The sequence below is a fragment of the Callionymus lyra genome, chromosome 4 (assembly GCF_982586985.1).
Source record: "Callionymus lyra chromosome 4, fCalLyr1.hap1.1, whole genome shotgun sequence".
NCBI classification, from domain to species: domain Eukaryota; kingdom Metazoa; phylum Chordata; class Actinopteri; order Syngnathiformes; family Callionymidae; genus Callionymus; species Callionymus lyra.
The window spans coordinates 26,928,539-27,216,896 of NC_141821.1; the positions used below are offsets into that span (position 1 = coordinate 26,928,539).

General features: G+C 37.1%; 2 protein-coding genes across 2 annotated transcripts; both read left to right on the forward strand.

Annotated features, from left to right (window-relative positions):
* The first annotated feature begins 13,810 nt into the window (after window positions 1-13,810).
* Window positions 13,811-161,879, forward strand: LOC148082304 (phospholipid-transporting ATPase ABCA1). Its single transcript, XM_087789468.1, has 48 exons — window positions 13,811-14,022; window positions 20,128-20,221; window positions 20,337-20,478; window positions 20,561-20,688; window positions 25,263-25,390; window positions 25,634-25,831; window positions 28,458-28,544; window positions 28,758-28,953; window positions 32,405-32,544; window positions 33,928-34,044; window positions 38,807-39,004; window positions 43,090-43,295; window positions 43,375-43,551; window positions 50,776-50,998; window positions 56,229-56,450; window positions 59,001-59,205; window positions 59,425-59,541; window positions 60,235-60,406; window positions 60,723-60,854; window positions 62,751-62,890; window positions 64,933-65,070; window positions 69,805-70,019; window positions 71,409-71,478; window positions 72,858-73,060; window positions 75,516-75,564; window positions 77,464-77,571; window positions 78,503-78,642; window positions 86,700-86,827; window positions 90,763-90,861; window positions 91,212-91,401; window positions 96,031-96,125; window positions 96,442-96,547; window positions 101,779-101,853; window positions 105,416-105,585; window positions 108,902-109,079; window positions 110,622-110,737; window positions 112,656-112,800; window positions 118,808-118,931; window positions 121,390-121,519; window positions 122,171-122,294; window positions 129,809-129,871; window positions 134,935-135,041; window positions 137,448-137,589; window positions 139,860-139,994; window positions 141,951-142,054; window positions 144,411-144,503; window positions 153,130-153,373; window positions 161,367-161,879. Exons 1-48 carry the CDS (start codon window positions 13,957-13,959, stop codon window positions 161,487-161,489), a joined length of 6,702 nt encoding a protein of 2,233 aa, XP_087645594.1. The 5' UTR covers window positions 13,811-13,956; the 3' UTR covers window positions 161,490-161,879.
* Window positions 161,880-198,248: 36,369 nt separating this feature from the next.
* Window positions 198,249-201,634, forward strand: LOC148082305 (caspase activity and apoptosis inhibitor 1-like). Its single transcript, XM_087788157.1, has 6 exons — window positions 198,249-198,417; window positions 198,841-199,035; window positions 199,120-199,204; window positions 199,444-199,501; window positions 200,829-200,896; window positions 200,956-201,634. Exons 1-6 carry the CDS (start codon window positions 198,316-198,318, stop codon window positions 201,390-201,392), a joined length of 945 nt encoding a protein of 314 aa, XP_087644283.1. The 5' UTR covers window positions 198,249-198,315; the 3' UTR covers window positions 201,393-201,634.
* Window positions 201,635-288,358: the final 86,724 nt, after the last annotated feature.

The following is a 288,358-nucleotide window of genomic DNA, read 5'->3' on the forward strand; positions in this document are numbered from 1 at the left end:
AGTCATCTTCAAGGAGCATATCCAGCAGCGTTAAATTGAAACATGGGACGATTCAAAGGTTAAACGATTATCTTAATGAAGAGGACATTCTAGACGTACCTGTTTTTTTTTGCTACCAGTACATTCGCCCTCATGTACTTTGAGAATGCCTATGAATATAAGCACCTTTTTATTTATTTTTGTTGGTGTAGTTGCATCTATGGTGCTTTACTTACTTAAAGGATTAACACTGCAGTAAGTACAGAAAAGTTAGAAAGAACTTGAACTCTTGAAGATCACCTATAAAAAGACACATTTTTATCCAACAGTGTCGGAGCCATTTAATGACAGCAACTTCTCATTACAGAGACGTTACCATGGTCCTCATAGTTGCTTGATGGTAGAAGAATTTGAGTTAACCATATATGCTCTAGTACATGAAAGCCTCAGTAACATTTCCATAGGCAAATATTGTACTTTTAAGCATTCAAATCCAGGGCAGAGAAAGCAGCATTGGGAATATTGATTGCTTAGATAGTCAAACTGCTCCAACAGGCCAACTATTGTCCCTCAACTGTTTTGCTGGTTAACAGGAAAAGTGGAAAGGTCCTAAACTTTAACCGCCACAAACCCTCTTGATTAGAGTCGTAGAATAAAGCAGTGTAATTCTATTTATTGTATACATGATTAAGGGTTCATAATAAAATAAAAAATAGAAACCATGTTGTTCTTTTAACTTTTTATGGTTGACTGTATATGTTCATGCCACTTTTATGTAATTTGTATTCTTAACGTCACGAGTTAGCATCAGTAGGGTATACCATTGAGAGTAAACCCAGTGGGAAGAGACATTTTGGTTGATACAGCAAACACCAGATACTCTGCCCACACTGTTGAATAAAGGGGTACATACCCCATTGATCAGTAAAGGGAAGGAATGTAAAGAGGCCCAGCAGGGGGTGAAACCGACCTGGCCCACTGGGCCTCAGTGTGAAAGCCACTTGTGTTCTCCTTCCCACTGAGATGTCGCGGGCTATAGGGAATAAATGTTATTAATTTGGGGCCTGTTGAAAGAGTGAATACATGTCAGAACAATGGATCCTCATCTGTACAGCTGAACTGCAACTTTTGGATAATTACATACGAAAGCACCGTGTAATATCAATCGTAGCGTGCACATCGAGAATTTCTTTTAGCAAAGTGAAGAAAATGTTGCATACAAAAAATTGTGGGTTAAATCCTTAATACCAGTAGTTTACCAGGCAATCCCAGTAGCATTACTTTTGTACTGCAGGGTCTGCAAAATAAAGCGTGACTGACAGTTTTGACGGATTGATTTTGACTTACAAAACTGTAACAAATGACCACGACTTCAGTAATAAATCGACAAGTGGATAAGTGAGTCGGTTTCTACGTTTGATGCTTTTTGTCCTGTGCGTTTTTGACAAAAAAAAAAAAGTGCTTAGTAACATTTTGATTTGAAGATCAGTATGTTAAGTGAAACGGTGTGATTGGTTGGTCCCTGTGGTTTGGCGGGTTAAAGGTGGAGAGAGGGACCAGAGGAACCAGCTTGCGTCATGAAGAAATGTGGCCGAATGAGGATGGAAAACAATAGATGCATTTCAGCATGTTTCTCGCACGTCTGTGTTTTAGATTACACGTCACCAATGATTGGTGGACAGAACCTTACAATGGAGCTCCCCTGGGCTTTGGTCGGAACGCCGTTTAAGGTAAGAATTTCTATCTCTCCGGGTCCAATAAGGATGCTACAGGCAAACCCTTTCCTTCACCAACAGAAAGTGCGAAAGAGGAATAAATGTCTCTTCATGTATAGAACCACATTAAAAGTTTCCCAAATCCCTTTTCTTCCTATATTAATGCTCGGTTTCAGCAAGTAGGTCCTCACTGCTTGTAGATGTCGGAGTTGCTGTGTGATTGGCTGATTAGCAATTGGAGTTACCAGGCAACTGAACAGGTGACGGAAAGGGAGAGAGAGAGAGCGCATGAGATACCGAGAGAGAGAGATCAAACAAAGACCAGCAGATACTGGGTATGATGAAAAGATTTTAAATCTTGATGGATTTTTATTAGAAATTAATGTTTTTAATTAAAATCCTCAAACAGCATTTAAAGACATAACATCTCCAATTATATTGTTGAGATTTCTCGACGGGATGAGGTCAGTTGGCACAAATTGTGATTGGTGGCGCTTTCATGTGGAACAATAGCCCGGTTGACAGCATAAATCCTGTTTGGGATGAGACGAGTTTGCTCATGGAGCCTGGTGATTTGTGAGACATTTTTCATTGCAGGACATAAAGCTCCAGAGGGATCAGATAGGTTGATGGAGGAGCTTTTTTGTTAAAGCAAAAGGCCATTAGGAAATGTCTGCGTCTTGTTCAGTGTGTGGAATCACAGTAATCAGTTTGATGTTTTGTTCAATTTCCCTAATTTATTTTTTAACTTTGTTGTTTTAGCTTTGGGTTTTAGGCTTTTAATTCAGACATGCACTGAGCATGATATTGACGATATGCTCTTTGATGCTTGTTATTAGTGATGTGTTGATGAGGCCTCACGAGGCAGCTCATGCTGTATCATGATTCAGTTTAAAGGCCACTAGATGTCACCCTCGGTGAAATTGATTCCATGAATTAGTAGATAAGAGCCAAAGATTATGAATTAGAGAGTCATCATCAGTCATCATCACATTATTAGGACTGAATCTTTATCATGTTGTTTAACTGTAAGGTGTAACCCCCCAGGAAAATGTATGTTGTTGCTCTCGGAGCAATATTATCAAGTCACTAGAAAGACACACAAAGTAAGTAAGTAAGTAATTCAAGGATTACTGAATACCAGTACTGGCCTGCACAAATAAAAATGTCTTAAGATGATTCGAGGTTTCTCAGGCTCAGTTTGACGGACTCACCTAAGTCACCCGAGTACTGACTCAACCCTGGAACCTTAACATCAGGCGCAATAACCAGTTTCAGTTTTGTCCACATTTAGCTGCAAAATGTTTTCACTCATTGTATGATTTCTAGCAAACAATTGACTAAGCTGTTCAGCCTCTGGGGCACAGTTGCAAGTATTAAACCATCTCTTTAATTACCAATGCTACCGATGTTTAATACCAAAGCTTAATTGTTTGTTTTTTTAACACGGCGTGCATTGGTGCATTTGAGTAACTAAGCTGTGTTGATAAATAGAAGTTTTATACATGCACTACATTCCATTGTTAATGATCATTGTGCAGACATTTTGCTCCGACAAACTGAGAGGGAAACGGCAGTTAGCTGGCATGTAGTCTTGGGGTCATCGCTGCCAGCATGACAGCAGGTGTCACACCTGGCTGTGGACCGCTGACCCATTGATCACCATCTGGACACATACACAGCAGTTTTGTATGGCTGCGGTCCTAAACATTGCATTCCCTGCTAATGACAACTGTTATCAACACCTTCTGGGAAGCCTGCGGTGGGGAGGGAACCATTATTCCTGTTTTAGCTGTTTTAGTGACCAGGTTTATGAGGAGGTTAGTGACTGTACAATTAATATTTTCTGTAATAGTAGTCAAGACTTTAGCTAACCTTTTTTAAAATAAAAGATTAAAATAAAAGATTAAAATAAAAGACTACATTTAAGAAATGTTAAAACACGGGCAGTAATAAGAAACAGTAAAATAATTGTTTTAAACAAAATATCTTCTCTTACTTATAGTAAGCACAATTAAGCGCTTTATGACCCTGGTCTAGAAATAACAATGACTTACTTACTTACTTACACAAAAGCCAACTGGAGGATCAATTTCAGCTGCCTCATCAGTTAAAAGAATGTTTGCCCTGACCCGAAGGTTAAATTGTCGGGTTGACAATGCTTTACCTTGACCTTGACAATAGACAAATAGTCTGTACACCTCGCATATTGGGTGTTGGTGGTCATAAAGGTGGACACATTCATGTTCCTTCTTCAGTTAAGGATGATGGCAAAAGCTGTAAAAGCAATAGCACTGGCCTGAGTGAGTGGACCATATTGTGTGGAAGGACTCCAGTAGAGTCATTGTCTACAAATGATACATGATTGGGATTGGTCAAAAGTGCTGGCTATCCATCAGAAGTGGCCTCATAAAGTGGCTAACATAAGACCCTATAAAGTCCAATTGATTATTCCACTGAAAGCAAATTGTCTGAAAGAGGGTCAACCCTGTGGATTCCGAGCAGGAACTGTGTGATGGGTGGATTTACTGTCACTGTATGAAACACAATCATGGCTCTTCAGAGCAAGTGAGATGGGTACTAAAGGCCTATTATAGGACAGATCATCCAAAGGGGCCTGATCTAGAGACTTGAACCCAGGTCCCATTACGGCCCCCAAGATCAATTGAAGATCTGCCTGGGACGCAAAGGTCTAATGGGGGGCCTAATCCTGGGAGGCATTGATCAGCGGTGCATTCCACATAGACAAAATCCCAGATGAGGACGCTCCACCACGTAGAGACCATCGCCGACAGAATTAATAACATCCCGGTGAAATACCAAAGGATTTACCTGATACTGGAGCCAATCGTGCAGCTGGAACGTATCCTGTAGTGACAACCATCTCCTTCATTATAATAAGCTGGGCTAACCAGCCTGAAGTTGGCAACATCACACAGCTACTTATAAAATCAAATTTACACTAAATTTACATACCAAGAAACACCACACATGCACACTGTGACCAATAAGGTTAAATCAATTATTATCTTTTTTAATTCAATATTTCTTATTTCTTTGCCACATGAATTCTTCCCACCTTTGAAGAAAAAGCCTGAACACAAATAAAAAAACTAAATCCAAGCAGTGAGTTAATCATTTCTAAATGAACACAACTAGCACATGTTTACTACTTTATTGCTGAAGCCTCAACCAGATCTTGTTGGCAAACAATTGAAAAAAGCAGAAGAAAGAAATGCTTCAAGTAGCGAGGGACTTAGACTGCAAAGCGGCTTTGCAGAAATGGTAACCCTGGGAAATTTGCAATGGCTTTTCGATGAATAACAATGATAACCGGATTGACTGCTCATTATGTTGAGATAATATGAGATCCTTAAGTACATATATCGATTAATTATATTTCTGAAGCCGTTATATGATAATGAAAACACCACACACCAGCAGAAATAATGCACGAGTCCTTCTATTCCTTGTTTACGTGGACAGACAGATTGTTTATTATTATATATTATGTATATATTTATATTTATAGTCTTTATACTTTTATTTTGTATTCTTGCATTTTGTTCTTTTTATTGCACCTTGTTCTTTTTCTTGTTTTTTAATGAATGTATCGTCTGCTGTGAATATGAAACCCAATTTTCCCAAAGGTCTGTCTTTCTGTCTACTTGTCCTAATGGGAATCCTGTTGTCCTTTGTCAATTTCACTTTTATATGTGCATATCTCCAAACACTCCCCGATGGACACTATTAACCATGCTTAATCTGATTTACGTAGGTTTGTCTGCAACACGTTGCACCTGTTTCAGTTTTGCATGTGTCAAAATCCATCACTATGACCACTTGCATTAAAACATGAAATGGTGCATTTATGCAAACATAATGGTCGTTGTCAAATTTGGGCCATGCTGGGGTAAAAAAAAAAATGGAAAAAGTGAATCTGGTGATATCCTTAAATATCACATATTCAACAAAACATTCATTTTGCATTTATATTTATGTGAAAGTACAACTATGAACATATTTTCTTTATTGATAATTGACATCTATTCAAATAGTGAAGTTTGAATTTTGGGTGAACTAATTGTTCAACAATCCATTCAACCATTGTTTCTTATTTATCTTCTCATTTAGCTCACTATCTATTATTATTGGTCAGATTTACTGATATGTTACTAGTAGTAACTGTCTTATTCCGTCTTACTCTTGACACTCACTCAAGACATCTACTGGTGGCTGATAACATTTCTCATCAGCCTTATCTAACCTATATGTAGAAAGAAAATAGACAAGGATAAGTTGTGATTAAAAAACAGAATAAGACATGGGACTTTTGTAGGAACTTCTAAATCAAAATGTTTCTTTACGTAAGCATTTCCTGTGTTTCGTCTGCACACTAAACATGTTTTTTTGATCAACACACAGTTTCATAGATGAATCCCAAGGTCCTGTATTCGAAACAATGGGAAAGCACCTTGTAATATTCAAGCGTTTTAATTAATATGTTGTGTTTTTGTTAAGGTGTAATTTAGTGTAATGTGGTGTCCTTCGATTACACAAACAGGTTTATTTCTCTTTCTGACCCTCAGACGAAATAGTCCAAGTTGAGAAAATTCAGCTTGTGTGAAGATATAATCGAACTCAGTCCCGTCTTTATTCGTCCATATATTCAGCACTTCGTTTTCCACAAAAGTGTCAAAACAACACTTTTACAAGGTGAATTAGGCCCATAAAGGTTTGGCGGGTAATGAAATAGTATTGTTCTGTCACGGTCCTTTCACAATAATCCAAATGTAGCATGTCATTATCTCATGCTTTTTTTTTTTTTAATGATTAACATCCAAGCCTTTTTATAGATTTTATAGATTAATTTACACAAGTAAGATGAAATCCAAACCATGACTACCTTACAAACCTATGATAATGGCCAGATAAATTTAAACGGCAACTAATGGATCTAATGGATCTTAAACGGATCTTGGACTTCTATTGTACTCATCAATATGTGTGTGTTTGTACAAAACTCCGACCTCTGAAAATGTTCTTGAGATGAAATCTCGTCTACAATATTCAGGCCCATTTTTTTTGTGTTTAGTTTGTTCATACATCTTTAATCTATATAATATGTTCAAAAAAAGGATTCTAAAATGGTGGAAAAATAATGCCTGGCACGATCATCTCGTAAATAAGAAATAAATAAGACAATACAATTTAACTGAGGCAAACAAACATTTTTACTGCTTCGATCAGATTTAGAAAACATTCATCACCAGTATTGTAAAACAATGCAGGTATTTTTGATACAGTATTAAACGTATAAGATGAACATGAAGCAAGAACAATGGCATGTCTACAGAGTCCTTTAATTATTGTCATGATCGTCTCTTGGGCATATCTTTGATGTTACTGACATACAGTATATCTGAAACACCAATACACATATGTCATGCTTTTGGACCAATCTAGGCAAACTGTTGTCAGCCATGTGATGTGGGAATGTGCGATCGTTAGGGATGTGTAACAAATTACCGATATGAATCGGAAATCGGTTTTGATTTTAAAAGATGCGATTGATTCACAAGCCTCCGGACTGATCTAGGTGTACAAGAATCGGTCGATGGCCCTATTATAAAGTTATGAATCGGTTTATTGTATCAGCAATCCAGCATGGAAGCCCTGCTTCGGTCGCGGACGAAACGGCTCTTCGAGTCGGCTCTTTATAGTGAACGACGGAGCGTTTTTCTTTCTCTCTTTTTGTCACTTTTTTCTCTTCACACCGCATGTGATTGGTCAATATCTGTCTGTGCCTTGTGGTTGCACTGAGCAGCGGGGGGTGATGCAGTAGTTAGACTCGCAGCAGGAGCTCATGGTGATGACACAGAGAAATGTACTTGTTTCTTTTTGTCAGTAGTGAAAATTGAATATTAAGTTTGTTTTCATTGTCAGAGAGGCTTTCCAAAGTACTAAAAGTGTAATGTGTTAAAGTTAAAATACACGGTGACATGGTTCTGTGTTCGCATGTCAAAAACAACACAAATACTTGTTTGCTAGACTTTTTATTAAACTTATCACTATGAAGGTACAATCTATAATAGGAACAATATCACATTTTAAGGATTGATTTCATCATTCATAATATAAAATGTTTATTTTAAACAAGGAGGTATATAGGATTACTCTTTAGGCAATTGAATCAGGTCAACTGGACTTGGTTTTTGTCTGTGTCTGCGGGCGAGTCAGACGTGCCTGCTAGTCTCTTGAACTGATGAAGCCCCTTGGATAATGAGTGAAACGTCTTCACACACAGAAAACAAGTCCAGTCGACCTGATTCAATTGCCTAGAGATGCCTTTGACCTGGACAAATGAGAATTTGCACAGACACATTGGATGACATCATATTGCACTGAATCGTACGGAATCGAATCGGATCAAATCCTTACCGAGTCGAATCGAAATAGTTTTCAAAATGTATCGTTCCACAATCGTTTCGTAGCCTATGTATCTAGATATGTATCCAATCATCTTATATCAGAGAGACCCTAGTGAATGTCCTTTTCCAGGATCAACTCCCAGGTTTTTCTACTCTTCAGTACTAGTTGTGGTGTAGTTGCAGAAGAGCTAAGGCAAGCCAAAACATCACTCATCAATATGAACATTCCATAATCACTGAATTATTTGTAATTGTATACATTGGAATATAATATTATAATATGAATTTTCCTTCACGTTTTCCCGCAATCTGATGCCAACCTGATCTTGATGACAGAAAAAAGGTCCACATCAAGTAATAATATATGATAAAACAAACTGAAAAAGAAAAGAGAGATAGAGACAAGGACACACAAACAAAGGAATACTTTCTTGACTAATATTAAATATACATAAACTAATACTATTCATCAGCTGAGTGCTTACGTTGCACTGGCTAACAAACCAATTTGTATAATACTCTTGATTAATCAGGTAAATACGTTTCAAATGACCTTCTACTGTCTTGAGCCAAACATTTCTTTTTTCCAACAATGAAATAAACCCAGAGAGAGCTTTCATCCACTTTGTGTGATGAAGACTAAAGTTCTTTGTCTTCTTTGTCCTCTTTGTCGTTGCCAGTGATGTTTCGTTGCACAAATATTGCATATTCTTCTATAAATGGTTTGTATTCCAACAAAGTAATCGTGAGTATTACTATTGTTATTGGTTTCACCATCTCTTCTTCTGACTTCCGACTTGGGTGATGTCATTCCGAAGCCCTGAGTTCCAAGGTAACTGAAAGGCTCCATAACTGAAGCTTGGAATATGCTACTCTTTCTCTTGCTGCTAATCCGTGTTTTGTTTTGCAATTTTCTCATTGATATAAACATAAAATGTTAGGCATGGACTTGGAAATCTAGCTTTTGGTCAAACAACGTCCACACATCCCTTCTCTGGGGGTTAATAACCCACTGTTTTATATTGTGAGTACGTGATTCATATAAGTGAACGATAACCCTGAGTTTGAATGGACAACTTTTGTTAATTCCTGACGCAGGAATGTTAGTACTGTCGGTAGCTTATACCGTGATGAACGGCTTCACAAGTAAATGATTAGCTCATAGATTGATGTGAATATAATTCGAACAAGAACGGACTGTGTAAATACCATGGATGAATAACCGAACCAAATGTGGATATGAATAAATCAAAAATCTCCTTGACATGCTACACGTACCATAATGCTGTGAAATTATTCTTTTTTTCCTCTCTTCAAATTAGCTGAGAATAAATCAATAATAGGCTGAATAAAAGGAAATGTAAAAGGGATACAAGACGCAACAATAACAAGACCTTATCCCATTTATGTATCTAAAGACATGCACATGTAGCAGCTTTTTCCTTGCAGACTTCAACATCTGGCCAGATGTGAAACGATGGGACAGATTCACCCAAAAATCTATATTTTGTCTGCCACGAGTTGTCAGTTTCGCTGGCGTGCAACACAAGATCTCAAACCAGCATCTTCTTCTCTAATTAGCCCTTAATTAATGCAGCCCGCCGATGACCTAAATTCAACTTTAACCAGCCAGACACCCCAAGAAGAACTTTTAGTGTCGGGCAACTCACAACAAGGCCGAAGGAATGTAGAGCAGTGCTCCCTCTCACCCTCCTAGGCCTTGAGATGACATAGAAACAACCGGCAGACGTAGACATATGTGCTCTGAGACTACATGTTGTGTAATGTACACCCCCCCCGTGTGCTCGCAGGCTGAGATATTACTCTGGCTACAGTAACCACCACAGGCTCGGCAGAGGTCATTTGCATACTTTATGACTCTAGGTAAAAGGAGACAGGTACTGCCGGAGGAGGTAGGACGCTGACTGTCAGTCGGCGGGAATGATTAGTGTCTGTGTCTTCATCAGCTGAACTGGTCGATTCCTTTGTTGCCCGGAGATGTGCCGACTTGACAAGTGGGGGTAGGTTATTATATACACTTTGTTTTTGTGCCAATGGGGGCACATTTTGGGGCATGATTTTGTCTGTCCGCTGTTGTTGTTCTCCGAACCCCCCTCAGGGACTGAGTGTGTTCTCAATGGTGGATCAAATGGAGCGCTCACACTTGTGCTTATCTTGGTTTGAAAGCGTTTAATAATCTCTCTAGGCAGACTGCTTGAAAATGGCGAGAGGAGAAGTTTAAAGCCCAGCAGAAGGCGAATTGAAAAAAATCTCATTCAGGGACTCATCCAAATGTTTGTTTATAGCGGCCTCAGGGAAATGCGGCTGAACTTTGTCTCTAGGACCAGGTAATCATTAACTGTTACGTATTGATCACGTGCAACAGCAGCTCACTTTCGCACGTTTAGAAACAAAGTGCATGTCATCATCTTTTATTATGAGATTATAATATGGGATATATATATATATATATAATATGACAGTCATCCGCTGTGGAAAATGATTGACAGGATCACACCGGCAAGCAGGTACAACAGAGATTTGCTACATCTCTATTTCCTGTAATAGTCCGCGACACAGTATATATGACAGATAATGGTGATGTGTTCTGCAATTGGGACTAAATTGAAGATGATAGAAAAGCACTCCACAGTTTTTCTAGTGCGTGATGCCTTCAGCTTGCCGTCCTACTCAACCATATTTGAAACAGGTTTTTTTTTAGTGACCTGTATTTTACTCATTTTAGTAACTGAAAATAACTGCTATTTAGAACCTCAATAATTATTTTAATATCAATATCAGTCAATTTTTAACGTTTTTCCTGGAACAGGTTTTACTATATTTTGCATTATCAAATGAGCGCTTTCCTTTTAAAATGTTACAATTGATAATTAGACGTCCTATGTGAACGTCTATTTATGAACATGACTTTAAACTCTTCATACCTCTCCCAGTCCTTATTAGCTTTTGGTAATAATGGTTAATTTAATATGTTAAAGGCTGGGTGTTACATATATAATGGATGATATATTTCTACTGGCTCAACTTTGCATTTCAGTGGATTGTTTTGTCTTCATCAGCCCAAAAACACAAACCATACTTTAAAAACATTGGCATCAATAATTCACATTTTTGAAAACACAACACAAATGTGAGTCTCTTTGCCAATTAAGGGTCTTCTCAATGTCCTGAGGGAAAAACTGACTCATGCTAAAAATCCATTAGAATTTTTGCAAGTGTGATTTTTATTCCACCACCAAGGCCAGTGGATAAACCCTCAGAATCCATAGCCATCAATACTCCTGTTAGGATACATTGAGGGTTTGATCTTGAAAAAGGAAAAAATGATTGAAAAAATGATTGAAGATTTGAAAAAATAATCCAACTATTTGCTTTTAGCAGTCTTTTCAAATTTAAATCGTTCTGTTTCAACACAAATATCCATCAATCAAATGCTCACCTCGAAGGCAGTAAAATACAAAAGAACAAGAACATCAATTAACACAAAAGTCAATCTGAAGAAAAGTCTGAAAAGATTATTAACAGAAAATTAACTAAATTAATTCCTATGGTTCAACACAATAGACATTTCAAAAACAACCTTGCATGTTTTTGCAAAAAAAAATAGGTTAAAATAATACTTTATTTAAATAGAAATTGCTGATACCAATGATTTTCTTTTATCCTCGCTAGCTAACTTAACCACACAATAGCCTCTCTTTTTAATTGATTAAACAAAACTTTTAAATTGCAAAACCTAATCTGAACAACACTTTATATAAACACCGAAAACCTTTGGAGGAATATAGCTGAAAACAATAATTGCTAGTGTATTTTAATAAAAGCCTAAAATTAGATGAATATTTTGGAAAACTAAAATGTGAAAGTGCAGACAACTGTTAACTTATCAAAGCCACAATGTAAACTTCACTTATCACTTAAATAACACTGTCTTTCTTCATAAACAGGAGCATTTCTGTCTTATCGCCTGAAAAGCAGGTTAATTTAACTGCTTTACTGCTCTTCTGTTAGCATCTTGGTAGATTTCCAACCAAGCACAGTAACAGTTTTTATCTCAGAGACTGGCCTCTTTTTTGTAAATCAATCTATCATAGTTTATACATATTAGTATTCTCTCATGAAATAATAATGAAAAAACTGACCAATTGTTCTGTGTAGCCCTATTTGAAACTACTTTTCAGTCTAGAGGGTTGTTAGCAGGTCAACACAATTTTAGCATTTACAACAGCAATGCCAGAACTCCATTGATATTGTACTATTCACATTATTGATTGAGTAGTATGCTGAAATAACATGGAGGTCATATGTTTCCCTCTCTGTTGATCTCTCACTCTTTTCAGATTATATTGCTCTGCTACATAAGGAAACAGTCAACTACACACTTACCAGAAGTGACGGACTGATGAAACATTGACCTATGTTTTAGTGCTCAGTAGGTGGTGCCCTTAGTTTAAAAATAACGTGAGGTGTCAATAGAATTCATACTTTGAATCAATAGATTACAGAAAGTGCTATCTAGCAGACTAGAAATAAAGAAACCTCTTCATGAAGCTTTATCAGACTCTTAAGATTTACTAGTAACACTTTTACATGGTTGATGTTGTTCTTTAGTTTATTTATTTTCGCATAATTTATTTTAATAAAATGTAGTGTGTTTAGCTTAAACATACATTAGCAATGTGTTAAAGTATCATCAGCGGTACACTCTCCTTTACAGATCGGTTGTGTTGATGTTATATAGCAAACACGTGAGAATACAATCACATCAGATGAACATACACAACTATTGCTCCTGAAAAAAAGATGACATTAGGACTTTCAACTCAATTTGGAAAGAATTAGGTGGAAAATAATGGGAATGGTTAAAAAGTATTTAAATAAACACAAGCGAATAAAAAAAAATGTACACAAATATTATATAAATATAAATAAGGGTCGAGTGTTTACCAATGGGCGGATGAATCCTTGCCAACATTTTAGAGCCCAATTGATGACTGTCTTTGCTGAGTAGCTGTTTTAATGACACTGTCATGCTTAAGCAAACTGTGTCATCTGTAAGAATTAGTGAGGCCTCATGATACGGTATCGGTTGTTTAATGATACAGTGTCTTCATTTTAAAAGGCCACTAGATGTCACTCTCTACTTTATTACCTTTGGCTCTGATCTACTGATTCAATGGAACCTGGCTTAATTTTCATTGACGGTGCCATCTAGTGGTCTTTAAACTGTATCATGAATCATCAACCCATAACTAGTAGATACTGAGCTTTAAAAAATGAGAAACCTGCCTCATTAACAACAACTTCTACAACCCATTACTAGTGTTTACCTTTTCGTAAAAGAGAGGAGCATCAGAGGATCTAAAGAAGGTACATTTAATATATATATACAGTATATATATATATATATATATATATTGTTGCAAACCCCCTACTTTCCTTTGGGAACCCCTGTTTTCATCTCAGAATCAAATAGATAAATAATCCCCCTTTTTTCAAGCTTTCAGCTACCGTTTTTTACGTCATTCCTTAAACCCAAGAACAGTCTTTGATAAAACTTTAGACCTCTGCCAATGGAGACATGAACCTTCCTTCGTTTTTTTCTGAATGTGGGTAATAAAGATTCCCACAACAGCAGGGTGCTGCACAAGCCCCTAGGCCTTGGAAAGTGAATGATTAGTATTGCATCCCCATGATGCATTGCTCGCCTGTATTAAAACCAAACTCTGCCTTTTATTCCCTCCAGGTTTTATTAAGTGGGCCAGTTGCCATAGTGACGCTTGGGCAGGATATTGCCGGGATAAGCTGTAATGGGTCTCCTGACACAGTTCACTCTGCTCCTATGGAAGAACTTCACTCTGCGCAAGAGACAAAAGGTACATGCACCAAGCCACTTTAGCAATTTAATGTGTGGGTATATTTACATAGATTGAACGGCCGTGGAGGCAGAATGAGGACACAGTTGTGGGTTTGTGTTGTGCGAGAAAAGCCACAGTGTTTAAAGAAAAGAGAAAGTAATGAAGGCGGTTCACAGAGTAAATCACCCCCTATAGATTTAAGGTTCTTCTTTCAGGGGAAGAACAAAAGCAAGTTTACCTTAATGCAAAACAATTTAAATTGTCACCTTCAATTTTTCCTAATCCTTTTCTTGTGAATCCAATGTCACATTGTCTGTAGTGCTGATCTAACAAAGTCAATGTGGCTTAATGAATCGAGAGTGAGATGGATAAATGCTTCGTCTGGAGGGCAAATGCTCTCTACTGCTTTTATCAAACTCGTACATTCTGAATTAAGCTTATTGTCTCTACAAATGCAATCAGATACTCCAACTCATTATGGGATTTCACAGTTTTTCCATTCCTCTTCTCATCTACTGGTCTTGTTGTCCTCTTCTCGAACCATGGGCTCATGCAAACATATTCAAGTTAGACCCAGACGCCCCAGCAATTACATGGACTTCTCTGTACTGGAATTTAAATCTCCAGCTAATTCTGTTATGGTTCAGTTGTTAAACGTTTTAAGGCTTTTTTTTATCACTCTTCAACAGCTTCCTCATTCCAGTTAGATGATCTCACGCTGATGTATCGTCAATGTTATTACCTCTGCTGTCAGCATACAAGGCACAGAGGTCACAGGATTCCGGTTGATAAGCAACAGATAAGAGCTGTAAGTTCGTCACAGGGGTCAGCTGTACTTGTCATGAAATCTATTTAGCCTTAGAATCATAGCTAAGGCAGCATCAGCTGCTGTTAATCTTTAGAAATAGCAGCTGGTTGCTACATTTTTGGCCAACCTCGTTCAAAACCCACGCACATTCCTGAAAGGTTGTCATATTCAGAGTCAAAAGAAGATGAAGGTGTCCTCTCACTTTCATGTTCAAGAAAAGGAAATGTGCTTAAGTCAACATGAAACACTATTAGCTGGAATATGGAGGATTTAGCAAGGACAATGACGCTTGTGCAGGCCTTGTGGAGGTTAATGACCAATTATAGGAATGCCTCACCAAGCATTTTAAGATTTTATAACAAGCGTGAAACTGATTTTATGGTTCAGTATTTCACATAATTTTAGAGGAGGAGATTATCTATTCACAAAGAGCCTGGTGTCCGATGGCGAACGCCTGGGGAGCTGAGCACTGAGAAAGTCCCCAGGATTTCCGTTTCTTAGCTGAACCTTTTTTCTTTTCAAATGCATTATAATAATTCACTCTCTCAGCTGCAATACGTCCTCTGAGAGATGCAGACCAGAAGGATTAATGGTCTGAAATGGAAATGATTTCTTGTTTTTATAATGTCTATGCAGCATCGTTTTGAATAATATCTCTTTTTCAAATTAAATATTGAGAAAATGGAGAATGTGTTAAACAAACAGATTACATGTTTTAAAGCGACTGCTAATGATGTTGCCCGTAAAACTGTGCTTGAGTCACATCAAAAGAGAATAAAATTAATTGGTAAACCATTCTGTACTGCTTAGTTCAAGCAAACAGTATTAAATGTAAATACTCAATGTCATAGTTCTTGCATTCATTTCACATATTTTCAAATGATTATTTTTTCAGTTTCTGAAACATTTATTGGTTCCAAAAATCTTGGAAATACTTATTTTATAAAGAAAATATATATATTATCCGAAACACCAGCTTGTTGACTTCCATTGCAAGTACAAGCAAAAATCCAATAAAAAAAATTATGCAGTGCTTGGGTGACATTATTTGTAAATCGGTGTTTGGAGAGCTCAGTACTGTAAGTAAAAGTGCATTTAAGAGTCCCATATATTGATATATGTATATATAATGTGGTATAGCCAGCTTGCAACAGCTAAAGTGATACTGTTGTAGCAATCGACAGTAAAACCTCGGCTGATAAACCACAAAATATAATAATGTGTTCTAGGACGCTGAAGTCTCCAAACAACATTACAAACTAATTACATTTTCCTATTGGAAGTGTTTTTATTTGTCAGATGTTTATATCACTTAACTTCTATATCTTCAACCTTATACTATATATATACATATATTCTTGTGAGCAATGCTGGAAAAATAGCTCAATTGTGAATGAATGTGATGGTGTGTCCACTGTGGAACACCAATGCTGAAGATAGTGATCATAAGCCCAGGCTCCCCTCAGGCTTTCCTAATGATCAACCACTTCTTTGCCAGATCCTCTACTAACCACATTTTCCCATGACCAGACCTGCAGTGAGGAGCTGGAACTACAAACAGACTGGTTTGACAACAATCAAATAAAAAAATAAAAAAACTCATTTAAAACTCCAAAGTTTACAGTAAATAGCTGCATCGAGTTGACACTTAACAGACTTTGAACTGGTCAAGACACACTAGAGGTCTTGTTAAAAAGGGTCCAGCAAAGAATCTCTCACTCCATTATCTCCACCTTCTCCAGAGGCTGGATGAAAGGAAAACTGACAAATTGCATCACTGTTTCGTTCTGGTGCAACTGGAACCGCCTTCAAGGGGGGGTTAGGACAGAAGAAACAAGGTCATTGGGACCTCAGTTCCTTCCGACCAAAAGATAGCAGATCAATACTATGATACGATTTGACCATTAGTCATTAGCTCACCCAACATATTTAAGATACTACCATTTAATTTAAATATTACTCAAAATGTTTAAAAGTTTAATAACCATCAGGCTTACAGTGTATTTGTATCTCCAGAGGGATCAATAAAGTTGATCTATCTATCTAGCTGTCCCTTCTTACATGGGTTGAGCAACTGGAAGTAACTTCATTCCATCCATCTTCAGCAACTTATATGCGAGTTAGGTCACAGACGTAGAGCAAAGGGGCCACGGCGTTCTCATGTCAAGTACTGGGTCTGACTAGAGGTTTTTTTCCAGTTATAAATGCCCAACGACTTCCTGAGGGAAGCATCCAGGAGGAATCTTAAAAATGTGTCTAATGTGTCTTTTTTTTTCGATGTGAGGGAGCAGAAGTTCTAGTTCCCTTTCAGTATTAAATGACTGAGCTCTTCAATTTATCTCTAAGAAAGAATCTAGATAATCTTAGAACTTGACAAATAAAACCCCAAAAGATGCTTGAAGAATTCTTCTCTAACCAGGACAGGATACCTTTTACGACTGAAGAATATATTTTCAGATTTCGAGGAGCGGTTCTCATACCGGCCGCCTCATATTTAGCTGTAGAATCCTGTGAGGACTGAAGGTCCTGGCCATCCTCGGTACCAAGTCATCCTCATAAATCCTCAATGAGGACCTGTAGTCCCCCCCTGACAATTTTCTCCATAAAATTGTGAACAGATCAAGGGCAGCCAATGCGAAGTATAGCCCTTTCTGGAGAGGAATCTGACTTAACTCCAAAAATGCAGACTCTGACTCACAGGGAGTTCAATACTCCTGAAGTGTGTGAATGCCCTGTATGTGAAGCACAGTCTCCAGTTGCAAAAGGTGTGCAACCTAATGCACATCTCCAGATTGTATTTTGCAAAATGACTCAGCCGTGACTTACATTCTATATAGATCTCATCATACTAGAGTCACAGCCAATGAAGAGCTTTTTACCACAAGCCTGGGTTACAACAGAAACTGCCTTGAACTTTATATTCAGACATGTTTGGCCAAAGTGTATTTATTATTATAAGGGAAACTACAGAAGTTGTTGCAAATGTTTTATGTCAGGGCCAGACTTTACATTAGTATTGAGGTGGGGTTCACTTCTAAATGTATTTCAGCACATTTGCAATTTTCCATGAAAACATTTCATAAAAAATACCATGAGCGACCTTGTGAATATTTGAGGTTAGTCATTGTTGTGTTTAACCGTGTGTGCAACAGTTTGTATAGAATTGGCTTTGGACAAGTTTGCTTTTATACCGTCCATGCTGCTGTGGTGTGCTCTACAAGGAAAAATATTTTTGTGCTAATTTAACTTGACCTTGAGCTTTAACAAATGTATTTCACCTTGACTATGTGCCTCAGTGTTTTGTTCCAAGAACCACTTATGCCTCACAAACATAGAAGCTTGTAATAAAACAAGGTTCAGTTAAATGTTGAGACTAAATTTTATCAGCCACATCTCTGGAAAATCTATTAAAGGCTCTACAACTATTTAATCCTTATGAATATGAAGGATTGTTGATCATTTTAGTTAAACATATGTGAATCATAAGGGGTGAATACATAGTTTTTTTTAAGCTTATTTTCTTGGGGTTACCTGCTTCTACTGCTGGACATGAATGATTCTTTTAACAATGCTTAACATGTCTCTGTAAAGCAATTAATTATAACTTCACGCATATCTTCATAACACATTGTAAATATATTCATAATGCACCCTATAACTGTAGTTGTAAACGCTTATAAATGTTCATAATACTGATATTTAACTGTAATCATACCACCACATAAACCATTTAAATCAAAGGGTAATTTAACACGTCAAAAAACGTATAGCAACTCACTGATAATGTTTATATAGATCATTTATTAATATCTATTTTTAATAATGCTATGCTTATGAACTTTTATATAACAAGAGCAGTTTTGTCGTTTTACTTAAATAACCCAATGACCACTTATAACCTTTTTAATGCATTATACCAGTGATCATTATCATTATAAAGAGTTGTAATACGGTTGTACATGTTTATAAGCATTGTATTAAATTATTTGTTATACTTTGAAAAATAACCAACTTGTAATGGTTTTGCTGTATTTCTCTATCACTGGAATTGCCGTGTGTATCCACAGCAGTATGATGCAGCACAGCCACAGCCAGTGGACATAACTAATGCCACATTAGTAATGATGGTTGGATATCTGCTGCATGTACCATAAGAAAACAAACATGCATCCAGAGGACACTGGGATATTTTTGTGTGTGGTTGTCTGCATTTGTGCATGTTTGTTTGTGTGCGTATGATGAAGATAAATATTTAAATGAATGCTGTTCAGAGAATTAAACTATTGAGAGAAATATTTATCACCATCCGTTGTGAATAGATCTAATTATTCTCTTATTTAAATGACACTTAAATCAGCCGTGAAAATCCCCAAGTTTGAGTTTCTGTTAGTGAAAGGCATTATTGAGGCAGAATAAAAAATGATGTATACGAAAAAAGTTTCTTTATAAAGTAATTTATCGTTTTGAACAGACTTGAACAGATGCAGTTCTAGTCATTAACATTCTGCTGTGTTTGAGACTCAAGTGTTGCCTCATCATTAGTTTACAGCAGCGAGATATAAGGGATGCACTGAACATTCGACCAAAATGGCCGTGATTGGAATTTTGTTTTTCAGCCCAAAACTTAGTTTTTCGGTTTTAGTCAAGAATTTTTAATTTCAGTGTATTCTTAGTAAATTCAAGAGGAAATATAGTGTTATTTTTCCCAAATTACTACAAAATAAAACATGTTGACAAGTTGATATTCAGTGCTGTCAGTTAACAACACGTAAAAAAAGTATTACACAATTCACCAGACCAATCGATGTACACTTCATGGTGTGACTGCCCTTGGTATCGCGCTAACAATTCGAGCAACGGAAAATTAACACATCAAAGTGCAACAGTACCAATTAGACAAATGGCAAACAAAGAGAAAAGCGAGAGATTGAAAATGAATAGAATCTGTGAAAAGGAATGCTGTCATTACTAATACTGTGGCACGTAGTTTTGGAAACCTAATGTAAACGTTTAATTTGACAACAACATGTTAAAACAGTTTTCATAAAGTCATTGAAAAAAGTGGAAATATATTAAAAAAGGAGCTCTACAGTATTAAATCAGAATCAATAAGTGTGAGTAATGGACTAAGAGCTACTTCTAAGAAACATTACATTAGAACTATACTTGTTTGAATTTACAATCAATAATAATTAAAAGTTCATCCAACATGTTCTCAATGTAAATTTTTAGTGCTCACACTTGGGTTTAATTGTCTGCTGCAGTGAATACTGTACATTTATATGCTTGGTAAAGTTAACTGATGTGTCTTTCAGGTGCGACTGATCGTTGAAATTGTCTGGCCTCTCTTCCTCTTCTTCATCTTGGTGGCGGTTCGACAGACAAACAAACCGTTCTACAAAGGCCAATGTAAGTAGACATCTGAATGACTCATTGTATCCAGTTAAGTTTTTCAAAAACCCACACCTGTGTTTTTTCAGAGAAAGGCAACGAACGATTGAATAACTTTTCTTAACATTTACAGGTCACTACCCCAACAAAGCCATGCCCTCAGCTGGCATGCTGCCATGGCTTCAGGGAATGGTTTGTAACATCGACAATCCCTGTCTGAATTCCCCGACACCTGGAGAAACCCCGGGCCAAGTCAACAACTTTGAGAATTCCATGTATGAATAACACATTTGCCTGCTTGTTCTCCAAACACAACCAGATTGTTAATTCAACTTTATTCCTATCCAACAAACACAGAATTTCTGGGATTTTAATTGATTTCCAAGGCCTTCTTGTAGACGGATCCATCCTCAGCAAGGTACAGTTACTGGCCGACGATGTTGGCCAATGGAATTTGCTGTTGGCACAGACCAGCTTCGGTAATGGTGAGTGGAATTGATTGAATCAACAAAAAAAAATGCAATTTCAAACGAGGTTGTGTTGATTTCACATTTTCTTGGCAGACTCTTGGTAGAAATTAAGCATTTGCCTACTTGAGCATTGATGAAGTGAGAAATTGGACTTCGCTCTGGTCGTTCACGATGCTTTCTCTTAAGCTTCTTTCGCAGATATAGTAATCAGTATGGGAATAAGTGCAGCGATAATTTTAAATACGACGGTTCATTCCATCACAATAAAGGATGCACATGCACTAATCATACCCTGAGATCAATGAGCAAAGACCAGACCAGTCAGTGGAACTACCCCTCACAGAGGTGCAATATGGATGAGGCTGGAGATGGATTGACTTTAAAAAGTCAAATAAATATATATACAGTATATATATATATATAAATATATCGCTACCTCACAAACTACTTCCCAGCAGTTGGGTTTTATCCCAGGATCTATAGATCATAATCTTGTCTATCTTATTACTCGATATCAATCAAGCAGCATATTGTGTAATTCAAACCAGCACTAAAGTGAACTGATGTCGACAATAAGAAGTCGGGAGTATTTAGTGACTACATATGTATATATTACTCTTATACAATTCACTCTCTTGGATTTGAACTTACAAATAAATATACCAACCATTTGGGCCAATACACACGAGTAGATGAGATGTTGGATTTGAATGTAGCCGTAATGGGCCTCGACCAACATATCATTTGTTTAATGATAGTGTAACCACTTCATCACAGGTGGTTATTTCAAGGCCTGCTGGTGTGAGTGGTAATAAAAGAGACTCAGGGAGGCCTTTGAGAGCTGTGAAGTTTGCAGTAAACTCTCAAGATCAATCCTACGACCCATTTGATACCCATGAATGAGGCTAATTCAAGGGTGTGTTGCTCTGGGGGAAGTGCAGGAGATGGAAATGTTTTATCGAATTTGGATCCCTTGTATCATCTCTGCAGCTTCACCCACAAGTCCATCATGGAAAATTGTGATGGACACTGAATTGTTCTTGCATGCGCAGTATCATCGTAAACATATGAGGCTTAAGTCCAGTAATTCCAGGAAATATTTATATATAAAACAATATTCCATTGTCCTAAATAAGAGATTGAGAGTAAAACATTTATTCTATGAAGAATAAAAATTCTGTCTCTGTCCTGGCTCTTATTATGTGGTTTGGACCTGTTTGGGAAATGAATAAACACACAGATGGGTTTAGACCATATATGAATGCAGTTTAAGGCAACAGCCTGTTGGTCTGCCACTGAAAAAGCATTTGGGAAGGACCAGAGTGACACAGGAGCCATCCCTCATCATGACTTCAGAATGAAAAATGGATGGAGGGAGGGTAAAAATGCAATGGTGTGTAGGGAAGAGGAAGAATCTGGTGGGACCAGAAAAAATAATATTTGTTCCATTATTGCGTGTTTCTTTACCTGTAAATAATGTTGGTTTGACTCTATTTCTGGGTGATTCTATCATCATCCCGACAACAACAATTCATTTAAATAAGTTAAAAATGTGGATGATAATGATCACTTAATGTTTATGGTTGGATGTGAATCACTTAATTACAATTACAGTACATGTGTATTGCAAACTTAACTCCTTAAACTTTTGTCATGGACCAAATTTTAAACATCATTTTTTTGTTCCATTTTAAAATAATAATTACTGCAAGATGACATGATAAAAGGAAGAGCAATAAGACACAAGCACAAACCTTAATACTCAAGGCAGTACATGGGTTTAGAGACAAACAGAGAGAAGCTCTGGTGACAAACAGAATATAGCAATAAAGATGTTTTCGAAGAAGTCAGAGCCAAGTGTCAAAGACTTGACAGTTGTCATGTTGTCTGAGTGTACTTGCAGTCAGTGATGTGGAACTGAAGCTTGAAACCAAAGGTCATGTAGTTCCTGGCAAAAAGTCGCATCACTATCCGACAGTGTAAATAGTGTAAATAATTGTTGTGAGCTTTTTATCTGTGTATTGTTACACCCACTGAGCTGTTACTGGTTAGGCATCGTAGTTTTTTCACCGTGCCTCATCAACCTCAAGGGACTCATTGTATAAACACAGCAGGGAGTGATTACAGCTGGCTGGAGGAGGAGTGAAGACCATTATTACGTCATAATGGACTCCGCTCTTGTAACTTCTTGTTCGCTGAGATTTCCTACGGTGGAGAACTTTATAAAGTACTAAATATTATATTTTAAAATAAATATAAAGTAAAGTAATTAAAAACATTGTGATGATGAGGGAATTACAGTATCTTTGAGAGGAAGACTTTAACATTTGAAACATGTGAGCGAGTCAAGAAACTCTTTATTATTTCCCACGATATTATAGTTAATCATAATCGTCTCGTTTTCTAGTATATGCAACTTTTTTAATGTTAATATTCAGGGTTAAATCAAATTTTGCATAGTTCTGTTACCTTATCTCACGTTGGAATTCTAAAACCATGAATAAACTAAAATGAAATAAAAACTGTTCTGTTTGCTACTAATCACTCAAATATGGTTTAGTAAACACTCTGGTTTAGCAACAATCACTCAGCGATGTCTTTGTTAAATATTTTCCATCAAGAAAAGTATCCCTGTCATGTGGATGACAAGTTTGAGGATTTGTTATTCTCCTTTATCCCTTCAAAAACAACGGGGGCATGATTATTTATGATGCAATTCCCCTTGCAGACTGACAGATCATTTGTCTTGATAAGTTGCTACTTTGCATTAGCCTCATTTGATGTGATGATATTCACATTTTCATGTGGCACCTAATTTGCAAAAAGGCATCGAGGGGAGGGTTTGCTGAGCAACAAACGGCTGGTGGGCCATTTGCATTTTGGGGTCATTGCCTTGTAATATACAAGATTAAATCCATCAGCTATCTAAGCCCGGGTGTAATTAATAGGATTCGTCGGCTGTGGCGAAAACACTGCAGGTCAGAGGTTATTATCAAGGCAGGCAGATGGAGGACTATCAAAAGACCAGGAAGGCAAAGGTGACTGTGTTGTCCTTTCTTGTTTTGGCTGAGGGTTGATTAAAAGGCTCAGGTCACTTCAATCAATGCACTCGTGTTCAGGATGAGCCCAGAGCTGGTCCGTGCCCACTCGTCCCAGTTAATCCTTGAGCAGATTCTAAAAGGCTGGTACCACCGATTAGAACCAAATAATTAACTACAGTCAATGGTTATAGTTGCTGGGTTTTTTTTTTCTTCCAAATCCTTGTCTAGAACCTTGAGCAACCTAGTAAATAACACTTCTCATTTAAATAATTGAATTGTTTGTGTGTTTCACGCTTGAAAAATGACTCACGTCGGTAAATTATGTCACCTCATCGTCAGGCTACGGAAGTGCAGACCAATGTTCCAGTCGTATGATGTCATCCAATGATTCACGCCACACTTTCATTATTTAAATGAGCTGCCCGCTGAAAACATAGAAAAACACATTTTCATATCGAGCAAAATAGTGCACACTGTTGTAGGGGGCTATTAAGAAGGGATGGGTTGATGAGGCCTCGTGAGGCAGCTGATGCTGTATCACGATACAGTTTGAAAGATCATTCGGGACCAGCTACATTTGTTACAGAAATAAAAAATAATTATACAATTTCTGTTCTATTGATAATTACTGTTTGGTTTTGAAAAGATGGTATTTTGTCACGTCAAGACGCTTGTTTCTCGAAAAATAAACCTATAAACGAGTGGAAAAATGTTTTTATATGAAAGTCCGTGAATATAATGCTCACATTAAACTGTTACTCCAGCACCATATGGCACCCTCAATAAAAATGATGCCAGGTTTTATTGAATTAGTAGATCAGAGACAAATATTATAAAGCAGAGAGTGACATCTAGTGGCTTCTAAAATTAAGACACTGTATGATGATACAACGGATGCAGTATCATGAGGCCTCATCAACCCATCACTATTATTAAGACAGCGTACGTATTTTCAAATGAATGTATCTCCTTCAGGAGATCCGTTTTTAAATTTAAGTTGCCCGAGACTGCAACTTCCATACATGCATTGATAAGATATTATGATCATCTGATTTGTGCCTGTGCTACCTGTGTTATATAGGCACCAAATCAGGAGATTAGCATTGTAGCAAAAATCTGTTTTTCGTGTCTTTTGAAAACATTGCCAAGGAAAAACTGTTAATCTTAATTCAAAAACAACCCCATAACATTGAATTTTTAAATGTTAACGCATGTATGTGGATACACATTTAAAGTTATAAAATAAGACGTTTCAACATCAAATAATTGATGAGCTATGCATTCAAATTGTATTGATGATATAGTTTTGTAAGATCACATTATTTAACAAGTTCAGGAAGTCAAATAGTAACTCAAGTTGTTCCTCTCAAGACAACTCATGTTCTCCAGGTGTATCATGTTCTCAATGATTAATGATTGATAGAGTTCTATCAAGTGTCACACTCCTTAAAGTCATATTAACTCTGTGCTGTTGTATCTCTGGTGTATATTTGGTATAAAACTCTTTTCGTCGAAGCATTCCTCTAACCATTATTTGTTGTGTTACAGCTCAACAACAGGTGTTAAGGAGCCTCCTCAGAGACAATGAAACATTCTCCTCATACCTGCAAGAGTCTCTGTCTGTGCCAACAAATGTCCTCCAAAGCCTCATGGCTGCTAAAGTTAACTCAAATCCAGTAAGTGTTCTTTCTCACCACTTCAGCTATACTGTTGGTAAAAATCAACAATGTAAATAATTAATCGTTTATATTTTGTAATGTATATATATATGTATATACGTTTATTTAGAGACGTTTTGCAAAAATTACACAGTTTTACTCATTTTATTATTTTATTTTATCTAAATATTTTATATTACTTTATGTTTTTTTTAATGTCAGATGTTAATTATAAACTCCATGTTTGTATTTCGTCTTCAGATGACAGTTCCCCTGAGGCCCGATCAACTGAGGACCGTTCTGTGTGAGGGAACAGGATTGGATGAGTACATCCAATTTGGCAGCCAAGCAGAAAAGGTCAATTTTCAGAACATCAGCTGCTCCCTCACGCAGCAACAGCTGATTTCCGTCCAGTCGGTGCTCCTGCAGAACCTAGATGCCAGGAAAGTCCTCTTTCAGGTGAAGACTGCTTTGTTTATATCTGATCGACGATGTGACCAAAAATAGTTTGAGGAGAATACATTCAAAGAAATTATCGTTATATTTTATTCATGATTCAGTACCGTTGTCCACTCATCTGTTCCTTTATTAACAACACAGAGCTAGTGAGAGAATGTGTACAGTTTATTATTCCAATTTTGATCATGATTTATATGTATTATTTATCCTTTGATAATCGATTTGCTTATAGTATTAAATCTGCAGGTCTTATAACACACATTTTCTTGTGTATTTCACCATTGTCATCTCAGATTTGGGTTATTCAACAAATAGAATTTAAGGTTTATGGTTGGCGTATATGTTGACCAAATAAGACAAGAGTTTAATGAATAGATAGATGGATAGATAAATGTTATTGATTAATGAGTTCTGTTTTATTTTGCTTGGACCGTTTCCTGGTCCACTGCTTTATTGTTGGCTGCACGTTGGTTCAACTCACATATGACATTTAGAATGTTCAAATTGTAACATGAGATATTAACCATAATAATATTTTCTTTTAAAAAATGATTGTTTGTGCTTGAAACATTTCAATATAAAGTTCCAAGGCTAGATGGAAAATTAAATTAATAACAGTCTTAACCAGGTCATACCTTCTGCTTCTATTACCTTTTGAAAAACTTCCGTCTTATTTTTATGTTGAGTCAGTTGTTTACGCTGCCATCTACAACGTTTCACAGATGATTCACCAAGGCCAAGCTTACATGCAGCACCTCTATTTTCTGTGGTGAACAGCCTGCTTAATCCTCTTTAACGTAAAGCTGCAGCACATGTATTTGTACATGTACATATCTGAGTGCATGCTCCAAAAAAATACCCCATGAAAGCCACTGGTTAGTGGCTCAACAATCCATAGATTCAAAGTGTGTGAAAAAAGTTACAGTCTGTGGATCTAAAATAATATCAGGTTTGTTGCTTCACTCAAAAATTTTCCTTATAGAGGTTGTTAGATCATTTAAAAAATTATATTCATTTCTATTTGCTTTCTTCCAATGCAATTTTTTTTTAAATGCACACAACGATATGAAAATATTTCCAAATACTTATTCTTTGAATCCCTTTAAATCAGTGAATTCCATTCCGGAATGATGAAAGCATGTTCTCTCAGTTTATCTCTCAAAAGAAATATATGGGAAAGCAAATCCAATAAATAAGTGATAAGGCAGGAAGTTGTTGGAGTGCATTTGAACAATTTAAGCCCGCAGGCATTTTCAGACAGAAAAAAATAAAGCTAAGACAAGATATGGTGGAAAAGCTCTTTAGTGCCTCAAGCAAATGGGTGGAAGGAACATCAACCCGGCACACTTAAAGTCTGACGTCGCTGAAGGATGGCGATAACAATGACGGCATAAAGGAAAGGACACAAGGGAAAGTCAAAGTTTAACACAGAGTTGGCAGTAGATTATTAAGACGTCTCCGAAGATAACTATATTTTAGTTTACTTGAAAATACCAAAATATCAAGACATTTCCAAAACTTTGATTTTTTGTTTTAATGGCCCCTTTTACTCTTTTAAAACTAAGCTTTGACCTTTATCTTGTTGTGCAATAAGCTTATTCAGGCGTTGCTTTATTTGACATTTGTGCTTTTAAATTCCCCTAATTGGACTAATTTGGTGTAGCTTTAAAATGTCATTGTAACACACGGACACACAAGTCATCTCAGTGCAGGTTAGGTTATTGCAGGAAACCATATTTCACATAAGGTTAAAGGCTTGTGAGACAAACACAGAACATCTTGCATCACTATGTAACCAGTTTGATACTCGATTCTGCTTAAACTCAGCTGCAGACAATGTTAATTGATCCACAACTGCCTTGTCGGTCCCTGATTGTTGACCAAATTCTATGCAAGTATTTTTCCTCATCTTTTCATCATAGGGAACTGTTATGTACCGTTGCCCTGAAGGACGAAAAGCAATTCAAAAAAATTCTCAAAGAAAATTCCAATTACAAAAGCAACACAACAATTAGTGAACATTAAATAAGTGCATCTGCGGTGACATTGTTTATTTTTGCTAAATTGATCACACGTGAAGCCCGATGTTAAGTCTGTGTGCGAAACACTTCCGGGTTTGCAATTCATGCTGTCGCAAAATATTTTTTCAAGGCAAGGATACAGATTGGCAACAGTAGAGACAAGTATCTTTGATACTCAGAACAGGACAGATAAAAAGGAAATATACTAACAATAAACCTGATCAATATAAATGAGTAACTTAATTGTTAAATCTCAGGCAGAAGTGGTACCGTGGACAGAACACAGTAAACAAGCAAACAAAAAGTATTGTCTTTTAAATCATTAAACATTGTATCTGACTCACCTAAAAACTAAAAAAATCAAACAAATAAAGAATGACTAACCAAGAGATTGTTCTCTGCTCACATGCGCTTTGCTTCTGTGGGTGTGTACATTGTATGTCTGCATAGATTATGTCAACTTTTGAGGAACTTTATAACCATACAACTCATTATTAAAAGAAAGTTAACATGCGTATCCGATTCATCATTATTTCAATGGTCATGACTAGTAAGTAAAACACGGAAAATAGCATCAAATGATTTTTGTGTGTTTGTTTACTCAGCTGACGTCGGCTTCCAACCTGAACTCTGCAGACACAGCCAGCCTCTTGGACAAAACCACAGCAGATGCAATACCTGTGATTCAGGAGGTACGTCACATGATTATGGAGTGATGGGTTGATGCCGTTTCATGAAAAAGGTCTCCATCTCTCAACCACTAGTTCAATAGCATCATTTTTAATACAAGAGCGCCACCAACTGAGCTCTGAAATCTATGATACGGTTTCATTAAACCTCATTAGCCCATTGCTACGAAGAAGATTCAGATGATATAATTAGTCTTAAATGTACTTTTCTACTAGGTGGTACGCTTGCAGAACTCTGCCAGCCTGAAAGCTGCTGCCTCTTTGGATTTCCGAAACGACATGTTCAGCAGCTTAAATATGCTCATGTGCAGCAGGAAATCTGACTCCAATTCCACAAATGGAGCCTCTAGGTTATTTTCATCCAGACAGAAAATGGAGAGGCAGGTCGACCCCTTAATGGGCAACAGTTCAGGTGAGTCTATATTGGACTGAAGTATAGACATTGTAATTCTTTTTTTCATTTGTCTAAATCATTTTGAATTAAGATGAGCCTTCATGCTTTTTTTTAATAAAAAATACTTAATAATAATTGCTTCAGCCTCTTGATTTTATATTTGTACCTGAAAACAAGGGGTTGAGGAAGTCAATCGCAAATCTACTGTTTCTCTTTTCATGTTTTCTGCTGACGATTCTGGATGTTGAAATGTTGCTGTTGTTAGGGGTTTAGTTTCGTTCGAACCTGAGTGGGGTTCTACAACATCAATCAACTTTTGTGTCAGCAGCTGATGTAAGGCTGTATCATGATACAGTTTAAAGACCACTAGATCGTACCCTCAGTGAAAAAGATGCCAGGTTTCATTGAATTAGTAGCTCAGAGCCCAAGATTTTAAAGTACAGAGCACCATCTAGTGGCCTTTTAAAATGAAGACACTGTATGATGATACATCAGATGCAGTATCATGAGGCCTCATCAATACATCACTAGTTTGCAATGACAAGTCATGATTACTTAGTTTTATTTATAATTCATTAAGGTCAAAAGCGTTTTGGCCTTAGTGGGATTCAAAAAATAGCTAACAATAACTTACTTGTACTACTATATATCTGCCTAATATGTAAACCTTAAACCTTAATTTAATCATCGGTATCTAAATCTTCATTCTGGTAACCCTTACCCCATTCACCATTCATGCAGTCATTTGAGGATGGAAAAACATATATATAAGAACATATAACACTTGTTATCTATTGGTGAAGGTGAATGACCTCCCTGGCTTCCAGGAATACACATGCAGTGGTGGAGGTCATTGAACTTGACCCAGAGACAACACAAGGGTTAAGAAATCTCTCTGATATTAAACACAGATAAGAGAACATTTGAAGAACGTTTGGTATTGTTTGAGTAAGTACAGAGAAAGTATGAAGTTGAAACAAGTGCTTAATTCCCACATACCTGTAACATGAAGGCCGTACTAGTACTATTAACTTGCATTAAGGTTACTACATAGTCATACTTGTAATCCATAATGTAGGCATACGTAATTAAAGACTTTTAGTCTTAAAACACAAAAAACAAATGTTTACTATATTTTCTAAGTGTATGAGTACAAGTTACTAAACATGACCTCAAAACCAAAAATTATGTTTTAGCGTCTATTACATTCCTTGGAATAATCTCAATATGCCAGAAGTAATCATTATAAACATAACTACAATCATAAAAGAAAAATCAGGGATGGATGAAACATCCATTCTGTTAGAGTTGATCTTTTTTTTAGGGCATTCTGCATGCCATGGTATTTTAATAAAATGCTTATATTCCCAGAAGTTTCCTGTAAAGTAAACTGTCATGTTAGTGCCAGCACAGATTTGCCCACATCCCAGCAGCCATTATAATAAAAGACCAACATCTCAGTTTTCATGTTAATGGACGTTTTGGATTAGCCCTGGCATTTCTTTGTGTTGCTCCATGTACAATTAAATCTGGAATAGTCTGCATGCATGCATAATAGCCAATTACATCTGCTTTGTAAGTGCAAAAGTACACTCAAAGGAATAGTTGAATCACAGTCATAAAGTCCAAAGCAGAGCTTTTTGAAATGGCTCAGTAACCTTTCCCAATTAATTATTGAGCAGATGAAAACTTCTTTAAATTCATTTAAAATGATAGAAATATGTGATTTGATCATTTACTAAAGTACCTACTCAAATAGAGAACATTTGTTTTAAAAACTATATTAATTAACTTAATATAAATACATGTTCATCTGTATTATACTGAGACACCTACAATAATTCCTCAATATTGACAAACGTGATATTATATAGTGTTAACTCAACCAAAATACTCGCCAAACCTGTTAAACTACTTTCACACATCCCTTGTATGACCAAGGGAAGAGGACACCAGACACATTATCACGTTGAATTCCACAAAACTATTGGATTAGTAACTAGTAACTAAGTAGCTGAAATATATACAAGAGGCAATATTTATTATTATAACTTATTTAAAGCGCAACTAATGTGTGGATTTAAGTGTTTCTTAAATAGATCTTGGACCTCTATTGAAAACTGAAAATGCTCCTTTTTTTTCTGGGGAGGAAATCTTTTTGAAATCTGCGAGTTGTTATGGTAACAACACTCATTTTGATGTGATTGGCCATTACTGAGGTTTCTCACTGTGTGTCAACACACTTTTGAAGTAACACCTTCAAGGGACTCATTGTATAAACAAAGCTGGCTGAAGAAGACCATTATCACGTCATAATGGCCTCCGCTCTCGTAACCTCTCCTTCAACGATAAATCAGACGGACGAGAACATAAAAGGAAATAATCTCAAAACATTATCCTAATTTACTGATAATTTACTCGGAGTTACTGTGAGGATCTTGGAAAGGAAAACTGAACAATCAGAATTACACTTTCTGTCACATTCCTGACAGTTCGAAAAATATACACATTGTTGGCTCGCGACTAAAACTGTCTAAAGATTGGATCTGTGTGATTGCGTTTAATATATCTTTATTCTTCCCACTTTGGGCACATTCACTTGATCTAATGGAATAAGGATATAGGATTTAGGACACTCAACAAGAGAAACAAAGAAAGCTAAAGATTTTAAAAAAAAAATAGGTAAATAAAAGGGAGACTATGAGAAAGATTCCGCGTTTTTATACAATAAGCCAACCTTTATGTTATTGTTATTTTGCACAGATTTTGTATGTTTAAATATGTGGGAGGTATGTTTAAAAACAATCCCTTCTGACTGTAGCAGGGAGATGCATCTTTGACGAGTGAACAGCTGGTCAGCATCCAACTAAGGAGCAGTTAGCCATTAGCTGCTCAACCTCCACTTCCAGTACTGAAGGGAAATAATCAGCAGGAAGAAATGCTCACATTTAGTTGAAAGAAAATGGCAATTAAATGTATTTAGTGTCTAAATGGTTGGAGTTATGTGATTAAGTAACTTAACTCAAATAACATCGAAAGAGCTTTGCAAAGCCTATAAATAATTTGGTCCCTCTTTGAAATATATTTTTTTGAATAAATAAGTTAAATCGCACAATTAACAGTAACACAAAAGAACACGCACAACCCACACAGAATGGCAGGAAGAAATCTCTATTAACGAAACTTTTCTGAACCACCACCAACATTTTATAATATGTTCCTAGTTATGAACATTTACTGATAACTTCATTTAAATCTTTAAGAGTTATTTTGCCGACAGACATGATGAAAACATAGGCACGTGGAGGTAACATTTAATGGATAGAGATGGTCATTCAGTCATTGGTGAAATATTTATCCCATTTTCTGATCAAACAGTAAATATTTGAGATGTATCCCACTTTGACCAGGTTTGTGTGTCTGAAACGTGCTAACTGATTATTTTTTTACCCCCTTGTGTGTTCGTCAGAGCCGTTTTGTGAGCAACTGATCGATTATCTTGAGAACACGCCGGGCCTGCGCTACCTTTGGAACACTTTAAAGCCACTGGTGAAAGGAAAGATCCTCTACTCACCTGACACACCTGCTGCGCACCGTATCGTAAAAGAGGTATTAACAAAGGAAATCATTAATGGGACAATGACATTGCAACAAGTGACTTACAGAGTACAATTCATTTAAAACCGGGAAGGTCTTCTTATGATCTCTCTTTTTACGCAGATTATTTCATTATTACAAGCTTTAACACATTAATGAACATGTGGCAAAACACTTCCATGAACAAATTATATATTTTTTTACTGAATAAAGGATAAGAGACTTTATTCTTTTACCAGTTAATGGGAAGATATCGGACCCTGTACGTATTTGGGAATTAAACAAAAAAATACCGTTTTTGAAAGTTTATGATAATCGCTAAATTAATCATATACTTATTTCAAGAGCTTAAAGATTTCTTTACATTTACTGTTATTATATATTATATCTTAATTAATAGTAAAATGTCAAGAGGGTCACAAAACAATGCAATAAAGTGCTATCCAGTGGGCTCTAAAAAACAAGTATACTGTTTCATGAAGCTTCGTCAGCCCATCACAAGTCAGAACAAAAACCTTTGCAGGGCCACAACTCCCCAAAAGCTTTATAGAAGTAATGTGTGGCGATGAGGCCTCGTGGTACTGCATCTGTTGTTTAATGATACAGTTTCTTAATAAAAAAAACCCAACTAGATTTCCATCTCTACTTTATAATCCTTGGCTCTGATCTATTAATTCAATGAAACCTGGCATAATTTTCACGGAGGGTGCCATCTAGTGGTCTTTAAACTGTATCATGATACAGCATCAGCTGCTTCATGAGGCCTCGTCAACCCATCACTACTTGATAGGTTTAAAACTAAAGGGGAAATAGTCTTTTTATTTAGAACTTCCTAATTTCATTACTGAAAAACAAACTCCACAGAACACAAAAATATTAAAGGAGGTTTGCTGTATTTTCTTCACTTCACCAATAGTCGAAGTGCAAGTAAACACCTGCATGACAGGCAGATAAATATTGCTGCAGGAGGTCTTTCTGTGACACCTGGTTAATGGAATATATTGCCATGACAGGAGTTTTATATCCCTAAGATATTCGTATAATTCTGCTAAGTACATAAGCAAAACAAAGGAGTAGACAGGGAAAGGTATTTTGAAGAATACATAATGACTCATTGCATAATCAACAGACAGAAACAGCAAGCAGAAACACAGGAGGCCCTGACTTATTGTTTACACGTCCATGTTCATAGGTAAATAACCCAATTTACATTCAGCATCACCAAGGGGGGGCACACTCTTGCCACAATGAATTCCTCCAAGGATTGACCGAAATGGCACGAGTGCTTTCATGTTTCAATTCTCTCCAAATAGATGGGGAAAAAAAACCTACAGAGTAGATTCTCTTGCTCGATGTGAAATGAGCTGATTTTATGGATTTGTTTTCCTATCCCAGGCAAATGGCACCTTCGCTGCTCTGGCAGCTATTGGCGAACTGGCAGATTCATGGGAGGAGATTGGCCCCCGGGTGTGGGGTTTCTTCCAAGACAGTCCAGAAGTCAATACTTTAAGGGTAAGACTAGGTTTATAAACCTTCATTTTGATCAGAAATCTGTCTGCGACAACCGAAAAACACGTTGAGTTTGATCGAAACTGGGATCTCAGACAGTGATGTCTAGTGGTCAGAGTACTACACTGTGAATAACAACAGACAATCTTGGTTAACCTGTGTATAGTTGATGCTCAAAGTGTTTTTTTAATCCCTATTATTGATGAAAATAAAGATTAAAATACATTCTCTCAATTTTACTATGACTGTCAAGTGTAGCATACAATAGTAACTTGCTATGCAGGTTTGTGTTTTGTAGGTTTCTGTCAAAAAAAAAGAGAAGGAATCTAAATTCAATTTTAAAACAACTATGATAAAGTAATTTTTTTTAAACTGGTGGAGAAATCACGGAACAGGAATTTCTTCTCGACTTTTAAATTAATACTTTGCAAACATTCATAAAAAAAACACACACACACCAGAACATTGTCCCCTAGATTACCCGGACAAGTTTTACAAGAAATCATGTAATTAAAATACAGATTTCTAGGACCTGAAAATTGTATTTTTATACAGAATATATCAGTAGAGTGAGTATTATGAGTAGATGAAGGTAATGCTGTTTTTCATCTTGAGGAAAACGAACTTACTAACATCATAAACTCAAGAGTGCTGATACAGAAACGTATGCTGCAAATTAAAACATTTCCATTTTATTTTTAGAAAATCATATAAAGAATATAATCAAAGAATTAAGAACATAAATTGCAATATCAGCTAATTCTAATTTTTATTTCTAAAATATCTTAGCACTATTTCAAACAAACAAACAAAAAATGTGGATGCCATATGAGGTTCAGATGCTTGAATTCTGAAATATTTTCTTTTTTAAAAACACACGTTCAAAGTAATAATCTTATACATACAAGTAAGTTTACACTGTAGTTTAGAATTAATATTGGCATTATAAAAATGTTATCAAACAAAAACAAAAAAATAGTTATGAGTCTGGTCTTTGTTGCAGTCATGCTGGAACGTATAGAAGCTATATTTTACTGTATGTAATTATGGGTAAGTGCAGGACAATTTTCATCTGATTATAGGGATTATCTAAAGAAGAATGAACGCAACTTTTCACCAGCAATCCTTCCCTCCATGTTCTTCACTGGCTGTCGCTGTGTTTCATTGACACTGACATTACTCCGGTGTCACTCTAAATGAGCTTATAGGCAGCTGCAGGGAAGCAGACATCAGGAGCTCCATATAGCCACATATTCATTACCCTCGCCCTAACCTTTACACAAATGGGACAGCTATCCTCCTTTGTCTTCATTTTCCTGCAACCCATTGCTCTCTCTCTCCTCAACATTTGTGACCGAAGGAAGCCTATCTGTGGGTTTGTCATTTTCAAAAGGCATTACATTTTCAAGGTCACGCAGATGTGGACATTGGTAGACACAAAAAACCATCACCATCAGAAAAGTATCTGAGAGTGTAATGTTATTATTCAAATTGACCTTTTCAGGTAGCATTTGGTTTGAATTGAATTGTTGAACTCAGACAGTAAATGCACGGTCCATATAAATGCTGAGAAACACTCAATAAGAATTCCAAAAAACAAATCTTGGAATACTCTCCATTCCCAGCCTACAGAGAAGACTAGTTAAGGTATGAAAGAGTCCACAACACTGCTTTTACTGACAGTCGAATGCGACAAAGATTTTTGTTAATTTAAAAGTCGCAGTATGTTGCTAAAGAAGGCACAATCTTTCATCACAAAAACGGTTGAAAAAAACCAGCCTGAATGAGTAATTTGTTTTCTGGGTACCGATCATCTTTTGAGTTTTTTTCTGCACAAGGTCATGGCGTTGAAATTATGATTAAGTTGAGTAACATAAGAAAATATTGTTTTCTACCTTCAAAATATATCCATCCATGTTTCACCTTCACAAGTTATTATTCTTGTGGATCTTAGGCTTCTTTTGACATTGGAAAGGGCAGCTTTTTTAAATGTATATCATCACGTCATCACAACCTCTAGGAGGGATTTTGGCGATCACAATGTACCCAAATGTTTTGCACAGGGATATGTGCCTATTGTTAAATACACTTTATAGATGGTGTTAATTAACAAAGGGTTGTTTTTGTCAAGTTGAATTAGATAATACACATTTTTGTGTACTTTACACTAAGATAGCATTAATAACAAAGTCGATATCTGACCAGTAACCTTTCTGTCCCGCAACTACCATCTGCTCAGTGAAATAAAAACAAGAACAAGAGGCCTTATTATTAGTATTTTTACACCAGAAGACACTCTCTGCTAGGTTATCTATTGCTTTGAACAGCTATTCTATTGTAGCCACAGGACTCAGATACTGACCTCCAACAAAAAGTACAGTTGAAGAAGCTTCATTTATACTAGTTTGAAGAAATAATAATTTTTATAATTAAAGGATATTCATTAACACTATCTTTTCCATAATTTTTGGTTCTGAACCTCTCATTTTATGAAACCTCACCTCTTTTTTTTCACTGACAAGGCCAAATACTGAGGTCTGAAAATGCTGTTTCATTGAACCTCGTAAAATTGTATCTAGAATTCAGCCAGGGAATTACAACACCCACGGCACAGGGGGAATATACAAACTCCACTCACAAAAGACAGGTTCGCTCAAAGATGTCTCAATACTTTGTTTTAAACATGATGCAACAAAACGCTCCCTTACAAATATCAAACCCTCCCAGTGGTTCACTCGACTGCATTCCTTGTCATGAATAAACTAGAAGTAAATATCTGATGCCTTCTTATGTCGAAAGTCTGTTTGCCAGCGTTGAAACAGCGGGTGAGTTTGCACACCGATGTTTAATTTAAGGTAAATTGGTAATGTGGCCATCAGTGTAACAGTTTCACATTATTACTTCGGTGTTCATTTCACTGCAGGAGAAGTAAAAACATTCAAGGATCACAGTGGGTTGATGAATAAAGCAGTGAATAGACTAAATCACATTTAAAATGGGCGACAAATCCAAATCTAGTATTATGAAAGCATGTCTTCTTTCTTTGATAATCTCAACAGAGATGAAAGGTTGAAATCAAAAAAGGGTGTCAACAATAAGACATATAAATATATACACAACAAAATCAAAGAAAACTAACATCTTGGTTGCCACCTACTGAGCTCTAAAAAAAATAGGGTGCGACTTCTAAAAGCTTTCTTAGCCAATTACTTGTTTCTATGTCTAATATCTACACTCACTTAGGCCATATAAGGTAAACGAAAATACAATTTCAATCCACAATTATCATCTAATCTTGTGTTTAATTTAAATGTGTAACTGGGGTATTTATACTTATTTGTAATTATTTTGCTATTCATATCCCTTGTGTTGTCCCTGGGTCAAGGGGAACGACCTCCCTGGCTTCCATAAATACATACGCAGTGGTGGAGGTCGTTCACCTTGACCCAGAGACAACACAAGGAATACCACGAACACATTCGTTTTCTGCCTCCGAGTCACCTTGATCCAGAGGCCGCATAAGGGTGAATGAACTAGTTAAGGGTTGAAGACGCTACAAGAAGCATGTATTTATTTGTATCGTCCACTAGATGGGACTCTGAGCTCTACTAAAACAGGATCAAATGTGTCTGAAGACATTGCATCAGTTGTTAAACGATACAGTGTCTTAATTCTAATAGGCCACTAGATGTCACTCTCTACTTTATAATCTTTGTCTCTGATCTACTAATTCACTGAAACCTGGCATCATTTTCACCGAAGATGCCATCTAGTGGTCTTTCAAACTGTATCAAGATACAGCATCAGCTGCCTCATGAGGCCACATCAACGTCTCTGGAGGGCTTAAAGAGAACACAAACTGTTATGACATCAGTCCCAGAGTACATCGTTGGTTGTTGCTACTGAAAGAAAACAAACAGAGTTCCTGATGATTATTTTTGATTATGAAAAAAATCCAAACAAAATGTCCGATATATTCTCATATTGAAGCTTGTTTGTGTATTGCTCCCGTGGACACAGCTGGTGAATTACCAGACTGATGCTTAATTTAAAGCAAATTGTTTACTCAGTCATTAAACTAACCGTTTCAGATTATTACCCTGGGTGTTTATTTCACAGCAGGTGAGGTAAAATAACTGTTGAGCAAAAAGAGAGAAGAATCTCGACTGGTTGATAAATATTTGAAGAAGTAGTGAAGAAGCACATTTAAAATGGATGGAGAATATCAACAGCATAGTTGTTTAGTATGTGGTCATGCGTCTGGTGGTTTTGCTTTTATATTTTTAAGTGATAAATGATGGACAAAATGGATGTGTCTGTAAATGTAATTTATCAAAACATTTAACATTTATTGGAAATGTTATATATATATATATATATATATATATATATATATATATATATATATATATATATATAAATATATATATATGGCAGAGCAAATGCTCCTTCCCTGAGAGTACAAATACTTACATTGGAAACTGACAGCTTTAAAGTACTTGACTTTAAATGAAGACACTGTATCATGATACAACTGATGCAGTATCATGAGGCCTCATCAAACCATCACTACATAACAGTATGCAGCAATGATATGTACATTTTGAATTCTATTTGGTCCTCTTAACAGTCAACTTGTTCTTAGATGCCTCCCTAAATGTGTTGCTAACACAAAATGAACACTTATTCATTTTACATTATCCACTGAGAAAAGAAACATGAATACAACTTTAGAACTAGCTTTTAATTTCATATTTGCACGTAGGTTTTGTTGAAGAATCCTGTGTTCGCTGCTGCCACGGATGAATCCCTTGACGGCTCTGGATGGACTGCAGAGTTGCTGGCAAACTTCCTATACAACGGACCCCCGGAGGATCGGCCACCTGGCACGCCACCTTATGACTGGAGGGATGTTTACAACAGTACCACCAACATTCTGGATCTTCTTTCCACCTTTATCAGCGTATGTATTTCTTTTGTCAAGCAACTTTTAACTTCACATCGTACAAAAGTAAAGTTGGAACTATAGCTACTAGATAAAATATGTAAATGGTTTTTTTTTTGTTTTAAGAAAGCAATTTCAGCTTGCATGTTTGTTATTCCTGCCAAATTGAAAGGGTTTGATTCAGCCATATAATTACAGCAACCATTACTTGCTGCTATTTACTTTAATGTTCCCTACCTTTAAAATAATAATAGCCTTTCTCCCATTCTTAAAATTACCTCTTGTCATTTTCACTTTCACTTTAATTCTCCGTTGCCATGTTTGGGCATCCGAGAGACAGCATTCAGCGTATTGTCTTTCGCTTTAGACTTTTTTGTTGAATGAACACGCCATCTCTGTGTGATAACAGATAACAGATAACAGTGTTTTGGTTAATAGCTGTGCTTTTTTTTTGCTTTGCGAGGACCAATATCAACGATTAAAAAAATGCTTTTTAGTACATTAAAGTTACATATCTGTGATGAAGCCAATTTTCTGCTGGGAGAACGGTTCGCCTTCATGATTGTTGTTGAATCATCAGTAGATGTTTTACTGAAGTGAAATCCGAAATACGTGCTAAAAAGAATTATCATCTGACTCCCTGCTGCTTGAAGAGTTCATTGCTATTGTGCTTGCTTTATAATAGAGACAAATCTAACCACCAAAACACTTTTTTTTTTAATTAATTTATGAATCGGACTGATGTTGTTCAAGAGACTTTCTGTCACACTCTGATCAAAACCCAAGAGCTGATGCTAGATCTGCTTAAGTTCAAATCTCTATTACGTTTGTCAATAAAAAGTACAAAGTTTAAGAATGGAGAGATGTTGTCTGCTGAGACAAACATTTGACTATTTTCACTTGTAAAAACCTATTTATTAAACAAAGGCAAATTGATTAGTGATGGATTGTTGGAGCTTCACATATCAATGTCATTATTTTCAGAGTCCACTTGATGTCACTCTCTGCTCTATATTAATTTGTTTTTAACAGCTGTTGTACTAAAAAACCTAAACTCCGGTTGCCACCAACTTGCATCTGATAATATGACACTGCTTCATCACTCAATTAACTTATTATCATTATTAATCACTTAATTTCATTCAGTTTAAACTAACAATCTGTATTTTTTTAGTCCACAAAACTTACCTTTGGGAAGAGTTTACGGTCCATTCCATATGTTTGTGAGTTATGTTTGCTCAAATTTGGTTTGTAAAAGGACAAAAAGAGAGCCTGTTGAGAGCCTGTTGAATGTCTGTTATGAGCTTGTGATGTGATTTCAGAAAATATTTTTTAAGCCAAAGAAGCAATATTCACCAAGGCAAGAAAAATAATTTGGCTATTTTCTTCTCTTTCAAACTCAAATATATTTTTTGACTGAAACAAGGAGACTCTCATTTCCTTGTAAATGGGCAAAATCAGCAAGTCATCTGAATACTTTCCTTCCAGTTTTTTTTTTTTAGAAAGAAAGAAAGAAAACATTAACTGATGATTTACATGCAGTTTGGAAAGAGATTTAATTGCTTCCAGTAATTTGCAGCATATTTTAAATTGTAAAACATGCTCTGATTTCTACTGTTGGCTGTCCGGACCTGCTTTGTGGAAGTTCTCTAAGAACAGTATGTGAAATGATCCGCCCATCTTCCAGTTTGATTGATTTCTCTGGCAGTTCAATTTGTACGATTGCAAAATATCAACATACAACTCTCTTCATTCAGCATTTAAACGTATTAAATGTGTTCTAAAGGTTCCAATGGTTGTTACATCACCCCATAGTTTTGTGTAGCAATTTAAATGAGATACTATTGAATCAAGTACAATTCAATAATATCCAAGACCAAAGGGTGTGATTTTTTTTTAGTTTCCTCGTATAGACAGCACGGGAATGATAACACTATTGCAGCAGTGACATGTGTCGACAGCTGTCAGGTACGACTATCTCACAGGATGCTGGGCTCATTATCTTCTCACGGAGCAGTAGGACAAGGATACGGCAAGTGCACTGCGACTTACCCTGGATCTCATATGCCTGTTTGCTGAGACCAAAAAATTGCTCCGCATATTTAGGAGCTATTCTCCTGTAATTCCATAGCATCTGCTGTTCTGACTACGGTGTAGGTGTGTACCTTTTCGCCATAACAATCACATGATTAGGTATAGATATGTTTGTATAAATCTGTATTCAAATTATGAATGAAAAAAAACAGTTTTTTATATCTACAAGTAAAAGCTACAAGTAAACAGTCCTTGTCTGAAGATTTTTTTAAATTATACAACAGAAACTTTGGAAACAGTAATTACTGCCAGGATACAGTTGACGGCGTAGACAAATACAGAACAGTGGGAGTAATTAAATTTTGGGTATCAAGTTTTCTTCCCTCCGAAATGGAGGTGAAACAATTAAAGTGAACGCAGTAAGTGAGGGAAAAAGTTAAACAAATTGCTTTATTTTATTTTATTTTATTTTATTTTTTATAAAATAAGGCATTATAACTCTACAAACTGTGAGGTCCATGGCCAAACTTCTCCACAACAAGATATTTACAAACCTTACACTTGACTTGTGTAGCATTACTGAAGATTTCTTATTTCATGGAAGGTGACAATTTTCTGCCTGGAAGTGTCTTTAAACATTTCTTATAATTGTCATTTTGGAGTTATTATTATTTTTTTATATAAACATTTGTAGTTTTTGTCAGATTCAAAAATGTATTATTTTGATGTACTATTGGAAATTAACATTTTATTTCATATTAAGTTAAGTAAAAGGTAAACAGATGCATTTGAAAAACTTGATTTGAACATAACAAAAATAAAATGTATCACATTTAGTTAAACAAGATGACATGAGCAGATTTAAAATCCAGAATTTGTTCATGATTGTTATCAATCTACTTAAATCGACTCAATAGATTACACGTTCAAAGTTAGTCAAATATAACAGCAAGTCGAACTTCCAGAATCCTGTTTATTGACAGCTTCACTTTATTACAGACTTGTGAATTTTTGACCAGGTATAGATAGAGATGGAAGATTGTGATTTGCTAACTACCTTATGCTATCTAATCAGAATAGTCTGTCGTAGGTACTAAATAAAGCATATATTGGAAACATGCATTAAGTGTACAGACTTCTCACTTCTCATTAGGTTTATGAGGTTGGCTTCATACTGTATATGCTTGTGTCTCGCTAAACTCGCCATTTTCCACACAATGAAACTAGTTTGCTTTATTTATGAGTTTCTCCAACAAATAGCAATATTGTGTGTAATCTCATCTTCACTCCCTGACTTCAAATGGTTTTTAATGGCGACAAATAGAGATTCTACAAATTTAACCCTATTCTCTATCAACCGAGGGAAATGGAGAGATACACAAGCTCCAGGTTAATTTTAATCACCGCATCAAGATACCATATTGATAAATATAATTTAGTTCACAGCAGTTGACTCACAGCCCAAAACCTATTGGTAAATGAGAGGAAATAAATCAATTTGATGACCTGATGAAAGTGTCAAAGACAACAAATCTAGTGATTTTCAGCAATTACCTTTACCACACTCAAACCAAGAATCCTAATGAACAACCTCCTCCTGTAAAAGTCACATATTCTTTAGAGTCTCTAGTGTCATAAAAGCCAATTAATGCCTATTAGCAACGCTGTAGCTGTCATGTGATGAAAGGCATGTGTTGGGAAGTTGACTAGATTCCTAAATGGATACATTATTATTTGAATTCTGCTAAAAGTGATTCATGTTTTAAGTGGCTAAGATCGAAATACATTTTTGAAGGGAGGAAATGTTTGCATTGAGTAACTGAAAAAACCTTTAGAACAAAACAGCAGACAAGTACCTTAGACTCTTACCCTTGTGCTTTCTCTGGGTGAACGACCTCCACCACATTTTTATTTCTAGAAGCCGGGGAGGTCGTTCACCTAACACAAATCATAACATAGTCCTCTTTTGCTTTCATACCAACTCGTGTTATACACTAAACTTATTCTATAACCATTTCACCGCTTAATCTCTTCCACTATTTGAAATGAGTGCTTTTGTGTTTCTGCAGTGTTTGGAACTGAACAAATTTGTGGCAACTCCGACAGAGGGTCAACTTATAGGCCATGCGTTGGACCTACTGAAGAACGATTCATTCTGGGCTGGCATCATCTTCGAGACTCTGCAGCCTTACTCAAATGACACCCCACCATATAACAAGTACACAATCCGGATGGACGTCGAGAACGTGGAGCGCACGGACAAACTTAAATCCAGGTCGGGGCCAAATGCTGTGGTTCTGAAAATGTACACAAGCTGCTGAAATTGTACGTGGCTAACACAATTTGTTGCGTAGGTCATGGGATCCGGGTGCCAGGGACCACCCAGTTAATGACCTACGCTACATATGGGGAGGCTTTGCCTATCTACAGGATATGATAGACCACGCCATCATCAAGTTACATACAGGAAAGACTCAACCTCTAGGAGTGTTCGCTCAGCAGATACCGTACCCATGCTTTGTGGATGATGCGTGAGTATACATTTTTCTACACTTTAATTGAAATGACCATTTTAAAACTATCACTCACTCTAAGTATGTATTAATTATTATCAGTGAAGTACAATTTAAATAATACATATTTACCTTTCCCTAATTAAGTAGAAGTAAAAGGCATTTACAGTCAGATGGAGATAAATTGAGGATAACATTTAAAAGCAAATAGGAATCAAATCAGGATATAATTGTAATGAAAAATTAAATTGTGTCAACCTTTTAATGTTTGCTGAAGGCCTTTTGTGTAATACTTGGCAAATATGGCATTTTAAATGTTTCCCCACTCAATTCCGGAGTCAAATTATTCCATCTTGCGTATTGTGTGTGAGGTCTCAGTTCTCGCTCAAATTTTGGAAGGTGAAAAGACTTCCTGCATAGCCTTGTCTGCCTGCCAACCCACTCATTTGTCCTTTAAATGTCCGCTTGTACTGTATCTAAAATCACTAAACATGGACAGTGCTTATCTTTGGAGCCTAGCAAAATGGTTGGTAACAATGTGATTGCGCTGATATAAATATTTCGTTTTAATAGGTCAAAAAGATGTTGGCACTAAAATGAATGTAAGTTAAAAATGAATGTAAGTAAGTCATTTTTATTTGTATAGCGCTTTTCCAGACCAGGGTCACAAAGCGCTTAAACAATCAAAACAATAATCAATTAAGTATATACTTTCAAGGGCAAGATAAAACTGATAACACAACAGGAGTTCCAGAAAATCAAGGAAAAGCCTGAACAAATAAAATAATGAATAAAATAATGAATAATGAATAAAAGAATGGATGGATTATTCAACTTGAGCAGTACATGTAATAAATTAGGCAAAAAAAATGAAAACTAGAGTTGAGCGTTAAACATAAATAAGTAAAACGGCTTCTCTTTTAAAGATGAATTTGCTAAACCATCTAACAATATTCAACATTGTACTGTTTTTATCAAGTATCAGATTGTCAATGTTGATAATCTAACAATTAATAAATTACTGCTGTTGATGTATCACAATCTGAAGCATTGTTTATGCAATTCATGTTTTGGTTCTTTAGTTCATTTCTAATTTGCAATTGAACCACAAGAAATGCTTCAATGTATGATTTATTCTCTTTAGATCGTCTGAGCTGTGACTGATAGAGAGGAAGCAAAACATTATCAACATGCTCTTTATTGGTTGATCATCAAATAACATCATCACACAAAATATATTTATTCATAATTGTGTTGTTTTATTGTCTCTTTAACCCATAAACAGGAGTGTTCGATCACTGGATTTACAAATATTTCATTTCTACATTAGCACCACATGATAACTAGAGTTTAACAGAAAAGAGATCTACTGATAAATAATACAAATGCTGAACTCCAAATCCAAAACATTTTCTATAGTGATGGGTTGATGAGGCCTCATGATGTATCATGATACAGTTTTAAAGACCACTAGATGGCACCCTCAGTGAAAATGATGCCAAGTGTCATTGACTTAGTAAATCAGAGCCAAAGATTATAAAGTAGAGAGTGACATCTAGTGGCTTTTCAAATTTAAGACATTGTATTTTTATACAATTGATGCAGTATCATGAAGCCTCATTAATAATTTTCCATATACACAAAAAGTTTTTTTTTCTCAAATAATGTTTTAAATCAATGTTAGTTTGCTTCTTATTCTAATTTACAGAGATAATCCTTCCAATCTCACAGGTGTTCAATATAAGGATGCTTGTCTAACTGCATGAATATTGCATAGCTGTGCCACAATGAAAGGCTACTCTGAAATGTTCTGTTTGGTCACACTGCATTATGACAAATATGTTGCATGGTGTTAGTGTGTCCCTGCCTTAGCAGGGATGAAAAATAGAATGATGAGTTGGCTGTGGATTTAAGGAGCATACAGTAGCATGGTGAACAGAATAGCCATTGTTAGCCTCAGAATATTCCATCGCACGTCCAGATATTCAAGGTCTCTTAAGAACGACAGCGTGTGAAACCTGGATTTGACATGAGCCAGAGGCTTCATTTAAATAAGGACTCTGATGAATCTTGAGTGAGCAATCAGACGAGGAAGAGTTGACTCTTTTCATTTCATTTGGTAATCTGTCGTGAAGGTGCACTGATACTGGATTTTACGGAATAGATCGCATTTTCATGATCACGGCTGTAGTGTGTCTGTCACGGCAAAGATGAGGATTTGTATAAAGAAGCGGAACTCCCCGTTGGGGAATAGAACCTCGGTCTTCCCTGAGACAGGTGGAGATACTGTCCACGATAGACGCACAGAAAATTGTGAAACTAAGCCAACTGAAGGATTTGGGGTGTGAAAGAAAATGTGCCGCCGCTCTGTCGGTGCTTTAACATATAGTGGAGATGGAAATACAGAGACTTCATAGTGCAGGGATGGATAACACATGTATCTTTGATATATTAGTGGAATATTGGTTTGAAACATTGAACTTAGATTACAGGGAAATATCCCAACAGTGGTGTGTATTCATTGCAATACGAAAGACCATGATTTGAATACATAAATGTATCATTTATACATTTTACTTGTGAAAGCACAATCATTTACAGTCACGTATTATCCCTGGAAAATTCTTCTAAATCTTCAGTTCCCGGGATAATGATCAGTAATGAAGCGCTGATTTGTTAATAACCGCCCTATTGCCTCAGTTTTATCCTCCTGGAACAAAGCACTAATAATTATGAAAGATAAATTAGTGCTGCAAAGTTCCACACCCACTTGCCACTTTAGTGTTTCCTCAGTCTCATCCATCCAGCCATGAAAGTACTACTATAAAATATTAAACAGGGAAAACTGTTATTCCAGTCATAAATATTTGAGGCAATCGAATCATGGATGTTCGGCACTGAAACACAGGAATGACAGGAGGAAGCTCTTGTTTTTGTTCGGCCAGATGGTCCCATGGTTAACTGGAGCTGGAAATAGTCTTTGATTTGTACTTCAAGTTGAAATTTAGATTGAATTTTTTAAAACTTCTTGTTAGTTTTACCCCTCAGGGTTGTGGCCTTCTTCCTTATCGTACCCCCCTGTCTGAACAAGCATGACAATAATTGCTTTCTTTGGTCTCCAATGGATCCATATTGTGGAACTTCTTAACTTGAAATTGAAAATGTGTACCGTGGTCACCTCTGCACCCACTCTCATCCAATTCTGTAATGAACAGTTAATCCTCCCGTCAGTACTGTTCGTTGCCACATCAATCAAGTCACGTCAATTTTAATTTATTAATGAACAAAATGAGGGATGAAATATCAAGTCAATTAAACCGACTATGACGTCTTCCTAAAGCTAAATATTCATGGAAAAAAAAAAGTTTATGGGCCAAAAGGTCAACATGCACTTGTCTCTCATGAACAATAAAAAGCTTGTGATAGCAGAATAGGTTCAAATGCAACCTATTCCAAACTGTGTCTAGAATTGTCTATCAGTCAATTATCATCTATTCCACCTTTAACTGTCCTTATCTGTTAATATACTCATTATAATCAGATAGATTTTTCACTTTTTAATTTGCTGACTAATTTAAATATTTTGTCTGTATTCGGCTTGTATGGATATGGATTGTGAGGTAGATTTGGACATCGTAAACTTCTCTCTGTTTTTCTTATTTTGTTGTTTTTCATGTTTATTTCCTGCAAAGTCAGTGTTTCTTACTCTTGCTATAGATATTTAGGGAGTGATCATGAAAGTAATAATTTCTTGACAGGTTGCCAAACAAGACTTTTTCTTTGCCAGGTTGTTTTAAACCAGAAAGAAAAAAAAAACATATTTTTAAATATCTAAATATATAACATTATAGATTACCTCGACACATTTTTTTTTAATGGATGAAAACAATTTTGTCTTAAGCCAAAAAATGAATTTATCTAACACCTGTCCACGTCTGACCACAGCTGACCTGTGGCATATCAAACCTGAGATGATCGTGAAACGGTCCTAACCTTTTCTTCCTGTTGTTGCCAGTACTGAGATGAAGCTGTGGGACAGACTTCAACTTCCAGCTGAGTCTTCTGGAAAATAAAACAGTCTTTTATCAGTGAACTCTGTTCCACCTCACACTCCCGAATCAGACCACATTGCATGCTGGGTTCCTGAGGGTTTTCTGCCATCGATAGTTTTTTTTGAGTTGGTGTTCCAACTTTATAAGAATAATTCACTCTTTACCTTGCAACATGCATGTCAACAAAACATGTTATATGTTTTTTGAAATGTATGTCTGACATTTGTGGATATGGTTGCCACAGCAACTAAAACACATCTTATCAGTGATGGGTTGATAAGGCCTCATGAGGCAGCTGATGCTGTATGATACAGTTTAAAGGCCACTAGATGGAACCCTCAGTGAAAATTACGACGTAAAAGTTTCTTTGAATTAGCAGATCGGGGCAAAAGATTAAAAAAGTAAGGAGTGCCATCTAGTGGCCTTTTGAAATGAACAGACTGTATCATTTAACAACTGATGCAGTATCATGAGGCCTCATCAACACATTACTATATCTAACAAGCTTTGGCTCTTCTTTTGACTTACATTTTTGTGTCAGATGTACTGTCGCCAAACCAAATATTGGCTCTTCAAAAAACTTATTTTTCACACAAGCTGCTACTCCTCCCCCACACCATTACAGTCAATCTTTTCCACCCTGCCTGCACTCTCTTCTTCAACCCCCTTACTATGACTTCTTCCTGTTAGTTCACCAGCACTTGCTCTCATTACTCAGATGTTTTTCTTCACTGATATGTATTACTCTTTTCTCTTGCGCATACCTCCAACTCACCTCTACTCTCACTATACATCTCTATATCAGGAAACATTGTGGTTCATGGAGACAACTCCCTATTTGTGTCTGATGGTCTGTCCATCACCACAACACTGGATGGTGTGCTAATGCCTGATCTAATACTATTTTCTGCCATGAAAAAAAAAACACTTACTCGACTTCCTCATACAGTTCCACACTTCCGTCCTAGTATTCAACGACTGTCTTTGTCTTAACATCCTCAACTCCAATACAAGCTATGGCCTTTTTTTTAACACATCAATCATTCATTTAGACTGACTTCAAAAACTTTTTTTTTCCATATGTTCATGTAGTAATTTGTCAACAAGATCACGTTAAACGTTATTAAATTCAGATTTTTTTTGTCACCCCTGTTAAAACAAACTGATCCCTTTCACCAGCCAGGGAAATAGCCAGTGGGTTTAACTGTCTTGTGTAGGGTATGGAAGAGATTTGAAAATATATATTTTTCTGTTTAATTTTTATACACCTCAGGTGGCACCAAGTTCTGCTCTGGACAAGTCACATTTTTACCAATGTGGTGAATTGTGAGTTTCTTCTGTTTTGAGAAGTGCATTTACTGGCCACAATAGTGTGGATATTTTTAAGACAAACCAACGTTGGCTTCTTCGGTTTTGCATGTGTAAATCTGCATTTGAGGCATTCATATGCAGTCATTGGTTTGCATGGTAAGCACTGCCTTTACAACCTTAAAAAAAATGAAAACCCATCATGACCATAATTATTCTTTCAGTGGTCTGGTGAGCAATAATATAAGGAGGCTATACCTACAAGTAGAGTATAAAAAAACAACACTTTTCTGCATCAGCTATGAGAAAAATGAAACTCTTTCCAAGCATCTACAGGAACACATTTGTGACATGAGAAAGCACATCTTTCTAAACACAGAACATCAACCTCCAGGGAGCCAGGGTTCGACCGTTTCTCATTTACAGTGAAATCATTCTTCCGGTTTCCCTAAATTTAGGCCAGGCTGCCAATGAAACTAGAGACAGAGAACAAAGTCCCGTCCAGTTTTCTATTACTTAAGCACCTTTGATCGATTAGAAAATGCATAATTCAAAAGCATCTGATGGCAAGGTTGTCAGTGTCAGACACAGCGTGCATGACTGATCCTCGGCCCTGCAGTGCTGCCAGTGACGGGACCTAATTTAAACGCATTCCATTCTCTCATTTTGTTTTGTTGTAATATGTTCAGTCGGATGCATGGGACTGCTGCAGGCGGCGAATCAATAAAGAGTGTGTGTCGTCATTTTAAATTTCTGAAGCAATGACAGAAGACAGTTGAGATGGGACATATTTGTTCTTAGTTGAATACTGATACTTATAATGTAGGGTTGGGCAAACACCCAGTGGCCACATTATAAATGTAACTGTTGTAAGATTAAAGTATAATTAGGTGCCTCTTTGTTGGAATATTGCATGATTCTCTGCCCTACATAGAGCAATGGGAAGCTTGCTTCACCATTTTGGGGGAATTTCAGCAAACGGCCTCAGTTCCATGAGCGAAGGAGGGAACATCAAGCCCTGGTGGTTGGTGCTGAGCGGAGTTGACAGGCTTGGGTTAATGATATCACGCTAGGCTAGGACCAGAGTCACCAGTTTGGATTATGGAAGCAATTGGAAGCCAGTGAAGGGAGCGATGTACTGATGTGTCGAGACAAAACTTGGGATAGTTTCAGGACCGAGAAGCTGCTGGTCCCTAAATGAGTTTCGATTTCGCTTTTTTATCAATGTATTTCAACAGAATCACAATCAAACCCTAGCCAGGTAAAATATGAGCTAGTGATGGGTTAATGAGGCCTCATGACACTGCATCAGTTGTATCGCAATACAGTGTCTACATTTTAAAAGGCCACTAGATGAAACTCTCTACTTTACAATCTTTGGCTCCGATCTACAGATTAAATGAAACCAGGGAATATTTTCACGCATCTAGTGGTCTTTCTATCTGTATCATCATACATCATCAGCTGCCTCGTGAGGCCTCATCAATCCATCACTGATTCGAAAGAGAAAACACTGCACTGACACAACAATATAGACATCCAGATTTGAGTGACTTGTGGGTGAAGATGTCACTGCCGTTGTGACAAGCTTAATTCGTGGTGGAATTATGCAGAATATTTTTCCACCATTTGGCCAAAGAAAGTTTTGCATATTGTGTGGATTGTAACAAGGATCAGTTGACAACAGAGTGACAGTGCATCCCTGTTTTTGCAGGATATAGGAGACACTGAGAGGGCAACGCAGGTTGTTAGATGATGAACATTTTGGAAAAAACGTAATCAAATAAAATATTACATCTCATTGATTGCAGTGCACTCTTTTATATTGTTTTGTTTTTTTAATATAGTTGTATTATTTTTGACTGTTTTCTTCCACCATTAGCTTCGTTTCCAGCATTGACGGCATCCTGCCCATGTTCCTGGTGCTGGCCTTCATGTACACCGCATGCATGACCATCAAATCTCTAGTACTGGAGAAGGAGTTGCGGCTAAAAGAGGTCCTGCGTGCTGTCGGTATTCGGAACAGTGCCCTGTGGCTCTCCAGGTTCATAGAGAACGTTGCTCTGCTCACTGTGCCCTGTGCACTTCTAAGTGTGATGTTGAAGGTCAGTAAAACGGAGGCGCAATTATCGAAACCCAAAGCAAAGTACGAGAGGAAAAATGTGTTTTCTGATGGTCTAATTTAGTTTTTACTTCTATTATGGATACATGACACATGTTTAACTACACTACACAGATTCTCAAGTATTCCAATGTATGTTATCAACATATTTCACAGTAGGTATACTATTTCCATTAGTCTTTCCATTAGACTTCTTAAATGTATTAAATCTATAGATATAGTTTTGAGTGACATATTCACTATTGAGGCTTCCTCAGTATAATGTTTTTTAAACTACTAGATCATAAAGACTAAGCTAGTCGAAATTGCAGAGTGCAGAGGTATTTAAATGCAGTTAAGTCTAGATGAAAACACAACAATCAGATCCTATTTGCTTTGAGTTCGGTAGCCTTGGTTTGATCGGAAGAAAAGAAAAAAAAATCAAACTGCAAATCATTATGCATGATCCTTCAAATTCTACTAAATGAAGAATGCAAAACAAAACAAAAAAATCAGTCAAATTATAATCAATCACCAATTAATTGATTGCAACTTTGCTGGATTCTGTTGTGAGCCTGTCTAATGAATGTTGGAACTGACTATAATGTAATATTTCTGGGAGAAGATAGAAAGTCTTTTTGGCTTAAGAAATGAACAAAAAATGCCAGGAATCTTAAGTATTTCTTAATAATACTAATATAAAACCATTGTCCTACTTATAATAATAATCATTAATTGTATTATTATGTATACATTTTGTTTTTTGTTGAGCATCTTAAAGGGCTAGACATTCATCTATTTTCTACCACTGATTCCCGCAGCAAGGTTGCTTGGTTGCTGGAGCCTATCCCAGCATCTGAGGGCGAGGGGCGGGGGACACCCTGAACAGGACACCAGTCCGTCACAGGAAACACAAAGACACAGAGCCATACAATTATACCTAAAAACAATTCTAACGTCTTAACCCCTGTATTGTCTCTGGGTCAAGACTACTGAGACAATACAAGGGATGCTACAAAATGATTTGTTTTTGGACTGTGGGAGGACGATATGAAAACAGAAAATAAGACGAAGGCTAAAACATTATAGCATGTATTTAAAAGTAAAGTAAAACAATTTTTAAAATGAGATAGAAAAGGTTTAAAAAGCATTTGAAAGGGAGAACAAGAAGTTTTTTTTTTTTATAAAACAAGTCTTTAGTCTTTAATCATGGTGCTCTCAAGTAGTCAGGGTTCCACATATCAAAAGTACAAAAGGTTGTCTCACCTATTAGACTGGTTCTGGGGTTGAAGAGGATGTTTGAGTCAGTGAAGAGGAAGGAAAGTGATATATTGTTGGGAGGTGATAAGGTTTCATAAGGCATGTCCATGGATGCACTGGTGTGCAAAGTCAATCCTGGTGGAAACTACAAGCCAATTGATTGGAAGATCTGGGTTATATGATCTCGTCCAAGCTATACGACTATTTATCTGAGTGTATACATTAACATTATACATTAGTTTAGTGAGAGGAGAATCCTTTAAGGGTTTCTAATTTAACATCAGTGTGCAGTCTGGTACGGGTATGTTATACTAGACATGTTAAGGACAATGATAAGCTTTTCTCTTAAAAAGAAAAGACTCAAGATTTGTAATCAGTCTTCAATCGTATTAAATAAAATGCTACATTTTATTTGTTCAAAGACCCGCCTCTAAGGCTCTGGTTGATCCAGGTGCAAATCCAATATGAATAAAGCTGATATATTTGGGACATTCCAGATATAATTCTGCCAACATTAATAGACCAAAAACATCGCTCTTTAAATGTCCTTAAAATAAAGAATACATGGTGGAGAATAAAGCTGCCATTATTTATTAGTGCTGGCACTGACTAGTGTTTATTGTCATCAAGGTTATGAAATATTCAATGAGAAAATAATACTTCTAAAATAACATACTTGTTAAATGGAAAAATGTAAACCCTCAAAAGAAGAAGCAGCATGTGAGAGAATTAAAACATAAACGTACACTAACCTGTCAGCTCTAATCTCCACCCGAAGCAGAGCAAGCTGGTTATTTAATATGTGAGGATTTGACCACCAATCAAAATTTTAATGGGACCCATGACACATGAATGGCTCAAGAAATCTGCTCAGAGACTTTTGTGATATAAGCAGTTAGAGAAGATACACGTCCCATGTCCCCCCTCCCTCTAAATCCTATGCTTTATATCATAACATCTATTTCATGTTGAGGGGTGCAGAGACACTGTCTTATACCTCTACTTTAACAATCCCCCTGAAGTTGGGTTAAAACTTTTCTATTCACCGGCACAGTTCAAGGTAAGCTTATATAGCAATTTCAGTTGGGTTTTTTGCTTTTATACATTTGAATACATTGTGAAAAATTGGAATGAAATGAAACTGCTCAAACCATTAAGTTTTCTACTTTATCTTTATTTATCAGATATAATAATTCAAATGTTTTTAGTTGTTCAGATGAAAGTCACTTAAACATTAAACTGAAAAGGACTTTAAATTGAGGCAGGAAGCACTGCTCATAATACAATAAAACAGAGTCCAAAAATAATGGAAAAATGTTGTGGATTATTATTATAATGAGTTTTGTGACTCCGGGGTTTGATCAATCTAAGATGAAGATAATTAGGATCATCCAGAATGCAAAGGTCATCTGGGAATAATGTGGGTTGTGATCTGATACACAACAACATCATTCTCTCCTTGCTTTAGGTCACATCCTCTTGCCGTTGTTTGGATGCGCTGATCTATTTTGAACTTTGATTAAGAAATGTGACTTGATAATAGCTGGTATTTGAACAGCTGGTCATAATTTCCCGAGCAGCTCTAATGTGTTTTCGGGGGCCATCAACAACGTGTGCGCATTAATAACGGTAAATGGAGTTAGTGAAGAGCCTTGAAGGAGCAAGAACAATGAGTACTCAGATCATCGTCTCATTGCTAAATGCTCATTTCAAGGCCATTTCCGCCACATTAATAATACGAGCAAATAAAATGCTCATTATCATCCGGCAGTATCAGGATTAGGTGTGTAACCACAGTTCTGCCATCTGCATCCAGATAATCATCTTTTTGTATGTGACGATGCATTTATACAGTGTGGCGTACTAGTACTCCATTGCTAGAGGATCAGGATTTGATGTAGTATGTCAGTGTAGTAGTTGTGATTAGAATTATTGGTTCTCATCTGTTTTATTGGTCATCATATCTCTTATCTCTTGTTCTTTTTGGAATCATTTCACTTTTTGGTAACACTTTAGAATGGGGAACACATATTAATTATTTCTAAGCTACTTATTTATATCTGTATTAACAGGAAATTAACACTTATTATTATCCATTATAAAAAACGAACTCACACCTTTTTCAATGGAATTATGTATGGTACTGAGGATTCTCTTAATACTTGCAAATATTGGAATTTCCCCCAGTATAAAAAGACTGTTAAAGACATTATTACTAAACTACAACGTGCAAAAGTTCTTGGAATAGATACAGAAACCTGCTTTGAGAAGGTATTAATACTTTTTTTATTTCAATGATAAGGGATGAAGAAGTAAATGGTTCTGGAGTTTAATGTAGTACAACTCTAGCCGTTTTCATATATTTTTGAACTACCTTTTTCTTCTTTATTTAGCTTTGTTTTTGCCTGAACATGACCCTGCAATCGACCTCGGTTATTTTTCTTGGTCTTGACTTCTCTCAAAGCAGCTCTAGGTAGTTTGGGTACATTAATATTTTTGTACAATAATGTTTTTTTTAAAACTTGTGATGGCACATCAACTTAAAACTAGTTGAATGACTCATATACCATGACTTGATGTTTTGTGTGATTTTTATTTTCACTGTAAAAGTTCTTGAAATATGAAATATGAAATGCGTTATGACGGCATACAACCAGCGCGATATGTAGCATGTTCACACCATCCAACATATCGCGCTGGTTGTATGCCGTCATAAGGCAAATCATATTTCATTATCCACAATCTGATTCATTACCTCATCGGCATCCATCCTTCATTCAACCAATGGAAGTCTGGAAACAGAAAATCGTCCAACTGCCGCCAACTGGGACTTGGCAACTTTTACAACGTTTAGCGAGCGCTCATGGGAAATGTGGTCTCCCGTCGGGCTAAACACTACCACTGGCGTCGCTCGACTTCAAATCGCCTGGAATCGCTTTAAGGGGGAAAATACATTTATTTAATCTGGTGCAACTCCTGCTCCCTTCAGGTTCCTCCGGTCTCTGGCCAGCTCCTTCCCCTTATACATGACACTAGCCTGGATCTACTCAGTGGCCATGAGCGTCAAGAGCATAGTGACAGAGAAGGAGGCCAGACTCAAGGAGAAGTTAAAGATGATGGGACTGAGGAGCAGCATCTACTGGCTGACCTGGGGAGTGTCTAGTTCAGTGCCGCTGGCCATCAGTTCTATCCTCCTTGCACTTGTACTCAAGGTGATTCAAATAGAATCAGCAAGTGATTTCAGGTGGAATAGGCTCCAATTTTGAGGGTAAAGTTTAGGAATAATAAGCAAAAACAGTAGCAAAACAATCCCTTAAAAAAAAAGCATTATTTTGGCCAAGCAAGTCAAACAGTGGGTAGAGAAAAACACAAATTAGTCGTATGATAGTCATACTAGGTTTTTTTTATCACTCTCTTCAACTCCATTTTGCCACAGTGTTGATACATTGTGCAAAACAGATTGACATACGATTTAAATTAATATGAATCAATCAGGACATTAATGCTCCGTATTAAATAATTCCAATGTATTTTAATTAACCCTCCTTTAATTCCGTATTGTTTCTGTTATAATGAAGTCACACCCAGGGTCTGCTGTGCTGTTTCACAAGCTTTCCTGATCATAATAGAATCAATAGCAATGGCTTCATTATGCTTAAGTGCCTCTTTGCTTCAGCCTCGTGGGTGGACAATCGTGGGCTGAATTGATTTTTTTTTTTTTTTGGAAACCCTCAAAAATTGGAGCCAGGTCCTCCTTCAAGCAGCCAGAGTGAAAGAGAAACTAACTAAATGACTTCGACCTAATCTTCTTGATTGTTGCACTCAAGGCATTTGTTAGAACTCTTTTGCTCTGCAAATTTTCTTCTTCTTTTTTTTAAATAAATCACTTTAATTCCATTTTAATTACACTCTTACTGCTGGTTTTGTTTTGTCTGGTTGTTCATATGTATGTTCTTTATTTCCCCTAAATACAGTATGGCAAAGTCCTTCAATACAGTGACCCCTCCATCATCTTCATCTTCCTGCTGGTCTTCTGCCTGTCCACCATCACTCAGTGCTTCTTAATTAGCACTTTTTTCTCCAAGGCCAACTTGGCGGCAGCATGTGGCGGCCTTATCTACTTTGTCCTCTACCTGCCGCACATCCTCTGCTATGCCTGGAAGGACACTATGGGTTTTGGGGTCAAGGTTGCTGTGGTAAGTCTTTTTCTTATGGTTCTATGCAGATTATTATTATTTTTTACACATGCTCTCCTCGACAGGTTTTGAGCCAGTAAAATTAGTGCAAATACACGTTCAAATTGGCTGATATTTTATATTTAAAAAAACAGGAAAAGGTAGTCTATATCTGACACAGGTCGGTGGCAGTTGTGTACGGATAATTCCCCAAAATGTTTCTTGGCTGCCAGACTTAAACATAGACACACAAACTAGTGATGGGTTAATAAATCTTCATGAAGCATTGCCCTTATTTCAGATCCTCATAAATTTCCCTGTATGCTAGATGATATACAGTACTGCTTTAAAAAGCTTCTTATTTGAAACCGTTCATAATTTATGGGGGCGCCACCTACTGTGCTCTCAAAACAAGACACTTTGTTTCATGAAACTGCATCAGTGCAGTTTCTTAAAAACGGTCCAAATACTCACCAGTTTCAAAAGGACCGCTCAATGCATGTCAGGGCCATGTGTCATTTTGAAAAATAGAGTCAAGAATTATTCAGTTGAATCCATTAATATCTAACCCATAGATGATTACAAAACAAAATAAGAAAAGGGCATTTGACACGCTTTCCTCTGTTATGCCGACGCATTTAGATAAAAAGGATCATTACTCACCTCTAGCTGATGCCTTTTGGTGTGACCTTTGCAGCACTGCTGCTATTGTTTGTCCTTCAGCTGCAAAACATTTTCTGTCAGTTGGAAACTCTCCTTTCTGAATTTCAATCTAGTTCCAGCCAACGGCTTGTTAAGACAAACTTTTTGTCCAAGGACGTTAGTTTTAGTTAGTAACTAATTGGAAAAATCTTCAAGCAAGTCCACAGAGATGAGATGGTGGTCATAACCAAATATTTTGCGAATTACTCGTTGATCTATCCTGCTGGGGAAATCTAATTAATTTAAATTTGTTCATGTACAGTATTTCATATTTAGAAAGGTCCAGGTCCATTTTCTTGCAATTCCTTTTTTTTTTTTTTAAATAGGACTTTAGTACCATTGTTTTCTACAATTCTTTTGATGGTCTCCAATGTTTTTCTTCACACAATTCATTATGATTATCAACATAAGTGTATGTCTCCCTACATAGACTTGCATCTCTCCTGTCTGCTTGTAGTCGGGAAAAAGGTTTAAACTCTGAGGAATATTTTTCAATTTTTTGCAACTTAATTGGATTTATTCTGGCGGTGTGTCTTGTAAATATTCTCTCAAATGTGTTTTTAAGAAGCTTGTTAATGCCAGAACGTTGTAATTCCCTGTTGATGTTAATTGATATTAAAGTTGCATTGTTTCGGCTTAAATGCTTTGAAATTCATCCGGCGAATGGCAACTTCTTTTTGGCCTCATTTTTTATTCCTCTCGACGTCTGAGATTTTCCTCCCCTGTAAATAAATGGATATCCCCCTGGCCCACTAATTAGCATGAGCAATGTTCCTCTGACCGAAGCAATATCCAGTTCATCCCTGCACTTCATCACAGTCCTCTGCTTTATCAGTTCATTCTCTCGCTCTCTCCCGGCTGAAGATAAAACTTTGTTGAGAAATACAAATAAACCTCACGATGTCCTTGGTCATGCGGTTGTTAAAAGAAAGATAATTTAAGAAGTTGCTTTGAGCAGACAGATTGAAGTAATGTGTCGAATAAGAAGCACGACTGGTGCACAGATGCCGCCGGCCTTTGCTGATGCAACCCACAGTCTTTGCCCCTTTCACTATCACTCAGATGAAAGTAGGAGTTTAAATTTTTATAATGCTCCGGACGCAATACTTTAACACAACATTCTTGTAGTTTAAATACTTCTCATTACAATTAGTGATATAGCCTGCTTCAGGGATCGCTACCCACAGAAACAACCACTACTAGGTGGCAAGGGGCTGATGAAGCTTCATGAAGCAGAGACCTTCTTTTCACAGTCCACTAAGGCGCTGCACAATAAATAATAAATCAAATATATGTACCCCATCTAAGACCCTAATCTTTAAACAACAACGTTTTGAGTCAGATAATCTAATTTCCCAAACTCACCACTGTCCGTTAAGGAATCTGACTTAAGGCTGGGAACTTAGATCAGAAATTGTTTACTTGCAAGGAAGTTAAATACAGAACCTTTTAAATGAATTTTTATATTTTCACTCAAAACAAAACTGTTGTGTCACAACTTGTACTCTAGTGATAGGCTGATGAAGCATCATGAAGCTTATTTCCTGAGTCCTCTAGATGTCACTCTTTGAACTATAATCCATTGCTTTGAAAAGCTGTTGAAACCTTGCATTATTTCAAGCTGATGGCGCCCCCTACATTCTCTGAAAAATATAACACTGTTTCATGAAGCTTAATACGATCATCTTGCGATACGATTATGGAATTTTACATCTAGTGTTATTTTGACGCACCAATTCATGATTCTTAAGCTAAGAAGAACCAGAAATATTATCCAGCAGTGATGGCGATGGGAACGTTCATAACTGTAGTTCTAAAGTTTTTCGAATAAAAAAATAAATGTGTTATGTTAAATGTTTTCATTCACAGAGTTTATTATCCTGCGTGGCTTTTGGATTTGGCTGTGAGAACTTTTCCAAGTATGAGGAGCAAGGCATCGGAATCCAGTGGAGCAACATAGGCCGCAGTCCAGAAGAAGGAGGACGCTACACCTTTATTGTATCGATTGTCATGATGCTCGCAGATGCTGTCTTGTACTGGACCCTCACCTGGTACATTGAAAATGTTTTCCCAGGTGGGTCTATTGTTTAAAGGTTTAAAGATGTCATGGAAACTGTATACTTTTTTCTCTTTCAAGTCCTGAAACTAATGGGATCACCTCAGATCAACCTGTTCCTTCTCTAATTAAATAAACGTGGACTATATATTAAATAATCACTCCATCTAAAGCACACCATTCCTCCCTGGCAGTAGTTATTAAAATGTCAATAATGTTTTCCACGTTTAATCCCAGGCCAATATGGAATCCCCAAGCCATGGTACTTCCCTTTCACCAGAGCGTATTGGTGTGGAACTGCTTCAGTGGGTGAAGCTGACCCCAATTCACAGAAGGACTCCAATATGCAGAACGGTAAAGTAGCATGCAATTTTCAATTCGCACCTTGGAGCTGTGTGAGGTTTAAATCACACCCAGTGATAATAAATTGTCAGGCTTTAGAGCAGCCAATCGATGCACCAGGAAGACAGCAGTCTGAACAAAAGAGAATTAGAGCTTACCTGGTGTGTGGTACTAACCCGTGCACGGCATGTTTTATAAGGCATAAGGTTAAATGGTATATCTTAAATTTTTGGAAAATCACAAAACAGCTCAGATATGTTATTGTCTATGAATGATTTTATCTGAAAATCGATTAATTGTTTTATTAATGATTAAAGAGTGTGACCACTAAATTGCTTCACTGTAGTGTGTCGGAGACAGTGTTTCCATATGAAATACTGAGAGATTTTGAGGGGAGCAAGAAAATAAAACCAATCACTGACACAACAAAAGACTTTATCTTGTTCTGTGAACAGATGTTTACACAAATATTAGGCTACAGCGCAAACATTTAGGACGTTCCAGTTACTCTAATTTATAGTCACAAACATTAGTTAGTTAAATCCTACAGATCGGGTCTTTACAGAAGAAGAAAATGAACTAATTAATACCTAGAAAAGAGCAAACCTCAAGCTAAGTTTCATATATGATTGATAACAGGCAAACACGCCTCACTCCTCTTTTTATTGTATATGTCATGATATTTATTTCCTTTTTCACATACAGAATATCTGGAAAAATCTCCATCCAATATGAAAGCAGGGGTTTCAGTCCGAAACCTGGTCAAAATGTACAAGACGGGAAAAAAGCTTGCAGTGGATGGGCTGAGCGTTGACTTCTATGAAAATCAGATCACATCTTTTCTCGGGCACAATGGTGCAGGCAAGACTACCACGATGTGAGTCCAATTTCCCACGCTTATTGTGTTTTCGAATTTCAAGAACATTCAGAGCACTCAGTCATGTTGATGGTGCAGAAGATATTAAAGCTGTATAGAAGGAAAATAACAAACAATTTAAGGTCAGAAAAAAGCCACTGATAACTTTGTGTTATTTCTTTTTCGACTCATATTCATCATCATTACTTTTCTTCAAGATCCATACTGTACTGATAATTCATCATGAGAGCTATACTGTAGTAATATAGCTCAGTAAATCCAGATTTCTATGAATATGAAAACCGAATGTCATTATGTGTTATTTTATTTCCTCCAGGTCGATACTTACTGGACTCTTTCCACCTACATCAGGAACCGCACTTGTCAACGGATATGACATCCATACTGACATGGACTGCATCCGGAAGTATTTGGGAATGTGTCCTCAGCACAACGTTTTATTCAATGAGTATGTTTCTTAAGTTATTATGCACAATGGTAAAAGGGCCAAATATGTAATGCCTGTAACAAGTGAAAATACAAGATATTTAAGATGCACCCTCTTAAAACAAGGTTTTCGATGTTGCTCTTTAGGGGGATGTGTGTTATATCAAGAGTGTATACTTTATAACATACTTGTTACAGTTTGCAGTGTAAAATGAAATACCCTCCACAATTTATCCTCTCCTTTTCCACATCTACTCATTATTATTCTTGACTATGATCAAATGAACTTCGTTCAAAGACTAATGGCGTCAATCTAAGAACATTTTGGAGTTTTCTTCAAATTTCCGCTCTTTTCCCTCCAACTTGAAGTGATTAACTGCTGCCAGACCATGGCTTCCATAACAATTATGGCTAAGCACCAGCAAATGACTGCCATTAATATGGAACCCGAGAGTGGAGCCTCACATATCCAAAGGAACATGAGCACCTTTAAAACACAACCTTCCTGAGAAAAAAGTTAACTTACATCAAATAAAGTTTTTGACGGTTTTGATTAAATCAGCGGAACTCAATAATTCTCTCCTTAGTTTTTTTTAACTTGTTTCAATTACTGATTTTAAACTTCAAACTTTGATTATGTCTTTAAATTGCCCAAATGATTGCACCTATGGTTGAAATATCATCACACCCTTGTCAAAGTTTGTATCACACCAGTGTTTGTCATTCAACTTTTTTCATCAGTGGTTGCCATAAGTCTTTTTCTGCACCTGTCTTGTGTGTCCTTCATACCACAGCCAGGAATTCTCGATGGTTGTTTTCCTGCTTTGTCCCGGCACATCCATTTTCAACAAAAAATAGCATCTCACCTCTCAGGCTCTTAAAAACACTATTTTAGTTCTTGTTCCATTCAAGTCCACTTTTACTTGCTCCCAGGCCTTTTTGTTAGAGCCACTGAAGCACACATCTTAATGAAATGATTAGTCCTAGTAACACTAATGTCATCTTTAAAAACATGCAATATATTTTTCACCACCCCTTTAAAGGTTTGAATCTGACTTTGTCTTGTATTTTTATTGTTACCTTAATTCATTCATGTATTAAATGAGCACCTAATTAAAATACATTAAAAGTGCAAAAACGATTGATATTTAGATATTTAGCTACGTGTCTTTGTCAGGTGAATTCAGGTGGAAGTGTTTCAAGATAATCTCATGTGAGAATTGTAGTGATGGAATTCCCATTGTGTTATTTTTGTATTGTGTACAAATTTGGTTATTATTAATCACTCTGCTGGTTTCACAGCTCTGCTTCGAGCCAATTGTAACAAAGCGTCTTAATATGCATGAGGAAAGTGCCTGTAGAGCATACTAGATTAAGCTTGATCATCTTTCTGTATACAAATCAATTATTGGTCTTTTTGAACATATTCTTCCGAGAAATTCTTAAATATTTGAATTGAAAAAAAAGGAACTCAGATAAACATAAACAACGCTACTAAAATAATGGCTGTCTCTCCCTAAATGTTGCTGGTTCTGGCAGTAAAGCTGATATTTGTGGGTAAATTCATGTAAATAAATCCCCTTCATGACACCATATAATTAATAATAAATTATGTTAGTAATCAAATATTTAAAAAGCATTATTCTTAAAGGAATCCAGTATAACAAAGGAAAAGACTAAGTAAACTCCTTGGTATTTCTGATAACATTCATGTCATCTATAACTTGTGTGGCCAGGCCGACTATAATCCATTAGTTGACTTCACAGCAGCTTGCAGTTATTCTGCGTTCATCCCCTTTTTAAGTCAGTGACAACATGTTGCAAAGCATTCCACTACACACCTCTTTGTTATGTCTCGTTTTATTATTTAGTCATAAACATCTACATATGTAACACATTTTCTAATCACTGTTTGCAGGCTGACGGTGGAGGAACACATCTATTTCTACGCTCGGCTGAAAGGACGCAGCAAAAAAGAGGTTAAGACGGAGATGGAGCAGATGATAAGGGATGTGGGTTTGCCACATAAAAGGAAGGAAATGGCCAAAAACCTGTCAGGTGTGCACTTCTATGCGTTTGTGATATTTCTGTCCGTTATTATTTATACCACCTTCGTCCTGGCTCGGCTCCGAACAGCCGCTTCTGCGTGGATGTTCAGGCGAGCTGTAAGTGTGTCACAGGTTATGAGTCGTTGTCAGAGTTGGGCGTTGAAATATGACTTCCCTGGCTGATCTATGCTGGCATTTCCACTACATTAGTGCCTCATAGGATGTGAGTGCCGAGGAAGTCAGCAAGAATGAAAGAAGGAATCACTCAAGTTATGGGTGTCCTCTCTTCATATATCATGTATCATATCAAGCAAAAGACAACGGAGCGTGAAAAAGGTGGCTTCAGACTCCGTTTGATGAGCATTTACCATGTGACATTTGGTCCAAATCTAATACGTACAATCTAATACTTGCCAATGTTTATTGAAACCAGATATCCAATAATATCTGAGTGAGATGGCTGAACAGGAAAACAAAACAAAATATGAACTCCTCAGTCCAAATAAACAAGACAGAGGTATTTGGAGAATATGAAGAAAGCGTTTTATTGGTCTGTCATGATGGCAATAAAAGCCAAATATAATATAATACAACTCTATGAAGAGGTGTGCATTGTTTGAGCAGACTGCTACCAAAAAAATACATATTAATATTTTTATTATATAAACCATGACACTATTAAATACCAATATTTATATATTTCGAGAAAACAGATTATTATGCACTGCTGAAGTCAATTCCATAACAAACAATAATAAATAGAATACGGTATAAACACCAGTAATCCCCACTGTAATAGACTAAAACTAAAAGAAAAAAGGATATTAATATGAAGGTAAAATGTTAACTGGAACTGCAATAATAATTCTATTTCATTCTATAAGAGAAATAATAACATTTGGATTGCAATTGAATGCTTAGATTCTGACAATGCTTAGATGTTTAGTCAAATATTATATCAACACAGAATAGATCAAGGATGTCAAAATAAAAGGCTCCGAAAAACATCCATAAGTAGAATTAAAAATAAACCAAAAAGATACAAAAACACTCTAGGTTTTGTACTTTTTAAGTTTTAAAGAAAAACATCAAGTGTAACACAAGTAAAAATATTTCTCTGATGTGCCATTACTGAATAACAGCTGTTAGACCCAAGAAAAAAAATGTGTTTAATTATAAATGACAATACAAATCACACATTTTGTTTTTCATCCTAAAAGAAATAGATCTGGGAACATACCCATTAATCTGGTTTGAGAGACAACTACATAAACAATATTTAATCAAGAAAAATTGGAATATAATTTGTCTGACATTATCTTCTTAAACCAAAGATGAACAACAAACTAAACATTAACATTTCGAGTAAACAAACAAAAGGAACACTTTATTAAACTTATTTGAACTCATGACACAGAGTTACCTGAACCGACTCCGTAGCAAAGTACAAATATAGATCATTTTCAAGTAACACCCCCCAAAGTACTGAGATAAAGGTACAGTAACACCTTAAATTACTTTCCATCTCTGATCACAGTAGTAAAGAAGTCACACCTTTATATGTGTATGTGATCGTGGTAGAAAGGGAAATCATTAATATCACCACGGACACTAAAATTAAACTACCAATCAAGGGCCTTAAATTCCAGTCATAAATGACCGAAATACAAGCAAGACACCAGACTCGCTCTACGATTTGTGCAGGATGGCCATTAAATCAGCTGTGAGAAACTACACTGGAAAGCTATGAATTTCACATCGAGCACCCGTCCTCACAACTTGTACCCCCCACACTCTCCCATCAACCTTTACTGACCCTGACGACCTGTATCTCATTTTGTCCTATTTGGAAGCTCAGTATGGGAATGTATGGGAAGTACCCATCCAACTCCTCAACCTCATGTTTTACCGGCCCTCAACTTTAGATTACCTTTGACAAACCAAACTACTACTTCTAAAAGCACACTTGTTGTGATAAATCATTTGGGATTGTCATAGAAATGATTGGATTATTGATGTGAATTTTTTTTCTAACAATAGTTCCTCTTTCAGGTGGGATGCAGAGGAAGCTGTCGGTGGCGATTGCATTTGTTGGAGGATCAAAAATAGTCATCTTGGATGAACCCACAGCTGGAGTGGACCCTTATGCCCGACGGAGCATCTGGGATCTTCTTTTAAAATACAAGCAAGGTTTGTGAAACACATCTCAGTGACACTGACCACATCCTAGATTTCTGCCAATCAGTGTAACTTTGAAACTTTTCTGAACGAGACTCAAATGGTCCAAGTAGAAGAATAATTACCATAATGAACTGCCCACTTTTTTTTTTTTGCCTTGCTCAATGTGACACTCATTTGGTGGAGGAGAGAGATTATAATTTGTACTTTAACAGATTGGAATGGGAGTGAGGAGAAGTAAATTAAAAGGGCTTTTAAGTGACATTGCTATTTAAGAGAGTTGTAATTGTGAGTGAGTTCGTCACCCTCCAGGCCGTATATACTTGATGCTGTAGGCTGGATTGGACACTCAACAGATGTCTTAATGTTTAATGGACATCGAGTCACATTTTGCCCTCACAAGTCGTTAGATTTTCTCTTTAGTCAGGTCCGTCTCTCCTATTCAGAGGTGGAAGAGTTGTCGAACATTTTGATTATTTATTCCGCTCTCAGCCTCTTGGTTATAGCATTCTGAATTAGATATTGAATAATATATTTCTTCTTTTCAATTCCTTTGATGGATTACAAAAAAGTGTTGCTAATTAATGTGACATGGAAACTTCCAACTATCCAATAACATGCATTTTGCAGCAGTTTAAATTTTGTATCGAAAAGGTGTATTATCGCTGTAAAAGGCTTTAATAATGTTCGCTTCAGTAGATCGCTTACAACCAAGCGATTTAGAGTTATTGTATGCAGGCAGAGGAGTTTTAGACATGTTTAAATGTAGTTAAAGGTTCACCAAAACGGCTCAGCTTGAAATGAATGGCAAAATTGAACAATAATGGTATTTTAAGATGTTTTTCAGAAAGCAATAGAGACTGTGAATGGCAGGAACTGCTCTTAAAAATGGAGGTGGGAGGGAATATTTGAAAGCAAGAAGCGTTTCTTGTGGTGAATAGGAACCATTTTCATTTTTGTTTTCATTTTGAATCATGCACATAAGAAAGTGAAATTCGAAAGCCTTTACCGATAGTGTAATATTTCATACTATTTTCTTTTTGGGAGGCAGCTTGAGCCCACACTTCCCTCTGCCCAGAACAGTCAAAGGGGTCTGCTATTCAGGGTATACTGACTCAAACCATTACAATTAGATATTTAAATATTTGGGGATATACATCACATTAACAGTAGTGATTTGTTGATGAGGCGTCATGATATTACATCAGTTGTATCATGATTCAGTGTATCAATTTTGAATGGCCACTAGATGTCTCTCTCTAATTTATAATATTTGGCTCCGATCTACTAATTCAATGAAACCTGGCATCATTTTCACTGAGGGTGTCATCTAGTGGTCTTTAAACTGTATCACGATACAAGCACTATTCATTCTTAGAGATGTACATGTATTTAAACAAATGGATTATTTGCCCCAAACAACACTGAATATATGAAGATTGTTATACAAATGATAGGTTGATGGAAATCTCAAATCCAGTCTCCAGTTCAGAGTACACTTAATCTACTCTGTATTAATTTTCTTTAAACAGCTATTCGAGATGAGCTAATAAAGCTTTATGAGGCCTTGTCCTAGTCTTAAGAAGTTGGTACATGACACACTAAGTTAAAAAAATGATGTTAAGTTTTAATAGAATAACTTTTCAAAGTGCTGATGGGTTGATAAGACCTCATGATAGCGTATTGTTTGTATCATAAAACTGTGTTTTGATTTCAAAAGGCCACCAGATGGCACTCTCTACTTTACAACTTTCAATAAAACCTGGTACCATGATACAGCATCAGCTGCTTCATGAGGCCTCATCAACCCAATGCTAGCTTAAAGTAATAGATTGTAGAGCAGACAGTGACATCTAGTGGGCTCTAATATTGAGGACAATGCTTCATGAAGCGTCATCAGCCCATTATGCCACTAAAATAACAATGGCCCATCAGAGTCCTGAGCTCAGTTGTCTTCAGATTCATTTCAGCGAATGACAGCGATCAAGAAAACCTGATTTTCTGCTCGACTTTGCTGTACACCGAGCAACTACCATAAATTTACCTGAACACGACCCACTCCATCTGATATATTGCGGTGTGCTGTAATGCACCATGCTGTACCATAAATCAGAGTACCTCGGAGGACCTTCTGCAGTCTAAACACATTTATTTTTCTCCCAAGTCACAGGTGATGCTGTACTTTTGATTATTATTTTTTTTATGCTTTACCTTTTGTAGTCTGCGACAAATCACGTCAAATAAAGGCACTCTCTGTCCAAGTGGAGGGAAGATCTTACTTACTTTCCATACATACTCAAATGCTTTATACAACTCAGTTCATTAGTTAGTTCACTGACCTGATAAAGCAAAACTGTAAAGGGAGATCGTGTTGGACAGAGGCATCCTGTGTTTTGTTTGTTGTTGTTTTCAGAGCTATCTAAGTATCTAGAAATAGCTGTATATATCTATAGATATATAGATATCTATAGATATATATATAGATATATATAGATATACAGTACTGTGCAAAAGTTCTAGGCAGGTTTTAAACCCAAACCATGCTGTTAACTAAGAATGCTTTCAAAAATGGAAGAGTTAACGGTTTATTTTCATCAATTAACAAATTGCAGAGAATAAACAGAAGAGAAATTTAAATCAAATCAATATTTGGTGTGACCACCCTTTGCTTTTTGAACAGCATCAATTCAATTCAACACTTTTTTGAAGGAACCCGGCTGGTAGGTTGTTCCAAACATCTTGGAGAACTAACAACAGTAGATGAAGGCTTTCTCAAATTCTTCATGTAATCCCAGACAGACTCTGAGATCAGGGCTCTGTGGGGGCCATACCATCACTTCCAGGACTTCTTCTACATTGAAGATATTTCTTAATGACTTTGGCTCTATGCTCATGGTTCTGCTGCAGAATAAATTTTGCAAAGAACCTCCACCATGTTTTCACTGTTGCCTTTAGACACTCATTATTGTAGCGCTCTCCAGCCCTTCGGCGAACAAACTGCCTCCTGCTACAGCCAAATATTTCATTTTGATTCATCAGTCCAGAGCACCTGCTGCCATTTTTCTGCACCCCAGTTTCTATGCTTTCGTGCATAGTTGAGTCGCTTGGCCTTTTTGGCTGCAACTCTTCCATGAAGACCACTTCTGGCCAGACTTCTCAGACTGTAGATGGGTGTACCTGGGTCTCACTGGTTTCTGCCAGTTCTGAGGTGATGGCACGGCTGGACATATTCTGATTTCTAAGAGAAATAAGCTTGATGTGTCTTTCACCTGCTGAACTAATTCTGGCCGACCACTGCGTCTACGATCCTCCTCGTTGCCCGTTTCTTTGTGCTTCTTCAAAAGAGGTTGAACATCTTTAAACCCCAGTCTGCTTTGAAATCTTTGTCTGAGAGAAACCTTGCTGATGCAGTTTAACTACCTTGTGTCTTCCCATGGTGTATGACCTGTGGCATGAAACTGTCTTCTACAACATCAGCTTGGTAGCAGAGTTTTGCTGTTCCTCACCCAGTTTTTAGCTACACAGCTGTATCTTTTTCTCTTCATCACTGTGTTTCAAATCACTTGTGAAATTGATGATCATTGGCACCTGTTTGGCATAATTGGTTGATCATACACCTCACTAGAATCTTACAAAACCCCATACTTTATGCAAATGTGCCTATAAGAATTGATGCTAGTTTGAAGGCAAAGAGTAGTAACAACAAATATTGATTTGAATTAGATTTCTCTTTTGTCCGCTCACTTTTCATTTTGTAAATTGATACAAATAAACAATTATTATTTATATTTTTGAAAGCATTTTAGTTAACAACATTTTTTCACACCTGCCTACAACTTTTGCACAGTACTTTATATATATATCAATATATATCTATATAGATATATATATCTATATATATATCTATATAGTATGTTTCGAGTTGTGAGACAAAGGAGTACTTCCATTTATTTCCTGGAGACCTTGCTATAAAGACTTAAGGGACTAAGTTTCCTTTAATATCTCTCAAAATCAAGATACTGTTTCATGAAGCTTCATCGACCCATCGCTTATTTTCCTGTCATAATTGTATCTCCCTGTGCTGGACACGTACGTCGCTGAAGTGAACATGATACTCCTGCCTCATTGTAAAAATAAGTGTTTAGTTAGAACAACACAAATTATTTAACAACCAGCTTAAATTAACTGAGTATTATCGACAACAAGAATTATACAAGCTTTTGTCCATATAATATCTATGGAACAGACATCATGCTCTTCTTTCTTCAGATTTTTTACCTGATACATTTCAGGTTAATTACTTTGTTCAATTATCTGAATTCATGGAGAGTGCAGCACCATGGACACGCTGCGCTGCCTCTTCAGATGCTAATTACTTTGTTATCTGACACAGCAGGACTTGAAAGATTTGGAACACCGTAAATGACCCAACACGGTTCCTTAATGTTTTCGTTTGCGCTCAGCATGACGTCATACTAATCAAAAAGGGAAAAAATAAATAAATAAAATGAATACATGATAATCATGAGGTGTCTGTCTTGCCTACGTTCTATACACACCATTCTCTCCCTTCAGATCTTGGCTCTAAACATCTACAGAATAGAAATTGTATGGTTTGTTCACTCACCAAAACCCTGGCAATGTCATTTATGAACTGAAACAATCAAAGAAGAACAGTTTGAACTCAATTAAAGGAAATGCCTCAAACAGATCCATTGCATATTGACATCTTTTCTTTGTTTTCAGGTCGCACCATTATTCTGTCAACACACCACATGGACGAGGCAGACATTTTAGGCGACCGCATTGCCATCATCTCCCACGGGAAGATGCGCTGCTGTGGTTCATCGCTGTTTCTCAAAAAGTGCTTTGGCAGTGGCTATTACCTCACTCTGGTTAGAGAGGGGACAATGAAGATGGCTTCTCAGCGCCAGGGGATCATACACAGTGAAGACAAAAAGGTTTGATTGCACCAACTAGTCAGATTCCTAAAACCTTCCTTTTTTTCCATAAAATGTTTTATTTTCCATTGAAGTAAAGGGGAGTGGCAAAAAAGTTCATATTGTTTTAGGATAGGAGATAGAGAAATCAAAATAATACACAACAGGTCTTTATCGATCCCTCTTGCTACTCATTATTGCAGATTATTTTGTTCAACAGGAAACGCAAAAGGCGAGATTTTGTTTTTCTTTTATAGTCTTGTGAAGAGACACAAGCGACACTCAGCACAGCAAGGCTGTTATAACAATGAAAGAAGATTATTGAACCGGGAATACGTTATGAAAAGAATATATTTTGAACCCGGAAAAAATCAATTGAGAAGTGGAGTCATGGCTCCTCCCTACCTGTCTGAACCTGACAGAAGAGCCATGAGAGAATCCCTAGTGTTTATTGATTTACAACTCGTAGTGCGTCAGCGAAACCCTAATGAGTTTAAATGAAGTTGTTCCGATTCATGGATTATTTTCGAATGTTAGTCTCATTATTCACTTTCTTTGAGTATGGAGTGAATCCTCCCACAGCTGATGAAGTGGACTGAGGTTGTTAAACTCCTTTAAAGTCAGTTGTGTGTGGTGGTTATTATTACTCAGGCTATGGCTAGTCTTAACATTCGTTGCCTGGCTTCTCATCCTTTAACGCACAAATTAAGTCCCTAAAAATAGGAGGTAAAGCCTACACTCTGAATGAGACTACTTGTCACCGGGGAGATGAGGGGGTGGTGAGAGAACGAGGGGTATTTGTCCCTCACTCTCCATTGGGCCTTCACTCACAGTCTGAATCAATGGGAACGAATGAACAAGATGCAGCGGAGCCAGCAGGACGGCGGCAATTATCATTAGTCTGCTGGCTCATGGAGGTGTTTGCCATCATTTGTGGCGAATTAAGAAATACACATGCAGCAACTGCTTAACACAGAGAATAAACGACACCTATTTACTGTGCAAAACATGTAATTACTAAAGTATTTATCAACAAAACTCCACATTTTCCTTTTATTACATTTTTCTGCATTAGAATACATTAGAACTGCTCTACTTATGGTTAATAGTTTGATTCAATGACTAATACTGTTGAATATAGGTGTCCGAAATCAGTTAATGCCTCCATTTGGTTTACTCCTAGAAGAATTATGTTATATTTGACTCTATTTTTAGCTCAATGTCAGATGGACTATGCTCCAAATCCCTGCATGTCCCTGTTCAAGATGAACTCCATGCAGATTTATGTAGAATAGTTAAGGTCAATGTCGGCCATAATTTGATAGAAAGCAACACAGTCAAGGAGACACTGCTAATCTTTCTAAGTGTGCCAGACTGATGACACAGTTTTAATCCAATTGTGATTAGCAGGAGAAAGACCTTCCAGAGAGGAACACAAGTCCTGACGGCAGCCATTGCAGGACTTATGCTGAGCCCTCAGGTACACCTTCTTGTTTGCCTTTCACTGGTATAAAAATACTGCTGTCAAGAATACCTCAATCAATTCTACTGCATGGTGAAAATAAATCAAATCTCGCATCTTAATTATTAATGTAAAATGAGAACATTTCAGACTATCGTTGTTGAAAGCTTAGGTTACCATGTGCTGGCTTTAATTTGGTTGCAGTTTAGCTGAAAATATCTAGAATGCCTGTATTGAGGAGGGGAAGCAGTTGCCATGGTTCCTGTGTGGTCATGAGTTTTTTTATAGGCAAACTACTTAGTCTTTAACTAAATAAATAACATTTCCTCAGCAGTCGTAGTCAAGGGCACAAACCACCCGGAATCAATCCTGCAGTAGATGTTGTTGAATGCAATTATCATTATACTTAAATGGCAACTAATGTGTTGAGTTAAGTCAGTTTGTGTCTGTTTGTACAGAGCACTTTATTACTTTATATACTTACATGAGGAAATGTGCTGAAGCCCCGTCCACTGGAAAACACTTTGTTTGTCTTGAGATGATATCTTGTTAATCATAACCACGTCCACTCTGCTGTGATTGGTCAAGCATCAAGGCTTGTCACCTCGTATGACCAATCCCGGAAGCCTCCACCTCCAAGGTACTCAATGTATTAACAAAGCGGGGCGTGATTACAGCTGGCTGAAGGAGTGAGGCCATTATTATGTCATAATGGACTCCGCTCTCGTAACCTCACATTCGTCGAGGTTTTTGGACAGGGGAGAACTTTATGAAGTGATCACTTTAAACCATCAACATGATGAGGGAATTACTGCATCTTGGAGAGGCTTTTTGATACAGGTCAGTGAGTCAGGAGAGTTGGGGTTTCATGTTATTTGCTTTTTAATATGTGCTAGTTATAGTTGCCATTTCCTCTTAGTTGCCTTACTGCACCTGAAAGGGATTAAGTACAAGGATGATAATTACTAGGGTAATAATCACAATTACCGCTCCTGAAAAGGATGAGAACGAAGTAAAGCCTATAACTAAGATCGCTGGTTCGTTTTGTCTGGACAACAGCACCCATGAAAAGACTATCAGAGAGAGGGTGAATTCTTCATAAGGCAGCAAAGGCGTGGGATGCTGTGCTGCAGTAATTATGTATGAGAGGTTCCGGATCAATAATGGATGGTTTTGCAACACTGTTCTGATTGATTCTCTCTAAGACCAGATGTCAGGATGGATGAACGAGGAGAATTATGTCGACTGATGTTTTTCATTATATTTAAAGGTCAGGTGAATTTGGAATGTATTGCCTTGTTGTTTTTGTTTGAGTACAGCAAAAAACTTTCACTGTTTGTTGATGTTGTTGTTTGACTTCTGAAGCATTTGTGTCATGCGATATCTTCATCTCGCAGACTTGACAGCGGTGGGTCAGTTGGTGCAGCGCCACGTCCCTCAGGCAGTCTTCTTGGAGTGCATCGGTCAGGAGATCACCTTCATCTTGCCCTATGGAGGAGCCAGAGATGGAACGTTTGCCCTACTCTTCCAGGAGTTGGATCTAGCAATGGCTGACCTTGGTCTGACCAGTTATGGCATCTCTGACACCAGCCTGGAGGAGGTACGGTTGCGTTGGATTGATGTTAACAAAAAGGCCCTTGAATATATTTATTCTAGTTTGTTTGCACACATACACACATCTTTAGAAGAAAGTACTAATAATTCGAGATCACAGGCTTCATTGGTGTAACCGATGCAGCAGATTCACTTTTTAAATTAGCACAATTTAAACCTGTCAATTAACCATATTATTCCAGTGGATGTCAATCTCTACACTAAATCTATTGCTTTGACAGCTTTTTTAACATCATCACAAAGCTTCACTAGTACCTCACATTTCATCTGGTTTCATTTCGCATAGAACAAATTTACTCTAGTAGTTGGTAATTACTATCAGTTGTAAGATTAAGAGGTTAATTGTGTGTTGTTGACAAAATTAAACCATTTTAAAAAACACAATCATAACCATCACTTCAAGAGTTGATGGATAGATACTTGAGAGGAAATAAGCTCTTTCAATTGATAAAAAAATTGATGATATGTAAGATCAATTTGATGATAAAACTTAAGGTAAAATATTAAGTAATCCAACTGGCATCCATTTCAACAGGCGTCTGAAAGGGTCTAAGAGGGGGTTGTGTACTATAGAGCCACTCCAAGAAGCTGTTATCACAATGTTTACAATATCACAGAGCTACACATATTTATTCATGAGGTATTTTTCTTTACACACAACTAGACTAGTTTCATGAAACAGTACAACAGAAGGTTTCCATGAATTGTGAAGCATTTTCCTGATTTTGATCTAGTGATGGGTTGATATTGCATCAGCTGTCTCATGTGGCCACGTCAACCCATCAGTACTTTGATGTCTAATTTTTGGCTTTAAGGAAATAAACCATCAACTGAGCTGGGAAGTCATAATAATAATAATAATAATAATAATCTCTATTTATATAGCGCCTTTCTAGACCAGGGTCACAAAGCATGAAGCTCCATTAAGATTATAGAGCAGATAGTGTCATCTCGTGGCCTTGAGGACACTGTTCTAAAACCTTGTTGGCTTAGAGTTGAATACAGTATGGAATAATGTCAATATTGGTATTCAATTTCATCTTTGTTTCAAATAAAATATGTGTCAATTTCATATTCACAGCTACAGAATTAATGATATTCTCTCCACCAGCTAAATTCTGAGGATCCACCAAATCGTCACAGATTTGTTGAAAAAGCTCTTTGCCATTTGAAAGTCATTGACAGAATGTGGAACTTGTAAATGAGCTCAAAAAAGAACGACAGTCCAAACTATCATCTGCACTAGGAATTAGACATTCATGCCTGAAGGCAACCTGAATAATTCCTTTTGACGTTCTCAGAATTGAGACACGTTGTGGTTATTTAACACCCAGTCCTCTTTTAAGTAAAACTGTTACTGAATGCTGCAGGAAGTAAAAAGTAAAGGATATTGAACGATGTCATGCACTTGCTTAAGATCATTAATCATTCAAGTATTTTATGATTCTATACGTATTAATATAGTTTTGACATTATTTGGACTGAGATGTATTTATTCATTCTCAGTTAGTACTGAAATATTTTCAATTTACAATGCAATTAAATGTCCAAAAGCTCTTCAGGTGGATCAATAGGACCAGGTAAATAAACAAGAATGAATTTCATTCTCCATCATAAAGTTTAAAAGCAGTCATATTTAAACCAACACTTTTATTTCCTAAATTTTATACCTCATTTTTAATGGTTTTACTGATGTAATAGGTTGTATAAAACGCCAGATGTTGACTTGTGGACAGAATTTATATGGGTAGCCAAAAAGGGCTTTTAGTGAATCCATTTGCAAGTAATGGGGAAGGTTTTTCTTTGCACTTTTACTAGACATTTATTTGTATCCATCTCATCTTATCCACATTTTATGTTTTCCCTTTTTATACAATGATACAGTTCCTATTAAAAAGATTTTAGCTTTTTATTGTGTACATCATATCAATGCATTCATCTGGATATATTCATCATTTATACTGCTACACACTTGCAACAGTTGAAATGTCACATGTTGACTAGATACCAGCTTAGATATGTGTTAACATCAAAAAGGTGAATTGAAGTGCGAAAGACAGCATCCACATAATTGAACGCTTGCATCATGAAGAAAATATTTACAAACATATTTATGAGCCAGAGAAGGTTGGTAATGTAGGGTAGGGACCATTGACAGTGTCATGCTGCCAACATGAGATACTGTAACTCCCATGGCGACTAAGGACAACATTAAAACATTGACATCATACAGACACACACACTGACAGATCTACTGTTTTATATATATTATAAATGTAATACATTACCTACAAGAAAAATAGCTAAACATAATTCATCCATCGGTGAATATGATGTATAAGGCAAGGGAAGCTAATGTTTTATAAAATATGATCAAGAATGTGATGTGTCAACACTATTTGATCGTTCACTTATGTATAAATACATTTCTCTTTCAACAGATATTTCTGAAAGTGGCTGAAGACACTGGAGTTGATTCAGATATTTCAGGTGAGAATCACATATTATAGAAAATAAAATAGAAAATAGATTTCTTGAACATTTCAACAGAAGCCTTCACGTTATACTGTACAGTTTGCTACATTATAGTATTGATAAGTAATTATGCATTTGTGCTTCTATACTGTATTGCTCTTGTATCATGTACAAGAACGTGCACACGTGCCTAAACGACGGGATGAGTCAGAAACAGGTTTATTTATGGCCTCTCCAGGGATGTCATTAATTCAACCTGGTACCTGTCAGTTGCCAAGCGGTCACTCACACAGCCTTAGCTATGTCCTTGATCACAGGACTTCTCTGAGGTATAGCTCTTCCCTGAAGAATTCTCTTATTGACCAAATCATTGCTTGTCTTAGGTTATATAAATGCCTCAATGAAAAATTGCAGCTTGATTAATTCAAGTTTAAAATACTGCTTTGATTTAGTTTCATATCTGTGGAGTTTTCATCAAAATTATACTATTATTTGTTTTTTCAGTGTAACCATTTGCGAAGGACTTTTTACCCCTCATTTGACAACAGAGTACACTCAGGCATTTTAAATCCTGTGTAGTAATGGGGTGACAAAACTTTTTAAGGGCTAAGTAGTGTTCAGATCATTGACTAGGTTGGCGAACACACATTGGATTAATGCCCCCGCACTGCTGCTGCTTTAATTCTTAATCATGTAATTACATACCGTACATAACTGACTATTAGTTAATTTATTGTTAACATTATTGGTATTCAAGTTAGAAGGGTCCTTCTAAACAACCCTCCCGATACCACAAAACATATTTATAGTAGTGGGTCAGATACAGTATTTTCACATGAAGTACTGTGAGACTTTTTCATCTTACCAGAAAAATATAAAAAGTATGTCAAGGCTGGCAATGGTGCGACACAGATTTTACAGCAATGCTTTTCTGTCACTGGAAGTAGTCGATTTTCAATATATTTAAAACTTGGTCATTTCTGATTAAATAAGGAAAAGGTTCCTGATCAGCTAACATTGACTTTTTTTGGGGCAAAAAAAAAAGGAAATTTACTGTCAGGTAATTAAACCATCACATTTAATAGGGATTTACGGCACATATTAAGACAAAGGATTTTTGCATTGCAAAGTTTTGCAGAAGTGGTGAAAAGTGTTAACAATAATGAGTTATTAAAGCTACATGAAGCAGTGTCTTTATTTTCAGAGCCCACTAGGTGGCCCATTCTTAAATCTATTTTTTTATCTCACACAATTGTTTAATATAGGACTCCACCATGGGAATTTCTTGTAGCTCCATCAATACTTGACATTGTTTGTTTCTTCGATATAGAACGGAATTCCTTTTTCGCTTTGATAGCTTGGCTTGTTGTAGAATAACTCTTAAACCGTGTATGTATTTAGGTGAATATATTTTATTCGGTATATATTCGCTTTTACCAATTGGATGATGTTACGTTAAGTTTATTAGACAAGATGAAATCACCACGGGGATCAGTCCGCAATGCCAAAATCATGACATTTATATATCAGCATGGCATTTCATGTGCGGTACCTCCTTAAAAGGTTTCAAATGAATATTGATTTGTACAAAGGATATTTCACAAGCCTTTTATTTAGATAGACTTTTTAGCCTCTTTGGACTATACAACAATAATGCTATGAAATAAATTGTCTTAATAAATTTACATATACAGTAAATTAAGAACTATGTCCTGGGTTTACTGCTATTCCAGATAAAATGTTTCATCATAACATCTTACATCATAAGACAATGTTCAATAGAAAACATCAGCACTGTGCATTTGCTTTGGCAGTGTAAAGTCTGGTGCACTGTTGGTCCAGTAACTCATGTTGTTGTTATTTATAAGTCTAAATTGGGTCACAGCAAAAAACGCAAATCTTATCTTCCCACAGCAACAAAGGATGTGGAAATGAAAGACTGCAAGCGAAACTCCTTCCAATCAAAGCCCAGCACCTTCGGCACTGTCCATCCTAAATCAGGAGAAATTTATGACATGCCAGGTGAGTTTGTGTATCATCTTTGATCATGATGAAAATAAGTTTGACCTAAAATGATCTGCTCAGTTACTATGTAAGTGCTTAATAATGATTTTTTAAATTATATTCTTTACACTATAGATTCACCAAATCACACTATAATATGATATGCATTGTGTTCCTATTAGAACACTTGGTTTTGTCTTACAAAAGCCAATTAAGAAATGATAAGTATTAAAGATTTAATACATTATAACTTGTTGTTTTTGTTAAGCTAAAGTAAGAGATTGATGCACTTATACTTAAAAACTTGTTAGTAAGCAGCAAGCAAGTTTTATTTTAAGTATTTCTTTCAACTTTAACCCTTGTTTTATCTCTGGGTCTAGGTGACCAACAATTTAGTTTAAAGATAAATTAATAAAGTTATCTAGGATAAATACAATTAAATGAAAAAAAAAAATATATATATATATATATATATATATATATATATATAGAAAGACTAAACGTATATATATATAGATATATATATAGATATATATATATCTATATATATATCTATATATATATCTATATATAGATATATATATATATACGTTTAGTCTACAGACAAAAAATGCACAGGAGTGTCACTCTTTCTTACCCTTTAATATAATATAAATTATCTATTATTATTTTTTTAGTTTATAAATGATACACAGCTTCTCTCATATCCAGTCGGACTCCATTAAAATAGACTGAGGCTACAATGATTTTGCGAGTCTCATATATGATTCTTTATCATTAACCTTTTGAAAAAAAAAAGAAGACTCCAACCACCACCACTTCAGTTTTCATTACACATATCTGAGTGGATTTAATAACTCTTAATTTAGATACATTGTTCTTAGAGTAGCATGTTCATCCACTTATTCACACTCAAAAACATGAAGGATAATTTTGATTTCAATTACAGAGTCTAAGAAACAGGCTGCGGTCAGTGGAAGAGGATCCTCGGTCATCACTGGATGGGAGCTGATCAGGAAGCAGTTTCTGGCTCTCTTTATCAAGCGTTTCCACCATGCCCGAAGGAGCCGCAAGGGACTCATTGCCCAGGTAATGGCCTCTGTCTGTCATATTGATGAATTGAAGGATTACAGTGGCCGGCTGCATGGGAGGGTCTTGGTGATATTGTATGAAATACATGTTGGCTTTCAAAATCACTTCATGACACATGTGATAGAGTAAGCTCATTTAGTATCAGGAGGGAAAAGTCAGGTCATCCGTCTTAATGGAGTCAATGTTTGAGGAAAATATGTTGAGGTGAAAAGAGGGCGATATAGAGGGGGAACAAGAGAAAAAAATGGAGAGAACCGGGCTCTGAATGAAGTAGCACGACGCCAGGAAAGTTGACAGAGATCATCTGTTCCGACAAAGAGCAACATGTTTTAGTGGTGAAGAATCGCACAAAAATTGTCGGATACAAATGTTCTTAAAATCTATGAACCTGTACTGTGAGGCTGCTCTCTCTTACTTCCTGATTTACTCTGACTAAAACTAGTATATATTATGCTTTGTTACTTTAAATCTGTGTATTCCTGAATAATGAACTGAGGTGTGAGCAACTGTCAATGTTAATTCCTGACTATCTTTAACTTTTCTTTTGAATGCAGGGGTTTGAATATAATATTTTTGAACAGATATACATATTTTGAAATGACAACATGTGCCAATCACAAGTGTTGGGTTGGTGAAGCTTAAGTAAGCGATTTCCTTATTTACAGAGTCCACTACCAGTTATTGAGTTCAATCTTATAGTGAAGTGTTGATGAGGCCTCGCGAAACTGCATCAGTTGTATCAAGATACAGTCCTTTCATTTTATCTCGCTCTGATTTACTAATTAAATCAAACCCGGCCTCATTTTCAATGAGGGTGCCATCTAGTGGTCTTTCAAACTGTATCATGATACAGCATCAGCTGCTTCATGAGGTCTCATCAACCCATCCCTAGTATCTTGTATTAAAGACAGTAATACTGTATATAATTATAGTGAGGGTTAATGAAGTTTGATGAAGTAGTGGTATACAGTTTTAAACTCAGTAGATGACTCTGTTGGCTTATATATGATGAGGGGTATCATGATACAGCGGTGGGTCTTGCATTTCAGCCCTAAGCCATCAGGGACGTCATACTTAGTCCAACCAATAATAATCCATCTCATAATAGCATCAATATGACACTATGAAGAATCATACATAATCACACATACACATCACATTAACCTTAACCCTTGTGTCAAGGGGAACAACCTCCACCACTGCATACATATTTCTGGAAGCCAGGGAGGTTTTATACCTTGACCCAGAGACAACACAAGGAATACCACAAACACATCTGTTTTCACCCACTGGGTCACTTTGACATTGAGGCCGCAGAATGCTTAATAAAAGCTGTTTAGGCAAAACTTCCAGACAAACACTTCCAGACCAATCAATAAGCCCACATTTATTATTATTATTGAACCGAAAATAAATCTGCCAAATCTCTCATTATATTGTAAGAGATTATTCAACAACTATTTATACACTCCACCAAAAGTATATGTACGTAATAAGGTTATCCAATAAAATGTGCATTATCAGCAATTTATTAACATATTTATTTATTTGCAAGTAATGCAACAGTAAATTAATTGAATGCATTGAATGCAGTTGCTTGCGCAACATAAGTACATTATAAATTGAAAAATACCTCTATGGCTCTGTTGTACAGTTTAATGGCTATATATAAGTATATATATGTATATAGTAAATCTCTGAAACCAAACCAAACAAAGCAATTCTCCTCCTTCAGCCGTGGTGTATATTTTGCCCCTAACAAAGTGCTTATCCAATCACAGGACAAATACATGCCAGTTTACATGAGGCCCGCTGGCCGCTATACTCATTACTGACTAGAGAGCTGACTCGCTCTATTCTCAAGTGCATGAACGCCAGCAGTCTTGATTCTGCTGGCCCTACACGTCATCTCGCTATCCGAACATGTTTGGATAAATGTCAGAGAGTTGTCTAGCTAGCTAAACATGATTAGATAAAAAACGTCCTAATCCTGAAACTACCATCATATTTGAAAAAGCCAAGTGGATATAATATGACGTTAAACACAATATATATTTATTTTTCTGGGCATGTTTAGGCCAGCAGAGAATCCCTTGTCAGGCCCTTAAGGGCTGCCATTGTAATAGCTGCTTTTAGCCAAAGCCTAAAAAGAAAAGAGTGCCATCTAGTGGAAACAGAAAATGGGGACAATGTCTCTCAATGCTTCATCAATATCGAATTGAGCTGGACAATAATCAGGTTACGAGCAAATTAACGTGTACTGTACTGAAGAGGATTGTTTATGGTTTCTTTATTATTATATGAAAACAAAAAACTGCTGCAATAGCTTTGGAACATGAAGTTGTAGCGCCTCGGAAAGAACATTAATAAGATTTACGAGCTGAGGACACTGCAGCTACTATATATGTCTCAGCAATGACTCAAATAACACAATTTTGCAGGAATCGCAGAGTTCATTGAAGTGCTTTCCCACCCTCCTTCATCTTAGCCCAAACATGCTCAACAATGTTCAACCCCGGTGACTGGTCGGTCAATTCCGGATCATCATGTAGGGTTTTTTATTTTGAACAGTGAAACCCAGCGCTTGAATGTACGAAGCAGTGATTGGAAGAAAGCAATATTGGAAGCACACACGTGTTCTTGGCCTGCTACGTCGATATGTAATGTTGGCCACAGTGTTTTGTCCCTGGTAATCCTCTCCATCACCTCCCTGATATTTCCTTTCAATGGCAGAGCCAGCGATCTGCACAGGCTTGTCTTAAATGCTGCCATCCCAGCATGCCATGCTGCAGAATAAAATGCTAGTGACTTCAAGGCTCAACCAACCAGCACACCAGATGCCTTTAGCTGGCATTCATTTTCATAATTGTGAGACCTTCATGATCACTGTGATTGGCAGCACAAAAGCCAAAGTGACACTGTTGATTTGTTATTCTACATTTTACCGCTTATTAATCAAGTGTTTTCATTAGTTCTCTATTAAATGTGATGGTGTAACAATTACAGCGATGACAGGCTACTATTAGCCTATTAAATAAGCGTCTCTATTATTTTGTTTCCCACAAACATAATTTAAACAGTCCAAACCAATAAATTTCAACAAATTCAAAAAGTCAACATCAATTTCCTTGAGGGGCTCATTTTAAGTTACATCAGGTATTTATTTCCCTTTGTTTGGAGGTTTCGAATGCGGGTGACTTGAGAGGATGATCAGTATTTCTGATGTGTAGTGATGTAATTCTGTCAATTAAGATACCTAGCATCATTCATGAATAATCATACAAGAGATTTGTAAGGGTTGAGGTTGTGTGCTGAGGGTGAGAGGTAATGCTGCTCCTACACTGCAGTGCTGTTCAGTCTCTTCTTTAGGTTTTACTGCAGAACCAATACCAATTAGTCACTGTCAATCTTAGAAGGCCCTCTTTAGTATTTCAGGGTGGGTGGATAAGAGACGAAATGTTCGACCGCAATGTGTGCCAAGTGCATTTCCTGCCTTTTGTTTAATTGCAGAAATGTAATTTCGTCCCTTTCATGTCAACGGCTTCTGCGGTCAGCAGTATGGATTGTGTGGAAGCTTAATCTCTAAAAATACAAGCAGCTAAGCTTGAAACAGACTAGTGATGGCATGGAACGTAAATGGTTGATTCGTAGCCCGCCAGGTTGATGACTTGCATGTGTGAACAATGCCAAAGTTTAAGCATTGCTGTTTCAAAATAAATCGTGTTGAAAGTGAATTTAGCTTCCACCACATTTAGGCTAAGATTGTCTTCAACATTTGAATCTGAACAATAACAAATATGCTGCTTAATGTTTTGGTTATTGTCAGGGATTTTCTCCCGGACAATCGGAATGAAAACAGAGAGAAGTGTTAGAATAACAACAAATTCAGAAACCTTTCAGTACCAGCAAGGAGTGGAGGCTCGTTCCAAACCGCTTCTTGCTGCCTTTTTATTAGAAAGCTCAGAGCATGACACACTTAAATACAAACAGTTTGTTTGTTTGTTGTTGGACGCAGCCAGCGAGAAGCGGTTTTCTCTATGAGTCAGTTAGCGCGGCATAAAAGCCTGCATGGGGAGACCAGCTCGAATATCTTGCGGTCACTGTATCTTAATGCACAAACTGTGATTTCTCGAGAAACGAAACTCTGACTGGGCACATTCCTTCCAGCTCATTGTGAGCTTTAGCCAGCATGACTACATGTTTATTGTGATAAGACTATAGAAGCAACATAAATTCTTAAACAGTTATATAATTAAATATAAATCCCATTCTCGAGGCAGTTTTGAAAGAAAAAAAAGACTGACTTTCCGGATACCTAAGAAGGGGTACTGGGAAGCACACAGTATCAAATAAATGAGTATCACAGAATCAAATGAGGTCTGAATCGGCAGATCTGTTGTGTGGAGTCCCTCAAGGTTCTGTTCTGGGTCCCTTATTGTTTTTGCTGTACTTGATTCCCCTCGGTAAAATCATTCAGAGATTTCCTGATGTTTCTTATCACATTTTTGCTGATGACATCCAGCTCTACTGCTCTTTTGATCCAACTGAGCCCCAGAGGTTGAACAGCTTTGTCAATTGTTTGCTGTTAAACTGAGCCTGAGAAACCTGGGTGTTGTATTTGATAAAGACATGTCTCTTGTTCGACACTGCAGAAAACTGACCAGAAACTGTTTCCTTCAACTGAGAAAAATCTCTAAACTTAGGAAAATGTTGTCGGAACATGATCTGGAGCTTGTAATCCATGCGTTTGTGTCTTCTCGTCTGGACTATTGCAACAGTTTATTTTCATGTCTTAACAAGAAGGAGCTGTCTCGTCTGCAGTTGATTCAGAACTCTGCAGCGAGAATTCTAACCCGCTCAAGTAGAATAACTCACATCTCTCCGATCCTTAAAACTCTTCACTGGCTTCCAGTTTCTTTCAGGATCAACTTTAAAATTCTAGTTCTGACTTTCAGAGCTATTCATGGTCAGGCTCCTCCTTACATCACTGATCTGATCCAGCCTTACACCCCAGCTCGGGCTTTGAGGTCTGTGGATCAGAATCTACTGATGGTTCCTTGCACACGGCTCAGGACCAGAGGAGAGAAATCCTTCCAGGCTGTTGCTCCTAAGCTTTGGAACGATCTTCCTCTCTCTTTGTGCTTGATGGATCTACTGACTCCTTTAAGAAAGATCTTAAGACGTTTTTATTTGTTCAGGCTTTTCCTTGATTTTCTGGAACTCCTGTTGTGTTATCAGTTTTCATCTTGACCTTTAAAGTATATATATTATTGAATATTGTTTTGATTGTTTAAGTGCTTTGTGACCCTGGTCTGGAAAAGCGCTATACAAATAAAAATGACTTACTTACTCACAGTCCTGGAGAAGGTTCTCTGACCCTGCCCATATTGGCAACAACAGTTAAACCTTGGGACTATATTTTTTTTCAACGGCTGACCAGATCTGAACCTGAGTGGTGCTTTGTTATTGGTGTAATACCTCATACATCAGGTGTAATACCTCTGGATTGGCAGACTGGGGTTGCTCCAAACCCTCGGCAGATCAAGTCCATTGATGCTGTAGGATTCAGCCCAAATTGTAGGTGCACCGAGGGACATGTGCACCCAGTATTTCGACGTACATGACCATGTTTTTTAGTGTCTTTCAACAATATACTTGCCAAAATGATTGACAGACCATTTCTTTGTACTTAAGCTGTTGCAGCGGCTACTTAACCTTGTGCAAGAGTATGACAGTGTATGAATAAGTTATGATTCCCTCAAAGAATGCAGTGGTTGTTGACAGATATTCTTCCACTTCATTTCTTTCATGCTAATCTGATCCTGGAAGTAAATGTGTTCAACACAGTAGTTTAGCCAGCGCAGGCACACACACGTACGTTGTACATTAACTTACAGAGAAGCTCATCTTAATGCAAGCAGCGTTATCCCCGACAAAGAATACTGACAGAAGAACGCTTTTAGTTAGGAAAATGTGTTTAAAGCAACATTATTAACATCCCACTGAATATATGAATCAATTTCTTAAAGCAGTGCGTTGTAACCTTGTCTTCTTTTTTCACTTTTCTGAAATTATTATAATTTTAACAGTCATTACTCATGTGATAGAAATCTCTAGCTGTTATTTTAACGATGCTCATTGCTACATATTATTGTCCTGACCATCCTCCCAGAAAGTCATGTGACCACCGAACTGTATACAGCAGTGGGTCCGAGGCAGGTTTTTCTACATAAAGTACTGAGCGACTTATGGATGTTACCAGGAAAAAACAAAAACTGAAACAACAAGAGCCAAAAAATTAACAGGCAGTAATTTTCAATACTACTGGAAGCCAGAAACAAATATTTCCGATCTTTAATTCTTCAGCTGTAATTGAGTCAACTAAAACTTATTTAGATAGAATGATTCAACAAAACTAAAACTGAAGAAAATGTAACAAAATGGCAAAATCTCTGGCTGTTCTTTCTATATTTTTCTATATTATTGTCAATATACATAACTTTGTAATTTCAGAGTAAATGTGTCTTCAATGGCCTTCAACCATTTTATGGTCGTCCTTGTTAATGGATGAAAACACCAATGTAGGTTTGGCATGCTCGCATTTCCACAACATTGTTCTCTATGTACAATTGGGGATTTCCTCTGTGCAAAACAGAGTTTATTTTGAGGCTGCCAGAGCTAATTTGAAAACATGAACACATTACCAATAAGCCGATCCTGTTTCACTTATCCTAAAATCCACTTAAATGTTCCAAACAGCAAATGAGCCGTTTGTTCCCAAACAAAACTAGATGGATTAGCATCCACACTGATCTTGAGAGCTATTAATCCCTGCTTCTGTTAAAACATTTTATATCCCCAACCAACATGTGGATGTGATGAACTGCATTGTTCGTGTGAATGCGGAGGCTAATGACTTTTTGGAAGTCTCACATGGGGAGAAGTAGCACCTGCAATTACCAGTCAGGAAAAGTCGGAGCAGAATAGTTATTTCTCTTGCAGTCCACAGTTTAGCCTATTCTTTCTCTTCGCTGCTCTTTATCTCCATTCACAACAATGTTTAGTGTATTTAGGAATTTAATTTAGAAGATATTGAATTGGCCTTCCTAGTAGCAGCAGTGTAATTAATCAAGACTAACCTCCTCCTGCTGAGTACATATCAACCCTACAATCCATTAAACATTCAAGACATTCTGGATCCCTTTCTCCTCTTTAGCTGTAACAATACGCTCACACACACATTATGCAGCGACTATCTGCGATGGTGAAAAAAGGCACCAGAGCCAAGTTAAAAGGAAAACAAATTAAAGCAAGTGTATGATTGAGGCCCAGCTTGACTTCCTTAATCAAAGTTTTAAAGCTTCAGCAAACCAAATGATCGCGAGTGGTTTAATATGCATGCAAAAGGCCTTGGTGTATAGTTGTTGTGAACACAGCCGCTTCTTTAGAGTGTAATGAAAGACCCCTTTTGGTTCCTCCGGTTGGTGCAACACATTAATGAGGATGGTACCCTTGTGAGGAACGAAATGTTTGGCTTTCTAAACAAGATACTAAGGTCACAGTGAGGGGGGTGTCACGGGTACTTTGCCTTTTACTAAAACTACAAATGTTGGAAGTTTTATTGGAACTACTCTGCATTAAGAATGTACCATTGCTCCTAAAATCAAGTAGTGTACATAGTCCATCAGACTGTTATGATAAATGCTACAATTTCATTATATTAATCCATTCTATGCTTTGTCAATGTGATCTTATTTTGTTGTTTTTTTTCCAATGAAGGCTGACTTCTATTGGAGAAATAGTTCATAATGCTAAATAGCGTGAAATAGTCTAATGTCCCATAAGTGTGTGATTGTGTGTGTGCATGGGTGAATGTGTAACTTAGTGTAAAGCACTTTGGGTGCCGAAAAAGCATAGAAAAGCGCTATATAATTAAAAACCATTTACCATTTAATACTAATTCACGCCACTTCATCAGCCCATCACTAGTTATCAGCAGCACTCAATTATTCATCATGAATGCATAATATAACATGTGTTGTCTTTGTTTCTAGGTTGTCTTACCTGCAGTCTTTGTGTGCCTCTCCTTGATCTTCGCGCTCATTGTTCCACCTTTCTCTGAGTACCCAAGTCTCGAACTGCAGCCCTGGATGTACAAATTACCTCAAACCACTTTTTACAGGTAAAAATAAATGTTCTTCCAATTTCCGGATAAGCCTTGAATCATTTCAATTAAAAACCTTCTAATATGTTTCCTCAAGTATAAAGGGACATTGTATAGTTCATTTTAGAGGATTGTGGAATAATATTGAACCCTCATGGGAAACTTGTTGGAGCCTTTAGTACACTACCCAAATTATGTGCGGTAGAAAACATTGGTTAAAAGGAAATTAATGGAAAAGAACTTCTTTCACAAACGTCCTTTTAGTTGAATCTGACCTTGCGTGCATCAAGATGGGAGTTTTGGTTTATTGAAGGACCACAAAGAACAGTTATGTAGCCTGATCTGACAAATACTTAGATAATAGATTTTCTTTCAACTTTCAATTCTTGTCATACAGTTCAGAAAGTAATTCACGAATAAAAGCATGTGGTCTGAATATATACTGCTTGTTGAAATATGTAGTTACAGTGAATGCAAGGTTTGATATTTAAAAATATATTTATATAATAACAAAGTAGTTCCATAAATAGCTCCATTTTTAGTAATAATGGGTTGACGAGGCCTCATGATACTGCATCAGTTGTATCATAATTCAGTGAATCAATTTTAAAAGCCACTTCATGGCACTATCTACTTTTTAACTTTACTTTTTAATATACTTCTTAATATAACTTTGGCTCTGATGTACTAATTCAATGAAAACTGGCATCATTTTCACCGAGGGAACCATCTAGTGGCCTTTAAAACCATAGCTTGGTTATAAATATAATTATAATTATGCAATAAATATTAAGTCATGTCATAAATTGTACCCAATACTGTAAAAACAAAGAATTAGCTTAATTTTTTTTTTTTAATGATAACCCTAAACAAGCTATTTATTAACTTTGAATCATTCTGAATACATCAACAGTCTTCTTGTAGTCACACCCATCGCATGAGTAAAATGAAAACACCACAAAGCCAAATGTGACCATCTTTAAAAAGAGTTTGGACACCCTTTATGTAGAATCCTTCTAATCGATCTTTACTTTTAACGTTTTAAGTGCCATGCATTTTTCTACCTTGTTATTCTGTCCTTTTTTAAAGGCCAATTGCAACATTCTCAACTCAATATCCAGTTTAGAAAAGGTTTCACTGTATTTATTTTAACCATTAAAAATCAAGCAGAGTCCAAACAAAGCATTCTAGCGTGACACAGTTCTTCCTAAAATCACTGGCCAATTACTGAATATAGTCTTTTCTCATGAAACATCCAACTTAATGGCCAGTGTACCACTAAATGGTCCATAACTTTGCATACATCCAATCTTCTCACGTATCTCGTAAATGGCAATGACCCATTCTGGAAATCTAACAACGATCGCTGTTATTGGGTTGTTCATGAGGTTTGACCCACACTCTTAAATTTCCTGTGCAGCCACATAAAGGCATCCATTGCTATTTTTTAACTGTCTAATGGTTGCATTCTGTGTTCCCAAATTCTTGTCACTATTCTATGATTCTTAAAATAAACTCAAAAGGATCATATGATTAAAGCAAACATGTACAAGAAACATGTTTATAATACAGTTTTCATAGTTAAATACCATTGAAGGTAGCTTGTGGCCATTTTTAAACAGATATGTATCTGAAGAACTGCCATCAGGTCCATGTATCTTATAAATTGTATTATTTATCATAGCTGTTTTGGATTCATATCCTCGTCATTAGAGCTATAGCAATTCACCAACCTTTATACATCACAATACACAATTCAAACACAGTATAATATATTACGATATTCAGTCAATGACACAAAACAATGATTTGGAATAACTTAATAAATTGAAAAAAATGAAAAGGAAAATGATCAACTACGTAATATACGGAAAGGCTACTTGCAGGTGCAGAAGCATATAAAAAATGTAGTAGTATGTATGCCTCAAACCATATTTTCAATTTGAGTTCTGATCCAATCCTTACTACTACTGAAAAATATCATTGTTATTGTTGATTGTGTATGACGAAATAAAAAAAAGCATATAATTCTTTCTTTCATTCTGGTTTACTGTACTTTTTATTTGTTTTGTGGTTAATTTAATTTATCCTTAAGCTTTCGATGCATCATTGGCATCCTGACTGCTACAAATTTCAGCTGAAACATCATCACTTTCTGTGGACACAAAAAATGGAAATACAGTATATCAACAAATCTTAAAAATGGCCCAGATCTATTGGTAATAAAAAATAATAGTGAGTAGTGAATATGATATTTCCTGGTGTCAGCAGATGCTTGTTGTTGGCTAAGAATTAATGTATGGATCCATTATTACTTAGCCTAGCATACAAGACGTATTCCATAACATGGTCCTCGACCTTGTGCTTCTAAGAACTCATTAAATGTTCCAGCAAGTCCAATAAAAACTGCAACAAAAACACTTCCCAAGCATCTCCTGTCCACATGACCAACCTGCCCATCCCTCTAGTTTTAGAAGCAATGCTTTGCACAATAAAGTATTATTAGATAGACCCCATTTGACTTTCTTCCAATATTATCTCTCTTCTCACTTCCTCGGCTGTTTCATTGCTTTTATATGAACTATTCATTAGTTCCACTTTTTCTCTGTATTCACAAGTGCTCATCCCGGAACTATCCGCTAGTTTTATGAGCTTGGATATTGTGTTAACCCAGCCGTTGTTAATTGCATAAACAGATGGCTGCACATCATCTATTTTTACAGTCTGACCACTTCAACAGCTCTCAGCAATGGCTGAAGAACTGACCGGCTGACCTTCATGGAGATGCTACAAAAAGAGACAATGAACAGTGTATTAATGCTAATGACTTTCTGGATCGTGGCTATTGCTGGCGGGACACACAGTTAACCCCAAACATGCCTTACTGTTACATATTCAGCTGATTCCGTTTTTTATGCAAACTATGAACAAACTGTTATTGTGAAACACAACCTATAACAATTGAGAAATGTCTCTTCTTGCCCTACTTTATATTTCGTGAAATATCTGAAGAAAGACAATAATAAAATTTCAACATCTCGCCAACCTTTTGCAACTGCAAGCTGCTCTAAACTGTGTGACCCATAGGCCTACTACCAGTCTGTTACACAGTTAAACAATAACTGAATCAGTTTTATGAATGTGGATATTATCATATTATTGATTCTTCAAGAATTAGTAAGTAATGGTTATTTTTAAAGCGCCTTTCTATACCAGCGCCACAAAGCACTTTAACATATAAAAACAATGGATTCTGATCCACAGACCTTAGAGCCCGAGCTGGGGTGTAAGGCTGGATCAGATCACTGTTGTCAGGAGGAGTCTGACCATGAATAGCTCTGAAAGTAACAACCAGAATTTTAAAATTGATTCTGAAAGAAACTGGCAGCCAGTGAAGAATTTTAAGGATCGGGGAAATGTGAGTTCTTCTACTAGATCAGGTCAGAATTCTCGCCTCAGAGTTTTGTGGTAACTGCAGGCGAGACAGATCCTTCTTGTTTAGTCACGAAAATAAAGGGGCAACAAGAAAGGAAACACAAACTCAAACATAATAAGATGTATGAAAAATATTTTGCTGATACCTAGTCTAACAATATTTATCTTAACCAAGTCGTTTGTTTACCCATTTATAAGTGCTTATACATCACTTTATGATCATCATTTCCGTATTTCGAATTTGCTTCTTTATGTGTAAGTCGTATTTTGTATGATAAAAAGGAGATTTTATGTTTGACACTGAGTTATATGAAATGTATTTTTATCCCCCAAAAATAAAATGTGTTTTATATAAAGCAAATATATCTATTTGTAACAAGAATAAAGAGCAATTGCGAGCAATTTGGGGCCTTTTAAAAATATCTATTATTCCTGATCTTTCACTATTTCTTTCACTCTGATAATGCTTTATGATGTTTTCAGACAACATTAACTAAATATTCTGTTTCGTTTCATAGTAAGGATGGGCCGACCAATGTGGAGGTTTCTCGAGTAGCTGAGAGTCTACTTAACAACCCTGGATTTGGAACCCGTTGCATGAACGGAAACCCCATCCCGTAAGTAGCTGGGAGCTGTCATGACCTTGATTGAAATAATAGAAGATTTTAACTGTGTTTTACCAAAGTTTTCAACTCAAGTCCTGGCTATATGACCAAGAAAGTAAAATTGCGAGTACACCACTTTATATAAAGAAGATCAGTGTTTAAGTGTTGTTGGACTATTGTATGTAAAATGTTTTTTTTTAATTAGTGAAGTTTATAGATTAATACAAATATGTTCTCAATTATCAATGTCAAAATTGGGTATAAGTTATGCTGGAAGCAAACACAAGAGAATGTATTTAAGTTATTATGTATAAATTTCAGGTATTCACCTTTTCTTCTTGACGTTTGATTATCTGTTTCAGATCACAACCCTGTGTTCCTACTGAGTCTGACTGGGTAACTCCAGAAGTGGATCAGTCAATCGAAGACATCTTCATATATGGCAACTGGAGCATGTCCAACCCTTCGCCTTCGTGCCAGTGCAGCACTCCTAAACGTAGCATTATGTTACCCGACTGCTCTCCTGGAGCCGGTGGGCTCCCACCTCCTCAGGTAGGCTGACAACCATTTCAAGTCATTAAGAACACATAAATAAACACAAGTATAACTACCACATGTTGTAATATGGAATACAGCCTTTATATCGGATTTTGACTGTCTGATCGTGAATTTGTTAGCTTTCGATACATTGTTGACTACTGAAAACTGTTGAGAAAAAAGTGCATTTTCACTGAATAAGACAGGTGCTACTGGGTTGTGAAACTCTTAAGGTCGAGAACAAATGTCAGCAAAACAATGTGCAGCCCTGGCACTGGAAAAGAGTTTGGTAAGAAATTGAAAGTGAAAGTGTTTTTCTGCAATTACGTCTCGGCGCCGAGTATGACACGTCTGCTTTAACAGGGGGCTACAGCAAAGTCTCAGCGGACCCACTCCATCGCACACCGAATTTCATCCCAAAATAATACAGACAGGATATAACACACACAAAGTTTGTTGTGTATAAGAATAGTTTAAAAATAAGCGGCCTCCGTCAAATTGATTTGTGGATTTAAGTGTCTCTTAAATGGATTGTACACATCAGTATGTGTCTGTTTGTACAAAACTCCTTTCATAAGAATATTCACATTAGAAAATGTGCTTAAGCCACTGAGAACGCTGCATTTTTCTGGAGATTAAATCCTGTTTACCATAACCACAATCACTCTGCAGTGATCGGTCAAGTGTTGAGGGGTTTTTTTCACTCAAGGAAGACTCCACGTCGAAGGGACTTGTTGTATAAACAAAGCGAGGCATGATTACAGCAGAACTTTGCTCTCGTAATCTCTCTTGCTGAGATTTTTTTTAGGGGAGAATTTTATAATGAAATAAAATGAGTAGTGTATACTTTGTACTGTATATTGCCCGTGGGACACTGGTCATAATTCCAAAGAGTAAAGCTTTGCTAATGTGATTGAGTGAACTGACGATATAAGTTGTCGTAGTGAGTCTCCTCATCAGGGCTTATCTGTCACTCCTTCATCTCCTCTCCTTACTTCCCCTCAACACACCACTGCCATGCTCTAATGTGACATTTCCCTCTCCATGTGTTTGTAATGCCTCATTGAACTTGTGCAAGACCTGCTGTAGGCTTCTCTCCATGACAGAGCTGTGCGAGGTCACATTTAGAGAACAACCGTTCAAGCAATCATGGTGGGATACGTTTTGTTGTGACAGTCGAGTTTGAAAAGTGGCCTTTGAGGGACCTTTCCCTCTCAATGATAGTCTTGGCTCGAAGTGACACTGTCATGGTGTATTCCAGGTTGGGAAAGTGCTGCCTTGAGAGCAGGAAGTTGTCCCAGTGGATTCCAGAACTTGTGATCATCAAATCGAAGACCAGCCAGAAGAATAAAGAATGTTGCTTTGGATGTATCATTTCTAAATGATTACTTAATTAACTATTGTTTAACAATATCAACCTGAATAACTAAACAATCTCAGTGACAGATTTATTAGTTGAGTGTGTGCTTCTGATCTGCTCAGTTCAAATAGTGTTGTTTGCAACAGCACAGGCCATTAAGAGTCTGTGCCAGGTTCAAATAGTTTTGACAAGCTCATATGTTCCCTCTCTCTGCGTGGTACCCTAGCAGTGGTCAAGTAATCTTGAAGCCTGAAGTTTCAAAAAGGTTGGTAACCTCTTGACTTCATGCTCTTTCACTCTGGGCAAGTGTCTCCGTTCCACCTCCTCATGTGACTCATAACTGTTTAACGTTACACTGCCTTTGTTCTTGCCTAGAATAAAATGTATCATAAAATGATCTGATATTGTGCAGCATCAGCTCTATTTTCTTCTTCAACAACCAGATCGATCACCTTTAAATTAAAAGCGGCATCACTTGTATTTCCTTGTGTGTTTACCATCATTAGAGCGTGATTGAAGTGTTTAAAAACAAATTCAAACTATGGCCTTCCTCTTCACATTAACTGATCGCTCTTGAGGGCTCTTAACTCTTGAAATCATTGGAATTAGTTCATCGTACGAGAAAAGTGTGTGAAATTAGCAGTTTTAGTCTTGATTATTTTGAACTCTATGTCAAACTGAAACATCTAACCATTTTTTTTTTTGCCTAAATTTGCTGGGCATCTTTTTTGGATCTGTCAGATTCAGATTCAAGCCATTTCCGCCCTGAGGCAATAAATGTGATACGTTTAAAACCAGCCCTTGTCTGCAACTGTCAAGAGTAAATGTAAGCTTTTTACATGTTTGCCCTAATTTAAAATTGATGGATTCAAAATGAAACTTCCTCTCACAGTCTACATTTAATCTATTCATGAAAATATGCTAAACTGAATCTCAGATGGATAAAAAAAACATAACCACCTACTTCCAACTTCTGGTATACAATAATTGGAATCACCTGAGCTCAAAACTTGAAATATACAGAAGAACGTTCCAAAAAAAAACAACTTATGTAAACAAGCTACAGCTTTTTAAATACATTTTCATTCTCCTATCTTCACTTTTGAGAAACTGATGAATGAAATACATGATGAAAATCCACCAAATTGCCACCATGGAAACGACAGCTCCCATAAACCTCATTATCCAGCCTTGACATTAACATTTTCAGCTCGGTCACTTTCAGAGGCGAAAGGAAAGTCATCACTATGAAAGAAAAGATGCGTCTCTGTGCCTGTTGTGTGAGAAATCACATCCCTCCATGAAAGAGTGACGCAACATCAACTGCATAAAAACCTTCTCTTGGATTTATTTGTCTATGAATCTCAGCATTGTCGCAACACGTGATGGGTTGATGGGGTTTCATGAAACTGTGTCATCATTTTCAAAACAGACGGTGACACTCTCCGTTTAAAATTAATCTGAAGTTTCATTGACTTTGTGCTTCTGAGCTAGGGGATATAGAACCATGAGTGCCATCTAGTGGCTTTTGAAAATATAAATAACAAAAGGAAACTGATGAGTTTCATTCGATTGTGCAGTGTGTAGTGATAAAAAACACACTCGCACACAGTGTCTCTCACTTTCTCCAGTCTTGACCGTGTGTTAAAGCAGAAGGTACAATTGTAAATACTATATCTGGCTCCCCCCAGTGTCATAACAGTACAACTGCAATGTCGTGACTACTCTGTTGCGCAGTTTACATACAATACAATATATACATTTGTTTACTAAACTAGATAAACAATCTTTTTGGTCAATTTTAACTCCATTAAGTCTCTCAGTACTTCATATGAAAACACTGCCTCTGCCCAAGTGCTGCGAAGCAATTTGTTGGTCACATGACATCACAGGCTCTCCTTGTGCCTTTTTTTTTTATAGTGTTCTGATTTGTTTTCCATTCTGTTGACCAAAGAGTTCCCTGGTCTCCACCTAATGAATACCTAATGCCGCATTGAGAAAGAAAAAGTGGTTTCACGGAGGTAATTGTCTCACAGGGGTATCTGATTAAGCAACACAGCATGTTTGCTCAGACCCTTCACTTGAAGCAGTTTGTAAACAAGAACAGGACACCTGAGTTGCTGGGGTTGGTAAATAGGTGTCCGGGGTGTCTCATTTTATCAAAGATAACTTTGTTAATTAGCATTCCGTTACTCTTTTTAATAAGCAGGACTAATGGTGGACTGAGCGTGTGGTGTTTGGCGGTGTGTACGCACTGTTATACACAAGTGCGGAGGGTTGTCATGGCAGTGTGTCGCGCTGCCTCCTAATTGGATGTTTGAATGGACCCATTTATCCGTAGAAGGGCATCTAATTAGAGTCCTCTGACACCAGACAGAGCTTTTTTTTTTTTCAGTGTGTGTGATGTTGGTCAGTTTATATCTTTTGGTTCATGGCCGACCTTAATTGACTATTATAATGCAGGTTGAGGGATTGTGTTCAATGCTAGATTTTACCGTCATAGGATTTCAGCGATGGGGACTCGAGCTTTAAACCTGCTTCACACTGAGACAGATCGACTGCTTTTACACAACTAGGACTGGATGAGTATTGATTAAACTAATTATTCCTCTGCAGATTAGTAGGTTTACAGAATACGATTAATTGAGCGTAATTAAAACATTAACCAATGAGTTAAACACACACACAACTGGGTTTTGTTAGAATGAAGTGCATGGTTTTGGTATCATTTAAAAGACTGGTCTGGTTGATGAAGCTTCATGAAACTGTATCCATTTGTTTGTTTAAACTCCAGTAGATGGCACTATTTAACCGATTGCTTTGAATAGTTATTCTGTTGAAACATGACATGTATTTAAAGTGAGGGTGCTACCTTCTTATCTAAAAGACTAGGACACATGTTCATGAAGCTTCATCAGCCCATTTATACAAGTATGTAATGTATTTGAAGTTGATCTTACAAGTGTGATATTTGTACTGCTTAGTCCTGAGGCTTCATGAGGCAATTGATGCTGTGTCATGATAAAGTTTGAAACACCCTCAGTGAACATTATTATGGTAGGTTTCATTGAATCAGTAGATCAGAGCCAAATACTTTAATGTAGCCTTTTAAATATTAATTCACTGTATCATTAAACAACTAATGCTGTATCATAAGGTCTCATCAACCTATCAATAGAGATCAGGTAAAATAGAGTTTAGATGTTTCTAGGACAACTAAACCATGAAAGTTGTGTTCATGTAGAAGCCGCAAATAATGTTTATATATCTTTTTGTTTTCACAGAGGATCCAGAATTCAACAGAAACTCTCCAGAATCTCACTGGGAAGAACATGACAGACTTTCTGATCAAGACGTACGAAACCTCAGGAAAAACTAGGTATGATTTTAATAATAAAATATTTGAGACAGGTGATGTTTTTATTGCTTTTCTGTTTCTGAAAAAGCAGATATGGTAAAAGGACATGGTCTTTGTGTTGTTGATGCATTCACTCTGAGGAGTCACTGGAGAGTAGTTTGGGTCAAGCCATGTTTGGCTAAGTGATCCATTCATTTTATTTTTTTTTATTTTTCCTGGCAGTATTTTCATCGGGTGTCAATGGACTCCTTACTGAAGTGTGTTGTTAACATGTGCTCTTATCTGCAATAAAAAACGAAATATCTGCCTTTTACATTGCTTTTGCTTGCGCCTGCAGGTTCGGGGGGGTCTCCGTGGGTGGAATCAACTCTCAAGTCCGCATTACGGAGACAGAAATCGAAGACACATTTGAAGAACTGAAAGGACTTTTCAATTCATCTCAGGTTTGTGATATTGACAAAAGCAAAGAGATGATGGATCAGCATAAGCGTTCTGACCGTCTAATAAAAAAAAATAAAAAAACACATTGACTGCTGATCATTAAGACAGCTTTTGCTAAAAAGTTTTGAAATCTGAGTGCCTCAGATCAGGCAGGTTTAGGTTTAATCAGGTTTTCCTTTGTAGTACATTGAGACAACCACATTTACCATCTGAGGGACAATTTATCATTGAGGTATTTTATCATGTCAACTTGCTGTGGCACTCTTAAGATGAAGAAGAACATTAAACCTACAGCAGAATTGACACATTTAATGTCATAAGAAAACACACGTTTGAAATAGCAGCACTGCAGTGTGACATACCTCAGTAGCTGAAGGACCTCAATAATAATCACAATCAGTAAGCAATGTTTTAGGAATAATCGAATCTCATGAGTGATGTTTTCTGTATCAGTTTGGACAGAAAATATTTGCTGCAGGGTTGTTTTTTAAGGTTTGAGGTTTCTTCTGCATGATGACAATTGAACCTTCTTCTTTCGTTTTGGACTTCTTCCTTTTATCAGGGTCAAAATATTGATCATAACTCTTAATGTAAAACACAGTCAACTAAAGAGTAATGTTTCATTAACATATAGGGACTTGTTCATTTGGATATCTTGAATTTGAACTTGTTTCCATTTAATATGTTACACTTATTGTATGCAAATAGTACTTTGTCTTGTTGTTATCTGAGCCTTTTTTCTAGTGTATAGCTAGGATGATAGTTACAATGTTATATCCAGGCACATTATTGTAAAGCTTTATCTGGTGTATGCCTCTGTCCCTACTTAGGGATGAAAACACATCTCATGTAAACCTGCATGTTGATGGGATAAAATGCATCTCCAGGAAAAAGATTATTAAAAGGCTTTGAAATTATTTAAATTCGGTGCATGCACCAGTGGTATCTGTAAATTATCTATTCTATTCGATGAACACATCATGTACTGTACCTATACTGCTATTAAACGCCCCTTTACTTTACTGAATTTCCCCCCTCTGGGCAAAATAAGTGAATACAAGTTGATTTATTGCACTATTGCTAAATGGTCGCTTCTATGACTTCATAAGCATGACATTATGTCAGTAGATGCTTATACTGAGAGGTGTACAGACGAGGTTGAACTTGAGCAAAAGTACCAATGTCATGTCACCCTACAGATTATATCTTTAAGTGTATGTACAAAGTTATTCTGCTGTGAGCCAACATGAGAGCAGTAAATACTTCTCCTTCAAATGACAGTATATCGTTTATTTTTTCATACAAACCAATGGTCAGGAATGGTAACACCGAACATACACCGACACAATGATAAAGAAAAGCAAAACTGTGTCCGTGGCAACAGCTGTAAGTGTAGAGGTGAGTTTGAAAAATAATTGGGGATAAACCGACGATGAGATTGATTCCCTGAAAATGGATGAATATCAAGCAGAATGGAGTATCTGGAAGTGTATGTGACTGGTTGCACTGCTCTATTTATGGTCCTCTCCACAGTTGGAAGCAGTGACCACGAGGGAATGGACTATATGCACTAGAAGAGAAAATAGCCATATCTATCTAATGAAAGTGGAAAACATCATCATCAGCCCAATGTCAGGGAAAATATATATATAACTTCAAATAAATGTTGAGAAAAACATTCACATAAAAGGGCCAGTTCAAAAGGTTCTACTTGACTAGGTTTCTCTTTGTTTTCTTTACATATAATTACATTGATTTGATCTATTTTCTGCACTGTTGCTTTCAAGTTTACTCAAGCATTATACTGTGAATATAACTAGTCCAAGGATTTTAATTATGCCTGAGAGCAAAAGCAACAATTCTTTACGCACACGTAAACAGCTGATTGTACTTCGAGGGCATGTGTTGCTGCCAAGGGACAAACCATGAATCCCAGTGGTTCTTTGAACGAGACACCGGGGGGAGCAGAGCTTGTGTCAAAAGTGAGAGGGAAAAGGAGGCGATACAGGCCAGTGACCCTGGCAATTATCATAAGGAAAGTAAGGTCTCTTGGGAAAAAGGTGGACAAACATGCATCCAGGAGGAACATCATTTTCAACCCTTATATACTGTACGTATTGGAAATTTGACTCAAGTCGCACATCACAGAACTGGAGAGCGGTTGCTCAACTGTTCAGAGAGGCAGCCAGAAGAAGAAGGGAAGAAGGATCATACTTGAGGTACAGGAAGTGGTATGATCATTAATATGTGAGGGTAAAGGAGAGCCCAGAATTTGAAATACCTGCTCTGAAAATATGGCTTGTTATTTGTGGCAGGAGTTAACTTTCACGTTCAGGATTTCTGTTTAGACTCACCCATCTTCTGTGGTAACAGTGACTTGTGACCTCAGCATCTTCACCCCCTCAAGAGCTGCGATCCAAGCATCCAATGGATTTTTGGTGTTAACCTGAAACTTTTGTAACGATCGTTGGACATATATATTGACTTTCCAACAGGAGTCCTTACACATTTAGACTTCTTGTATGCTAATACCACAAGATGCTGGGAGTTCAACAATCGGCCACATAGGGAAGGATAACATCAAGCCCTGTAGATACACCACCACCCTTCAGTATGCACTGCTTCCCTAGAAAGGGGATATTCAGAGACTCAAAATAAAATGAGGAACTTCCTGTCTGGGTGGAGATGATGTGGCAACAGATGTTGACAGAGCTTTATTATTGACGTTTCATGTCTAAATAAGAAGGATCTGTCTCGCCTGTAGTTAATACAAAATTCTGAAGCGAGAAAACTAACCTGCTCTAATAGGAGAACTCACATTTCTCCGATCCTTAGAACTCTGAATTGGCTGCCAATTCTGGTTCTTACTTTCAGAACTATTCATGGTCAGGCTCCTCCTTACATAAGTGATCTGATCCAGCCTTACAGCCGAGATCAGTCTCTTAGGTCTTAGAGGAGAAAAACCCGCCAAGCTGTTGCTCCTAAACTTTCGAACAATCTTACTCTCCTTCTGTGTTTGATGGATGTACTGACTCCTCCTCCTTAAAAAAAACTATTAAGACTTGTTCATTTGTGCAGGCCTTTTCTTATTTTTTTTCTTTTTTCTGTACTCTCTCACACCAACCAACTTGTCCCCTTTACTACATCCATATACCTTCTCTTTTTTCTTCTCTGGACCTCCTGCCTGGCAGTTCCAACCCCAGAATCCTTCTACCAATATACTTACTATCCCTCCTCTGTACATTACAAAACCATCTCATTCATACATGTGCTGTTCCTCTGTTTGACTTATTTCTAAACCTATCCATTACTATATGTATTTATCAAAAGCCAAACCTTTTGAAAGTTTGGACTTGAGTGAAGCACGGTACTAAGTTCAAGAAAATGAACAGTCCCTCTAACTAAACAAATCATGTGACCTGGATATCATTCCATCTATCTATCTGGATGTCTTTCCATCTGTCTTTGAACTAAACTTGTCCTCTGTCGATCCCTGGCGTGATACAGTTGGCTTCAAATTCCCTCATTAACATTTTAAGTTTTGGTCAAATAACCTACTTTGGGATCAGGAAGCTGCTAAGCCTCAAGGCCACTGCCGTCTCCTCTGTGTCTCCTGAAGCCGCACACTGAAGACTCTTTAATTTGAGCAGCAATGATGATGCAAGCCCAATTGCTGGTCCTCTTGGTTCTGCTTCTCTTCTTATTAATGCTGTCCTTGGGAAATGTCTGGCTTCAAATCTCTGTTGGTTTGAAGTCGCTATGAAAATGGTGAAAATGATTTTCTTTTTTTGTTGTAAACTTTATATTTTAATTGCACTTGAAAGTTTTATGACAACGAGAATGTGTGTGTAATTTTATTATTTATTAGTGTTATCTTCTTCGTAATGTAAGGCTTCCTAATAACAACAAATATTTTGTGCCATATTCAGGAGGCCCAAGCATATACAAACCATATATTGAAACGGTCCTGTTGACCTTTTCTCTCGTTTGCTGATTCTTTTCGGCAATTTAATTAAGAAAAAGGTCTAAAATAGTCATACCTGACTATAGTTCTCTTTGTCCTTTCACAGGCTAGCGCTTTATTTGGGAATTGTGTTTATCATCAAGCACTTTACTCAAGCTATTTAGGGAGTTACTTCCAATATGTTTGCTAATTGCTCTGTGGGGACAAAAATAATTAAGCCGAACTGAATGGTAGTTTACAGTGTATTGAATTTAAAGCAACTGAAGAGGTGAATTGTTTTTGTTTGGTATTGAATTTGTATTGTTTCCAGCTTTAAAAAACGTAGGCATTCAATCTTAAGAAGCCTTATCTGTACAGTCCAGTTGAAAAAATGGAACTGATGTACCATTAACATCAAATTGTTTCATCGTTTTAATCAACACTTTAAGTATTGTATGAGTAGGATTAATGTTGTGAATGTCTGTGAGATGGATTCTAGATAAAGTTTTTTTAATAAGTGATGCAGACATTTGGGTAGAAATGAAGCATTTTTGATCTTAGAGAAAAGCAGAGTTCCAGCTGTGTTACTGAAATGATAGCTATTGACAACAAATTGCAATTCCAAACTAACAAGTTCCATTAACTTTTAAAAAATATTTATTTTTTAGTCCTTGTATATATATGTATGTATGTATAACATTATTTTTGATGCATCTCATGAGGCATGTGCTTTATGTTTTTGTTTATGAGTTCCTTAACCACAAGCTGTATATTTACTATGACACAGACACAATCCAAGTAGACAATTTGCATATATATCACATATTTGATATGGTCTGTTTTTTTATAATATGTGTTGAGCTGCATATCAGCAGGACACTTGGAAATCGCTCATCCTTTAGAACAGCGTGAAGTCACAGTTCTTTCTACTTATATAACCTACCACTTTTCTCCCGCATATACCCTTTGTTCCCTTGTGCTGGTTTGTCAACAACTCTTCGCAACTATCAGAGAAAAAAGTGATCCTTCTCAGAGAAAATTATTTTTGTTATTTATTTCCTTGAAAAAAGCTCAAAATGGACAGGAAACAATTTCTTACTTGGAACCTTTACTTAATTTTGGGAGGAAATCCAGTGGAAAATGTATTGAAATCAATCTCTTCCTGAAAATCTGCTTCTGTAGAGGTTCCTTCTGGAAATTCTAACGACTCTTGTTTTAGACTAGGAATATTTTTATTTTATTTTTGAAAGCCTCACATATTTATTTTCCACTTGTTCTTTTCTTGATCAGGATAATGTGACGGACCAGATCCTACAGAGCGCTGAGACCATAATGAAGAGGCTGGGAACACGGGACAACATGAAGGTACTGTAGATATTCTTATTTGAAACAAGCTATGAATATAAATATAATTGTAAATGTAATAAAAACATTTTTTTAATCCCACATGAACTTGGTAAACAATATCATGACTCAAATGAAAACACCTTGAATTAAAGTTGTTAATTATCGATTCTTATTCCTAAATAATGTAATTATTTAGACATGAATACATGAATAAGATCTCAAGTTTTTTTTGAACACAATAAAGATTTAGTCGCTATATTTTAAATTTCTGAATGAGATAACTCTTGGTATGATGTCACATTTTTTACATTTGGCTTAAGGTTGTCTTCACTGTGTGGCCCTTATCTTATAAGGATGATTTACTTTTGGGGCGGAAACATATTTTAATTAAAACTTAAACTGAAATTTTGCTGTATGTTGTCACATACAGTCAGTGAAATCTTCGATGCAACACTTACAGTATGCTATGAAAAGTTACAAATATATAGATAAAATATAACTTCTTATTTTTATAGTTAATATTAACTCATGTTGTTTAGTTTTTTGCAAGTACTTAGTCATTCAAATGTAAGGCCCTGTTTGCAAACCAAAGAACATGTCTATTTACAAACACTTATTATTACTCAAACATATTTTCGAATGATTGATATGGATTAAAATACATAATTTTTGAGGTGAACAATTGTCATTAAGAACAATTTTGTGATACATTTTTCTATAGTTATCATTTTATTAAACATTTGGAAATATATTTGAGGAGCTAGATACATGAATCCATGCTTAAAAGACCAATATACATACAGATGGCTACAGCCTCTGCAGACCTATATATATATTTTAATTTAATTTACTAAATTTGTTTATAAAAAACATGAATAAAACAATTAAAAATCTTGGATGTGACAGTAATAGTACTGTAGGTGCAAATTAAACGTAATCTGTCTCAAAAGGCCAAAATTATACAGAACATTTCTTCAGGTTTTTTATTTAATGAAACGTGTTGTTGCTCACCGCTCCATATCTCTATTCATATCTCACGTGGGGAAAAATGCATCGCTTAAAGTGGCCAAGATTTTCAGAAGACTGTTTTTCATTGGCACTTAAACCAGACTTCTAAGTGATCCCCCCCCAAAAAAACGGTGCTTTTTATTTACCATCTTAAAGCCATTACGTTGATATTCTTACAGCCTAGAGAATCATAATGGAGGGGGAAAAAAACAACCAGTTTGTGTGAGAGAAGAAACATAGTAAAAGAGCAGGTGTGAGTGTGTGCATGTGTGTGTGTGTGTGTGTGTGTGCGTGTGTGTGAGTGCATGCATGAATCCAGACTCCAGACAACATTCAAACACCATCCACTCTTAATTAGCAGTGCACTATCAGCAGGGAGTCCTCTCTCACTCCTACTCTCTTTCATCCGGTCTTTTTCTTCTTCAACCCAGCAGTCACAGTCTTGCTGAATCACTTACATTTAAAAGAGTGTGGAAAAGGATTTCTCCCTCCATTCTGTCTCTGAAGTGCTTTTAATATGCCACTTCGGGATTTGACAGTCGCCGCATGCCTTCAGCTTCCATGAAACAAAGTTCTGTTTGTCATTTTGATCACTTTCTTCCGATAGAACAAAATGCAAACGCAAAAATGAAAAAAGTTTTTGATGTGTTATTTTGTGCCTCTCTCAAATGTCTTTCATGCTCAAAGAACCAGAGACCCAGTGAGTCTCCTGGTTCTTGGTAATTGCGCTACTGAATTATAAGAGACAATGGCCATGGAAGATAAGAAGTTTAAAAAGACGATGATAATACAGAGTGGATATCTTGCAAAGTGATGCTGCTCTTGACCCTTTGGCCAATACACTGGTTGTTGGCTGGCCTTTAAAAATAAGATCTCATTATTTTCTGCAATTGTATCATAATGGGAACAGGATGACCACTTCTCGCCGAGATGCTTAAATCTTTTGGGAAGACAGAGCCACAAGTTCAGCAAAGCTTCATAAATATGCCGTAGAAACATGATAACTGGAGTTCTTGCTCTTTAATTTTGGATAGTTTTGGTAAAAAAAAAAGCAAGGGTTCCCAAACTTTTCAAACCGCGACCCTCAAAATAACGGTGCTAGAGACTGCCGACCCCCACTATCCCCGGATGTGACAGAAAAAAAAAATTAAATTAAATGTGAGGCACAGGCCATACGCACTCGAATTACACAATCACGGCCTTAACGCAAACCCAAAAGAACGGAGCAGCCTGTTATGATTTTACATTTAGAAATGTATTGTAATATAAAAGCGGAATGCCTCAGTCAAAATAATATCCAACATGAGTGCACATTATTGCTGTCATGTGCAAACAAAGAGAAATAATAATAAGAACATCTCAGTCAGTGTAATATCCACAAACGTAAACATATTTACATTGTTGCTTCGCAAATTTACATTTTGGCAACAATTTTTTTTCTATGTTGATCTCATCTAATGAGATGGATGAACACAGCAAGTCCATTCAGTTCAGTTTCAGTTTATTTTCAAAAGGGATTTAATTGTGGAGACAGCCACACGGAAATCATTCTCCACAATCAGATCTGTATTTATTTTTAACATATGTCTTTTCGTACTGGTCTGTGTAGACAAACGGCATCAGTATTTCCATCACATACTGAGGAGACCAGTTTATAGCTGTGGATATTCCCTCTTGACTGAAATCCAGAACTCGGCAAGCGTCTTGGAATTAACATCTGTTTTTAAAGTCATAATCACCTCAGGAGGAAAATCTAGAATTTTATTTTAATTTTAACGTAAATTTTGGACTATAAGCTTCTCCTTTTTTTTACCACGCTTTTTACCACCTAATACTATGATACGGCTCATATATAATATAATCTTTATTTTCCGACACTGTAATGACATTGTAAATTTACAGTCACACGCAACTGCTAAACTCAGCTGCTTCTCATAGACGCTACGCAATAACCTTATGCTAACTAGATGCACTCTATTGTCCTGAGTTTATGGTACCATGTTTCATAATTTTAATAATTATGGCTTCATTTTTCTGTATTTTATTTTTTCCAAATGTATTTCATTTATGGAAATCATTTCGTGACCCCCCTACTTTGGGGACCCCTGGACAACTTAGGGTCCTGGAGGTGGCAACACCCTTAGTGTTTTGCCTAACCTTTGTGCATCCTCCCATGGATATATAGGGAGGTGCCCCATGGAATCACAAACTGAAGTGATGTAACTTCAAAAAAAAAGCTTCAGCCAAATTCCCATTGCCTCTTTTTTTTTATAAAGGCCTGATGTTCATTTTAGGTGGATCCAGCTAATAGGTGATTCTTTGGTTCAGTAGGAGAAGTTCAGTTTCATCATGTGTATGTAAGAGTGGACAAGCTCTTCATCCTTGGCAGAATCTTCTAATGTTCATTCAAGTTTTTTCAATCAGCTCAGACTTTGAAAAGGTATTCGACGTGATAAAAGACTCTTTATCCGAACCCCAAATCTGAGATCATGGTTCTGACTTGGAAATATCCTGATCTGAAACATTATTTCTGGTCCTGCTATCACTCCTGATGTTCTCTTTATATTCATAGGTATGGTTCTACAACATGGCTTGGCATGGTATGGTGTCTTTCCTGGGCGTGGCTAACAACGCCATCCTGAGAGGGAACCTTCCAGCTGGGACAGACCCCAGCCAGTACGGCATCTCCACATCTAATCACCCTCTTAACCTAACCAAGACACAACTCTCCTTTGCTGCCATGTGAGTCATCTGTACATTTTGAAAACCTTGATAATAATAGTAGTTATGATTTATATTTTTACTGGTAAGTATAAAAGGAGGACGTGATATGAAAGAGAAACTGAAAATTAAAGGTTAATGTAGGAAAACCCCAATTGGTGCTGTCGTACATAAAGTACATGTTGAAATGCTGATTCAATTAAATTCCAGATAACAGAGTTATCTCAAGGCATTTTAAATTTTAAATACCACTTTATAAGAGCAGAGACAAACAGGTCCAATCAAATCGCACATTCCATTTCAATACCTGTATGTACATCTACAAATATCTACAAAACTAGTTGTTTGTCATCCACTTTTACCAGACAAAGTTTTTTTGTTCAACTTGTTCTGGTACTTTTTTGTAATTCATACAATTTTTTTGTAACTGAGGCAGCTGATGCTATATCATGATACAATTTGAAAGACCACTAAATGGCACCCTCAGTAAAAAGGGTCCAAGTTTACATTTAAAATTGGTAGATTACTTATAAAGTAAGACACTGTATCATGACGAGTGATGCAGTATAATGAGGCCTCATTCACACATTTTTACTACTGTCCTGTAATGCTTCCCTTTGCCATTTCCTGCCATTTATCTCTATGGAGGATTTATACGATTTCGCTAACTAATATTTGCACTTTAACTTTTCCTACTAAATCCATCTTTCTCCCTTTGGTATATTCTGTCTTGATTGTACCGTCATCACCCTCTGATCTCCTCATATAACTGATCAACCATCTCACCTCTATCTGCCTGCCACTTTCTCATTCTTTTCATTCATTCTTTTCTCAAATGTGCCCTCCTTTTTGTCTGACACACTCTTAACATAATGGCACATTATAATCTCATAATGTCATTTTCTTAACCTTGGTTGCTGCATTTAATGCTCTCGCAGCCTAGACAACGTCAATAGACAATTCTCTTCTTCTTGGCAATCCATTCTCATATAACTGGCTATAAGTATCTGCTTTTGCTTTTGATTCCTTTCTCTTCTTCCTACATGTTTATACACTTAACATAGGAATTCCGTCAATCAAACTATTGTTCTACATTTTGTAGAAAACACACAAAGCATCCAAGTAAAAACACTATTGGCTTGATGTTAGTTTTGAAAATAACAAAGGCTGTTTACACTTCAGAAACGTCACCCTATCGTAGTTTATATACAGGTACGACATTGCTATTTACAGAGGGTGCCTAGAAGACTCAAAACAGTCCACTATGGACCATGGATTATTTTAGGGGAAACTTATCAACATCATGTTAGATCTTAAGAAAAGAAAACCAAAAAGAAGCCCTGTTTTGAAAGGTCGATAATTAAGGTATTTTTCAAGTCTTTTGCAAAGTACCTTGACTTTAATTACAAACGCAGATAATGCTTAAATATAATTTATAAGGCTGCTCAAATAAACAATAAAGATCTCAGTTAATTATACTTGATACAGTTGTTGTACATTTTTTATTCATCCAACTCAAGCTAAAAGAAGCATATTTATTTTCAAAAAAATTACATTTTGAAATATCTTTAAAATTTTATGTAATAGAGGGAATGGATGAGAATGAGATGGAAATGTTTTATGAATCCAACTGATGTAATAGCCGAGAAACAATGGTCATTTATTATGGAAGTAGATCAGAGCCATCTGAGTATTGAGTTGAATTTAACATTTTATATTTTTGAAGTGTTGTATTTTTTTTAACCTGGAATTATTTTTTGAATTATTGAATTACAAAACTCAAATTTTGATAGATTGAATTAATGAATTAATTAAAATCGTAAAATGAATATTGAAAGGTTGGATTTGTTTTTATTGAATTCAGTAATATCTTCAAAATGAATTACAATTATTGTGCACTACTCTTGGTTTTATCTGATGGCACTATTATACCAACAAAAATGTTGATTTTTAAAAGGCTTTAGTTGTTTTATATTAAATTTCCAAAGCTATGGATTCAAAAATATTGAATTTAGAATTATTTTTTTTTATTATGGAATTAGAATATCAAGCTTCATGTCTAAAATAAAAATAAAAACATTCAAAAATATTTTACACCATGTGGTCACAATCCATTATTTAAAAAACAAATTAAACATTACAGATGTTTAATTCAACAGAGCAAAATACAATTGCACTGCTAAAGTTCCAAACTATTGTCTTGTTTCACCACAATTTTTGTCCCAAAACACCAAAAGAAAAAATTCCAAATCTGTCAATTATGATTAATTTATGCATCTCCAAATATAACCTCTGTAATTTCATCAGACTGCAGTTGAAAGATCTGTATTGTCTAAAGCAATTCATTTAAATTATATTATGATTGTTGTACAACCAAATGTATCTGTAAAATCCAAATAGTACGTAGAAATGTTTCCAATGAATTATGATCTAATGGCATGAATAGACAAAACAGTAGTTCACAGTGTAACACATCCCTCCCTTTCCTAACCTTCAAGTCTTTCTTTGCCATCCTATTATTAGCTAATTAGCAGATAGCCTGTCCTCCTCTTCCAGCAATTAGCCCGCCGCAAGTATCCAGGGTTAGACCACTCGCTGCTTTTGACCCCTGTATTACCCTCCCAACCACACCGAGTCCATGTGTCTGAAATGTTCACTGCCGCCTGCTGTTGTCAACGACTCAGTATTTCTGTGCTGGTGTGTGTGGGCCTCGGATAAATCCAACCACACAGGGTTACTTATTTAATAAGCTCATTAGTCAGGAGGACGTCTTTTAAGAGATTATGGTTAATAAGGTAAGGTAAGGTAAGGTAAGGTAAAACTTTATTGATCCCTCAGGAGGTCTCCTTCGGGAAATTTTTACCAATAGCCAGCAATTTTTCATAAACAATAAAAAATAATACATAAAAAATAAAATAAGAAGAAGAACATAAAGAGGAAGAACAAGATGACACAATCTAAGTCTAAAGATAAAGACAAAGAACATAGGTCAAAGAAAAACCACAAAGACAAAGGATACAAAGACTAACATAGAACAGAACATCCAGATACTCTCACTCCACTCCTGCCCCCGAACTCAGAATTGTACAATTTAATAGCCCGAGGGATGAATGAGTCCCTGAGTCTATTTGTTTTGCACCTGGGTAGGAGCATTCGTGCACTCATTCTGCTAATGAAATGTGGGGAAGACCGTGGACTGAAAAGATAGATATGGAAACTGTTTGTAGGGATCTAATGAAGATACACAAAGTTATTATTTAACGTGGGTCGAAGTGAAGAATTCTGCAGTGACGAGCGGTTCTGGATCAGTTTTAATCTCAGACTTCTGTTTTCCCAGGGCAACAACCTCCACTGACGTAGTGGTGTCCATCTGTGTCATCTTCGCCATGTCGTTCATCCCTGCAAGCTTCGTCCTCTTCCTCATCCAGGAGAGGGTGAACAAAGCCAAGCATTTACAGTTCGTCAGCGGAGTCAACCCGGCTGTGTACTGGCTGGCCAACTTTGCTTGGGACATGGTATGTACCTCATGGATGGTGATGACAATAATGATGATGATGATAATGAGGCTAAAATTATAAATACTATACTGAGAATATTGCACTTAGACTCCTTGATTTCCCAACCACTGTATAAGTACAATATGCTTATGTTCATGTTATTTAAAACATTCTGTTATTTTAAAATAATGTGGTAAAAGTACAGATTTTTGACATATTTTGTTTAAAGAAGTATTCGTACATTCTAATTTAAAACGTCTGATATAACAGATACACATAAACAGCAGCACCGTGGTCCTCCCAGTGGCAATCTGTTGCGTGTCTCTGGATTTTAGATAGGCCTTCCTTGACTTGCTGCCAATATTAGCAGTGCCTAGTTCTAATGCAGAAATATGTTTTTATCTAAAATCCAGTGTGAAGAGAAACTCGCGACAGATTGCCACAGATGGCCTTGTACCGCCACTGTGGTGCCACTACCTGCTACTGCCACTGGGAGCATCTATAATATATAAGACTAATAAAATGATTTCATAAATTAAGCCTCTTCCACTGACATTACCCTACATTTTAAGGAGAATTGTTGTGCTCAAAAACTCCCACTTGTAATTACTGAAGTAGTACATAGTAGTTATTTACATAAGAAGTTATAATTCCACTCTCAAAGTTTATTTTGTGTCATTGATGTCTCAACAATTATCCATTAAATTGGAAAATGTTCCTAAATAGAAGCTACTGCCACTTAAATGGCTTCATGTTTAACCCTGTGCCAACATTCGGGGAGGCACTGGACCACTTATAATAAATGAGATACGCCTGGTCAGACTTTCTTCTACCCATTCATTTTCAGCGATGAATATTTTGTTCTTTTGAAAACACAGATACAAACCTCATCGTTCGGTCTCAGATGCCTGACTATTTAATTGGCTATCCATGCAGCTTCTATCTCCCTTTCTTAGCAGCTAGAGACACATTTTATCACGTGCACTTTGTAAAACAATTGCGTTAAGATGCTCATCAATATCAAAGATAAATGCCATCTGAGGGGAAGACAAATCCACCTGAGGAGTCAGTCCAATGATTCCCGCCCAGGGTGATCTGCATGAGCATACATCGTCCATCAACAACAGCGGTATTAAAGTGAAGCAGTGATGCAGATTTGCAATATTTCCGCCCAAATGCTTCAGTGAACTAAAGCTGAGCATATATCAGTGTCCACTCCTTCTCCGTGACCTTGGTATCAACAAAAGTGTTGTGCTTTTGTTTTAACGTCGGCCCTCTCCTAATTGCTTGGTGGTAATTGAAACAAACAATAACAAACTTAAGCAGCTGCATGTGTAATTCAAAGAACTATAATTCGTTTTAAAGCATCATTAGGCGACCGCTCAAGCAGACAAATAGAAGGCAGTGGAATCCCTTTTTAACAATGAATGTGAAAGTGCCACAACTGAGTCATTAGTCAATTCTATGTTCCATCAAAACCAATTGTTTTGGGGATGTAGATTGCTACACACAATTTCCATTTGAGGTCTTCTTTTGATTTGCTTTTTTTCTTCTTCACAGTGCAACTACATCATCCCGTGTGTGATTGTCATTGTCATCTTTCTCTGCTTCCAACAAAAAGCCTACGCTTCCCCACAGAACCTCCCTGCTTTAATCCTGCTGCTAGTTTTCTATGGGTAAGTAGACGTGCATCCCAACATTGTACTAATCAGTTAGTCACTCCAGTTTATATTTAGTGATTTAATTGATATTATAAATTAATTATTACTGATTAAAAATTGTCAACTGTGTTGCTGTATAAGTTTTTTAAACTTTAAATTGTTCTTGTTTTCCTTATCTTGACAACTAAAAGAGTGAGACTTTAGTCATTTTAAGCATCATAAGCTTCTTTGACAATACTATTTATTAATATCTATTAATTATCAATTTCTTTAAAATTCGAAGTTCCAATTTTGTAGGATAGAAGTCCACGTCCCGCAGAAGGGATCTATCGCTCTCAATGATTGTAACTCAGGGAAAGCATTGATTTAAAGTTGCAATTTTTAATCATCTGAAACCTGTTTAACTGATTAAAAAATAAATCAATCGAAATTTGCATTAGTCAACAGCTAATAAAATAAAAAATATTGATCAAATAATGAGTCATAACGTAAAAAAATGAATGAATGAAAAACCAACGTTCACTTTAAACAGTACAGAAAGGATTACAAGGTAGATAGCGCTCTTAATCTGAAAGCCAGAAATAATTTTCCTATTATGTTTCTTGAATGGAATTTAGGGAATTAACAGAAAAAAAAGAACTCTAGGTTTAGGTGAGGCTCATTTGACCGCACAAACATGTATAACGAATAGTTTGACACAGTGTGATGTCGGTACTGTTGTGTTAGTCTTTTCAGATACGCTGACTCGACCACGTGCTGTCAAGTGTGGCGTGTGGTGTGAGAATGGGTCAAATTGCGTGACTGTCACACTCAAAGCGTGACACTTGGCGGCTCTGCAACTTTGCAGCAGCCAGTAAATTGTATGCCAATTGAAGCTTCCACTAATCAGTGAAGAATATCCATCTTTAAAAACTGAAAATAAAATTAAATAAATACAAATACTATCTTCTTATCATCAAAACTAACAGAGCAACAATTGTCTGACTCCTGAAATGTTTGTTTTTAACTTAAGTTTTTAACTTAAGTTTTATGTAGAGGTAGTTTTAAAAAAATCCCTTTAAACTTCGAAGGAACTGCTCGATTTGTCAACTAAATGCTTAAAAATGATCCAGTTTTAGAAAAGGAGCAAAGTGTTCCTGGTTTACAGTCGTAGAAGTTTGACAGGCAGTAGAACATGAAGCTATTTGCTCAAACAAATGACAGTACTTGTTGTTAAACTGTGCTTGAGTTACAAAAAAAACAAAATAAATGAAAAAATTAAGTGTCACAAATAAGAAGCCATTTACTGCTCTCCAGACTAAACTCCAATGTAATCCAACAGAGGATGAATCAGATCAGTTCCCTCATTTATTGTTTTCAATATAATTGTGCATACTGTCATCTTTTCACATGAATAACACAGATCGTGTCCGAATGTAATGTATTTAGATTGTCAGATTCAAATAATGGACACATAGGAATGCAAAAGTATAAGTCATACCATTTTAAAGGAATGATGCATTTAAACATCTACTGAATACCTTTAGTTCAACTCTTAATTCCTCCCAGTTGTTTAAAAGATTCAGAATCATTTAGCCATGAAAACATGAAACATTAGAGATAGTTAAAAATACACGACAGGACTTGGAAAATGACAACATAATAGAAGGAAAGTTAATAAAACAAAGAAGGGGAACATCATAATTTGAGTTTAAATTAACTTCATTAACATAATCCGTATTATTGAGATTAAGTGTGACTTTAAATAAGAACATTATATCAGTATATTCCCTACATGTTTTTTGAGGTTACTAATTATCATGACAGTGAAGTTTATTCATCTTATTTTTTTAATCAAGTATTTCGATTATCTTTAGTGTTAAAAAAAACTACAAATCCAGTGATGACCCCCAAAACGTTTACGTACAAATCATTTATGTTTTTGGTTCTGCAGATGGTCCATCACCCCCATGATGTATCCTGCATCCTTCATCTTCAGCGTGCCAAGCACAGCCTATGTGGTTTTAACTTGCATCAACCTTTTCATCGGCATCAATGGCAGCGTGGCCACGTTCGTCATGGAGCTGTTTGATGATGACGTAAGCTGCTGACAGACTATTGTGGAGTGAAAGAAAAAACTAAAAGTGTGATAGGATCTTGTGACGCATGAAGATATAAACGTTCAAAAGTCAAAAGACCATCCATACGTATGCGGGTGTAGTGATCAACCCAGATGTATGTTTAAACATACAGCCTCTGAAGGTTTTTGTTCAAAGGAACTTTGTTCTCTGAACTGTTTAACATTTAATCTTTTTTTGGTGGATCAGATCTTTTGGAAAAGTCTTCTTATTCATCTTTCAGCCTGACTTCATGTAAAAGCGTAACCTCCAGTGTATAAGAAGCCGTGCTTCAAAAGTTTTTAGAAAAAAATATCTGTAATGGAGTAGATTGGCTTAATTTGTGCTTGGTCTGATAAACTTTCTTTTTTTATAAGCTAATTTACAGCCAAATGATTCATTTTCTAATCATTAGACAAAAGATCAGAGCCCCGGTGGTGAAAGTCGAATGCTCCACATTTGGAGTTCAATTTGAATAAGAATAGCACAAAAAAAATAAGTAGTAAATTAAGATAATTGATGACAATTATCTGATTTTGTGGACATTTAAACTTTCTCGACTAATTTTAAAAGGCTCAGTCTTCGTTTTGGCCCGTCACTCACTTTTGTATTCACTTTGTATTGTAGCCTTGAGCTGATCCGTCACTGTCACCGTGCAGTCGTATGATGGCGTTTAATTTACTGACGAGAGCCTTTAACAAGCAACGCTTTATTTCAAAGTCTCTCCGAGCTTTGATCACGCACTTCAGCGTAAGCACAATGCTGGCGCCGTGACAAGGTGCACTCACTGCAGCGCCTGACACACTATAGCTCGACAAAGAAGAGAAGGGGAGGTATGAGGAGGATGCTTCTGGTTCAGTTGAGTGGAAGGACTTGTTGAAACATATACAACAATTGCTGTAAAGATATAGATAAAAGTAAGACATGAATACGTGATTTTAAGAAATATAATACGGTATTGAAACACGCCTCAACCGAATGTTATTTTCTAAAGGTGGGATGTACAAGAATCTGTGGTAAAACAGTTTCTAGTAGAAACAAATACATATAATTATATGTTGTTTATAAAATATTCCAGCATTCAATCTATAGGAATTATTGATGGGTTGATGAGGCATCATGATACTGCATCAGTTGTATCATGATACAGTGTCTTCATTTCAAAAGGCCACTAGATGTCACTCTCTACTGTATAATCTTTGGCTCTGATCTACTAATTCAATGAAACCTGCCATCATTTTCACTGAGGGTGCCCTCTAGTGGTCTTTAAAACTGTATCATGATACAGCATCAACTGCCTCATGAGGAATCATCAACCCATCACTAAAAGGCGTGTAAGAAAGTTGCTGTGGTAAAAACTCTAGGTAGCAGCATGCAAAAGACATTGACCTTTTAACTTTATCATGTGGCGCACTGTGAATCACTGTTGCAGAAAGTAAGTAAGTAAGTAAGTAATTTTTATTTGTATAGCGCTTTTCCAGACCAGGGTCACAAAGCGCTTAAACAATCAAAATAATATTCAATAAAGTATATATTTGGGTAAAATAACAATAATAATAATAATAATGTTGTGTATTCTAACTTCAGATTTGAAATTATTTATGAAGGGTCAACTAAGTTCAAACAATATAATAAATGAAAAATGTGTTTAAAAGTAGCATTCTATTTCTGCGATGACAACAAAAGTGCACATCAGAACTTGTGTCCAGTCCGTATTATCCGATGACAGGACACTGAGTTGTGAGGTGCAATGGACACATGCTCATAGAAGGAGCTTTAATAGCTATCATCTTGTCCACGGTTAGATTTACAGCACACTTCTCTTGTCTCAGGAGGGAGGACAGTATTTCTTCTCGAGGTGGGAAACTAATTCCACTAAGCTGATTTGATTTGTCAGCTGATAGACAAACTCCAGGGGTCAACATCAATCATGAAACACTCCAGGTGTCCATGTTCGGAGGAGAAATCTCTGAGAGATTTCAGGAAAAAAAACAGGCTAACATAGATATGTCGGTCCCCTCGTGAGCCCCAGATTTGCAGGAGAGAAAGATCCAAAAACATGACAGCTCAATCCACCCGTCTTCTTTGGTGACTTCCTCCATTTCAAAGCCTGGTATCGTGCAGTATCACGACTTAGCAGAGGCACGAATTGAACAATGTCAGTGAGAAAAAACGCTAGTGTGCTTCCAGACACAGGGAGGATCTAGATCCCTTTTGGGCACAGCATCTTTTTTTTTCTTTGCCAAGAGGGGAACAGGGAAAAAAAAAGTTAGCATGAGAAAAGAAGGCTGCAGTTTACAGACTTGGTGCCCTAGTTTTGTCTGGAGACCAGTGGTAGATTTCCCCCCACGAGACTCTCCACTTCCCTGTGGACTGCATCAATTCCTGGCTGCTGTGCATTCGTGTCGCTGTTATCGAGTCAACGACTCCACCGCATGCCAGTGAGCAATGACCTCAGGTCTGTTCTGTCTTTTTCTTCCATGTTTAGGGGTTTCATTTATCAACACCAGATAATTGACAGACTGAAGGTGTGGATGTCTGAGGAACACACAAGGATTAACATGTATTAGCAGAAGCTTTTGCTGATGGATACGTTTTCAGAAACAACAGTAAAGCATAAAGCTGGTGATGGGTTGATGAGGTCTCATGATAATGGCGTGTTTAATGATACAGTCCCTTAATGTTAAAGGGCACTTGATAGCGCTCTCTACTTTATAATCTTTGGCTCTGATCTACTAATTCAATGAAACCTAGCATCAATTTCACTGAGGGGGCCATCTAGTGGTCTTTAAACTGTATCATGATACAGCATCAGCTGCTTCATGAGGCTTCATCAACCCATCACTATTTAATTCTATACATTCACGTCATCACTAAATCTTAAGGGATGCAGACGGTTGTCTAATAAGGTAGTAGTCATAGTGAGAGATTCATTACGAGCTGCACAAAATATGTGGGCAATATAAAATATAATATAATGCTTGTTTAGTTGAGTTATACATTCTGTTTTTAGTACAAAAATAAGCCTGAAAACCAACTCATTTTTTTGCAGACTTGTGCCTTGTGCCCCCGCTAATCTAAAGTGTATGTATCTATTTAATTCAATGTTATGGTGAGACGTATATTGTATGCACTTTTCATTATAATTTTAATGAAAATTAATCTTTAAGCTTTGTGTCATCTCAGGGTCAAGGTGACCCGGTGGCCCCAATAACAATTGTGTTTGTGGTATCCTCCGTGTTTACTGGGAAATCCTGACAATTATGTCAAAAATCTCTACTTTTATCACATTTCTTTTAAATAACAGAAGCTGTTAAATAACATGAGCTGTAATTTAAAAACACATGTTTAACAAGTAGTCACTGTTGAAGTAAAAAAGTGAGAGCATTATAAATTCAATAAACACTGTTTAACCCCTGTGTAATTGCAAGGTCAAGGTGACCAAGAGAAAACACAAAACATAATTGTTTTTTTTCGAACACCTCGACACAGAGCCAAAACAATGGTTAAGGGAGCTCGAAGACCTTCTCAATCTCCTTAACTTTGTTGTTGTTTTGCTTTAGAATTATAAGTATCTGGAATAATATCATTAAAGCTGCCCTTTAAGTGTTCAGCTTCGATTTAATAAGATTTTTTATAAATCTACTTCAATCAAAGTTTGAATGCCTTGCCGTAAATATTTCTCTTCATGATCAACACTGTAAATGCAGAGTAAAATGTATCCTGTGAGCAATCCAGGAAATACACATATAGACGCTCATTACAACTGGAATATTAAAAAAATGATCCATTGGCATCTTTTAGATATGTTAAGCTGAAAATTGTTGAGTCTTTCATCTTCACCAACTATTTTTGATGGAGAACCAGTCAGGAGAAAATTTATAATTTCACTTATTGACCTCAGTTTCAGTCAGAAAGAGCTGCTAAGGTTATTTTAATTCCTTCTTTGTGGGTAAAGAAAGTCAACTACAAGATAATATTGCTCCGTAACATTTGTACCGAGTTCAAAATATAGGTTTCCTTCCATAACACAGCCTCAGTTATTAAAGGCCCAAAGATGTTACTTGATGATAAGTCTCAATATTCAGTAGAACAACTGAGAAGAACAAATAAACAGATTTTATTTCTGTATTCTTCAACACATTTAGTTTAAACATTTTTTATTTTTCACTTGTTTTGCAATTTAATAATTGTTGAGAATATATTTATTTGCAATTTTTTTTTGCAATACTGTAGATCTTTACATTATATTGAAAAGGTTTCGCTAAAGAGAGTGCCCTAAAGAGATCTTCAATCTAGCATTTCGTTCTTTTTATTTAATCCATGATGTGTATGAATGAAAGGGTGTGTGATTTTGGATCTAGTCTTTCTAGTTTTTTTTTTTATTTTATTATTAATGGATGGCGCTAAAGGAAGGATGTGTTCTAGCTTTTATGGGTCTAGCAAACATGAGGAATTATTGCTGAACACCTGGCTTGAAATCTGAACAACAGCTTTGATATGATGATCAATGAAGTCTTTTTACCATGTTTGCAGTCCTGATGGTGGAATCCTGGCCAGAGAACACTCACTTTGAGGACAGAACCAATTAAATGACTAAATGGATCCAAGCGAATATGGAAAGTAGCTACTCGAATAAGAGTTTAAAAAGTAGCGGCTTTGGAGAAATCATGGAAATATCAATCTGATCCAGAAGGGGTGTGGGTTTTGTCTAATCTATATTGTAAAACTTAAATCGTAGAATGTATTCATACGTTTTCCACCATTTATCCCCTTATCTGGGTCATGCGGGGACTATCCCGGCAGCCTAGGGCGAGAGGCAACCTGAACAGAATGCCCGCGTGTCACCTATGCACAATTTAATAATTACAGACCAGTACAATTTAATATCAGATACCATTTCAGAATTACTTTTATTCAATATGTATATTCATTTTTTATATGTCTCTTTATTATGGCAGTAGTTGATTAAAAGAAAACAATTTCAAAGGGAAATTTGAACTTTTTAACTAGTTTCAAAGTGTGTTTAGGTATTACTTTCTTTTTATGTGATGGAGGGAATATAAATGTTTATGTAGCGCACACAGTAATATATACAAAAATAATCCTCGCATCTGGTCCGTCTCACATCAAAGTACGAAAGGCAAGTCACTTTTGACGCCCACGTGCAATAACCGTCCGCTGTCAGATGAAGGCATTGAGCAACAGAATTAAACGGATCGGTGGGTAAATTATTCAGTAATAATGGCATTTATGCACCACCTACTCTTTGTTTAAAATCAGAAAATTGGGAATTTATAGTTTCCCCTTCATGTACAAGGCCCAGCAATGGCTGCAGTAATGCTGGATGCATAATGCATGAATGCGCTTTTGAACACCATCACTTCCCCACATATTAATATTTTGCCATCTTTATCTTCCATTTCCTCTCTAACCAGTTCCCTCACAGTGCTTCGCTGCAAAACCTTGCTCATTTAAACTACATTGTGCTTCGCTGAATGGCAAATGGATTCAAATAGATATAAAAGAAATCATGCAATTAAACCACATGTGAAAATGATTCATGTTAGATTTTTACCTTGGTTTACTTTTCCTGTGTATTTGTGTGTCCCATTTATCAGGTCAACGGAAACTCTTTTCAGAAACTCTTTTGAATTTTAATTTTAATTTTTTTTAAGCCACTTTTTATAATGTCCTTTGCTGTTCTTGACTTACCTGGTAACACTGGGTATTTTCATTGGCACTTTTATTTGTTGTTATTGAGGCACTTTTATAAAATGTGGTTGCATAAGTGTGGAAGGTTGATGTCCTGTTCATGTGTGTTATTTAAATATGATTCACCATTTGAAAGTACACATTTAGTGATGCATTTACAGTATAAAACAAATGTTTAAGAAGATTCTGCAAGACATAGAAATAATCTACCAAACACAGCCTTATTCTATTTTAAGTCAATAATCTCTTTCAAATTGCTCTTTGTCTTCCACAGAATGTGTCCCACATCAACGACATTGTGAAGCAGGTGTTGCTGATTTTCCCTCATTTCTGTCTGGGCCGAGGCCTAATTGACATGGCCAAGAACCAAGCCATGGCGACGCTCTTCAGCGGTCTTGGTGAGAATACACTGTCATTACCATTTTTTTTTAGTATTGGAAGAGTCCCGCATTATTCACACCTGCTTTTGTATGTTGTCTGTGCAGTCAAGAAAACATACTCTACACAACTAAACTGATAATCTTTAAGAAGAGATACAATTGTTGGAATCTGTCGAATGTGTTTTGTAGAGATGGGTTGATGACGGTGATTTATTAGTTGTATAATGATCTATGCTGTGTCTGAAACGCATACTTGCGTACTCAAAGTTAGTTAGTATTTTTAGTGCGTAAGTGCGTCTCAATTCTTAGTATGCGAAATTGAGTGCGCCATGCACACTAAATTGGCGTACTAACATGCCCACAAAACTGATTATGGTTCGATGGACACTATCTACCCTAAACAGCTCCATCTTAGTGACGTTGTAAACGGAAGTTACATCATATATATGCATATATATATTCATATACTTACAGGTGCATTTTCAGCAGCAGTAGAAGGATGACATGTCTTCAGTGCTGTTACCAGCTTAAATATCTCGCGAATATTTCGATTCTCATATTATCTCTTTATTTCTTTTTCCAAACTTGCAAAACATGCTGCCAGCAGGTGTCGATAGCGTTCAAACAGCTGTTTGAAACCATCGTTAAATAGAAGTAGAAGAAGAAGCTGTCACGTAATTTCCGGTTAGTTCGTAGCGGCAGTGTTTGATTTGAGACATACTATCTGTGGAGAATTTGCGTACTAGTTAGTATGTACACTATCCTGATGCATACTAACTTCTAGTATACTAAGAGAAGTATGCGATTTGAGACACGGCACTAGTGTCTTCATTTAAAAATGGCACTAGATGGCACTCTCTGCTTTATAATATTTGGCTCTGATCTATTAATTCAAAAAAACTTGTCATCATTTTCACTGAGGGTTTCATCTAGTGGTCTTTTAAACTGTATCATGATACAGCATCAGCTGCTTCATGAGGCTTCATCAACTTATCACCAGTACTTAGGGCTCTGTCCACACATACAACAATATCTAATAAAGTGAGGGGTTTATCAATCAAAAATGTTTTATCACAAAAAAAAAAAAAAAAGACATTTCAAGTGTCCTGTCTAAAGGAAACTTAAAGTGCACCACAAGTCAGGGTGGTAACAAAAACTCAAGGATAGTGAAAAGACCGGGGAAAAAAAACTAACAAGAAAAAATGTAATCCACAGAGAGAATAGAGAACGTACATACCAGGGAGTGACAATAATAATATGGCTTGTTGCTGCAGAAAGGTGGCTTTAAACTCTGCTGCTGAGGTGGCGGTTGTTTGATGAGCTGCAGCTGCTGTGAGAGCAACAGGCGCCACGGAACTCAGAAAGCAGAAAAGATATAAAATAAAATCTTGCGACAACCCATGACATAAATATTTGTATTATTTATAAACAAAAAATATAGTTGAGAATACGATTTTAAACCAAAACCTTTCCTTCGGTTTGTCAGGAAAAAAAACATTGTGCGCACTACTCCCGAAATAAAAACATAACATTTTGATCCATCGATGAAAAAGATAGGGTAAGACTGAACTGTAGGAATACTGCTACATAAAAGAAGAAAACCATAGGACAAGTTGGACCGGAAGATGTCTTTATATTGAATATATAGCCTCTATTACAATATACTAGTCACACCAATACAGGACCCTGTTTGCCGTTTATTAGCTCCAGTTAAGGGTAACTAGTGGAAGAAATTTCGATTCATTCCACTTGGAATCGGTTGTATGAAAGCAGTAGAACAGTAAAATATCCACTTTAACCACAAATGTTGGCTGTGTTATATTTAGACTAGATCAATTGAGACGAGTGAATGAGGTCATAGAGGTGAAGTTGAGATTGAGGTACCAGCGAAGGAGTGAACGAGACATGAAAGGAAAAGAGGGCTCTTATCTACAGGGATATGGAGTAGGAAATGGTGGTTTGGGGGATCGTTTGTAGTGGCAACAGAGATCGGGAAGAGAAAAAGCAATCACAACTTAAAAGTGCTCGCATGGAGAAGGGGCTATTTACCGCAGAACAAGAACGGGAGCGTTTTCCTTGTCTTCGTATGTCACCCCTCAGGCTGGAGAGCTGCAGAAGCTGAGAGGCGTTGGGAGGAAAAACAGAAGTGAAAATGATTATAGTACAGGCTTGTCAGCGACTAACATGTGCGTTAATTAGCCAAAAGTGGCATCAAGATCAAAGACTGTTTGGCGTGAACAAGTTCAACAAACGACACCAATGACAGCACTTCCTTGAAGGGAAAGTGATATCATCTTTTGCGAATAAAAACAACAAAATATGGTATTTAAAAAACTGTCACGCACTGTGTATTATGCCAGAACATCAAACGTTTCAACAAGATCAATTGCAGGAGGATTTCCAGTTAATACTGGTTTTACCATGACTGCCAATATCAGTTGCACGAATTGAACCCTACTTTTCATCTACGTGTCAGGTGAGGACCGTTTCGAGGACCCTCTAAGTTGGAACATGGTGGGAAAGAACCTCCTTGCCATGTCCATACAGGGAGTCGTCATGTTTTCCTTGACTCTCCTCATTCAGTACAATTTCTTCTGCAAACCCAGGTAAGAGCAGCAGGCTTTTCCTTGCTACTGAGTTGACATTGAGTCGTTAAAATTATTCATTCTTTCATTAATTGTTTCCCAAAGCCTTTTGTTTTTAATGAGCTGCCCTTTCCTCATATTCTAAATTTTAATATGTATATACATTAACCCTCTATCGCTCAAACAATGCAGTCCAATCATTCAAATCCCAACAACGTACCAATAATGATCTCTTCCAACATCTTACTGAACTACCTTCCTTAATTATAGGATGTATTTTAAAATGACTAATCATCCATATTTTTGTGATAGAGATGTCCCCATGGTTACAACCAGAGGGGCTTCCTTTAAAATATTACCTTTCCAATGTTTCATCTAAGCCCAAGAGATCTCCAGCTCCAGTATAACTAGAATGTTTTAGACCCTATTTGCTTACCCTCATCAAAGAAAGGTTTTTTATTCTAATCTTACCTTATCTTACTTGGCAACTTGATTTCCTCATTCGTAACCAAGCAGATGAATTAAGGTTGTCATGGAAACTCTCACTTCAATATCAGTGAAATATTGAAAGTACTAGATATATTTTTTTTCCATGCACTGAACTATAACTGTGATAATTTCCCATGCAAAATTGTTTTTATTGTAATGAAAGGAGGTATATCATGTTTGCAGGCTGGTTTCTTCAAAGTTATTATCGTCAGAGGAGGAGGAGGATGTTGATGTTGCTCAGGAACGGAAGAGGGTCTATGAGGGCAAAGCCCAGGATGACCTTTTAAGAATCCAGGATCTCAGTAAGGTAGTGTGAACTTTCTTTTTTTTTAACTTCCAATGCTTTGTGCTCTGAAACTATATCAGTTATTAACGCTCATGGTCAGATGGAAAGAGAAAACTTCTTGAAACAGGAGGTTAAGGTCATCGCTTATTTTCTGCCTGAGTGGGGCAGAACAAAGATGTGATGACTGGATAGAGATTATATGTGACTGAGAGTCTATATCCAGTCTTTGCCACTGACAGCCAAATACAACACAGTGATAGTAAATGTCATAAACTATTCTTTGGATGTAAATACCTCCAACTTATGTATATGAATGAATCTTGTCTTTTACGAACATTTGGACAAATATTCCTGTATCTTAATGTTCATTAAGTCTATTGAACAAAATGTCTTGTTATTTACTTGAACTTATCTCTTCGCTTCTTAAGCTAACTTGACAATTATTTATCTAATACTGTAACAAGAACGTGAAATGAATGTAGCATTCTTTAAAAGTTATTTGCTTTCACATTTGAAACATATTTGAAATCAAACATTTTTTAACAGTTGTATTTATATATTTATTATGTTGATTTTCTGTAAAGTAGGTCTGTTTTTTTATTTTTTATTCCAATAAGTATAATTTCCAAACAACATGTATCTAAAGTTGTACCAGACATTGAAATCCATGAAGAAAACAAGGTACTATAATCATTTTTACTGTATTTGGTGCGAGTCGGGCTGTCAGAAGTGACAAGTAGCTCAGCAATTGTTTCCACACACCTTCATGGTTGATTATATGTCTTCCAAGATGGAAAACAGTGGCTGAAAAACAGCAGTGGAGTGGCAGAAGGATTCCTCCTGCTGAGCCTCGTTGACTCCCACCGCAGCTGTGCCTCATTCAATTCGGCAGCAGATAACAAAGTGATCAATGGGCACACTGCGCTGGTGGCCATGTGCCACAGGCTGAGTCCTGTCATAAATCTGAGCTTTACACCGTAGCGATTGACAATCCATCAGTCATTTGTTGCGTTCCTGTTCATGCTCTTCCGCTTTCTGCATCTCCAAACAGGACTGCTCTGCTACGTGACCCACCTGCTTGTCTGCTTTGGTGTTTGCTCTGTAGGAAATCATTGCTTAAACATGCGGTGCTGTTGAATTAATAATTGTTTTGTGTATTTTAGTTTGTTGAATTGAACCTTACATTTACGTCTACCAGTGGTGCCAAGTTGGCGACTTTCTAGCTAGATTTAGCGACTTTTCAGACCGTCTTAGCCACTTTATTTATAAAAGCGAAAAATTAGCCACTTTTTCAAATCATCAGGGGAAAGGCCAGAAATAAATGATATTGTAATTTACATGCTACTCAGAGTCATCGCAGTCCATGGCTCCTCTGCAACAGAGGCTGCGCAGACGGCATTTCGGGGCGGGGCCGACTGGCTCGGGGCTGGCTGGGGCGGACGCAGTCACCCTGGCCGCTCCCTCCGTGGATTTGAGACCGAAGAGCTGCCGCTGCCGTTTGCTCAATTCTAATCTTTTCATTCTCTAACTACTTAGTCTTTCTAGTTTAACTGGTACTTGACCGGTGATAACCTTAAGCCTTTCTTGTTTTACCTTTTACAATAAAAGCCCTTTCTCCAGATAAGGATATTCCTCTATCTTGAAATGTACATTGTTTGTTTGATGTTCTCCCTTCCTTTACTGTTTTGAGTTTGAGATTATTTTGTTAAGATTTTTTCCATCGACCATTTCGTATATATGGCTTAAAATACTCTCCCCCTCACTGCAACAGACACAAGCAGTATGCATAATGAAAATTAGTACGTAATTACTTCGTTTTCTTGTTTGACCACAAATTATTTGTGGTTTCAGAGATGCTCGTTCTGCTTTACCCTAGCAGAATGAGTGCACAAATGCTCCTACCCAGGTGCAAAACAAATAGACTCAAGGACTCATTCATTCCTCGGGCTAATAAATTGTACAATTCTGAGTTCGGGGGCAGGATTGGAGGGAAAGTATCTTGATGTTCTGTTCCATGTTAGTCTTTGTATCCTTTGTCTTTGTTGTTTTTCTTTGACCTATGTTCTTTGTCTTTATCTTTAGACTTAGATTGTGTCATCTTGTTCTTTCTCTTTATGTTCGTCTTCTTATTTTATTTTGATTTATTTTTTATTGTTCATAAAAAAATGCTGGCTATTGGAAAACGACAATTTCGATAAAGATTTACCTTACCTTACCCTTACCTTAAAAAGACAGAAACGCTGGGAATGATCTGCTGCATGGCTTCCTGTCACACCAGGAGAGTTATATGACAGGGCAACTGTGCTTAGAATAAGTAACTGATTCCTAAAAATATATTTAGAAGGGATGGGATGATTAGGCCTCTTGAGGCAGCATGATACAGTTTGAAAGACCAATAGATGACACCCTCAGTGAAAATAATGCCAGGTTTATTTAAATGAGTAGTTTAGAGTCAGAGATTATAAAAGAAAGAACCATCTAGTGGCCTTTTAAAATGAATTACGAATCACTGTATCATTAAACAACTGATGCAGTATCATGACACCTCATCAACCCATCATTAGTATTTGGGTATTTAGGTGAAGGGTACGACATTTCACTGTGTCCATTAGGTTGAAGAAGACTGACTGTACTTTTATGCACAGTTCTAGTTACATCTGGAAAGTCAGTAACTATAACACACCTGATTATTGCTATCTGGTAAGAATGTGCAAATTAGACCAGATTCTCAAGGAGAGATAGACAATATTCAATGGTTGAGATATTAAATCTTGACAAAAGATCACAGGTTAGCCATTCACCAGGTGTCAGCGAACCATCACTCGTATAACTCGTATCAACTCAATTTTGAGTGAGCTGCCAAAAAATAATGCGAATCTCACAGATAAAAAAGAGGTCTCAATTCCAAAACAACGCTTGTGAAGCTGGCCTATCTGCTGTTTGCCTTTTTGACGTTGATGAAAAAGAAATGATTCCTCTCTCGTCTGTCTGGGCGGAAGTCAAGCCATTTTTAACCGCGAGCCTGCCAGGAACTATCGGTTGTTAAGGTATGGTGGGAGACCTCTTAGTCCTTAAAGGACATTGAGAAGGAGGCCCTGTCAGACATCTGCCATTTTGAATCCACCTGCAGCTCACAGTTGCTTCTGTAATGAGGAACAGTGATTTAGAATGCATGTCAAAATGTGTGGTTTATATATATATATTTATATATATATATATATATATAATATATTAAAAGTATTTAATGTACTAAGCCTAAACGTAAACATGAAAAACAATTATTTTTTATTTTATTATTTCTTTCAAACTTTAAAAGCAAAGAAAATAGCTTCAGAGTTTACGTTGACGTGGGTTTACCCGTGTGAGCGGCTGGAGTCTGATAAATCATCAGATTTACGTACCAGATGGCACCAGATTTTCTTTTCCTGCCATAGTTTACTCAGTTCCAAACCTAAATCTGTATTTCAGGTTTGTCCAAGTGCCTCCATCTCATCCACTCAGCTGCTGTGTCTTCGATAAAACATCTGTCCACGTATCATAAGAGTCGCCTGAGACTCCAGTCAGAGGGGAATTAGTCTGTAATTGCCTTCCTTCATCCATGATTCTTCAGCTTTGATGTGACTGACACACTGCAAACTGTCAGTGAGAAGTAGGATGTACAATCCAGGTTGAAAAGTGCAGACTGATGCTTCCAGATGGTGCCGGGAGATTGATGCTTCCGTGTAATGTTTCTTATCAAAATATTTTAAGCTGCCAAAGGCAAAATAACTGCCAAGTCATTGTTTTTTTTTTCTTTCAAATCAGTTGGTGAGTTTGCATTTGCCTTTCCAGCTTGTGTCTAAATACACTCACGATTGGTGTCTGTCTCAAGAGTGATCTATTGTGCTGACACCACAGCATTGTGTGTAAACCTGATACTAAAGGGATCGGCACCTGGTCCATTAAATAATTGAAGAACAAAAATAGAAAAAAACTTTTAATCTGTATTTTAAATTTCCTTCAGCGTGGCGACATCCTTCTCACGCCACTTTTAACCGGAATACTGACATTTTCAGCATCCAACATTTAATTTTATATACATTTCAATATACATTGTACTATAATGTACAATCAAATAAATATAACTGGAGCAAACGTTCAATTACCAAATCCCCTTGGTCATATAACAGCCTTTTACATTTTTTGTAACTCCTAATAGATAAACAAATGACAAAAATATAGTACAAAGAACGTAGATCAAAGAAAAACAACACAAAGAAAAGGATACAAATATTAACATATAATACATCATCTTTTCACTGTGCTCCTGCCCCCAAATGCACAGTAAATGTGGAGGCTTCACCTTCAGGAACATTTCCCTAAGACCAGATCTTGGCTAAAGCATCCGCCAACTTCTGCACAGTCTGGGGAGCCACGCTGGGTTGGTGGATGGAGTGAGTCATGATGTCCCAGATGTGCTCAATGGCATTCAGGTCTGGGGAACGGGCGGGCCAGTCCACAGCGTCAATGCCATGCTGGAGGGTTTTTCGATACCAGAGCGTTCTCCACTGCGTCTCCAGACTATGTCAGGTCTGTGACATGAGCTCTGTCTGAATGCAAGGGTCATTTAAGACATCGACATGAATAACCCAAATCCATAAATAGCAGATATTAACCGATATCTAGTGAAAGCATATTTTGCTGTAAATACAACCACTGAGATGCCACCCCTGGTATACAGCCAATTAGGTTCACTGATGCAGTAAATGAGGAAGTGAAGTATGCAAGTTCTATTTAGTTCAAAGACTAAAGTCGCTTACTTTAAATCGTCAGTTAATCATCGATCTGATCAAAATATGAGCCTGAAAATCTGTGTTTGTTTGGTGCAGAGGCTTATTTTCTTTTCAGATGATAGAATGTTGCCTCTTTTCTTTCAAGCTACAGCTTGGAAACGTATCTTTAACTGTAACTTAAATGTAGTCTAGCTTTAATTTGTCTTGAAGCACATATTTATGTGCACTTTACTTTACAGAATGGAGCTCCAGCTGATAAAACAAACTCTGAATCAATATCTATTAATAACTTCTTCATTACCAATAGCTTTTTGTAATGAAGATACAGATAAAATACCATTAAAAAAAACAAGTACTGCAGTTCCGCACTAGAAATGTCTTGCAACCCCTTTTCTGCATAATATTCCTCATTCCTCTTTTGATGAATAACAAATGTAAATAACAACAGGGGGTCGATTCCATCCAGGTCCATTGCGGGTTGTTTGTTGTAAGAGCATATATCGGGATACCACACAAAAAAAGGGAAGGCAACCTACTCATCCCAGTATTTTTGCTGCAGTGTAAAAAGGTTTTAGTGGGTCTGGAGCATCAGTTGCGTTGTGCAACATAACAGCCCTATTTTAAGAGAGATCATTGACAATAGATAGATGGAAAGAGGGAGTCCAACTTGTTATGGTTTGATGAAGCAGTGAAGTTATTTTCACTCACTCATTCCTCTTTAATATGTTGCTTTGAACATGTTATTTTTTTAAATGAGGAAGCCAACCACAGAAATGAGCAGTGCCGGTTCTAGCTACAGGCGAACCGGGCACCCGCTGAGGGTGGCATATTTTTTGGGGGCGGCATGATCCACGTACAAGGGGGTCGTACTGCTCATGACAGTGGTTATCACATTTCTACCCAAGAGTAAATGTAAATGAGTTATTTTTGTACTGTAACTGCAGAGTTAAAAAACAACCAATTCTAATCTATTATTTATCATATTATTTGTTAGTGTCTCAGTTTCACACAGTAAAACATGAAAACATGTCCCACATTCTGGGAAAGAGGAAAAGGGGTGGGCTTGTGGTGCTTGACGGGTGTCAGGCTGCTGTGCACAGATGAGAGCCACTTGAAATTCATTCTGACTACCACTTAACAAAAACATTAACAACACACCATTTGCATATGCATTTTCATTGAAATTGCATCACTGCGTCAACACGCTTGATCAAATGTGACACTGTACAGGAAGCCACATAGACCTACTTTATATTTGGCCACTTGATCAATGTAGGTTCAATAGTAGGTTTCAGGAATTTGTCGGAAAATGTTTCTAATATCTGGAGATTTCCACCTGTTTTTTTTTAAAACATATATAAACATTGACAATATATTTGGAATTGCAAGAAGGACACAGAGTTTGAAAGAAAAATGTGATTTTTTTTAAGAAACATCATGCTCTCAAACTCGACATCATGATAAACAAGGCATCAAATTATATTTTTGCCCCTTTTTTCAGGATCATTGGCCAAACTAGATTGTTTATTTGATTTCTGTACTCAGATGTCTGCAAATCCCTTATATCTCCTCATGGTTTTAGCTGTAAAGCAGCTCCTCTTACTTGTCTTCACTCACCCTCCCGTCTCTGACAAATACGAGAGGAGACAGAATGTGAGTTCACAGAGAAACAGCTGAAAGTCAGAGACAAAAAATGTGGTTGTTGTTCCACAAAGCATGTGCTTCAAAATGCAGGGGGTGGTGTTCTAATCCAAGATTTACGTTCTTCCTTTACGAATAACACTCAATTTATTCTCAAGCTTGAAATAGCAATATTTATTCTACATATAAGTATTGATTATTTTTTTAATTTAAGCTCCTCATATACAGAAGGCAGACCTTTTTTTAAATCATAAGACAAACCAGATTTAATTAAAAAGTAATCAGTGTAAAGTCCTTTTTTTACACTAATGTTGGATCCTTTCCAAAGCTTTGGTGGATCTAAAAAAAGTTGATTTATCATTGTCGCTGAATAAACAACTCAATGATCTGAGTTAAATGATTATTCACATTTATAACATTAATGATAATGTGTAGATGGGCTGATGCAGCTTCATGAAGCAGTGTCTTTACATCTCAGTAGGTAATGGTGGCACCCATAGTTTAAAGATGAGGTGAGGTATCATTAGAAGAGCTGTTCAAGGCGTTACATTAGAGACCAAAGAGTGTGACATCTTGTGGGTTCCCAAAATAAAGACACTGCCTGATGAAGCTTCATCGTACTAATAATTAGACGAATACTTTACTGAGCTCTTCCAAATTGGTAAATCTCAATGGAAAACTTTGGATAAAGTTGTATTTAATTGCCAATAAATAAGTGAGCTATGTGTGCAGTAGTTCTGAAAGACATCTTAATACAATGAGCCTAAGGGCCACACAACCTTCTCCACAAGTACGTGTCAGGGTTATTAAGAGCAACACAATGCTGCAGAATTTCTCTGGAACGTCTAATTTCACTGTTTCTCTCTCCGGTCTTTCTTAATGCACACATCTGGCTGTGCCTAGATGTTGCAAATTACTGCTCTTGTTAAAATCCGTTCAATATTTCTTTACAAACTGCTCAATTCCCACTAACTTATGACGTCTGTCCCCTGCTACTCTGGTCGGTATTCTTTCATATTTCCACATGCAGACAGAGCTACTATTGCTCTCCCAGCCTGCTCAACACTTTTCCCTTCCTCTGCCTGCCTGGTTTATTCATTTTTTATTGTCTGATCACTGCAGGTCTACCCCGGGAAGAGCATCCCTGCGGTGGACAGGATCTGTGTAGGCGTACCTGCTGCAGAGGTAAGCCAGAACCTTCTGTATAACACAAGCAAAATATTGTTTGTTTGACTTCTTGCAATCATTTGAAGCATTTCTCATACCCAGAGTGTGAAATGTCATCTGCGTAACATATTTGCAGTGAGATTAATATTATTATTTTACAATGTTTTTAATATTTGCGTAAAGGGCAACTGATTTGTTGATTTAAGTGTATGTGTGTGTTTGTACAAAACTCGTCATTAATTGAAATATTTACATTAGAAAATGTTTACCATAACCACACCCACTCTGCTGTACTTGGTCAAGCCTTGAGGTTTGTCACATGAAGTCTCATTGTATAAACAAAGCAGGGCATCATTACAGCTGGCTGGAGGAGAAGAGAAGCCCAATATTACTTCATAATCCGCTCTCGTAACCTCTCGTTTGCCGAGATTTCAGACAGGGCAGAACTCGATATAGTAATAACTTCAAAACATTAGTTGCCCTTCAATACATGGACCTGAAGAAGAATTTGAGAAACCTATTCCCTTATTGTAAGCATCTGTTTAATAGTCAAAATAATGTTGCTGCAAATGTTTTTGAAAAGACTTTCAAGGGGCAACAGTCTCGATGGATCTCAAATCTTAAATATCTTAGGTCTTAAAGATTGAAATCCTTCTCATGCTTGACCCAATGTTAGCTTTTTGTGAGGGCATAATCTTTCATAGTGGTCAGAGATATTTTTACATACATTTGAATGCCTTCTATTTACTCAAAAAGGAGGAGGGACTAGAAGTTATATTATAAGAACTAGTATTATTAGTGTTCTGTATAATACATTTGTTTGTTCCGGGACAGAAGGTTTATTCTGAAAATTACAAATCTCTACAAATTATCAGAATTATTAAAGTAATAATTTTAACCTATTTAAATACTGAGCAAAAAAACAACATTTGCATAGTCATTAAACCTTAAATGTAAACATAATCTTCCTTCGATGAGTCTTCTACTGCTTGCTCGAGTTGGACTCACAGAAAGGCAGCTGGCGGAAAAACATCCAGGCTTTCCCCTCTAGAAACGTCTTCCCATTCTATTAGGAAAGCACAGAGGAATTCCTAGGCCATATGAGATACAGTCTCTCTATTGTGACTCCCAAGAAAGGCGTCCAGTAGGCATGTTAAACAGGTACATTAGCCACCTCAATCTCAGCTATTCTCAATGTAACTTTAGGCTCTCCTGAATGGTGAGCTCCTCACATTATCCTTCAGGTTGTGGCCGTACACGCTGTTGAGAAAACTGATTTTTAAGCTCTTGTATCAACACTCTTTTGCTCACTACCCTATGTCTGTAACTATAAATGCGAGGATCACAGATTGACCAATAAATCATAAAGTAAACTCTGTCCCTACCATGAGAGACCAAAACAGAACGTATCCATCAGTCTTACACTCAATCTTTCCCTCACACTGATAAACTGCAACTGAGTAAAAGTTACATTTTTTATATAAATAATAAGTCACAAATATAGACTTTTACAATTATAAGGTTTACATTTTTTGGATTGGTTTATTTATTCATTTTATTTTAAATAAAAATAAGCACCGTCAACATTATAACAGTATCGGTTTGGCACCAGTATCAGATGAAACCTAACGACATCATTACTTCTAGTAAGTAAGTAAGTAATAGTTATTTGTAAAGCGCCTATCTAGACCAGGGCCACAAAGCGCTTAAACAGTAAAAAAAAATACAGCTAAAATACATGCTGTAAAAGGCCAAGACACGTAAGACAAACACAGGACTCCCAGAAAATCAGGGAAAATTTTGCACAAATAAATATTTCTTAATATGTTTCTTGAAGGAGTCAGTAGATCCATCAAGCGCAGAGGGAGAGTAAGAAAGTTCCAAAGCTTTTTGGATTTCTCTCCTCTGGTCCTGAACCGTGTTCAGGAACCATCAGTAGATTCTGATCCAAAGACCTCAAAGCCCAAGCTGGGGTGTAAGGCTGGATCAGATCACTGATTTAAGGAGGAGCCTAACTAGTGAGCAATATTCCAAGACATTTTTTTTTACGTTCTCTTTGGTATCTTCAGCAGATATATATTCTCAACTAGTGATGGGCTGATAAAGCCTTAAGAGTCAGCTGATGCTGTATCATGATACAGTTTGTAGTAGAGAACACTATCTAGTGGCCTTTTAAAAATTAAGACACTTTATCATTAAACAACTGATGCAGTATCATGGGGCTTCATAAACCCATCACTACTCTCAACAAAGCTCAACTGAAACATAAGTAGGTTTAATTATATTCAATAATTTTCTACAAGGTGAGAAACATAAATACTTTGTGTTAATATTTGTAAAAATAAGTACTAGGGGGCACAATTTTAAGTAGAGATCTGCTTAAACTTGGCTGCAAACATTGAGTCACTTAAACGAAGCTAGGCCAAACTAAGTCTAATCTCCTGGAAATATCTTCCAAGCAGTGTTGGGAAGAAGGCGTCAGGAGTCACGGTAAGCTCCTTATCTGCCTTGTTTGATTCCTTTATAATACTGCCAAGGAAACCCACAGGCGGAGGTTCTCTGCCAGTGCAGCCGTGTGTGTTGAGCAGAGGAATGAGGGAAGTGAACTGAACCAAAATCTTCCAACTACAAAAGGAAATGTGCAAACTTGTGGAGAACAGGCCGTTTGTTATACATTTACCATTCAAACTCACAAACCAAGAATCGGTAGAAGATTTGAAGATAATCTCAAATGCTGACAAACGTCCATGCTTCAGCGGCTTAACACTGCCACCCATCCTTACTACCTCTGTTTACTCAAAGCTCCATTGTAAATGCCATCGGAATTCTGACAAACACGTCTCTGCTGATCACACACTACCTTCCCATGCATTATTTACGTCAAGCTTATCCTGCCTCCTGCATTTGAAAGAGCGACAACAACGTGTGATCAGTGAAAGAGAGAAAACTAATACGGATGCCTGCACTGGGGAATGTGTTTTCCTTCAAATGCTGTGTCAAGATATGTTGAATCCACATTTTCAGGATTGTGGACATTGTTAAATTGTCTATTAATCTGCAAGTGAGTATAGAGGATTTGTTATTGACTGAACATGGAGATGAAATCCACTATTAATTGTTTATATACGAATTGGCACTGGCCTATCTGCAGAATGAGCTTATATGGATGGACACATTTCTTTGAGAAAATATAAGACCAGCAGCAGGAAAAGAGGAGCTAAATGAATGGGTGAATCGATCATTGGGGAAGAGTTTAAATTTGAGTGATGACATAGAAACTGAATAATATAACTACCTGTACTTTTTTCCGTTGAATCTGGTCGATTTGCATCTTCGAAACACATCTAAACGTGTTTTATGACTCCTTGTCTCAAGGCCTTATTATATCCTCAAAATTGTTCCCTCGAACATTTAAATGTGATGATAACAACCTCCATTGAATTTTGAGAGGTTTAGTCAACCTTGGAACATCTGCAGTGTTTCCGCTCCTAAGAGACCATCTTGGAAAATAAAGTTATCGGAATTATATTCATCCATCAGATGAAATACTCCCCACAGAAGCACATCATAGCAGCACAGAAACACACACACCAACACACACACACTGGTTAAGTTTCTCGTTCCATTCTTGCCCACCTTATATTACTGTTTTTAGGGGCCATTAAGTCAAAAGAAGAAAAAGAATCTTGATATATCAAGTAAAAATTGAAAAAAACAATCTACCGACCTATAGGAAAAAAATAGAACCAATATATACTGATATATACAAGAGTAGTTATGCTATAACATTGTAAAGATGCATAATAAAGTAGTTTATTGTATTACACTTTCTATATTTTAGGTTCAAAAAGTCATTTATAAAGAAAAATGTCATAAGAACTACTGAAAAAACGACTACACATGTACAGCCTAACATCTAAGTAAGAATAAAGTATAAACTATTTCTACTGTTGATACAGTGCATGCTGCAGATATTTATGGTTTCAACATATATTTCAAATGAAGGATTTAATATACTAGTCAGAATCATAGATATAGATAAAGGTATACTTATTTATACTGTCGTCATAAGAGATATATGTGGCCTAGACTACACTTTTCCCGACTCTGTGATTGTTACTACTCTGAGATATAGTTGGCAGAGAAAAGTTGGGATTGTGAAACTTCCCCTTTTCTATTCTTTTTAAACAATATTTACTGTTGATACACTGCAGGCTGCAGATATTGAAAACACAACATTTACTTCAATTGAAGACTTTACTACACCAGTCAGAATCATAGATATGGTACAGTTACTTATTAATACAGTAATGAATTTTACATTCAACTACTGTTCAGGCAAAACAAACAAACCCAAAACAAAGCTGAGCAGTACATATAAAATAGCCTACGGCCAATAGAATTTTTAAAAATAGCTCATTGTAAAGAGCATGAGAAAAGCAAATACTTTATTTTCTCTAGTGAAAATCTGTCACTGAATATAATCCGAGTTGAAAAGCAAATAAAGCAAAACCTCAGAGACTAAATCATGTTAGTCACCTCTGCGGCAAACAGAGAAATAGTTTATCTTACCCGTCGGAGGTTCAGTGCTGCGGCACTGAAATTCTCTCCGCCGGTGCTTACGGAGACACGTAGACCACAGCTAGAGTGGGGAAGCTGTGAGGGACCTCTCAGAATAATGGGAGACAGAGAGCTCCTGGCTTTGGGTGAAAAGAAGCTACACAATTGGCGAAAACTAGCTCGCCACCTAAGCACCAGAGAAACATCAACTTCCAGGAGACGTCTCTGCGTGTCCATCCCGAAGTCTCTGGAGATTAATGAGGCAAAACAAGCCCCGGAGAGTAATTTCGCTCCCTCGTTTGTGAGTGGAATGACAATGAAAACATTCGAACAAACATGAATTGTGTTTGCCAGCTGTGGATTACACAAGATATCAATTTGCATGGGTTGTTTTTGTTCGGATTTGGAACATATTTTTCTGATTAAGACAAACTTAAGACTCATATTTGTTGGAGAATCTTCTTAAAGCACTTTTTGAAAACCCATGACTTCTCTTTCTCTTTTTTCCTCCCCTCCCACAGTGTTTCGGATTGCTTGGAATCAATGGAGCCGGGAAAACTACCACTTTCAAGATGCTGACAGGAGACATCCCAGTCTCCAGTGGAGAGGCCTTTCTAAATGGATACAGGTGAGCTGCTAAGTCCCTCCAGTGCACTGAGTAAGTCATCATAATTAGCCACCCAGGAAGAATGCTCAGACGGCCAAGGAGCTGCAGTCCGACTTTTATTCTCCAACTAGTTTCTCAAAAAGAGTTTTTTGTTCTTTTTACTAGGTGTTTCAAATTGCAGTACATTCTTCCCTTTTTTTTTAGGTTTACTTCTGTTTTGTTTTCTCGCCAAAGTCTTTGTTCTCTTCCTGATGCCTGCACCTCCTGCACATATTGGATTCCCTTTTGGATCCCTCATCCCTCCTTCTTTACTTCCCTCAGTAACTTACACAGTCTTAAAACAATCTCTGTAAGAACCCAAAATATGTTGACAGCAGGAGTTCTCCTACATTTTTTAGAAACCAAACAAGTTTGTTCTTTCAGCATCTCACCCGACACTGTGTACTTTCTGTTACAGCAGGATTTTCAACTGATTTCCTTCAGATAAAGTAAGAAGAGTAAAAAAAAAAAAATTTGCTCAAGATCAAACAATTAGAAACAACAAGACAACAATTATGCTGAACATGAACCAACTTCAAGAAGGAAATGTTGATTAGACATGGATTTCTAGGATCAAATGTATAATAACAATCAGAGTGTTTGGTAATGCATAATAGTTAATATAGAAAACTGCTCTTTACTTCACAAGTCTGACTGTAGATCCGAGCCAACAAAATACAAAAATATCAGCAGTTTGTTACCACCCTTTAATCGATGGACCCCCTGGACTGTTTTATACAGGTATGCCTTGTCCTATTAAGCTCTCAAAATAAGCTCAGAAAGTAATATTATCCCATAAGATAAGTAGTTTAGAGAGTTGAACTCCACAGCTGAACCTTCGCCCCAGCCACCCCCGCCAAAAATCCATAAAACTTTCTGCAACTAAAAAACCTACTAAACATTTAGTTTAGAAAACTGAAAGTAATTTAGGCTACATAGTTAGTAAAATAAGCATGCTTTCTGAAGCCAAATATATTTTTTTATTATAGGTCATACAAAATAACAACCATGTGTACATTGTCACCAGTTGTTTAATGATGTACTGTCTTGTTTTTAAAAGGCCACTTTTGGCACTCTCTACTTTTTACTCTTTGGCTCTGATCTACTAATTCAATGAAAGTTGGCATCTGTTTGTCTTAGGGTGCCATCTAGTGGCCTTTCAAACTGTATCATGATACAGTATTTACAGCTGATGCAGTATCATGAAGCCTCATCAACCCATCACTTGTAAATGTCATCTGGATGATTCTGAAAAAGATACTGTTTCATGAAGCTTCATCAGAACATCCCCAACAAAATTCACTCACCGCTAAATCATTTCTGCCATCATGCATGAAAGGTTTTTCGTGGTAACATCACAGTGTATCAATAAATAAGTCCTCCTGCATCAACTTGTTTAATAAACATGATGCAAGTATGACTAAAGCAGTTTTGAAACATGGTAGTATGCTGATTTCAACACCCCAATGGCCTTTAGGGATATAAAGTTAAAGAAAAACAAAGAAACAGATGTAAAGACGATCACACATCTGTTTACAGCACATTATGCACTGAGTGTATCAGCAAGACGAATGACAGGGAGAAGAGGTGAGGAGCATGAGCAGATGTTTCCACTCTTCTGAAAACTGTCTTTTTCTTAAGTGCTGCTTGCTGGATAATTTTTATGTTTTTTGCTATTTTTCCCAAACAATCGTGATGGAAATGTGTATCTTCTCTCCAGCATTGTGGAACAATGTTTTGTGTTCAACACAATGTCTTATAAAGAGTAAAATGTCTTTTGTACAATGTTTTTTCTCCAGACAATCTTGGGAAAATACATAAATATGTAGTGCGCAGAAAAAAAAACACCACACACACACAACATGCAAGGATACCCACACAGACAAGTGAGGAGAATCCTCACCATTTTCCATTCATAAATCACAATCAATTCTAAAGTTTCCACCTTTAAATGGTTGCTTACAATTTGTGAAATTATTAAATAAGTAAGTATAAAACAGTGTCTACGTTTATAGAGCTCAGTAGGTGGCGCTCTCAGTTTAAAAACAATGTGAGGTTGCATTGAATTAGTGGTTCACAGCCAAGGATTATGGAGCAAAGATTGCTATCGAGTGGCCTTTTAAATTGAGCAAACTGTTTCATGAAACCTCAGCAATCCATCACTGGTTGGCGCGCATGAGGAAGCGCTGTACCCTTCTAGTTCTGAACTACATGGCATTCAAGTTTGTATGATTAATAGATTGTGGCGCATTTCACAAACACGGTATTGTCATTTGTTTCAAGACAAGGACACCAACATGTGTGGTATATGTAATTAAAAATTCTAGAAATGACGTTGTTGAATTTAAATAAAAAATTGAATAATATAAATGTTTTTCCTTTTTTCAGTATCCGTACTGACATGCGGGATGTACATCAGAACTTGGGTTACTGTCCACAGTTCGATGCCATTAACGATCTTCTGACGGGACAGGAGCACCTAGAGTTTTATGCCAGATTGCGAGGGGTTCCTGAAAAAGAAGTCAAAATGGTGAGTATGACCTTCCATACACTTGAGTTACCTGCTTTTTCAAAAGCAAAGTATCCCTGCCATACAAATCGGGGTAGTCCTCAGTGTCCTTGTAATTCTATTTTAATTTGTTGTTATTGTTTTTTTAGTAGTGATGGGTTGATGAGGCCTCATGAAGTAGCTGATGCTGTATAATGATACAGTTTAAAAGAACACTAGATGGCACCCTCAGTGAAAATGATACCAGGTTTCTTTGAATTAGTAGATTTGAGGCAAATAGTGGCATCTAGTGGCCTTTTAGAAGTGAGAAACTGTATCATTAAACAACCGATACAGGATCATGAGGCGTGATCAACCCATCACTAGTTTTTTGGGTTCTTGAGTCTCCTCATTTTTGCTTTTTTATAATCACTTTACTGTTGTTTCTTCACATGGGACTGAACTCTAGGGACGAAATAGCTTTTTCAGTACATGCAGAGTCTCTAGTTCTTGTCACTGGTTTGTATCACCACTTATATTTAACACTTTTCGTTTGTTTCTTTATTTCTACATAGTAGATTCATACTTATGATGTACACTTATGGAGCCAATAACCAGAAATGGCTTTACTAAACAGGTATTTTTAAGGTTTATTTGAGGAACCTCTTGTTTTCTTAATAAAGGCGAGTTAGAGCTAGTTGACAACTATTAGGATTGATGTAGCCAGAACCAAAGTTAAGTCAAGAGCAACAGCCATCCATTGTTACTTGAAAAACCAAGTTAGTCTGTATAGTTGCAAAAATGTGTCCCCAAGTGGTGTCACAAACATCATGAAGCGCCACAATGAAACTGGCTCACATGGAGATCGCCCCAGGAAAGGAAAACCAAGAATCACCTCAGCATCAGAATGTTTTTTTTCCCTTTTTTTCGGGAAAAATCTCTTGGATTCCATTCACATTTCATTTATTCATGCCAATGAAAGTACTTTTTGAACTGGAATGCATGTAGGGCAAGTCCGAATGCACATCTGAGTGGTTCTTCGCCTTCATGCGAGAAGCTATACATAATGAAAAATGGCCGTTGGTAGAAAAGCAGCAGCTGTGGGTTAACGTCCTACATTATTTATCGTGCCCGCTGGTGTTGTCTGCCCAGTGTGGCCTCCTAGTTCTGCTCCTCCACTGTCCAAGAGCGAGATGAAAAGAGTTGGAGGCTGGCGGCGACTCGAAGACAAGCCTCAACGGCCCAACCTTTCATCTGTTTGCTGCTATAGTGGGATATGATGCAGCTCGACGCTGATGACATCACTCAACCTCAACCATGGACAATCGTGACAACCATCGACAAGTGTGTAATCCCAACAAAAATGACACATTTTCCTTCATGAATCTTGATGAATATTCTCGGAACGAAAACCCGGTAGCCCTGAACAATGTCCTTCAAGCCTCAGAGGAATTACACACTTTTGGCTGATTGTTGAAAGAAGCGAGGGAAGTGAAACGCCACAGCAGTGATGAAGGTCTCACCGTGATGCCAGCTGTCAAGCTTCGTCCTTGAAAGCTGCCGAGCTTAAACCCATGGAAGGACACAGTCGGCCATCATGGGAATACAAGTCTTGTAATTATGTGAACCAGGCCTGTGACGGAAGGGCAGAGACAGACACTGTCGGGGCTCATCACTAATATGTAGTAAGATACCGGGGAATGTTTGTCTTTGCATCCGCTCTGAAAATATAATGGAAAAGAATGAGAACGTTTCCTTTTTCACCTTGATGAAAGATGATTGGTTAAAAGCCCTTTCAGTTCCAAAGATAAGTTTTCAATGCACATGGTCAGTGAAACCCATTTGACTGATAAGATATTGATGAAAAAACTTCAAATTAAAATCAACCGCAGCGGTTTATTTCGGGTCATGAGTTTCTCCCTGCAGGAACACTCATTGAATTTTGTTTTTGTGTTCTGTAAGAGTTGTGGCTACAGGACTTGACCCCATTAGTACATTTGCATTATCACATGGCTGTGTTAAATGCTTAATAAATCTTTGTTGGTTGAAGTCTCAAACGCCATGTACATGTACTGATAACTTGTGGCTGGTAACAATTTCAGCAGCTTTTGTTTATGGTTTTAAGCTCATACTAAATGACCCAGGTTGTTGACGCGTTTAAAACAATAAATAGCTACCAAAATAAAATAAATATTAATAAGCATTTTTTTAAAGAATTTAGTTGGATAGAGTTGCATGGGGTAGAGTGGAGTCCTGTGTCACTTTTATTGTTTCTCATTGTAGAAATACCCCGTTTGCTTGTTGCTCAACAGGTAGCACAGTGGGGAATCCAGAAATTAGGGCTGATCAAATATTCCAACAAACCTGCAGGGACTTACAGCGGAGGGAACAAACGGAAACTGTCGACAGCTATGGCCCTCATCGGATGTCCTCCAGTGATATTCTTGGTAAGTAAAAGCTGAACTACTTTTATAGTTTCATTTAACTTACCAAAGGATATATAACTTAATTTTTGGACTATAGAGTGCACCTGAATATTAGCTACAACAAAAGTATACATTTAGGCCAAACCTGTTTACCTGTGTTCACATTGTAATATGAGCGATTTAGACAGAAATATTGCACAATAATATTTTTTTTGTTTTCAAACAGAAGTAAAACAGTAAGATAAAAAAAATCAGCCCGAAGAGTTTTTTTTAATGTGGTTTTGTATTTGGTCAGTTTGTTCTCACCATTGCGTGGTGAAGTTGATGGTACGTGAGGAACTCTCTTATTATGAGTGACACAGTTAAATATGTATGTAAGCCCAATGGTATTTACACACACACAGACAAATATATATATACATACAGTATATATACATTATATCATCACCAGGGGTCAGATTCTAGATATATGCCAATTTTATTTTTCAATTGGTTGCTACTTATATTCATACAAGACAATGGAAAAAGGTAGAAAAATAGAACTTTATGTTATTGCTTCTATAAAATAAATCAATATGGATATGTGGATGAGATAAACTGGAAGAAACATGATATCCGTTCAACAAAGACATTGACAGTGATATGTTTTGCTTTGTATACAGTGTAGTTCAGTTGCTAGGGAACAAAAACGAATCATAAAAAATCGGTATCGGTCACAAAAGTGCAGATCGGTGCACACTTAATTTATACCGAACTAAACACCAAGGGAAAGGATACACAAACGGCATTTTATCAGATAATTTATGGTCCTGCTGAACACAAGATGTCTTTCATAGATAGTGAAGTTGTTAAGGCGCCAGAGGTCACACTAAGGTATAAAAACACATTGTCATCTTCATGTGTAGATATCGAAGGATGACTGTTTGAATGTCCAGATCTCAACAGACTAGAACAAATGATATATACATGATTTGACTTTAAGGGTGTGAATGTGCTATCAGGTCTTTATTTAATTATTTTCAGTTTGAAAGGCAATTTCTAGAGCTAAAGGTGGTGCACATATATTGTGTTTGCACGGATTAGATTCTCATTCATCAGGACTTAGACCTAAGAGAAAATCGTTTCGTGCACTGATGGAAGATTAATTACGCCATGACTCTGAATACACTCCTCTCTCTTCCAATCGAAGAGCTCCTGTGTGTGAGGATGTTGTGAGTGAAACCGATTCAATGACCTCAACATACTCTGTCTTCATGTGCAGAAGATCAACTAGTCCACATTCTTATTAAACTGGATTTAAATAATGCCCCTTTGTTTGGTAACAGCTCGCCACACAAGCTCCGTTTAATCGGTCACATTATGGCTTCTTAAAATGCAGCTCGCAAGCTGTAATAAAACATTCTGTGTTATTTATGAAGTGGATTTCATCCGATTATGCAGCTTCCGGCAGACACAGTAATGTAATGAGATGAGCATAATGAATATCATTTAAAGAATAATGATATAAAGTGTGAGGAGGTGTCTGTGTCAGAAGCTTGAGCTTTTAGAAGCCTGGAGGCATAAGAGTAGATGTTTTTTTATCTCTTCAGTGGGACACATTAGACACAGTGATGGGGAATGCCTCGTGCGATTTGTAGGATTCTGCCAGTGAGTCAGAGGCAGTCCTGGAATCAAACCAGCTGCTGGACTGAGAACTAACACCTAACTATAATTGTCAACGGACAGACCAACCCCGAGGGAGAGGCTACTGTGTTTGTTTGTTTGAATGTGTGAGTCTTTGTGCAATAAAATGCAACATTTCTCCATTAAATGGAAGCATTCTGGCTACCATTTTAGTGATTTGGGTTAAAGGTATTTTAATTAATTCAGGTATTGAAAATAGATGAGATTTCTCTTTAGTTAAATTAGAGCTGTGAATATTGTTTGTCAGAAGCTTTGCACCTCCATTTCTAATTTCATAATCATATTTTGTTTAAGGATGAGCCAACCACTGGAATGGACCCAAAAGCCCGCCGCTTTTTGTGGGACTGCATCCTCAGTGTGATTAAGGAGGGGCGCTCCGTGATTCTGACTTCACACAGGTAACTTAAACAAACTACTCACTGTGCCTATTTAGCAAAAACACAACTTAAATTGCACAACTATGACATTTCTTTCGGAATTAAACTGGTACCCTCTTGCTGAATATTAGCTGTTATAAACACGGTGCTGTCATACAGGAAATAGTGTTGTGTCTTCTATTTGTGTCGAGTTTTTTAAACAGTCAATATCAGAGGTGGTGTTATATTTCTAATATTTCTAACCCCTTGGTGATAAACAGTTTGTCCTGTCTACTGTTCTGATACGTTTTTCTCATTATAGCTGAATTAGTAAATGAATGCCAACATTTGAGTAACACACATTATTATCGTAATCATCATAATTTGTGGGAAGCACAAGAAGTAAAAACGTGAAAAATTGCAAGTGAAATCTGATGTACTAATTCAATGAATCCTGGCATCAGGCCTCATCAACCCATCACTAACATCTACATTCGTTCTGATTCACCTGAAGTTTACTTTAAATTGCCTAATAAGTTACCCTTGAAGTTAATGCATGAGATGACTGTGATGATTTAGGTCCTAGATTTAAGTGCCTTTTACTTTATTCTAATTGATTAATACATTTATATGTTTTTTGCTTGTAGAAATTTATATTGAGATTGTTCACTGGATATTTAAGTTAATAATGTTACTTGTTTAAGGGGTTTGGACTTTGGGAATGGTCATGCAAAGCCATTTATGGTTAAGATTATTATACAGTTATTTTACTTTTTATTGGAAAACAAACAAATACATGTTGTGGAAAAGGAGAATCTAATTTGTTTTGCAATATATTTTGTTGTAAACTGTAGACATTATAATCATCTGCAGTCATGGCATCTGACAGCGCAGTGAAAGCCGTACTGATGGTAGAGCACATAATTTGAAAAAAAAGAATTAAAATCATCCGCCCTTACCATTTGTCAATGTAAAAAAACACAACCTTCACTGTCAACACCAACACACTCAGACACAGAGACTAGAGGAGACGGACACAACGATATCAGACGAATCTCTAAAATATCAGCCATGAAGAAACAATCAAACTAACATAAAATGTAATTATTTAAAATTAATTTTGTACTTTGGATTGTGCTGCTGTTTAGAATGGATAATGAAAAGTTGATTTTTCGTGTTTACATAAGAATGAAGTGTGCTGTTGATTTGAAAACATGCAATACCTTCATCTTGCTTCAGTGACTTAATTAAAGTACACACATAAGATATATTTTTTTCCTCCTGAAACATGCACGTTCAACATTTCATGTTTTATGAATACAAAGAATGCATGCAAACCTTAGCAAATCAGTCCCAAAATCTATCTGTACACACAGCTTTGCAGGAGTCCATAAATCATGCACTCGGCTGTTGACTTTGGAATGTATTATTCTCATTTTCTAGTTTCCTTTCAGCAAGGGTACAAAAATGCATTTGTTTTGCCAGGAAACGTGGTAGAGTGGCAGCCAATCGTCCGTGGCAAGAGCAGGTGCTTGTGTTTTGTTAAGTGGCGGATTTGCTGGGTTTTACAAAGTCATAATCCTAATTGCTGCATTCTTCAGAAAGGCTTCACAGGTTCTGCCTGAAGTACAAATGACTTCATTTCAAAGAAGGAAGAATAGAGCGAGATAAAGGAGGGTTACGGATGGAGTCTTTTCCTTGCTTTGATTCTCAATTCTGGTGTCGAAGTAATCCAATCAGAACAAGAGACCAGCTCCAATTAATTTTAATATAGTTGTTGAATTTCACTTATCTTTATTCATTTTGGAGTTTTTACATATATCACAGGTGATACAATCCGATTATATGACCAAGGTAAACACCAGTAGTTCAATATCAAAATATTGGTTGTAACAGGAAGTGAATCATTTTTCAGAATGGCTTTCTTTAAAGAAATGTTTCTACTGTTCTTGTGTCAAATAATGGGCGAATGCTGTATTTCATTAAGTTCATTTTTAAACAAAGCAGAAAGATGTATTTCTTGTTCTTTTCTTCTATATTTCAAACACAACTTCTTTGTTAAGGCTTTAATTCCCTGTGAGACAAACACAACAACATCTATTCACCACATTACTTTGACCTAATGATAACTATTCATCGTTCTTGCATAAAGATGAATCGCAACATAATAGAAATCCTTGGATTTGTTTACTCCTTTAGTATATATATGATGGTATTGTACTACTGTTACATACATTAATCTATTTCTATCAATAAATGGGTGCTATTTATATACATATTCATGCTTTTGTAATAATATAAAAGTAAATAAAGATGTCCATTTATCTTAAGAGAAGAAAGCAGCGAGAAACTATTTCTAAAAACCACCTTATTTAATACAACCTCTTTGTCTCCACAGCATGGAGGAGTGTGAAGCGTTGTGTACCCGCATGGCTATTATGGTAAATGGCCGCTTCAAGTGTCTGGGGAGCATCCAGCATCTGAAAAGCAGGTAAACAGTCCTTCTTGTGTCTGTAAGTGTGTTGTACCCTGAGTAAAATGAAAAAAAAAAAGAGCAGCCACTTTGTGGCATTGCTTTATAGTGTGTGAATCAATAATTCTACACACAACCATAGGATTGTAACAATTCTCCAAACAAATTTCATGTCATGGATTTATTTATTATCTTCACAAGGGGTTATGTTTTCGCATCACAGTTTTCTTTTATTGTTTGCATCCCAGCATGCCTGTCCCTCACTCTGACTCTGACTGTTAGCAAAAAATAAATAAATGAATTTTCAGGATATGTTGATTATTGAATAGATTACCGCCTTCTTTGGTCCAGTTGTTCCCCGATTTCCTTAAAACAGCTAAAACAGGTTAGAAGTAAGTGTTTTTAGAATCGTTCTACTCTGAGAAAACCCTGGAACAGTTAAAGATGGTGGATAGAGTCTCATCATCAATTACAGTCAAATAACATGTACACTAACACTTATCACACCCACCAGCCCTGGCTCTTCTTACATGGCTGTCACATCCGCTTGATGTTTTTCAAAGACCGGCAGGAAGAAGTGATTCATATAAACGGAAGGATTTGAAAAACACACATGCACACAGACTAGCTTCAGGAATACATACTTGCATCTTTCTCACGGAGAGCGAAATCAATGCTCCGGGGAGGATGGCTTGCGAGACGATTTTTCAAACTGAGGATGAAGGGAGCGACGAGGAGGGGTTCCAAAGGTCAAGGTTATATCTCATCAGGAGGGGGGTTCGTTTCAAAGCATTGTTCGGGCTTTCAAATGGAGAGCAGAGTTCCTGACCTTAACTACTAAAAACAATAGAAGTGAAGAGCGAAAGTGGGAAAACAACGCCCCCATCAGTCGCGCCCTGATGTCGAGATAACTGACTGACCTTTTGCGTCCGCCTGTTTTTTCTTGTTACAGGTGACATTGACATTCCAATAATGGAGATTTACGAATATTCCTAAAAGGTGTGGTTGGGAACACATGTTCACGTAAATTAGGAATATCACTTTACTGAACAGACAAGACGGTCGAGGCTGATAAAATGTACGTTGTTACTTTCCACCCTTTGAATTCAGATCTCACTACCATAATATACACAGCAACGAAATGCTCTCGCTCGCATCTTGTCGTGCAGTGAATAATTTCTAATTAAATGTCCCGATCTTCACAAGCGCCTGGTTTAATTAATGTTTCATGAGGTGTGGGACCCCGTTAATGACTGAAAAGGCAATTAAGGACTGTCTTCTCTGTTTTCGTTCCTCGTCACTGTCCCTTCCACATGCTTATGTAACCCACCCCTTTTAACCCCCCCCTGCAGTCTCGAAGTTTAGATTGCTGGAGTTTTTTTCTCCAATCTAATATTTCTTGGTCTAATGAGAGAAAGTTAGTGACTAAAAACACAAGCTGTTGTGCCTTCAGTCGGCAGATTGGAAGCGTTCCGTCAGCTGAATGACGATGGGGGCAGGTGGTGTGGGCTGTTGTCTCGCAGCGTGAGTGGCTGACCTGCAAAGCTTTGGGAGCTGCCCCCCTCCTGCCCCTTCAAAACTGAGGTTTTCATCTCTTTTTCATTAGGAGCCCCTGTAAGCATTGCAGCATCTCACCACGAGGACCAGTGCTCACATTTGGTGCCTCTATTGATCAAATGTAATACAAGTCACCCCCTACCACCCTCATGCCATATTACCCTTATTTATTCCTCCCTCTGACACTCTCAGGTGGCTTCCTGTTCACCCGGCCAACAGCTTGTTAGTGCTGCCCCCTTTAGTTCTAACCTCATCTTCATCTGTGATATTGTGTTGTGATGGTTAAACTTCCTCAATGCTGTGGATCAACCCTGCTCCATAATTAACTTAAATAGAGGAAGGTCTGGTCGGTGATTGGCATCTGAAGGTTTGAAGCATAAATCCAAATTAAATCTACCCATAACAGATAGTCCGGACGGCTCTGTAGAAACATTTAACCTTGAGCTTCAGGTCGGTGCAACTGAGGAATATTGCTCCCTGATCAACTGCTGCTGGATTGCTTGCTTGAGTTGAAGGGGAAAATAAGGGAAGAAAAACTTCATCAGAGCCAATAAACTGTGCTTTGGTTTACCACCAAGCTACCACGAAGGTCCCGGTGATCAGAAAAACTAAATTAAGTTGGAAAACCAATAAAATTAGCTTTAAAGCCACCCCATAATCTTGTCAGTTGGTAAGGACACCAAACTAACCCGCCAAGGATTTCTCTCTGATTGATGCCATTCATATCGAGAGAGTTCTGCAGTAAGCACTCAGTAAAGCACAGGCTCTCATGTTCGGCTTCCTTTAAGTCGGCCGTGATATACTATAAAAGCAGAGTGCCCTTAATGTAATAAAGTAAATCCAAGCAGGAGCTAGAGAGGTTTTATATATTTATTTTTGGAATTAGAGTGGCATCTTAAAGTTTGGATCAATCTGTGGTGGCTGACATTTGCACATTCCAATAAAATCACTCTGTAGGTGAGCTATGCACTCAGTTGTTTATGACTCTCAAGTGTGTGACCGGGTGGCATGGCTGTCAAAACAAATGGTCGACCAGTTAACAGCACATCAACGGACATGTTGCAATTAAAAAGAAGGCACTGCGCACATCAACAACACCTCAACAAGCTTGTCCAACAAAAATAGTCAGAAGATTCAGTTTGGCAAATATTAATGGCATTCTGTTCCACTTGGATTGACTGTATTTATTTGATTTAATATTCAGCTTTTAGTCATACAATGTTTAACATAGAATGAGCTAGGTCATGAAATAGATTATAAACAGAGACGATAATGGTGGAGTAGTATAAAGGCAGCAGTATGATGACAATAATAGTCCAGTAGGTTCTAATCTGATTGCCACCTGCGTACTAATGTCATCATATCATCCTTTATGTTTCTATCCTGTCTGTTGAGATGGCAACCCTCTGGACAGGCAAACATGGAGCCAAATGGCGCTTTACAAATAAAAAACATTTACTTACTTACTTACTTAATAACAGGGATGTATCAGTAATTCTTAGTGATGGGTCGATGAGGCCTCATGATACTGCACTAGTTGTTTAATGATACAGTGTATCGATTTTAAAGGGCCACTAGATGTAACTCTCTACTTTATAATCTTTGGCTCTGATCTACTAATTCAATAAAAATGGCATAATTTTCACTGAGGGTGCCATCTAGTGGTCTTTAAACTGTATCATGGCACATTGAATTCTTTTTTTGTTTTTGACTTCCTGTCAGATCTAAGACCCAGACCAGCATGTGACCCTTCACTCTGTTTCCACCCCACCTCCTGTGGAGGCGTACACAGGCTCTTGCAGTGGCGAGGGTGACCTTTCCAGATTGCCCCAGATGATGGAAGGCTGTAGAATAATTCTTCGCCTGTCATGCCCTTATCTCTGTCTGGCTGTTTGTTTTAAATTACATGGAAGAGTGAATTCCCAGCAGACGAGAGAGGAGAGGGTTGAGGCAAGATGATGGCATGGTATTATAACATGCCACAGAGTTGACATTGAAGTTGTGTATACAAGTGCCGGATTCTTTTGACTTGTTTTGAGTGCTTTTAAAAAGTGCTTTACACTCCATAAAAACAATAATGAAGATGTCTAAAGTCGGCTCACTTTCACACATTTTACTTGCAGGAATCCAAAATATTTTCTTTAATATACATAGATGCTTATGATCAGCTAGGGTTGTAACCTCAACCGACAACAGTTCACACCTTTTGCTAAATATTGGTGCTAAGTGGTCTGAGAAACTTGTTTTAAAAGAAGAAAGTTCTGACTGGTTAAATGTTTCTCAAATTAGAAAATAATTACCAGTGCAATCACTTTCAAAATATCTTTTCTCCACCAACAGATGGTCATACAAGTGTATTTTCTCTTGAAACTCTTTTCGAAAAGGTTATCAGATGAGAAACAGCAGAATATAAATAATCACACATCTGTGCAATGGGTTCTCTCCTTAAATAAAACTATTCATATGATAAACATGTATTAAATCTTAATTCTTTAGGGTTTTAAACAAAGAGTATGAGGAAAATACAAACAGGATGTAGCCCCATAACAAAAACAAGAACCAAAACCGACTGAAAGAGTTTTTTTCAGTTCTGAAGTGAAAAGTAGTGATGGGCTTCATGAAGATACGCTCAGTAGAGGGCGCCCTCAGTTTGGAACATGATTTTTGGGTTCAATAAAATACCAATGTATTATAGAGCAGAAAGAGTCATCTAGTGGAATTAAAACATAAGAACACTGCTAAATGAAGTCATTATTTAACAGTTTATAAGTAACAAAGTATTAACGATGAGGCTTCATTCATCATTTCTACTGTTTCCGAACATTATACACTTCTCAAGGCTCTCGGTGTTTGATGTTGTTTTTGAATGTTTCTTCATCCTGCTTTTCTACAAAGGCAGTTTATTTTCAAGGAGACGGTGTATCAAAGATGAAAAGATTTTCTATTGTGATAACAGCCGCTGAAAAGAAAAATAAACATAAAAGATATTTCTCCCTCAAACAGCTGCCTAGTGCCCAGTACAAGCTGGCCAACCTAATTGATAAGTCCTTTTCCATTCACTGGCAAGCAGAGTTTCATTATTCACAAATGCCTCAACCAATTTTGCTAAATCCCATTGCCACAATTCTTCCCTCCTTATTAGATTTCTGTGAAAAATATTTTTAACATCAGGGACATTCACAGCAGCCCTTGGACAAAACTGTAATAGCTAAGCCATTCAGTGGATAGAATGGAAACTAAATTGCTTTACGTTTTATGATGCGTCATTTACGTCTATCGTAGAGGACAAGCTTTTGTAAATGTAAACCAAAGAACTTTCTTTTAATTCCTTTATTACAGCAGAGAAACAGGTTTTATTGTGGCTTGTTTAGTTTTAAGACCACTCCTTGATTGTATATTCAGTGTTTATCTCCTCTGATTATCAGCTACATTAAATTCAGCTTAGATGCAGAATTGATCTCAGTGCTGTCATCCAGCAATAGCCCAAATCAATGTGCCGCCTTAAACGCTCAACAGCAGCTCTCCTCAAACTTGCTTTAGGGATTCTCTCCATTGCTTCATCTTTTACAATCAATTATGTTGCAATCTGTGCAGCAACTAAACACTTGCATCAGTTGAAAACGTGACTTTGTATTTCACATTTGGATTCATGAGGTTTTCTTTTTGTTAGTGCTCAATAGAGAAATGTTGATCTATATTTCATCTTTTGCGTTCCTTCTGTTGCCGTTCTCACTCCTTCATTTGACTCATTTCACCTTCAGTCACCCAGTTTTGCCTGAGTAGCAATTCAGATACACGACAGTCATTGAATTCTATGATGATTTGTTGTCACATTTCATTCATTTCATCATTTTTCTAAAATTGCTAAATATTACAAAATAATGTGAATCGTCAGACAGTTTTGATCCCTGATATGCAGCCTCAGGAGACTGTTGCAGTCCAGACTTGCATGTCTCAGATCCTCCACTCCAGAGAGATTGTGGAGGAGTTTTATGCAAGTCAGGCAGCAGCAGTGAACTCACAGTAAGATACCATATTATATTGGATCTTTTCCTGGAATGAAAATGTATCTGATATGAGATATTTTATTGTCAACGGAAAGCGCCTTGATTCATAGGAACCCCATACATTTCCCTGTCAATTCTTTTTGCGTTGCTAAACAAGACAAGCTAACTCACAAGATGGTCAAAATATCCACTTGGACATTTTTTCAGGTTTTTCAGCCCAAATGTTGCAGCGTGAACCGCTCACTCAAGTGTTTTAATAATCAAAAATAGAACGTTTTTTGTGTAACGAGTCAAACAGCTGTTCCATACCATCTCTGCTCACTAGCTGTTCGATTGTATCAATACTAGACAGGTCGACCCAGGAATTAATAGTCACAACGTCACTGATCGTAACAAAGGCAACTTCACATAATAGTGGCAGAAGACAGACCTTGGGGCTATTGGTTTATTCCGACCTCAAACATAGTCAGTGAACCTTACTGTACCTCTGTAGCTGCCCCAGGTGTTTTCACAATTCTGTCTGAATTGCACAGATGTTGTCTGGGCCTCATGAAGCAGCTGATGCTGTATCACAATACAGTTTAAAAGTACACTAGATGGCACCCTCAGTGAAAATGATGCCAGGTTTTATTAGATTATTAAATGTAAGCACAGAGTGTCATCTAGTGACCTTTTAAAATTGTGATACTGTATCATGATACAACAGATGCAGTATCATGAGGTCTCATGATCATCACTAGAGAACAGACTTCCAATAAACACCCCATTGTGTTTAAACATGAGGAGTTTCCAAATACACGGCATAACATCACCCTGCAAGTATTTTTATGTTCCTAATTCTTCCCCCAAATATTACTCGTGACCATGGACAAATCCTCTTTTCCCAAAGGAAATTTCTCAGGAGATCAGAATCAGAAAATGTTTATCGCTAGTGTTGTTAACACAAAACAGGAATGGGTTTGGTGTTGACAGTAAAAAATATGATTCATTAAATAAATATAAACTTTATAAAATGCAATAATAATAATACATGATTACACGTAAAATAACTCGACAGCATACGGTTAAAAAAGTTCTTGAACTAGGACCTTTTGGTCCTAATTGATCAGTTTCCTGCCTGAGGCTAGCAGTTCAATCTGTCACAGTGACTGAGAAAATAGACGGATTGCGCACAATACCAGGGCTCATTCAGTGACATTATAACGATGTGTGGCTGTCCATTCACGTTTGCTTCATTTGATAGTGAAACCACAGCAGGTCGTTGATTCAGCTTGTCAGCTTCATCAAATAGTATACTTTGTCCCTCCCACTGGGACTTTGTTGGCTTAAAGTTTATGCACCATATCAATTATTGCCACTGAGGGAACCCCCTCGACTGTTCAAATGAAGCTGTATATGAGACCACTGTGAGTAAAGCCAACATTAGGGAATTAATTGCCCACATCACAATGGGTCATAAGAGTGCTAACGACGGGATAACAAGGCAGGATAACAAGGTGTTGTTGGTTTGTACCAGGAGTGGAAAACAATCCAGAAGACGGTTACTTCCGTTTTAATTGAATCTTAAGCAAGGGTGCTTTCTTACATTTAACAGTGTTTTTTTTATTGGGTGCATCTGTATTCATTTGCAGATTACCAAGCCTGTTTGTAGAGCACTATTCACACTATTTAAATTATATTTAAATACTGCTTTTCTGATGTAAGGCCTTTCAAATACACAGCAACCATAAAAAAATAAATATATATATATTTAAAATGATTTAAAATGTATCAACCGATTTGCATTTAAACGAAAATATGTTGAGCGTGCTTAAAAAGAAATGCTTGAAATATTTTGTTCAAAATATCTATAATCAACTGAAATATACCCACAACATCATCCAATCTTGAAAGACTCTATCTAGACACACCAAAGACAAAATATCTTTCAATAAAACCTTACAAGCATGTGGCTGGTCTTATTTGAGGTATAGAAAATATTTATATGCAATTCAGGAAATGTCCAAATACAGACGTGGGTAAACTGTAGAATGTTTTTTTTATAGAATCTAAAATATCTGTCTTTGATACAGATTATGAGAAGCTCTAAGATCTGTTTTGTATTCAATCAAGGAGTTTGCAACGGCCACTTTTTTTTCCCAATACCACCAGCTGCGATTATTTTTTTTTTATTACTCCATATGCTTCCAGAATTTGTGAGTTTTACATTCTTACATTCTCTAAGTAAAATACTAAACTCTAATGCCGGGGTCTTAACCGGTTGCAGGACCACAAGGTCAATTATTGTCGTAATAGGGCTTCAGGCTGGAGGTTTAATGTTTTATAGAATTTTGTGTGTTTTCACTTTGAATTTGGGACATTTTTTTCAAATCTTACGTGCTTTTCTCTTTTTTAAAGGCTGTTCCATCTTCAATTTATATTAACTATATAATCAAATAAATGATGACGTTGGATGTAATAATCTTTATTTCTTTATCATCTGGAGACCTTTTCTCTGCCCTCATAAAAGCTTAGACAATAAATGGATGACCGTAGAATATCTTTTCATGGGCCACAAGTTTGTGTGGTTCACCTGCTCGAATGAAGGAGTGTGCAGAGCACGAGCAGAGATATCATTGTGAAGATCACAATAAGAAGACGAGAGAAATGGAGGGGAAAAAAAAGAAGATGATTTCAAGCTGCAGATTAATTTTACCCTCGAAATGACGGATGATGAAACATCCCATGTTCTGAATCAGCGAGAGACAATATCTTAGTTTAGTCTCAACAGAGTTATGCCTTTCAGCATTTTCAAATCAGTTTGAAAACTGCTCCCGCTGAGGCTGGGATTTGATGCGCGTCATGTTCCTTTAATACAGTTTTACAGTGACAGTCTTACTTAATCAGCCATGTTGGTGAATGTCATTTTAACACATTTGTTTTCCGTTCTATGATGTTTTTGCAAACCCCCAGATGACCTATAAGTCAAATAATGTTAGTGCTTTAGATTAACTACAATGTTTCTTTTTTTCTAAAATAGTACGCAGCTTTAGAAATACCTTTTTTTCTTGAAGTGTGCTGACCACATGTTTCTCACCTAGATTCGGTGACGGATACACAGTGATTGTGAGAGTGGGCGGCTCCCCGCCTGTTCTCAAACCCGTCGAGGACTTCGTCCAATGGACCTTCCCAGGCAGCATCCTCAAAGAGAAGCATCACAACACACTGCAATATCAGCTCCCGTACACACAGGGGGCGCTGGCCAACATCTTCAGTCAGTTCAATAGACATCAGAGCCAGTTGGAGGTGGAAGACTACTCTGTGTCCCAGACTACTCTGGATCAGGTATGCAAGTTTTCTTATTTACATTTCAATGCCAATACACTTAACTGAACATCTTACAACATTATGTGTCAACCAGCAACAGAATTTGACTGACAGTTGAATCCGTAGTCAATAAGTTAATGAAAACAAAGCAAATAATGAAAATAATAGCATTAATCAGAAGTCTCAAATAAATGCATCGCTATTCAGAGGAAACTACATTTGCTCCTGTTGTGATTAAACCCTTTACACTCCTATTGTTAAATTAAACTCAGAAACAAACTCTAACAAAGAAATGTTTATTTTCTTTTACATAATTAAGATAGCACTCTGCCCATTACATACAAACATATTATAACAATTGATGATAAATTGATTTATATTTAATCAAAGCTTATTCAAAATACAAACATTTATACAGCGTGACGCATTACCTGTTATTGGACTCCATAATTCTGGCTAATTCAAAACAGGCAAAGACTACAACTGGCATATTCAGTCTGAGAGGCATCATGACACTGATATCCTTTAACAGAATCTCTGGAGTAATTTGATTTGATGATTGAGTCTCTAGAACGATGGCGTCTACACTGTCTATTGCACACATAGATACATGTAGATGCCACAGATAGAGACAACAGAGCCTGATCGAGTAATCGTAACTTAACGTTTTAACAGCGCTGACATCATACTGCTATCAAGCTAACTGTAGTTCTAGTTTCTCCACTCTTGAGCCACACTTAGATCTGGAGTGTCCTCGCTTAACTTCACTGTAAATTACCCAAACGTATTCAGAAGGAAGGAATAAAGTCTTTCAAATCATCACAGAGCAATGAATCTTTGGTTTCCACATTACAATCCTTTATTATCACGGTCATACTTTGTACTGTTTAAAATCCAAGTTTGTTCATCTTTTCTTTTTTTTCTTTTAATTTGTTTATTAATTTTTTGCCATATCGACTGATTGTTTTAAATTCAAAATAATACTATTTCAGCAATGACGCTTATATGGCATTGTGAGGACACATTTTTTTTTCCTCCAAAAAACATGTTTATATAAAAAGATGATTGAACAATGCAGCAAAAAGGCTTAACATAGACTGAACACAGGTTAATTCAACGTACAAAAAGTAGTTCTATATTGTAAACATATAATAAAGACTTAAATTAGGGTAACAAGGTGTATCTTTCTATAGCCATTTTCTATTACATAGTGTAAATGGTAGTTCCCATGATCCCATTTTAATTGTAATACATTTATAAATAACTAATAATTTAACGCATTTCTCAAATCTAATAACATGTCTATTTTGAGACAGAACACAATTCTCCTTTAACACCCTCTTGCTGTTGGTGTGTGGTCGCCACCAAGGCTTCAATACCCCGGACTGGGTTCATCATCAATCAGGTCATGATCCGTACACAACCTCTATGGTTCCAGATATTGATCAAAGACCTGGCGAAAAGGCCTCCATACGTGGGCAACTTTATATCACAATTAAAGCCCAGCAGCTTTCTGATTGGCGAGATAAACCCGGGTGGTGGAGCTGCTTCAGTTGGTGTTTTTCCCACTGACCCCACGGACCTGATGCAATCAGTCTCCCAGAGGTGACTCCTAGTGTGTCTGGACTTGAAAGGATGCTATTAGCTCAGCAGCAGCTGCCGGGGTGGGTGGATAGGGTGACCTCCAAGGGGTCCTGAGAAGCCTTTGGTGCTCCACAAGGGGTCAGTGCAGCTATATTCTCTGCCAAATATATCTATGAGTTGTCTCGCAGATTTATTGAATAAAGCTGCGCATGGTGTTAACCACCATAACACTTTCATTAGATCTTTGAAGTGCATCATTTCTGTACTTAACGTATACTGCTCTGGTCAAAACTGACTTAAGTGCACTCTTAATAAATCATACCTGTTTGTTGAAGTCACAGTATTAAAGCAGCGGTGGTCAGAGCGAGACACCTGAGGAGACCTTTGTGCAAGTGATTTATAGTGAAGAGCCTTGACCAGCTAGAGCGGCTGACCTGTGTTGCAATTAATATTGATCCACAACACTCCGTCCAGACAGCCGGACAAGGAGTTTCTGCCGCCAAATAATAGTGAACCCTGGGAAAAACGATGTGACTCGATCTTGAACGCGGCAGCAGTCGCTGATGGTATTTGTTAAGCAACGCATCATGATGTTCAGAAATAAGGATCAAATGACGCACTTGTCACTTTCATTGAGTCATAAAGGTAGCGTGGATAATACCATCTCAAGTACAGAGCCCGTGGTCGAATGTGTTTTTTTTATTTGATATCTATTTATCTGGAGGTATCAGTATCTATATTTGTAGCTTGTGATTTAATTATTTTGTGATTCAAATCTTAAGATATTTGTAGGTAAGTAATAGTTATTTGTAAGGTGCCTTTCTCAGACCAGGGTCACAAAGCGCTTGAACAATCAAAAGCAATACACAGATAAAAATACATACAACTTTAAAAAACTTTAATATTCTGTCGGGGTCGATAAGTAACGGAGGAGGAAACGCTTCTTCGCAATTATCCCGTGTGTAAAAGTCTTCATCGACTTTCTGATACTAAACAGAGAGTCACGATCTAAAGTTGTACCGGATTATATTTACATTATTTTGATGCGCCAGACACCTAAACTTAACCGGATCACTGATAGTCTCTATCTTCATTTTAGTGATTTCGTTCTATATCATCTAAAATAATATCAGCATGTGACATTTTACGAGTAAAAATACGAGCTCTTTTGAAACAAAGCTTCTTTTTCAGAGTCCTCATTGGATGAAAATGATGTTCTCACTCGCATATAAACAGGATATATGGCATTCAAACAAATATAAATAGATGCAAATAGTCAAACATCTTGTTGTAACCAGTCCAGAGCTCTTGCTGATTCAGTGTTATGTTGCGATGTTTTTCCATGCACTTAATAGTAGTTGTTTTTTTTAGTCATGCAATTGTATTTTTACTTTTTTTTAATATATATATTTTCACGTTCATAATTGCAAGAGTGTGTTTGCGTTGTCATGGGGACGGGTCATCTTGCAAGAGTAAAGACGACAAGTTCTGATAGCTTAAATGAAAGCTAATGTTGCCCTTGTTCATCGATGACATTAGTGCTCCAGCTTCAAAAGGTGCATTGAAGACCACCGTGCTTTAGAAGTGTGGTCTCTTAACTTGCTGAACAGATGGGATGGTAGAAATACAAGCATCGGTGCTATGAGAGGAAGGTTTTGGCTGATGTTGTTTAATTAATCTCTGGAGGTGCTACATCAATATGGGTGAAAGTCTTAGGAAGCAACTTTATAGCGACGAGTCATTGCTAATTTTTCTGTGAAGTGGTAAAACTGCAGCCGTTTTAAAACATGTAGACACAAATAACCTGAGGGTTGTTGAGTTAGTTCATGTCATCACAAAGACTTATACGCTCTTAATCCGACCATGAACCCATTTTGACTTACTTACACTTTTTCCCTCACAATCTTTTTTTTTGGTTTAGAAGCTGACCTGATCAACTGAGGTCTGTATGATGGTGTTAGCATTAAAGTAAGGCGACGGCTGCAGGTTGGCAGACAGTTTCTTTGGTTCGGTAAAAAACAAATAGGTAGGTTTAGTGAAAAATTGCCACAACCTAAAGTACATTTAATTGTGGTTTTTGGCCTCAAAAAAGGAGAAGCGTATATTTTACAGTTATGTTGTGTTTACAACAATGGAAATAAAAGTTTCTTATTCTGAAATAAAGTTAATTATTGTTGAATGTCGACTGGAAGAAAATACATATTAAGATCAATAAATCCAACTTATTCCAGTTTAAACAACAACCACAATCAACCATCATTCATTTATAGAAATTAACTTTTCTACTAAAACAAAGAAAGTGGGCACATAATTATAAAACTTCATAAATGTAAGTTATCAAGGAAGAATTATGAAGATTAGTTTGTAGTCTGGAATGTTTATTATGTTTATTAGAATAATTAAAAGCTCACAGAACAGCACGCTTGGTCAATGTTGGTCAAGCTGTGGGGCCGTTTGCAAAGGATCGGAAAAATTATTTTGTGCCTCTTGATGATGACAGATGTAGACTAGAAAATGAAAAGGAATCGAGCAAAATGGCAAGATAACTTGTGTTTAGAAGGTGCTCTGAGATTCAAACAGTGTAAGGTGAAGCTTTATTCTTTTCTGCCTCACACATGGGGTGCCGAATGAAATAGGTATTCATGAAGCTTTTTTATTTTGAATTGCGAAATCACAAGAAAATGGAAATGAATAAAGAAATAATAAATTACATTTGTCAACAAGGATTTCAAGATTTCAGAATTTTCTACCACAGCAACAAACCACAATGTCACAAATCCGTTTAATTGACTATAAAAAAACATTATATATTTTCTTAAAAATTTTATAATTAATATTACAATTTTTTTAGTTGCTAACAACCTACAAAACACAGCTGGCCAAATAGATAATTCTCTTGTCAAAAACATTTTTTTTTAAATATATTCTGACTTTTAATTTCAAAAACATATTTCTCTACAAAGAATAAATTAACCAAAATACTGGAAATTTTGACTCAAAAAGAAATTGTTCTGTAAAAGAACTTGTTTTCAATTCAGAACGTACATGCAGTCACTCAAAGAACACCGGGGTTAAAAATTAATGGATAATGTTGACATTATAAAAACTGGATAGACTTTTATGTTTCAGCTCTTCAGGTATTTGCATGAAAAACCTCCACTGTTTTTACACTAAATCTCTTGATTGGAATATTATGTCCACATGAAATGTTCCTATTCAAAAGCATTCCATTAAAAATCAGTTTTCTTTCTTTACTGTTTATTGAAGGACGTACAGTATACTTCTTACAATATGAAAAATGAACAAAATGAAATGAAATACAAGAACATTCTATACAAAAATACATCAGCAAAAAGCCGACACAACTGCTTCTGCTCCTCTACCTTGAACCTCGCACTCACTCATCTTGGTCCAGACATAATAGTGTTTCTATCTTCTGTTCCAAAAACATCACATCTAAAGTTCTCCTTTTAAGCACACTGAGTCGTATCTGAAATGTGGTGCGTATTAGCGACTGAAAAAAAAACTGTAATCATGAGTTATTCAGTCTACGTTTTCATTTCATCAATCTCACTCATCGTCAATATCTTCATGGGTCCAGGTCTGCCCCTGCATTAGAGGTTATTTTTATTTCCTGAAGATCTCTTCTGAGTGCTCTCACTTCTCAAGGACAAGTTTGATATGGAGGAGGAGTTAATTGGGTGATTCATTGCGTTCTTCTTCTGTTCTGCCTCAGCAAGCTTTGAATAAACAGTGGCTGCAGCTTCTGTAATGTAATTAATGCCTGTATCCATCGCATTATTAGGTAAAGGCTGGTCGGCTGTATCCAAACGTGACACCGGTCAGCAATCAGCGGAAAAATATTCTGCAGGCTTCATTCCATCATCTCTGTCAGATCTCTCAAGGTCCTCAGAAGTAGACAGGGTCTGTGGCAATAGCAGATATTATTGTCCAAGAGACTGTGAGACAGGGATGGTTCTATCCTCCTCTCATCAGCATCTTCTTCCTCGTTCTTTCCTGATGAGCTGTGTTGACAGCCCAACCAAACTCATCAGTCGGTGGGACATCACACAAACTTGACACGTTTCGCCTCCAGCATTCTGCTCTTGCATTTTTTTCAACTTTAAATGGAGATGGATGACATGTTATCTTATCTGTGCTGCTGCTGTTGTAGCTCGCTCGCCATCTAGCGTCCGTCCCATCGCTTCTTTTCAAATTCGAGACATAGATTTTTGTCTTTGGCATACGTTGACAACACATTATCGGCTGCTCCTTCCACAAAGCCTTGACTTTAAGTTCACGGCCCTCTTGAGGTCACTACAATACGGATAATATATGTCTAATATGTTATTTTACATATTTACTAGTTAGACTAATAATATTCTTTATATATGTATATATTTTGTGTAATGACAGGTTTAAAATCAAACAATCATGGCTCCTGAGCGGTAGATCAGAGACAGTGCTTTCATGTGAAGTGCTGAAATACTTTTTGAACTTACCAAGAAGATAAATCAAGAAATAGGAACAAGAGCCTTTTATCTTGTACAAAGTGACAATGCTGAAACTAATTTACGACATTGTAATTACATTGTTCTAACCCTAGGAATGTTACAACAACTGTGGTTTCATCCCAACTAACAATAAAAAAAAATGTATTTATTCCTAAATTCTTGCCAGTATATCATCATATTAAGGCTTATTTTCTTCTTTATTCTGGGTTGATGGCCCCTCACAACATCAACATCGTATAATGGGACTACTTTCTACAAATTTCTATTCGTAACATGGGCATTCTTTGGTTTTTTCTCAGAACAGCCATATTAAGACAACTTCCTGATTATGCTTTTGCTCAGCAATGAATTCTATTTCACGTGATTCATTATTGAACAAATGGTGAAGATACTATTAGAAGACAAGCGTATTTGAGTGTTGTTACGGTGGAAGGTAGCCAGTAGACTCCACCCCATCCGATGATGGCACATGCAACTTGTAAGCTAATCGGCCGGACTCCTCTCTAAAAGGAGACTTGTGGTTTGCTCTAGTGGACTGTGTGACTCCGGAGTTAGCTCTCTGGGTTTTTGTGTGTGGCAGAGTGCAAAGAGAACGTTATTATAATAAAGTGCTTCTTTTTCCTTTCTGATTTTTTTATACTCGTCCTCGTAGTGACTCCTGATCTTTTGTTTTTCAATTCCATTTCTTTTGTTTCTCCATCATTTGAATAGATTTAGTGGGTGTTTGTGGATGAGTTATTCAAGAGTTATTAATCTTTTAGACCTCTAGGGACCAATATTGTGTTGAGTACAGTTTTTTATTTTGTTAGTTTCCCCTTCCAGCGACCTCTAGTAAGTTTTGTCTAATTAGTAAAGCACACCACATACACCATGGAATGTAACAAAAAAAAATAAAATCTCAATCTTATGGTAGCAGTGACATAAATATTCTGGGTCGTTGTGGCTTTTATTTCTCTTTTGATTCATTCGAAAAATAAACTTGGATTTGTGTGTTTAGATGTGTCATGTAACAGTCAGGTTATATTATGAATCTGATTAATATTGCAATATTAGTCTCAATGATGTATCGTTTTTTTAATGATACAGTGTCTTCATTTTGAAAGGCCACTAGATGTCACTCTCTACTTTATAATCTCTGACTCTGATCAACTAATTCAATGAAACCTGGCATCATTTTACTGAGGGTGCCATCTAGTGGTCTTTAAACTGTATCATGATACAGCATCTACTGCCTCATGAAGCCTCATCAACCAATCAAAAGCTTGTCTTTATAAAAACAAATCAACCACAAAAACATTTTTCTATTTTTAGTAAATTATTTTCAACATGTTTGATTTTGAATGTGCTTAAGAAAAGTGCCACAATGACACGGCTTCTGCCTCATCAAGTCATATGTGGTGCAAGTGAAACATTTATACATTTTTAATTTTGGATTAAAGAATTTATCAGAACTCATCGATGCCTGTAACTTCATTTCTCAGAGTATTTAATCCATTAAAGCACACAGCAACCTTCACTCTTTATTAATGTCTACAGCTACTGACAAGCAGTAGATGAAAAAGCGATGCTCTTATCAGTTTATATTATCCTTTATATTATTATCTCTTGCCTGCGCTGGATAAAAGCCTGCACTGATGTTTACAGCGCAATGAAAATCTTTGGCAGATTTTTACAAACAAGGCGGGGCTGCTTCCTGCAGAGTAAATACGCATCTAAGATGAAGTCCGGAATTGTTTACTGTAGTTCTGAGTCTCAGCTTGTTGAAGCTTTAGGTCCGACTTGGTGTGCGAGCTGAAGCTCTAGCAACAGGGTGGTTTGTTTTCCCACTGTGACCCATCTAATGTTTGACTCTCTGGCCAGAGATAGTCGTGTGTACGCAAAACTATTCTTATTTCTTTCTGTTTCTCCTGCAGGTTTTTGTCAATTTTGCACGACACCAGGACGGGGAGGAGGAATCACAGGCTTATGACAACATGGTGGACATTTCGGATGAAAAACAGCCTAAAATGTCAACCAAAGAAGAGCATCGTTTCTAACACATCTCCTTTACACACTCGTTTATGTGAATGATATTTACTGTTTCAATTTGTTTTGTATAAAAAGAAACTTTCTTAGTCAGAATGTTTACTTACTTACTTTTGACAACATCCTGCAAGATTTATTTTATCCTCTGGAGTTTCAATTAAACAACAGCCCAAATGTTGCTTTGATGGCTGGATATTAATCTCAGGGTATTTCATCATTTATATAAAAGAATCTCCTACAAGTTGCTGTGGTAGCACTAAACAGAATTGCCATCACAGCTGGAGGCTGTTTTAATACCATCTTAGCAAGGAAGAAAAGGATTTTGTCATCAAAAACTCAAGATGGATTTCTTTCCAGGTAACGTTGTATGCAGTTTTTGACAACACTGAATGTACGCTATATTTGCCAATAAATTCTATTTAAAATATGAAATGTGATTGATTACTAGACGAATACAAGCACATGTATCTTTTTTTGAAGAGTGGATAAACATTTTTTCTCCATTGACATTCCTACAAGTTCATACCCACTTTGGTTTTCCGTTTCTTAACCTTGACTACCCAGCAAAACATCATTTAGATCAGTCAGTCAATCTGAAAGAATGTAAAGAACTTCAGACGCGGTTTAGTTTTGGAAATGAAAAGGCTTTGAAAATGCAATTTATTCAAATAAAATGGTTTACTATCAATTGATCCAGGCCATACACATGTGAGCTGAATGTATTTGTACTAATAAATAGCTAATTTGAAACCATAAAAAGTTAGACAACCTGCGACGCTTTCCTGACATAAAATAAAAGAACCATCAAGCGTTGGTGACAAGTGAATAACATTATTAGTGAGATCGTACATGATCGTAATTAACATTCACGTGAATGTTCAGCATGGGAGACGCGACATCTCCCCAGACCACGCTGCTGCTCCTCTTTAAAAGGCTGATTAGTTATCAGCACATATACTTTCTTTGTGTTTGCAAAACTCAATTATCGTGTTTTCCCATTAGTTAACGGCGTGAGTAGCTGTTGCTCCCACAATGTGAGTTTGATTTATTCATTAGATCTAATAAAGGCACCACAGGAATCTAATTTAAAGGACAGCGTCTCGTGGAAATTAGAAACACTGATATTACACGTCATCTAATGACACTTGAGAAAGCCTGTCTACTGTCCCTCTTCCCGGGAGGCTTTACATCAAGATTTGCGCCTTGCATATACCGAGAATTAAATAATTTATTACCTTTTTAATTTGATCTTTGTGAGGACTTGATGACACAGATACAAGTGGGGTTCGAAGTCTCACTAGTCACTGAACCTATGTGCACTTATTATTATTTAACTATTTCCTTGGGCGCAATCCCAAAGTGGCGTTGTTGGGGTTTTCTTTATATTAAGATTATAATTTTCTCACTTTGTCATGCCACACCTACACAGGGATTTCTGTCTCAAGGTGAGACTTGGTGTGGCCCCCAGAATCCTGCAGAACACCTACAAGGCTTGGGACAACATCTGAGGACCAAGTTTGGATACAATGTCCACTGGTAATCTTTGTAGTTGAAAAACATTACCTGAGGATTAGCAGCTTTAAATGTTGACAGAAATTTGGGATGAAGTCCACCATCTTGGTGCACAGATACGACCAGTTCCAACACGAGACAGGATTACGGTTATGCCAGCAGAAGGAGGAAGGCATTTGACTACATCCACTGAAATTTGGGACCACAGATAATCGGCAATGAGAAAAGGCAGAAGATGAGCATGTGTTTAAGGTTGTGAACCCACTGAAGAACTTGAGCATGAATGGGAACAAACCAGTACGACCTGTTCGTCCTTACATGCTGCCCTGACAATGCACGACTCAGATTGATGGTACTTTTCTCTAAGTCCTGCTGGGGCTGGGCAAACTGTCAGGGAAAGACAGCAGGCTGGACATCCTTGCTGCCAGGGGTATAGGCCAGGGAGAGGTCAAAAAGACTAAGAAACCGATCCCACCGGATGTGGCAAGATTTCAATCTCTTGGCAACTCTCCAATTAATATAGCACATTAAAATAGTAAAGTAAATCTAATCTTAATAAGCTTCTATTGTTAGAACGCAAAGAGGTAACTCATAGCCATTCCTCTAGTATCTCAGTTTTGGTAAAGCAGCCACCCCCGCTAGGAGCTCCGTGTTCAGTTCACAATGTCCTAGTTCGTCTCTGCCTGGGACAGCATCCAGGCATAGAAGACCAAGTTGCACCCTGTTGTCCTACGAGCATCTTTAGGAGAGCCCTGCACCTATGCTGGAGTCAGAGGTGTCCACTTCCACAATGAACTGGCGAGCTTTAAGAAAAACATGTGCTACATATTTTATAGAAAAAGGCAGCGGTTTTAGTCAAGCTGAAGGGTATAACTTCCGACTTAAATTGACCTAAAATTAAGCTAAGTAGCAGTTGAAATTGCCCTAGTGATCAGGTATTGTCTCTCTTTCCCAGGTAATTTTAAAGCAACCAATTTTCATCAATAGAAACACCAGTGAACCGGTCACCTTTTCCATCTACTGTTACTTACTTTGGTTCACAGATGACAGTGACTGTATATCAAGAAAAAAAGTTACCAGCTTCCTGGTTGAATCCTAATCCGATGCCCAAACCACCTCAATGAATCCTCTCAAGACGGAGGAGCAGCTGTTCTACTCCGAGCTTTTCCTGGATGACCTTGCTACTCACCCTATCTGTAAGAGAGAGCCCAGCCATCCTATGGAGAAAACACTATTTGGCCGCTTGTAACCACAATCTCGTTCTTTCGGTCTCTACCCACTGTTCTTGACCATAGGTGACAGATATACAGAGAGCTTTGCCTTTTGGCTTAGCGCTCTCATTACCATCACAGATTGGTACAGTGTCTACATAACTGAAAGATCCAAAGTCTGATCTTCCTGGCTTGACACAGAAGAAGCTTATTGTAACAAAATACTACTATCAGATCTTCCATTTATCTCTCAAACTATTGAAAATCACCAAGGTTTTAAAACTCTGACCATACATACCTTAAAGGCTTGGAGGAGAAACTTAAAAATCACAAACTCACAAAAAATAGCCCATTCAATCCGCTCACCCATCTGTCTGAACCCAGATCAACTTCAGCGGCTGGAAGGAAAAGGGTGTTACACACCTGCACCATATTGTACAAGAAAACTCGCTCATAGGCTTCTCTGAACTTGTAGATACATTAAATATGACAAATTCACACTTTTTAGAATATATGCAATTGCATTCTACAATTTTACCAATAATTAGAAAAAATGTATAAAAGAAAATAATATCCAAAATATATTCGGTACTGAACCAGACGGACACCTCTATGTGCATACCAACCTCCATGAGCACCAACTCCGAGTTTTGGAGTCTTATATGTAACAACATTTTCATTAAGAATACAGAAAAAAATATTTATAGCTTATACAATATAAAGTTATTCATAGAACTCGCTATACTGCTTCTAGACTAAACCGGATGGGCTTCACTGAATCAGACGCATGCACCAGCTGCTCCCTGTACACAAAAGATTCTTACTTCCACTCACTGTTGACATGCACACCAGTCAACTTATTTTGGCTTAATGTAACAACTAACATATCATAATTTCTGAACTTTATGGTTCCAAAGATTTGTATATTGAGAGACACTTCTCAGCTCCCCCTACCGAGAAAAACACAGACCATATTGTTAACTTGTCTAACTTGGGGGTGGGGCTTGGGGTTTGCTAGTTGTTCTGGATGTCCCTGGCCTGGGTGGCCTTCCACCATGTCCATGATGGGGAGCCGTGGGTGGGCTGGTCTTGGGATGGATGCCCACTGCAGTTGTGGGTGTGCTCTATGTGGCATGTGCTGGGTTGGGTGCGTTTGCCTCCCTGTCTGCGGGGTGGTGCATGGCTGGGGTGGTGGGTCTTTCGGGGCTGCCCGGGTGGTGGGGCCGTAAAATGGGTAGGCATGGCGGGGGGGTGGTGCGATCAATGGGTCCCTTGTTACAGAAGAGACCTTAGACCGCCCATGGAATGCTGCTGTACCCCCTGGTGCTCATGACGAGGGGGAGGGCTGTGGCTGTCACAGGGAAACCCTTCCCTGATACCAGGTTGTATGGTTTATCTGCCCACACGACAGTGGCCTACCTTTGACCCGGCGCCTGGGGTGGTACTCAACCTAACCACTGGCCATGTTATTGCGGGGCATGCGTGGACCGCACCGCTACTGCTGTGGTGACTTTCTATCCCTCTGGCGTGTCTACCTATGGTTCTCTGTTGTGGGCGGGTTGTTGGCGTGGTAGCCTGGGGGGTATTCTGGGGCACGGACTTGCCCTTATGCACTTTCCTGACTGGTTCGTTGGCTGTCCCTCGCCAGTTGGCCCTCCGGCCCCTCTGTCCCGGCGCCTGCTCTTGTCACCTCCTCTCTTTGCTTCCGCCGGTCATCTCCTTACTGGTCCTTGCCATTGTGCACCATCGTGGGCCTCCTGGGGGTGGTCCGCTTTTTCGCCGGTGTTCGCGGTCGTGGCTGGCTGCGGTGGTTATCTTGACTGCCGGGTCTGCGACTCTCCCGCTGCCTCCGACCGCTGCTGGGGCACTCGTGCTGGGATCTTGCCAGGCTAGGCATGGGTTCACTGGCTTGGTTCGGGGCAGAGTGGCTTCTCGGTGTCACTGGGTCCCTCTTGCAGATTTGTACAGCTGGCGCTTCTGAGTCTCTGCGCACACTCTCGCACACACACCTGCACACACAAACACACACACACACCTCACCTTCTCTCCCCCCTTACTCTCCTCTGTATCTTCTCCCACCGTTTAAATCCTTGATTTTCTGGAACTCCTGTTGTGTTATCAGTTTTATCTTGCCCTTTAAAATATATACTTTATTGAATATTGTTTTGATTGTTTAAGCGCTTTGTGACCCTGGTCTGGAAAAGCGCAATGTAAATCAAAATTACTGACTTACTTACTTACTTAAATCTGTTTACCTGTGTATTATATACATTTGCAATCGGCCTGATCAGTTGTGAAGGAGACCGCCTGCTTGGAGCCTGGTCCTTTCAAGGTTTCTGCATCCTAGAGGCATTTTTTGCTTGCCACAGTGATGTTGTAATCATAAGCTCTTGGCAGAGAACTAGAGCTGCACTGGTAGCATAGAGCAAGTTTAAAAAAAAAAAAAGTAAATAATAAACCCTGAATCCACATATTAAATATTTGTAAATAATACAAAGATTACTGACTTAAACACATATAAATGTAGGCTGTGCAGCTCTGGTCCAATATTTAATGAACTCAAACAACAAATAAGTTTAAATAAGCTTTCTATGAAAAATTGTTGTTGGACAATGGATACCTCACCACAGGATGAACACGATACTGTTATACAATGTGTTGTTTTTTTGTTTTGTTTTTCTGTTTGTAACTGGTGAAGGTAAGCTAATAAAAAAAACAGATATGTAGGGCATGCTATGATTGTTTCATGCTACATCAATAAATCAAGGTTAAAAATTGAATTGTTTCTGCGCCTGTTGCTCTCAGAGCAGCTGCAGCTCATCCAACAATCAACAGTTTAAAGCCACCAAATAATAATTTGTTCCTCTCCTTAAAGTTTTTCTTTGAACGGTGATATGGACACTTGAACTTCATTCTGCTTTTTGGTTGTATGCATCAGCAATTGGGTCTGGCTCTTGTCTAAACCCCTCACCATGACTGTCAGTAAAAAACATGTGTAAGATTGAATGTTGCAACAGAAATTAACTAAAGTCTGAACAATAATATTGACAATTTAAAGGACAAACAAACTTCCAAGGCTTTGTTTGTAAAATGTATTTAAAAGAGAAAAGTATGGTTGCTAAAATGTATTGTCTATCCAGCATGAATTTCTTCCTCAGTATCTGATGTATTTCTGCTGTTTCAGTGATGATAACCTCATTATCCTTCTTCACTCTTACACAGACAGTGTTGTCATTTGTGTTCTCAGCTGTGATCTATTTTACCTCCATCACACCAGCATTCCCTTTGTGACCATTTACCTCTCGTGGATGTCACGCCCCGGTAACCAAGGGGGGTTCTGGCATAGTCTCATTCTAAAAACATAGTCCTGCTTTTTCATCTTAAATAAGGCGGAGTGGCAGCTGAAATGGCTCTGATGATCTGGTATTGTCGCTGTTTTTCCCAGGACATTTTAAAGCAACAGCAGATGCTACCTATCTGCTTTGGCCTCATGCTGAGGAATGATGAAGGTCCCAGCTCACTGTGTGGGCCTCCAATCTCGTTTTATTGGTCTTCATTTAAGATCTCCAGCAGAGATGAACACTGAAACACCAATGTGAAGTCTGACACATTTCTGTTCCATCTATATTTCCTTTCCTCCGTCCTGACCTTTGTCGCTAAAATCCCCTGCACTCTTGTCCTTTTCCTGCCAGTGCCACTTCCTTAAAAGCTTTTCAAAAAATACTTTCTGAGGCCATGTTACATGGTGGACAAATTCTTAAATTTGATTAGCGGCATGTGGATTAATTTTGTTTGATGGCAATATAAATCATTTCTTCTTTATTGTGATTGATATAAAAACTCATGAAAGAGAGGAACATTTATCAGTATATGTATTGACAACTGTATTGTTTCAGGGTCAAGGTGACCTGAAGGCCAGAAAATCAAATGTGTTTGAGATATCCCTTGTGTTTTCTCTGAGTCAAGGTAAACAACCTCCTTCTATAAATACATATGCAGTGGTAGAGGTCAATCACCTTAAACAAAAGGCAACATGAGGGATACTACAAAACCTTAACCTTGACCCTGAGATAACACAAGGGTTAATCGTATTTAAAAGTTCATATAAAGTACAAGCCTTTTTTTAAATGTTGCATTGTTTTCAAAACAAACATTTATCTGTATTAAACATCTTGTTTCTCCATTTTTTACCAGCTATCAAGTCAACTATCTTTTAAATTTCCTTTTGTTTTCTTAGAAAATCTACTTACTGAGAATGGATTGACATTTATTTACTGAGGCTGGTTCGAAGAAAGCGATATCACACCATGTGTCATGTCTTGTCTCGTTATTTAACTTTTTGTTATGTCTCTTCTGCTTCCTGAGTTCCACAGCGCCTGTTGCTCTCACAGCAGCTGCTGCACATCAAACAATCAACACCTCAGTAGCAGAGTTTAAAGCCACCTCTCCTGCAGCAACGGGCGCCAACTCCTTGAGTTTTTGTTCTCCGCCCAACTAGTGGTGCACTTTAAGTTTCCTGTGATATGGATGCTTGACTTTGTTGTGATTAAACATTTTTGATTTATTCTGTTATTGTCTAATGTTTCGTTGTTTGTATCTGCACTTGGGTCTGCCTCTAGTCTTAACCCCTCACCGTGAAGGTAAAAATAAATCAATAAACATGAATTCTAACAATAAGCAAGGTATAGAAGGGGCTCTGTAGAAATAGAGATGAGAGTTTTTTTAAAGTTCAACTAATGAGTTGATGTAAGTGTCACTTCAATGGATCTTGGACCTCCATTCTACTCATCAGTATGTGTCCGTTTGTACAAAACTATCTTTTCATTTAAATACTTACATTAGAAAATGTTCTTAAGCCCTGCCATCTGAAAAACGTGTTCTTCTGGAGATTAAATCTTGTTAACCGTACCCGCACCCAGTCGGCTGTGATTGGTCAAGCATTAAGGTTTATAACAAACTGTCATCAATATCAGAAGTCTCTGACTCCAAGGGACTTGTTGTATAAAAAAAGGGGGACGTGATTACAGTTAACTGAGTGCAGTTTTATCGTAACCTCTCGTCCGCTGAGATTTCAGACGGTGGAGAACGAAGTAATAAGTTCAAAACATGATGAAGGACTTCTGCTGCATCTTGGAGAGGAAGACTTCAACATTTCAAACATGTGAGTGAGTCAGGAGAGTTGGGTTCTTACATTACTTGTACAATTTACAGCTAATTTAGTGTGTAACTTTTTGCTGTAAATGTAAGGACAATACCTTGTGTCTGTCTCTTGTTTCTCTCCTTCACTCAATTGCATCTTATCCTACTCATGCTAATTGGGTAGATTTTCTTCATTGGTTTTGTTACTGTTTCAAAGACGCAACAGGTAAAGTAAACATTTAGGCACAGGAACATCCTACCACACTGAAGCAAAATGGTAAACTCATTTCACAAGATATGTTAAGAGTGAGCTTCTTGTTCATCATGTTGTCTCATTTGTAGGTCTCTTGCTTCATAATTCTATATGGTTTTATAGTCGTGTGTACCTTGTAGAATATTTTGCCTTTCACTTTGCAGCCTTATTATTAGCCTAAATATCTTCCTGACACGTCAATTGTTTTCATGAGAATGTGGAAGATGATCATTAGAATATGCTGGTGCTCCCTGCTTGAGCTCGTCCAATTTCAGGTTTGTCCCATTCTATGGAGAACTCGAACAAAGCGTTTTTGTTTTTTTCCCTCATTGAGGGCCTCCCTCAGATTAAAATAGATAGACATCAAGTTATTCATGAAGCTTCATCTATGCATCACTTCAGAAAAGCTTTCATTGTGTTTCCAATAGCAATTATTTTAACATTGGCACTCATTCTTTAACTTTCTGATGTCCACACATATGTCCACACATATTGCACCATCCTAAGCCAGGAATAAACCAATTAATGCAGCACACACAAACTGCCTGCAGGTGCATACTGATCAGTAAATCCTGATGGAGCACAATATGATTCACCTATTGCTTTTCTGTAATGGAGTAGTTCAGGGATGTGCTGAAGATCCACCTTTCCAGTCCAGCTTTCGCTAGTCTTCCTGTGTGTGTGTATGTGTGTGTGTGTTAGAAAACCATATTGCTAAAGTCTGACAGTATGAAACCACATTTTTACAAGCACTTTTTTATTTTGGTACAGAGAATCAGTCCCTTCAAATCAAATGAGAATTGACCTCCCTGTCATTGGAATACAAAATAGGCGCCACAGAGGGAATCGGTGTAAAGTCAGAGCTTAGAAACTAACGGTATCAGCACACTGCACTCTTTGAGATAAGCACCGTCGGCTAAAAATGGAGAGGAAGATACATATGTTTACCATCACATTCATCGCTGCATCAGGGAAAAAAAAAAACGCTAAGGACATTGGGGATTAGTCACCTTGAAAATTCTGCATACGCCTGACAAACTTAAATAATCCCTTGAACCAGAATGTCATGAGCAGCATCTTACAATAGAGAGAAATGTCGTTGGAGCTTAAAGTTTCCAAATAATAAACATTCTTTTGAAATGTTTCATTTCATTTGGCCTATTGTCTAGCTGTGCTCAGGGAAGAGAGTGTCACCAGGGAGGATGAGAATCCAACAAATGTTTCTGGTGCTCACAAAAAGATAATTGAATTAATTTACTGGTCACAAAATGAGCAGGAAATGATTAAATGTAAGAGCAATAGATGTCGCTACTGATATGTACTGACAAGAAGACTGTGAAGAAGGAAATTCATTCAGATTTTGCCTCATGGCCAAACAATCTCTGAGCTTAAAGTGCGGGTCAAGTAAAGTTATTTCAAAATAATAAAGAATATAGTTGTGGTGTTCTGACAGAGAAAAAGACCATGGTTATGTATTTTATTAACGGGTGAAGGTCCCAGCTCCATTTCATTGACTTTTATTCTAGAAATGAGTTAAAATACATCATAATAAGCATGACTCTGATTTCTCACTTTGTATAGGTGATGATGATTGGAGAGATTTCCATCAAAAATGTACAACATCGTCTTCAAAACTAGTTCTATAGTCATCATAAATGATTGGTATTAAATAGTTAATAGTTAGAAGACAGTTTGGTCTGTTGTCATGAAACAGAGTAAAGTTTATTGTTGCTTTTTAGGTGCGTCAATTTAGTTTTGCTCCCATTCACAATGTTTTCTTGCCTCATTGATATGATTCACATGTAAAGGACTATTATATTTTGGTAACAAAAATACAATCAAAATAAATAAATGAGCAAATAAACAGATAAAATAAACAACTCATCCACGAAATTAACCATCAAACATGCTTATCTAGCACTTAAACGTAGTATTTACTACTTCACCTGTACTTAAACACTCAATCATAACTACTGTGGTCGAAATAAATGTAATATTTTAAACCTTTTAAACTGTCTATTTGCATTTAGTTGGTCCTTTAAATCCAGGTGCCCCCTTAAATCACTGGAAAGTAATTACCAAAATATATGTAAACCTAATCATATTAGTGACTTGGGCTCGGGTGAGGTGGTCTTCAACTAAAAAAGTTTCATGGTAATGTTTTGTTCAACATTTAGTTTGATATTTCAAAGGATCATGAGACACAAAATAGATTTATATTTGTTGGTTTCCTTTATAATGTTTTCACTCTTTGAAACTCAACTAAACAATTTGAAATACATTTCAGATACAGAACATATTACCAGGATATAATGGGCGTAATAACTTTCCTACCAAAGGACTGGGGCTGAATAAAACTTCCAAGATTTACAAAAATAAGATAATCAATCAGCAGGCAGAATTTCTAAATAAGAATGTAAATGTTAAATGGTGGCTAGAGGTTTGATAAGGTGAGCAAAAAAGCTGTATATGCTTATTTTCTTGTTGCTGACGGACAGAATGTCACAGTGCTTTGTGTTTGTGATTCAGCTCAAATCAATAGTTATATGATGTGAAAAATGGAGATTGAGGTGTGACATTTATTTCTTCCGTTCGCCTCATAGTCCTGATAAGCAATACTCATTCTAAAAAAGTGTAATCTAACCGATATAACTATTGCTAAACAAACTATATCTGCATTTATATACACATTCTAATTATAATCTTGGTTTGTGTTGTCATATCCAGGGTCACGGGTAAACGTTGCGCATCTTCACTAGCTCAGTTAGCTCATTTGGTAACGCTAATTGTATGTTAACTTCCAGGATGCAGGGTGTTGGTCTTATCGAAGTTTAATATAAGACTGATTTTTTTATGGTATAGGCAGAAAAATGTACTGATAAGAGTCAAAGCTATAATATTGTTTCACAAGCCGCCACTGGAATCCTGATGAGCCAGTGTGTCTCAGAACAGTTTTGGATACAACTCACGTGCAGCTTGTATGTCAAATTGAACAAAGCTGTGACTTCACAGCTTCATGACAGAATCTGAAGAGAAAATTAGTTATTGGTTCATGTAAAACCAACTTAGCATCCTCCTATATTGCAGTGCAACAGGTAAGGATTAACCATAATAATTATGAGCGTTTTCTGTAACTCAAGCACTTTTAAAAAACGCAATGTGTGTATTGTAAGGATGCAATAGTTCAGCAGAGTAAATATATGTTTTAACATCTTGTTCAAAATTAATTTGTAAATCAACAGTGGAGGATGTTAAATTGTAAATATCTGGATTAGTTCAATTAATTGCTGACCAATATTTGTTTAATGAAGGTAATCTAAATAAACTTGTTGTACCGAAAATACTATCTATTTTGTGGGATGGTTTTAGATAATCTCAGACAGTAAAAAGTGTTGTCCTGTATGTCAATCACTGTGGGGAAGTAGCCAAAACCTGACCAGAAGAGTGAGGGGCGTTGTTTGCCAGCACAGGTGCAGCGCATTCATGCATCTATTAATCTCTGGTGTGCATAACCAAGCATGTGAACATGCATATCTGAGGCAGTGACATTGATATTGGGCCATAAGAAGATCCATAGTAAGGACGAATATTTGACATTAATTTCAAAACTGTTATTAGAGCTGAGATCTTTCAATCCATTTTCTGTAAAAAAAAAAAAAAAGAAAAAAAATGCAGTATTTGATGCTACTTTGATGTTTGAAAATGGATTTTTACTTGTGATTGTGCCGTGTGATCGTGATGATGTAATGATTTGTGTGATCCCTGTCCATTAGGCAATGACTTGATGAGTCTCTGTTAGGATAAAAGAGGGTTAAAAGAATCAAAGAAATTGTTGTTTATATATACAATACAGTATATAGCAGAACTTGGCTGAGAAACATGTTTGCTAAGGAATGCAACCCAGCATCCACAAAAGTTTGACCAATGAGGTTCACTGTGTGCAGGCATGATAAATGATAGGCTCTCAAACCCAAAACTTAAGACTTTAATTCACCCCAGCGTCAGTAGAGTGTTTTATCTTCAAATGACTTTAATGAATGTAGGATTTTCTGTTGTCTCCAGCTGTTTCATTAATGAAGCATAAAATACAGATTTAGTTTTTTAGGTTGTCACATTGATAGTCCAAAAAGTGCATTTGTCTTTTGCTTGATCCTCTTCAGGAATAGAAAACACTTGGAAATGTCGTGCCCCCAAATTTAGAATCTAATGCAAGCAATGATTGTTTTTTTTATGAAAACGAAACCAGGCTTAACAGTTCCAAAGACAGCCCTTCATATACTTTCCCCCCTTTAATTGCATCTGCTGTAGTTTACTTTTAAGTCTCCACTTTACCAGGGATGTGCGGTTGTAGCTTCATGAAGCCGTTTGCTATTCCTAATTATCATCAAGAGGTGTTTGGTGATAATGTATTATGAAGTAGATTGCTGAGTGTTATTGATTATAATGACAGCGGGAAAAAATTAAAATGGACAAAGTACACTTTTGAAAAAGCCACTCATTATATTGCTTATGATGCTTGAAGTTTCCCTTCAGAGGCCCTCGCGAGTGAGAACGTGCTCATTGCCTGGTACTCAATCCCCAGATTGTAATGACCATAAGGGCACATCTGGGATTACATTTGGAAGCAGATGCAAAAAGTCCATTACCGGTGCCACCCAAGCTCCGAAGCCATATTTCCCCTGTCAGTGTAGCCACTGCGACCACATTCAAATGGAGGTGAGTCGGTAGCTTGGCCTCGTCTTCGGAACAATCTGCCTCTAGGTTGAGTAAGCAGATGCTGGCGGAATGTGGTTCACGGTCACATTCACAGCAGTGAATGGGTGGGGAAGGAGGGGGTTGGCAGACTCATAATGAGGTCATTAATGCCTTGCTGCAACATATGATTGACAGACGAGCCACACAATGAGTGGCAGTTCCATCTTCATTTGGAGCGGTATAAATGTGGGTGTCTGGGCCACATAAGGAGAAGAAGTGATGCATTTTCTATCATCATCAACGTCAACTCTTTAACTGACATGACCCAGTCATCCCAATGAGGCTCCTGGTGGAATACTTCTGGATTTTAATGTTGATGCTGAGGTTTTTTTTTAATGCCCCTTTGTAGCAGAGGGTGATTGATGCCATTTCAGACCTGTCTGTTTGGTTTGAAGTGCTGCCACAGCGTGATTATAATACGGCCATATGTAAGCCACAGAAGTATTTGAAATGTAGATGTAGAAACTTTAAAGCCAGGGTGAAAAAGTATAAAAACCATTCTTAAAAGTCAAACATCAATCAGGGAAAGTGGTTCTTTTGTTTGACTTATCTTGACTTTGTTTGACTTTCTTTGTTTGAATCTTTGAATATGTACGTTATGTTTGATGCTCTTACTATGGTTCTGCACATTATTTCCCTTTAAGCCATTCTACAGACAATTTAGAGTTGACAACTAACATCTACATGTTTTTGGACGGTGGGAGGAAACCGGAGCGCCTTAACTGAACCGATGCTAGCACAGGAAGAATATTAAAATTTGACACAGAAAGGTTGCAGGTTACCTCGAACTGGAATTATTAGATCAGAGCCAGAAATTATAGATTAGGGACCACAAAAAAAAATGCACTTGTATGTCTGCATGTCAACAACATCTGTGTCCTTGACCATGTAGGAATATCACCTATGTGCTTGAATCAGCAACTTACTCCATCCAGAATGTTCACCTCCATGGACGTCTTAAACCAGCCACCCGGACAGCTGCTGCAACAATCGGTTTGCATCACCACAGGATTTCTGCACAAGCTGTCAAGGAAGCTCATCTGCATGCCCCTGTCGTCCTCGCCGGGGTCTCTCGACCTCCCTTCAAATAGTCGTTGTAACCGTCTTGAGTGGGCAAACGCTCGCGTTCGATGGTGTCTGGCCTGTTGGAGAGGCGTTCTCTTCAGGGATGAATCCCAGTTTCAGAGCAGATGGCAGACTGTGTGTTTTGTGTCGAGTGGTTGAGCGGTTTGCAGGAGTCATTGTTCTGTATGAGCCGGCGTATGTTATAGACAATGAACACAGGTGAATTTTAATGAATGACTATTGAATGCAAAGTGATACCATGACTATCGTGAGGCCCATTGATGTGTCATTCACCCATGAATACCTTATGTTGCCGGAAGACAATTCCATGTTACAAGGGTCTGTAAACAGTTCCTGACAAGATCCAGAAACGTATCCAAGATTCATGAAGTCCATCGACTTCATGTGAAGGAGATGTGTTGGATTGTGTTTCGCAAATAGCTGTCACAGCAGACACTGACTGGTTTTCTGGCCATAGCATTCTCTCAGCGTTATCCCTTATCCCTTAAGTATAATTAGTTTTGTGAGTGATTTCTAGGACAGACAGGTCTTTTTTGTGTTTAAACATTTGAGATATTTGAGATCAGCTAATGAAAAATGGGAGCAAAACAGAAGTGTTGCATTGTATTTTTGTTCATTTCACCTTCAACAAGCCCTCTCTAAACTTAGAAAAATGGTGGAGCCTATAATCAATGCCTTTGTGTATTCTTGCCTGGACTATTGCAACAGTTTGTTTTCATGTGTAAACAAGATGGAGCTGTCTCACCTGCAGTTAATACAAAACTCTGCAGCGAGAATTCTGACCCCTCTAGTAGAAGAACTCACATCTCTCCGATCCATAAATCTCTTCACTGGCTGCCAGTTTCTTTCAGGATCAATTTTAAAATTCTGGTTCTTACTTTCAGATCTATTCATGGTCAGGCTCCTCCTTACATCACTGATCTGATCCAGCCATAGAACAGAGCTCGGGCTCAGAATCTACTGATGGTTCCTCGCACACGGTTCAGGACCAGAGGAGAGAAATTCTTCCAGGCTGTTGCTCCTAAGCTTTGGAACGATCTTCCTCTTTCTCTGTGCTTGATAGAGTCTACTGTCTCCTTCAAGAAACATCTAAACACACTTTTATTCTGCAGGCTTTTCCCTGAATCTCTGAGACTCCTGTGTTTGTCTCAGTGGTGACTGACCTTTTAAGCATATATTTTATCGGGTATTGTTTTAATTGTTCAAGCGCTTTGTGACCGTGGTCTATAAAAGCGCTCTACAAATATTACTTACTTACTTACATACTTACGTGCTCCCTGAAGTCAATGCCCTTCCTTCTGTACTCACCACCACACAAAACACCACAAAACCTCTTTATTGTAAAAACTTCATTACAACAGATAACAATTGAGTGACAAGAAAAGTTTTGACATCCATGTTAAAAACAAATATGTGAATGTCAGGGATCAAGCAATATGGTGTTTTAATTTCAGAGAAAGACAATGTTTGCTTGGTTACATGCTTTTCCACTCCTGATCCTTCTTGACCCCTGTGTCCCAAAAACATTTTTGTCTGTGGTATCACAACACAAGGGATACCAAAAACACATTTGTTTTGGGGCTTCTGGGTCGCCTTGACCCTAAGAAAGCACAAGGGTTCACTAATGACCTTCAGAAGACCCCTCTACCGGTGACAAGTTGATATTTGCATGTATTTTATTTGTGATCGGTCCTTTAACTGCTTAAAAGACTGAGAAAAAAAAATCGTACTAGTCATACAGTAGTACTAATCCAACAATTAAAGAACCCCTGCAATGTTGTTGTTGATAGTTAGTTGTTAGTTTTTAGTTTTTTAATAAATAAATAAATATATGTATCTGTGTGTGCTGAGGTATCTATTTATAATAACATTTATTTATATTTCAACAGTTGAAAACCTCTTGTGTTAAATTTTCATTATTTCTATAAGAACCTTGTCTGTCTAGATAGATAGAGATTCAGCAAAGCGAATATTAATCACACAGCAGTAAACATTTAATGACCTAAACATGAATTATGAAAGAGCTGCAGATCAATAGATGTTTTTTTAGACGAGTGGAAGCTTTATGGATTTACTTCTTTTTTATTCTTCTTATTTTTCTTAACATAAGTGGTTATTGTGATTGAGCTGCCGTAAAGATTGCTACAGCTCATTTAATACTAACAAAAGAGGAGTGGCACAGGTTTAAACACCAACAAATAAATGTTTCTCCTTCTCAAGAACGTGGGTGAGCTCACATAAAGCTTGAGGGAAAAATCAATAATGGCATAAAGAATTAGATTTTCCTGTCCAGGAAGCGTTTTATTTATTTAGAATTTTTTTTCTTTTCTGGAAGCAACTTTTGTTAAGTTGCACAGAAGGCACCTACAAGGCTAGAAGTAATAATTGAAATGTTTGGCATCCCCAAACGTCTACGTGACTTGCCGAAGGTTAATATTGAATAGAAAAGTGTTCTACATTTACTTGTTCTGACCTCTTATTTAGTTCTTATTTGAAGCCATTATTCTTATTGTAAATGTCCTTGGATACAAAGATCAAGGAAAAGGTCACAAAGACTACACAACAATATCAAAATGTGTGCTGGTACCTGTGAATTAATAAACAATATTAATATTGATTAAACTGAAAACACCACCTACTGATCTCATAAAGCTTTCTCAGTCCATCAGATTCAAGTAGATTTAAGTAGAAATACAAAAGACCGCAGAAACAGTGAATCACAAAATTTTGAATGTGATCTTTACTGGGAATCTTATTGCATTTGCAATTTATTGATGCAAGATATGTTTGAAAGTACACGAGGGAATTGTGGATGAATTTCAGTTGCCCATACACACTATCTTACTAAATATGACACAAAGGTAGTGTATATTTATTCAAACAAGTGGATTTATGGGCAACATTAGAACTTGTTTCAGATTCTCCCATGAGTTTACTTGCATCTAAATAAATATGTGTCTGTTTGGGGAGTAGGTGTTACGAGGGGAGTGTCAGAGGACCCAGAAACAGTCACACATACAAGAGTTTTCCAGAAGTCAGTGTCTTTAATAAATTAAATCCAAAAGGGGTAAATCCAAAACTCCAACATGCGCAAATACGAAATACAAAAAGGAACACAGGAGACAGGGGCACAGCTAAAAACGAACTCAGACCGGCGAACTCAAAAATGAGAGAAGAGACGAACTATAACAAAAAACGCTGATGACTTCAGGATCATAAACGGGAATCTCAAAGTTCAAGTCTCGGGTAGCGATCACATTGACAGTGAAACCTTTGGAACTCCTTAAGAAGAGGGAATAGACCGCTACTAAACAAATTCGGACGTGCACCTCACTCCTGCAGAAAGTTTACAATAAGAAAAACAGGACGTGATCTCAACAATATAAAACACTGCACTGGATTCATGACAGTATGATTAAATATTAAATCAATCAATATCATGTAGAAGTATGGTGAAGGTTAATGGAGATATATGTAATATTCTGTAATTGTGGTGAATTTTAAAATATGTTTTGGTTTTTTTTTCACTTTCTCTGTAGACGGAAAAATTGGGGTTATTTGTGTGACGTGAAGTTAACGTTTTCATCCTAGTTGGCTTCCATTGTAAATACTAGTGATGGGTTGATGATGCCTCATGATACAACATTATTTGTATCATGATACATTGACTTCATTTTGAAAGGCCACTAGATGGCACTTTATAATTTTTCACTCTGATCTACAAATTCAATGAATCCTGGCATCATTTTCACTGAAAGTTCCATCTAGTGGCCTTTCAAACTGTATCATGACGATGAAGATACAGAGAAATAAACAACAATCTCAGTGATTTTTAACTTTGTATGAGTTAAGGATGATGAAAGACAATGTGATCATGATCAGACAGATCTGCAGCTGGGCCTTTATGAACCCTATATTGATTTGAATATTTAAAAAGCTACAACTGATGTCTAGAAAAATTGAAAACTTAAATGTTTATTAAGGAATAATAAACACACATTCAGAAGGTGACGACACATTTAGATCTCTTTCATACAACAACGTGAAGTTTAGGTTTGTTTTCTATGTGCTGAGCAAGATTTGTATTTGTTTCATCTCTCACTCTTTTTATATGCCATGATATGAATTAAATGTAGGGGATCATTATATAAATAAATCCAAATAATAAATATATACAAGTAATAAATCTGTGTGAAAAGATTGCACTCCACACGCTGCAATATTACCTGTTGTTGTTCACACAAGCAAACCTGTCAAGGTTATTGAACATATTTTGTCCTACTTCCTCTTGAGCTTGAATAGTCTTTATTTGTAAATCACACATTCTTTTGACATCAAGTGAATATTTGAATATTGTACTAACTTTGAAAAGATGTCAGGGCCAGCAGTGTGAAGTGCTGAATCTTGATTTTCTATAGAAAGATGTGTTGAACTCAGACTTGAACAGTTGTGTTTGCTTGTATATGAACCTGCTGACACCATTAGTAGTAACTGTGTCAATGAAGATGATGGAAGTTGAAATATGTATACCACTTAGAGAGATTTACTACCGAAAATGTTCAAATTGTGATTGCTAAATGAGGCATACCATATTTTAAAAATAGAACTTCCAGCTTCTTTCCTGAGGAGTCTATGCGTTTCATGTGACCACCAATCTAGTTTCCACCATTATGTCAGTGTTTTCATAGGATTTAATAATACGTTTATTCTTCCCACACTGGGCAAATATGATTGAAGTACTTAGAGACTTCTTACTAGGAAGTTAAATCTTTAAATCAACAAATCGAGAGCTGTTATCTTATTTACACACAACATTTGTTTGCAGAGAAATAAAGATTGCATCGACCCTTAGGGAACCAGAAACACTATTTTAATCACACAGTTACAGTGAACATATTTAGTTAATACCTGAACGTTTTTGATTTTTTTCAGAACAAATCAGCCAATTTTACTTTACTAACTAACTTGTTCCCAACAACGGCAGAACGGATGATTTCAATGGTCAGCCATTTTTGTGTTAAATAAATAGACGGATGCTCTAGAGACACTGTCTCGTGATGTTTCCTTGTCACTGTGAGTTCTGCTTCTATACTGTAAAAGCAACAGAGAAGACACTATAGATCATTTGGGAAAACCTTAAGTTGAGATGAAGAAATAATGGAAGCCAATTTAATTCCTAACTAAACAGTGTAACTCCCTCGAGAACAAGCACATCAGTTTGGTCAGGTAAAAGAGTTACAACTCTATAGTCAAAGTTTGTTTGTGTATTATTCATGGACAATTTGGTAAAATCATAGCATAGTCATGCTCTCCCTACCTCAGTTGTAACATAAAGATAATTGTTCCATTTCAGTGCATTGACTATGTCACATATTTTATTTTTTTTTGTCTTGTAATCTCCTTATGGAGTTTTCTTCTCAACAAGGTCTTGTGTATGATACATTATGAGTACTATCATGAAAATGATAATGCAGGGTGACAAAGCGGGAGAGACCACACTATTTTCACTCCTCATCTTCTTACATGTAACTGAGAGTGTTTCAAACTGTATCATGATAATATTGTCACAACATGATCTGGAGTTTATAATCCATGCGTTTGTCTCTTCTCGTTTGGACTATTACAACAGTTTATTTTTGTGTCTAAACAAGAAGGAGCTGTCTCACCTGCAGTTAATACAAAACTCTGCAGCGATAATTCTGACCGGCTCAAGTAGCAGAAGTCACTCTTCCCCGAATCTTAAAATGCTTCACTGGTTGCCAGTTACTTTCAGGATCAATTAAAAAATTCTGGTTCTTACTTTTAGATCTATTCGTGGTCAGACCTTCCATCAGTGATCTGATCCAGACTTACATCCCAGCTCGGGCTCTGAGGTCTCTGGATCAGAATCTACTGATGGTTCATGAACATGCTTACTGGACCAGAGGAGAGAAATCCTTCCAGGCTGTTGCTCCTAAGCTTTGGAACAATCTTCCTCTCCCTCTGTGTTTGATGGAGATACTGACTCCTTCAAGAAACATCTTAAGACATTCTTATTTGTACAGGCTTCTCCCTGAATTTCTGGGACTCCTGTGTTTGTCTTATGTGCCTTGGCAGTTAAGAAGTATTTATTTTAACTGTGTATTGTTTTGATTGTTAAAGGGCTTTGTGACCCTGGTCTAGAAAGGCACTTATATAAGGCATATATATGCTATCCTGTATAGAATGACAGATTTTCTCTGAATGGTCATGGGTGAATATTTAGTTCTGTACCTAGAGGCATGTTTTCTCTGCATCTTATTTACTTCATAGGATGGGATGATGCTGATTAATAACATGGCCAAGCGTATGAGTTGTCGACCCACATGCTGAGTAACCCCGCCAAGATCAAAGATGGAGCCGTTTGCATCAAAACATGAGTACAGATATTTTTCTTTCCCTCCTCACAACAATATTTGTATGTCCTTTTCGGCTTTATTGATCATCTCCAAACAGCCCAATAAGATTAAAAGCTGGGTTGGACCACACGATTTATTTAATAGACACAGGTGGAACAAGTTCTGTTCAAGTATGTTTCAAGCAGCAGTTTGTAAGATTTTTAAAATATTGGTTCTGGTGCCATGCAACATTGGAGTACCTGAGTCATTGCTTTTTGAATACAAAAACAAGAGTCAGTTTCTTGATTTATCTTGCCATTAACTTCAAAAAGTACTCGAATATAAAAATACTGCTGTGCAGCACCTTTCAGTGCAGGTCGTCCGGACATAGTTACGTAGTGAAGAGCTTCTTTAAAATAATAGCTAGAGAGTTCTACTTCATGAGTCATGATTGTTGAAAATTCGACCAACAAATACAGAAAATATCTGAAAAGAATATATTTTTCAAATTTCACATAATTCAGCTTTTATTAATGTGTATTAAAGCTGAATTTGTATTTGTCTCTTGCATAGATGTCCAAAACGTTTTCAATAGCCTACTTGCTTAATCGCTCTTGATAACAATAATCCTGCGTATTTCATCTTCCAAAACAGATTTTGGTATTAAATAACACTAATATTCATGATTCGGTAAAAGAGGTAGTAATAGGGGACTTGTTAACAAGTGTTTAAGGACTAATTCAGTATTCACTGGGGTTTCTATCACCCCAGGCATCCTTTGTGTTTCATTTTATAAGCTGCTAAATGGTTTCCTGCCTCCTATGTCCTCCTCCTTAGGATTTCATTCTGTTCAAAAATATACCAAAAACATAATTTATAACGGCTCCGCTGATGCGATGATTCAACAGAGCATTAGCACCGTTTATAGTTCTAATAGTGATCCTGAGGTAGATTCTATTTTCTACACGGCAAATTTTATTCTGTGAAACCTTTCGCTCGTGTGATTGAAAAGCAAATTGATAGCTGTCACATGTAATGAAGTGAGGAGAAACGATTTCCCTGTGTGTTTTCCCATCCTACAAGACGAATGTGTAGGGTGTGTTTTCAGAAAATGGAACGGTGGAACGGGGAGATTAAAAGTCATTATGCCGGTGATGGTCGCAGAAGTCGCCGCAGCTTCTGATTTATAGCTCATCCTTATTTCAGTTGGGGATGACACAGGAGATGAGTGTTGATGCCTGTCATCCTCCCCCCCCCCGCCTATCCTCAACTGCTCTTTGGTCTTTTTCTGACTTTTTCAAAAGGAAAGGAGTGAACATTGTCACACTGTGTTAGGCGTGCAACTCTCTTTCGAGAGTCAATGCCCCCGGAAATGAAAAGCAAGAGTTTATTCTGAGCATCCTTCTGCCCATGTATGCCTGTGTGCACTGCCAGCGGGTACGACTCTGCACATGGAGTCTTGCTCATACAGGAACAAAGAAACAGAGAGGCTTACAAAAGCCAGATGCAGCTGATTTAAAAGACTTTCACACCTTCCCCCGATCCTTCCCACCACTTTCAACTCACTCCTTTTCAGGTGTTCTGGCTACACACACTCAGAGCGAGCCTGAGAAGTGAGAAAGTCAGAATGTCACCTTCTGCTCCTCTTGACTGTGAAATTCCACGCCGGGGTGACTGACAGGGCACAGCGGGGACTTCTCTGAACTTTAGCCTCAGGACAGATGGCAGGCTACACCCTTGGACCCGTGAGTGAGTGCAGCGTGCCAATTGTAGGACGCAGGATTAGGTAAGGTCTGATGTGACATGCTCCGGGAGGTGCCTCACCAACGCTAATGGTAGTTTTAGTTTAACATCCTACAGTCTGGCTCGAACCACTGACAGCATAATCATGTCTGCACCAAACACAGTATCCTTAAGAACACACCTGGACAGGGGGCCAGGGGCCACATGCACCCCTCTCTGTATTCACACGGCCATCATGTGTTCACAGTAAACCTCTCAAACAGATCAACTGTTTCTGGTGGTTAACTAACTTTTTTATGATTCATATATAAATCAAATATACATTTAAGCCATTAAAGTTACTTGTTTTTCTCTTCTTTTACTCTTTTATTTATCCATTTTTGTTGAAAAATTACAGAAGCGTTGAGCTACCAAAGTAAAAAATAAATACATTTTATAACATGATAGTGTAGTATTACTTTATTACATGATACTCAACTATCATGTAATAATGTAATACTTGATATAGTATCATGAAGCTTGACATGAAACCTTTTTCTCTGTGGTTCATGGGATGTGCTGTAGGTTTACATGTTTGTGTTCACTTTGCTTACTTTACATCTGAAGTCATGGGCTTTTGCATGAACCACAGAGAGAAAGGTTTCAAGTCAAGCAGGTCTGGAGTTCTGGGCAGTTCTTGCAGGTCACTTCCATGCAAAAACAAAACAAAAAACATACTAGAGTTTCTTTTGCAGGTACAAGTGATGGACAAAGATCTCTCCCCTGTACATGTTCCAATCCTTCCTCATCCAGCTTGCTTGCTGAAGTATGGGAGGTCTCTCTGGCTGCAGACCAAAATTATGAGGTTCAGAATATGATCACTTTTAAATATGAATGAAGATTTTCAATATATGTTTAATTTTGCTGTGGATGTAGTTCACGGAACCTGTGAGGTCATCATCCTTTGCTATGAACACCTTTGAAAATGGGTTGTTTCTCTTCTGCTCCTGCTTCCTTTGCTTTCATCGTCTAAGTTTGCTGGAATTCTTGTAGAAATGCCTCTATTAAATCAGGAGTGAAAAAAGTTTTTAACATCAATGTGTCATTATTAGTAGTCAAAATGCTAGAAAGGGACTGAATGGGCAGATTAAGACAAAGTTTACAAGTACATACTGACAGCCTCAAGAGCAAATACTACCTCTGTCTGGTCATGTTATGTGACAGGTGAATTTGTGTAGTAGAACTGTAATAGACTGTAATGGAAACAAATGAACGTTATGCTTAGCAGACTGCAAGGGACTTGATTTCAGCAGTAATAACTGACTACACGAGCTAGTTTACTTGATCATGCATTCAGAGATAAGCTCTCCATGATTCATTCATCCATTGTTTTATGGTGTTTCCATCTGGTTTACCTGTTTATCTTGGAATTTTAAATAAGGTAAGGTAAGGTAATCTAAGGTAAAACTTTATTGATCCCTCAGGAGGTCTCCTTTGGGAAATTGTTTTTTTACAATAGCCAGCAATTTTTCATAAACAATAAAAAATAATACATAAAAAATAAAATAAGAAGAACATAAAGAGGAAGAACAAGATGACACAATCTAAGTCTAAAGACAAAGACAAAGAACATAGGTCAAGGAAAGAAAAACAACAAAGACAAAGATACAAAGACTAACATGGAACAGAACATCCAGATACTCTCACTCCACTCCTGCCCCCGAACTCAGAATTGTACAATTTAATAGCCCGAGGGATGAATGAGTCCCTGAGTCTATTTGTTTTGCACCTGGCTATTGAAATACTTTTCAATATTATTTTATATATATGTTTTCATTTAAAGAAGACAACCTAAGATCCAGTCCCTCATCCAAAAGGGTTAAAATAAACTCCCTAATAACATAGGTTAAATATATTATCTGTATTAATATGCAGAAGTGCCTGGAATAAATAAAATCAAAATGAATCTTCTACCATAACCTACCAATACAGCAAACTTTATATTGGAATCTAAATATATTTTCGTCCTTTCAAATTAACAACAAAAATACTTGTGTGAGTTGCATTATAATTTAAAAAGCTATTCAGTGTTTTAGCGAACTAGCTCTCATGTTAACGCGCCACAGAAAGTTACATTACAGGCAATGAAACATTATTTCTGAGTCAACTTAAAGCAATAATTATATCTTACCTCAATAGAGGAGTGACCAACACCTTGTTCCGTCAATCTACTGCAGAAGCGTGAGCTCAAACACTGTAGTTCTGGGTTACTGAGTGTCATGTCGACATCCAGAGGTTTGGAGGAAGTTGCATGTGGAATGTGGAAGTAGGAAGACGGCTGATGCTTTAAAGCAGCTCTGGGTAGTTTTGGGTACCTTTAATATTTTTGTACTAAAACATTTTCATAAAACTGATGACAGATCAACTTAAAACTGGTTGAAAACTCGTATACCTAACGTGAGGTGTTCTGTGTGATAGTTATTTGTGGTCTACCATCAGGCTAAACACTTTAGTCCACTCGCTCGACTTCAAACCGCATAGAGCTGCTTTAAACTACAAATATACAAGCACACATCTGCAATCGACAATATTGACGTCGTTGTTCGGCACGTTCTCCCGCTTTTTAACAATTGATCACAATATCAAATGTTATTCCTGTGGTGTGACGGGTCTACATTTCGTTCACGTCGGAGGGATACAGTAATGACAGGACCTGATAGAAGTCGGCAATAAGCATGTTTTTAACTGAGGTGTGTAAAAAATAAAGCTCATATGTGTTTCTACACTCTAAACTCCTTATATGTGATTGACGTCACTTCTACAGGATCGCGATTAGTGTTGAAAAATGTCGCTCTAAATCGCAGCTAAATAAAAAACATATATAACATATGTCCATAAACGCAATCTCAATGTAAGGGTCTATTTTCATGCAAAAGCGCACCTGATTATGAAGAGGATCATGCGAAATAGCACATCCAGACTTTATTAAACTCATTCATAAAACAATCTCAACATTGTGGAGTTGTAACACCTAAAAATATACAATACAGTCACTTTTACAGGATCTTTTAAGTGTGTATAACTCCGCGAAAGCCTCTTGACTTCCGCGATGCGTGAACAATCCAAGCTTCAAAAAATACAAATGAAGCATTTTTTACTGATTTATGGTCACCGTGTACCACCTCAAATTAGGTTCGAGGTCGGTAAGCACAATGGGGGGTAGAATCGCACTGTTGACATTTAACATTTCAAGTGCCCTTCATAGTTTTAGAACTACGGTAGCCAAATGACAACACCGAAACATCACGTTAGTTACCTGGGCAACAAAGAGTTAGGCGACGCGTCAAATATTACCTGGCCCTTCTGAATCCGCGATGTTCTCTGTATATCAGGTGACCCAATGCAGCAGAAATCAACGTTTATGTCCCCCCTATGGTGTCACCTGAGTGAAGACTTTGGGCATTGACACGCCGTGGGACGGTTGACGACTTGGGTGTGAGAACGTGTTAGCACAGTCTGTTCTTTTCTACTTTAGTCACGACAGTTTTCCCAGAATTTGGTGAAATTCTCTTTAGACAAGCAGCTCCTCTGTAATGTGCATCAAACTATGGTCAACACCAGCAGAGGATGCCTGTCGCACAATCTTACACAAGGGATGTGCACACTTTTATAACAGTCTGTCAACACCCGTCACTGCCGAAGACTCAATTTTGGAGATGAAGAGTTGTGCACCTTATATGCCCTCCAAATATAGATTACATTTTTTTTTTCTCTTATGTTTGTTGCTGAACTAAACATTATCTCTAACTCATTCTCCTACAGCAGCAGTAGATTTCTGCAAAATAAAGATCTGCATTTCCATCCAGGCTGGCGATCGAGCTGCTCGGCGTTATAAAGCTTTTTCATTCCTAGCTTGCACTTCACACAGATAGTGTGAACGTCTGTGTGTTTGTGAAAAAGACAGGTAGCATCATGGGAACTCATTTGTAAAAAGTGCCACGGCGAGGAGGAAGAGGAGACAGGGAGGAGTGTGTGATGGATGACGAGGGTCCACAGTGGACTGGTGACGGGGAAAGCATCAATAGTTAAACCACCTATGATGTATTGCATTTTGTCTTTCTCTTAGCTCCGAGTTGAAAGTGGGATGGGGATTGCAGCGGCCCGCACCCGAAGCTTTGCTTTGTCATATTTGAGTTTTCCGAATCGTTGTCATGTGTAGTCAGTCGTCAGCCGGTTCAGTGGAGGCTGTGTCGCGGCTCCAAATCAAAGAGCTTCAGAACATTTGATTGACAGGGCATGACTGTCACCGAGGACATGCCTCTGTGCATTTGCCGGATGATGACAATTGCGTTCAAGTCTCCTTGAGCATCATGACCTGGTTTTACTGCTCGCTTCCTTCTGTCTTAGAGTCGTTGCTTCCATTACACAGAATATCCAAAGAAGTGTCTGGTCAGATGTATTTAATACACAAAGCAGCATCAAACTGTTTATTATTGAACAGCCCATCACAGGTTGATGAAGCATTGCCATTATTTTCAAAGTCCACTAGATGGCACTCTCTATTGCTTTGATCAGAAGTTCTTTTTCAACGACACATCATTATTAAACTGAGGGCGCCACCTATTGAGCGAGCAAAAAATAGGATACTGCTTCATGAAGCTTCATTAGCCCATTACTAGATGCTACATAATATTAAGTTATTTTTGGTGTATTCTTGTTCACAATAGACATAGTACACATTAATCCTTCATTTCGGGCAGGCAGGGATTAAAAAAAATATTTTTATTATATATTATTATTATTTAATCCATCTTTCTGCAATTTAACATTTAAATAAAACAAATATGTATTTAAAGGTTTCTAAAACAACTTAATGTAATTTGAAGGGCAACTAATGTGTTGATTTAAGTGTGTCTTAAATCGATCTTGGACTCTATTGTATCAACTCTCTTTTCATTAAAATATTTACATTATAAAATCTGCTTTAGCCCCGCCCACTGAAAAGCCTTGTGTTTTTTTTCCTTACGCCAAAATCTTTTTTACCGTGACCACACCCACTCTGCTCTGATTGGTCAGGCATCCAGGTTTGTCACGCAGCATCATTATTCCAGATACTCATTCAAACTCAGATATTTGTACTCATTTGTTATTATCTCAGAGTTACAAGTTGTATTATTCTTCTTGTTATTTCTACTTGTCCCTCAGAATAAAAATATAAAATATATACTGTATGTATAAACATTAATCTACACTGTATATGTGTATCAAACATCAGTTTTTATAAAAGAAGGTTTGACAGTTTTATTCTATCAAGCCTACTATAAATCAATTATACGAGACCAAGGCTGAGTTCTTTCAGAAGGGATACAACAAATGCATTGTTTATCAGGCCTTCAAGTCACCTTGACCCCAAGATCACTCAAGGGTAAGGATTGGAAAAGTCTCAATCATACAAAATGCAATTTTGTTTCCACAAAGTTAAAATTCTAAATATACATTCAGCAAATGCCATACTTACTTTCAGTTAAATAAGATTTTGCGAGAAGCAAATAATAATGTGTTGTATAGATAATTTCTGAAATTGAATTTTTAATTAAAATCAAAATGACGATTAAAATAACCGACTGTGGACTTGTTTGTTCATTCATTTGTACTTTTGTAAACAGGATTTACATTGTAAAGAAAATCGTTTATTGAATCATCAACAGAAAAATGGCGTTTATGAAGTGGAATGAAGTATTTATCAGACTGTGGGTGTAATTATGTAAATCCCAGAGTCCACATTAATCCAACATGGTCACCGACAGCCCAAACACAAAATAAATTAATTGCGTGGTGATTAAACAATGTCAGACTCCTTTATGTGCAATCAGAAATTGAACAGAATGACTCATTCAGGTTAAAATTCAGCACACAAAAGACACCATCCAGACTGTGAAGTAATCACTCCTAAGAGCATCATGGGAGAATTATAATTACGCTGCACTGGTGAGGCAGTTCAGAACTCTTCCCACACTTCAGGATGGAAAGAAAAAAAGAGAAATGACTTTAGTGTGTAGTAGCTAATCTGCTTTCAAATGAAAGGCAGAGTTGTGTTTGTCATCTCATGACATCAACATCATCATTGTCATCAGCCATGATCGTCATCTTAACCTGCATGTTCTGCTGCACCTTTGTTTCCAGGCAGCAGACAGTCCCGAGCCTTTTCTTCAGCTATGAAACAGTGCCATCTTTAGGAAGAGTTTCACCTTCAGATCGTTTGAGAAGAAGGGAAAGATTTGTCTGTGCCACAATTCTAATGATGTGATTCAGTACGTGCAATAATTACTATTTTATTTAATCACGTCATCTTATTTTTAATCTCTAACTTTGTTTGTTTTCTATTTGCAAGTTTATTTTTTGTAAAATCAGTTGTTGTTGTGAAAACAATGGTCCATCAAACCCTAAGGGATTCTAAAAAAAAAAAAAACATTGATTGGTCTGGTCAATATATGGTAAAATACTTTGTTGTTTAACTCAAGGCACTCTTTAAAGAACATTTATTAATGAAGGGGCCTTTTCTCTTTTATATAAAAGTTGTGTTTTATTTCAAACACATATATAATATATTACAATTAAAACAAGTAATTAAATAAAAACACCTCAAAATTATGGATTTTCTGAACTAGTTTAAGGGATTAAAATATAAATTAATTTAAGATCATAATTAATGTGTCTCTTTTTGTTATCTTGACGACATCAACTTAAATGAGTACACAATCATATCTGAAAAAATGGCGTCAAGCAGTATCATGAGGCCTCATCAACCCTTCACAAGAGGAAAGTCTTTCATGAAACCACATTGACCCATCAGTGGTGTGTTCTCGTCCTAATCTTATCTATTTTCATCTAATCTTATCTTTTTTTTGTGTGTGTGCACGTGCGGGTGTACAAGGTTGTGTAGTGTTAAGTCAAAGTGCAAACATGGAAGGGAACAGTGTCAAGCTGGTAATACTCAGCCTTAATGACGGCTCTCGTCTACAGTGACTCTTATTTCAAAGAGGCTGTTGAGATGGAGTCTCTGAAGAGGCCATTGACAGTGAAGCTCTGGAATATTACACTTCTGTGAAGATGTACCGGCACAGATAATGGCACATTACTGAGAAGCGCAAAGGCTCTGATCTCGGGCTATCCGCTATAAATCACATTCGACATTACCACAGTTGAGTTGCTCACACTGTACCTCCAGTCTGTATTGGACCAGAAGCACTGACGAGTGAGGACTTTAAATGTATTCAAATATATTGGCAGACATTTGACTTTTCACTTTTTTTTTTACTTTTAAGTAGATCCTCATGTAGGTCAGATTACAAGCTGAACAAAATGAACACATATAAGGCACAAGATTGATAGATTGATTTTTACGTTGATAATTTAGTTTAAAGTATTACGTATTTTTTGTATGGGATAAAATATCAACAATAAAAGGAATTAAGAAAGAGATGCAAACAGCAATTATGACTATCATTATGCTATCATTATGCTTACTATAGGAAAACAAATATACTGTCTGGCTTTTAAGCAGAGCTGTTATAAGTAATGGACATTGATCAATACATTGTTTATTCCACACTCATCATCTCTAAACTGAACCTTTTAAAACAATTCAATTTCACTGTGCTTGTGAAATAGTATGAGATACAGATAATATGTGGAATTGGGTTCCAGAAAGCTTCTAAAGTGTTTTTATTCAGACCTCCGTGTCGCACTTGATACATATATATACACTCACCAGCCACTTTATTGGGTACACCTTGCTAGTACCGGGTTGGGCCCCCTTTTGCCTTTAAAACTGCTATACTCCTTTGTGGCATAGATTCAACAATGTACTGGAAACATTCAGTGAGTTTGTTCCATATTGACATGATAGCATCACGCAGTTGCTGCAGATTTTTCGGCTGCACGTCCATGTTGCGAATCTCCCGCTCCACCACATCCCAAAGGTGCTCTATTGGATGAGATCTGGTGACTGTGGAGGCCATTTAAGTACACTGAACTCATTGCCATGTTCAAGAAACCAGTCGGAGATGATTCCAGCTTTATGACATGGCACGTTAACCTGCTGGAAGTAGCCATCAGAAGATGGTAAGTTGTGGTCATAAAGGGATGGACATGGTCAACAACAACAGTCAGGTAGCCTGTGGTGTTGCAACGATGCTCAATTGTTACTAAAGGGCCCAAAGACTGTCAAGAAAATACCCCCCCCCCCCCACTATTACACCATCAGCCTGAACTCTTGATACAAGGCAGTAATGGATCCATGCGTTCATGTTGTTGACACCAAATTCTGTCCCTACCATCCGAATGTCGCAGCAGAAATCGAGACTCATTAGACCAGGCAACGTGTTTCCAATCTTCTATTTTCTTATTTTGGTGAGCTTGTGCGAATTGTCGACTCAGTTTCCTGTTCTTAGCTGACGGGAGTGGCCCCTGGCGAGGTCTTCTGCTGCTGTAGCCCATGTGTAGCCCATACCAAACAATTTCCCGAAGGAGACCTCCTGAGGGATCAATAAAGTTTTACCTTACCTTACCTTATCTACCGTGTTGTATGTTCACAGATACTCTTCTCTATATCTTTGTTGTAGCGAGTGGTGATTTGACTTAGTGTTGCCTTTCTATCAGCTCGAACTAGTCTGGCCATTCTCCTCTGACCTCATTCTGACAAGGCATTTTCGCCCACAGAACAGCCGCTCACTGGATATTTTTTCTTTTTCAGACCATTCTCTGTAAACCCTAGAAATGGTTGGGCGGGAAAATCCCAGTAGATCAGCAGTTTCTGAAATACTCAGACCAGCCTGACTGGCACTAACAACAAGGCCACGTTCAAAGTCACTTAAATCACCTTTTCTTCCTCATTCTGATGCTCGCTTTGAACTAAAGTAGATCATCTTGACCATATCTACATACCTCACTGCTGCGAGGTGCTGTCATGTGATTGGCTGATTAGAAATTTGCCTTAACAAGCAGTTGGCCGGTGAGTGTATTCCCTCATGTTCCTCTTCGCTATGTTCAAAATCACCACGTCTCCTGGCAATGGGTGGTTTGTTGATTTTTTTTGCCAAGGTTCTCCTTGAAAATGTATTATTCAACAAGTACCAGAAAAGGTCAGTTTTCTTTTCCTTTCTGTAAGAGTGGTTGTCGTGCCATAAATATAGATACTGTAAGAGTCTGTCGTATCGAACGATCAAGGTAAAAAAAGTTCTCTTCAACAACAAGTTGCTCTATATGGACCAATCTAATCATATTTGTGGGATGTGATTCGCAAGATGGATGGAAGTCATTTTGTCGCAAGCAAAAACGAATTTGTTAAGCAGCCATTCCAACAGCAACTTTATCTAAGTCCAGCATTTATTTTTTGGAAACTATGTTGTTCATTTGTTTTTCTTTTTAATAATTCTAGTTGAAAAGAAATGAAAGAACTGCTCTGACATGTAATTCATGTTTTGTTTTAGTAAGTATACAGTAAATAATAACTGTAAATAATTCATATAGAGTCCTTTTTATAAAGTGTCAACGTTGTATGAAATCCTGTGTAATCTATAATATCATGATATATAAGTTGCCGTACAGTATTACACATAGTAATAACACCTTCTTCTTCTAATAAATATATTTAAATCTCTTATGAATGTTTTTCACTGTCACTGTCATTTTTTTTATATAACCTTTAAAATAAAAATTCCTTAAAAACAAAGAGCAAACAAACATAACATCATATGACTACTTTTATTTGAGTGTGTTGTACAGTCATTGTATAGCCTTTGAAACAGGGACATTCAACTGAAAGTAGCTTTAAACAAGAATTTATATTGCATTATTAGCTACAATAGTTAATTAAAGAATACTATTGGGTTGATCCGGTTATTTGATAGTTCCTTTCCTTGAGGGGAAGCCATAGTTTCACCGATACACTCCTAAGATATTACTTAATCATCATAAGAGAGCAGGCGTTCTGTGATAATTAGTCTTAAAACATTCATCCTCTTCGGCTGCATCACTTCAGGCAGATATGATAACATTCTTTGTTTTCACCTTTTAATCCAGACGGGTCAGTGGAATTGAAGAGATGATTGAAGAATATAATAAGACATAGACTCCTACTACCATCTGATAGTAAAAAGTAGTGTAAAATTCAAATGTTTTTTGCCGATTGATAGCACTATTTGTGTGATTTCTCAAATCCAGTGAACATGAAATGATGCTTGGCTTTGTTTTTCTATTGCTTATTTTATGTGTTATCTTATTTCATTATTATATTCAGTACTGACACCACAAACAAATCCTGTGATGTGTTTACAACACTGGCAATTAAGGTCTCTGATTCTGAACCATGAATCTTAATTATATCGTAAATAAAAAGCTAAATGTTACGTCGCAGAGAAAACTCATTAAGTGGTTGAAGTCGTGGATCTCACAGCAGCAGCTCGGAGGCTTTTCTGTATACGTGTCGAGGAAGATGTAGGGAAATAATTGTGATGATCTAGAATGATCATTGAAGTCATGTCAACAATATTGTCCTTTTGTTACATTATTAGCACAAAGTGTGCAATAATCAGAATGTTGAGATAAAGGTGACTCACATGAAAGGTTGCATGTGAATAGAACAACAATTCAAGACGTTATCGTAAATGAATGAGTTCATGGAGCAGGAGGTGATGAGATGTGTTATGATAATGTACGCTGGATGCAAGTAAAAACGACAAGATTACCATGTCTAGACTGCGCCGCATTGAGCTGCTTCATTCACATGATAATATTGTGAAGTTTTCCATGAAAGTGTCACTTCATCCATCGCTGCTTATCTAGTGTTTACAACAGTCACTTCTGTTTCATTGTCCTGCGCTGATTCGCTAGCTAAAGCTAGCACTCGACCAATCAGACTGACCATTGAGCCTGACTGAGACGAAAAATGAACGCGTGAACCCGCCTCTTTTGTCGTCCGACTAGGACGCCGACTCCAGACTCTGGGTGACACACCACAGGGACTCGGGACGCCGACCACAAGGGACTGCCCAATGGTGCCCAATAATCAGTGCGGTGTGTCAAGAGTTTAACACAGACCCTGAGAGTCCCACTTCATCCCTCAGTCTTCTCAGCAGGATCTGGTGATCAACTATGTCAAAGGCTGGCGACAGATACAAGAGGACCAGAACAGTGTATTGACCCGAATCAGCCGACATCATGATGTCACTGGACACTTTCAGTAAGGCTGTCTCCGTAGAGTGATGTTTGCGGAAGCAAGACTGAAACTTTTACCACTACTAATACTATGTGATTGGCTACTATATCTGTCTTTAGGTGGGTTACAGAAGACCGCCTTAGAAAGATGCTGCACTGATGAGTACCGATCAATGTAAAATGGCAAGATGGGGTTACCAGAATCAATTTCCATCATGACTCATGCCACCTTCTAAATCTCAAGAGAGCCACAGGAGTAAGCGGCAGCTGCAGTCGCTTCCTACCAGCTGTGCAACCCTGACTTCCGCCTGGCTCCCTGGGCATGCTGGGAGAAGGATTTGGGCAGTGGGATCTGATTGGCTGTGAACTTTATCGACAACCTTAGTCAGAGTTATAGTCGTTTGATCAATTACAATAAAATGATCCATTGCAATGTCTACATAATGTCTTATTTCTCTTTTTTCTTGTTCTTATTTTATTTTTATGAATAATTGCTGTATTGCTGTGGCTAATTAGAAAAAAACAATTTCCCAAAGGAGACCTCCTGAGGGATCATTAAAGTTCTACCTAACCTAACCTAACCTACAATGCCACCCGGTGAGTTAACTGATCTCGAACAGAACACATCATCAGTCGAATAAAACTAGCATGTCTGATGGTGGTCTTCAGCCCCCTTTTCACACTGTGCTTTGGCTTAATTGAGTTGCCCATATGCCCCCAAAAAGCGTCACTAAGACGTTATTATTAATGCTAATTTTCAAGCTATTTTTGGACTCTTCAAGTTCATTAGTATAGATCCACAGCTCAGACACATTTGTGAAAACTAATCATTGAAAGTGTTTAAAGTTTATTTTCCAGTTCCAGAGTGTTCTACTTTACCCTGTCACGCTTGTTTCTGCTTCTTTACTCTGTGTGCGAGCTAATTGAACACCAAGAAACTAAAAGGATTCTACAGATGATTGTGGAAGTTGTTGGTCCGCGCGTTAATTAAACTTCATCTGGATCTGAGGAAGACGCGCACGAGAACCGAGCTCTCGCTGATCGTCTGGGTCAGGGGGTGTCACACTCACACGAGGGGCCACAATTACTTGAGCAGATTAGGTTGCGAGCCGAATGGAAGGTATAATAATATAAAGGTATAATTAGTCTGAGTTTGATCGTGTCGTTGTTTTTCAATCTCTTTTAACTTTCTATGTGTGCGTTCTTCTTTACTACTTTACAGTTTCACTATATTAAAGGTATAATTGTTGACATCTACAACCTGCCTCATGAGTCATCATCAACCCTTTAGTATTGTTTACTTGTTTTCTTCATCCTGGTCATTTCCATGAACTACTCTCATTCTCTTTTCACATTAAACTTTTTTTTTCATTGACGTGACTCGTATGGTGCAACAGTCACATCAGGTTTCATTTGAGAGACAATCTCTGTAGGATGGAGTTTTGATAAAAGTTAGTCACAGATGTTTAATGAAATTAGATTCAACCAACCACAGACAAATTGGAACATTTAATCAATGCTTTTTCTTCATTGTAATTCTCCACTTCCTGTGACAATAGATTGTTTCATTCCTCAGAAATGTATCGTCTAGCTGCTGAGACAGGCTTCTTAATTGCCTCTTCCACTGCTTCAATTCACACGTACTGTAGACACAGGAGAGCAGATGCTAAAAGGAAAATTATGGCGATATGTTGATTGATGCCCCTTTTACTTTGCATAATTTCTGGGCTGACATCAGTGCAAAAACAACCCATTATGTTCTTGCATCTGTCACCATGGTGCTTGGATAGAAGTGCTACTGGCACCAGTGGTTCAGAATGACTAGGAAGGTAATTTGCTTCTCTGCTATATTTCGGAAAAAAACAAAGGTTATGTGAATGTATTTTTTTTTACATACAACAATAATGTTTTCCTGTTAGAAAATTAACTCAAAAACAGATTTAATCAATAATCATTGTTGGAGGAACAGTTGATCAGGTCATTTGTATCCAGAAAGGGTTCCTCAAATCAAACTCGTACCAAAGTGAAGGCATTTTACCTCACATCAACAAGAGCTTTTATGTCCAGAGATTTATGAGGCTACAAGTTCATCAATTTACTTGGTCGCCTCATCCCTGTAAAATCTAGCATTTCTCTAATTACTTGACTACATTTAAAACTGTATTAGGTCACAAGGTCCTGGAAATGATTTGTGTAAACGTCCAGATTATTGGATACGCTTTTTACTAGAAAATGAACCACTTTTTTTTAACATGTTTTTTTGCATTTTCTTACAAGGTTATATGTACATCACAAAAAGGGTAAAAAAAAACAAAACAAGACATAATAAATTAAAAAGACAAAGAAATAAATACGGTAAAGTAAAAAGAAAATCACAATTATTATATTATTATAGAAAAATTTTAAAAAAATGTACATTTGCAATATGAATAAGGTTCATAAGCCTACACATTTCACTAGTCAGATTTCGATTCGAAACTGTCCGATCACTCCCTGTTCGTTTCCTCCAGACTCCACGACAGATCCTTCATATAATTGAGGAATGGACTTCACATGAATCCTTTAACACACGAGTGATTTTTTCCAGAGTTCAGTCGGTCCTCGCAGCCATCAACCAAGGCTTGCTCCGGTCATACTCTTACACGTCACAGCGATACATTTCTTTGCCTGTATAAAAACATCCTAATATAAACCTCACATTTTTTCACCCATTGCAGACCTCTGGTATATTTGGGTTAAATGTATGTATTTTTTCTGGTGTTATGTATATTCTCATTAGCCACTTATATTGCATATATTTCATAAGTGTATTCGCTGATTGTCTGTGAACTTTCTCACATGCTTTTTTTTTCCAAATGTCTGTTGATATTTCCTCCTGCAAATCTTTGTTCCACGCTTTTTAATGTAATATTATTATGCTTATTATACATGTATGAAATTATGTATTTCTTAAATGGGTCTTTATCTAGTATTTCCTCCAAAGTGGACAGCACATGTTTCTTAATTTTCTGATTGATTGGCTCTATCAAAGTTTGTTGTCTGTAGATATTTAAGTGTTTAAGCAGAATACTAAGACTATGTATTGGCTCCTCAAATTAATTTATAGGTCATGTGCTGAAAATAAGTCCTTGACAGCCTTATTAAGAAGGCCGGTTACGTCCTAGGGCGCCCCCTGGATCCTGTGGAGGAAGTGACTGGGAGGAGGATACGGAGCTCTCTCTGTATATATATATATATATATATATATATATATATATATATATATATATATATATATATATATATATATAGATTAAAAAGTTACTATAACATTACATTAAAATGTAAGGTTACTTGTAATTATATATATTTTTTAACATTTTCAGATTATCATTTTATGGATTATTACGGCATTTACAGTGAATACACAAACGTGGTTTAAACAGATTCAGTACCCATCAATCTCCACAAGATGGCAATATTATCTTCCTTCTTTTGCACATGTACAAGAAGAAGAAGCATCCGTCGCCTCCAAGTGACGTCACCTCCTCCGAAGCTGGTTTGTAGTTATAGATCAGTGAACAATTCGTTCTATTTCTCTCAAATAATGCAGAAAAAAAAGTCGAGCGTCTCTGAAAAGAAGCGGAAACATTCCAGACCCGAAGAGAGACATGATAATAAACGGAGGAGCTCAGAGCCTAACATGGAGGTGAGGAATTTAGGACATTTACTTTGTTTGTTTATTTGTGCAGTTAAGTATTGTTAAGAGAACAGTGTCGCAGCCTCCACTGAAACCACTGATACCCTGGTCATAATGCGATAAAAAACAGATATTCAAGAATTTTTGTGTGACTAAATCGAAATTGTAATCGAAAGACTCCACTTCTATCACTCCTTTGTTTTGTTTATTATTATTATCTTCTTAAGAAAAACCCCTTTCCCCCATCCTCAATATTAAGTTTTCCTCCATTCTTATTTTTTTTGTCACATTTTGATATTCATGCTTTGTTCATATAATGCATACGTGCATGTTTACATGGAGAAATTATTTATTTCTCTTTAATGACTGCGTTGGTCCATTTTAAAGCCTGTGTCTGATCTTATAAACTAATCTTGTCCGATTACTCTGCAGGTGGAATCCAAGGCAGAGCAGCAAGACGAGGAACTCGACCGGATCGGCAGCGACATTGAAGAAGGAGGTCTGGACCTCAGCATTCTGTTCAAGCCCATCACTGCCTTCATCTCTAACAGGAAGGAAATGTTGGAGCAGTGTTTTAATGTCCTTGGGGAAAAGAAGTTGAAGAAAATGCTTCCTGATGAACTGAAGGTGAGAAAAATTCAGATACATTTGATGTGAAGACACTTTTTGTTGTTGCCTGAAATCTGAATGTTCTACATTTATATTTAAAAGGGATGCAGTTTGGAGGAAGTTCAGAAACTGTGTTGTGAGCAGATGGAGCTCATTTCGGACAAGAATGTTTTACAGATTTTGGCTGGTAAGTCTCGGATGTTTTGCCTGACAACTGTAGTAACACAGAGTTCTTGGTGCTTAGCCATGGAAGATACATCTCACTGTTTCATACATTTTATGGAAGATGATTGGATTGAAATCTTCCAATGAATGTTTTGTATTAATACTAATAAATAAGGATACCTAAGGTGTGCTTGCATGTATGAGTGGATCATAAACATGTATGACACTGACTCTTCATTCGTTTCTTTTATGAATCTTCAGGTGAGGAAGTGACAAGTGAAGGACCATCTGACCGCTGTGATAAAGTCTCCCAGAGCCAGTGAGTAGAACTGGTGTGTCTATTGCTTTAATATGGTTGTTTTCTCTGAGTTACCACAAAAGTCCTTGCGGTGTTAAACAGAATAGAATGAATGAAAGCCACCAGAATACACTCTGTGTGTTGCAGCAATATTATGCGACTCATTTGTGCTGAAAAAGAGTGATAAAAGTAAAGCACTTCTGGTGAATTTAGAGAAATAAACAGTATTTGCAGATATTGCATCACCTTGTTACTGTGAACCCACACATCCCTCCGTGATGACGTTCTCGCTTCACTTCTTCCCATTTCTTTAGTTTCATCCACTCATCGTCAAATCAGCGGTTTTCAGTGATTTATTTGTTTTAATTGACAGCCGGCGGATCCCACCAAATTAATGAGTGCACAGGCGCAAAAGGTTTATTTTAGAAAAATGGTATGATTTTAGTCACAGATTATGTTTGTAGCTTTATCACTATCTGAACAGAAACTTGCACAGCAAGCCAGGTCCTTATCTGCCACGAATCTTGACCGCTTTTAGTGTGAGTCGATCAAAATAATGAATAGTTAATCACATTTGAGATCCTGGTTTGCACATGCTTTATTTTAGATGCCATTGATTTGTGTTGTTTGGGTTGTTGACTTGAATTGTTGGGCAAGTAACCTTAAGTATTGATTTTATCTGTAAGGCAATAATATAAGGCATTACAAAAAATAGTTGGCCTTTTATTGAGTAAACTTTACATCTGTTACAATTTAAATAAAGTTTGTTTTTCTATGCAAAAGGCCCTTGAAGACTATGTGTGAAGAAAAGTCAAATGTTTGCTTTCTGTTATTATTTATTATTATTAGGTTGAGGATTACAGATTTCATTAACGGGCCACAGTAGCTCACACTTTTACTTGCATTTTCTGTTTTGTATATACATTTTAAAAGTACTGAAAACAATTACTTTGCATTTGTGGATAGAAATTAAATAACACAGACCTTTTATTTTGCCTGTTTTTGATTGATTCATAATATTTCCTTAGAGAACATGTTACTTCTTCATCATCTTTATCACATTTTACTTGTTTGTTTGCCTAAATCCCCCTGAAATATTTAGTTAAAATCTGTACTAAATATGGATTGTTCCGAATAAATAACAAAGAATAAATGCTGATTGCTTGCTGCGCTGTTTCTTAAATCCATATGAATTTATTGCCTTGGTGCTTTGTTCTGTTTTTCTATTGCTTATTTAGTTTGTTATCTTATTTCATTCTTTAATTCTATAGTGACACCCCAACAATTCCCATTTTGTGTTTACAAAACTGTCAATAGATTCGGATAAAGTTTGATTGTTCTAATCAAGACAGGACAACAACGTTGACTCTACTTCCTGTCTCAAAGTGTCTGTCGTATCTGAAGAAATCAAACGAGGTGAGTCGATGGCGCAGGAACCTGTTGCAGAGTTTTTCCTAATTCTTTCCCTTCCACAGAAGGAGCTGGCTCTGGTGATGAGAGCGATGTCCTCAGTATCAATGCAGACATGGGCGACAGTGACATCGAAGGCGCCAAAGAAGAGCCAACGGTGAAACCGGCGGTAGCTGTAGCTGAAGTCCAAGGCCCAAAACCGGTGTCTGCTCCTCAGGACTCCCGACCCCCGAAGAAAAAGAAGGAGATTGAGAGTGACATAGACAGAAGTGTGAGTGAGATTCTGTCCTCCGGCAAAGAGGATGTTAAAGAGTCCAGCCTTCCGGTGCAGTCGGAGGCAGCCGCCGACAGTCCGCCCTCAGAGAGCAGTCACACGCCCCCTGTCGGTCAACCTACCCTGCAGCAGCTGGAGCTGCTGGAGCTGGAGATGAGGGCCAGAGCCATCAAGGCCCTGATGAATGCCGGCAAAGGTCAGAGACACACAGCAGACAAAAAAACTTAGTGTTCCCACTCTGTGTGTCTGTGTCTTCTTTTCATTTTGCACTGGACATCCGACGGCTCAACGTAAATGCTTTAACACAAGAATAAAACCTGGTATTGCCTGTGTGTATGCGAGATATTTTGCTTGTGCATGTGTGATTGTGGTTACATATGTGTGTTGGTTACAACAGTTGTTTTTGTAATGGATTTTAAACGTGTAGATTTAATATGTATTTCTATGACCAATAAAACATTTCTCTCTAAGGGCCGTATACTTTTTGACCACTAGATGGCACTCTCACTCTGTGTAGTTTAGCCTGTATTTGCTGTCGGGCGTACATGATGATGACAAAACTGTTTCTGTATAATATTAACAAAATAAATTGTCAGATGACGATACAAAAAATGTAAACCAATAATTAATAGAATAATAATAAATGACATTAATTAGCAAATCATTAGCAAATTTTCCAACAATACATTTCTTTGACACAGAAGTATGTTAATAAGTATTCTATTATGATATACTTTGAAAGTCATGGTTTAAATAGATATATAATCGCTATTGATTATTTGTGCAGGCTTTTCCTTGATTTTCTAAGACTCTTATGTTTGTCTATGTGTCGTCTTGACTTTTTAAGTATTTATTATATTGGTTATTTTTTTGATTGTTTAAGCGATGTGTGACCCTGGTCTTGAAAAGCGCTCTATAATTACTTACTTATTGCAAAGTACAGGCTCAGATAGCACAATATGTTCTTTTTTTTTCTCTTTAAGATTAAATACTTGACTCTACTGCCACCAGCATCATTGTTCCCGTCAGGACTCATCAGGTCAGAGCTCGAACACAAACAGAACTTGATGACCTAGTCTGATAAAAAAAAAAATAGCCTCATATATAACGAACTGTGAGCACTTGTTGTTCTGACACCACTGAAATGGATTCATATTTGCACTCCAGGATATTATCCTTCCCTTGCAGTACATTCTTGATTCTTTAAAGCCTGCTGGTTCAGAATCGAACCTCTAACCCTTGATTCCACCGTACATTTTTCTTAATGTTTTTTCTTTGGACGGTTACAGTTTCAAAGGCTGAGGATTAAATTGTTGTTTGCTTTTAGCTTCCTTGAAACAAATACTGAACAAAGTAATGTACGTTCCAGAATGATTTATTTGTTTAACTTAAAAGCTCTGTAGTTTAATTAATACTCAGCAGAGTGGATGACCTCTGACCCCCTAAACTAGATTAAAGACAAAGTTCAACCATAACTGTGGATTCATTCTCTGCAGTAATTTTCTCTGCGGCTTCTGCACTCGAAGGTCTCGCTGCGTTTACAAATATATGCAAAGCGATTTGAGAGCGCCGCATCCTCAGAGGAGACAATAAAAATGGATGATGGGAAGCCAGTTGCCTCATGGGTATTTAAATGTAATGTTTTCTTTTTCTGGTGATGAGTGAAACTGGAGGGTTAAAGATGTCTTCTCTATGCATCCAGTTCATCGTGGAAAATATAATCATAATAAATATATGGTTCTCTTCCTCTTCATATTTTACACATCCTTTTTTAATTTATCTTTTAAATGTTCCTTCTTTTTCCTTTTTGAGGCTAGCTTCTCCATGTGAGCTCTACTTCTGATATGAAGTATGAATTCAGAGCAAGTGTTTTCTTGTAACTCAAAGTAAAAACCTGAGCATATCTAACTCTGACTTTTCTAACTCTACTTCTTGTTTGTTTGTTAGTGCCTGTGTCTCTAAGCCATTAGTTATCCAACAGGAAGCTCTGAACCTACCAGAAGCCAAAATCAAAGTGTTAGATGTAAGTAAGTAATTTTTATTTCTTTTATTTTATATCTTTTCCAGACCAGGGTCACAAAGCGCTTAAACAATCAAAACAATATTCAATAAAGTATATACTTTAAAGATCAAGATAAAACTGATGAATCGTTAACTCAAGTCATTGAGCCGCTTCTAGTTTTCTGCTGCAGTGTTACTACTATCTCTGTAGGGTTCAACGATCTTTCTCCAAACTAAGGTTACCTTCTTCAACAATATCTATGATAGGAATAAGGTCCAATGCAAATTATGTTCATTACCGATTGTTTGGCTGAATCTCAGTTGGTGAAAGAACCGCATTTCCCAGAGTGCACCAGGAGCAGCAAACCAGCTGCTTCAGTCATCGGCACTAATGAGCAGCACCTGTGAACTGTGAAATCATGGAGGTTCTCAGTCAGTCAGTTGGTCAGAGAGAGAAGACGCTCCAAGTTCGCAACGAGAGTTCAGTCCATAGACGCCAATGGTTGGTGAAATGTTTGATTTACCTTAACTTAGTGCCTGTTAATTCATTTAAAATATTTGATTAAGTTGTTTAAATGAATTTAAAATATTTGAATGTTTAAGTATTTGAATGAATTCAAAATGTTTAAGTTAATTTAGAATGTTTAATTGAAATGGATAATTAAAATGATTTGTTTATTTGGTTTTATAGGTTTACAACCTAATTAACGACAATCCTAAAGAAAATAAAAGTGATTGACTGGAACATTTGAGTTGTCCTCGTGTCCTTTGGAACCTGAACAAGAGTTTGGACCTGACAGTTGTGAACCAACCAACTTGACAGTTCTAAACTAAGCGTTGGACTTGACACCGATTATGATGCCTCATGATACAGTTTGAAAGACCATTAGATGGCACCCTTTGTGAAAATGATGCCAGGTTTCATTGAATTAGTAGATCAGAGCCAAAGTTTATAAAGTAGAGAAGCCATCTTGTGGAATTTTAAAATTTAAACACTGCATCATTAAACAACTAAATGCAGTATCATGAGGCTCATGAACACAATACTACTGTTCATGTGATGATAACCACTTTTGAATTCATAACACAAATGAAATCAAGACCAATTGTGTCATAATGAAATAAAATCTATACTTAAATGTGGTTTCCATTGATCAAAGATCGCATTTAATAAGGAAACTTTCACTGCATCCTGTTAAAACAACTGCAGCTGTTATGAGTTCAGTAACATATGAATGACATTCAATATCAGAGGATACTTAAAATTCAAAGAAAATAAATCTTACCCAAATAAAAAAATAAAAACATTAACCCACTTATTTTTTAATTGACATTAAAGGTCTGCTAGATGATATTGATTTAGCATACTCTAAAAATAAAGACACTACTTCATGGAGCTTCATCCACACGTCAATGTTTATCAGATTCTCACACACTAGAAAAAAGATAAATCTGTTTTTACATGTTTATACAAATGAAAAAACCTCTGGAGGTAACTAAGGACTTTTTTTTCCCCAAGGAGTTGAAACTCTTTGAACAATGTCAAGTGAGCTTTTGTAACTTTGTTGAATTTGAAAAGAGAAACCTTTCATTATTTTAGTCACATTCGAAAATCCCTGAAAGAGAATTGAACATTTGATATTCCGCCGCGCTGTAGTTTCTGCACTTTCTTCCCCTCTGCTGACTCCTCTGACATCTGACTTTCAGATTCCACACATGCATCCCTCTGCATGGCCCACGAACCCGCTGCTCCTCCTCTGGGTCCGGGTAGAAATGGTGCATTAATGCCATCAAGCAAGCATTGAGATTCCAGTGAGTAAAGCCGAGAGCCAATAAAGACAAAACAGGTTTGAAGGATATCTGGAGACGTCAGACAAGATGGATGACATCGTGCAATCCAATCAGCATAATTGAATGAAATATCAACGCTTCAGCGTCACCATGACTGCAGATGAAACACAATCAACAAGCTCATTTCTCAAGGCAACCATTTGTTCACAAATATAATGTGGATACTCTGGATTACGCAACATGTCTCAGCGTTGTGACAATTAAACTTCAAAGACAGAAAGTTTGCTTTAAAGGTGGATTGAAATCAAAAGTTTCTGTATCTCAGGAATATCCACAAAAGCCTTTGCAACAACAAAATCATGTAAGTGTTTGCTTGCGATAATGAATCTTAATGAAGCAGTTTCATATGCTTAGAGGACAGTAGGTGGCGCCACCTATTCCAAAATGATGTGAGATGTCTATAGAATGAAGCCTCACCAGCCCATCACTACCTACTTAGTGTAAACATTTCATCAGGTTAGAAACCATAGCTCCAAACACAGAGATACATTATTCTCTCTGTTGATGGGTTGATGAGGCCTCATGAAGCAGCTGATGCTGTATCATGAAACAGTTTAAAGACCACTAGATGTCACCCTTAGTCAGTGAAACTGATGCCAGGTTTCATTGAATAAGTAGATCAGAGCCAAAGATTATAAAGTAGAGAGTGACATCTAGTGGCCTGTTAAAATGAAGACACTATCATTAAACAACCGATGCAGTATCATGAGGCCTCATCAACACATCACTAGTATCACAGAAGACGATATTTTAATAAAAAACAAGAACACAAGGAACAAGGAAGAACACAAAGGAAAAGGATACAAAGATTAACATATATTAACAACATCCTTTCACTCCCCTCCTGCCCCCAATTTCAGAATTATACAATCTAATAGCACAAAGAATGAATGAGTCCCTGGGTCAATTAGTGTTGCATCTGGGGAGGAGCATTCATGCACTCCATCTGCTTCTCTGCTCACTGATGACAGTGTTCAGAGGAGGAATGTCATCAGAGTGTCATTTAATAGAGCATTTAAGAGAATATTGGTTGATAAAATACAATACACATAAACTGTATGCACCATAGATTCCAGTCAATGGTTTTGGTCTCGGTCTGCTGAGGATGTCTTGAATATAAGTCTATTATATAGGAAGATAATCTCAATAACCTTGTGAAATTAACGTGATTCCTGCATATTGAGTTACAGTCTCTATACGTCAACATACCGACATACAAGCATTTACAGTTCTAAAAGATGTGTATACCTAGAGAGAGTAGTACTTTCACTGAGAAGGCTTTTGATTGTAGCTTCATCTTTAGATGTTTATACAAGAATGAACAAAGTAGAGACACAGCAGAGAATTAGAGGCTTCCTCTAGTTTTCACTACTTTAGTTTTCATCTCGGATCAGAGAAACGAAGATGAATAAGTGGATCAAGGTTGAAACGTACATAATAAACCCACACAGGGACCAACGTTCCACTGTGGCTGCTTGTATAGATGACACAAGGTAAACCAACAAAAGTGTCATTTCTGTGTGTCGCACTCAAGTATGAATTACTTTTGTCCAAATTGTGATTAAACTGTCACAAAGCTGCACCATCATCACCAGGCAAGCATTTTTTTTTTCCAAAAGTAATCAAGACTGTTTTGTTTTGGGAGTCTCTACTTGTCTCCTCAATAGCTTTTTTAATTCCTCGATGATGGCCTTTCTTCTCCTTCGAAGGAGTTCTGTGAATCTTCAGAATTGTTTGTTTTCAAATGTATGCTCTTTAAAACATGATGTGTTAAAACTAAATCGTTTTTTCTGTTTTATAACACAACTGCTTTGTTGCTATTGCAGCAACCCGGATGTATCGGCTAAATTGGTGATGTTTTGATGAGACATCTGGTGCTGTTTCATGATACAGTTTTAAGACCACTAGATGGCACCCTCAGTCAAAATGATGCCAGGTTTAACTGAAATAATAGATCAGAGCAAAAGATTATAAAGTAGAGAGTGACATCTAGTGGCGTTTTAAATTTAAGACACTGTATCATTAAACAACTGATGCAGTATCATGAAGCCTCATCAACAGATCATTACTTGTTACTTGTTAAGCGCTTAATTCTTGTAACTTTCATTGTGCTATTTACAATTAAATGTGTATTTGTACGTTTATCATTTTCATTTGCAAAGCAAAAATATATTTGTACAACTGAAAATTCTGTTTGTGAAATAAGATTCATGCTTGTGAATCAGCAATTACACACATATATCACTTACAACATTTGTATTTTTGAAACATTCTTCTCTTAGAATCTGCAAATAAAACTGAGTTTCTCAAATAATCTAACTATCTAATCTAGTGCAATACAAGCCGCTAGATGATAGTGTTGTTAGAAGCAGTGGGGAGCTAAGTCGCAATGGCAAACACATTAGACATGCACTGGCCCTTTTGTTCGGATCTCCAGAGATGACATGTTAAAAGAAAAATGTCTGTGGCCAAAAAATACAAATTCTTGCCACAGAGAAGTACATTTTACTGTTGATTACCAGTGTGGCCTATTCTTTAGAGCACAGAAGGTGGCGCTATGAATTCAAACTGGTGTGAGGTTTTGATTAGCCGTTTAAAGCAATAGATAATAGAGCAGAGAGTGACATCATAGACTCTGAAACTGAAGATACTGCTTCATGAAGCTTCATCAGGCCAACACCATAATTGCTGCCGAGAGAAGGAAAGATAGGTCGGAATAAGTTGAGATGTTTTATGAAATAAATGAAGAATTTGGTTTTGAAAAATGTGTTGAAATAGATAATTTGCATAATACATAAAACGAGCCACAGTTTACTCATCGAGTCTGTACCTTTGAGGTACAATAGCATCCAAGAAAGACAGTAGTCAGGAAGCAGTGCCAGTACTTACTCAGGTCACTTGGTTAACTGGATAGGAGTTCCTTAGGACTGGGCTTTGAAAGATTTTGTCTCTTCAAATTAGGAATCACATTTATAGTTTGCATCTTTTTTGTTTGTTTTATACATTTTATGGGATAAATGATTGGAGACTCTTTGAAAAGTATAGAGTCTAATGAAGGCTCATACAAGAAACATTACATTAACATTAAATAAATTAAATACATGGTTATTAGAGATGAAAATAAATGAGCCTAATAACAAAAATGACAAAACTCACCAAGTTCATTGAGGTCTTTCTCACTAGACTGATATTTTTTCAAGGAATACTTGTGGTAAAATAGCTTTACTTTTGTAAGTCTTGATGGCAATACAACAAGAACAATAATGGTTGTAGTTGATGAGGCCTCCTGATACTGCATCGGGTGATATTGTGTACAATGTCTTCATTTTGAAAGACCACTAGATGTCACTCTATTTTATAATCTTTGGCTCTGATCTACTAATTCAATGAAACCTGGCATCATTTCCATTGAGGGTGCCATCTAGTGGTCTTTAAACTGCATCATGATACAACTGCTTCATGAGGCCTCATCAACACATCACTAAATGATTGTCATAATTCTCAGATTATATTTAGGGGAAAAATTGCAGCACCTGTTTTCAAATGTAAATTCCCTGATGGTTGAAAATCAATGTTTACATGTACCTCTAAACTTCTGTTAACATCGAGTAAGATGAATTTCCTCGTGTTTATTCTCAAATTGGATTCATAAATGACCTTTTTTTTCTAACATGTTATTAGTTAAAAAGAAAAACGCCTGACGTGTACCAAGTGAAGTTGTTTCCGTATTATTGAGGTGAAAAAAGTTAGTTTGACTTTAATGAGCTAGGAAAATAAACTGTTGTGTAGGAAGCAAATTGTGTGGAATTAATCAAATTGGGTTGAAGTGCAGAGCATTAATCATCATTTCCTCCCACTTGAATCATGTCCAGCATTAACTAATCAGACGTCCCAATTAAAGCTTTTGCTTGGTTTGACAAATTAGCAAATTGACTGTTGCACAAGACAATTAAAGGTCATATGTAATTAATGACTCACATTCAAAATCAACACTACAAACCACAAAATATCCATCACATGTCGCCCGGGCTCAGCGATTGTAAAGGTCCACCTTTTGTTTCTCCTCTCATTAGTCTTGGCGCTAATGATATGTCGCGGAGGAGCAATCAGTGTTGAGGACGTCCTGATGGCCACGATGAAGTATGTCTTGTCACAACTTCACAATAATCAGACTGTATGGCTTGATTTGAAAAAACACCCTCAAAACTTGTCTTTTTTTTGTACTATAATTAAATCTTGTATAGCAAAACATTGTTAACATTAAAAAATATATATGTTTAGAAATCCTCTACTTTTTATTGTATTTATATTCAAACAAACACATTTGTTTTCGGGCCTCCGGGTCACCTTGACCCTGAAATAACACGAGGGTTAAATCAATCTTAAGTGAGATCCCATATTGGGAGATACCAAAGATATTATTACAATACTTATTTTGATGTGTGATGAGTATTGGAAAACTATTCAACGTGGTCTACTTTTTTTTCCCAGATTTATTGATAAAACCCTGAAATGTATATATACAGTGTGTTCTTCTCTGTAAATCCATACATTTAAATCCGAAATCTTTCTCTCAGATGTTGGTCCATCACTTTAGTAGCAACATGTATAAAAGGAATAAACAAGTGTTGTGAATCTTCAGCTCTAATGGTTTAATAAAAACCATCCAGTTAATGATTCAATTTGTTCAATAATACAAATAATAATAGTGTTTGTTTTGTACCCATTATACATATTTGGACTTTATATCCTTTTCAGAAATGACCAAGAAATCAAGAAAGCCAACAGATGATTCCATCAGTGTCTTATCATTTCGATCATTAGGCAGCAACATATGTCATGCGATGAAGCCTGTATTAAGAGACTTGATCAAAAAGTAGTCACGGTTCCAGAATAAATATTCTCCATAGAAAAGTATAAGGAAAACATCTACAGGGTCTACTGTTGAAATTGACCTCATCAAATCCCTCGGTTAGATGACTGTGTCAATAACGCAATTGTCCCTACATTTTTTTTTTTTTTCTAATAAAGATGTACACATGGCACCACTACCTTGAGCTATAGGAAGGACAGTATCATACGTGTGTTCTGAATTGGACAATAAGGTTGTGATGTATACCAACTTCAGTCTGAGGGTGTCACGGGTGGAGCTTCAGTGGAGCCAAAAATAGAAACGGTCTCAAACACGATAGAGTATCGAAAATTCACTGTCTTTAATGAAGATATCCACAAAGGTAAATCCAAAACATACAAACATGGGCAAACACGAAAATAGACGGCAAACTTAAAAAAATAAAAATGAGCTTACTTAAACAGAAAACTTAAACTCCTGGAACAGTCTCAGCGATATCAAAAGGTCAAGTTTTCAGAGTGAAGAGAGCTAAACCACGTTGGGCGATCTCTTCCTGCTCTGGAGCTCCTTTAGTAGGTGCTTTCTACTTTATAATCTTTGGCTCTGGTCTGGAGGGCGGTGACTTGTGACCTTTCTGTGTAGAGTTTGTATGTTCTCCCCGTGTTGTGGGTTTACTCCGGGGCACTCTGGCTTCCTCCCAAAGTCCAAAACAATTGTAAATGGTTGAATGTCTTTGTGTGCCCTGCGACCGACTGGCGTCCTTTCCAGGGTGTCCCCTGTCTCTCGTGGGAAGAATCTGGGATATGGCTTATTCCTGTCGGGGAAGGATCGATGCACTTCAGGAACAGTTTTGGTCAAAATGCAGACAAGGTTCGGTAAAAGACAAAGAAATAAGATAAGCATATATGAAGTACGCTCCTATGTCCTTCAGTGTTGACTGTTTACCTTAAGATACAAAGACGACCTAAGCTGTGTGTCAGGTCACAGCCAACACTTAATGACGTTCGCTGAGGCTGTTATTTAGAGTGGAACGTCTCTCCAAAGTGGGAAATGTCACATCCATTTCAAAGACGTAACCCCCTGCCAGAAAACTTAATGAAGAAGCCAATTAAAATGTCTTACCTGAAGACCTTTGAATTTTGCGGCAACAATTTTTGAAGCCGCATGTCTGAAGCAATTATTCAAAGTCGTCATGATAAGGAACTGCTTAGCAGACCTGGACCTCTTTTCTTTGGATCTTTAGTTTGCATAATTTCTTCTTTTTTATTTGACTGTCAGTAAAAGGGTTTTGATTTGCATCCATTTCCAAAATATGCATCACTTTCTCTTTTTTTTTTTTCCCTTGAAGGCACATGTTTTGTTTCTTCGTTTTTGAGTCAACATTTGCTGCTTGTGGAATGAGCTTAAACAAATGTTAAAATAGTTAGTTGATCCCCCATGTTTATGTGAAGTCAAAACCTGAACAGATTCTGTGATGCTAAAATGCTCATATTTGGCATGTTGTCAGAATGCGTTGGTTGTTCAAGACAAATGATGTAAGGTTTAATAGAATAGAATAGAATAACTGATTGATTGAAAAACAATTGATTATAGACCAGAGACGGACATCTAGTGGGCTCTGAAAATACAGACACTGACTCATGAAGCTTCATCCACCATTACTACTGAAACAATCTTTTTACTTCATTTCAGAAGACATTTGAGACCACTTTGGGTCTGGTTCAAGTGAAGAGAATGTGTGCTTGACTTAAAGAAATTCATTATCCCAATGGAGAACAAGTCACTTTTGCAGTTTCTCCCCATTACAAATGTTGGTGTCACTCAAAACTCAAGCCAACTGTGACCGAACCGAGGGAAGCTGTTCGGGGCCTAGGCGTTGAAGCACTTGCACAACCCAATTCCTTTTGAACGTTTGCATTACCCATTCATGTTAACTGGCCTACTTGTTTTAAAAGTACTTGGACGTCACTTGTCAGCACTATTAATGCAAGTTAGTCTCTGGACGTCTCGCGTCCTCCTCAGACCCTTCGCCGTCGCACGGATTGAATGGCACAAGAAAACAATCCCCACAGATATGCCTGTCATCTCTTCCTCTAGCTCACGTTCTTCTCAGTTTTTTTTTTCTTCCCTCTTCTCCAGCCTTGAACTACATCTCTCCGTGTCCCTGTCATATATGGGCACATGAACACGGATATAAGCCGGCACAGTCTGACAAATACTTTCTGCCAAAAAGTCGATAAATAAATGCATTGTCTCTCCACTTTCTGCTGCTGGCATCAGCCTGTCTAAATTGTCTGAGAAGGCAGTGAAGTGTGAAATTGAGTTCAGAACTGTTCGCTGTGTGTGGGGGCACAAGATTAGTGTGTGTTGGCTTATTTATTCATATTGCTGCAGTTTTGTTCTGTGGCGCTGAAGGGTCAGTTAACGATGTGGAGGTGTTCGTAAAAAAAAAAAGAATGACATGTTAAAAGAAAAGGTTTTAAGCTGCGCAGTTGTGTCCTTGCGAAAGCAGCAATAATTCATTCAAAAGCCTAATAAAGCTTTTGAAGTGGAAGTTTGCAGTTATGCCGAGGCCAGTCTGGTGCTTAATGCTTGAGCCCTCGCCGTGAGTGCTGAACCAGATTGACTCCTACTCAACAGTCGTCGGCATCATTTTCGTAAATGCCACCTACACAAAGACGTCGTGTTGCATACAAAGCAAAGCGGGCAATTCGACTGAAGAGATTGAATCAATCCAGTGAAAGTAAGTATTTCTCTCGTAAAACCAAACAGTTCACAAAAGAATAATAGCAAATATCTACTATTTTTGCTTGGACGATTTACTTTTGTTTAAAAATGCAACTCTTTTGCTTTTCAATCAGAGCTATGACTCCAATCCCTCTCAGCTGAATTCCTGCCATCTGGTAAAGAATGCATAAATTAACAACATGAATAGCGGTAGATTGTCAAAAAAAACATTCTTGATTTAAGGCTGTATTGTTCTCGCTACACATTGTGCATAACAATATGTGTTATAATAACCAGGGGTTTACGGTTTTATCTCAATCAACAATGGAACCAAACGATTCGAATTTTTTTCTTTACTTTTTCCACATGGGTAAAAGTTAAAGGATGTTAAAGTTAGATGATTATTTCCAGTTCCACTCTCTCTTTTTTTGTGTGGAGTTTGTATGTTCTTCCTGCGTTTAGACACTCCAAACAAACAGAGGTTGATCGACAGCTCTAAATTGTCTGAAGGATTCTAGGGTCAACGCCTGAAACATGGTCAATGTTTGACGCTACCACAGAAGATATACTCAGTTTAATTAGAAAAGCTCACTAATTCAACAGATTATAGCAGAGAGTGCCATCTGGTGGACATAATAATATTATACTGCTTCATGAGGCTTCACCGGGGCCATCATTACTCCCTGAAAAAAACCTTTGCACTGATATGTGACTCATTACTGATAAACTGTTGACAGAAAAGTGATAAAGAAATGTGTTCCTTCTCCTGTCATAGATCCATGCGTTCCATCTATATTTACATTCGTTTAACCTTCTTTTTCTGTCATAATGTCAGCTTACTCTCTACTAGTGATGGGTTGATGAGGCCTCATGATGCATCTGATGCTGTATCATGACACAGTTTGAAAGACCACTAGTTGTCATTCATTCCTCGGGCTATTAAATTGTACAATTCTGAGTTCGGGGGCAGGAGTGGAGTGAAAGTATCTGGATGTTCTGTTCTATGTTAGTCTTTGTATCCTTTGTCTTTTTGCTTTTCTTTGATCTATGTTCTTTGTCTTTATCTTTAGACCTAGATTGTGTCATCTTGTTCTTTCTCTTTATGTTCTTGTTCTTATTTTTTTATTTTTATTTTTATTTTTTCATGAAAAATTGCTGTATTTTCTGTGGCTATTGGAAAAAAACAATTTCCTGAATGAGACCTCCTGAGGGATCAATAAAGATTTACCTTACCTTACCTTACCTTGTACTTGTTTGAAATTGGGGCCCAAATGTAGTACATGTACTCCTTTTCTTGTCCCATTATCTCCCTGACTCAGGACCATTATGCCCCTTCTAGCCAGCAGCTCTTATGCATTTAATCCTAATCAATATTTCAAAGCCGGATAGCATCTGTGTCCAACAAAACAAAAGTAATTTCCAACGACAACCTCAACAAGAGTGTCGCCAGTTACGGCAGTTTTGCCCTCCTCAGAGCCCATTAGACGGTTTTAATGAGTGAAAAGTGGAAAGTGTCAAGAGACCCCCCACTTGCTTTTTGATGCAACACACTGTCACCTCATTAAAACATGATGAATTTCAGTAGTGTTCTCAGACAGTTGTGAGAGGTTTGCGTTACTCAGTTGCCAATCGAGTCCCGGCGGGTGAGGGGTGGTGTGGGGGGTGCACCAGCTGGACCTAGCAACACATCTTCACCCAAAATGGTGATAATGACCTCCCTACTTCTGGTTCCTGCTTTTTCATTTTGAACTACTTAGCGCCTTCATGGGGTGAAAGGAAATTAGCAACAAAGAGAAGGACGGAATAATAACGCCGCCTAGTTAAAAGTCTGCGGTACGATATTGAAACTTTACCTTTGACCTGACAAACTACCGCTATAGTCTGGAAAACAACGTGTTATCAACTTGATTTGTCATTATTTCTAAAAAATTCGAAGAGCAAAACAAAAATAATTTGAATAAAACCTTCATATGGTATATATTTGACCAGAAGATCCTAGGCCACCAGCGTGAATCTTGTTGTGTTTGAATGAGGAAAAAAATATAGAAAGTAATAAATAAATAAGCTAGCAAATTGCAACTAGGTGGAATATATGTTTAAACAGCAATCAATGGTTTGTAATAATTAATAAATCACTTACATTTGCTTGTTCAAGGCCACGCCTCTTGGGCTTCGGGCGAATGGAAGTTGTTGAGTAATTCAATGAAGCCTGGCATCATTTTCACTGAGAGTGCCATCTAGTGGACTTTCAAACTGTACCATGATACAGCGTCATCGACCCATCACTATATTAGGTTAATAATAAAATCAGTCAAATAGCATGGCTGTTGTGTTTCAAATATTTTCAGACCAAGCTGCCACTTGAGAAAATTGTCTTCCTTTGACAAGCATGGAGAAAGGGAGGGAAATGTTTCATGTCATATTGATTTTAACGTGAAACGCAGAATTTTATCTTAAGGATTTTTCACAGAAACGTTCCTCGAAGTCTATTTCTCGCTGCTGTAGGTTTGATAAGCCTTTTGCCCTTTTATCAAGCAGAACTGCCTGTAAAGCCAGAGCAATGGGCCCCAAGGACCAATGAACTGCTACAAAGATGACATGAATCCGAGCATGAGCCCCATTGAACTTTCCTTGAACTAGCTAGGACTGGTGATCCATGGCCATAGCTCCGCTCTCTTTCTCCGGCTATAACCTTTCCATCTGCTCCCAGGTTCTCATTTCATTAATTTCACCGCTTCTCTCTTCTTTCAGAGAACAGTTACAGTTCTTAACTTAAAGTTGCTAACAAGGCGCTGTCACAATGCTGTGCCACTCCACCGCGTCGCCCACCATGTGGTTTAAATAACAGCGGGTCTTTATGTCTGCAGAGCTTTTACCCACTCCATCTCTGTCTATTGACACTGACCGAATGTTTTCACAGACCATCAGTTTCATTCATTCACCCATTCACATAGCACGCCATATTTAACAAAAATTTAGACGGACTGATGAAAAAGGTTTTCCTTCCAAGTGTTAAGAAGTTGTTGAATAGTCAAAAAATATTGGCAATTTTTTTTATTGCCCCAATATAGTGATGGGTTAAGGAGTCTTCGTCTTCGGCAGTTGATGCTGTATCATGATACAGTTCAAAGACCACTAGATGGCACTGTTAGTGAAAATAATGCAGAATTTCATTGAATTAGTAGATCATAGCAACATTTTATTAAACAGAGAGTGCCATCTAGTGGCCCTTTATAATTAAGAAACTGTATAATTTAACAACTGATGCAGTATTCAGAGGCCTCGTCAACCCATCACTACCATTATAGGTCCTTAAGTAAGACTATTTCCAGGTACTTTACATATATTTTTGTCATGTTTTATCAATGAACTATTGTGAATCTGGTATACCACAATTAATGCCTATACCTTTTTTAAGTTTGGATGGTGGATAAAGCAGGAGGAAGTGGAAGATATTTATTTTGTATGGATTCAGTGGAAGTGATGGATTGATAAAGCTTCATCATTTTGTGTTCCATATTTTAGAGCTCCATTTCCAAATGATAATAGGCTTTAATAAAATAACTATCTAAAGAATATTGAAAAAAACAAACAGACACTGATTCATGCAGCTTCATCAATCCATCATGTTGAGATTAACAACAATTTAGGACCAAAAAATAAATAAATCCAGAAATCATTGATTTTAAGTAAGTCCCACTGTTGCTCTGGAGAAATACAGACAAAAACAAACCAATGCACCATTTACTGGGTTTACAAAAGTAGGATTTTGCTTCTTGAAGCTTCATCAACCCGTCACTGCTGTATTCAAGGGATCCAGCATAAAACGTTAACACATGAATTGAAAAAAAATTACAACCTGTTAAATTTAATAAGAAGCCCACATTGGATTATGTTATGAAGTGTTACATATTGACAAACTATAGCTATATCCAAGGTCAGATAGTTGGCAGATCACTCACGCGTCCATGATTATACTGTAAAACATTCTGTGTCCAGAATTTTGAAATCATCAGCCAGCAGTCAGCACTTCTTAACTACTATAGTTATATGACATGCAATTCAATGATGCTCTAAAATAGCGGTTACAGAAAATAAAGGACAGATGTATAATTCCTAATCAGTTGTAATGTTGATGGGATTGAACTCATCCACACTGTCTTTGCGCAACAGTGCATTATTTCACCAAAAGGGGGCAGTCAAGGAATTCCTAACGTGGCATGATCGCTCTCCAGACAACCACATTTTATTTGCCCTTTTGGAGACATAAAAGGGCAAGCAGAAAGGTACTTAAAATAGATCAGGGAAGATTATATATTTATATTAATATTATCATGAGACAGCTCAGTAGATAGCACTTTGACATATTTGAGGAACTGGCCATATTTGAGGAAGGCAGTTTAGGACAGAAGTAATGGAACAGTTATTTCTTGTTTGTGATTTATGTAACAATGATGTGTTCACTGAGTTATGAACTCAAGCCTTCGAAGTACATCCTGAAAATAAATGATTAAATGCTGAATGAGAAAATGTATTGTTGTGATAAGTCAAACATTCTAACATATCTGTATTTATTAATTAATTGATTGTAATATTAATATTATTTTAATACTTTGTTATGAAATAAAGTTTTCAAATGTGTTTGGAATTGTTCCTAAATACCAATGCGAGGCTACAGTGAGCATCACGATAAAAACTTTGTCACTCCAAAAAAAAGTAGGTCATAAAAAGAAGGACTAATTTAGTTTGTTTGGTGAAATCCAAATTAAGTTTTAATATTTGCAATGTCTGAGATAAATGATAGCATTTGACAGCCATTTCTCTGGAATGAGGATAATACAGCAGCAATCCTTATGTTGTTGTAATGTTAATCAGGAACTCCTTTCTTTTTATCTTACCAGTTCGTTGTTTTTACTGAAGCCTTGATCCTAGGTAATTCAGTCAGAATGAATTCAGTACAGAAAGAAAACAAGGTTTTCTGCACCACTAACCAAATACATTATAAGTTGTACGTCTTATGTCTTTATATCGGCATACTATAGGTATAATTGTGTCCCTTTTAATAAAAGTTTTTACATAATAATGTTACATAAACAAGGATGGTTGATTAAAGTAAATGAAGTTGTTGGATTTGAACAAAAACATTCAGGAAGCCCTGACCATGCTTGCTAGTCAGACAATGAACAGTCCAACCTTGGGGTCGGTTTAAGATATATCAGTTACTTTTTTTTTCAGACTCAGACCAATTTTAACTCAAACCACTTCTACTCCTACATGATGTGCTATTTTACCGGACAGTTCTAATAGGTAATAAACTGCTGTCCTGCCTTTCACCTAAAAAAAGTTAAATGCACTTGCATCCCTGTTGTATAAGAGTGGGCCTCTAGTATTTGGATCACATTTTATTCCCTTTTAGTGGAGAGAGTACAAAGATTGATGGTAGTTCTTGCGCTCAGTGTACTGCCCCTCCCAAGCTGGAAAACACTTTTTTTCCCCCCTGAGGTCCCCAGGCACCATCTTGGACTGTAAGGAGTGCCAGGCACTTCTGAATGCCGTCAGACTGGGTGGGAGGCTTTCGAAGCAGGCTGTGTCAGACCATGTTGTCCTCCATCCAAGTTGTGGGCTGACTATGACAGGCGGTGTTTTGAGGTGGATCCCTGCACCTTTTCGTGGATGAGCAGAGGGAGAGTGGGTATGGGGTTGATCCACTGCCAGCTTCCCTCACCGCCATGGATTCTAACATAGGGATCTCAGTTTTCCTGGAGCGGCTGCCTGCTCTTGCCAGATTCTCCTAAGGTCAAAGGGTATCAAACCACAGAGACTAATAGAGGTCAGGATCCCCAAATCACAGTTCAGGCCTTCTCTTATGGCTGTAGGCCACTGGTTCTCTAAGGACACTAGAACTTTTGCTGATGGGTTGCACTAGTGGCCTCAGCCGCCTGTATTGTATATTGGATCATTTAAGATAATGGATCATCTAAGATTATACTTTAGTTGCCCCTGCCATTAGCTGTATATATTGATGGGTTGATGAGGCCTCATGAGGCAGCTGATGCTGTATCATGATAAAGTTTGAAAGGCCACTAGATGGCACCCTCAGTCAAAATCAGGCTCCAGTCTCAAAAGGAAAGTTGAACTTTTTTCCGAGGATAAATCCAAAACATAATTGACAAACATTGTGCAAATTAAAACGGATGCAATAAAGGCCGTAAAAGCTTTGGAAAATATAGAGATCCTGCAGTGAGAAGAAAATGGAGATATAAATGCACACAACAATAAACAGCCCTGCAGAAGATCTTTCTCGAGGCAAACTGCGATGATTGTTTTAAACGTTGTCTTCACATAACTAGGTATCTCAACAAATATTATTTTCAGAAATGGCAAAAACATCCCATTATAAAGTGTTTTTTTGCAGAACGGCAACCAAAACGAAGATTCCTAATTCTCATTAGTGAGAAAATATACTATTCACCTTTTTAATGACAGGCAATGGATGACAAAGATCCTCAGACATGGCTTCTACTTTCTTTTTTTTTTTTTAACTTTGTGCATGTTTGTTTTTCGTACAGCTGCTGATTTTATCAGTCCACCCAAAACTACGTTTCATATTAGGTAGGGGGGGTGATGGCAAACACTGATTCTATGGAATGGGTCTAACTTCTCAGGCTCAATAGCACATGTATGCAAAATGTCACTTGAAAAAATCAACAATGTGCTTAGGTCACTTTTTTTAAAGCGGGTTGGATATTTTGGAATATGTGCCTACATACGCTTAAACGTAGCAACAATAAAACAGACCAGGTATTGAGTCATAATGTGTCCCTTTAGTTGCAGTGACAAGACGCGTTTAAAACAACGAATAATCCAAATATCTCTCTTCTTTGTTACAGCACCTTAAACACATCCACTGGTGCGTTCAGGTACATCGTAATTCCTTGTGGTCGTAGTCCCTGCGGCGGTTTTCTTGAATCTTTTAGAACTTTCAAATTGCAAAGTCCTAGTGTATTATTTATGGGGATTATATTCTAGTATATATAGTGTTTCTTTGGAGCAATTTCAACCAGTTATATCTGGTTGAACAACAAACAAGGCCACAATGTGGATACATTTTTCATCTTGTTGGATTATATAAGATAAGATAAAATCAGATAAGAAATTCCATTATTCCCTAACAGTAGGGAAATTTGAGTTGTCATCAGAGCAAGTAAAAATAAGGAAAAATATGTTTCAATATGTCTGCTTATTCATGAATTAAATATAATTATAATAGATTATATCCATGTCTCTTATACTTAATATTAATTCATCAAGATGAATCCACAGTTACCTTTATCTGATTAAACTATAATTGTTTACAGCAGTTAAAATGATATACTTTTTCGAGAATTCTATATAACAATGTTATCTGTTAATTACTCGTAGTATTGAATTGAGGAAGCTTCATGAAGCATAGTCCAATGTTTTAAGATGTTAGTAGGTTGCGCCCTAAATTAAAAAACTATGAACTATAATCTGTTCAAAGCAATAGATTATGGAGCATAGGGTGTCATCTAAAAAACGATGATGGGTTGATAATACTGGATGCGTCTGTTTTCCAACCTTTTCTTTTAAAGATCTTTGGTGAAAAACACTTTTTTAAATTTATGATATGGTTTTCTTCTAGATGATATAAATGTGGTTTTATAGCAATGCACAGCATCCAGACTACTTCTGTCAAGGTTGTGGAGGAAGTATAGGCAAGTCACAAAATACAGGACATAAAGACAAACGGTTGAAACGGTCAACATTAACAGCCATAAGTCACAGCCACCATTCTATTAAATTAGTCTTGTGTGCCGGGGTGGCGTTTTAAAAGAATGTAATCAGTTAAAAGCTCTGAGGTAATGTCATGTGCGTAGAAAGTCTCCCTTAGAATAAATGCGTCCTATAGAAGGTTTATATTTATTCATGTTAAAATACAACGTTACGTGAGTTACTTCAATTCAACAGAGGTCAATATATAAGCAATATGGTGGAAGATGAGCCCCCACGCTCAACTGTTTTCAACAGCAGTCATGGAGATGGGGTTCGTTTTCATAATGGGTTTAAAACCAACCTTTTAAACCTCTATACTAAGTTTTATTTGTACTCACCAGTATGTGTCTGCACAAAAGTCTCTTTTAATTGACCAAGTTACATTAGAAAATGTGCTTAAGCCCTGCCCACTGAAAACTTGTTTTTTCTGGAGAGTAAATCTTGTTTACCATAACCACACCCACTCTTCTGTGATTGGTCAATCATCGAGGTTTGTCACGGCTGTGTCATCAATTCCGGAAGTCTCCAACTTCAATGGACTTGTTGTATAAACATAGTGAGCCGTGATAACAGCCGGCTTGGGGAGGAGTGAAGACCATTATTATGTATATATAAGTAATAACTTACATAATAACAGGGCATCATTAGGATGAGGGACTTTACTGCATCTTGGAGACGAATGTGAAAAATGTGAGTGAGTTCGAAAAGTTGGGTTTTCACATAATTTGCTTTTTAGGGGTTTCCTCATTCTAAAAAAGTAGAATTATTTCACCTTATCATCTTATCTTTTAATAAAACCATCATTCATAATTGGAAGAATAGCTTTTCAATGCTTTTAATCCCATGTCAGTAACAATTTACACCCAGGACAAAGACTGGGTCAGTTCTTTCTTGTTAGTGTGCCTTTGATCTCTATGGAGCGCAAATCAAATCAAAATCAAATCATTATTTATTGTCAGTTGGTTGTTCATACAGCAGTACTGCAACAAAAAGAGAGAGCGTTTCTCAGGGATCCAGGCCTTGGTCACTCAAAAATCATACACGACTAGGCAACAGACACTCAAACATTCGGATACATTTCCTGAGACGTTAGCAGCAAATTTGACATAAAAGTGTAATATTGAAAAGTGGAATGATGTATAACTAAAAACCTTGACAATAAAACTAAAAGGTATAAAAACTGCAGCTATCCCGTTTGGCTAAAAGCAAAGACTCATTTTTAAAGTGCGAAAGTGATGTCAGTGATCAGCAGTTTAACATTCTGACAGCCTGTGGAATGAAGCTGTTGATCAATCTGGTGGTTCTGCATTTTATGCTCTGGAGGCGTTTGCCTGACGGCAGCAGTTTAAAAAGTTTGTTTATAGGGTGTGAGAGGTCCCTGACGATGTTCAGTGTCCTCTTCTTGCAGCGGCTCTGGAACAGCTCTTCAATATAGAATATTGTCTCAGCCAATGAAAATAATTTTGGTATTTGTCACTGAGTAGGTTTACTAGAGAGCTTAGGAACTGTTGATCAGCAGAATGAATATCTCAATTAATTTCATATTCATGATTGCTGTAAGATTAGAATGGTCTTTTGGAAACACAATTGTGACACTATCCATCTATCTATCAACCTACAGTGAATACTGGTGGTCTCTGGTGTTGAACCGATCATTTATTTCTACCTAAAATGTACATGGTCGATCTTTTATTCCGGCTATCTCCGATTGGAACAAAATCAGAGCACCCAGAGTCTTGGCTCATTTATCTAAATTCAGCAGACCTGCAGACAGCAAATAGAAATGAAACCGTTGAGTCATTGGTTTTGTTCCGATTATGTAGAGAGAAAATGTCAAATATGATGCAATACATAGAAACTTTTTTTTGGAACGTTACAAAGAAATGATATATTTTTCCTTGTCTTGGTAAACAACTACAAAAAATAATATTACATTTCAAGTTCAACTTCAAACTAAAGCAAATATTTAAGAGTTTAAATATATGTTTTTTTTATCACATACAAATAAAAAGTTAAAATGATTATAGTACTCAGTAGGTGGTGCCCAGTTTCTATAGTAAAGCTGTTGAAAGCTTCAAATCATAGAGCGTCAAAACGTTTCATCTAGTGGACTGCTTCATGAAGCCTCGTCAGCCCATCACTAGTCGGCACTGCTATCACATTGTAAGTCCTGAGGGACTAAAAAAGCTTCATAAAGCATTGTCCTCATAATAAGAGTTAACTCTGAGGTTCTTTTGATTTACATCAGGTTTAATTAAAGTTCATTAGTAAATGCTATTTGAGGGTCTGACAAATGAGAGAGCAGTGCTTCACGAAAGGATAATTGAATAAAGAGAAAACAAAATTCATGTTCATCTTGAGTTGTAACACAGGCAACCTCATATCAGAGGTTGAATAGAAGTCTGCGGGGAAAGAATGTAGTTACATTTCTTAGAGTCACCCTAGTGACCAACAATAGACACCTAGCAAAGCATATGCAGATAAAAAAAAGGTTTTTATTACTATAAATACTCTATTTCTACCACAGAAACAAGCTGTTAGAACTCTACATTAAAGAGCATATGCAAAACATGTAAGGTAGGATTGACAAAACCCTAAAGAAAATGAAATAATGATGTCATAAGCCATTTCAATCTACTAATAAAGGGCAGACCATCATCTAAATCAAATCAGACATAAAGGGAGCAGAATAACAAACCATTTCAGATCATTAGCTTTTTACTACTCCCTCACCTTCTATTTTATAAAGTTGTGAATGCATTATTGTTTTAAGTGTCTGTTCAGAGTGTATTTCAACAAGCATTATGAAGACAGTATTGGCAGTGTTTAGTGTTTCTCAGCCCAGTCATTATCGCTACTCCTGTGAGGACGCCACTGGTCATGCACCGATGAGCATAATCCGCCTCAATGGGTTTGGTAGACTCGGACAGCACCATCCTGGAAGGTGGTTTTTCTGGGATGAGAATGTGTGTAGCTGAATGTAATACAGTGCAAATATGTTCGCTGTCTCCAACAATGTTTGCTAAATATTGTCAAATAATTCCACCACTTCTTTAATGTCCTGTTGATTTTCTTGTTTGCTTTATTTGTGTTGCCTTTATCCATTCTTTTCCTGTCTTGCTTCATTCTTGCAACTTTTCCATATTTCTGTCTTGATCTGCACTGATTTATTTCTGTCATTCATGTTTTTATTACTATTCCTTTTCTTACCTCTCACAAATTAACCTGTATTGAAACTCATTATTTCCCAATCATTTCTGTGTCAGTACAGACTCCCCCATCGTTTTTTCTAATGGTTTCTTCCTGCCACTTACTTTTTTGGTGTTTAAACACTTCCTGAACCGCATCAGTTCGGCATATATTTTTACCTTCCGCATTTTTGGTGCCATTTTCAGGCTCAAGCTTACAATGTTTGTGAAATGTTTGGTTTTGTAGAAAAAAATTGCGTTTAATATTCATTTTATATATAATTTTCACCTACGTTCATCAATGGGTTTTTATGACCTACCTTTTAATACTAACTCGTTGTTTTCTGTCGCCTCCTTAGCAAGATATACAGTATACCATCTCACAAGTTATTTGAACCTGAAGTAGCCTCTTAGATAAGAGATGAAACTTTACACACTATGGGTGAATGAGTGGGTGAATCCACATACAGTACTACACCTAATTTCAAGAATCTTTAAATACACTGTGACGCCTTTTGACCTTCTCTGTACATCTGTGCAGTAGCATTATCACCATCCTTGGTTCAACAATTGATACGGGCAGTTATTTCTTGACATCAAACTACATTACTACATAACTTATTGATTATTCCACTAAAAAACCAAAGTCCTTTTTTTACGAGTTTGGAATGCAGACCCTCCCCCATCAATCTTCTGGCATTAAAAGTCCGACCATTCTCCACACATGGCCGGACAACCAGAATGACTACAGAGAACCATTACCACCAGATGACTTTCAGAGTATTAAATGTAATTTTCTTGTTCAATAAAATATTTTCAGATACAGAGAAGCCAAAGAAGAAAGACACATATGCACTATATAACCAAACATAAAAGTGTTTTGATATCTATATGCTGTTTGAACATACATCCCAATGTTGTGTTTTTTATAACATTCAATGTTTTATATCATTCTTATCCTTAGAAAGAGCCAGGGAAGTTATGATAAGTTAGCATTTTATGTGAGCCTCAGATCTTTCAATAACGTCAAACAAAAGAAGTTTCAAAGTCAATCAGAAGGAGAAAGTGGACTAGAGATGATCTCTAGCCAATGGGTGCTGAGGAATCAGATATCGCCCACCAATCCAGGTGCACGACTGAATGGCTTAAAAGGCTGCATGATTAAAAATATCTCTCGACTCTTGACACTTGACTCTGGACTCTTGGCTTCCCATCCTCTTCCCTCTTCACTTCCCTTCTTCACTACTGCCACCTTCCTGCAACTTGGTGCGGCAAGTCTCCCCAGCTGCACGACCTTCTCAGGACGCAAGCAAGCTGCACGCCATCCAACCTCCAGCAGCTAGCCACGTAAGCCTGAACCTCTCTGGCTCCACCAAGCAAACAAACTGCTCTTTCAGAGAAAATCCATGCGTCAAAGATTTGTGATCCCTTTAACCGAGAAAAGATACTTCTCTGGTCGTCATCACGCCTTCCTCTCTCACCTCGACGACGTAAGAACTGTAATTTTTCAAATTGATCTGAGCTAAGAATATTAGCTTAAAATCAGCTGTAAAGCTTTCCCCAAATACTTCCTGATTAATTAATATCACTCCTTCTATGATAACAAACCAAGCATCATCATTTCATTCCATTTTCATTAACTGTTATCCCTTTTCTCTTTGTTTCTCTCTTTGTATGTCAGTTGCCTTTAGAATTTTTCAGATTTTTATATAATCAATTTAAGAGCCTCTTTTTCAATAAAGAACATTAATCACGACAACCAGTAGTTACTTCAGTTAATGAGATTGATTCAAACTAGTGTTTTTATAGTTTCCTTTGCCTAAGACTCAAAGGTGGTTCTCCATTTCAGGTATTCTTATCTAGAGGCAATTTTTAAGTTAAATCGACCAGTACTTAGATCTTCTGAAAGTAAACCCTTTTCTAAGGGCTATAATCGCTACATATATGTTTGTTTATTGTTGTTGTTATATATTATATTTATATTTATTATTATATGTATAATTGTGCTTTGAGTTATATTTGTTCATTTTATTAAATGAATATCCTTTATTAACATTGCATTGTTTCCTTTTTTATCTTATGTCAAAGCGCGACCCTGGTCTAGAAAGGCGCTATATAAATAGAGATTATTATTATTATTATTATCTATTATTGTTTTGTTTTTTCTCTATAAAGGACACTTGAGTCACCTTGGTTATTCTCTTACACATGCTACAACTAAAAACTCCCTTATTCTGTTATAGCTCTGTAGCTCAGCTAATAAGCAAGTTACAGCTTTTAAACGTCACAACACCTCCAACATTTAGCCTTCTTTTTTCAGAATTCAACGCGATCGGCCGAACATCGACGCTAGCACCCCATGCAAGCATGTTGTGACAAAAGACATATTTAAATATATATTATAAAACATGGCCTTTGCATGTTAATCTCAAGGTTTAGTACCTTTAAAAAATCCCTGGGCCACGCCAGATACTTCAGCTACTTTTTTCAATTCATTTTTATCAGCTTTTTTTTCATTGTGAATTTCATTTTCAAGTTTATATTGCCAAAGGTCAGTCACAATCTGTACTGCCTTTTCTCCTGAACACTTCCACACCAAAACTTTTAAATGTTGCTATCCTTAACTACCCGGTCCACCAGTATTAATAAGACCGCCCTTCAACTATATGGCCATTGAAATGCTTGTCTGTGCAGTGTGACCACATTATTTATGACGACTTCAATATCTATCCTTCCAGTCGTTCTGATCTCCTGTTCAATTTTGTTTGTGTGTGTGTAAAGTGTTTACATACCCTTCCCTCAAAATGGCAGCTGCACTCTTTCCGCACCAGCTTACATGACCTTACTTCTTTTCATCATGGTCAACATGCACACATAATATTCTGATTCTGAAGAGTCGTGATCCTCTCTGTTTCAGTTGTGGTTAAATTGTGGGTTTTTCAGATAAAGTTTTATTTACAGTTCTAAAAAAAAAAATAATTTGTTTTATTGATTCTATTCAAAAATGTAAACAACATTTTAGAAGCCATAGTGAGACTTTCAGGGGACCTTGAAAAATCACGTCATTTAAAGTTTATAAATAAAAACCTGACATTTTTCCTTGCTCATATTGTAAACAGCAGACTTGAAAGCCGTCTGGAATGACTCGAAGGTATGTTGGAATTGGATGTACCATTTTTCATTTTGAAGTCATTAAATATTTACAGGCCAGACAGAAATCTCAGCGTAAGCGTTGACCTTCAAAGAAAGAGGCGTTCAGTGTTGTTCCACCACTTTGGGAGCCAAGCCCAAACCACACGAGTGCTATCATAACATTGTTTGCTCATTCTTGTGCTTAATGTGCTAGACCATCAAAATCAACAAACACAAGGGTGGATTTTGAGGAGAAACATGTAAGGAAATTGCTAATAGATGTTTTCTCTCTTTGAAATCAGAGATTACAAAAGATAATTTACAAGAAAAATTCCTTTTCCATTAACTTTACTTCAATTATGAAAAGATATATAACAAAAAAAGAGCAGTTTCTATTACTTGTTAACACTTTATAGATATATTATTGGTCAAAAATGCATATTGATATAGGTCAGCATTGATTGCTCTTTAAAAACTTAACCAAGGGTAGTGGACCTGGAACATGAATGCTGTAGGCTTGTTCTATTAAACACAAAGTCCATCTATAGAAGAAATGACTTTACTGGGTTTTCAGATTCATTTAATCCTAATGTGTGTCTTCTGTGACGGTGAGATTAGATAGTAAACATAATGTTACAAACAAATCTGGGAGGCTCAAGCCATAAGGGATTAAGCGGTAAAATCAAATCAATTAACGTTACAAACAGATGATTTTGATCACTGATAGTTGTTAATGCTCTGTCCGGAGAAAACAGAGGACTTTGTCTTCTATGAACAGGCGGCTGAAAATTGGAGGTTGAAAACACTTGGGCCCTTCTGGGTCTGGGCCTAGTGTGATAGCAATATCAGTGTCTGTGTACTTCAAAAAGAACAGCAGCTGTTTGAAATGTAGAAAGTCTAATAAGGGCTGGGGATTTTGTGGATTTTGATGGAATAGTAACCAAGTAAAGGTTATTTGTAAAGCGCCTTTCTAGACCAGCGTCACAAAGCGCTTTAACGATTGTAGCAGGACGAGGTTGTTTGCATTCCAGCCAATCCCGTCTTAGCCTGCTGGTTAAAAGGGGGCGGTGCGCACACTTCTCTCTCGCTCTGAATGGCTGGAGGCTGAGTTCCCACCTCAATCAGCGTCCTACGCTTCCGCTTCCGGGGTCAGAGGTAGGCTGTTGGCGACGGCTGTGTTTCTCTCATTGTGTTCTGTCCAGCTCTGTGGTAAGCTCATTGATCCTTTTGATAGATTCCTCGCTGGGTGTGTGCTTGGCTGCGTGTTGCTTCCCCTCTGCAACTTCGTTACGAAGTGGGTGACGCCGTTTCGTGCTCCCCAAGAATGTTTTGATCGGTATGTGGCTAGGTGATTGGCACGTATTGAGCTTTCCTCCTCCGTTTTTTTTTGTTTATTTTTAACTCTGCTTTTATTGATCGCCCTAGGTCACTCCGCTAAGACCACCCGCTTAACTCACTGCTGTTTTGTCTTGGGTTGTTTATTTAATCTTCACCCGGAACTGCTGGGACGGATCGCAACGATTCGCCCCTCCCGACCACCTCCGTGTCCCGGCGGCCGACTGTGCGTGCGTGTGATTGGCTAATCAAAAAGTCGAGCGAGCGACAGCGGACTGAGGCTCTGTGTCGCAGTTCACCCCGGACTCTTGAGTTCTTACTTGTGTTAATTTTTGTTTACGTTTATTTCAACTGTGTCTGTTTCATTCCATGTGACTATTTTGATCATTCTGTGATTTGCTGATTTGTCATTTGTTTAGTTTTACAGTTAAAGTATATTCATTTGTATTTTGTTTGTCGTTGTCGTCACTCATTGTTAAAGTTTCACTCTGTATCTGCTCAGGAGCTGCCGTACTGCGGCGTCGGATTGGTGTCCAGGTGGTGGTGTTTCCCCCCCTTCTTTTGCACGTGGGTTTTGTTTGTTTTGTAGTATTCCCAGGGATCCCCCCTTTTTGTCGGACATCTCTCACCGTAGGTGTCAGCCCTGAGCAAGGTAGTCATAACCAGCATTGTTTTTCTATTGTGGTAAAATAATATAAATAATAAATATTCTTACTGAATTACTGTCTCTGCTCCTTTCCCACGAATGAACCTACTGTATGTGCTTACCTTTACATTAATATCCTCTGGGTGAAATTCCCAGGGTGGCGTTGTTGATGAACACACAATTACATAAGCAATACTGTATCCGTGCTTGTGCCGCCACACAACCAAAAACAATACACAGTTAAAATATATAATTTAAAAGGCCAAGACACACAAGACAAACACAGGAGTCCTAGAAGATTAAGAGACAGCCTTCACAAATAAGAATGTCTTAAGATGTTTCTTGAAGAAGTGAGTAGACTCCATCAAATGCAGACGGAGAGGAAGATTGTTCCAAAGCTTAGGAGCAACAGCCTGGAAAGATTTCTCTTCTCTGGTCCAGAAGCATGTGCGAGGAACCATCAGTAGATTCTGATCCACAGACCTCAGAGCCCGAGCTGGGATGTAAGGCTTGATCAGATCACTGATTTAAGGAGGAGCCGGACCATGAATAGCTCTGAAAGAAAGATCCTGAATTTTAAATTTATCCTGAAAGAAGCTGGCAGCCAGTGAAGACTTTTAAGGAACAGATAAATGTGAGTTTTTCTACTAGATCAGATGATGACATGAAAACAAACTGTTACAATAGTCTAAACGAGGAGACACAAACACATGGATTTATAGCTCCAGATCTTGTTGTGACATCATTTTCGTAAATTTAGAGATTTTTCTCAGTTGAAGGAAATTGTTTCTGGTCAGTTTTCGGCAATATTGAACTAGAGACATGTCTTTGTCAAAAAGAACACCCAGGTTCCTCAGGCTCAGTTTGACAGACTTACCTAGGTAATGACTCAACCCTGGAACCTTATCATCAGGCACAAAACCAGATTGTATAGTTTTAGGTTTATTTTTAAGATGCTAAGAGGACCCCCAAGAGTGGTAAACAATGTCACTAACTTCTATTTTTCAGAATATATCATCAGAATAAACTACATTGCCCGTCCCCTGGGAATCAGTCCTGCTGCATTGTCACTGCTGCAGTCACTGTGATGGAGGGAAAAGAATGGACTCAGAGGTGGGTTTCAGTTAAGACCACTGCTTTGTATTCACTTTACAAAAAAAGATCTTTTCCCTGGGAAGTTTTCCTTTCATTTCCACCAGTGCACTGATGTTATGGATTTATGGGGGGGATGAGCATTCATATCCCAGATGGAGATCTAATGTGGCCAGATTCAGTTCATTATCGATTGCTCCTCTTCTAACAACACTAGGAGTGTTGGAGGGAGAGATGAGAAAGGGATTACTATCAGCAGGTAGTAATGAAACTTTCATAGGGGGCAGTTGGCTGTTCTGTTAATGCTCCAAGCTGCTTTGAAAGTAAAATTCAAAATTTACATCTCATCAGACTGCAGAGCAGACTGAGACTGTCCAGTCCGTTGAGTAACAACCTGACTCTTGAGTCCATATGAAGGATGGGATATATTTTCTGATGAAACCGAGCATATTTATATTTCATGCTTCCTGAAGTGAAATCAGAAATGGATTATTTAGGAAGTAAAGTTGAGTCAAATATGACACCAAAATGAGCGATGCAACAGAAAACTGCCCCTCGAAGAAAATGTGTATATATGTGTGTATTTATATATATATATATATATATATATATATATATACATACAGTATATATAAAGCCATAATAATTATAATTTTAAAAACCTTTTTGATTGGTTGCAACCATAACTATGGGTGAAGTCCATAGATATGCATTGAAGTGTGTACTTTATACCTGGTAGTTGACAATAAAGTCCATGAGTTTTTGTTTAGTCACATGTAAAAGTTCACATCCCATGTGTGATATTTAAGTTTTAAATGTATAATGCAAGACAAAAACATGCAGAGGTACATGATTAAACATATGCAAAACATGTAACAGTGATTATTCTACGTTGAGGTAAAACTTTAGGGACACAAAACTAACAGCACTTCTATTTTCTTTTACCTTCAAGTGACTCCGTCTAGAGCTTGCATTGATTAATCTCCCCTTAAGGAGTCTGAAGGTTCATTCATCACAAAAATGCTCCTTTGCTACACTTTATTGGGTGATTTATCATGTGTGGATTTGTTAAAAGACTGCTGATGTGGAGTGGGAAAGGGATATGTCTGTTTAATTTGGCTCTCTTTTGAATCCCATCGAGCAGATGCAATTTAGATAGTGTGTTTCAAAAGAGGAAGCCTGAAGAAGTATTCACATAAAAACAACTTTTGCAGAGTTTTTTAAACATGTACTTGATTCTCAGTTCAGTTAAGCATTTGTGTGACTTGGTGTTACATAGCAATGTATCTGAATAGCAGCAGTTCCCCAAATATATGAATAAAAAAATTATTGCATCTTCAATTTCTTATTTTCTTCGATGTCTCTACTGCAAAACAGCTACAAATTGACGCCCAAATTTCCACTAATTCTTGGAATTAGGGGTGATGACATTTTAAAATAAGACATTCTTATAATTGAAAAGGACATTTACCTGTCTCTATGTTTACTCTTACTATGCCAGTAAATGTTGTACCTGCTGTCTTTTGTCAGCTGTGCACAGAAGATTTTACAAAATTTTCTTTTGCACATTTGTTTACAAATATTCTAAGTATAGTTTTGAAAACCAAACTTGATTGTCGTATTCGCCAACATTTGACACCATGAACGAGCCTGTTTTCCATTGTCAGTTTCGACTTTTCTTAAACAGTTTTCCCGAGAGTATACTCAGTCCAAGGCCGACACGAAGCCAAGTAAAACTGCATTCCATAGCAAGACAAGACCGAGACCCTACTAAAGTACTCACAAAATCAAGACCGATCCAAAGTACTATAAAACTAGTTGTTAGTTTTAGAGCATTATTTTGATTTAAAAAATTGACCCATCCAGTGGTTTCTCTTTCCATGGTGGTTCCAGTGGTTCCTTCTCTCTTCTACGATGTTGCATCATGGATAGTGGCTCTGGTACTTGAATTCTAACATCTGTGGCTTGAATTCGATCCTTTGGCCATCTTATTATTCCGACGCGGTATCACTGTTAACTTGAGCCATTTCACTGTATGGAATGTACAAGAGGTGCAAATATACACAGGTAAGACAGTCAAGTGCGCCCTGAGAGCAGATGGTCGAATTCTATTAATAAACCCGAACCTTTAAAATCTCCTCACAGGACCGAGTGGGTTCTTTGAAGCTTCCCCAAGATTTTAGATAGAAACAAACACAGAAAATTACTCTCAGGCTTTAATTTGTCTGTCCATGTTTTAAGATTACTTTATGTTAAGTAACAATTTGTCTAGAAAAGATGTCCTTATGTGAGACTAACGTAGTACTAAATACTCCTAATCATATTACTGCTTTGAGATTGACGTGAGATATTTATTATTATTATCATATCTTGATTAATTATAAATAAGAATAAAATAATATAATTTTATATCATGTTTATTTTTATTCACAAGCCTTTTTGCTTACACGTGTTCCCCTTATACATGGATGCCATCAGGATTTAAGGGAAAAATGAAAAAAGGAGTATGTTATTGTATTAAGCATTTTCTTGTGGTTTGTACTAAAATATCGATATAACCAAAAAAAAACAAGTTTTATTTTTGAAATATATATAATTTTTTAATTCATGGTTATTTTATGGTTAATTTTTCAATAATGTGTAAGTAAGTAAGTAATTTGTGCTTTTCCAGACCAGGGTCGCAAAGCGCTTAAACAATCAAAACAATATTCAATAAAGTATATACTTTAAAGATCAAGATAACACTGAGAACAACACAGGAGTTCCAGAAAATCAAGGAAAAGCCTGAACAAATAAAAATCTCTTTTTCTGTTTTTTGAAAGAGTCAGTAGACTCCATCTAGCACAAAGAGAGAGGAAGATTGTTCCAAAGATTAGGAGCATGACAATAATTTGATGTTTAATTGTACAATTAAAACTCAAATATTCAAAGGGTTTATTCATTTCTGTGGTGCAAATAAACTTCTGGCCACTAGTTGGCAACATTCATCATTTCCTCCGTGCCAAAGGAACTCAATGGCAGCAATGAGTAAAGAAAAGAAAGGATACACAAGCTTTTAAAGCTGATGTTTTGACTCATTTTGGCCTTGAAATAAAGGAGGACAGAAGCAGCGTCGACAAGAGCTATGTGATCTATACTATGAACTCTGGGCATGTGGACCAGTTTGTCTTCCTCTACAAAAAACTTGCTACGTTGTAAATTAAGCACAGAGAGATACTAGATATTTCATGTTTTTCATGCTCCAGGTTGTTTGAGACTGTTGATGCACTTAATTGTGCATTGTCAATATACATTTGCGTTTATATTTTGAGAAGAACTTACCTACAAACACTTGCACAGTATCACAATATATTGCAATATATCGTATCGTTACACATATATCGTGGTACGTATTGTGTCACCAGATTCTTGCCAATACACAGCCCTCGGATGTACTGTTAAAGGTATAATCAAAATAAACCAGAAGGAAGGAGCTGGATTGTATGGAATTTCAATTATTAATTTTAACTATTATTATTATTTGATATTTCCACAATCTGAAGAGTAAAATACGCTTCTTTTCACATTAAAACCACTAAATAATCAAAAGTCAATCCTTTCAGCACTGCATGATAATCAGCTGTCTTTGCATTCATGCTCCAGACTTCCTAGTGACAGCTGACTTTTGCACATGCAGCAGGAGCTGCTGGGTTCCACGTAGCTGTGACAGGTTAAATGTATTTTACGTCACATGCAGGACAGGAAAGAAGAATAGGAAAATATAGGCAGCAGAGGGTGTGGTTTTAGTGAAGAAATACATATTATACTGTAGGGGGCTCATCATGCTTAACATGACAACATTTGTTCCCTTTCTTTCATCATTTATTCAAAGCAATTTGGATTCATCTACAGTGGTATGAAAAAGTTTGGGCACCCCTGTACATTTCCATGATTTTCCTTTATAAATCATTGGTTGTTTGGATAAAAAATCCAGTTAAATATATCTTATAGGAGACAAACACAGTGATATTTGAGAAGTGAAATAAAGTTTATATGATTTACAGAAAGTGGGCAAGAATTATTTAAAATTAGGCATGTATATAAATTTAGGCACCCTTATATCTTATTGATTTTAGTACCCTTAGCACTAATTATTGGAACTCAAAATTTGGTAACCTCAGTGACCCTTGACCTCCATACACAGGTGAGTCCAATCATGAGAAAGGGTATTTAAGGAGGCCAATTGTAAGTATTTCTCCTCTTTGCATCTTCTCTGAAAAGTGGCAACATGGGAGCCTCAAAACAACTCTCAAATGACCTGAAAACAATGATTGTTCAACATCATGGTTTAGGGGAAGGATATAGAAAGCTATTTCAGAGATTTAAGCTCTCAGTTTCAACCTGAGAGGAACATTGTGAGGGAATGGAAGACCACAGGCACAGTTCTAGTTAAGGCCCGGAGTGGCAGACCAAGGAAAATCTCAGATAAACAGAGACGCAGGATGGTGAGAACAGTCACAGTGAACCCACAGTCCAGCTCCAAAGACCTGCAACATCAACTTGCTGCAGATGGTGTCACTGTGCATCGTTCAACTATTCAGCGCACTTTACACAAGGAGATGCTTTATGGAAGAGTAATGCAGAAAAAGCCTTTTCTCTGCACACGCCACAAATGGGGTCGCTTGAGGTATGCTAAAGCCCATTTGGACAAGCCAGCTTCATTTTGGAATAAGGCGCTGTGGACTGATGAAACTAAAATAGAGTTATTTGGGCATAACCAGAGGTGTTATGCATGGCGGAAAAAGAACACAGCATTCCAAGAAAAGAACGTGCTGCCTACAGTCAAATTTGCTGTGGGGCTGTGTGGCCAGTGCAGGGACGGGGGAATCTTGTTAAAGTTGAGGGGCGCATGGATTCCTCTCAATATCAGCAGATTCTGGAGAACAATGTCCAGGAATCAGTAAAAAAGTTGAAGTTGCGCCGGGGCTGGATCTTTCAACAAGACAATGATCCTAAACACTGCTCAAAATCTACTAAGGCGTTCATGCAGAGGAACAAGTATAACGTTCTGGAATGGCCATCTCAGTCCCCAGGGCTGAATATTATTGAAAATTTATGGTGTGATTTAAAGCGGGCGGTCCATGCTCGTAAACCATCAATCATGACTGAACTGGAGAGGATCTGTAAAGAAGAATGGTCCAAAATACCCTAATTGGAAGCTGTAGGAACTGTTTAGAGGCTGTTTTTTCTAAAGAAGGAGGATGGACAAAATATTGAGTAATTTTGCTTTGGTGATGCCTAAATTTATGCACATGCCTAATTTTGTTTAAATAATTCTTGCACACTTTCTGTAAATTATATAAAGTTTATTTCACTTCTCAAATATCACTGTGTTTGTCTCCTATAAGATATATTTAACTGGATTTTTTTATCCAAACAACCAATGATTTATAAAGGAAAATCATGAAAATGTACAGGGGTGCCCGAACTTTTTCATACCACTGTATATGTACAATACCTTCACACCTTCTACTCCCTTGTTTAAATACATACAGTGTAAGGAAATAAGTGTTTCACATTTTGACGTTTGTTAGAATGCACGTCTACTGGGATCTAGGTGTTTATAAAAGTAATTGCAGCCAATTTTCTTCCTACGTATACCTTCCTACTACATTCCTACTGTGTCCTAAATCTGAATTAAGCAACTCATAGGCACAAAAGCAATTATGCAAGACAGGACACAGAAATGTTTTGTTATTGTAAATGTCATATCCAACAAGAGAGAAGCGTTGGAATGATTCAGTGTATAATACCTTACAATGTATTAGGATAAAGTATATACTATAGGTAGCGGCGCACTGTTTCACAAGGTAATTTACTGGTCTTTAGAGCTCAGTAGATGGCGCCCACAGTTTAAAAATAATGTCAATAAAATAGCTGTTCCAAGTAATACAATAAAGAACAGAAAGGGACATCTAGTCGAATCTGAAATGAAAGACACTGCATCATGAGGCTTCAGCAAATTCTTACTTATGTGTCTAACATTTTGTCCTGCCATATCAAATCAAACCTTTCTTTCATCGTATACTTTAGCCTTTAAAATCATCATGTTTGAAAGACAGCGTGTTGAAAAAGCATTATTTGAGACCTACCTTCTTGTTGCATTTAGTCAAAATATAATTTCCATAAAACATTTTCATTTTCCTTTGTAAGACGCTGCTCTGCTTCCCTACCTAGCTTCCTCTTTGTCAGTCCAATGACCTACAATGCATGATCTGTGACAACAGAGTATGGGAGGTAGGCAAGTCTCTCTAGTACTATATATGTTTGAGTAAATATATTATTATAATATTGTGTTCCAGAAGACAAATATTGGTGTGATGTCTGGCAATACTTACACATGTAATGTCAGATGATCAGAGTGTTCCATGGAAATATGTATAGTATATCATCAGAGAAAAATCTGCTTTAATTAATCAGAAAACAAAATGCCAGGTAGTTATCTTAGGGAAGCAGTTAAAATGCATGGTTGTGTCGGTTGGCGGCAGAAGATGGTCTTGATGTCATTTAGTATAGCTACCGGTTTGTAGCCTATTTTCTCATGTTTACTCTGAGGTGTCATTCAAGATCCTTCGTCCCGGGAAAAGGTTTACCGTTTTTGTTTTCACTCGTCTCAAATCTTTTGCATCTAATGTCTATTCCTATCTACCAGATTCGCCACCCTTATCCATATGTCCCTGGACCACCCGGTGACAGGAAACATTACCACTATTACAGATCACCAGATACTGTTCGCTGGATGCCAAAAAAAAAAAAATCAAAACCACTCAAACAGCAGAGGCAGGAGTTTTTCACAATGGCAGAAAATAACTGGGTACTGGATGGCTTGACAGATAACTTGGAAAAAAGCTGCACAATAGTGAAGCTCTACAATAGAACAAGGAGGAAATTTCATGCATTTCATCGTTCTTCTCATTTCTGACATCCCTAATTGCATATGTCACGGTGAGGAGAGTCTATGCATGGACGTCATGAATCACAGATGCTAGATTGCCGCAAACCCCAATTACAGGCTGCCCTGAAATATGTACACAAATCAGACAATTCCATTGTTATTTGCAGCCTAGTGTGATTCCCACAAAGCACCGATTTATGCTCAATTAGGTCTTAATTAGAAATCAATCTCATTTGAATAAAAACATCAATTCTCATTCCAAATATGCAATTTATTAGCAATTACAAAAGCCATTACAGGATAATTAGACTGGCATCCTGATAAAACAGTATGTTTCTCAGGCACACTTTGTTTTCCGTGACGAATAGATTTGTGATACTTCCCCTGATATATTAAGGAAATTAAAAGGTGAAATAACGGCTGAAATGAATAGGTGATCCCTTGACGATTGAATAAAAAAATAACACAAAGCATTGACCATGTAGCATAGTTTAACAAAGTAAAATATTGTCTCTAATAAATGGGCATTACGACACAAAAGACATTAGACTATCATATTAAATCAGAGCTGTATTCATAAATCAAACCAAGAAGCTATAAACAAAATATATATATATTTTTTTTATAAAATTAAAATAAATTGACTCTCGAACCGCAGGAAAAAGAATGTGCTGAGCATGACCTCTCAGTAGAGTTTTTAAAGGGCAACACGCAGAAGACCCCAATGCAAATTTAAACTCATCCAAGTTTGGTGAAATTTTAACTATAAATACATCACATAATACATTTGAAATATTTCCAAAATGTCTGCTCCTTCTGTTAATTGTCAGTGGATGAAAAAGGGGTGCGCGAAAACACAAATAGGTCCAATCTAAATTACATTTAATACCAGATATAATATATGTGAAAAATATAGATGGACTGAAAGGTAATCAGATTGACAGACAGATGGATCAATGGATTGTACTTTATCAATCCTTTGGAAATGTAATCTGAATTCCAATCGCTGCACAAATACCCGGGCAACGCCTCATATTCCAGCCAGTTAAGTATTTATTAATATAAATAACAAATTATAAAAATAAAATAAAATAGTAAGAGTAAACTTGGGTAGAAATATACAGTTAAGGACATCTGACGTTAGGTAATAAAATAATCAATGTGTGTAAAAAGCCCTACCCGAAGTCAATATGCATTTATGTGTAATAGAATCATTCTTTTATCTTTCTTGGGATTTTATAGACTGAGCCTGGGATGTAAAAGGGCATATACATTTACAATTGAGTGATGAAACTCCAAGTCTCATGAGGCATATGCATTTCTTGGCCTTGGTTGGACAATGAAAATGATTCACAGCCTATTAATTTCAGGGTATATTATTGCAGAAGCAATGCTCCAGTAAACTGAAGAATGAACCCAATTTGTTGGTAAAGCTATTTAACCATTGATTTATTCACAGGGGTGTGTAGAATATATCGTTGTTGTGCAATGTTGCGCACATTTTGTTTATCCAGAGTGCTTCCATTTCCTCTGTATGTTTCAGAAATGCAGCAAAGGAATATTGTCCTGGTTTTTAATTTACAAATAAATGTATCATAACCATTGATGTCTGTAATTTACCACTGTCTCATGCTGCTTATCTGATGAAGAACACATCATCATCTGTATTTTTTTATGTTCAACTGCCATTTAATGGCCTTCCCTGTTTTCTTTTAAGCACGAAGATATATTTGTTTTACTTGCCTTGGAAACACCATTGAGCAGCTACAGGAAATACAGCAAAATAACTGCAACAATGAACATTTTAATAAGGTTTTAACGCTTGTGTTTTATCTGGGTAAAGGTAAGTAAGTAAGTAAGTAAGTAAGCCAGCCAGCAAACAAGTAAGTAAAAGTTATTTGTAAAGCATCTTTCTAAACAATGGTCACAAAGCGCTTGAACAATCAAAAGCAATACACATAAAAATACCTACTAATTAAAAACTCTAAAAGGCCAAGACAACTTAAGAAAAAACAGGACCATCACTGCATATGTATTTATAGAAGCCAGGGATGTTGTTCACCTTGACCCAGATACAACACAAACAATAAAACAATAATTTTTGTTTTCGAGCCTTCGGGTCACCTTGACCCTGAAGTAACGTGTTACTGAGGAGAATAGCTGCAATAATGTCAAGGTAACCCAGTGCCCATGGACGCAATTACATAACACCTCTGACCCGCCTTAAGGTACGGTTTGCAGAAACCCACCAGATACATAAATGCTGAATTAACCTAACCAACCTCATCAACCATCTGCCGCACTTAAAACTAAAATGTGCGATAATGATACTGAGAAAATTCAAGGTCATTTCCCAACCAATGATCCTAGGAGCAAGAGGAAAGCCACAGAGTGCATCGCAGACAAGGAACAGTGAGATCCTTGTCCCGACCTCCCAGATGCAATTATAAACTTCTTTGCCCAGTTTCAGGATCAAACTCTTCAGGCACCAGACTTGGCTCAACCACCATAAGGGCAGACCCTGAAGGTGACGACTGCTGGAGAAGAAATGTTCCTACAGGGGATTAAACATTGTAAGACTGATAAACAGTTTCAATATTCTTAGTTTATTGTTTGCATTTTGATTGCTTATTGTTTGGTATGCTGTTAAAGTCTTTGTTTTTTTTAGTAGTTGGCACTCTGATTAAAATGTGTGTGACTTTCAATAGAATAGCTGTTCAACGCAACACAGTGATATCCCAACCTTTTTCGGACCACAGACCGGTTAAAGGTCTGCATTATATTCACAGACTAACATTCATATAACAACAGAATAACACAATCATAGAGACTTTAGAGGGTTTTGGAATGTCGAGACAGAGAACAATGTTAAGAAAATATTGACATTTCCTAAACCAAAAATCTTTCCGTCTGTGCTAATCAATAGAACACAAAATATGAATGTTTTTTTTTTCTTTCTGTGGGGTAACAAATACCTTACAGGGGTTGGGAACCACTGGTCTAGTAGACTTTATAAAAAAAATGGTCATTGCTGTTCAAGCTTTTCCAACCCTTAACTATAAAACATACAGTAAGTACTAGTCAAAAAGAAAGTACCACATCCAAAACCTGTACAAACCACGTTAGTTACATAGTAGTCTTAATAACAAAAATTACAAAAAGGAAACAAACCACTTGTGAATGCTAGTGATGGGTTGATGAGGCCTCATGGTGCAGTTGATGCAGTTTCATGATACAGTTTAAAAGGCCACTAGATGTCAAGGAGTATTACAAAAAATATAAATGGAAAAATTCCACTGACACGAGTAGAAAGTTGTAGAAATACTTTTTTTCCGTGTTCTGCAATATTGCAGTATGTCAAAAATGTGTTCTGCAATTTGAAAATGATTTCTGCAATTACACAAACCTCCATACTACAACTTTTACAACCTAATGCTTTGTAACCCATAACATTACTGCAACTCTTTATTCTCGTATAATACATTTAATTCCAGTATTCACAGATCCTACTCTGCAGCCAAGTTATCATTCCCTGATACCTCCACTGGTCTTTCATCCCCCTCTTCCTTGTGTTACTAGTAGTAGAAGTACGTATATCAACCAATTTATAAATGTACTAGTCATCACACACACACACATCCTTTTACACAGCATACTGATAAAAGTATTACCACAATAATAACATATAGAATTACAAAGTTGATATTTGAGAACAAAAAGAAAATAAGAAAAAAGTTAAATTGTAAACTTTGTCTAAAAATGACTTTCTGAACTTTCCTATAACCTGAAGAATACATAGACGGTCTGTGAAGTTTAAGAGTTGGTGAAACAAAATACTAAGAGTGACAATGTGGAACAAAGTGCAAACCACCCTGCAAGTGTCAAGATTATCAAGTGATCACAAAAAGTCCAGAACTAAATAATAATAACACTTTTGTAATAACACTTAGAATGACAAGTCAAATAAAAGTATTCTTAGAGTCTTCCCTGCTTTAAAATTAATAAGGTTTTGAATAATACATTTATTGAAAAATAAATGTAAATAAAAAGAAGAACACTCCGTATAATCATATATTAGAACAACAGAAATTAAGTAAACAAATCCAATAAACTAGTCTGAATCTGATTCACAACATGCATAGAAGGACTTCCGTCTCTACAGAACAGCAGCAAAGTTAACTGGTTCGTCTTTCTTGTTACTGAGTTCTCTTAATATTTTTTGTCTAATGCTTCTTTAGATGCTTAATAAAGTTTGTGGTGTTAAATCTTGTGAAGCAATTTTTTTTTTTCCTCTCCAAACATCTGCTGTTAGCTCTGTTGTTAGCAGCAGCTACTTCACCCGCACCGGCGTGTGACGTCAGCGCATATCTAGTTATGAAACTGCTGCTGACTTTCAGAGGCTTTTTTTTTTCATTCTGCAAAATTGCAGGTTGTTTAATCTTTCTTCTGCAATCTTGAAAATCGATCTGCCAATTGCTGACTGCAGACGGGTATTTCAAGCACTGAATATAATTACTACAGACAACACTAGCCCTTTTATCTAAAAAGGCCTGCAGTGCAGACTAAATATCACAATAGGATTGATGTCTGCTTCCCATTTCCCTGCAGTTCTGGCCTTCCACAAGGTGGAAAAAGCATGTAATTTAAATGTAATAGCTCACCCTGGAGTCAGTCTCCTAGAACTCTTGTCTTTCCTTGTTTTAGAGCAAAATTGTTAACTAGCACCTTTTCTTTTTTAGAATATAGCATTGTTCCATTCTGCAAAGACAATTAAGCAGTCAGCTATTCTTTTTATTTTTTTATTCACCTAGACATAGATTGTAAACACATCATTTGACATATTAATCAATTTATAAATAAAGGAAACCTTTACCCCTGTCACAAATCAAGAGTTTACTTGGGCATGCCAAGAGCATAAGTAGTTTTAAACGCCAAGTTTAGATTTAAAGTTAAGCCAAATTCTTCTCACAGTTTTTTTATTGTCTATGTGAACTCAGTTACCACTGGAGTTCATGGAGGCTACTGTGCTGGCCAAGCAAACCGCCTACTGCTGAATCTCAAAGTAACATCACAATGCCCAGCAAACAGCTGAGCTGGAGATCACACACTTACAGTATGACTACCATAGTTCTGTGAACAAATCAGACATAAATAGAGCTTTTCACTTACGACATAATGGTCAATCATGGTGTTGCTTCAATCATGCTTTTTTCTGAAGTCCACAATCATCCCAATGGACCATGACATTGCTTTTCAAGGCCTTGATGACAATTGGTTTGAGGGCCAGAGGTCAATCACAGTTTTGTCCTTTCTGTGTGTATTTCAGTAAAGCGCCCAATACTCTTGTCACATGGATGTTTCAGTACGTTTTTGTGCTATTCGAAAAAGCAACAATAGAAATAGACATCTGAACATTTTTTACAATCATAGCAGCAGGGACAACAATAATGTAGACATAATAGCCGCCTACAAATAACACCTTTTTTTTCTTTAAAAAAAATAAATAATTTCACATATTTTGAAACATGCTAAAACACAGAACAAAGAGTAATTCAAACCTCATCATAAATCAATAACCAGACTGGTACATGATACTGAAAAAGGCCATAATGGTGATGCAAGCACTCGCTAAAATATGAGATTCGAATTGGATATCATTATTGACCCTTTAGTTTTACATTTCAGAACACTATGAAATCAATGCTTTAGCGGAGTGTGCAGCTGATATTACTCCTGCTGCTTGGCAAGAGATTTGTTAAATGAGTTGACCATCGCAAAGTTATTACAAAAATATATTGTTTCACAAACAAGAAATACTTCATTGAAAATGCTATGTAGATTTGTTTCATATGGGAAATGGGATAATATGTTTTGGTGATAGTTACTTAGGGCTATGTGTTTTGGCAATAATTTAGGTATTAAAATTGTATTAGGTATATAAGAAATGTTAATAATGTTCATGACATACATAAAATCATGTGAATGATCCAGTAGAAAGACTTAAAGGGCAGCTAATGTCAAACTCCAATTCTTCTGACTTAATCACTAACTTAATATAGGGGTTGCCTGGATGATAAACGTCTCCAATATTTGTTAAAGATATATAAATCTCGGCTATGAGAGCTGGTAAGTCTCGTAGAGCACATCATCATTTAGTGGGTCCTTTGAAGCTTCATGAAGCAGTGTCTTATTTGATGACTATTTCATTTTACACCTATTCTACTGCTTCAGCAGCCCTTCTATAGGTCCCTGGTCTCCTTCCTATAGAATCCAGTGTTATCTACGACACTTAACCCCTGATTGCTCCTGATGGCGAGCTGGCGCGCTGCATTTGCAGCTTACTCCCAGTACTATGGTATAGTGGGTGAAAATGGGTGACTTTGTGTAAAGCTCTTTGTGTGCTGGACAAGGGCTATATAATTAAAAGCCAATAATTAGTGTGGCTACCAGGTAAACAACAGAAGCCCAATTCCTCATATCATGCATATCTGCCTAAGGGCAAAATAGCACCATATTAGTAGTTAAATGTATAGACTTTAGAGTAGTTTATCATTTTATTTGGTGAATTTTCAACTGTGTATTCGCACTTTTTGTATCATGTCCTATCATTTATGTTCCCTTTTGTCTCACTTCCTGGTTTTATTGTGAAGTCCTGATCCTTGTCTTCTTAACTTCCTCTTGTCCTCCTGACCTAATTTCCCAGATTCGTGTCACCTGTGTTTTCATCTCACCTAATCCCTGTTCCCCTTTATTGATTTGTGTTTAAAAACCCTCCTTTGTCTGTCAGTCTCTGTCGCGACATCAAACTTCTCTGGTAAGCCTTTCACTCGGTTATATATTAGCTATTGATTATATTGTTCAGTTAGCTTTTTTGTTAATATACTGTTAAATAAAGTCTTAGCATCTCCTTAGACAGATATTTGGTTCCATTTCATCTGCCAAATGAGAATAAAAAATTAAAAAACATGGCTGAAGTTTAACCAGTGCTGTGTCTCAAATCGCATACTAGCGTACTAAAAGTTAGTATTTTTAGTGCGTTAGTGCGTCTCAATTCTTAGTATGCGAAATTTAGTGCGCCATGCAGACTAAATTGGCGTACTAACACGCCCACAAAACTGAGCATGGTTCGATGGACACTAACCACCCTAAACATCCGCCATCTTAATGACGTTTTAAACGGAAGTTACGTCATATATAAATGCATATATATGCATATACTTACAGGTGCATTTTCAGCAGCAGTAGGAGGATAAACACGTCTTCGGTGCTGATACCAGCTTAAATATCTCGCAAATATTTAGTTTCTCATATTTTTTCTTTATTTGTTTTTCCAAACTTGCAAAACATGCTGCCAGCAGGTGTCGGCGATAGCATTCAAATAGCTGGTTGAAACATCATTAAATAGAAGTAGAAGAAGAAGCTGTCATGTGATTTCCGGTTAGTGTGTAGCAGCAGTGTTTGATTTGAGACATACTATCTGTGGAGAATTTGCGTACTAGTTAGTATGCACACTAAACTGATGCATACTAACTTCTAGCATACTAAGAGTAGTATGCGATTTGAGACACAGCACAGGTTAATTGTGAAGTGAATCTTTAATACTGAAAACGTGGTATTTAGGGAATCATCAGAATCACAAACTTTTATCGTCAGAGTTGTAAGCACAACATAGGCTTTATTTGTGATGTCAGTACAGAATAAAATAAATAAATAGGATAACAGACAATAAGCAACAGAAAAAACGAACCCAGACCGGCCCTAAATCAAACTGATATTTACCAATGGAATTAAGCTCAATCCTAAAAAAAAAAACGTTCTAAATAAGAAAAAAAAGGAAAATATACTTGTTTTACAAAAAATGACATTCTGAAAAGGCGATTGGATTTTAATATTTAGTTTCCTGTGGCAATTCAGTAATTCCATAGTCTCAGGAATGCCAGGAACATGAATTTGAACAATGTATCAATGGTAGTAGTGTATCAGTGAGTTTAAGAGATGACTATTCTTATTAAATCAGATCAACTTCTACCAAAATAAACTAATTTATGGTGAGCTTAAATGAGGGGCTTCAAAATCTTTAAAATCAAAATCATACATGTTTTGTGTTATGCGGTGTTCACTCAGACACGCACTGGTGTTGCCGCCATAGCCTCAACTTAGTTGTTGACTAGACGCTTCTCGACTGGAGTCTTGACAAGTCAAAATATCAATTTTCCAAGATGGCTTGAAAAGTGATTTTCAGTAGCAGTAGGGCGACGTCAGTACCTCCTTATTATATACACTATGATTCTGGAATACATCTGCTTGTCACCAACCGACCCCAATATCCTTCGATGTTAAAAAGACATTCTGAGTTAATGTATAGAAGCATTAGGAGTTCGTCGTGTTATGACGGTTACACAGCATTCGAAAGTTAATATTTACGTTCGAAAGAGCAAAAGGAATGTCAGTTATTACGTGACTTCAGTGAAGAGCCTTAATCACTTTAGGTGTTTCCATTCGCATTGTACAATTTTGTTTGCATTGAAAGGTCACGCAGAAAGTTAATGGTGCTTCATACCTGCGCACAACGTTCTGTCAAACACTTAGGTGTAAATACCTCACTCTAACCTGACAACATCCTGTTCATCTGACAAGATGACTGCAGGCTTTCAGCGCTTCACACAGCAACTTAATGAGACAGCTCAGCCGTCCGTGTAAATCTGTGTAATGTGGAGACGCAGCTCCTCTTTAAACCTCTTCAATAATGCCTCCCGGAATGGAGACATGCTTATGAAAATACCCAATCTAATGAAGATAATGTTTGTCGAAACATTACCTTTTGAACCCTAAAAGCAATTGTGCAGAAGTCCCATTAGAATGGTACCTGTGTTTAAAAATGCAAATATCGTGATTGTTGATTGTCATTAACTTGAATGAAGTGTGTTTGTTACTTCTTTTTGTTATCCAGCATAAGCAGCTACAAATGCCACATATTGTACGACAGTTTTGACCTCAGTCGTGGATACCTGACTTTTGTGAGTCCTTGTTTTTGTTCCGTACTATATATAGGTTATTGGTTAAATCCTAATAATCTCTGTTTAGGTTTGTCCTATTGAGGTTTTTCCAGTGAAGTCAAAGCCTTTTTTAAAAAACTTTTTGTCACCAACCAATTATACAGAGATTTATTTGTGACACCATACAAATATTTAAATTATATTTCTGTTCAATTTGTAAATATTTAAAAAAGCTATGACCACAGCAGTGCGACTGCACAGATATGGACAAGCCTCAAAATAATTTGTAGTTGTCTGTTAGTAAATTGTAAATTTAACCATAACTCCACAATGTAGCAATACATGTCCAAACTTCTTACTTACTTACTGTATGAGGTGTGCTTGAGAACGGTGGATGTTTTACAACAAAGAGGGCTGTTTTAAACGTCATCAGTATGAGAAACGCCTTCCCTTGATCTCCTGGTGAAAGAAAATACATTGAATTAAATGTATAACATTTACTAGTGATGGGTTGATGAGGCCTTGTGACACTGCATCAGTTGTTTAATTAATTTAAAAGGCCACTAGATTTCACTCTCTACTTTATAATCTTTGGCTCTGAGCTACTAATTCAATAAAGTTTGGCATAAAGTCTGTCTGTCATTTTCACTAAGGGTGCCATCTAGTGGCTTTTCAAACTTTAGCATCAGCTGCCCTATCAACCTGTCACTTAGAGCTTTATAATCGTTAACTTAAGATGATGATGACGACATCATTTTAGTCTGATTGTCCTTGTCTGTGTGTACTGGCTGCATGATCAGTGGCGTGACGTGCAAATGTGGTGTCGTATCACCATCACCTGAGTGGGTATAGCCATTCTCTTGTCCTCTTTGACTGTTAGGGTTGTGTCATACATTTTAATAATAATACAAATGGATGGTTACGGCTTTTGCAACCTCTGAGAGGACAGTAGTGGTATGCAGCATCTAACTTCATTAATGTAAAAGCCAAATTAGAGAAAGTACGGCTGCTGCCAAATAATGATTCTGATTGAATTTTGTTGAAGAGAGACGGTGGTTCTGCTTCCCAGAGTTATCTGAGCAGAATGAAATTACCATCATGTCCGTTTTTATGTTTTTTCCTAATGTACTTTTTTATTGAAAATGATTTGGCCATTTTAAAGTCTAGTAATGTAAAATGTCAGGTTTCCGTTTTGTTGTTTTTTGTATTAAGAGAAATTAAATGTGTGCATTCAAAAGTATATTAGTTCTTAATTTTTCTTTGTGTAAATCCTGTCGACTCCTCCACCCTGAACTTTCTTGTTCATTCTCCCCAGTCACTGAGATCCTCTTTTCTCCATTTAAAAAAAAAAAGTATCTTCTTTTCTGACACATTTCTGTCTCACCACCTATGCATCTCAGTCTGGCCTCCTTTTGTACAAACTTTTTCACTTGTTTCTAATCGTGTCACACCAAAATGAAACCTGATCATCTTCATCTCTGACACTTGCTGCAACCATACTGTCCTATTACTTCTAGGTTAAAGTGAACAGATACGTAACTCTTGCTAGTTAACATCTTGATAAGAAAACGTTTTTGTAGATTTTCAACATTAGGTCATGTCAATGTAGCTCGCAGCATAAGAACATCCCTAATTTAAAAACGTGAAAATGCTTTAAGTGATCTCCACATGAATCACACTTATTCCAAAAATCCCTTCTTAAGCCTTTGCGCTGTTGATAGTATATCTTCATGTTTAATGCAGCAGACATTTATTTCCATGTTGATTTGTTTTTCGCACCATCTTTGTAGAAGATGCAAGCGCTGTGTTCACCTTGAGCTGCAGCTCAGCATGAAATACAAGGCAATTGTCAAGTGTCTCTAGGCTCCACTGTTTGTCTTGCTGTGTTCTGAACAGAAGGGAAGAAAAATGTCTCTCACAGCGGCATGTCTGAATTTTTTGGTGAGTGGTGGGCAGGTTCCCCACCGGGACGTATAATGAATAATGCATGTCCCCCTCGCTTGTGCTTGAAGTTGTTGACAGTTAAGTGACCTATTGCCAATGAAATGATTGTATTTGCCGGTTGGATGTGAGCAGGGTGGGTGGTGATGAGTTGATGGCACACCTTGACCTCTTTTACCAGACCTGTAGAGAAGCAGGGATTACCACATCACTTATGGGAATGAAAAAGACTTAAACCGAAGCGCAAGATCCATTGAGTACATTAGCTTGCGCAGTATATAAAGATTGTCTGTACGAGCAGTTTCGGAGCTTGGTCCGGTTTTCCATAGCTAGTATGACTTAGTATGACTTATTTCAGGTAAGAGTTTGACTCTGCCAGGGCTTCCGTTTGACGCAGATTCTGTTCATAACTTTTATGGACAGAATTTCAAGATGCAGCCAAAGGGACTTTTCGGAGGCTGTTTTGACTCTCAGGATTTGGTCATTGATTATTGCAAATGACATCGTCCAGTAAGATTCCTCAGGCTATGAACTATAGACTAGGAACCAGCAGGAATACAAATCAACATCTCCAAATCTGAGTTCACGGTTCTCAGCTGAAACTGTACATATCTGTGGTTATGTAAAAAGCCAGCACTTGGTGTCCCTGCTCTAACTTGTGGGGCCTTGGGTAAGTACAAGATTGCAAATACAGGCGGCTAGACTCTTACTGAGAAATGGTTTTCTATTCCAAACTGGCAGGAGTCAGTTGAGGTGGCCTGGGCATGATGAGGATACATAAGGGTCCCCCGGAAACAGCTGGAAGATGTAGCTGCAGAGAGCAAACTCAAGGCTCCCAGCTCTTTCTGTTAATTTGAGGCATTTTATTTTCATTTAATTTTGTAGTATAGCAATCGTATCTTAAATAATTTGATTTAGAGAGATTTAATTATACATTTTGCTTTGCTTTACTCAGAGCTATACACAGGGGCTAACGGAAGACAATCTGCAAATTGATAGTGAGAGAAAGTGCAGGTAAGGAAAATTCAAATAAATAAAAAAAAAAAAAAAAGTCCTGGCACATCATTCTTCCGGGACAGCTGTAGGAGGTAACATTTCATTAGAACACTTTGTCAATAGAGAAATGGTGTGCAGGGAAAGTGGTTGCCGAGTAAAAAGGAACGACAGAGACATGCACTGAAAGTGAAAGCTCCCGAAGACAAGAAAAAGAGCACAGTCCTTTTTCATTAGACACATCGTGAGAGCTGCGTCTGGGATTTGTGGATGCTGTGACTTAAGGCACCAACACGAAGAATGGTCTGGCTTGCTCTCCCATTTAAAGTCGATGTCAATCATTAGCCTTTGCATTACACCCCCCCGCTCGAGTGCCATCGCCAGCCCACCAGTTTCTCAGCGGCTCTGAGAAAAGTTGTCCTTTGCTCTGCCAGGAAAGTGGCAAACATGTTTGAAGGGAAATCAGCATAATGACTCCTGCCATTTCTCATAATGTCCTCATCCATCAATTAAGTTCCAGTAAGTTAGAGGTGGATTTGGCAGAATCAGGCCAGGCATTTGATGACTAAAGCACATGGGGAATCAAGGGCCTGCTGGTACCAACTTGAATGCTGAAAATCCAAAGCTTATCAGCTTGAGAATGGTATATTTAAAACAGCGTGGTACCACCTGTCAATTATGTCTATTATATTTTCAAATGTGTATAACCTTTCCCCATTCAATTAAAGACCTATATTAGACCTAATTTATAGTAATCGTTTTAACAAAAACGCATAGTTACAGCACTAAAAAAGCAATGTCTCTAATTGGTAGTGATGGATTGATGAAGCTTCACTTCCTTTTCTTGTGATCATGAGGTGGTTCCCAAAGTTTAAAAATGACGTAAGGATAGAACAGCTTTTTAAAGTAAAACATTATAGAGCAGATGGAGCCATTTAATAGACTCTGAAAAAGATACTGCTTCGTGAAGCATCACCAGTTTAAGTGAAATGGAGATGTACACACTGAAATGAATAGATGGCTTATTATTATATATTTATATTATAGGTTTAAAATATATTATTATTTGATTACATGATACGTATTAACCCTTGTGTTATCCGTCATCTTGACCCTGAGATTACACAATGGTTAATGGCAAGAAAACTGTCTGGTAATTTATCACAAACAAATCTAGTTACAATTTATTTATATTATATATTGATATTCATTCAAATTCTAGTCCCAAAAGTACAAAGGAGTGTTCATAAGCATAATTTTGACGTTAACATTGTTTAAAAAAAATGCTTGATATTTTCTTTCATCAGCATTGTTATTAAGTGCAATGATTCATATTACAACGGAAAGACTAATCAATCAACTAAAGACAAGATTACAGACCTACTTGCCTTAATCCTTTTGGTCCCCTTGAGATATAGGGCGTCCACCATGGATCTCACTCTCCTCTGCGCAGAAGTTTTTGTTTCTTGCCAAGTGGTCTATGTCTTGGTCAATTCATCAAGCATGGACGACCTCCAGTTGGACTTTGGTCTACCTGGCTTCCTCTTGCCTTTGGGGTTGTAGTCCAGGGCTTGTCTTATATTTCTGAGATTCTTTTGAAGTGTATGGCCGATCCATCCCCACTTTCTAGATTTGATTTGTGTCTATTTGCTCCTGTTTCATGCATCTCTGCAGTTCTACATTTAAAATTTAGTTGGGCCATCAAATCTTCAGTATATATCTGAGGCAGTTGTTAATAAAAACTTGTAGTTTATCCCCAATTGATTTGGTAGTTTTCCAGGTTTCACAGCCATAGAAAAGGACAGATTTTACAGCTCGACATCTTTATCAGATCCTCCATCTGTGCTGATGTTACTTCCCAAGTAGACAAACTCAACCACAGGGATTGCTCCTCAATTGTGATTGGTAGGTGGTATTTGATGTTGAGCCTCATAATCTTGGTCTTACCAGCGTTTATTCAGAGTCGTTACTGTTTACTAAGTTCATGTAGTTTGGTGATTTTCCGTTGAATAAGTGTATGTGATACTGAGATCAGAGCCAGGTCATCTGCAAAATCAAGGTCTTTCAATTGTTCAAAAGGGTTCCACTGTATTCCTATACTTTCTATCTACTGACATCTTCATGACCTAGTTGATGGCGATAAGGAAGAGAAGGGGTGACAGTAGGCAACCTTGGCATCCTCCTGTTTTTATGTGCAGGGTGTCAGAGACCTCACCATTTGCGAGAACTTGACCTGTGACTCCATCAAACATGCATTTGATGATGTTGACCAGTTTTATTGGGATTCCATAGTGTTGAAGCAGCTGCCATAGGATATTCTGTCCAGACTGTTCCACAATTATTTTGAGTGATGCAATATGGTCTGTACAGGAGTTGTTTTTATCGAAAACCTGCTTGTTTCAAGACAAGATTACAGAAAAAACACAATTTAAATTTATAATTACATTAGGATAGTTCAATTTAAAGATTCTTATCTCTGAGCTAGTTGGATTCTAATGTTTAAATATTATCTTTCTTACTGTATATATCACTTGTATCACTTAGTCACCCATTCACACATAGATAGCATAGGATGCACCACAGAATTCCACCTATACCATAAGGTACAATCCTGAGTTATTGGTCAAATGCAACGATAGAAACTTGTCTTAAACATTCAACCACTCGTCTGAGATTTAATTGGAGTCATTTTATCATGCTTAGGGGAAATAAAAATATTAAAACAAAGGTTATAGTGCTGTTGTTGCTGAACCGTCTTTTTTAGTTCAAATTTTCTCCAGTCTAAAACAAAGACCAGAAATATCCTTTATATGCCAGCATGACATTTTACTTCTGTTTTAAATATAATTCAATTATAAGTATGAATGTAATAGCTCACTGTCACAGAGAAGGAGACCGTCCACTAGGCATTCAAACAAAAAAGCTAAGATATGGAAGACTGGCTAAAGCAAAGGAGCTGAAAAGTATTTGTGTGTCCAGTGGAGGTGGGCTGCAGGGGCGTCATAGCTAGATCCACTATGATATTACTGAAGGAAATTGGAATCAGAGGTCAGGCCTGGCAGAAAATCGTCAAAGAGCTTGCCTCTCCAGCAACAAGAAGCAGTCACTGGCTGTTGCTCAAGCGGAAAGAGACTATATGGCAGCACATTGCGCCACAAGTGCAGCAGACGCCAAGGTCTGATCAGCCACTTTTTGGTGAGGGTGATTGTAATGATGGGTTGAAACAACCTGATCCCCTACGACTGATTATTTGTTGTACTGAAAACGAACCACCCATGAAGACGCCCCCAACCCTACCTACACCATTATTCCATACCTGTCCTAATGAATGAAAGACTACATACAGTAAAACACATAGTAACCTTTCTCTATTTTATGGGATGGAGTTTGTACTTCTTTGTTCTCATCTAAAGCACAGAAGAAGTTTATGTCGTCCCTGATCCCCAATCCTATTCTTATTAGGATAACTGGTTACCAAAAGCTACCGCAATGTCCAAATAGCTTAGTTCAAGTAAATATTGCAGTAACCCTTAGTTGTAGGTACCTTTAGTCTCTTCAAACTGTAAATTGAAACACAAGCATCCTTCAATCGGCCATGTTTACCCCTATATTTGTGATGTCCAGGGTAACAGGACAACACGGGCGCAGAGAAACGTCTCACTGCAGAAGTTAAGAATTGTATCTTAATTCAAAAATCCGAACTTAACTCACGGCCAGACACAGTTGGTAGGCTACTCACACCAGCTGCTTTGAGGGGACGCAAAGAAAAATGTGTGGTGTAAGAATGACTGAAACGCACAAAAATTCACAAAAGTGAATGAATGGGCCGGAACAAGTTGGGAAGGAAACCGTTAAGATGAGGAATGGAGCCTTATTAAACACATGCGGTCTGGCTAACTTTTGTTACGATAGAATAAATAAATAATATTTATTAAATTTGACACTCTCGGCTGTACTTAAATAGTTGTCGTCTCAGTTGTCATCTACTCACTCACATGCTTAGTTATTTTGCTGTTCATGCACAGTGAATATTGCTGGGCTTTTCTGTGTGAGAGAAAACACTTTGAACAAGCATTATAATGACGGAACAGAAGTCTATTTTTAACACGCACACATGCACAAAACGATGAGAAGTAGCAGCATTGGTTTGGAGCATTAAATGATGTGACATTTGTCGGCTGATTCTTTACACTTTATGGCCTGTTGTTTATTGCTATTCATACGAGGCATCGGAGATTGAAGGGCGTCTGAGCAAAAGAAGTTATATCCCAACTTGACATGATGAAAAGATTTTGATTAATGCTGCTGAACAAATTTACTTCATTTGTGCCCGCTGGTCTTCTGCGGCAGCGTAATGAAAAGCCGGTGTCTCTGAAAGCAAATGAGCAGCAAGGATAATGGAGTGGCTGTGAAAAATGTATTGTGTTTATCTGCCATTAAAACTCTTGTCAATACCTGCAGCGTGTATTGACTCGCTGCCTTTCGTGATGACCCTGTGGACTGATGGTCTATGTAGATTCACTTTAAAGTGATGTGCTGCTGGTGCTATGATACAATCCCATTTTTTACATGTGGATTTTGTGTCATATATTCCAAACTGAGCTTCAGGGCTGATCGGAGGATGTTGCAAGTAAATTGGACGTTTGCGGAAATGACTGAAGTGATGTAGAGTCAATATGTTTATAGATGGCTAAAATACAGGTGTAAATGGTACATTTGTTGTGACACACTCGCTTGGAATATTTCTGCGAAATGCAGGTATTGATGCGTTGGCGAGGAGGAAAACAGGATTAGGGAGTGAAGTAAATTGTGCTGTCACTTTGTGATGTGTACTGATGCTGCATTTGCCTGGCTGCTACACAGACTGACTTAAATGCGGATGACAAGTTGTTGCTATGGAGACTTGAGTGAGTAACCTGCTGTGGCCCATCCAATGTCAGGCGTATGCAAATACAATCAGGGTTGTATTAAGGGACGTGTTATTGCCAAGTTAAACTCTTAAATGTGCAGGCACCATGGTTCTGTGCTAGTTTTTCAAAATGCAAAAGTATTGTTAATTTTTCAGTTAATTTCTTGAGGTTACAGCTGCTCTTACCACAATTTCTTTAAATCAGTCTTCCAAATAAAAGTGTTATGTTTTGTCATATTTAACAAGAGATTGCTGATTAAATTAAAATTGTGATCCAATTTGAGCTCAATTTGATTATCATAGTTTAAATTTAATACACTTTTATCCCATTTAAAAAAAGCACACCCTGCAGAGGCTTTTTTACCCCAAAAATAAAAGTACAGAACCAGTAAAGCTGTGTTGAATTAAAGCTTTTAAAATCACTTCATGTGAAGTCTTTAACCATTAAAATACATTATGTAAATACACTTTTAATGTTATTAAATATTATTGAACATGAAATGCTGTGGAAACCTCAGAAGAAATGTTCAGATGTTTCATATTATATTTTGTATAGTCAAATTTCAAAGTAACCACAAAATTAGAAAAAAAAGGGGTTGAAAAAAACAAACACAATTAAATTACAATTGTTACATTACACCTTTACTGTGGGGGAAAGGGTGGGAGATCAAATTCAACCTAACCTACTGGGGTAATTCCCAACATTCAATACCATCTTATGTGTCTTTAAGTGTATTACAGTCGAAGAGAGTCTCTAACGCAACAGCTCAGACTCTTTTCCCAAAAAAAGGAGTTGATGTTAAACAGGGTGTTTTATTTCCAAGGAGCTAGTTGAGGAACTGGACGCTGGAAGGTCAAGGCCAATGGAACTGGCACACAATCTCCAATCCATTGTCCATTTAAGCTTTGTCCTATTGGAATTTGTGGAATCAGCCTTTTAAGATGCATAAGTACCGCAATTGGAGAAAGAATGTAACTATATAACCCTGGTTATATCTTCATGTTACCCATTTTCTTGACTCAGATTCGTTTGGTTTGTCTCTTTAAACATTAGCATCTGCAGCATCTTTGAAACCAGCAGAGACGTGTGAAATCCAGAGGTAGAACGATCTAATAACATTATGTACGGTTGAGAAGCCATGCCCATGTGTGACTAGACGCTGCATCAATTCTCCAGTCTTAATGGAGACGGATGGGTGTGATCTGCATAACTGGAATTTTGGTTCCAAATCGTAGTATAGTTTAAAGGTATCTAGTTCATATAAACAGGGCAAAAGAAGTGCTTTATTGGTTAAAAGTGCAAATAATGTGTTGATTTAAGTGTGTCTTAAATAGATCTTGGACCTCTATAGTATCATTAGTATGTGTCTGTTTGTACAAAACTCTCTCTTCATTGAAATATTTTCATTAGAAATTGTGCTTAACCCCTGCCGACTGGAAATGCTTATTTTTTTCTGGAGATTAATTCTTGTTTACCCTAACCACACCAGCTGTGATTGGTCAATAGTCAAGGTTTGCCACCGTGCGTTATCAATCCTGAAATTCCCACATCCAAGGGACTCGTTATACCAGAGCGGTTGTGATTAGAGCTCGCTGGAGGAGGAAGACATTTTTATGTCATAATGAACTCCACTCTTGTAACCTCTCATTCGCCAAAATTTCAGACAGGGGAGAACTTTATTAATAAATTGGAAAACATACTCATGATAAGAAACTTACTGCATCTTGGAGAGGAAAACAACATTTGAAACATGTGACTAAATCAGGAAAGTTGGGTTAATTAATTTAAAGACTACATGTAAACATGTAAACATGCTAACTTGCCATTTTTCAACCATTTTAGCAATAAAAACAAAACAAGCGGAGAAACACTTGACCAAACAACTAAATCAGTCTTCTCTCTTTGCCAAAAACTATCATGATGCAAGATTACCCAGAAGTGACGGGTTCATCAGGGGATTGCATAACTTCTGAATAATCTGATTGACTCCCCTACATGAACGTTGAGACACAAGATCTCAAATGGAGCTGTTGCCTTGGCTGCACCACTCCATGGGTGTGAACACAGTTGCTGATGTAGCCGTGTGCATTCTGGCTCTTTATTCAGGATTCAAAACCTATTTTGTTGTTCATTTGGCTTGAGCTGATTAGTGACAGAAAATTGGAGCGGCATGTTTACCACCATGTTTTTAATCTGCAGAAAGTCTAGCCATTAAATGTTGGAAGCGGATTATTTTGGGCTAGCATTTTAGAATGTTGTGTTTACTGCTTCAGGTGCATTGCTGCAAGTGCTAGTTGGAGATAAGTAGCTAATACTCAACGTGTAGTCTTCATCTTCCTTTGTCGCTGAAATTACCTCTAAATTGAATAATTTCGTGAACTATGCAAATAGGAAAGCTGTATGACTCTTTTGGTTATGCATCATTAAAATTCAGATGAAAAAGATGAAGCCCCTATTTTGTAACATCTATCAATATGGTAATTTTAACATTTACTCTCCCTGTTCTCTGTTTCCTGTTTCTGTACTATGCACTCTTTGACTTGAATGCACTGATCTAAAGGACAAAGTTACACACACACATGCACCCACCCACACACACATGCATACACACACACGACCTATTTCTAGGTAGTTTTTTTTCCCCAGTGTGTATTTGTTTCTTTAACAACATTACCCAAAAAGTTGTGAATTCATTTCCAGGATCGTTTTGAAACTATTTTATATCACTAGTCTTGCAACCAACCATTGCCACATTACTTACTTTTGCTAACATAAGAACTATGTAATATTTTGTGAAGGTTTTAGAAAAAACAGCATAACGACAAAATACTAAATACCAAGAATAAATAAACTTTCGTGTGCATATTGTGAAGAAATGTTTTGCGAAAGCCACCAAAATAAGGTTTGGTAGCTTAAATATAACAGTATAATATATAGTATAATATAATATATAGTAACATAACTAAAAGCTGGTTCAGGCAGATCCTGAGTCAGTCTTAACTATAAGCTTCATAAAAATAAACGTATTAAGATCGCTCTTGAAGATATAAAGGGTAGTTGGTTCCACAGCAGAGGAGCTTGTTAACTGAAGGCCCTGGCTCCGTATATGCATTTAGAGATTTGTGGTAGAACTAATAGACCTGAGTTGAAGGAGCGTAACATTCTAGAAGGCTGGATCAGATCTCTGATGTATGTTGGTGCTAGACCATGTAAAGCGTTGTAGGCTAAGAGAAGGATTATAAATTGTTCCTCTTAAAAAAATAATAAAGTAAATAAAAATTATCATTAATTAAAAAAATACCAGAAAAAAAGTTTGGTTAAAAAAGACAAAGCTGTATAAGATCGCTGTGTTTAATCCAGGGTCACTTTTAGAGGCATACACTTGTACTTTTCAAAGACAATCTATAATTTTTTTTTTTTTTACCAATCCAAGCAGGAATGGAAAGGTGGAGTGCTGCTGGGAAAATTGTTGCTTTCCTGCTTCTACAATACCTGATTAGGTTTGTCCTCTTCAGCTCAACTAAAAATAAAGCTGAATTGCAGCCAGGGAAGGTCAGTATGGATTATGGAGAGCTGTTCTCCCAAAGGAGTAGACTTGTTTGTTGTCCGTCCCAATGTCAGATCCAGAATCAGGGGGGAAAGTGCCTCTCTCAGCAGGTCTGGACTTCCCGTCAATGATAATCCGATAAAACGGTTGATCTCGGACAGATGGATCAGCGCCAGCTTGAAAGAGCAGCCACAGAGTTTGGAGGAAGCTTTTATTGTGCATTTAAAAGGTCTAACGCTGTTAGTGAAGAATCAATTGTTAAGGGAGATTGAATTAGATGCGCGTTCGGAACACTGACTAAAGCACAGGAGCCAAAGTACAAGAACCAGTGAGGGGAGTGGCATGAGATTCTGTTTAATTAACGTTTGGATATTTTTCAGCCTGACTACCTTTTAATAATGAGTGTTATGAAGTCAACTCTAACCTTCAGTTTGAACCTAAGGTCAGCCGGAGCTCAATGACGGACACAAGAACGATCCAATTCGTATGCTGTCACTGAAATCTGACACATTATGATTCGACTCCACCATGATGATGGTTAACATCATCATCAATGAGGTTGTTTTGCTTTTAACTCAATCGTGGATCAAGTGTGACGCGTCGTAATTGCGACGACAATGAGGTCAGTGGTAATGTCAGTAAGTAAATGTTGTGTCATCATGCTTATCTATCAACGTCTCCGTCTGCATCGTAATAGCTTGTCTTTGTCTCAGGCTCTCATATCGAACCTTTGAGTTTCCTGCCTTGACAAAACAATCATTTCAAATATTAACCGAAGGTGACGGTGCACATTTGTGTGATGTGAGGCGCTCGGGCTGCTGAGCTGCATTAGCTTTCAGCAGATGAAAATAGGGGGTCTAAGGCTAATCTGTGATTGATTGATGCTGTAAGCGGAGATCAGTGAGTTCACTGAAAATCTAGTTTTGAGTTTTTATAATATATGGTTGTTGACAGCATTGCCATTTTATCACAGCTATACGTGAGCAGAGTAGTAAACTATGACAATTCAAAGGAGGAATGAGTCATAGTGTTTAAATAAAATAAATACATACATATACATTTGTTTTCATATATTTTTCAGATGCTGTGGAAGGATCATCACACATTTTCAACTTCTCTTTAAGTTTGTTTCCCAAATTTAAAGACACATTTCCAATTTTACTGAGCCAATGGCAAATCAGATAGCAACCCAGAAATTATGTATGTGTGTACTCTAAAGTAAAAATGATACCAGGAGGCATGTAACCACAATCTTGGTAGTTAAGCTCAGATGTGAAATACAGTAGATCTTTATCAAAGAACATATTTTCACAATAATAAAATATTAAAACTCAACCAGATAAATACATACGCCAATGGAATCTCATCAAGTATGATACGTTGGTACATATACGTTTATAACAGATACTTTTGAAATAGTGCTGAGACCTAAACAATTCCGAAACTGTGCCTTTAAGAATGAATGTGAAAGTAATTTATTTTTTAAATAATATTTATTTGTAATAATAAAATATAGATGAACATGTTTTCATAGTTGTTCATTTTGTCTTTGTTGTGGTCGTTCTGGGGCTACAATTGTAATTGTCAAGGCAACAGTGAGTTCTGGTCCTGTCCAAATTAAACTTTTTGTTCAGAATCAGAAAACCTTTATTAGTCCCGCGAGGGGAAATTCGGTTTAACAACAGCAAGAGAAATAAAAACACCCAGAAATAAAAACGAGAAAGAAAATCTAAATAGAATAAAAGATAAATCTGCGCTATATAATATATACACAATCATATTTACATAAATAACAAGAGGTGCAGTTAAATAGTTATCTTGGTGTGTTCATGTTTCTATCGTTCATATTAGAACCAAAGTGATTATGGTACTAAGTAGAAGTGGGTTGATGAGACCTCATGAGTCAGCATCATACAGTTTGAAACACCACTAGATGGCACCCTCAGTGAAAATGATGCCAGGATTTATTGATTTAGTAGATCACAGCATAAGATTATAAAGTAGAGAGTGACATCTAGTGGCCTTTTAAAATCAAGACACTGTATTATTAACGACTGGTGAAGTATCATGAGGCCTCATCAACACATTACTTATTGAGTATCAGTTACCATGACTATGTAACGAATCGCACACTTCACCTAATGCACTGGTTTACAGTACACGTTAAGACTGTGCACATACTTGCCCAGTGCGCAAATTACGACATGTAGTACTGTCTCAAATGAAACACTACCGCTACGCACTTACAGGATTAGACTTGACAGCTTCTTCTTCTACTACTTTTTAACGCTGATCGCAACCAGACGTTGACAACATTTACAACAGTATCTGCTCCAAAAACGCGTCATCAGTGACGTAGCTTCCGATTAACGTCATCTATGCCACTAAGATGGCAGTCTTTGATGGTAAGTGTCCATCGATACACACTCAATATTCTGGCCATTTGAGCACCAATTTAGCGCTCATTGCGCACTACATTTGCGCACACTGCTAATTGGGACACACTTGTGCACTCAAAATACTAATAGTAACAGCAGAAGTGCGCAATTTGAGACAGCCCATCTCTTCTCTTCTGATATTTGAAAAGAGCACTTTTTCAAGAAGCTTAATTACTAGTTCAAAGACTATTATTGGAAAACTCAAATCAAGTATTTTTAACTTTGAAACATTGTAAAGAGAAGGACATAAGTAACAATTTGCCTTTATTTTGGCTGAGTTGTTTCTTCAATCACCTGCAAAATTGAAATTAAAACAAGTTTAGTAAATGAACCCAGTGGGACTTATACCCTTCAGACCATTGTCTGATGACATCACGATGGCAGAGAGATCCAGCAGTTGGACAGTGAGTCTAACTCTACAGGACAGCCTTTGTGATATTACACCTCGCCTCTGATGAGTATTGAAATTGCTGCGACCCCTGACACCAATTCATTTGTCTGTAGCAATCACAGCCCACATTTCCTCAGGTAGCAGCTTTAATTGCAAACCACCTGAGTGCCCGGGAGAGGACAAAAGTTGAAAGATTTCCAGAAAGCGGGTGATTAATTATGATGTGTTGTAATTGCCGATCTTCGGGCCGGCCAATTATCTGAGAGCTGGTAAGAGCCGGCAGTCGCGGGAAATAGTTGACTACGCTTTGGGCTAGATTGCCACAGTTGTGACTCCGTCAGATTACATCATATCATACTTGTAGTTAATGGAGACCAAATAATGAGTCCAATATTAACTTACACTTTTGATTTATTTTTATTCAGCACTTTAAATGAAAGAGCAAGTAGATATTTAACTCGTGTTTTTTTTTTTTTTTTTTGTATAAATGTGCAGTCCTCATTCATCCGTTTTATCTCTTCTGTAAAAAATATATATATATATATTTTTATAGATTCTTCCCCTATTAATACTATCAGCTAATTATGAAAAGTAATAAAGACCCTTCCCTTTGGTCTAAGTAGGGGCATTAACCTGCACCTTTTTTTCAACACATCAATGAATAGACCAAGTGTGTATATTTATACTCAATCTTACGGTGTCTGACCCCTGCTGTCCTTTACTGATTCGAGTGGACACACTTCATTGACAGGCTGATGAAAAAGAGATATGGCTGCCCTTTCATCTACATCTTTGTGACCTTTTGAAAAAACTCCAAACATTCCTCATGAGAATTTAATTTAGCCAGAGTGAAAACCTTTTTTGTTAGTAATGAGGCAACAATATAATTATAAACTGTAAGCCAGATCAAAAAGCTAATATATATTTATCAAATTAATAATAATAATGTGTTTTATTTAAATGTTCCTTTTTGGATTCTCAAAGTAATCATTTAGAGAACTTTTAAAAACTGCACTGTTAAAGGTCAGGTGTGATGATTCATCACAATCATTATACAAATAATAAGGTGGGAAGCTATGCATTCTTTAACTGCATGGTTGGTTGTGTCCTGGCAGTTTTGCTGTGTTTGATTGATTAGACAAAAAATTATCAATTTTCACAACAGCCACCCACACCGACTGTCTGTCGATTGATCTACAGGATCAATGATAAACAGACAGAGCTCACGTAGATCAGGAGGCATCAAAAAACAATTAAGATTATGTTGGAAAATTTGAAAAAATCAATTTAAGTCCTTTACTCCACTTTGCTTGCATCGGAGCAAAAACACCAGCGTGCATAAAATATGCAAATTATTTACAGTGATTCAATCAATTTAGTACAACACAAATGCAAAAAACAAACCATATTGAATCTCAAAAGGTCACATTATATAGATATATTAGAAGTTGTTTACAGTCTCCCCCTAAAAAATATTCCAAATCCTCTGTCTCTAAGGTTACTGAACATTAGGACTGCCACTAATGCTCCTCCCCAGATGCAACACTAATTGACTCAGGGACTCATTCATTCCTTGTGCTATTAGACTGTCTGAGGGCAGGAGCAGAATGAAAAGATGATTCTATTCTATCTTTATCTTTGTATCATTTCTTTGTGTTATTTTAATCTATGTTCTTTATACTTAGATTTACTTAGATCATTTGACTTTGTGTTCTTGTTTTATTAATCGATCGTCTGTGTTGCTGTGTGCTGGAAAACAATTTCCCAAAGGAGACCTCCAGAGGGATCAATAAAGTTTTATCTAACTAACTAATCTTGTCATGGGTATGATCAGAGTTTCTCATACTGTACATGGATCTGTGACATTCTTGTAAGTGATTTTTTTTTTGTTAATGCTAATACAGTTTTCTTTCTTTTTGAAGGGGCAGTTTATTTCCCACTCTCTGGATATGCACTTCTCTACTTCCTTCCTCAATAACCCCGGATCACAGAACTATATCTGCTCAAATCGATGTGCATATATTGTTGACCAACACAAACTATTCCTGGGTCAACATAGTTAACTGACCACATCTATCCGTTTTGACCACATATGAGTTGAGGTTCAATGTGATAACTACGTCAAGAAAGGCTAAATCATTTTCCCCATATTAAACATTATAAGCAGATACAGAACACAATTGCTTTGACTTTCAACTAAGACTTTTAATTATACTGCAGCTACCACTGCTGCTAATATATGTTTTAAATACAATTGTACAATTATATGCCACAACTTTCTATAAGCCGCAGGTGTCTGTAACATAGTATTTTAACACAGAAAGATGGTGCACCAAATATTTTTAATTAAATTAACATTGATTGTTTTCAAAACAACAGTAGGACGGAGAAGATAAAAACATCACCAAGTTCTGGGACATCTGCTTGTATAACCTGTTTATTCTTTCTGCATTGAGTCTCTTGTTTACGCTGCCGTCTCATCATCAATTCATGAAGTTTAAGTTTATGTGCAGCATCTCTAGTTCCTCTTTCAAAGCTTAACCCCCCTACACTTCAAAACATATCTCTAAAGTCCCTGACTAAAATAGAGTGAGCACTAATAACTTTGTTGTATCTTTAGCATATACGTTAGCACTGTATTCTTTTTGCACACTGGTCTTTTATTGCACACTGGTGTTTCCCAAAACTAACACTTTTTGGAAGGTTAGGATATGGTCTAGGGAAGGGGTCCCCAACCTTTTTTTTTGTACAGCAGACCATTTAAATGTCAGGATTATTTTAAAAAAAAAATTACAATTAGGTATGAGCTCTGGACTGGTTACAACAAAATGTTTGTGTTTTTGCAATTATATATATTTAGTTGTATGCTGAAGATGGTGTTATATATTTGTGTGTCTAATAGCTTTTAGATTTGTGTTTTAGCTTTAGTTATATGGAATGAGGACCTTTAAACAGAAGTTTAGTTTCTTTTTTCTTTCTTTGTGGCCCGATAACAAATGTCTCATGGACAGACTTAACAGGTGGAAAAAAAAAACCTTTGGTGGATGTATCTTCAAGGTTTTTTTTTCTAAAGCACCAACCTCTGCAGGTAATAATTACTCACTTAGAACTATTACCTTGGTAATGGCAGATAATTTTCCCAGTGGAACTTTCTCTCACTTTTTGTATCATGTCCTGTAATTTACATTCATGATCACAACAATGAGTCCTTTACAGGCCGTGGCACCAGGGCTAAATAAAGTTATAAGGTATTGATATTCCCTATCCTGCTGGCACAATTCTTTTTAACCAATTAAGTGTCCCTGCCTTCTAAGACCTTCAAACTGACAAGTAGCCGATGTAATTTCCATAACTGAGCTATTGCCACCCTCAAGGCCTTGTTCCTAAACAATCCAGTGGGTGCTGCTATGCATCTTTCTGTTGCTTTCATAATAGATGAACTGAACTTTCACAAAGTTTTGTTTCAGCAATATTTTACCCTATTTTAATGTGCTAGTGGGTAGGAATGCAATCAAGATAACAAACAGTGCATATTATCCAAGGAGAGTAGAGGGGGAATGAGCTGAACCTGTATTAAAGGACAAAGTGATTCAGCTTTATTGCTTCACCTCGCAACCTTGACCTTTGCTGCCCGTGGAGGCAGTGGGATCTTCAATGTTGGAACTCATCTTCCACCAAACAGCCCCTCATCTGACTCACGGTAATATATTATATGGCTCCGCCGTGTTTATGCTGACCTCCGACAGAGATATAGGCTGGGAAATCTTGTAAATGTTCGGACCCCTTTAAGCTTTCTACTGTGTACACGTATTTAATCATAGAGAGGACTAGCTTTCCATAGCAGACATCTTGTATGCTTTAATCTTTACAATACTACATTATTAAATTTGCTTTTTTTACTGCAGTGTAAGTAATAAAAAACAAGTACAACAGGCAAGCAACACAAAACACAAGTCAGTATTGAGAATTTTCTCTGTGTACATGCTTCACTTTTATACCTTTTTGTTTTTACTGAATTAATTTTCCCTAACTGATACTTTTACTCACTTCTTATTGTGTCAGCACCTAACTATGTTTTATATTTTAATCAAATTACATTTGTGTTAATTATAAATTTACAAGTCATTTTAGCTGTATCGGTATAGGTTGGATCTAATTTCGTCATGTTGTATCACTTGTTAAAAGTAAAGTTAAAGAGATTTGCTTGGCAGTTGTATTGATGGCCATTAGTGAGGATGATTATGATTCATTTCAACAGTTACATACTTGTATTGTTGCTTAAGCCCCACCAGAACCCACAGGAGTTTAAGACTGCTCTCATTTCCAGCACTATAAAAATAACTCCAGTGGATGTACAACAATGATGACATCCTGTTGTAGCCGTAAAAGAGACAACAACTATTGTTTATGCTACAACTTCGACCCAACGGGGAAAGACATAACATGATTGTAAAGGCTCTTAGAATGTGTGTGCTCATCTCTTAAGCATGTTGGGATAGACACTTAGAACAACAATGTATAGTTTATGTACCAGTAATGTTAGCCTTTGTCAAAACCAGAATAGGTTGTTCATTTTTGCTTAAGCTGTAAAAATAGAAATAATGCTTGGCTTGAACTACTGAATACTTAATTACTTTCCTTTTGAATTAATTTTCAAGTGTAAAGATTATTAGACAAGTTACTCGTAAAAACTGCTGCAGCGTGATTAGAGAGTAATTGCTTTGTTTGGGTAGCTTAGGCTGCTGCGCACCCTTTCTTGCCTGTATGCATTTTCCTTTCCTTCCTTGCTGTCATAAAGAACACTAAAAGCTTGTGTCGTAGCCTTTGCAATGTCTCTCCTCGCCCTCCGTCTAGACTCAAAGTATTCTTGTCATCTCAACCTCTACCTTCTCGCTCATGATCCTTTCTGACTCTCACTTCACCTCAACATTTTTTTTATATAAGCTTCCTTTAATATCATGCCTACACCAAATCCTTGGCTCTCGAAATGATAAAAGTGTTTTCAAGCCGCAAGGTTCCTATACACCTCCCCCATAAATATCTTTATTTTAAACCTTGTCTTGGTCTGGTTACTGATCATATCAAGTCAAAAATGGATATAGCATTTCCATCAAGGTGCCTTTGTTCTGGAATATACTACTAGAGGATAAAGGTCCTTCTATAAAACAATCCTGTGCATTTGAAAAAACCCCGACCCCCCCCAAATCCACATCTCCAAAGCTGTGCTTGATAAAGTTTCATGAAGTGCCTGTCATTATAGGCCTGTCACTTTTTGCAGTGTCACGTGCTTTACACATTTATTCGATCTGAAAGGTTGGTCAAATTTTAATAAAGTGTTGTTCAGTTTAACTGCACAAAACAATGTTTTAATTAACATTTTTATATCCACTAAAAACACTTTGTTTTTCTGTAGATAAATTATTGTTTACCCTAACCACACCTATTATGCTGTGGTTGGTCAATCCAAGAAGTCTCCACCTCCATGGGACTCTTTGTTTAAACAAAGCGGGCATGATCACAGCTGGCTGGAGTAGGAGTGAAGAACATTATTGAATCATAATGGGGTTCGCTCTCATAATCGTTTGCTGAGATTTCAGACGGGGTAGAACTTTATAAAGTAATAACTTCAAAACATCATAATAATGAGGGACCTACTGCATCTTGGAGAGGAAGACTTCAACATTTGAAACGTGAGAGAGTCAGAAAGTCGGATTTTCACGTTAGTTGCCCTCTAAGTTCGTAAGTGGTGAAAACTAGAAAAAATCTGTATTAGCCTGTTGAGACTCTGAATCTGTATTGGCACCCAAATCACGATCGGTGCACTGATTATTTATTTTAGTTGATTTGTATTTATTTATTTCATTTGTGCTTATAACAATAATGTAATTTCCCTATCAACTAGTTCTTTTGAAAGCAACAAGTAATCTAAAGTAATGCAGCTATTTTTGAAGGATGAACTAGTAATGTAACTAAGTGTCTTTTTAAAAGGTAACTTGCACACACTCACCTACAGACATTTTCACTTACCCTCAGTCCTCAATCGACCTCTGTGTGTTTTTGGACTGTGGGAGGAAACCAGAGAGCCAGAAGTGAACCTACAAAAGAACAGAGAGAAGTATTATTCCTCCTATTTTTTAAAAACTGAAATGTCATCTTGAAATGACCAGGAAGGGTGTGATATGGTTTTGAGGAAAGTGTTATATTACCAGTGACTGCGAGTTATGGAAAATTCAATTTGATTTGAAGTGAAAATGGGAAAAGAGTTGTCGTAAAATTTCAGGATTTAGATGCTGTCTTCCTGCATCATGTTGCCTTGACAGTGTCAGGACCACCACACGATTAGAGATCTTATCAGCTACATTTCATCCTGGGATACGTCTGAACACCACTTAAGCCTTGACAGACCCCTCTGATGTCCTTGATGGTAAATGATATCCATGTAATCAATTCAGAACGGATGCATCATGCACCGGATGCGTCTCACGTTACAATTCCAACGGATAGACAGCCGGACAATAGTTGGGGGGTGAATGTGCACCATATGAAATCTCAAAGGCTTTGTCCCTTTCAAACATCTGCTTTGTGATAACAGCTTGTCTTATCAGTGTTGGGAAGCGCAGATAACCGGGTGCCTTGTTAAATCTGTCCATTGGTGAAACACTAAAGGGATTTTTCATGGAGCAAATGTAGAACTGATGCGAGAGATGTAGGACTTAAAAACGGCTCAAAGAAAAGATGTGGTTATGGGAAAAGAAGAAAAAAGATGTCTAGTAAAATGACGGATGCAAATTAATAAGTCAAACACCTCTGATGGTCCTTGTGTGTTTCCAGACAGATGTTTAATCACTTAATACTCAACATATTTCAACAACAATCTGAACACAGGTAGATGTGACAAGATAGCATAGTAAAACCAATTTGGTCCAAAATTGAAGTGCAGTCGTAACAAAACTCTACTACGGATACATGTGTTGAGGGAAATAGATGTTAAAGAATCTAGTCGAACCAGCTTGTCAGAAGTAAAGCTCATTTACTGGAAAAGTAAGTGGAGCATGGAGAGGACGAAGCGGCAGTCAGGGGTTCTGCAGCATCCTCTGTCAAGGGCTCTTCAATCGAGCCTCTCAAGTCACGTAGGGTGCGTGGGCGAGTGAAGGCACCGGATGTCTCAGCCGGGCCGACAGTTTCATCAGTTCCTCTGCTTGCCTGTTATTCGACATTCTCCACCGGAGAGGACACCTGCTGTTCTCATCTTGAAAACGCATGTCTCCCTGTGATCAATCACCGGCTGTAAGGAGAAAGAAATATTGATCAGCAGCAGCCAAGGCAAAGCTGCTGTTAGCGAAGGTTGTGCTGCAGTTATTCATCATCCGCATACCTGTGGATTTTTCTACATGAGTGGAAAAATCAGACATTAAAGAGCCTTTTAGGTGTTTTTAATCTCGACAGTCTGGCTAAAAAAATCCTGTACATAGAGTGTCATGTACAGTGCCTTGCGAAAGTATTCGGCCCCCTTGAACCTTTCAACATTTCGCCACATTTCAGGCTTCAAACATAAGGATATAAAATTTAAATTTTTTGTCAAGAATCAACAACAAGTGGGACACAATCGTGAAGTGGAACGAAATTTATTGGATAATTTAAACTTTTTTAACAAATAAAAAAACTGAAAAGTGGGGCGTGCAATATTATTCGGCCCCCTTGCGCTAATACTTTGTAGCGCCACCTTTTGCTGCAATTACAGCTGCAAGTCGCTTGGGGTATGTCTCTATCAGTTTTGCACATCGAGAGACTGGAATTCTTGCCCATTCTTCCTTGCAAAACAGCTCGAGCTCAGTGAGGTTGGATGGAGAGCGTTTGTGAACAGCAGTCTTCAGCTCTTTCCACAGATTCTCGATTGGATTCAGGTCTGGACTTTGACTTGGCCATTCTAACACCTGGATACGTCTATTTGTGAACCATTCCATTGTAGATTTGGCTTTATGTTTTGGATCATTGTCCTGTTGGAAGATAAATCTCCGTCCCAGTCTCAGGTCTTTTGCAGTGGGGATGGTGTGTTCAGGGTGATGAGCTGTGTTGCTTTTACGCCAAACATATCGTTTTTGCATTGTGGCCAAAAAGTTCGATTTTGGTTTCATCTGACCAGAGCACCTTCTTCCACATGTTTGGTGTGTCTCCCAGGTGGCTTGTGGCAAACTTTAAACGAGACTTTTTATGGATATCTTTGAGAAATGGCTTTCTTCTTGCCACTCTTCCATAAAGGCCAGATTTGTGCAGTGCACGACTGATTGTTGTCCTATGGACAGACTCTCCCACCTCAGCTGTAGTTATCTGAAGTTCATCCAGAGTGATCATGGGCCTCTTGGCTGCATCTCTGATCAGTCTTCTCCTTGTTTGAGATGAAAGTTTGGAGGGACGGCCGGGTCTTGGTAGATTTGCAGTGGTCTGATACTCCTTCCATTTCAATATAATTGCTTGCACAGTGCTCCTTGAGATGTTTAAAGCTTGGGAAATCTTTTTGTATCCAAATCCGGCTTTAAACTTCTCCACAACAGTATCTCGGACCTGCCTGGTGTGTTCCTTTGTCTTCATGGTTCTCTCTGCGCTTTAAACAGAACCCTGAGACTATCAAAGAGCAGGTGCATTTATACGGAGACTTGATGATAAATAGAATGCACCTGTGTGTAATCATCAGTCATTTAGGACAACATTGGATCATTCAAAGATCCTCACTGAACTTCTGGAGTGAGTTTGCTGCACTGAAAGTAAAGGGGCCGAATAATATTGCACGCCCCACTTTTCAGTTTTTTATTTGTTAAAAAAGTTTAAATTATGCAATAAATTTCGTTCCACTTCACGATTGTGTCCCACTTGTTGTTGATTCATGACAAAAAAATAAAATTTTATATCTTTATGTTTGAAGCCTGAAATGTGGCGAAATGTTGAAAGGTTCAAGGGGGCCGAATACTTTCGCAAGGCACTGTATTTCTAGGCTACTAGGAAAACATCACCAGCCAAATGGCTCAAGCGAGAAAAGCGAAACAATGGCAGGAACTGTCCGTAAAGGACATTTACGCCACATATGCTGTGTCTGCTCTAAAATGTATGGCTTTAAACAGCTATTTTAATGCAAATTAATGTTTCTTTTAAAGTTAGTTACATGAAGAACTGCGAATGTCGTGGTGAGAAAAATCATCGATGCTACCGCTGTTAATCTTCGGTGAAATGCTATATTAGATTTTCGCCGTTGGTCCCCACACTCGATCTTGATGTCCATCTTAATAAGCTCGGTTGGTTGTGTTGAAACTCTGCCACTGAAGCAATTGCTTTATTGGAATTGATCATCTCAGACAGCCAAAGCAGCAGCAGCTTATGCAAGCTTTCAGACGGATGCATCGATGAAGGAGTCATCTTAACTTTTCAACACGTAAACTGTGATTTCCTGAGTCACAACATCCATGATTGTTCACGTCTTTCATTTTGTGCATTGACATTGTGTACAAGGAAAAAACGGCAAAAAGCATTATTGTTGGAATAAATTGAAATTGAATTATTGTAAGGTAAAACGTTATTGATCCCTCAGGAGGTCTCCTTCAGGAAATTGTTTAATTGTATTGAATTATTAAACACAAAACGATCAGTATTGATCATTTTATTCATTCTCAAAACATGGAGAAATGCTAACTTCGGGAAGGTTATTAAAAAAAACTTTCAGAAGCAGAAGACTACAAAAGATCTTAGAAGTAATAAAAGCAGTATGTCCAAATTCGGCAATGACTGCACGGGTAGCCATGTTACTCACAAGCAATTTGATTTATATTTCTATATACATTTAATTAAAAATTAAATCAAGAATAAGATGGTAAAGTGATACTTGTCATAATATGAATTCTAACTTTTAGGTTGTCAACTGTGTTTCAATCTGATTTCCGCACAACACAACTGTTGGTCCTCAACTCCATTTAATTCAAGAAATTCCACAAAGTAACCCAGACACTGTGACGTACAAACCATGTCAGAACCTCTTGAACATATCAAGAAAAAGGTAATATTCTTCCAAGCACTAATCAGAAAAATAGGTGACTTCTTTGAAGATACTTAGATGATTAGACAAGGTCTCAGCTATTTCAAATATGTTTGTTGAGTACATGATTCCACATGTGTCCATCCATACTTTTGATGCCTGAGTGATAATTTGCAATCAAATCTACAATAGAAATAGAAAATAAAGAAAACATTACTTTAAAACTAGTTTTTCATTATTTACATATAACATTTTCAAGTTATTAAAAAATATATTAGTGACAGCAGTGGGAAGTCTTAAAAGTCTACCAACCTTCAGATGTATTCTTGGTTTTTAGGACATCTAAACAGCAATTATACTCATCTATTTATGTTGAATTTACCTGCAGCCACACACCTACAAGGATTTTTGTCAAACTCCATTGATTCTCTCCAGTATAATACAGTACAGCTGTGTTTGCAGATCCAAATAGTTAACAGATTCTCAATAAATACAGGTTATGTGTTATGGATTGCAAACCAAGACTTGAGTTATTGATTGACAAACAAGCCTTTAAAATATATTCATCAATTTTTATTACCTCAAAGTCGCCCTGAAGAAAAATGTGATGGATTTTTTATTACTGCTTATCCAGCAAAGTCAACAATTCATTGAGATCTCATCGACCCCAAATATAATTGTCATTTATAATTAAGTATGTTAAACTTTATATATATATTTGTTCATATGGACCAAAATATGATTTGACAAGTGAAGTACTTAGTGTGTAGATTTACAGTTAAATGAATTCTCTATGAAAATAATTAATTCCAGATTGGTGTATTTTAGCATCAGCATATCTTGTGCATACTATAGCCGATAGTTTCTAAAGCCCTCCCACTGATAAAGGCAAATAGAAATATAATACCCCTGGATCCTATGATTCATGCCCGAGTCCCTGCAGCTGCATTAAACAACCATTGATTGCCAGTGAGGGCCTGTGTTCACAATCAATACATGCTTTTGGGTGTAAAATAACCTTTTGATGATCAGGAAATGCAAGCCATTTAGAGTATTCCTCACAAACCCTGATTGATTTCCTCTATCTGCGTGCTTATTCTTCCATTTTCCTTCACTGCAACTTTGCTGCCAAAGCCTCTTCTCTCAGGCAGCAGAACTTATCAGAATTTAAACTGCAAGAAAAGCATTTGATCAAGCTCTCCATTGCCCTTGTCTTTTCCAAGAGATAAGTTTGGTCCACAAAATAAGGACACTGCTTCATGAAGCTCATCACTGCAGTATTTGAAATGAGTTGTAACGACATTGAAGAACCAGTTGCTCATCTGTGTTGCTTTAAAAACCACCCCACCGTCAGCACAAACACAAATCGACACACACATACTAGACTTAACTGGAATGACTTACAGGAAAATCAGTCTTATGATAAATAAATAACTAAGATTTAAGTAAATAAAGCCGACTTTAAAGTACCTTATCCAAGTTTCAGAGCTCTTGTACTGATATGTTTGCCAGCACTCTTCTATTTCATTAAAATACTTACATGAAACTTGTGAAATAATACATTGTATTCAATCACTGTATTAAAGATAGACCTACAAAGGTGTTTTCATAAAACTAGACTACTAGATCTGTTTCTGGTGACTATTATTTCACCATTTTCTATTTAGGTTCAACCCAGCCAGCAACTGATGGTTCAAATGTACAGGATTAAATCCACCAAAGGGTTTTTCTAGTACAGTTAAATCATCCATGTGAGTGTGAAATGTTCTTTTACTTGTCCAACATATACTCAGACTCTTCTTATTAAACTGTCTCATGTAAGCAGGGATTTACCTTTTTTGTGCTGCAAATAAAAAACAGGTTATTAAGCTGTAACGGATGATGTACATTGCATTTGTATATCCTGTTTGACTTTGAAAACATTGCCTGCTCGTTCAAAATGTATAATGAATGTGTAGTCAATGAGTTTTCTCTCCAGCATAACTGCAAACTCAGCTCTGTGCGTGTTCATTGGCGCTGGCTAAATTAGATTCGAGGCAGACATTTAATCTAAAGAAATATACTGTATCTTTGCCTGCCGTGTTTGGATGGAAGACTGAATGGTTCAGGAGGTGAAAGGTCAAGCCTGCACAAGGGAGTAGAGTCACTGACTAACTGAATGATGACGAGGCACAAATCACGGCAAACCGTAATGGCAATTTATATTACAGCGTTAAATCAACCAAATGATATAAATTGAAGCCTGAGTTTAATCATTTGATGTCATCATATTTTGATTCTTTATTTTTACCCCAGACACACTCCTAATCGGGTTGTATGTCATGCATGTATGTTTTTCCTCGCCATAGCTCACTGTACAGCTCATAGTCTTATTTCAACTGTATAGTGTCTTGAGATAACTTTGTTATGATAAGACACTTTAAATAAAATTGAATTGAATGCATTGCCACAATTCACCCCAAAAATGTTTTTGTAAAAATAAAATTGTATTTTTAGGAAGTACTGAGAGGCTCTTTGAAGCTAACATAAAGATAAATCTTGAAATTGACACAAGATATTTTATCTGTAAACAAATATGCATGATGTGTTCAACACCAGTTAATTGGAGATTTTATAGGATGGCATTATGACACATGTGGTCCCTAGACACAACATTTTTTGGCATTCAAATTGTGGCTTTAACATAAGTACATTTTCCACATCATTGAAACTAACCTTTCTAGGATGCAACATGCTTAAATCCAGCTTTGCTTGGACCAGCGCTCTTCGAGTTTAATGAACCAATGGGCAGCTGTATCTGTCAGAGGGTCCTCTCATTGATTGAGTGTTAAAAGGGTTGTTTGAATAAGCCAGCTGTCAATTCAGACTGCTGCTTTGGAGGTTTGAATATCACTGGATAAAAATAATAATGGTTCTGAATTTGAATAGATTACATAGTTGGTGATGTGCATGATCCATCATCAACGTTTTCAACCACTTCCATCACATGTGTAGAAGAATCGTCTGACATTTGTGTGACACTGACAAACCGTTTGGTGGTCTGGTAACACTCACTGAAGACCAGAGACGTGCGGTCAGGGGAGGCAGGGGAGGCAGTGCCTCACCTCTTAATGCACAATCCATCACAAACTGCGTTGATGTATGCAATTGACACGCGCCGTATCACTGAATATCACCAATATAATGCTCACAGATACGTTTATTTGCTTTCATTTTCCACAGTCTGGCTGATGTCTTTAACCATTTAAGTTTAATGTTGGTAAAGGTCTTATTTAGTTTTGCTGATCGGAAATATAACTGCCATGAAAAGGCAAAGTTTAAGGCACAAACTAATGAGACTTTTACAACAAAGTAACAGGTTTGTGTGGCGAAGGAAAGGTGTATGTACTTTATTTACAGATAAAATTAAGACCAGAAACTGTTTAAAATCCAGGCTTGTTAATCCTTTTTTGAAATGATTAACCAGTTCATTCTTTTTTTCTATATCTGTTGATTTTTTTAAAACAAATTTAGATTCAGATTTGTAGCCTGTTGAAAGGTGTGAGATCATTAAATATGGCAGGTTAAAGATTTTGAATATATAATTTTAAATAAATTGATAATTAAAACATAATGTTTCAGCTATGACTCTTATGTCGATGTCAAAGAAGACGGTTTATGAAGCTATAAATCAATATTTAACCACAATCGATGGCTACCAAAGATCTGGTGGGTGTAGACTAATACCCCACAAAATATCACAACAATTCAACATAGTTTTTAAAAATATGATTCAATTAATAATTTCTCAAAGATTCTATCTTCATGTGATATTCTCAAAGATGACTGATTTATGCTACCACTGGCATGGAGGTGAGGACATTAGTCTAATAAAATCATAGAAATCGTCTTTTCTAATTTTTACCCAAGACAAATGCGTGTTTGTGGGTGTGGGTGGGTGTGTTTGAAGAATGCTGTTGAGATATGAAATAACCTGTAGCCAATTAAATAAGTTACCCTTTTGTGTTTATATACTTGTAAAACTGACACTAAACGAGTCAGTGCCTCACCAACCATGAACCTCAACGCACGTCACTACTGAAAACCATTGTTATAATTACAGCTACAGAGTTTTTCTACATGAGTCATGACTACTTGAAAAGAAACTAATCATTTCAGAAAATGTGAAAAAATACTTTTTGTAGTTGCACAAGTCCTTTGCAGGTCAATGCATATTATAGATGTTCTCTAACATGTAAATCATACATGAAAACACACACACTATTGACATCATTGATACAAACTAATGTGGACAGGCTGCAGAATACATTGGTGATATTTAACATAACCAAGGGTTCTCAAACATATTTGACAGGCACACACAAATAACCCTTCTCTGTATTCATATGGTTGCTAGGACCCTACAAAAGTTTATAATTCCATTTACTAGCTACATTTCTGTGTGTGTTTAAATAACAAGTATGTTGTATTATGTTTTCTTTGACAGTATCCATGCTCCTCAAAATCCATTTTGAAGTTTTAAAATTGGAATGATTACATCACTGTATGACGTCATCATGTGTAAAAAAAAAAAAAAAAGTCTTTGTTTCCCACATCCCAGCAGGGAGTCTGTCGCTCCTCACTTGGCCCAGGAAATCCCTGAAGCATCTGCTCCAAGACATCGTCATCACTCTCCCTATAACAAGCCCAGGATGGGAGCGTTGGCCAGTGTGGGTGACTGTGTGGCACTGTTTTGAGGGAAAAACCCTGTGGTGATACAAGCTGTTAACGTCGACTCGTAGCACAATAATAAACTGTACAGATGATGCTGGCGGATCTCTCTGAATACAAATGTACTACACAATGTTTTGCCTACTCCTGATGCTTTAAAAGTCATACTTTATGTCCCCCTGCCTCAAGTTACGTCACATCATGGAATCATACTTAATTTCCAGTAATTATTGTTCAGTTTCTTAAAGAACCCTGTTGCTTCTAATGGTTGCTTCTGGCTTTGTCCCCTCGCCAACCTTTTTCATGTCCCGGTTGTTTCCGCCTAAGTGCTGGTGAAAAAGGCAATTAAGCTAATGCACTCATGGTGTCATAAGGTTGATATAAGAGTTGAGCAATCAAACATTTCGACGAAGAGATGAGGGGTTTGCATAAAACATTTCACTCACTGCCAGATTTATTATGCTTTTAGTTGTTTTATATGTGATACAATTAACGTCAGGGTGCCTACAAGGACCGCTGCACAAGGACACAGGGCCATCTGTCTTTAATGATATGTTCTTGTAATCTGGTGAGCAGGTCAACGGGCGGACGAGGAGGCCAATGGGGGAAGAGCTGATGCAACATGGCAGATCACACCACGCAGGTGTGAGCCGGACATATCTGTCGTTGTGAATCTTCTCTGTTTTTTTATGTTTTAAATGTAGGACACATGACTTGTCCTAGAAACAGAGAGAGAGAGTTTCGATTGACCACCTGCAGTGTTTCCTCACAAACACTAAGAAGTGTGAAGTTAGGCTACATGTTATGCAATGTGCCACACCCTGCCCTTTGATTTATTGTACTTAATGAAGTAAATAAAGTACAGTCGGGGTTGATTTTTACAACTAAACAACATATTGGCGAAAAGAATAACAACTCTGAACCTGAGCGAGCCAACATCTTCTCTGCAAAATGTTGGACAAATACCTGCTAGCCATGTTGGAGGGTTAAAGATCTGCCAGGGGGAACAACACAGGCACATATTTTGGGTGAGCAAGAACACCCTTTGACACATTAACAGTAAGGAGGATGGCAGCTACACCACAGAACGCCACTGAAGGCGCCGACAAACTTCTTCACACCGAGAGGGGACGCGATGGCAGGATGTTACAGGTTCAGGGAACAGAGCCAACATCCTGGTGAGATGACGGACCAGTTGGTTGCTGTTTGAAAGAGCTTTAAGGGACAGAGGGGTTGAAACGACTTCAGCAGGCATCAGGGATTGTTTTGTGACGGAGATACAGCTTGCACTCTCAAAAGCTTTGACTACAGCAGGCTGCGTGCGAGACAAAAGTGATGTTCAATCCGCTGTTCATAAAGGACCACAAACAGGCATGAGGTTCACAGAAGGAAAGAATAAAACATAAGTTTACACAGACTGTGCAAAGGAATACCTTTTACAGATGTGGTTGAACTCAGCATGGTCCTTTCTTGCAAAGGATTTCCAGCTAAGGATGCCCACGGTAACCCTTGCAAGAAAAAGGGACACTTTGTAAAGATCTGCAAAAATGTAAGTGAGGTAAATGCTGTCCTGTATGTGACTATTTTGAATTTAAACGTGCGTCCAGATGTCAAGCTAGCACAACCATAACTGCTTAGATTACTTTTCCCACTCTCACTCTCGCAGAGTCAAAGGAGATAAAGAAATGTGTAGAAAAATATGTTATAGAGGTATGGAGTCATCTTAAAGAATTCAACCCACAGTAGCCATCACAACAGAAGCTAGATCAGAACTAGAATCTGTGTGGATAAAAGAGAACCGGACATGTCGGTTATAATCAACGTCTTTCCACTAATTCATACTGAGGAAATGTTCACAGACTTGAGATGAGACATTATACCTCTAGAGTGCTTATTATCAAATGCTGCTACATGAGGACAGTTGCAGTGCCCGACTTCTTGACATCAAAGATTTGTCGGGGTCCAGTCTTTCCAAACTGACTTCATTGTCAACCGCTAAGAAACATGATAGACATGACAGACAGCTGTTCTTCCATGTAAACACAAAGCAGCACTCAAAGCGGAATCACTCAAAACAAAATGTAGTCTGGTAAAGGACTTACAGCCTGATGCCTCAAATGTGGCTGCTGTTTGTCAACCACAGCCACCAATTAACCTGCCAGAATTTAGACAATGTGTGGGACTCACAACATAGTAGTCATAGTAAGTGAACACTTGTGCATTGATCAGAGATATTCACCCGGACTTCTGAGGTTCAAAGGAGCTTTGAAAATGTTGAAAGACTCGTAATGAACAGCCCAGCACTCTCCTTGTTCAGAGCTGCCCACTGTTGTTACGACGGATATGGCTGACTATGGACTAGGAACATTTCTCACTCAGATACGTAAAGCTGGTTCTGAAAATACTGTTGCTTTTTATGGTTGGAACATGGGCTTTGTGGTGTGTGTCGGCAACAGAAAGATGGAGCTTGGATGATGACACGGAGGTGGCACTAAGATCTGCGCTTACTGCTGTCTATGAAACTGTGTTTAAAGCTGCCTGTGTTTCAAGTCCTGTTTAGACTCAACTGCATTAACTACTCACTTCAAGTTGGCCAAAGTCAGCAAAAAGCTTGTTACCGAACTTGCAACATTTTTTTTTAATTCGGCAAGAACCATCTTCACAAGATGGCTTAGTGTTGACAAGTCTGCAGTCACCCGCACAACTCCAGAACAACCTGTGCCATATAGAGAAGCAACACGGGAAGAAGCAGCTATTAATGTGGTACTGTCATTTGATAACATATAGACCTTGGTTTTGTTATTCAGTTCTTGGATGCAGTATTCAGGAGGTCATCATAATAAGTTGGTTTCTGACAAACACGTTGTGCACAGGAAGTCTGTAGTGTACAATCCAAGGGGAAATTGAATCATCAGTTTCATCAAATCATTTAGATTTTAATGAGTATAAATGTAAAAGTGTATTCATTAATCGTTTCTGTGCAAATATGTTTAAAATAAGTAAGAATATAATTATAGCTGAATTATTTACTTTATTTTAGAAAAAAATGTACAGTCCTAATTTCAAGTAGGAAGGAAAAAAATGTTTTTTAAATATGGCAGTTTTTGTTCAAGAGGACAATGTTTGCTTTTTAAAAGTGATAAGTAAGTAAGTAAGTAATTATTATTTGTACAGTGCCTTTCTCAGACCAGGTTCACAAATGGCTTAAACAATCAAAAACAACGGATAGTTAAAATACATGCTCTAAATGGCCAAGACAACATAGAGAAAAACACAATTAAGAAAAAGTCTGCACAAATAAAAATGTCTTTAGATGTTTCTTGAAGGAGTCAGTAGATCCATCAAACACAGAGAGAGAGGAACCAAATTGTTCCAAAGCTTAGGAGCAACAGCCTGAAAGGATTTCTCTCCTCTAGTCCATAATATAGTATACAGTATACAGTATACATTAATTAGAGTAATCTTTTCTTTTTTAGGGTAATAGGTCATTTTGTCCATTTCAACACAGCGACTGACGCTCAGTTGTCTTTGTTTTCGTCCAAAGTGAAACACTTAAAAACAGCCAAATACCTCCATGGTGCTCGTCTGAAACGTCTATCTTGTATTAAAGATACAACTTCAGAAATGTTTCATAAAACAAACAGAGTTAAGTCTGTATATATTTTTTTAAAGTTCATTCCTAGCAAAAATTGCACTGTTTCAGTCTCAGCTACTGCTTATAGTTTTTTCTCACTGAAACACATTGCAAGTGTCGGTGCATATGCAATAATAAAGTGCAGAAATGCAATGAATAAATAAATAAAAATATTAGTATTACAATTTAGTGAATAACTGCACTTGCACAACAATAGCTATCACTGTCAGCACCACCATATATATATATATATATATATATATATATATATATAAATGCTTTCTTTGCTGCCCACAGTCATTCTATTGAGATGTGAGAACATAATCAAGCAATCAGAAAGATCCCTTGTTTACTATTAACTTTCCTAAATGTGATGGTGCAAAAGTATGGATGAAGCACCAATGAATTATAAAGAGCTCAGCGTCTGTATCAACAAATGTATGCCAAAATCAGTCAGAATGATTGCACAGGAAGTTATTTTTGAGATTAGCTTTAGTTGATGGTCTTGGATGATATGAGGTTAAGCTTTAATTAATGATCCAAGGGTATCACAATACTAAATGAATCGAGACTTATTAACGGTATGATCTAAACGCATGGAAACGTTATAAATCAATAGCTTGATTTTAAATGGAGTACAATCTCTGATCAAATTAATTGGAGCTCCATAGAACTGCATCAATTCAAATAATGTTACTTGAAATTGATCCTTTGATATTATGTCTTTGTTGATAACAACCTGTGTTGAGAGTCTGTCGCTTTTCTTAAGCTGATATAATAACAGTGAAGCTGTCGTACAACGAGCACGGACATTTGTCTTGGTGATGCAAATCTCCATCTGCTAACCAGTCTCAGATATGTCAGTGATTATACAAACAGTCTGAACTCTGGCATCAGTAAAAAAAATCAAAAAAATACAAGTTTCCTAAAACAGTTTCTAGGCCGAACACTTAATTCATTAAACAATAGGTTTAGTGAATGTTGCACATATAGTCCCTTTTTCATTTTGATTTACTGGAGTGTGTGACTGCTATCTGTGCTCCTTTTTTACAGCTTGTCCTGATTTAGCAGTAGCATGACAGCAACACTCCAGAGCTGTTAAGGTGCACTGTGAAAATGTAAGAGCAGGTGCGAAAAGCTCTCCATGGGTCCTGCAAACCCCACAGTGGGGCTGACATGCCCTGATATATTATACGGGCATCTTTGCCTGCTTCCCTAAAAACAATTTGAAGAAAAGTTTAGAAAGAGTATGTACAAAAGCTAATGTTATACAACTACATCTATGTTTTTTTATCATGACATTTTCAAAATTATAAAAAATACTAATTTAAAATGGGCTCTCTATCATAGTGTGGCTCCCTATTATTCTAGATGCAGTATACTCCATCTTTACCTGACTTAACACGTGTAATGACTGTTAGTTACTATTGCACATCAGTGAAATGATCATATGTACAGTATGTACTGTTTTGAGTATTGTTTTGATTGTTAAAGCGCTTTGTGACCCTGGTCTCGAAAAGCGCTATATAAATATATATTACTTACTTACTTACTTACCTCAGTTTTTCGAACTGGTACCACATGATATCTCCTTAAGCTCTTTTTTAACCATCCTGCTCTACACAGAGCCATGAGTAATTTCTACTTTAATGATTGCTTTGTCCTCTTACCTCTTTGAAGACATTACACTTTATTGTATATTACCCAGATGTGGCACGACACTATGTTAACTTTTATGGTGGTTCATAAACAGTGGCCATTGTGGAAGTTTAAGAGTGTTAAGTAAAACATGCTCCATCCAATTGCCTCTTATTCCATTTCTATCAGCCTGCATGTGTGAGAAAGAAAAACATTTGGCATGGACATATATATCCACACAAACATGCACAAAAATACACACAGCAAAATGTTGATTATTGACACATGCATTTTTTGTTATTTTATTTTCCTGTTGAACATATTAAGTAACATCCTTTTTAAACCGAGAGCACACGCTACTGAGCTCTATAAAATTTTTTAAAAAAGGACAAAAAAGGCTTCATGAAGCTTCATAAACCCGTCGGTATCACAAACTAAGCCTAAACTTAAAATGTTTTTCTTATTAGTACATTTCCCTGCCTATACAATTGAAAGATTGTTATAGTTATAGTTGTTATAAATAGTTTTGTATTTAACTTGTATTAAATACTATGTATTAATTACAGGTATAAATCAACACTTTCACTGCTAATGATGAATAATAAACATCAGAAATATTTTCTACCCTCTTATCACAAGTTAACTAAACCAACTAGTAACAATTCACGATCATTCACCATTATTTATTGCAACTATCAGTGAGCTTTTTCCAGCGCCCCAAAATCCTATTCAGAGACGCTGTTTTCCGTTGCTTTTGCGGCGTGTATGATTGGCTGAGCTACAGAACCGTGACATCAATGATGAGCTCTTCAAAAAGCGACCCCAGATAGACCGGATATAAAATACAATAAAAAATAAAAGATAAGAGGATAAAGAAATTTAAAAAACACAGCCAAATTATTTGGAGGGCGGCGCCCTAGCGCCCTTTATGGGCTGCCACTGCTAAACCTTTTGTATCTTCTTCTAGGTTCTGCGTGTACTGACCACACCCACACAGGCATGTATGTCCTAATCCAGCATTCAACATTTGCATCAGAATATCCACAGCAGGAGTTTGAATTTTGATCTGCTCATATTTACTACTCTCAGTCGAGCAGAAAGCTTGATGCAATAAAACATGTCAGAATCACAAGCTTTTATTGCCAGTTTTGTTAACACAACACACTTTTATTGTTGTGTCAGTACAGAATAAACAAAATGAAATAAGATAACACACAAAATAAGCAATAGAACAACAGAACCAAGCACCAAGGCACATGTAATATTTTTTGTTATTCTGTTTCAGTTGATCACTCACCTAGACATAGTTGTTTATAGTGATGGGTTGATGAGGCCTCATGAAGCAGCTGATGCTGTATCATGATACAGTTTAAAGACCACTAGATGGCACCATCAGTGAAAATTATGATACGTTTCATTGAATTAGTAGTTCAGAGCCAAAGATAATATCGAAGCAGAGAGCGCCATCTAGGGTTCTTTGAATGTTATGGCACTGTATCATTAAACAACTGATGCAGTATCACAAGGTCTCATCAACTCATCACCAGATGTTTGAAATAGTCTTGATTCTTCTACTGTTGGAACAAGATATCTTCAATTTAATTGCTTCTCTGTTTCTATTTACTACGTGCACATTTGGTGACAAAATGTAATAAAATCACTTGCAATGTCTCTGGTTTTTATTAAAAATAATAGTTATAGAATTCTACTACATGAGTGATGACTGTTCCAAATGTTCAATTATTGGGTGATGTTAAAATGTGTCAAAAAGTTGTATGTTTTGCCGTGAGAATACAGATCCCCTCAAAGACAAAAGCACCAAGACACTGGAGATGCAACCAATTTGTCATATATCATATCAATGTAAGAGAACTACTGGAATTGCTCTTAGAGATCCCATCAAAGTTTTACCAAAAACCTATTTCATTGTTTTTTGTATATATAAATGTAAACACACAAGCAAAACAATTGTATCCTGAAAAAGGTTAATGCCTCTTCTGTCCATTCGCAAAAGAGCCTGAGGGACCGTCTGGTGGACACGGGACGCCACATTATCCGTAACATCTTTGGCATTTCATCCTTCCCTGGAAGTGATGAAACAATGACGGCTACTCAACCGTAAAGGGAAAAAAAGGATACAGACAGAGCACAACACACACAGATATTTTCAAGGCACAAACATCAAATAGTTGGCATCAAAAAGATTATATGTACCAGGGGGTTATGTTTTAATTAGTTAAAAAGGATTGATTTATTATCTGAAACATACTGAACAAAAAAATATTTGTAGCTGGATCAATCTTTTGATTAGTAATGATTAGTATGTTTATAATGAGATCATTGGAATGAACATGTGTAATCCTCCATTGCCTTCACCCTTAAAGCAATTTTAAATGAAATAATAAATAATTGTTTATTTAGAGGAATTACATTTGATTTACTTTTACAATTCTCAATGTCTTCGTTTTAATACATATCTTATTCATTTATCTCCTCTTCCCCTGATACTTTTATAGTATTAATAAAATTAATCCATTTATAGTAAGTAAGTAATATTTATTTATATAGCGCTTTTGGAGACCAGGGTCACAAAGCGCTTAAACATTCAAAACAATACTCAAAAAAGTACATACTTTAAAGATCAAGATAATACTGAGAACAACACAGGAGTTCGAGAAATTCAAGGAAAAGCCTGAACAAATAGAAACGTCTTAAGATGTTTCTTAAAGGAGTCAGTAGACTCCATCAAGCGCAAAGAGAGAGGAAGATCGTTCCAAAGCTTAGGAGCAACAGCCTGAAAAGATTTCTCTCCTCTGGTCCTGAGCCATGTGTGAGGAACCATAAGTAGATTCTGATCCACAGACCTCAGAGCCCGAGCTGGGGTGTAAGGCTGGATCAGATCAGTGATGTAAGGAGGAGCCTGACCATGAATAGCTCTGAAAGTAAGAACCAGAATTTAAAAGTTGATCCTGAAAGAAACTGGAAGCCAGTGAAGAGTTTTAAGGACCGGAGAAATGTGAGTTCTTCTACTTGAGCGGGTCAGAATTCTCGCTGCAGAGATCTGAATCAACTGCAGAGAGACGAGAGAGAGATTTAAATCTGAACTTCTTTATACAAAGCTAACTATACTATCTTTCTAAGACGAATGTACTTCCTTGTAAAGTAGTTATTCAGAGGATGTCAATCTATTTAATTAATGCCTACATGCCACTTGTGAATTAGAAACACATTCTTGTGTATTTTAAGAAAACTAATTATGGGTATTATATACAGTATATGTATTTTATACAATACTGATTCAACACCAAAACTTTTCAAATGTTGCCGGTGGTTAAGCGGGGCCCGAAAAAATGCCTTAAAATAACTTAAATCAAAGTGTTTTTTTTTATTTATCTTGAATAATAAAACTACTTTATATATCATAGTAATACATTGAGTCTGAGTTACATTTTGTCAATTTTATTTTGGAGCTGAATCAAGCTAACTTCACCGGACTTTGTAGTCTCTCCATATGTGTGAGTGAGACGGCTTGCATGACAAGCATTGGTAAGCGAGTTGTGATGTGGAATGAGGCTGCTGGGAATCAATGTCATGAATGTTTTATAAAGTGTATGATGAATGTTTGTATCTCAGACGAAATAATTAGCCGGGAGAATTATACCAACACCGTAGTGAGGCCCCATAATAATCCCCTGAACTCCCTGGTCCAGCCAAAAAAAAGTTACTTCTCAAGTTGATTAAAGTTAAACTCAAGTTTTCATATTTTGTTCAAAATCATCAAACAGGACCAACTTGAAGGATCTTGTGGATATTGATTAAAATCATTTTTTTTATTTTTCAATGTTTGTAATTGAAGGAGTTTTAGCTTTTTTCTTATTTTAATTTTGAACACTCATGACTTGCTCAGTTAGACGCTTGCCTGCTTAAGGTGCTCCATGATGCAGTTCATCATCTCACTAAAGAAATGCAACCCATTAGTAAATGTTAGCTTAACCGTGTGTGTCACGATACAACACAACATATGTCTCAATTAGATCTTAAAAAAAGCCACTGAAACCAACTTTGGGTACAGTTGCAAAAGATAGTACTGATAAAACATAACCTCTTAAACAATAAAAGTACATGGTCTTCCATGGCTGCTTCAGCTACATCAAATCTCAGAGCAGATGCTGGGCTTTACTGCAGTGGCAGGCAGGAGGAACAAAGTGACCTCTGAAAAAAAGGACATTCAGATATGAGCCACAGACAGCCGGTTACACTTTATCACATTTAAAGGATTGGACCTTGAAATAATGTCCCCTTAATACAATTGCCCAGCAAGAAAAAGCGTCATCTCATATCTGGCGAGAGCCATGCTCGCCGTTTCTGTCCTCTTTACCTTTTTTTTTTCTTTCATATTAAAGTCCTTGGAGGAACCAATTCAATCTAAGGCTAATAATAGAGATGGCTGATGTTGACTACACCTACAACGAAATGTTTAAAAGAGCTATTTAATTAGTACGAACACAAGTGGCAACACTATCAATAGACTGAGTCAATAAAGTCGTTTTGTCATTACAGTGTCTAGTTTGAGTGGATTTAAAAAATGATTTAAAAATGTTTGTTTTAAATAACAATTAAAGATGATTTGATGACCGGTCATTTCTGGATATCTAAATTATTAACAGAATTTGTCTCTCTTTAAGCTCACGTAACATCAGTATTCTTCCTTTTTTAAACGATTTGTACATATGGGTTATTTGTGATTTTTATATACATTTTCATTATAACCTCTTCTGTAGCTGCCTTATGTTGTTCCATATCTCCACTCTATACAACAGATATGGTAGAATAGATTAATGATGATCTTCTTTAAAATTTTTCAAGTATTTCCCTTTATTTATCAATAGTTTTAGTCGTCATAGTTGTGTCATCTTCAGCACATATTGCTTTTATGATACTGTAATACCTATTGTACTTTTTACATCTATTATCTTCTTTTAAACACTGTTGAATAGTACTGAAGAACAGTAGTGTTTTTTTTAATCTTCAATCATATAATTGGCATTTAATGCCATTAATTCAAGCTTTTCGATCAGAATGTTGATCAATTATGCAAATGTTTGAAATTATTATCATCATTTATCTTTTTTTAGAATTTATTTTAGCTTCAGACTAGCTTGGCTACTTTCATCCATCCTGGAAAAGTCAAGTTTGGAATGAGATATACTTTTAATTCAAGTATTCCAAAAATATTGTTCTTAGCAAACATTATTTTCAGTATTTAACTTATATTATGTAGTTTTCCACTTTTCCATTGCAACGTGGCTGAACTTTTTTGAATAGTGTTGGTCTATTGTTATGACAGTTATTCGATCACTCAACGATTCCCTTAAGGCCATCGTTTTTTCCTCTTGCAACGTCAATACAATTGGGTATTTATTCACCGTGTTCTGTTTAGTTTAATTTTAATATCTGTTTAGAAACATTAGTACTGTTTTTTTTTTTCTTCCTAGGCTTCTTCCATTTCCATTTAATCTAGCTTTTTTCTTGCACATATCTCATGATCAAGTATTTATTTTAGTATGTTTTGAGCAGAACCAGTGTGCAGCACTTTGTATATAGATTGAAAAAAATGTCCTAGAATTTAATAATATGAACTAAGTTTATGAATGATCAAAAATACATGTATGATATTCATGATGATTGTAGGCAAAGTAACTCATATATCTTTGTTGCACATAAATGTACCCCAAACTTGACTGTGTGCCGTTGCTTACACCATGTGATCAGCACTTCAGTGTTCATTTTTCATCTTAATTTGAATTAAAATTAGTAGGATTATCGCTTGAGAAAACTTTTCATCATCGTCTCTGTCCAGTGAAATTAAATCTTGGTAAATCAGCAGACGCTAATGAAGTCGTGCCGCTGCCAAGATTTATATCGAATCTATTCTTGTTGAGGTCAGGCGTCTGTGTTTGCCAGGATAGATTATTACTAGGTTGGCTGGGATGGTAATGATGTACATCAAGTTTGTCAGAGGGAGCGATAACATCGTGCTCCCTTTAGTGGACTGCAATCTTGATAATATTGATAATATCAATTTCCATGGTGTTTAAAGCAGCGAGGTGGAGATTGACGGTGACAGGAAGTACGTTCTGTTGCAATGCAGCAAATTTAAGGGCTGTCTAATCTGAACCTTTCTCCTCCTGGTTATATATTTATATATATATATATATATATATATATATATATATAATGATTCAGTAACATTTTAAAACTTTCTTTAATTTTAGTGTTTAGCCTCTTTGCTCATGGCTTTAAACTGTCAAATGACAATTTAGCATTATTGTATATAAAGAAAGTTCAAAGAAAATCCTTGAAAGAAGAGATGGAAATAAATTGAGTAAGCATTAAGACCATAGTTCAAAAACCCCTTAAAACTTTCTGAAAGAAGTGACTCATTGGGTCACCTTTTATTAAATAACCTTTAGGATCTTTTAGATGTTTTAAATGAGTGTATTATTAACAAACTTCCTCAGCAAGAATCAAACCTAGTTCAAAGAGGAAAAGCTTTATTGCCTTTTGCCATATGGAGTTTATTGACAGACAAAAACATTTTGTAAAGATTTGGCCTTTAAAAAGAATGGTCAGAAAATCTTTGATGAGCTGAAGAACAGGCTAATTCACTTTTTTTTAGCCTCACTCATTTTTCTTAATGTCATTCTTGATGCCTGCCTGAGACCCATCTTGTCTTCTTCATCCTGTTTAGAATCAATCTGTTCTGGATCAATGTTTACTTTAATTAAGGCCAAGGGATGATGGTAATCCTGCCACGCTTTGATGTCAACCAAAGTCTCACATTTTATTTGTTTCCTTGTAGCAACTGGACTGTACGGGATTCTCATATTCAGGCAGATGTGGGAGGGAGGAAGAGTGCTGACATCCATCATCTTTTTGCCTCCTCACAGTGAAATTCAGTCGGAGCTGCTTTCAGGTCACATTGCAGGCTTGACTATCTCCAGTTGCATTCTCATTTTCTACTTGTTTCTTCGCTCCTTGGCAGGAATGTTTGCTCTTAAATATACATATATATACTGTATATATATATATATATATATATATATACTGTATATATATATATAAAACTGTGTAAATCATTGCTATACAGACTATGAATCCTGGAGGTGAGGACAGCCAACAATCACCCAAAGGATTCTGGACATCTCAGTGTAGACGACGGCCGCTCCAGTGTCCCCACTTGCCAGGATTGATGAGTTCATTTATCTTTCCCCGGCTCGCACGCCTCCCCTCGTCTCACTGTTGCTATGAAAATGAATGGCCTCTGTAAAATGGAGAAATGAGGGCCTGGGAAAAAAAAAACAGTCTTTACAATACCATAGAGGAATATTTATTTCATCTTAAAGGGGAGCTTTGAGGTCACTCCTCCAGTCCTTCCCCACTGACATTTCACGACTTGACATTCTGTGACATTTCCAGTTAAATATTGCTGATATGCCTGTGGTGGAATTAAAAGCATGTCTAAAAGGGACACCAGCATTAAACCTAATTTTTCTCTCCCTCGATATTCACTCCTGCCACTCCCACCATCTTCCTTTTTTCTTCGTGCCTCTCCCTTCACCCTGCAAACTCCAGTGCCCTCCTCCTCATTCAACACAGGCTTACATGTACTATCTACTAAATATGGTTGACTTGCATCTGCAGGTATTAGAAGTATTTTTAATCCACAAGGATTACCAAAATTCTATCACCCAGAATACACATGAGCCAGACCGACAGCATGTAACTGAAGAAAGCTTATGAGGCTATTTTCAGCAGAGATTAATACTGACGTTTTCTTGGGCTCTTTTGTTGTGTTTTTTATCCATGTATATACACTTTAAATTGTTCCTATAAATTTGGGAATTTCAAAATGAATGAAAAAAATAAATACCTCTTAGTTTCTCGATGATAAACATAGTCAAGATCTTAACAAAAGTTAAATAAATTAAAAAAAAAAGTGTTTCCTTTTAGTGGTTTCCAAATTAAATATTGTAATTGTGATTCCATTTTAGTTTAAAATAAATTGTACTTGATACGACATGACTGTTAAACACACTGTACATAACCTAATATTGATGAAAATCCTAAAAAGTTAACGAAAATCCTGTGGTTTGCAGAAGATTCAATCACAGCATTTAAACATATGTGCCACATCGGATGCTTCCCACCCATCTTTGTCAGCCACGACATGGAATCCCTGAGTGATTCATTCATGATGGATGTGGTGCCACACCCTGCGATAAATCTTTGTCATCATTAGCCGCAAGATTTCATTTCATTCTTCCCATCACAGATAAGATAACAATCGATGTCGTCCGCCTCTGACTAGGCAACGCCGGGGAAGAAAACTTTTGCAATGAGCTGAGTTTTCACTTTGGAGA

Excerpts from the sequence above, each read along its gene's own strand:
- LOC148082304 (XM_087789468.1), top strand. The coding sequence starts at position 13,957 with ATGGGTCTCCTGACACAGTTCACTCTGCTCCTATGGAAGAACTTCACT. Across the intron at positions 62,891-64,932 it reads AATGGCCAAAAACCTGTCAG|GTGGGATGCAGAGGAAGCTG; the intron begins GTGTGCACTTCT and ends TTCCTCTTTCAG. Across the intron at positions 73,061-75,515 it reads CTGACACCAGCCTGGAGGAG|ATATTTCTGAAAGTGGCTGA; the intron begins GTACGGTTGCGT and ends CTCTTTCAACAG.
- LOC148082305 (XM_087788157.1), top strand. The coding sequence starts at position 198,316 with ATGCAGAAAAAAAAGTCGAGCGTCTCTGAAAAGAAGCGGAAACATTCC. Across the intron at positions 199,036-199,119 it reads TGCTTCCTGATGAACTGAAG|GGATGCAGTTTGGAGGAAGT; the intron begins GTGAGAAAAATT and ends TATATTTAAAAG. Across the intron at positions 200,897-200,955 it reads ATCTGAAGAAATCAAACGAG|AAGGAGCTGGCTCTGGTGAT; the intron begins GTGAGTCGATGG and ends TCCCTTCCACAG.